Source organism: Bufo gargarizans, chromosome 3 (assembly GCF_014858855.1).
Source record: "Bufo gargarizans isolate SCDJY-AF-19 chromosome 3, ASM1485885v1, whole genome shotgun sequence".
Lineage (NCBI taxonomy): Eukaryota > Metazoa > Chordata > Amphibia > Anura > Bufonidae > Bufo > Bufo gargarizans.
The window spans coordinates 484,915,897-485,204,254 of NC_058082.1; the positions used below are offsets into that span (position 1 = coordinate 484,915,897).

At 43.4% G+C, this 288,358-nt stretch overlaps 3 protein-coding genes across 3 annotated transcripts; 2 read left to right on the forward strand and 1 right to left on the reverse strand.

Moving 5' to 3' along the window:
- Positions 1–62,682: 62,682 nt before the first annotated feature.
- On the forward strand, positions 62,683–115,010 carry LOC122931700 (myeloperoxidase-like). Its single transcript, XM_044285770.1, has 14 exons — positions 62,683–62,801; positions 67,499–67,602; positions 67,740–67,836; positions 69,194–69,369; positions 80,003–80,123; positions 91,836–91,965; positions 94,222–94,413; positions 96,520–96,565; positions 98,189–98,458; positions 107,888–108,048; positions 108,144–108,396; positions 110,139–110,309; positions 112,451–112,688; positions 114,812–115,010. The coding sequence occupies exons 1-14, from the start codon at positions 62,683–62,685 to the stop codon at positions 115,008–115,010; spliced, it is 2,277 nt and encodes a 758-aa protein (XP_044141705.1).
- Positions 115,011–116,870: 1,860 nt separating this feature from the next.
- LOC122931701 (myeloperoxidase-like) lies at positions 116,871–207,641 on the forward strand. Its single transcript, XM_044285771.1, has 15 exons — positions 116,871–117,043; positions 121,530–121,666; positions 172,494–172,584; positions 185,520–185,695; positions 190,067–190,187; positions 191,471–191,600; positions 194,516–194,722; positions 195,088–195,403; positions 197,353–197,513; positions 197,678–197,930; positions 198,063–198,233; positions 199,232–199,469; positions 201,937–202,145; positions 203,356–203,469; positions 207,625–207,641. The coding sequence occupies exons 1-15, from the start codon at positions 116,871–116,873 to the stop codon at positions 207,639–207,641; spliced, it is 2,514 nt and encodes an 837-aa protein (XP_044141706.1).
- A 7,253-nt stretch (positions 207,642–214,894) lies between these two features.
- LOC122932488 (cell death activator CIDE-B-like) lies at positions 214,895–249,961 on the reverse strand. The gene is made up of 5 exons (XM_044286922.1): positions 249,855–249,961; positions 244,653–244,797; positions 226,739–226,888; positions 218,779–218,966; positions 214,895–216,511 (listed from the first exon to the last, which is right to left on the reverse strand). Exons 1-5 carry the CDS (start codon positions 249,890–249,892, stop codon positions 216,379–216,381), a joined length of 654 nt encoding a protein of 217 aa, XP_044142857.1. The 5' UTR covers positions 249,893–249,961; the 3' UTR covers positions 214,895–216,378.
- Between the last annotated feature and the right edge of the window lie 38,397 nt (positions 249,962–288,358).

The window sequence follows — 288,358 nt, forward strand, 5'->3', positions numbered from 1 at the left end:
AACTACCTTAGGATTTATATCCACCAATCTAACATTCATATCTATCATTAAAATGGATTTGTTCCAGTTTATCCACATACCAGAAAATCTAATAAATTCCTTCAGTGTACTTGAAATCTCTTTTAAAGAGGCATTGTTTTTCTTGCAGATTCATTGTAACAATGCCTGTCCTTGTGCGCAAAATGGACAAGAATAGGACCTGTTCTGTTTTTTTGAGTAACGGACATGCGGACAAGGAATGCATACAGTGTCATTTCAGTTTTTTTTTTGAAGCTCCATTGAAATGAATGGTTCTGTATACGGACTAAATAACTGAGTGGCTATTGCAAATTTTTAAATACATGCAATTATAAAAGGATTCAGATCCAGGTGCTGGTTTGAAAACTGTAGAATATTTTTCATGGGACAACCCCTTTAATCTTTAACAGCTCATTAATCCCATAAGTACCGGGCCAATTTTTGGTTTTGCATTTTTGTTTTTTTTCCTCCCCATGTTCCAATAGCCATAACGTTTTTAATTTTCTGTTCATATAGCCATATGAGGGCTTATTTTTTTGTGGGATAAGTTGTATTCTTTAAGGGCACCATTAAATTTACCAAGTCTGTTATTGGAAAACTGGGATACAAATTCTTTGTGAGATTAAATTGAAAAAGAAAAACATAATTTTGCCAAGGTTTTTGGGGTTTTAGCATCACAGCATTCACTGTGCAATAAAAATGACAGGGCATTCTTATTCTGCGGCTCAATATGAACACAGCGATACCAGACTTTTATAGTTTTTTGTTTTGTTTTACTAAAATGTACATTGTCTTTGCATTACCATTTTCTGACAGCCATAACTTTTTTATATTTCCATCCACAGAGCTTTTTGAGGGATTGTTTTTTGTGGGACGAAATGTAGATTTTATTGGTTCCATTTCTGTGGTATGTACGACTTTCTAAACACGGTTATTCAACTTTTTCTTTAGCATCTTGTTTATATACAATTTTCTACATAAATGCTGGTGTCCTGTGGAGTCTAAACACAATAAAATACTGGGCTTTATTATTAGATATCTTTGTGCCAAATATATATATATATATATATATATATATATTTGTGCCAAAATATTTTCCCAATATTCTAAAGAGATAGATTCCTCAGTATTCTTTTCCCATTACTCGTTTCAAGCTTCAAGTTTCTAGTTTTTATTGCATTTTTGACAATTACAAGAATATATAGGGCATACCCGATGTGCAAGGTACAAAAAAAAGATACATAACCTCTTAAATAACAGTAACCAAAGTAGGGCTCCTGTGCGGAGAACCCTTGAAGAGTATTATTAACTTGTGCTGCCTGTAGAAGAAGAGTGTTAGTTGTGCTGAGGAAAGTGGCTACCTATGTCAAGTCTGAGGGAACCATTGGCTAGACCCCACTCTGCTAAACCTGATACTATTGAGGTGTTGGCTTATATCTAGAGAGGCTGGTTTGTGGAGGCTTTATGGCACGGAACAATATGGGGACGTTTCCCAGGGGCTCCAATTTATCTGAAATCTAACATCCCCCCCCCCGCCCAAAGCAATAACCCTCTCAAAAGAGTAGGTGGTGTAAAGTGCGGATACTAATTCAGAAAGGTCTGGGATGTCAGGGGGCTTCTATTTCCGTAGGAGTAATAATGTTGCCATTACGCATATTATGCAGAACAACGGGCTGGTAGGAGCTCAACTCCTATGAATAAAAGGGCCAGTTGCGGAGACAAGGTTGTCTCGAAAGGCATAATCCGGTCTAGTAGGTCTCGGCAAACAGACCAATATCCTTGGATGCTAGGACATTGCCACAAGATATGGAACAAGGTGCCCTTGCAGCCGCAACCTCTCCAGCATAGGTTAGAGACATGAGGATACATAAGAGCCAATCTGTCTGGTGTGTAATACCATCTAAGCACTGTTTTTACAGCCAATTCTACATGGGAGGTGCATTTCAGGTGTTTGTGAATCATTCTAAGGGCCTGCAACCAATCCATTTCAGAAATAGACAAGATCAAGTTCCTCTCTCCAAGCGATCATAGGATGAGAGCGTTTAAAATGTGTCGGCTGAAGGATGGAGTTATATAGGGGCTTCAAACCCTTCATGTTGCCCATAATATATAGTTTAGCTAGTTTATCCTATTTTAACCCCGGAAGGTTGCAGGTCTTGTAACAAATAGCGGATCTGGAGGTATTTAAAGAATTCCCTGCTCGGGATAGAAAACTTTTCACATATCGGTTGGAACGGCTGTAATAACCCCTTTATCTAAAAGGTTTCCCACTGTGTGGATATTGGCTGAAACCCATAGTGACAGGTCAGAGTGAGGAAGTAGAGACCTTAGCAGAGAGAAGGGTAGGGAGGCAAGTGTAGGAGGATCATCAGCATCTGCCAGTACATGGTACGTAGACCATGCCCTCAACGATGCCAGCTTATACTTTTAGGAGTAGGAATCTTCCAAAATGGTAAATGCAACAACTCCCTCAAGGAGTATGGGGCGGCTTTTAATGCTTCCAGATGTACCCAGGGTAGATCCTGGGACAACTGAACCCAGCCCTTCAGCATTGAGACCAATGTAGATACATAGTACAATTTTAGATCTGGTTGCGCTAAACCTCCCATACGTCTTTCCCTAGCTAAGATATTACGGGCGATCCTGGGGTGTTTCCCTTCCCAAATATATTTAGAAAGTAATGCTTGTGCTCGGGAGAAGAACCTCTCCGGGAGGATTATAGGCAGGGTGCGATACATATATAAAAACTTAGGGAGTATAAACATTTTAAACGTAGCAATCTTACCCATCCACGAGGCGTCATATTTAGCTAATTCTATAAGTTCCTTTTCTGTGATTAGGAGAGAGTCAAGTCATAGTTTAGTGCGTACAATTGGGCCGGGGTATGTGACATGTTGATGCCTAAGTATTTAATGCTAAGGTGCTGCCAATCAAACGTCCAAGTGTTACTAAGGTTCAACACCAAGGCCTCTGGTAAGTTGATAGGTAGGGCTTGAATTTTGGAGGAATTAAGGTGGTAGTACGAAAGGTCACCATAATGACAGATTTGGGCCATAACTGCCGACAGGGACTCTTCTGGATTTGTGAGGGTTAGGCACACGTCATCTGCATATAAGGATATTACATGGGGTCGCCCACCCACTGTAACCCCTGAAATATTAGTGTCCTGTCTAATCGCCTGGGCCAACGGTTCCATGGCTATTAGAAAAATAAGGGGAGATAGAGGACAGCCTTGTCTAGTGCCATTCGTGAGCTCGAACACATCCGACAAGGCTCCATTTACAAACGTTCTGGCCGTAGGGTTACTATAGAGTGCTCTAACGGCGGTGAGAATGGGGCCAATGAAACCCAGTTGTTTAAGCACCGAGAAGGCAAACGATCAACGAAGTCTATCGAACGCCTTCTCGGCGTCCAATGCCAAGGCCAACGCGGGAATCCCACTCTTCTGAACATGATGAAAAATACCTAGCAGGCGTCTCATGTTATAGTAGGTCTGACGGGTCGGAACGTAGCCGGCCTGGTCCAAATGAATAATGGAAGGTAGAATTTTAGCTAAACGGGTGGCCAATAACTTTGCATATATTTTGACATCCTGGTTTAGGAGGGAGATGGGCCTAAAATTCTGGGGTTTATCAGGTAATTTGCCGGGTTTAGGAAGGGTGATAATACGGGCTTGTAGATTTTCAGCCGGCAGAGATCCCTGGGACATTGCAGCTTGACATAAGTCTCTTAGATAGGGGCTAAAAATCTGTTTAAAATGTTTATAATAATGACTGGCAAAGCTATCGGGGCCAGGGGCTTTGTCTCTAGGGAGAGACGCAATCATCGCCTCCACTTCCTCGATAGTAATAAGAGAGTTAAGGTCCTAAAGCTGGGAACTAGTTAGTGTGGGTAAATGTAGGGAATTGAGATACATACTAACCCGGTCGTCTAGGTCCGCTGGGGTGGGGTGGGAATTTTGTAAATTATAAAGATTGGCATAGTTTGATTAAAAGCCATTAGCAATGTCTATAGGGGAGTAAACTTTCTCCTGTGAATAGGGATGGATAAGGTGAGGGATTCTTCTTTTTGTATGACGTGCCTTAAATCTAGATGCCAAAAGTTTACCCGCTTTGTTATCCTGTGAATAATAAGTCGCTTTTGTTTTGCGAAGCATTTTCTCGTAGGAGGAAAGCATATAACCTCTCAACTCCTGTCTGAGGCGTCTAAGCTCATCTGCTAACAAAGGAGTAGGATTCGCTTTGTTATTCGCCTCCACTAGTTGTAGTTGGGACAGGATGTTAGATATCTTTGCTTCCAGTCGCTTTTTACGTATAGCATCCTGCTGTATAAAGGACCCCTGGATGCAGGCCTTGTGAGCGTTCCACAGAGTCACTGGGTCTGTGTGAGAGGAATCCTTAAATTTGACAAAATCTTTGAAATCTGCTTCTATGCAGGAGCCATACTGAGGTTCTGAGAGCAAAAGGGGTTTACTCCGCCACAAGTATACTTGCGGGAAGTTAATAGATTCAGAAACCGCCAAGGTAATAGCTGCATGGTCAGACTATTTGATAGTTTCTATGGAGGAATTTTGCACGTGAGGAAGGAGTGCTCTATCCACAAGAAACATGTCAATCCTGGAATACATATTATTATGAACCCTAGAATGAAATGAGTAATCTCTAGCAGACACATGGTGGATACGCCAGACGTCATATAGCTCCTCCTTCCAGAAGGTAGTAGCAAGGGAAGGGGTGGCCCGCATTGGGGAGGTGGAAGTATTCACAGACTGATCTGCTGTCAGATTAAAATCTCCACATATCACCAGTTTTCCCTGTTGTTTCTTATGGACCAGCTTCATTAACTTGTGAAAGAAATGTATTTGGCCCTGGTTTGGAGCATACAGAGACACTACGGTAAGTAATATATTATTGAGTGCATATCAGTATAACAAATCGTCCATGAGGATCTATGTGGTCAGCTACATGGTAAAATGCTACCTTGTTTTTGATAGCTAACAATATTCTTTTCCCATTACTATACAGTATTTTAAAGGTGAATTCAAAAGTGCTCCCCTAATCATTTGCTTACAGAGTCTAGACAAAAAACAACTACTTTTTTATCAATGTGCTTCAAGGGTAATTCCAATTTACTTTCCTCCCCTTCATAATATTAAAACAGATCTTTGCTCTTTAATATCCATGTTAGTCTCAAATACAAAAACAATCTTGTGCATTTTACAACATAATCTTTTTGCAAATCATTAATGACACCATTTCCCCCCCTCCCGTAACTGATTTATGAAATCGAATACCTTTTTTTTTATCCATCCAACATATCTTCTAATTTTCTTTCCCCATTTATGTCCAATTTAGCCGATATTGGTATTTTAGGTATACAATATTTTGTTCCAAAACCTTTTTAGTAAATATTCCATTTCTGTCAAGGTGAAAAAAAAAAAATCAACTTGTTTTGTAGATCTTTTTAGTTTAATTTCCATAATTTCCTTCATATCCAGATAAGTGTCTTCCCAAGGTGCACAAATCTAAAGTATTCTTTGGATTCCAGAGTCATCAACTGCTATTATAGCTGTACTTTGAGCAGCCAAAAAGTATAACTTCCCGTTTCGGAACTGCCAACCCTCCTTTCCTTTAGAAAACATTGTATATATCCCTTACTTATCCTTGCATTCCCATTTTTCCATATTAACTCCCTAGCTCAAAGGGAGTACGTTATTTTTAACATAGTCTGAAAGCTGGTTGATACATTTATACCAAGATATTTAAACCTTTCTTCTTGTTGTAGTACCTTGAGATATGGTATAATCTCACTAACTACCTTAGGATTCATATCTACCAATCTACCATTCATATCTATCATTAAAATTGATTTGTTCTAGTTTATCCACATACCAGAAAATCTAATAAATTCCTTCAGTGTACTTGAAATCTCTTTTAAAGAGGCATTTACGTTACTCATACAGATCAAAAGATCATCCGCATACATGGATATTTTTTCTTCCAGATCTCCATATTTAAAACCACAAATTCTACAATTCTCTCTTATTTTACACGCCAGTACTTTAACCACCAAGGAGAACAACAGTGGAGAAACAGGACAGCTCTGTCGAGTACCCCTAGTGAGGGGATAAGATGAGGATCTCTGCCCCTCTATACAAAATGTCACCTGTGGTTTTCTATATATCAGGTTTAACCAACCAATATATTTAAAACTTAACCCCATGGCCTTCATAGCCTCCCACAGAAAAGTCCATTATTAGGCTACTTTCACACTAGCGTTCGTCGGTCCGCTCGTGAGCTCCGTTTGACGGAGCTCACGAGCGGACCCGAACGCCTCCGTCCAGCCCTGATGCAGTCTGAATGGATGCGGATCCGCTCAGACTGCATCAGTCTGGCGGCGTTCAGCCTCCGCTCCGCTCGCCTTTGCACGGACAGGCGGACAGCTGAACGCTGCTTGCAGCGTTCGGGTGTCCGCCTGGCCGTGCGGAGGCGTGCGGATCCGTTCAGACTTACAATGTAAGTCAATGGGAACGGATCCGCTTGAAGATGTCACCATATGGCTCAATCTTCAAGCGGATCCGTCCCCCATTGACTTTACATTGAAAGTCTGAACGGATCCGCGCAGGCTACTTGCGCACTTGCAAATTTTTTTAAAGTTATTAATGCAGACGGATCCGTACTGAACGGAGCCTCCGTCTGCATTAATATGATCGGATCCGTTCAGAACGGATCCGATCAAGCGCAAGTGTGAAAGTAGCCTTAAATGCTTTGGTTACATCAAGGGATGGGATCACCCTTCCTCCATCCCCCACCGAAAGTCTTCATATGTTATCCATTGTTGTTTTCCTCGGCATAAATCCACAGTTGTCGAAACAACTGAACTACGTAATAACAGACTCCAATCTCCCTGCCAATACATTTGCTCAATATCAGTATTGAGCAGGGAAATTGGCCTGTATGAATCAAGCTCCATCTGACTTTTCCTGGTTTACATATCAATGCAATATCTGCTTCATACATTGATTTTGGTAACTCACCCAATTTATTGGCGTCTTCAAACATTGAAAGTAATTCAGATTTTAAACCTGACTCATACAACTGATATGTTTTGGAGGATAGCCCATCTGGTTCGGGTGATTTGTTTGAGAGACTATTAATTGCCTTAGTAATCTCATCATATCTAATTGGAGCACCCAAACTGTCACAATGGTCAACAGTAAGGAATTTAAAATGAATTCCCTTGAAATACTAGTACACTGAGATCGACACATCTCTGAAAAATAGCCTTGAAAAAGCTCTAATATGACTTTCTCATTCTGCACGATCCTTCCATTTTTGTCCCTAATTGCACCAATACTTTTACAATCTACTTTTGTGCTAATTATTTACCATCAGACACCAGGACCCAGGTCAGGCTTAAATACATGGCAATCCTGGATGCCGTTGTAAGGAGTCCAGTTGCCATAGTAACTATTGGGCCGCTGCCATCACAGTGAAGCGGCCTGATGGGGGAAAGAGGGACCAACTCCCTCTGTTAACCCCATGGATGCTACAGGGAGCTACTGACTGCATCATCTAAGGGGTTAAACGGCCAAAATCAGCACCAATATCGCCCATTGCAGCAGAGTATCAGCTGTATGTTACAGCTGACACTCGCTGCTAAAGGTGGCGGCTCTTTTCCTAAGTCACTGCCATCACATACAGGAGGACCACATGGGAGTCATCATAGGCAAAGGGGACATTGGCCACCCAAAGGAGGCCATGGCTGAGGCTGCATCAGGGGCACATGGGACATCGGGGGCACAAACGAGGCCATGGCCAATTTCAGGCTCAGATCTCCAGAGTGGAGATCAGAGCTTGACACCAGAATTTTTATGCTGCCATACTCAGATTGGTTAGTCTGCACAGACTAACCAATTAGAGCGATCACTGGCAAGGGACCACTCTGATTGGTTCCTTGCCAGCTTCTCCTATGTCTCTGCTCTTGAGGGGAGCAGAGACTCTGGGGCTGTTATACGTTAAAGTGTCACAGCTTTGGTTAACAGTTTGGGTGTAACTGTACGCACGTCAATCTTGACGTAAGGTTACGTCCAAATGCGGGAAGGGCTTGAAGGCATCCCAAACCATGGTTTTTAATGCTGAATTATCATTAAATTTGAAAAAAACAAACAAAAAAAAACTGTTATCCTTTCCATCATTTCTCTATCTGATTGTATTGCCTTAATCCAATAAGAATTAATTTTCCAATTTGTTCCTGGTTTATCCAATTTAGCTACTACAGTAGTTTCACTATTATATGAACATGATTCGATACTCCCCTTGATCCACAATCAATTGTTTCCACTAAATTATACATAACTAAATTTGACAATGCGAAATCTATTCTTGAGAAAGTTCCATAAGATTTAGAGTAACATGAGTATTTAGACCCTTTTGGATACTTAGTCCACCAGATCAATCCAACCTAATTCCGTACACCGTTTATTCATATTAGTATTGGCATTCAAACAGACATTCTTCCCCCCTTCCTCAATTTGTCTCTTCTTATGTCCATAGCATCATTAAAGTCACCAATTAGGAGCAGTAAATGTTCCAAGTCGTTACTAAAACGTGTATTATCTATTAGTAACAATCTATTCAGGACCTCTGCTTTAAAGGGTGGTGGGATATATACTGGTACCAATATACATTTCAAATCATATATTCTACACTAGAGTATAATATAATGTCCCTACTTGTCTTCCTAATAAGTGAATTTAGATTTATTTTTGACTACTATGCTGACTCCTCTGGAATAGGTAGAATAACAAATATTGAACATCAATTCCAGTTATTTTTTACTTAGACAATTAAGACAAGTTCTTCTTTTACCAAATGGGTCTCTTGCAGGCATATTATATCTGTATCATTTATTAGCTAAATTAAATCCCGCCAACCTTTTAAGCTGGTCCTTCAACCCTCTGACATTCCAAGAGATTATTTTAGCCATTTAAGAGAATAGAAAAAAAAAACTAAATCACTGCAACACTGCCCTATCTCTAAATTCTTGGAATTGCCCCTCCCCTTCCCACCTCCAAAACCCAACAAACCCCAGATAGCCCTCCTCATACATTAATATGCAATCCAGAGGCCCCCTTCAAACATGATGCCCACTGCTAGCCTACATCCAGAGTAAAAACTAATACAAACTAATGCAAAAAAAAAGATTCCACCACGTCTAATTATAATATTTCAAGCTCTTCTATCCTGAAACTTTAGGATATCTCAGTCTCTATCCATCTCATTTCCTCTTTTGGACAGATAAACTAAAGTAGCCCCAATCGTCAGTTTTGCTGGAAATAACAATGAGTATTGAACGTTATTATAACTTAGGAGCTCCCTTAGTCCATAAATGACTTTCTTTCTTTTTGTGTTTAAGGTGCAAAATCAATAATATTGTAGTGTCCCACTAGGTAGGAGTGGGCACTACACAGGGTCAATTGGGTCACTTGTTACTTCTGCTCACAAGGGACAGTGATGTTATATTCCTATATGTATTTAATGTGTTTTTACATGTGTTGTTTCCCCTGTTATATGCTCAGCAGGCCTATTTGGGTGTAGTTAGACATCCTAGACACTAGAGGGAGATAGGGAGCCCTTAGTATAAATGTCCAGGCCCAGACAGGGAGGGGTTAGGTCATAGTCAGGAGTCTGTGGAGACAGAAGTGAGAAGGCACCAGCCAGAGATATGCTGAGGGCCTCCTCCTGACATGCAGCTAGACAGTCCTGGCTTCTAGTTGCCACCAGGAGGCTAGTGAAGGAGTCCAGCCTGCCTGGAGACCATTCATCCATCAACCACAGAGGAAGCAACCCCAGTAGTAGGGATGGTCCTCCTGGGAGAAACCTGCAGTTACCCACACAGCAGATCCAGTACAACCAGCTCAGATAAGTAAGCTGATGGGCAGAGGTACTACAAAATAAGAGCAAGGGTCAATATGGGAGGAAGATTTATTACCAAGGATTAAAGCCAGCATTTAGGCATCCGGGCCTTGGGATACAGCCAGCCAGAATAGCTGTGGAGATAGTGCAGCCTGGTCTGTGAAGCATTTACTGTTTACCCTCCAAGTATCTTGCAAGATTATTACCTGCCAGTATTGAGTTAAGCCTGCTTGTGGAACATTGTTATAAGGGACTGCATCATCATTATCAATTGTATGTACAAAGTTTGGACTGTTCCCAAGTAAAGCAACGTTTGGTTCACCATACCATCTGTGTACCTCAATTACTACTGCTATAAATCGGTGTGCCACCGTTACAGGCACTGGCGTCACGATCGTTAAAGGGACCTTGCCTCAGGCACTTAAAATACCTGCAACATCCAGGGCACCTCATACACCATCAGGTCTGGTCCCTACATCTAGAGTGTGCCCCAGAGGAACTTGCCACATGCCTGCCCAGGGTTCTCCTCTAAAAAGTGAGTAACCTTCGATTGCCCATAACCGTGACCTCACCTTCGCAATACCCTGCAGGTCTGGCGTGCTGCAATATGACCGTTCCATTTCAAATCCAGGTTATCTCTGTTTCTACTAAGTACTGTTTCTTAATCCCTAGATGACAATATTTTAACCAGAATTGGCCATGGAAGACTTCCAGGGGGTGGAGAGCAAAGTGGAATCCTATGGGCTCTATCAACAAAATGCAAATGTCAAAATGAGTCTGCCCCAAACATTTCCTTTAACCATCCTTCCATGAATGCAACTATGTCATCATCTTCCACTTTTTCTGGGAATCTAACACATTTAAAGGGGTTGAACCCAGACATACCCAAATTTTCACCCAGGCAGCCTCCCTGTTATGAGCTTCGGAGCATTCCATGCTCTCCCTTTCCCTGCGCTGGATTGTGCAGGGCAAGGGCTCTTTTCTTTATAATAACACACTGCTTGGCAGAGGCTTCCCCCAGCAGTGTTCCTAGCCATTTTACAGGCTAGGGCAGCGTTAAAACCCGCCCATCAGAGCCAATGACATCACAGGTCTGACTGCTGGGCTGAAGCCTCCACCTAGCTTACCCATGGAGAGCCCGGTATGTCACTGGAACTCCATAAAATGCCTTTGCCCTGTGCGATTCAGTGCAATAGATTAAGCAAAGTGCACACCTTGGCTTAATAAAAAAAAACAACAACAAAAAACAGCAGTCTAATGCCTATCTATTTCTCTTGAATCCTATTTTCACAGGGTTAAATCTGACTTCTTTACTATGTACATCTTCAAAGGCAATTTTTTTCTGATTGCATTTTACTCATTTTGGGCTAAAAATAATTTTTTCAATTGGTCTTTATTAAAAATATTGAGCCATTCTGTCACAAAGGGTTAACAGTTTTTTAGCTGTGTGACTTTCACTTTGTGTGTTCTAATAACCCTTATCTCTAAATAAGGCTACTTTCACACTTGCGCTTTTCCTTTCCGCTATTGAGATCCATCACAGGATCTCAGTAGCGGAAGAAAACGCTTCTGTTTTGTCCCCATTCATTGTCAATGGGGACAAAACTGAACTGAAGTAAACGGAATGCACCAGGATGCATTCCGTTCCGTTTGGTTGCGTCCCCATAGCAGACATAATAACTCTGCAAGCAGCGTTTTTCTGTCTGCGATGTGGTGCAGAGCAAGACAGATCCGTCCTCACACACAATGTAAGTCAATGGGGACGGATCCGTTTTCTCTGACACAATAGAAAATTGATCTATCCTTCATTGACTTTCAATGGAGTTCATGACGGTTCCGTCTTGGCTATGTAAAAGATAATAGAACCGGATCCGTTCATAATAAATGCAGGCAGTTGTATTATTAGAATGGAAGCATTTTTGCTGATCCATGACGGATCTAGCAAAAACGCTGGTGTGAAAGTAGCCTAACTAAGAGGTCATAAACACATAAGGTCCTTTTACACGGGACGATGTACAAGTAGATTGTCGGGAAGGAAGGTTTACTTTTACATGCACCGATCTCCTCCAGCTCCTCCCGAGTATGGGGAGGAGCGATGGCTAATGCCATCGCTCTTTCCTATACTGACTCATTGTACATAGCACCATATGCTGTCGGCAGGGGCGGATCAAGTGCATGATAGGCCCGGGGCTGTCTAGCCAACTTGGGCCCCTCCCTCCATTTTAGTTTAGTGGTTTTTTTGTATGAAAAGGTTGCGGTGGTTCATGAGTGCCACAGTCTCTTCCTAGGCCGTATGACATCTTCAGACTAAAAAAATACCCCAAATTGGGTCCCAAACTAAAAAATTTGGACGCCAAATTTAAAATACATATAATTATAATAAAAAAGACATGGAGGAGAATACAGCACCACATACATCTTGCATCCAGTGACATCTCCTGTCATGTAGACCATCTCTTTCCTCTTCTCCTCCATTTTACCCAGACAACCATGGCAAATTCTTTGTCACATATCGTCTCTACAGTTTGTAACACAGACACGTTAGATTTCAAAATTTTTCCATCAACCTCCTCATCCTGGTGCCCCCACAGTGTCATCCTGCTGCTACCCCCAATACTGTGCCTGTGGTGCCCCCAATGCCCCAGGTACTATACTGCTGAAAAAATTGTGACCCTAATAGACATAATTGGAGTCATTTATCAAACTGGTGTAAAGTAGAACTGGATTTTCAAAAGAGCTGTCAAATATGAAAGGTGGAATCTGATTGGCTGCTATGGGCAACTAAGCCAGTTCTACTTTACACCAGTTGGATAAATTACCCCAAATGTTCCTATAGTGTCCACAGCAGCTATAATGTCCCTTAGAGTGCCCCGAGTAATAATACCACCCTCTATTGTGCTCCAGGCAATAATCCCTGTATAGTGTCCCCAGAAAATAATAGAATTGCCCCTACAGTGCCTCCCCAATAGCAACACCCCCATATAGTAATTTCCACCACACTGCCCCCACATAGTAATCCCCCCATAGTAATTTCCCCCCACACAGTAATTTCCCCCAAACTGCCTCCACATAGTAATTTCCACCACACTGCCTCTACATAGTAATTTCCACCACACTGCCTCCACATAGTAATTTCCACCACACTGCCCCCACATAGTAATTTGCTCCACACTGCCCCACATAGTAATTTGCCCCCACATAGCAATTTCCCCCACACTGCCCCCATACAATAGTTTCCCCCACATAGTAATTTGTCCCCACATAGCAATTTCCCTACATAGAAATTACCCCACACTGTCCCCACATAGCAATTTCCCCCACACAGTAGTTTCCCCCACATAGCAATTTCCCAACACTGTCCCCACATAGAAATTACCCCACACTGCCCCCCCATAGCAATTACCCCACACTTTCCCCACATAGCAATTTCCCCCACACTGCCCCCACACAATAGTTTCCCCCACATAGTAATTTTCCCCCACACTGCCCCATATAGTAATTTGCCCCCACATAGTAGTCCCTCCCATAATAATTTGCCCCACATAGTAATTTTCCCCCACACTGCCCCATATAGCAATTTGCCCCCACATAGTCACATAGTAGTCCCTCCCATAATAATTTGGCCCCACACAGCCCCATATAGTAATTTTCCCCCACATAGTAGTCCCTCCCATACTAATTTGCCCCACACTGCCCCCACATTCCCCCCCATGTACTCGATGTCTCTTCCCTAATATGTTCTCCTGTGTGTCCCACCCCCACATGTCCCCCAAAGTAGGCACATGAAATAAAAAAATAAAAAAATGTGAAAAGCTAAATACTCCCCTATGTCCAGGGCACAGTGCTGCTTCCCGGCACAGGCGCGCGATGATGCCATTACGCACGCCTGCGCCGGGATTTCACTACCGCATAGGCCTCAGGCCTACTAGGCTACTAGCTATGCGCTGCCGTGCCCCACCGCAGTATGTGGGCATTCAGGTCGGCGTTGGGCCCCCCAGCGGTGCTGGGCCTGGGGCTGCCGACCTGAACGTCCCTATTGTAATCCGCCACTGGCTGTCGGGATTTTTGTGCTGCACTAACGATCCAATTATCCGGAGTACAAGCATTTCACACATTTATTGGGTAATTGGCGGTACATTTACACTGCCAGATCATCGCTAATGAGCGTTACTATGAGCACGTGTTAGCAATGATCTTTTTAATTCTCGTCCTTTAATTTTAGCCACATTCTTATCAGTAAGATAAGAACTGACTTATAAGGAGTATTTATCATGTCAGAGAGGAGAGATAAGGAGCTATCAGATTAGCTGGCTGACGGAAGAGAGGGAAAATTCAGTGGCTGCTACTAGAGCATCTCATGTACAGAAAAAAGGGCTCCATATTTTTAATACAGACCAATTAAAAAAATAATTTGAGCTCAAAATGAGTACAATGCAATAATGAAAAAAAATTACCCAAAGGTGTACATAGCCTTTAAGTCCCAGCAGATCAGTCAATAGTATGTAATAAGATAAATTAATACTGTACTTCTCTTTATTTATTTTTCTCCCTCTTTTTCTTCCTCTCCCTTCTCCCTTACTTTCCACCAGACACTTGTAGAAGACTCCTATTTCACAGATCTGGCCCTTTTGACTAAGAACATGCAGAGCAGATGGCTATATTATCCACAGCGAGTGTTTTAGTATAGACCACCAGTTTTAACCTACACTCAAACAAACAGTCCTGTCTGCACAGCTTCAATAGGTCAACACCGTGTCTCTTGCTTCTGCTGTCCCAGAAGTGTTATTTATCAACTGTGTGCGTCGGATAAGGCTTTCAGGGCATGTGTTTCCACACAGCTCTCAGCGCTAAGTTGCAAAATAATTACTGCCAATAACTTCTTAAAAAGTCTTAGAAATTCACAATCAAACTCACAGACAGTTCATCTTAGACATAAGGGCCAATAATCTAGCATCTAGTGTGGTGTGCAGCAACTTGCTCCGGGTACCAGCCAAACGGCCTGACGTCACTGCTACAGATGAGCGAAGGTTGAAAAAATTTTATTCGACAGCTTTGCCAAACTCGGTCAAGAAATTCGATTTGTGATTAAATACTTTGTCACAAATCGCTTTTCATTATATGGAGCAGGCGCAATGACGGGGAACGGTGATAACGCCGCCCCCGTTATTTAACCCCTGAGATTGCACGTTCAACGCTAATTGCGGCATCTGAGACTCACATTCAGTAGCTCAGGGGATTAATACAGGGTTAAAAAAAACATTATACTCACCTCATCCTCTTGATAGCGGAGAGGCCGTCCGCTCCCGTCTTGATCAAACAACACCCACCAAAGGACTTGCAGCTAGCGGCTTCGGGACAAATTAAATTTTTCTCAAACTTCAGATCGAATTCTGATGCTTTGATTCGCTCAACACTAGTCACAGCATGTGACGTTGCCGCTCTCGTGTTCCTCCCCTTGTGCATTGGATACACTCACATTTGATACTTTGGTATTCAGAGGAGTTCTTGGTGGACTCAGGTCCTGTGGCTGCAAAACAAGCCCAAATAATTACCCCTCCACCACTGTGAGAGTTGGTATAAGATGTTTCCACCAAACTTTTCTACTTTGATCTTATCTGCCCCAAAAACTCTGGGACACATTTATTAATACAGGTGTTTTAGACGGCGGTCTTAATAAGCCCCTGCTCTGGATCGCCAAAGTTATGTAGAGCCGCCGGACTCTACATAACTTTGGTGTATCCAGCGCCGCTTCTAAATGTAAGATAGCTCCCTTGGTGTCTTACATTTAGACCATTTTCTACACCTAAACCAGGCATAGAAAATGATGAATAAGATGCGCCTGCCGGGCCTGTCCCCTTCCCCGCCCACACCACTCCCCTTTTTCAGACCTGCCATAAGCGGGGAAAAGCCAAAGAATTTGCGCCAGATATACGCCACAAAAGTTAGGGCAGGGACGTACATAGAAATCATTGGGCCCCATAGCAAAAAAATGGATTGGCCCATGCCCCATCCATAGCTCCTCCCACTATCCATTTTTTTGGTCCCTCCCCTCACTCCATGAACTGTGCTTGCTGCTGCATGTTATATAGTGTGCCATCAGGGCTGGACTGGGATTACAAAACAGCCCTGGCACACAAACCCCAACAGCCTACAAATAATATTTGTCAGGAGCCTGCAAGGTCATGCGGGACCTCCCTCTGTCAGCTTTCCGTCATCCGAAACAAATCAATTTTAGCTGCCACCACTCGTCATATCAGGCTGACGAGACATCTTACCTTAAATAACGCCTAAGTACAATCTACAACAGCTAGCATTAACAGGTTAATAAACAATATAGGTAATGTTTCTTCTAGGGTCAAGGAAAAGTTAGAACATAAGAAGGCTCTTATGAAAGTGAAGTTTTTATATAAAAATAGGACAAAGAGGACAAACAATGGGGTTATCATAGAAAATACACCATAAAATGTACAGACATATACATATAGTGCGAAATAACAGTCTGGAAGATAAAATGAATAAAAACAGAACTTAATACAGTCCTGAGGAAGCAGAAATATCAGACAGTCTATCAAATTAATGATCCCCAAAGAAATCACAATTTGCTATCTTCCATACATGTTGTTAAAAAGGGTCTGTAGTAGAGATGAGTGAATTATTGAAAAGTTCGATTCGCCTGCTTCGGTGAATTTTACATATTTTTTTTCTTTATGATGAATTACTTCATCATGAAGCGCGTTTTTTTGTAAGTAGCGAGTGCAATGACAGGGAGCTGCAATAGCGCCGCCCCCCGTCATTGTACCCCTCAAATGCCACGTTCATACATGATCGCAACAGCTGAGTGTAAAAACAGTGCAAAATGAACAACATTTTTTTTTTATTAAACTTACCTCCTCCCTTTGCTCGCGGCGGGCCGGCCACCGCCATCTTGCTTGAAGATCTGGCGCGAAATCTCGCATGGCGCTAGATGACGTCATCACGCCAGCCGACATCTTCAATCAAGATAGTGGCTGGCGGGCCATCGCTAGGAAATGGAGGAGGTAAGTATGATTTTATTTTTTTACACTATTTCAGGTTAAATCGATTCGCTAACACGAAGCACGAGGAAATTCAGCTTTGAGGCGAATCGAATTTATCCTGAAATTCTAATCAAATTCCACTTTGTGGGATTCGATTCGCTCATCTCTAGTCTGTAGGTTCCCCCACAACCCCCCCCCCCCCCCCCGGCCTGTAAGAAAAGGCCAGTGAATATGGTATCGACCTTTTATGACCATTTGCTGCCTATCAGGTATGACTCTAAATCTTTGTATTTAAATATCTTTTAGGACATGCATCCTAACAACTTCATATTACCTCCATCCACTCCGTCCTAATGTCCAGCACACTTGTGTAACAAACTTGGCAGAGGTAATGACAGGATTGTTTGAGTTATCTAATTGCTCCCTGTTAAGCCTCATGCACACGTCCGTGAAACACGGACCGTGTGATACCGGCCTGGATTTCTTCTGAGTGCAGGAGAGCACGGCGTCATTGGTTGCTATGACGCCGTTCGCTTCCTGCTGCCGCCGCAGTACAGTAAAATACTGGTATACACTCACCTAAAGAATTATTAGGAACACCTGTTTTATTTCTCATTAATGCGATTATCTAGTCAACCAATCACATGGCAGTTGCTTCAATGCATGTAGGGTTGTGGTCCTGGTCAAGACAATCTCCTGAACTCCAAACTGAATGTCAGAATGGCAAAGAAAGGTGATTTAAGCAATTTTGAGCGTGGCATGGTTGTTGGTGCCAGGCGGGCCGGTCTGAGTATTTCACAATCTGCTCAGTTACTGGGATTTTCACGCACAACCATTTCTAGGGTTTACAAAGAATGGTGTGAAAAGGGAAAAACATCCAGTATGCGGCCGTCCTGTGGGCGAAAATGCCTTGTTGATGCTAGAGGTCAGAGGAGAATGGGCCGACTGATTCAAGCTGATAGAAGAGCAACAACCGAGGTATGCAGCAAAGCATTTGTGAAGCCACAACACACACAGCCTTGAGGCGGATGGGCTACAACAGCAGAAGACCCCACCGGGTACCACTCATCTCCACTACAAATAGGAAAAAGAGGCTACAATTTGCACAAGCTCACCAAAATTGGACTGTTGAAGACTGGAAAAATGTTGCCTGGTCTGATGAGTCTCGATTTCTGTTGAGACATTCAAATGGTAGAGTCCGAATTTGGGGTAAACAGAATGAGAACATGTATCCATCATGCCTTGTTACCACTGTGCAGGTTGGTGGTGGTGGTGTAATGGTGTGGGGGATGTTTTCTGGGCCCACTTTAGGCCCCTTAGTGCCAATTGGCCATCGTTTAAATGCCACGGGCTACCTGAGCATTGTTTCTGACCATGTCCATACCTTCATTACCACCATGTACCCATCCTCTGATGGCTACTTCCAGCAGGATAATGCACCATGTCACAAATCATTTCAAATTGGTTTCTTGAACATGACAATGAGTTCACTGTACTAAAATGGCCCCCACAGTCACCAGATCTCAACCCAATAGAGCATCTTTGGGATGTGGTGGAACGGGAGCTTCGTGCCCTGGATGTGCATCCCTCAAATCTCAATCAACTGCAAGATGCTATCCTATCAATATGGGCCAACATTTCTAAAGAATGCTATCAGCACCTTGTTGAATCAATGCCACGTAGAATTAAGGCAATTCTGAAGGCAAAAGGGGGTCCAACACCGTATTAGTATGGTGTTCCTAATAATTATTTAGGTGAGTGTAGATCATACCAGTGTATGACTGTACTGCGGCGGCAGCAGGAAGCGCACGGAGTCATAGCAACCAATGATGCCGTGTGCTCCTGCACTCAGAAGAAATCCAGGCCGGTATCACACAGTCCGTGTTTCACAGACGTGTGCATGAGGCTTTAATGAGCTTGGATCAATTTGATTGTTTGATTGTAATGGCTCTTTCACACAAGTAAATGCCGTGCATGGAATCCGCTGCGAGAAGGAGTGCCAAGCTCTGTTGCGGACAGCAGAGACACTGAGCAGTAACATGAGTAATAATGCTCCGTGCCTCTCTGTAATCTTTTTACTACAAAATCACAGTGAGATAAAGTTATCTCACTGTGATCTTGTAGCAAAAAGGTCACAGAGAGGCACGGAGCATTATTAATCATGTTAATGCTCCGTGTCTCTGCTGTCCGCAACAGATCTTGGCACTCCTTCACGCAGCGAATTCCATGCACCGCATCGGCTTGTGTGAAAGAGCCCTAATACCGTAGATGCATATACATGGCCTGAGTTCTCAGGAGGAAGCAGGTGGACCAAAAATATATATTGCAAGATAGGGGTTTCATGTGTGACCTCGGCTGGAACGCCTTTTCCTGACCCCTCTACTGGTTCTGGTCTGTGTAAGGCTTGTGTATGACCCTCACACTATGTTCATGTTTTATGATAGGGGTCTCTGGTTTCTGTGAAGTAGTTCCATCTTAGTGATTTTCTGGCTACAATCTCCTGACCTGGCTTTGGGCAAGGGACATGGACAAGGTTATGACCCAATACTGAAATGGAAAGGGAGGGGTTGTACAGTCAGGTCCATAAATACCAGGGAAAGAATTCTTTGTTCATCCACCACAGTTGTTTTCCGTAGTCTTCCGGGTCTTTTGGTGTTGCTGAGCTCACCGGTGCGTTCCTTCTTTTTAAGAATGTTCCAAACAGTTGTTTTGGCCATGCCTAATGTTTTTGCTATCTCTCTGATGGGTTTGTTTTGGTTTTTTAAGCCTAATGATGGCTTGCTTCACTGATAGTGACAGCTCTTTGGATCTCATCTTGAGAGTTGACAGCAACAGATTCCAAATGCAAATAGCACACTTGAAATGAACTCTGGACCTTTTATCAGCTCATGGGAATTGGAATAATGACGGAATAACACACACCTGGCCATGGAACAGCTGAGAAGCCAATTGTCCCATTACTTTTGGTCCCCTAACAAGTGGGAGGCGCATATGCAAACTGTTGTAATTCCTACACCGTTCACCTGATTTGGATGTAAATATCCTCAAATTAGAGCTGACAGTCTGCAGTTAAAGCACATCTTGTTTGTTTCATTTCAAATCCATTGTGGTGGTGTATAGAGCCAAAAATTTTCAAATTGTGTCGATGTTCCAATATTTATGGACCTGACTGTATACTCCTAACAATAATTTTGATATCTGGATACCTTTATTATCACAATATTGCATTAAAATAATGGTGCGCAATGCATACTGTGGAGGTGAATTTTGTTTTACTTGGTCAGGTCCCTACGTAAACCATCAATACAAAAAAGGAAATAAAAGTAAAAGACAAAAATGCCTAATCACGTGGTCAACAGCAACATGCACCATGAAGAAGCTCAAAATTCCCCCACAGCAGCATCTAATACCAGCATGAATTGCCAAATTATCTCTCCAACTTAACCATATAAAGACAACATTACTGCACAAAATATCTCCCCAACACCGCCAAATAAATACCACCATAAAGTATAAAATACAGAGCATTATTGCCCCCTGACAACCCCTCCCCCACTGGCAGCAGCATTGTTCCCATTTAAATGTCTCACCTCTGTTTGGGATTAGTGATGAGCGGCATAGGCAATATTCGAATTCGCAATACTTTGCGAATTTTTTGCTGAATATTCGCCATTTTGAAAATTTGTGATTGCAAAAATCGTCAATGTAATATGCACGTATTGCGCCAGCAATTTCAGTATTTATAACATATAACAAACAATCACACAAAGGCTACAGTATATGCCAAAAGCCGGGTATGTACAAGCCAACAACCTATCCACGAGACAGGTACAGTCAGCATACCTTACAATTGCAGCCTTGTGCACTATGAGACATTCAAGACCAGCTCTCTTAATTTTTTATTATAAAACTAGACAACTTACATTACAATCAGCAATTTAGAGAAATTAATAAGCATATTTTGCACAAAATATATATCCTATCTATTCAATCACAAACAATACACTATCTTATCAAAACTTTCTATACTATAACTAACTGTTCCACATATACAGTCATGTGAAAAAATTAGGACACCCTTTGAAAGCATGTGGTTTTTTGTAACATTTTTAATAAAAGGTTATTTCATCTCCGTTTCAACAATACAGAGAGATTAAAGTAATCCGACTAAACAAAGAAAACTGAAGAAAAGTCTTTTCAAGATCTTCTGTAAATGTCATTCTACAAAAATGCCTATTCTAACTGAGGAAAAAGATAGGACACCCTTGCCCCTAATAGCGAGTGTTACCTCCTTTGGCTGAAATAACTGCAGTGAGACGGTTCTTGTAGCCATCTACCAGTCTTCGACATCGGTCTGAGGAAATTTTACCCCACTCCTCAATGCAGAACTTTTTCAGCTGTGAGATGTTTGAGGGGTTTCTTGCACGTACAGCCCTTTTCAAGTCACCCCACAGCATCTCAATGGGATTCAAATCTGGACTTTGACTTGGCCATTCCAGGACTCTCCATTTCTTCTTTTTCAGCCAATCTTTGGTTGATTTACTAGTATGTTTTGGGTCATTGTCATGTTGCATGGTCCAGTTCCGCTTCAGCTTTAATTTTCTAACTGATGGTCTCACATGTTCTTCAAGCACCTTCTGATACACAGTAGAATTCATCGTGGATTCTATGATGGTGAGCTGACCAGGTCCTGCTGCAGCAAAGCAGCCCCAAACCATGACACTTCCACCTCCATGCTTCACAGTTGGTATGAGGTTCTTTTCTTTGAATGCTGTGTTTGGTTTACGCCAAACATGTCCTCTGCTGTTGTGTCCAAATAATTCAATTTTGGACTCATCTGTCCAAAGAACATTATTCCAGAAGTCCTGGTCTTTGTCAACTTTATCTCTGGCAAATGTCAGTCTGGCCTCAATGTTTCTCTTGGAAAGCAAAGGTTTCCTCCTTGCACACCTCCCATGCAAGTTAAACTTGTACAGTCTCTTTCTGATTGTAGAGGCATGTACTTCTACATCAACAGTAGCCAGAGCCTGCTGTAGTTCTCGAGATGACACTTTAGGGTTTTTGGAGACCTCTTTTAGCATCTTGCGGTCTGCTCTTGGGGTGAACTTGCTGGGGCGACCAGTCCTGGGCATGTTGGCAGTTGTTTTGAAAGCCCTCCACTTGTAGACTATCTTCCGGACAGTGGAATGGCTGATTTCAAAATCTTTTGAGATCTTTTTAAATCCCTTCCCAGACTCATAGGCTGCTACAATCTTTTTTCTGAAGTCCTCTGACAGCTCTTTTGCTCTCACCATGGTGCTCACTCTCACTTCAACAGTCAGGAGCACACCAAACTAAATGTCTGAGGTTTAAATAGGGCAAGCCTCATTCAACATGCAGAGTAACGATCTACTAATTATGTGCACCTGGTGTGATATACCTGTGTGAGATCTGAGCCAATTTAAGAGGGAATACATGTGAGGGTGTCCTATCTTTTTCCTCAGTTAGAATAGGCATTTTTGTAGAATGACATTTACAGAAGATCTTGAAAAGACTTTTCTTCAGTTTTCTTTGTTTAGTTGGATTACTTTAATCTCTATGTATTGTTGAAACGGAGATGAAATAACCTTTTATTAAAAATGTTACAAAAAACCACATGCTTTCAAAGGGTGTCCTAATTTTTTCACATGACTGTATATGTTCCATAGTGTGGCAGCTGTTCTTCCCATCTTCTTCTAGTCTTGCAAATAATATATGTACATTTTGCTCAAGGCTAGATTCACACAGTCCTTTTCCTCAATAAGATCTGTTCTGAAGAGCACCTTCCAGATTGCATTTTTAATACAATTAAGCATAATCCACAATATTCTCTTTTTTTCTGGCCTTACTGTATTTTCTAAGCCATACAGTACTAGTTCATGATCTAGTCTCTGAAGGTCAAATGTATGTTTCAGGATTACCCCAACTCTTCTCCATACTTTTTGAGCGAAAGTACAGTTCCAAAAAACATGCATCATGGTTTCATCTCTTAACCCCTTTAGGACACAGCCTTATTTCGGACTAGGCCAGTTTTTGCAAATCTGACCATTGTTACTTTGGTAAAAAAAATACCAAATTTACCAAAAATTTGAAAAAATTTGCAAATTTCCAAGTTTCAATTTCTCTACTTCTATAGTACATAGTAATACCTACAAAATAGTTATTACTTTACATTCCCCATATGTCTACTTCATGTTTGGATCATTTTGGGAATGACATTTTATTTTTGGGGATGTTACAAGGCTTAGAAGTTAAGAAGCAAATCTTGAAATTTTTCAGAAATTTTCAAAAACCCACTTTTCAAGGACCAAACTGAAGTCACTTTGTGAGGCTTATATAATAGAAACCACCCAAAAATGACCCCATTCTAGAAACTACACCCCTCAAGGTATTCAAACAGATTTTACAAACTTTGTTAACACTTTAGGTGCTCCACAATAATTAATGGAAAATAGAGATACAATTAAAAAAAATTTACTTTTTGGGCAGATTTTCCATTTTAATAATTTTTTCCAGTTAAAAAGCAAGGGTTAACAGCCAAACAAAACTCTATATTTATGGCTCTGATTCTGTAGTTTACAGAAACACCCCATATGTGGTCGTAAACCGCTGTACGGGCACACGGAAGGGCGCAGAAGGAAAGGAATGCCATACGGTTTTTGGAAGGTAGATTTTGCTGGACTGTTTTTTGACACCATGTCCCATTTGAAGCCCCCCTGATGCACCCCTAGAGTAGAAACTCCAAAAAGTGACCCCATTTTAGAAACTACAGAATAGGGTGGCAGTTTTGTTGGTACTATTTTAGGGTACATATGATTTTTGGTTGCTCTATATTACACTTTTTGTGAGGCAAGGTAACAAGAAATAGCTGTTTTGGCACCGTTTTTATTTTTTGTTATTTACAACATTCATCTGATAGGTTAGATCATGTGGTATTTTTGTCTCAGGTAGGGGCTCATTTTTTGCGGGATGAGGTGATGGTTAGATTGGCACTATTTTGGTGGGAATACGCCTTTTTGATCGCTTGCTGTTTAACTTTTGTGATGTAAGGTGACAAAAAAATTGTTTATTTAGCACAGTTTTTATTTTGTATTTTTTATAGTGTTCATCTGAGGGGTTAGGTCATGTCATATGTTTATGGAGCCAGTCGATACGGATATGTCGACTTTTTTTTCCACTCTATTTTTTACTTTATTTGAGGAAAATGACGTGTTTTTTTATTTTTACTTAAAATTTTCGATTTTTGTGGGGGAAAACTTTATTTTTTGATTTTTTTTTTCACTTTATTTTTTGTCCCACTTTGGGACTTCAACTTTTGGGGGTCTAATCCTTTACAATGCATTCCAATACTTCTGTATTGGAATTGGCTGTATGAGTAATACTGAGTGTATTACTCATACAGCTTCCGGCCTGTAAGATCCAGGGGGCTGGATCTCACAGGCTCGTCACCGGAAGGCATGCTTCTTTAGGCATCACGCTGCCTTCCATGCCATCGGGTCCCCCCTACAGCCCCACGAGGACATAAAAAGCCGGTCTGAATTGACAGGACAGACAGTCACAGGACCCCTCCCCCCGCACATTTAGCTAAGGTGCCTGCTCAACGATTTGAGCAGGCACCTTGTTCCGATCACCGCCCGCCGAGTGGTAGTCGGAAATACACATGATGTACCGGTACGTCATGTGTCCTTAAGTACCGGGACAAAATGCCGTACCGGTAAGTCATGTGTCCTGAAGAGGTTAAAAAGTTCCTTCTGGGACGCTTGGGTGTTTCACTTAATCTCCTCCGATATTGAAAGTCCCTAGTTGGAACACACTCTTGCATTATCATCCATGCAAAGTCTTTAAAATTGTTGGACATATACAACATATTACACATTTTCCAGCATATTACAATTTGCCACCGTTTTAGCTTGCTGTTCATAGTCAAGAATAGCTCTTACTTTCTTTGTATTATTATGAATATTGCTTTCATATTTTTTAAGTGAGTATAGTCTTATTATTTTCTCTATTATTGCATATTGTTTTGGTGGCACTAATAACACTGGGGTTGTCAATGGTAACTGAATCCATTTCCTTTTCCAAAACAGGTGACCAGCTGCGTATCTCAAATAAAAAAGACCACGTAGACTCCGTATGTATCACTTTTGAACATAGAGAAAAAAAAACTATAAAGGCAGGAACCGTTTGAGGTTTGGTATTTCTTTACCTCAATGTTTTTTTTTTTTACTTGTACATAACTTCCCTCTCTAATTTTTCATTCTTTGAACTCCAGATGAAATGAAAACAGCTTCTCTGTATTTGTTTTGTACAGTTCTCATCTGGTGGGAATACTTGTGACAGGTACAGCATAATTGGTATTAGTAGTGCTTTTATTATTAGATTTTTCCCTTTAATTGTCAGTTGTCTAAGGCCTCATATACACGACAGTGAAAAAAAAGTCAGTTAAAAGCGGACACACTGTCAGTTTTTCATGGCCATTTTGCATCAGTGTGTGCATCCATTTTCTGGCCGTGTGTCCGTTTTTAATGTCCGTTTTGCATCCGTTTTTCATGTCCGTTAAAAACGGACATGAAAAATGGATGAATTTGACAGTTATTTATAGACCCACCCTTCTGAGAACACCCACAGGATGGTAGGCCCCCAGCTAAAATAATGTCCCCCACAGTGTAGGATTTTTTTTTTTGCTGCCCCCAGCTTTAATAATGCCCCTATGTAGGCCCCCAGCTAAAATAATTTCTCCTATAGTGTAAGATTTTGTTTTTATTGCCCCCAGCTTTAATAATGCCCCCAAGTAGGCCCCCAGTTAAAATAGTGCCCCCCACAGTGTAGGATTTTTTGTTGTTGCTGCCCCCAGCTTTAATAATGCCCCTAATGTAGAGCCCCATCTTAAATAATGTCCCCTATAGTGTGTGTGTTTTTTTTTTTTAGGGCCCCCAGCTTTATAATGCCCCTATAGAGTCCCACAGCCAAAAAAAATAAACAAAAAAAAACCCTCACCTTATCCACTTGCTCACGCTGCAGCAGTGTCTTCTCGCTTTACAGAACGGGACCTGCCGAAGGTGCACAATGATGTCACTGCGCGCTCCCACGTGGTTACATCACCACGCAGATTGCAGGTCCTTCGGCAGGTCCTGCTCAATGAAGAGAGAAGAGACGGACGCACCGCAAGCAAGTGGATGAGGTGAGTTTTTTTTAACCCCTAAATGGCCTGTGTACCCGTTTTTAACGGCCGTTAGATGGGTGCACTCCTGTCAATCGGCCATTAAAAACAGTCCCATTGATTTCAATGGGGTCCATCCGGCAGAGAAAATGGCTCAAAATAGGACATGTCCTATTTTTGGACGGACGCTATTCACTGGCCGTTAAAAGAACGGACATGTGAATAGCCCCATAGACTTTTACTGGTGCTAAAAATGGCCATGTGACGGCCGTTACTTAGTCAGCCGTCACACGGCCATTTTTCACTGTCATGTGCATGTAGCCTTAGTCTCCAAAACTCAAATTTTTCCTGTATTTTCTTTTTTACAGCATCCCAGCTTTTCCTCCCCGTATTCAAGGACAACTCAGAGAATTTTTTTCTCTTCTGACTGAACCTTAATATCGTGTAAGTGTAGGTCTGACCAGTCTCCAATCACAAAACAGTCACACTTTTGTCTATTTAATTTGAAACCCGAAGCTTGACAAAAAAATCTGTAACTTGGAGAGCTCTTCTGAGTGATGGTGCATTAGTATAGAATATTCTTACATCATCCATATATGCGTTGGTTTTAACAGATAGTCCACTACCTCCAGGGATTGGTACCCCACTGATGACTGTCTCTTCTCAGTGATGCTAATAGTGGCTCTAGTACGCAGATAAACAGTATTGGCGACTGGGGGCAACCCTGTTTCACTCCGGATTTAAGGCACACTTTTTCTGACAGAAACCCGTTAGATACTTGACTGTATGCCTCATTGTACAGTGCTGAAATCTGGGTGATCATATTTGTCGGGAAGTTCACATGTTCTAAGACTTTCCACAAGAACTTATAAGATATACGGTCATATGCTTTAAGGAAATCCAGTGATAAGATCGCCAGCTCCTGTTTTATTTCATTCTGATACCTTTAATAATATTGAGATTTTTACTTAAACTCCTTTCTGGAATTCCACATGTTTGATCTTTGTGAATTACTTTCCAGATAACTTTCTTGATTCTGTTAACCATGATTTTGGCTAAGATTTAATAGTCAACATTTAGCAAAGTTATAGGTCTCCAGTTTTCTAGATTTTCTCTGTCTCCTTTTTTATACAGCAAAGTGACTATGCCTCTCCTCCAAGATTCAGGTAAGGTATCACAGAGTAGAGCTTCCTTAGAAACTTGCAATAGATCTTCTTTCATGATATTCCAGAAAATACTGTAGAACTCAAAAGGTAGGCCATCCGAACCTGGTGCCTTGCCAAAACTCTAAATTGTTTCTTGTAGCTCCTCTATTGATAGCTGTATATTGAGGTGCTCTTGGTCTTTTTGTCCGAATTTGCCTTCCATCCATTACAAAGGTCAGGAATTATAAAAAAAAAATTATTATCGAACAGTCTTTGGTAGAACATTTTAGCCTCCTTAAGCATATCTTCTTTTCCAGTTTTGTCAGCTTTTTTTGAGATCACACTTTTCTGTTTCATGACTTTTTTAAAGAAGACACGCTAGCACTTTTCATTCTCCTCTAAATGTTTAAATTTGCTGTTAAAAATGATCTCTTTCCCTTTATTATAAATTGCCTTTTTGATGTTTTCTTTTTTGTTTTATTAATACCGATACATCCACGCCAGCTTCATCCAACTTCAGGTAAGTCTGTAATTTTGTGTTTAAGTCCTTAAAACCATTGCTTCCTTCCCTAAGCCTTTTTTTATTCCAGCTTTAAAGAAGAAATCTTTGATTTTTGTTTTCACCTACTCCCACCATTTTAACATTGTTGCAAAAATTTGTAGCTGACCCACTTTTTATAATTGTAAACAAAATCATCCTTTTCTTTTTATGTCTTCCAGTAAGTCCACATTTAATGTCCATCTCTTCTATTTGTGCTTGAATCATCTTATGATCTGAAAAGATGTTTTCCTCCCAAATGCATTTTCCTTGGCCTGAAGACTTTAGAATAAAAAATAATAATAATAATCAGCATGGATTGTACAACAAAATTGCTCCATGTATACCCTGGGTCTTGTCATTGGTAATTGACCGACATTTATTAGGTTCAGTCCATAATTAGATTATTCAACTGCTGTATTGTTTTATCAACCTGTGGGTTGTTCACCGATTCTATCTTTCTCTTTCAGTGCCAATGATGTCTCCGCCTATGATAATAGGTGTCTGATCTGTTAAGAAGGGTTGCACCTCCTCCAACAATGCATTCAGTACTTTATTTCTTTGTTGTTAATTTTAGATTAGCCAGCAAGGCATCTTCCCGAATTAGTTGCATGCAAGACAAAATTTGGCAATTGTTTCCTTTAAATAATATCCCAACTCCAGAGGCATTATTGCTGTTGTCGCCGGACCACAGTGAGGATCCTTGCGTCCAATCTCTTCTTAATTCTGCATAATTCAAAGAGTATTCTATGCCACATTCTTGTAAGAAAATAATGTCACTGTCAAATGTCTATAAATATGAAAACAGGGCTGCTCCTCTAGTTTCTCCCTTAATGCTCCTGACATAATTTATTTATTTAAGAAAAAAATGAAAAAGCAGCTCTCTCCAAGAGCTCTTTGCATATTTTCTCTTTAGAGGTGAAATTCTGATTCAGGTCATTTTATCACTGGATCCACGTGATGACATAAATCCTACCGGAATAGTAGGACTATCGAACTGTTGAATCTGGGCTAGGATTCGACAAAGAGACGCTAGGTCTCAGCCCACTATCGCTCTCATCCGTACTTATGCGAGAAGGTATTTTAACTCTGAGGGTCTTTTCTTTCTGTTTGTCCACTTTCCCTTTTGTATCTTTTGCTTCCAGGTCCATGGCTTCTTCCCCCGCAGACTTCTCCTTCACCCCTGCTCCGGTGATAGGTTTCCCTTTTCTAGGAGGAATCTTCCCAGGGTCCACCTCTTTCGGTGTTCTGGATGTACCAGCTTCAGGTACGATTGCAGGTAGGCTTACGGTCACAGGTTCATTGCCTCCAGGCTTCCCCAAACTAGATTCACCCACAGCAGACACTCCCGAAGCAGAATCCGCTGAAGTCCCCTTTTCATCTGGTTTCTTTGGTCCCTCCAGCTTCCTTGCAGGACCCGCGGCAGCCTCCGCATACGCTCTATTTGACCACGTAGGGCACTCTTTGTAGGCATGACCTTCTGCTCTGCATTCTGTTTATATATGCCCGAAGCTTTTGCACGTTCGACAATACTGTGGCATCCCTGGATAATACAGATATCCCCTATCTCTCCCAATGACAAAGTTAGATGGGGGCAGACTCAATCCCCCAATCCCTCCTGAATCCTCTCTAAAGCTCACATGAAATTTGATATTTCCCTGTCCACAAATCTGCCTCATTCATTAGCTTATGACAGGACTTCAAGGTCAGACAATACGTTGATAAGAAAAATTCAATGTCTCCCAAGGCAAAAAAAGGGTTATACATGTGTACTACTAATGGTATTTCCCCTGTTGAATAAAGTTAATTTAATTTAAATCATTTTAGAATTGGGTCAGTATGATGAATTTTCAATTGTTCATAAAAATTATGGTAGTCAGAAATATTATCAAATGTAAGGATGTAGGTACCTTTTTTTTTTTTAGTCATTTAACACCAAGATGTTTTGGTAAGGATTTCGTCCACAAGATAAAGCAATTTGACATTTTTTCTTTCTTCCAACGCTACTTCAATGGAAACAGAATTCCGGATCCTCAATTTGACCTGGTCAGAAAATCTGACATTTTGCATGTAGATCGCCATCCCGTACTTCTGGAATCGCTCTCCATGTCTTTGCTGTAAGCTTAACCAGCTTTTTGACTGCGTCCAGGCAGAGCAGATGTCGCAGCTGCAAGCCAGACTAGCTCTCTAAGGACTTAAGAGCCAGTGAGCCTCAAAGTTGCTTGACTTTTGTTGGATGAATTGGTAGACCTGTGCACCTAGATCATTATCACTAGGGTGACAAAAAATTATTATTTTTTATTTGGATGCCAGCTAACTCTTCTCTCACTGTATAGGAGGGCTGCATAAAAAAATTAAGTTTTCTAATTGTCCTAACATTTATTTTCAATAACCTTTCTATACTGTTTTGTCATGAAGACTCATTTGCATAAACATGGGCATATCAAAAGACATGAAAATTAGCAGAATCTACATTGTTTTTCAGCTGAAACACTATTTACATATTTTTCCCATATGCCAATGTTTATGCAAATGAGTTTACATGACAAAACAGTAGAGAAAGGTTATTGAATATAAATGTTAGGACAATTAGAAAACTGAACATTTTATGCAGCCCTCCTAAGCAGCGAGAGAAGAGTTAGCTGGCATCCAAAATAAAAATTTACAATTTTGTTCACCCTAATGATAATGATCTAGGTGCGCAAGTCCCTCAAGCCATTCATAAAAAAAAAATAATAAAAAAAAAATAATCAGGCTTACTAGCTCTCAGTCAGATGAGAGCTGGTCTTGAATGTCTCATTGCACAGTCAGCATACCATTGTAAGGTATGCTAACTGTACCTGTTTCATGGATAGGTTGTTAGCTTGCACACACCCGGCTTTTAGAATACAGTCTTTGTGTGATTATCTGTTATATGTTGTCTATTGTATGTTATAGGTAATGATTTATTTTAAACATAAAATAATATAGCATCTATAAAAAGAAATTATTGATAGGTAGGAAAATATTTATAATAAAAATTATTAATGATAGGTAAAATAATAACTATAAAAAAGAAGGTATGGATGATAGATAGCATAATAAGGATAAAGAGAAGCTATATACAATAAGTGAAAAAAGATTATAGGTTTATCTAGTGATAAAAAAAATCTAGAATATTTGCGATTACAAAGATATAGCACTATAGTCTAAAGTGCCGATTTTCGCGATAAAAATTCACGATTAGAATATTCGCGCTCAACGCGATTTGGGATTAGCAGGACAGGAGCAGTAGTGCTTGAGATGGAGGGAGAAAGACTTCTGGTAGAATGGAGTAAAATTATGGGTAAAAGTATAAGAGTGGATAAAAGTAGGTGAGACATCACAGGTCACATGTTGCTGATGGCCAGATAATAAGAGGTATAATAAATGCAGTGTAGCTATCTGCAGTACAATATATGAGGTACTCCGTTATAATGTATAATGTGGCACTTTTGAGGTATGAGAACCAATGATGCATTAGGTACTACTTCTGAGGGGGAAAAAAAGGAATGTGGGAGAGCAAATAAAGAGAAAAGGAAAGAACCTCATTTTATCACTCGATTCTAGTCTCAATGGAGAGCTTATCTTGCAGATCTTCTCCATGCTGTTGGGGGTTGAAGGATCTGTGATGATGTCATCATAGGTTGTGGCAGATGTGCCTTTCTAACCTGGGAACTACACCATTATCTGTGTAGTTAGATAGTACAGGACCTATGATGACGTCATCACAGGTCTTTTAGCTTTCTGCACTGATGACAGGGACTCTGGACAAGAGCTGAACGAAAATCTGTATTGAATGTAATTAGGGGGCAGGGCCTTTGGTTTGGTGTGGGTCTCAATTCCCACGGTTCCCATAGCAGCTGTGTGGTCTGCCTCCATTGGAGATACGCCACTGGGTGAATTTGCTAGGACGTTGACTTCTGGGAAAATTGGCAGCTGTCTTGAATGTTTTCCACTTGTGAATAATGTTTCTCACTATAGAATGATTATAGACTTCAAAAAGTTTGGAAATTGCCTTATAATTAGAGATAAGTGAAGTTATCAAAAAATTTGATTTGGCTGCTTCGCCGAAGTTCACAAAGAAATCAGATTCATTTTTAATTACTTTGTCACAAATCGCATTCCATTGTATGTAGCGGATACAATGACGAGGAATGGCGATCGCGCCGCCCCCCCCCCATCATTGAAACCATCAGTTGCTGTGTTCAACACTGATCGCGGTATCTGACATTCACGTCTTTCAGGGGTTAAAACAAATAAAAATACATACTCACCTTGTCATTTCAGGAAAAATTGATTCGTTACCACAAAGCACGAGGAAATTCGGCTTCGTGACAAATCAAAATTTTCCTGAAATTCGGATAGAAGTTCACGTCATTAACTACTTATAACCCTTCCCAAATTGATGGGCAGCAACAATTACTTCTCTAAGTTCATTGATGAAGTCTTTCCTCCTTGGCATTGTGTTAACACATGCCTGAATGCTCCAGACCAGCAACTTGCCAATACAGAGGTGCTCACATCTATCAGATTGTCACGGCGCCATCTAGGAGGCGGGCACGTCCGGAGCGCACGCGCATCATTAGCGCGTCCAGCGTCGCCCGCGCTCCTGATAATACTATGCGCGCCCCTCGTGCATCTATGTGCATTCATGCGAATGGTTTTAGGGCTGAGCACCAAGCTGATCACTCGGCGCTCGGCTGTGTAGTCTGTGTGGTGTCATGTGACGCTGGCCACGTTACATGACCCCTCTGACTCCCTATTTAAACAGGCAGTCTGCTGGCCACAGATTGCCTGTTATTTAGGTTCCATCTGCGATTTTGTCTTTCCTGGCGTACTTACCTCCTGCTGAATTCCTGATGGTCCTCTGCCTTCTCCTTGTGTACTTTGCTGCTCTCCTGGTATTCTGACCCCGGCTTCCTCCTGACGATCCTCTGCTGACTCCTTTGGTACTTCACGGCTCTCCTGGTATTTATGACCCCGGCTTCTCCTGACTATTCTCTGCTTGCTCCATTTGTACTTCATAGCTTTCCTGGTATTGACTCGGTCCGTTCACATTCTGTTGTTTGTCTGTTTGTTGTCCATGCACTTATTCCAAGCTAGGAATTGCCTTCCAGTTGTCCCCTGTCATTAGGACTTGCAAGGCAAGTAGGCAGGGCCAGGGGTGAGGGTGGAGAGCAGTGGTCACTTCCCTCCCCCCTATGTGTGTGTGTGTACGTGACCGTTACACAGATACTGTGTCAGTTGTGACCACTGTGTCTGAAAGGGCATTCCCTGGGAGTGCGACACTACTGATGCCTGAATGGCTTCTGTGCACTGAGATTTGGGAAGCCATTCGTTCTCTCTGGTAGCCCTGATCTCTCTAAAGGATCCGAGAAGCCACAGGCATAGGCTGCAAAGGTAATTCACAGCAATCAATGGGACAAGCAATCTAACGATCGCATCTTCAAGTCCCCTAAGAGGACTTAATTTAAATGCAAAAAAAATAACAGGTGAGCACGTTTTTTAGGGGAATCAAAATATATCTATGTTTAAGTGACCATGCAATGGAAAGACACAATTGTCATAGTTCCAATGGACACTAAGGGTGTTTTTTTTTAATTTAGTGTCTGAGGAGAATGAAATTAATCATTATAAAAACTGATACCTGACTGGAGGCTTAATCAAATGGTTGACCTGAGCTAGAGAGTGTCGATTTTACCCCCTTTCCTGTGTTTGTACTGGGAAAATACCAGTTTTTATTACAATACATGTTGTTTGCGTAAGATTACAGTAACTTTTTTGATGCATTTTACATATTTACTTTACTTATTATATGCATTACTTGTGTGTAGGGTTACTGTGACATATTCATGGCACATTTACAACCATACTGGTTGAATAGTCTCATTGCTGGGGATCTGACTGCTGTATTTGGAAATCTCCAATAGCCCCATGGTAAAGAGAGTGGCAGCATGCAGACTCAACATCCCGCTCCATTCATTCAGAGGGACAGGATCCCAATTATCATGGTTGGTGGGAATCCCCAGTGGTTGGACTTCAACCTGTGGATAGGAGAGAAATCTGAAAAAAAAAAAACTCCACGTGAGCAGGGCTTAAAGGAAAGATTTGTGGCTCTTCCATGTTGTGGCGCTACTGCTGGATTTGGCTTACAAACATTGATGAAAAATACTGTCCAAATACTGACTGTGCGAATGAGGCCTAAAAATTGTCTGATAATGAACTTTTTCTTATTAATTTACATTATACCTTGTTGACTTATGTAAGAATGGCTTTACACAGAAACATTTAGCAAGGAATTTATCATGAGGAGAATTTTGAAGTCAGTTTTGCTTGAGTCTGCACTGATATAATATGTGCCAAATGTATCGAACATTGTGCAGTTTGATAAATTTGGCTCATCTTTACAAAGACCAATTTTGTTTAAAGGTTCTTCATGCCACCCCTCTACACTGTGCTGGCGTAAAAAAAACTTTTTACACCACCTGACTGTATGTACTAAGGCTCGTTCCCGACAATCTGCCGCCAATCACCTGATGAAAGAGCGAAACAATCTTTCATGTGGCTAAATCGTTGTTTTCGGGTAGCAGATCAAGCTGTCTAAACAGCACTCTGCTGCCCAGAAACAATGAATCTGTATGGGGATGACTGATAACCCTAGCGATCACTCGTCTCCATACAGTAAAGGGGATTGCTGCATATAAATACAGCTTTTGCCTTCACTGACGAGTAGACAGCTGTCGGGAAGGAACACTTCCTTCCCGACAATTGCCTGCTCTATTGAACCATTGTAAAAGGGCCTTCCTGTTTTTTTTACAAATTCACAGTTGATAAATCTGGCGTACAGCTAATTAACTTAGATAACCATGGTCACTTTCCTATCCACTCTTCAAAAGTGGCAAGAGTGGTGCAAACTCACAAAAAGTTGCAAAGTTTTGGGCGCAAACAACGTGCACCAAAATGTCTTACTTTTTCATGGCAGAAAACCAGTGCATATCTTTGTTCTGTCATCAAAAGGACGAGCTGATTACTCAATGACAGTATAATTGTCATTGCGTTATTCCTTCCAGGGACAGACACATTTTCTGATGGCAGCACTTTTAGAAGTCCTAGGGAATTTATCAATGTCTTGGAAAGCATGGTGCAAATTTTCCTAGGGTTCATTAAAGGTACGTATAACAGCTATCCCAGCCCTAGTGTGTCTGTGTGTCTGGGCTGAGATGTATATTTTTCTATTTATGCAAATACTTCCTTCTGTAAATCAAATATTGCAACATAAAACATTTTATTTTTACATTTTTAGAGTTCACTCGCACACGACCCTCTGGATTGTTATCTAGATACAAAAAGCATTGTAAGGTTTCTTAGGTATTTCTTCTTTTTTTTAACAATAATTTTGTGTTTGACAGGATCTCATCAATAGTTGCTGCAACATTACTAGGCCTGCCCATGGGGAGTACCTGTGTCCAGGGACAGTACTCAGCCATTACTATAAATTGCAGCTGTTCAGTAACGGCTTTTACCTTTCAGGAGGGAGGTAAGAGATGCTGAGAATCTTCTACATACTTACAATATCTTCCATAATTATGTATATATCTATATATATCTCACACACTATCTTCTACATATATCACTCATAAATGAATGTTTTAATTTATAGTATTTTTTTTTCCAGGAGTCTTAAAATGAATCATCGACATATTTGTGCTGTATTTCTGCTAGCATGTTTCCTGGCACAGTCAAATCCAGCTTCCATTCAAGGTAATTTTTTTCCATGTCATTGTGTTACATTATAATGCAATCTAATCGAATAATAAGATCAGTTTTTTTAAAGAAATGTTATTACTTTTCTGTACAATGTAAATTTTACAAGCATTCGTATTGCTCCGTGACTTATTTGTACTGTAGTCTATCAAAATAATGCTAATAAATTGCTCACCGAGGAGAAAATTTATTAATCCCTTCCAGACCTTTGACGTACTGTTACGTCATGGGAACCACTGAGTTCCCACAGTTTGACGTAATAGTACGTCATAGTAATCGCACGGGCACCAGAGCGGTGCGCACGCGATCACTGCAGGGGCCCGGCAGTCCGTGGTAGCCGGGCCCCTACTGTATCCGCCGGCATCACTGTAAAAGCCGATGCCGGCGGATTAGCCCCTTCTATGCTGCGGTCCGCGCTGACCGCGACATAAAAGAGGTTTATGTCAGGTGAACAATTGCATCGAGTCCCCGCACTGCTGTGGCAGTAATAAATAAAGTAATAAAATTAATAAAGTAAAAAAGAAAAAAAAACGACCGGCTCTATAAATATATCACATGATCCACCGCGTCCGATAAACACCATAAAAAATAAAAACTGTAAAAAAAAATCAATTTTTGTCACCTTACATCACAAAAAGTGCAACACCAAGCGTTCAAAAAGGCGTATGCCCCCCAAAATGGTATAAATAAAACCGTCACCTCATCCCGCAAAAAATTAGCCCCTACCTAAGACAGTCGCCCAAAAAAATAAATAAAACTATAGCTCTCAGAACATGGAGACACTAAAACATGATTTTTTTTTTACTGCTATTATTGTGCTAAAGTGAAATACATAAAAAAAATATATACATATTAGGTATCGCCACGTCCGTAACAAACAGCTCTATAAAAATATTAGATGACCTAACCACTCAGGTGAACACCGTAAAAAAAAAAAAAAATGTAAAAGAAAACTAACATTTTTGTCACATTACATCACAAAAATTGCAACAGCAAGTGATCAGAAAGGCGTATGCCCCCCAAAATAGTACCAATTAGACCGTCACCTCATCCCACAAAAAATTTGACTCTACCTAATAGAATCGGTTAAAAACTAAAAAGCTATGGCTCTCAGACTATGGAGACACAAAAATATGATTATTTTTTGCTTCAAAACTGCTATTATTGTGCTAAAGTGAAAAAAATAAAAAAGTATACATAATAGGTATCGCCACGTCCGTAACAAACAGCTCTATAAAAATATCACATGACCTAACCACTCAGACGAACACCGTAAAAAAATCTAAAATAAAAACCGTATAAAAAAAGGAATTTTTGTCACATTACATAACACAAATTGCAAGAGCAAGTGATAAAAAAGGTGTCTGCCCCCCAAAATAGATTAATCAGACTGTCACCTCATCTCGCAAAAAATTAGACCCTACCTGAGAGAATCGGTCAAAATATAAAAAAGCTAAGGCTCTCAGACTATGAGACACTAAAATATCATTATTTCGGTTTAAAAATGCTATTATTGTGTAAAACTTAAATAAGAAAGAGTAGACATATTAGGTATTGCCACGTGCTTAACGATCTGCTCTATAAAAAAGTCACATGACCTAATCCCTCAGGTAAACGCTGCAAAAATAAAAAATAAAAATGGTGCCAAAACATCAATTTTCTTGTTACCTTGCCTCACAAAAAACGTAATATAGAGCAATAAAAAATCATATGTACCCCAAAATAGTACCAATAAAACTGGCACCTTATCCCGTAGTTTCCAAAATGTGGTCACTTTTTTGAGTTTCTATTGTAGGGGTGCATCAGGGGGGCTTCAAATGGGACATGGCATCTAAAAACCAGTTCAGCAAAATTTGCCTTCCAAAAACCATATGGCGTTCCTTTCCTTCTGCGTCCTGCCGTGTGCCTGTACATCAGTTTACGATCACATGTGGGGTGTTTCTGTAAACCACAGAATCAGCGTAATAAATATTGAGTTTTATTTGGCTGTTAACCCTTGCTTTGCTACTGTAAAAAATTTATTAAAATGTAAAATCCGCCAAAAAAAGTAAAATTCTGAAATTTCATCTCCATTTTCCATCAATTCTTGTGGAACACCTAAAGGGTTAACAAAGTTTATAAAATCAGTTGTGTATACCTTGAGGGGTGTAGTTTCTAAAATGGGGTCATTTTTGGGTGGTTTCTATTATGTAAGCCTCACAAAGTGACTTCAGTCCTGAACTGGTCCTTAAAAAGTGGGTTTTGAAAATTTTCCGAAAAATTTCAAGATTTGCTTCGAAACTTCTAAGCCTTCTAACGTCCCCAAAAAATAAAATGTCATTTTCAAAATGATCCAAACATGAAGTAGACATATGGGGAATGTAAAGTAATTACTATTTTTGAAGGTATTACTATCTATTATAGAAGTAGAGAAATTAAAATTTGTAAATTTGAAAATTATTCTAAATTTTAGTTTTTTTTTTAATGAATAAAAATGCTTCTTTTAAACTTATTTGTACCATTGTCATGAAGTACAATATGTGACTAGAAAACAATCTCAGAATGGCCTGTATAAGTAAAAGCGTTTTAAAGTTATCACCACATAAAGTGACCCATGTCAGATTTGCAAAAAATGGCCTGGGCAGGAAGGTGAAAACAGGCCTGGGGTTGAAGGGGTTAAATGAGTGGCATTAAAAAGCTTCAAATTTTGACACACGTGATTATTGCGCAATTATTTGTGACTTTTTAAAAAATGTTGTAAAATATTAGTCAGGCACTCGCATCTTTTGTGCACCAGAGAGCAAAAGAGCACGGGTAACTGATATAATTAATTGCATTTTATTAACACTATATTTAATAAAAACGCATGTGAAAATTCAGAATAAGTAAACCTCTAGGTTAGAATTTAAAAAAATTAAAAAATATATCAAATAAATATATAAAAGAAATGATGCAGTCTCTTTGTTGACCACTAGATGGCAGTCTTTAGCAGCTTTCAAACTCCAATATTTTCTATTTGGCACATGTAATTGCACCTGTTCTTCAATAAGCATGTGTTACTGATAAGTACGAAAGTTATTGCATCTATTCACCACCAGATGGTGCTGTTCCTCATTGTACACGTGCTGCTGATAAGTGTTTGTTGGTCAGTGTCTGTTAGTTGTTACACAGTATTTGCAGTTATAAGTAGGAGTCGGTATGTCATATTGCAGGAAACAGTCCTCATATTATTTGCTCATTTATATAAAAAGGAGTGTGGTAAAGTGCAATGGCTCAATCCAGTATGTTTAAATACTGTGTATCAGTTTGGTATTTACCAGTCGGCTAGCGTGGTGTCCCACGTGCCTAACAGATGTAACTCATAAGGTACCTTATTTTCCCCATAGATGTTAGGTCCCAATGCCGCCTTCTCTTCCGTCTTGTTCACCACTTCCCACCGTAGTAGCGTTGTACAGCGTGTCGCGAGGTGACTGATTGTTTAGACCCTTCGTTAGCCGATGGTTTTCTCACGCCTTTGTGTATTGCTGATGTGGGGGAGGGTGTGGAGATTCCTGGATTTATCCAGTGGTTGGAAGGGGTTAATCTTGGGTATATGTTCAGATTGGGGAGCAGGTCTTATCTCCAGACGCGTTTCGAAGTGTCACACTTCTTCCTCAGTGGTTGCCTGCTTTCATTTTCTCTCACCTTTTTATATCCGGTAATGGGCCAAAAAATGTAATGGATCAAACGTCCATTCCAGGTTTTCCCACCTGGTTAACAATCATTTAAAGCCACCTGTGGTTTCTTGTTGTTTTTTTTTTTTTTAAAAAGCATCTGCTAAAACATAAAAGGTAATGATATAAAAGGATAAAAAAAATAGAAGCAAAAAAATATTCACAAAAAATATTACTGAGTGGACAATAATCACAAAAACGTCCTTGTAGTTTGTACCCAAAGATACATTGCGTATTTGATGCGTCTTTGGTTATATTGTCAACAATAAGGTCTGTAAATTATCACATGCGGACCCAAAATATAGTCTATAATAGTTATCTTAAGACTAATTTACTGTGGATCTTGCTATATCATCCACTCCTCATCATGATCCATCTAAGAATCAGACCCTTTAAAAACAGAATTGTTAAAATACTACACGCATTATATGTGATATTGTGTATGTTTTTTTTTTTTTTTTTTTTTTTTTTTTTTTTGGGAAAACTACAAAACATTTACAGTAAAGAAAACAGTTTTTACAATCTCTCAGTTCCTAGTGACCCAAGTATTTATAAATAAATGTGATTATAAATATATTCAGCTAATCTTTTCATAGCATTTAGAAAACCCTCCCCCCCTCCCCCCCAATTTGTGGTGCGTCAAAGTCAAAGCAGGACCCCTATACATAATTCGACCTGACCTCAGCTAGTCAGACCTCCAACCATTCCATATCCTACTCCACTGATATTCAATTTCCCTCCGTCTGTATATTATTTTCTCGTAGTTCTTTACCTTATCAATTAATTTTGACCATGTATTTATATCTGGAATGGATCGGGCAAACCAGGTCCGACTGATCAAGACTCTAGCCAGCATCAGTATTCTACTCAGGAAGATCTTTTGGTACTTATGATTTTTTAATTTGGAGAGATCATTAAGAACAAATACTTGTGGTTCAAAGGGAATTCTAATTTTTAGTTTACACACAATATAATTATTGATACCATTCCAATAAATTATAAGTTTTGGACAGGTCCATATCATATGGAAAAAATCCGCTCCCACAGTATCACATTTGGGACAATTGGACGTGGCTCTTAACCCACATTTATTCATCCAAAGGGGAGTAATATATAATCTATGACAAATATAGAATTGTATTAGAACATGGTTAAAGTTTTGGGACAATAGAGATAAATTCCCAAAAATATTCTCCCACCCTTCTCCCTGTAAATTCGGACAGTCCACCTCCCAAAGTTTTTGTCCTGGTGAATGTATATCACTAAACCGTGCCTTAACTAATAACTTATATATATTTGAAATTTTTATTCTAGAAAGTGTGCCCCCTACCCAATCATTCAGAAAGGATAAATTATCTATATCCAACAGCCGCTTATCATCCAAGCTAGATAGTACAGATCTCAGTTGAAAGTACCTAAACCATGAAAGATTTTTTATATTATGTGCCATTTCTATATAAGGTTTAATTTCTCTATTTTTAACTACCTGTGAAATATATAAAATGTTGTTCTTCTGCCAGAATTTGTCGGCTGCAATTTCATCCAGCCTTTGTAAATATAAATTGTGCCAAAGAGGCGTAAATGTGAGTGAACCCTTAACCTTCAACCATGTCCTAATTGTAGCCCACACTCTAAGGAGTAATTTTATAGTCTCTCTATAGCCTTGCTCATACCTCTTCAATAAACCAGATTCCAACAAAGTAAAGATGTTATTGTGAGCATAGCTAGCTACCAACTTCCCCAACAATGCACTGTTCTCTATTTCATAGCACTTCAATAACTGGGTTGCAATAAAATACCCCTTAAAATAGGGGAGGTTTAAACCCCCACAATCCACTGATTTATACAAATATTCCAACTTAATTCGCACTCGCTTTCTTCCCCATATTAGGTCATTTATTATTCTTTCCATAAGTTTAAAATATTTGTCTTGTATCCAAATAGGTGTATTCCTGAGCACATAAAGAAATTGTGGTAATATCACCATTTTAACCAGGGAAACTCGATCGGCTCTAGATAGGGGAAGTTTCAACCAGATCCCCATTTTAGCTCTAATCTTTACCATGATGGGGATCAAATTAAGTTCTACAAAGTTTTCAACCCTAGATGATATAGTCAAACCCAAATATTGAAAAGTATCAACAATATCCAACTGAGTAACAGGGACCTCTTTCTGTGGCAGGGGGTCTATTGGGAGCAGACTAGTCTTGGCCCAGTTTATAAGAAGACCAGACGAAGACATATTGTGTATGTTTAAGATGTAAATCGAAAATTTAAGCCACTTATGGTAAATCATATTAAAAAGAGTTGGAATCTACAAAAAATGCATATAGCATAAAAAACGCATCAAAAGCATGGTACCGCATGTGCGTTTTTTGTATCTTTAGACACTAGACAAGTGATACAACATGATTTCTTAGAAAATAAGTCCCCAGGAAAGAAAACTAAACTTGGGGATAATGTGCTATATCTGAAAGACAATCTATATGGACAAATTAGACTAAAGGCAGTTGGAATTCATAAAAAACGAATCTAACATAAAAAACGCACTAAAACCGCATGGTACCGCAAGTGCGTTTTTTGCACTTTTAGACACTAGATAAACGACACAACAAAATCTGTAGAAAACTAATCCTAGGAAAGAAAACTATTATAAGGTTACATCTGAAAGAAAGTTCACATAGATAAATCAGACAAAAGTTAGTCAGAACCTACAACAAACGCATCTAAGAAAAAACGCACCAAAAACGCATGGTACCGCAAGTGCGTTTTTTGCGTTTTCAGACATCTGACAACTGATATAGCAAGATCCACAGTAAATTAGTCTTAAGAAAAGATAACTATTATAGACTATATTTTGGGTCAGCATGTGATAATTTACAGACCTTATTGTTGACAATATAACCAAAGACGCATCAGAAACGCAATGTATCTTTGGGAACAAACTACAAGGACGTTTTTGAGATTATTGTCTACTCGGTAATATTTTTTGCTTCTATTTTTTTATCCTTTATATCATTACCTTTTATGTTTTAGCAGATGCTTTTTTTTTTTTATTAACAAGAAACCACAGGTGGCTTTAAATGATTGTTAACCAGGTGGGAAAACCTGGAATGGACTTTTGATCCATTACATTCTTTGGCCCATTACCGGATATAAAAAGGTGAGAGGGAATGAAAGCAGGCAACCACTGAGGAAGAAGTGTGACACTTCGAAACGCGTCTGGAGATAAGACCTGCTCCCCAATCTGAACACATACCCAAGATTACCCCCTGCCAACAACTGGATAAATCCAGGAATCTCCACACCCTCCCCCACATCAGCAATACACAACGGCTTGAGAAAACCATCGGCTAACGAAGGGTCTAAACCAGGGGTGCACAACCTGCGGCCCGCGGGCCGCATGCGGCCCCCAGAGCCATGGTTTGCGGCCCCCGCCCTGCTGGGCAGAAACACAGCTTATCCTGCAATCAGCTGTGTTTCTGCACAGAGCGCCGCACAGCAGATGGATCACAGGTTTTGCTCCTGCACTGTAGCAGGAGCAGAAAGGGTCCCCGGCTATTAGTGAGAGCAGGGAAGCCGAGGAGAAGACAGAAGCGCTTTATTAGCGCTTCTGCCTTCTCCTCTATGAGCACTCTGCAGTGTGGACCCAGCGATTATGTGATCGCTGGGTGTCTCGGGAACAGAGGAGCGCTGCCCTGGTACAAAGCCTCCGCAGCAGGCTGGTTTCAATGCAACTGGGGCTCCTTTGGATGCTCCAGTTACAGTGGTAATAGTACAAAAAAAATTCACTTATTGTCTCCCAAAAGGTCTTTCATTGACCTCTTGGGGACAAATTATGTGGTAAAAATATATTTAAAAAAAGTTAAAAAATGATTAAAAAATTTGAACACTAAATAAATAAAATAAAAAGGAAAAAGTGCTTAATAAAAGAGTGTTCACTGTCCCACCACAGTCTTTTTATGAAAAAGTGCAAAATTTTAAAAAGGGACAGTGTGCCCCAAAGTCTTTTTATGACCTCTTGGGGGACATATTATGTAGCAGAAATATATATTAAGTAAAAAAAAAAAAAAATACATAAAAGAAAAAACACCCACACCAATCAAAACCATCACCATTGCCGCCCCATTCACATGAAACTTTTCATATTATATAGCAAAACGGCCTACACAAAATTGAGAACTAATTATATTAATTTATTTTGGTGTCAGTTTGCATATTTAGAGAATAAGGAGCTATAGTTTGAAAAAAATAAAAAATAAATACTTATTAAAAACATTTTGTACTGTTTCCCCACAAATAAAAATTGTTGCAAAAATTATTTTGGTAGTCCAACAAATAAGATAGTTACAACCATTTGAACCACCACGCGCGCTAAATCACAAATAAGTGTTTGGTCCTTAAGACCTTTTCGGGCCTGGTCATTCAAGCGTTAACCAATAGGCGCCTTCCCCACTAGCAAGGTAAAGTGCTTACTGGTTACTGCAGGGCCCCTATTACTGGGGGCAGGAGGAGCGCCGGCCTCTGCAGTGAGGGAAAAGGCTGATTTATAAATAGGAGGCAGGATGGAAGGAAATGTCGCCACTTTTCTGGTAAAAATGATTTTTAACAAGTTCCTGCAGCATGGCCCCTGAAATCGAAAATTCATAATTACCTGCTTCACTCTGGTCCTCTGCACTGCCCCCGCTGCCTCCATCTTCCGGTTCCTGCTCTGTTTACACCTGTCAGTGCATGGCCATAGTCACTTGCACGGCTCCAGTCAATGACTGGCTTCAGAAGTGACATGCTGTTTGTGGCCACATTACCGCCTAAGCCAGTCATTGTCTGGAGTGGTGTATGACCATGTCCATGCACTGCCAGGTATAAACAGCGGAGGCAGTTCGAAGAACCAGAGAGGCGGGGAGCAGGTAAGTATAACTTACTGGTTTCAGGGGCTATGCTGCAGCACGATATATGGGACAATTACTGGGAACAAGTGTTCATATCTTATATCTGGCCGGTATAATCCTGCAGCTGATCAGTCTATAAACAAGGAATTGCTCATTTGTCGGCTGATTTGCATATTTTATCAGGATGAAAGATGTCCGATTATCTGCAGCACGACTGTGGCAGCGATCACTCCTCCCCAGTCACTTTGCACTGGCTTGTGTAATAGGCAGATGAGTGCCGATCAACATTTTTTTATTTGTGGCCCCTTGAAATAGAGCGATGTGACAATGCGGCCCCCAGACCAAAAAAGGTTGTGCACCTAAACAATCAGTGACCTCGTGACACGCTGTACAACGCTACTACGGTGGGAAGTGGTGAACAAGACGGAAGAGAAGGTGACATTGGGACCTAACATCTATGGGGAAAATAAGGTACCTTATGAGTTACATCTGTTAGGCACGTGGGACGCCACGCTAGCCGACTGGTAAATACCAAACTGATACACAGGATTTAAACATACTGGATTGAGCCATTGCACTTTACCACACTCCTTTTTATATAAATGAGCAAATAATATGTGGACTAAGAGCCTGTTTCCTGCAATATGACATACCGACTCCTACTTATAATTGCAAATACTGTGTAACAACTAACAGACACTGACCAACAAACACTTACCAGCAGCACGTGTACAATGAGGAACAGCACCATCTGGTGGAGAACAGGTGCAATTACATGTACCACATAGAAAGTATTGGAGTTTGAAAGCTGCTAAAGGCCATCTAGTGGTCAACAAAGAGACTGCATCATTTTTTTAATATATTTTTTTAATTTTTAAAAATTCTTAACTAGAGGTTTATTTATTCTGAATTTTTGCATGCGTTTTTTTTAATTAAATATAGTGTTAATAAAATACAATTAATTATATCAGTTACCCGTGCTCTTTTGCTCTCTGGTGCCCGAATGATGCGAGTGCCTGACTAATATTTTACACTATATACTCTCTTCTTCTGATTGGGTGAAACAGACACATCAAGAGCACCCAGATCCACCTCCACTAGCGGGTGAGCCTCCAAATACAATCATTTTTTGTACAGCATTTTTTTTATTTTGCCCTATTTTTAAAAGTGTGTGGAAAATGGGCATGTTAGCTATGCTAATTACGTGCATGCCAGATTTATCAACTGCGACTTTTTAAAGCGTCACAAAGGATTTAGGCTGAGTTCACACGAGCGTGACAGATTAGGTCCGGATGCGTTCAGGGTGCGTTCAGTTAAACTCGCACCATTTTGCAAGCAAGTTCAGTCAGTTTTGTCTGCGATTGCATTTAGTTGTTCAGTTTTTTCCGCGCGGGTGCAATGCGTTTTGATGCTTTTTTCACGCGCGTGATAAAAAACTGAAGGTTTACAAACAACATCTCCTAGCAACCATTAGTGAAAAACGCATTGCATCCGCACTTGCTTGCAGATGCAATGCGTTATTAACGCAGCCCCATTCACTTCTATGGAGCCAGGGCTGCGTGAAAAACGCAGAATATGGCCTCATGCACACGACAGTTTTTTTTCACGGTCCGCAAAAACGGGGTCCGTGGGTCCGTGATCCGTGACCGTTTTTTCGTCCGTGGGTCTTCCTTGATTTTTGGAGGATCCACGGACATGAAAAAAAAGTCGTTTTGGTGTCCGCCTGGCCGTGCGGAGCCAAACGGATCCGTCCTGAATTACAATGCAAGTCAATGGGGACGGATCCGTTTGATGTTGACACAATATGGTGCCATTTCAAACGGATCCGTCCCCATTGACTTTTAATGTAAAGTCTGGAGTTCTTTTATACCATCGGATTGGAGTTTTCTCCAATCCGATGGTATATTTTAACTTGAAGCGTCCCCATCACCATGGGAACGCCTCTATGTTAGAATATACTGTCGGATATGAGCTACTTCGTGAACCTCAGATCCGACAGTATATTCTAACACAGAGGCGTTCCCATGGTGATGGGGACGCTTCAGGTTAGAATACACTACAAACTTTGTACAAGACTGCCCCCTGCTGCCTGGCAGCACCCGATCTCTTACAGGGGGATATGATAGCACAATTAACCCCTTCAGGTGCGGCACCTAAAGGGGTTAATTGTACTATCATATTCCCCTGTAAGAGATCAGGGCTGACAGGCAGCAGGGGGCAGACCCCCCCCCTCCCCAGTTTGAATATCGTTGGTGGCACAGTGTGCGCCCCCCATCGGGCCCCCCCTTCCTCCCTCTAATGTTAGAAATCGTTGGTGGCACAGTGTGCGCCCACCATCGCCCCCCCTCCCTCCCTCTATTGTAATAAATCGTTGGTGGCACAGTGTGCCAACCACCATCGGCCCCCCTCCCTCCCTCTATTGTATTAAATCGTTGGTGGCACAGTGTGCCAACCACCATCACCCCCCCTCCCTCTATTGTATTAAATCGTTGGTGGCACAGTGTGCCAACCACCATCACCCCCCCCTCCCTCTATAGCAGTAACATTGGTGGCAGTGTGCGGTCTCCCATTCCCCCCTCCCCCCATCATTGGTGGCAGCGGAGTACAACAGTAGAAGATTCATACTTACCTGCTTGCTGCTGCGATGTCTGTGTCCGGCCGGGAGCTCCTCCTACTGGTAAGTGAAAGGTCTGTGCGGCGCATTGCTAAAGAACTGTCACTTACCAGTAGGAGGAGCTCCTGGCCGTTCACAGACATCGCAGCAGCAAGCAGGTAACTATGAATCTTCTACTGTTGTACTATTGCTAAGTAACCGTGGCAACCAGGGCTGCAGTAGCTTCCTGGTTGCCATGGTTACCGATCGGAGCCCCAGCAATTAAACTGGGACTCCGATCGGAACTCCGCTGCCACCAATGATGGGGGGGGGGAATGGGAGACCGCACACTGCCACCAATGTTACTGCTATAGAGGGAGGGGGGGGCGATGATGGTTGGCACACTGTGCCACCAACGATTTAATACAATAGAGGGAGGGAGGGGGGCCGATGGTGGTTGGCACACTGTGCCACCAACGATTTAATACAATAGAGGGAGGGAGGGGGGGCGATGGTGGGGGCACACTGTGCCACCAACGATATTCAAACTGGGGAGGGGGGGGGTCTGCCCCCTGCTGCCTGGCAGCCCTGATCTCTTACAGGGGAATATGATAGTACAATTAACCCCTTTAGGTGCCACACCTGAAGGGGTTAATTGTGCTATCATATCCTCCTGTAAGAGATCGGGTGCTGCCAGGCAGCAGGGGGCAGTCTTGTACAAAGTTTGCAGTGTATTCTAACTAGAAGCGTCCCCATCACCATGGGAACGCTTCTGTGTTAGAATATACTGTCGGAAATGAGTTTTCACGAAGTGAAAACTTAGATCAGAAAAAGCTTTTATGCAGACGGATCTTCGGATCCGTCTGTATGAAAGCAACCTACGGCCACGGATCACGGACACGGATGCCAATCTTGTGTGCATCCGTGTTCTTTCACGGACCCATTGACTTGAATGGGTCCGTGAACCGTTGTCCGTCAAAAAAATAGGACAGGTCATATTTTTTTGACGGACAGGATACACGGATCACGGCCTCGGCTGCAAAACGGTGCATTTTCCGATTTTTCCACGGACCCATTGAAAGTCAATGGGTCCGCGAAAAAAAACGGAAAACGGCACAACGGCCACGGATGCACACAACGGTCGTGTGCATGAGGCCTTTAGAACATGCTGCGATTTTAAAGCATTGCAGAACTGATGCATGAAAAAAAATGCTCATGTGCACAGCCCCATTGAAATGAATGGGTCAGGATTCAGTGCAGGTGCAATGCGTTCACCTACTGCATTGCACCCGTGCGGAAATCTCGCCCGTGTGAACTCAGCCTTAGCAGTTTCACTCCTGTAGGTGGAGTAGTATAAACACTGGAGTAATCTGTACATATTTAAAAATGCACTAAGTTTATCAAAGTGCAATACTGGACTGATAGCCTGAAGCAAAACGGACTTCAAAATTACCCCTAATGATAACTCTGCTCCATAGTGCTCTTATCTTATAATAGGGTCTCAATTACAGTTATCTACTTATCTTAGTGACCATGACTGCAATAGAGAGAGGGAGCACTATTTATGGGAATAGACTTGGATCATAACAACAGGGATGTCTGAACTTTTGGTAGTGGAAATGTAGCAAAATTTGTGCATAGAAAATGTGGAGCAGTTTTCCATAGCAACCCATCATATCTAAAGGGGTTGTGCCATCTCATATTTGGAGGCATTGTGCTAGGATATGCCCCAAATGTCTGATATCTTTAGAACTGAGCCTAAAAAGTGAAGGAGGACGCACCGCGCGTGCGCAGCCACCCTCTATTCATTACTATGACAGTGCCGAAAATAGCCGAGCTGATGGAAATAGCGGTGCGTCCTCCTTCACTTTGCAGACTCCATTCTAAAGATAGAATCAGACATGGGGGGCACATCATAGTGATATGCCCCCCCCCCCTTCCGCCATGTACGAGATAACCCTTTTAAATTACTTTTTTAAGACTCTTTAAGGGGACTTTCACACTTGCGTTTTTCTTTTCCAGCATAGAGTTCAGTCCTAGGGGCTCAATACCGGAAAAGAACAGATCAGGTATATCCCCATGCATTCTGAATGGAGAGCAATCCGTTCAGGATGCATCAGGATGTCTTCAGTTCAGTTTTTTTGACTGTTCAGGACGGAGATAATACCGCAGCATGCTGCAGACCTTTAAAAATTTGAAAAAAATAAATAAATAGAAACGGATCAGTTTGTCTGTGTGACAAACGGACAGACGGATCCGTTCTTAAAAAAATTCATTTGTGAGACGGATCTGCCTACAAATGCTGGCCGTTTGCATGCAGATTGCTGCAAGTGTGAAAGCGCCCTTAAAGAAGCAATGTGATTGGTTATAAACCATTGTTACTATTTCCCTTTGCATATGTCGTCAAATGTCTGCCATATGGAAGAAATATAAGGAAACTAGCATTATATATACATAAACGCTTAGATAAAGGCTTGCCTCATTCTTCACAGACAATAAATGTTAGGCTACTTTCATACTAGTGTTGGCTGTTCCCCTGCTGGATCCGTACTAACACTAGCCCACGAGTGTCGCCAGAAGCCCGCTCCGGCCCTACACACATTGCATTTTTGTTCGGCAGCCTGTCGGCATGTTTGCCGTACTGAGGCAGCATCTCTGACCCGTCCCCATTAAAGTAAGGCCTCATGCACACGACCGTTTTTTTTTAAGGTCCGCAAAAACGGGGTCCGTAGGTCCGTGATCCGTGACCGTTTTTTCGTCCGTGAGTCTTCCTTGTTTTTTGGAGGATCCACGGACACGAAAAATGAAAAAAAAATCTAAGTCAAGTTTGCCATTGAAATGATAGGAAAAAACGGACACGGATCACGGACACGGATCACGGACACGGATGCCAATCTTGTGTGCATCCGTGATTTTTCACGGACCCATTAACTTGAATGGATCCGATAGGAAAGGTCATATTTTTTTCACGGCCAGAAAAAACGGATCAAGGATGCGGCTGCCAAACGGTGCATTTTCCGATTTTTCCACGGACCCATTGAAAGTCAATGGGTCCGCGAAAAAAAACTGAAAACGGCACAACGGCCACGGATGCACACAACGGTCGTGTGCATGAGGCCTAAATGGGGCCAGAGTGGACCACCGGCGGCACTCGTGGGCTAGCGTTAGTATGGATCGGGCAGGCTGTTCCCCTTAGGCTACATGCACACGACCGTGTGTGTTTTGCGGTCCGCAAATTGTGGTTCCGCAAAAAAAACGGATGACATTCCGTATGGCATCCGTTTTTTTGGCGGATCCGTTTCTTTTGCGGATCTATTGTAATAATGCCTATCCTTGTCCGCAAACTAGAAAAAAATAGGACATGCACAATTTTTTTAGTGGAGCAACGGAACGGACATACTGATGCGGACAGCACACGGTGTGCTGTCCGTGTTTTTTGCGGACCCATTGAAATGAATGGGTCCGCATCCTATCCGCAAAAAAAACGGATCGGACACTGAAACAAAATACGGTCGTGTGCATGTAGCCTTAATTGTATTAAAGCAGACCTGTCACATGGAAGGATGTCAGTCACTCATAAAGCTGCGTAGTAAATAAAACCTAGGAGACAATCACAGCAAATAAAATATGCTCAAAAGTACCATGGGGGGTGATAAAACAGCCTTCTTGAGATCAAAATCCAGAACGAGCAGGAATTTAAATGAATGAAATACAAGTAGGAGCTCATGTACACAAACGTATTTTCTTTCCGTGTCCGTTCCGTTTTTTTGCGGGATGCAGAACCATTCAATTCAAGTAGTCCGCAAAAAACAAACAAACAGAAGTTACTCTGTATGTCCAGCAGAAAAAATAGAACATGTTCAATTTATTGTCCGCATTACGGACAAGAATAGCGGTCAACATCTGTATTTTTTGTGGATCCTTGTTTTGCGGACCGCAAAATACATATGGTGGTGTAAATGAGCCCTTATACAGAATCTCTTCCTATGAAACTATATATCAATCTGCTCAGCTCCTCCTGCTCTATAACATGCTGCCCGCAGCTCAGACACCATGTTCAACCTGACAGGTTCCCTTTTTTAGGCCTTATGCACATAACCATATGTAGTTTGCGGTCTGTAAAACACGGATCCGCAAAAAATACTGATGAGGTCCGTGTGCATTCCGTATTTTGCAGAACAGAACAGCTGGCACCTTATAGAACAGTCCTATCCTTGTCCGTAATGCGGACAATAATGGGACATGTTCTGTTTTTTTGCGGAACGGACATACAGATATATGGAAACATAATGCACACAGAGTAACTTCCGCTTTTTTGTCGACCCATTGAAATGAATGGTTCCGCATATGGTTCGCAAAAAAAACATAAGACACAGAAAAAAAATACGTTCATGAGCATTACTATTATTTCGAATATTAGCTAAAGCCCCCTTTCATCATTTACATCTATATAATGTCGTTCTGTGGGAGTTCAGGTGAATATAAAATATTTGTCTTAATGTCTTTAAGGCCCCTTTCACACGGGCGAGTTTTCCGCGCGGATGCGATGCGCGAGTTGAACGCATTGCACCCACACTGAATCCTGACCCATTCATTTCTATGGGGCTGTGCACATGAGCGGTGATTTTCACGCATCACTTGTGCGTTGCGTGAAAATCGCAGCATGTTCCTCTTTGTGCGTTTTTCACGTAACGCAGGCCCCATAGAATTGAATGGGGTTGCGTGAAAATCGCAAGAATCCGCAAGCAAGTGCGGATGCGGTGCGATTTTCACGCACGGTTGCTAGGAGACGATCGGGATGGGGACCCGATCATTATTATTTTCCCTTATAACATGGTTATAAGGGAAAATAATAGCATTCTGAATACAGAATGCATAGTACAATAGTGCTGGAGGGGTTAAAAAAAATTAAAAAATTTTTTTAACTCACCTTAATCCACTTGATCGCGGAGCCGGCATCTCTGCTGTCTTCTTTGCTGTGTGCAGGAAAAGGACCTGTGGTGACGTCACTCCAGTCATCACATGATCCAGCACCATGGTAAAAGATCATGTGATGGACCATGTGATGACCGGAGTGACGTCACCACAGGTCCTTTTTCTGCACACAGCAAAGAAGACAGACAGAAGAGATGCCGGCTGCGCTATCAAGTGGATTAAGGTGAGTTAAATTATTATTATTTTTTAACCCCTCCAGCGCTATTGTACTATGCATTCTGTATTCAGAATGCTATTATTTAACCATGTTATAAGGGAAAATAATACAATCTACAGAACACGATACCAAGCCCGTACTTCTGTGAAGAAGTTCGGGTTTGGGTACCAAAAATGCAGATTTTTCTCACACGCGTGCAAAACGCATTACAATGTTTTGCACTCGCGCAGAAAAATCGCACATGTTCCCGCAACGCACCCGCACCTTTTCCCGCAATGCCCGTGTGAAAGGGGCCTAAGAGCTGTCAGTCCTGTCTGAAGGCACGCTGCATGTCGCATCCCCTTAAATTTAACTTAACACACTGTGGCCAGATTTACTCATCTTAAATATGGCATAAGCTTAGACAGACTGATTTATTACAGTGGCTCCTGCGCATCTTTTCCAAAAAAACTGTTGCAATCTTTAATCAATATTAAATAGGTTGTGTCACTTCAGCAAATGGCATGTATCATGTAGAGAAAGTTAATACAAGGCACTTACTAATGTAATGTGATTGTCCATATTGCCTCCTTTGCTGGCTGGATTCATTTTTCCATCACATTACACACTGCTCATATTCAGGACAACTGTTCTAGCACAGATACGAGGCGGCCAGGATGAGAGCTTCTGCTCATATGTGCCTATGCGCGCTCCCATAGAGAGGCGGGTTCTTTCTCCTATAGTGTACAAGTACGACCACCGCTGCTGGATTCCAGCGTGGTCATAACCCCTGGATATGAGCAGTGCATAATGTGATGGAAAACTGATTCAAGCCAGCAAAGGAGGCAATATGAACAATACATTAGTGTCTTGAAGTAACTTTGTCCCCATTATAAATACCATTTCCTGAAGTGAGACAACCCCTTTAATAAATATACAACCATGTGTTTACTTACAGCTAGATACTGTTGCCATCACTTTCAGGTCACCAATTGTGTCTAGGTATTAAAGATCTTGAAAATAGTTGCATACAGTCCTACAAGACCAAAGAATGCCATACACAACTTTTCAGGGCAATATGAGCACTTTTAAACCTGACTGAATTTATTCGTACCCAAATCAAACCTTCTGACCAATTCATTAGAATAGGACCTGAAATGAACTTTAAGAAATGTATCCATCTCTATTGATGAGCTACATTGATAGTACATAGAATAAATATGTACTAATAGTACACAGATATAATGGTAGATGTTAGTTTATGGTGCTAGTCAAGGGACAGAGGGAATAAAACGTAACATTTAATTAAATCTAGTTAGAAAAAATTGGCGCACAAAGGAACTAAACAAAATGACATATAAGACGAGCCCATATGGGCCTAGACAACTACAAAGCGGTACCAGTATGAATAAAAGGAACGCTCTCACCCGTTATGGTCAAGATGGATGGGACTCATCAAAGGGGTGCCATGTCAGGATACCGTGGAGTGCGTCTTCCAATTCTGTGTTGTTGCAAATACTGGAAACCATACAAAAATTATGCCAAAAAAATGGGAAATTGCTGCAATAGTAGGTAGCGGTCAGGAATAAATTCCCTAGTGAAACCCTAGTGCAGGGAAGGGTCTAATGATACCCTAACCACCCTACGGAGTGTTTGCCCCACAAGGAGCGACCCCGTCCGGATACCTGTCCCTGGTAGAGGCCGGTATCCCTAGTGTACCCTAGGGATAGCGGGTGCAGGAACAATGACATAATGAGTTTATTGCTGCAAGATTAGGTCTAGACGTCTGTTCAGACCATCAGGTTGCTGCTTGTTCAATACGAAAATCCAAAAGGATTCTCTATTTAATCATTTTCTTTTGTAATCCCCTCCTCTTTTTGGCAGAAAAACCCTTTCTATACCCTGTACCACTAGATCCGATGTATCACCACCATGGCAGACAGCAAAATGCAGACTAGCTGCAGATATATTGCGACTGCCATGGTGGGGCACATCGGAAATGTGCCTGCGTATTCTGTTTTTTTTTTTTTTTTAAACATCTCTTTATTGAAAAGTAAGGAATCATACAATAAGTACAGCAATCACTTGATATACCAGATAAAATACAATTTCTGTAGATTGTACAAACAGATTACTTTGCATAGTTCCCCACTCACAATTTTATAAATTTCTTCTTCCCATCCCCCCCCCCCTCCTCCCCCCCCCCCCCCCTTCCAAAGCCCCCCAACCCAGGAACACTAGTCAGGTCACCCTACATCGCCATACCGGATACTCCTTATACCACACGTCAGCATGTCACCCAAAATGCGCTATAATTCCAACTTCCCCAACCTGTTTGCAAGTTGTGCCTCTAAGTACCATTTTGTCAGCTTAAATGGGGCCATCAGTTCTCTGAGTTCACAAGGGGACAAAAATTCCTCAACAAAGACCTTCCACTTCTTGATGAACTTCCCCACCTGTTGTTCCTTGTCTTGTTCCACCTCCAGCCTTTCCAAATAGAGGACATTCTTCATCATCCCAACCACCTCATCCCATGACGGCACTTCCCCTCCCAGCCAGTGTCGCAGAAGAGACTTCTTCACTGACATCAACAAGAGATGTATCCCTCCTTTCTTGACCACTGACCCTATTTCCTCCTCCTGGTTTTTCGGTATGTAGTGAAATACACATTGCTGTGGCGTTGATCCCACTTTGTCCCCCCAGACCTTCTCTATCATAGCTATTGCTTGCTGCCATAGTGGCCGTATTTTAGGACACTCCCATATAGCGTGCAAGAGTCCAGCCCTTGGGAAGTCACATTTAGGGCATTTGCGCAGGTAGTGAGCGGGTGCATCCCGGTATGTTAGATTAAAGGCGTAAGTTGCTCTATGCATGAGTCTTATTTGCGTTTCCCTCCATTGCTCATTATACGTTGCCCGCCGCACCAATTCAAGGCCCTCTCTCATTTTTTTCCCCACATTATGGTCTGACAGCTCCTTCTCCCATGGTTTATATGCCCCCTTAACTAGGCCTATCATCTGAATGTTATGGATTTTTTGGTGGAGATCAGACAGTGACATATGAGAGCCATCCCTACCCAATAAAGCTGCAAACCACGCCAACCTGTCAGGGTCGCCCAGTTTGCTCGCCTGTGCTTTGCAATAGCTTTTGACTTGTAGATAGGGGAGATAATGAGTGTCATGGAGGGCATATTTTCCTTTCACCTGTTCCCATGACAACCACCCAATATTGTCGCTCTGCAACAGGTCACTAAGCCGCATAATGTTTTTGCGCCTCCACTCCTGGAATAAGCTGTTCTCCCTACCTTGGGGAAATGCCGGCAGCGACCACAATGGCAACCTAGGCGAAACATAGTAGGGGAGACCGTAGATCTTCCTGATCGCCTTCCACGCCATTATGGTGTCTTTTAATAAGACCGTCTGCTTAATTGATGCTGGAATATCTCCTAGCTTGGAGTGCAATAGGGCTTCTAAATTCTCCTTGCCAGCCAGTTCCTTCTCGAATAAAGTCGCAGAGTAATGGCCCGTTCCCCACACCCAATCCCGTATATGTCGAAATAGAGATGATAGGTTATAATGGCGTATGTTCGGAAGTTGTAACCCCCCATCATATTTCAACATTGTCAATTTAGAATAGGCAATACGAGGCCTTTTAGCCTTCCACAAGAAGCGGCTAAACGCTCTCTGCATCCTAGTGACGTCTGTGTGCTTTAACAATAGCGGAATCGTTTGGAGCGGATAAAGCAACCTTGGGAAGCTCATCATTTTAATTAAATGTGCTCTACCACACAGTGACAGGGGTAGCTCTTGCCATTTGTCCAATTCTTTCTCTATTTTCAAGAAGAGAGGGGGATAGTTCAGGGTATATATTGAGCTTGGGGTACGGCCTATCTTGATACCCAGATAGGTCAGATAGTCTTTTCGAACCTCCACCCTGTTCCTCATTCCGTTCCCCCCGTGTGGCTTATGCCCTAAAAATAGGAGCTGGCTCTTATCTACATTAATTTTATACCCTGTCACCTTCCCATACGTATCCAGTGCGTCTAGTATCCCGTCTAGCTGTAGCTCAGGCGCCCCCAAGTATAGCATAATGTCGTCAGCAAAACAGCTTATTTTTAACTCCCTTCTGCCTATCTTGATCCCGTCAAAGATGTCCGACCTCTGCAGCCATCTAGCTAGGGGCTCCATCGCCAGATTGAAGAGCAACGGGGACAAGGGACATCCCTGACGTGTTCCCTTACTGAGCGTGACAGGTTTAGATAAGAAGCCTGGTATATTCACTCTCGCCTGCGGATTGTCATATAGTGCTGTCAAGTAGTTCCTAAAAAGTCCCCGGACATTAAACCTATCTAGTACCATGTCCAGCCATTGCCAGCTAACGTTGTCAAACGCTTTCTCGGCGTCAAGTGCCAGCAACGCTGGACATGGTCCATCTTCAATCTCTCGATTGGTACTCAGAGCCGCCAGGACTTTACGGACATTTGTTACTGCGGACCTACCTTTCATAAATCCTACCTGGTGGGGGCCAATTAGATCAGGTACACAAGTCGCTAGTCTATTTGCCAAGATTTTGGACAGGATTTTAATATCCTGATTAATTAAGGAAATCGGCCTGTATGCACTCGGTTGGGTTAAGTCCCTTCCTGGCTTCGGGATAATTTTTATATAGGCCATTTTGCCCGTGCCGGGCAAACTCCCTCCTCCCATGATGGCATTAAACATCCTAGTCAAAGTCGGGGCCAGCTCGTGTTGCAATGACTTATAAAATTCCGCGGGGAACCCGTCTGGTCCCGGTGCTTTACAATTCGACAAAGATTTAATGGTCGCCTCTACCTCCTCTTCCCGTATGTCACCATTTAGGGCTTCCAACACATCTGCCGACAACTGCGGCAGGTCTACCTGATCCAAAAAAAAACCTTGCTGCCAACGGGTCAAAACTGTCCCCAGTATACAACGACTGGTAGTATTTACCAAGGAGGTCTACTATATCTTTCGGTTGGGTATACAGTGTTCCTGACGCATCTTTCAAGGGATGGAGCGTGGGTTGTTTAGCAAAGGGGCGTGTCAGATTAGCTAGTAGTCGCCCGGCTTTATTACCCAAGCGAAAGAACTTAGCCCTCTGGTAATCTCCGGCCCATTTTTCACGTCTTTCCTGGCAATAGTCAAAGTTATGTTTGGCTGTTGCCCAAAGCACTTTATTCGAGTCAGTGGGATTTCCGAGGAAGTCCGTATAGGCCCTCCGCACCTGACCCGTGGCTTCATCAAACTGTTTCCTCTCCTCCCGCTTCTTCCCTATCGTGTAGGACATAATCCTGCCCCTCAGTACCGCCTTCGCCGCATCCCAAAATAAACCCTGGTTCGCCGCATGTTCCACGTTGTCCTGTGCGTATTCCCACCACCAGCCTTTCAGTCTGTCAATGAACTCTTTGTCCCTGGACAGATGCTGGGGCATTCTCCATATGAAATCCTGGCCTCTAGGGACAGTGTCCATGAGGTCCACGACCACTGGGGCATGGTCTGACACCAACAAGTCCGCAATGACAACCCTCTGTACTCTGCTCAACAATCCTGCTGACGTTAAAAGGTAATCAATCCTGGACCAGGACCCCTGGGAGCACGAATAATGGGTAAATTCCCGATCGTCGGGGTGGTGGTGCCGCCATGTATCATGTAACCCCGTACTCTGTAATAACGGGGCTAGCGTCTGGTTTTTCCTTTGCTTAATAGCGGACCCTGGGACCTTCCTCCTCCTGTCTTCCTGCTCGTTAACTACCCGATTAAAGTCCCCCCCCACCAATAACATTTGCGAGTCTTCTGTCAGGATGTCCCCTTCCAACTTTTTATAAAAGGCCGCTTGGGAGTCATTCGGAGCATAAATGTTGTGTAGTACTATCTTCCCCACTGGTGAGTCAAGACACATACGTATCCATCTCCCCTGGTCATCTATTGACGTTGTTAATATATCATACCGCAGGCGCTTATGTAACAAGATCATCACTCCCGCTTTTTTTCCTATGGAAGGCGAACCCACCACGTGACCCACCCACAACCGACGCATCCTCATAAAATCCGCTTCCTCCAAATGGGTCTCCTGCAGAAGTGCTATATCAATTCTAAGTTTTTTGAGATGGCGTAATACTGCCATACGCTTAGCAGGGGACCGAAGGCCCTTAATATTCCATGTTGCTACTCGCATACTTGAGTCTGGGTTTTGAAGAACTCTGCAGGAGAGACCATTCTGGTACAACGTTCAATATAACATGCTTGGTGACTTCTGGAAATCCATATGTCAATGTGACCCTGACTAGTGAACCCGTCCCCCCCCCCCCCCCCCAGCCCCTGAAACCTAACCCACAACATAAGAACCCACATTTCTGACTTCACTTTTTTCGCGCATCTCATAGTGTAGCAGTTGTCACTACAACATTCAAACCGTCCCATTAGCTTTCACACATCGCTTCCCACTCTCCAGCCCATATAGTTAAACATAACAGGTTGCTATAAACTCAACGGTAGTGGACCATAAGCCCAATGCTTGTCTCACGTGTCCCTTCCAGGATTCACCATCAGAGAAAGTTCAGACTCCATGGCGCCTTTAATCAGTCTGGATCCGTCTCTAGCTGTTCCGGGCCTTTGGCTCTCGGCGTCGATCTTCCCGGATTAAATCTGGCCCCTCTTCCCCTGGTTGAAGCAGTGGACCTTTGGGAAAGAGATGGAATCACGTCCTGGCCTGGTGGATCCAAGTCCAACGCTGCTTGTGCTTCCCCTGGGGAGTGGAAGGTATCAACCGAGCCATCCTGTCGAAAAATCCTCAGGATAGCAGGATATATCAAAGCAAATTTAGTTTTATTTCCAGCCAGCGCGGAGCAGATTTGGGAAAATTCTCTCCTCCGTTTCGCCACCTCAGCGGAATAGTCACTAAACAGCAGGATCTTACTGCCGCGAATAATTAAGGGCTGTTCCTTGCGCCGGTACTTCGCCAGTATGGCCTCTTTGGCGGCATAGTTAAGGTACTTCGCTATCGTAGCTCTGGGCCTTGCATTATTTGAGCGCGTTCCCGCCGGTTGCGGCGGTCCCAGCCGATGCGCCCTCTCCACTATGCAGGCGCCCCTCAGCCCCAACGCCTGCGGTATTTCCGCCTCACAGATATCCGCCAGTTGGTTCAGAGGGACCGACTCCGGCAAACCAATGATCCTCAGGTTGCTCCTCCTGGAGCGGTTCTCCAGATCGTCGATCTTTTCTCTCAGGAACTGATTATTCCGCAGGAGATCACTGATGTTGTTCTGAGCTCTTTCCAGGTCTTCCTCCACCACCACCACTCTTTGCTGCACCTCTGAGATTTGAGAGGTATGTTGTGCCACTTCATTATGCAGCTGCTGCAGAGCCGCGGTGACTGTGGCCTCCAACGAGGCTTTGATATCCGGAGCCAAGAGCTTCGCCACTTCTATAGCCATCGTTTTACACGAGGCTGTGATGTCCCCTTTCGGGAGGTGGCCACACTCCACGTCTTCGTCCTCCGAACCGGAAGCCTCTGTACTCCTCTGTGTGGATTGAGAAGTCGAGCGGGTGAGTCTGTGGTATCTCTCATTCACCGGCGCCATCTTGCCCTTGGCTTTTAGCTCGTCTCCGGTCGGGAGTGTTGCCTGCATCTCCTTCTGTTGCGAACCGCCTCTGACCACAAATTTTTCCATGTGTAGCCCCCTGGTGTATTTGGGGGGTTCGTGGGGATATTTATGAGCCCCGATAAGCGGCGGTTCCACAAAGTACGGGCCGGTCGAGCGGAGCTCCCCTCACTAGCGGCCGTCCATGCGCGCGCCGGAACCGGAAGTCCCCCGTATTCTGGTTTTTATGGCATTGGTGGTGCAGCCTACATATTGCAGTTTGCATTTTCTGCATGTGATTAAATAAACTGCAAAGGTTGTGTGGCAATTAACATATGTTTTCATTTGAGAAATCCTGCCCGTTGAAGCTGAAACAAAAGTATTAGATATCGACATGTGGGTGCAACATATGCACCTATAATGTCCGCATTCATAGCTTCCTTTGGTTGTGAGCCAGAAAGAGCAGAGATTGATCAGAGCACTGAATCAATACAGGCTGTGAAAACACTCCGAAGTGATGCGGACAATGGGCCCCTACGCAGAGGAAGGGGGGAGTATACTTATTTAAAATATAACTTTTAATGTGGTCTAGAAGATTACAGAATAATAGGACTCACTACATAAAAAAGACATACATACATGAATAGGACCAAATTAATGGTGCCTTGCTGGTATAGACAGATTCAGTGCTGCACCAGTTAAGCGCGTCCATTTAAACTCACTCCTGAGACACACATTTGCGGCTGGCTGACAACATTGTTACCCTCAACCATAAGGGCCTCATTTGTTTGGGATTATCGCATCCCCCGGACCGTCCTGCACAGGACCACCCCTCCTGTGCTACACTGCATCCCACCCTAGGATAGCAGAACATAAGCTTTTATAGCTTGTTCTTTCCCCCAGTGTTTATTTCAGCCTAAGGTTAGACACCTGCGGCTATCCCGTTACCTCCTGCAGTCGTACCCCTGAAGAAGTCACGGACAGAAACGTGCCACATTGGGAGACCACTGGAAGTATCATTATCCATCTACCACTAGTAAATTTTGTAGTTCTAGGGTCAGGTCCATTACAGGGACAGGCTACCGGACGGGGTCGCCTTTTCAAAGGCGAGTGCTCCGTGTAGATAGGTAGAAGCATAATAGCCCCTTTCACCTTGATAGAGTCATACAGGATCAATCCTACCACCAGATCTACCCGGCTATACACCTCAAGCACCTACTCCCGCCCGGCGTACACCCAGTGTTTCCTGCCTCCTGTCATCAAGGATCCGGTCCCATTATCTACAAAGGGTCTGGTAAGACTGTTCGCGTCCCCCCGGACAGAGCAGAATATTCTTTCTCCTGATACAGGCTAGGACTGACATAGTTGGCTATAGTGCAGGCATGTCCAAACTGCGGCCCTCCAGCTGTTGCAAAACTACAACTCCCAGCACGCCCTAATAGCTGTAAGTTATCCAGGCATGCTGGGAGTTGTAGTTTTGCAACAGCTGGAGGGCCGCAGTTTGGACATGCCTGCTATAGTGGGTGCTCTTCTGGCTGCACATTTAACCCCATCTGCATCTATGTCCGTCCATTCTCTAACATATGCCAGGACAGGAAAATGCCTTTCTACAATGTGGCAGATCTGTGTGAACTCCGTGCTGTACTGTGTAACAAACAGCTTTCTTTTGTTGTTTCCATTACTTTAGAAGTTTTTTGTTTTTAGTTTTGTTTCCGTTGGCAACCACAGCACTGAGTTCACTACCCCTAGACACACTCTCCTGCTCTGGATGGACCAGAGACCCTCTTTCGATTCCAGACACCTGCCGTATTACATCCTCAACCTGACTTCTGGCATAAGCTCTCTTATGTAATCTATGGGCGATATTTTCGGCTTCAGTCATGAAGCAATCATCATCCGTGCAGTCCTTTCTTGCACGTATTAGCTCGCCCCTCTGTATGTTCGCTATGACATGTTCCGGATGACAGGATGTGGCGTGCAGGGTCGTATTTCCTGCTAAGGGCTTTCTATAGGTACATGTATGGATTTTTCCGGTGGAGGGGTTCCCCCTCAGGCGCAAATCCAAAAAAGAAATATCCTGCATGTCATGGTGGACACTAAATTACAAAAGAAAATTATTAAATAGAGAATCCTTTTGGATTTTCGCATTGAACACGCGGCAACCTGATGGTCTGAACAGACGTCTAGACCTAATCTTGCAGCAATAAACTCATTATGTCATTGTTCCTGCACTTCACAGCCGTCCCTTAAAAAAGTTAAAAAACTCTCTCCTTTAATTTTGTTTCCTATGGCCAGTGCATATGTTGTGCATTTTTGTATAGGCTTTTTCTGTTTATTGTGTTTTTGTTGTTGTTTTTTTTTCTCCTGAGAAGTCTTGTTCATAGGTGTGGCATGTTTTAGAGGCTGCCTGCAGTCATGTGACCACAATCAGTGAAAACAGGTGCAGCCCCTCTATAAATACTGCCACTTTTTAATGTTGTATTGTGTCATGAGTAAGGGCGCGAATTGTCTTCAGTAGCCCGGAACATGCAGACAACGACTTTGTAACTGTAACTGGATGTGATTTTACCGCAAGCAAAATACATTTTTCCTTTACCGAAGTGGAGCTGGATTTCTTCAACCATATTGCAATTTTATTCATACTGGTACAGCTTTGTAGTTGTCTAGGCCCATATGGGCTTGTCTTATATGTCATTTTGTCTAGTTCCTTTGTGCACCAATTTTTTCTAACTAGATTTAATTAAATGTTACGTTTTATTCCCTCTGTCCCCTCCTCAGGGGATTAGTTCGTTGCTTTTGACTTTTGGGAGTATTTTGGACAAGCCTTTACCTAACTTGACCACTCTGTACTTATTTTTTATGGTGCTAGTCAACCTCTCAATGCTATGATGAATCCTCCATTAGGGCATATGTACACCTGAAGTTTTTTGATTGTACAATAAAAAACACATAGAAACCATGACAAAATCGCACTTGATTTTACAGTGAATTGTCACAATTTTGTGATGCAGGTTTCTGATCACTCCGTTTATGGGTGAAGCACATTGAAATCACGAGCTTCACTATACAAGCCACATGGTCCAAAACTGAATTGTAACTCACAGTAAAACCATATGCTGTGTGGCAGCAGGTTTTTATGTGCAGCACACCGGCCCACAGGGGAGGCTTGGGCTCAAGAGGATGGGAGTGGTAGTGGTGGTAATAAGGGTGGTTGTAGTCCTCAATGTGGCTAACCCTGTGTCACGCTTCAGTGTGGGAGGGAAACACCACACCGAGCACAAGAGCAAAAGGGGAGACAGGTAATCTGGCCTAAGAACTAGGGAAGGAAGATGGACACCTCCTAGTCAAAACCCTAACCAAAATCCTGACTGACTTCCAGTATGAACAGAGATAGGTGTGTTCATACGCAGGAATACCTAGAGTCCTATCTAGCCCTATAGGACCCTGGTACAAATAGCAGGGACGAGACTACCTGTTCCTCCAAAAGAAAGGATGAACAGGAGTCTCCCTCAGGCCTAATATAGACAATAGGGAAACGCAACACACAGAACTCAAACAAAATACAAAAGGGAAAACAAAGACTTAACTTCAAAGGGACTATGGAAGCACCAGGAACTCAGCCGAGATCCAACCACCAGCTTTCCACAGGTCCAACAGAAAATATAAAGCGCACAGCATTGTGGGAGAAGCAACTATAAATAAGGAAGGTTAAATGATCACATTAAAAACACCTGAGGCAAGGAGTGTGACTATTACCAGAAACAACACAGAGGCCTATTGATCCACAAGGTCAAAACCTGTCAGATCAAACCACATGTTGCCAGTCTCACCAATCTCCTCCCCACCTGTCGCGGGAACGTCCGCGACACCCTGCTTTAGCAATTCCCCAGGCTGAGAATGAAGTGTTTAAAGGGGCACACACTATCTTCCCTTCAAGGCACATCCTGGATTTGGGAGCTCCTGTCTGGTGGCTGGGATTCCATTTGTGTTAGGATGGGTTCACATCAACCTTATGGATTCCGTTTTTGTTTTCAGTTATACCATGGTTATAACGGAAAATAACGGAATCCATAAGACGGTAGTCAAAACGGAAACCTTTAAGGGGCATTCCTTTTTGATCCTTCATAATAGAAGTCTATGGGGATCATAATGGATCCGTCTGGTTCCCGTTATGCAAGACGGAAAACAAAGTCCTGTCGACAGGACTTTTTTTTTTCCCTTCTGCATAACGGGAACCAGACGGATCCATTATGATTCCCATAGACTTCTATTATGACAGAAAGCAAAACGGAATGCCTTTTAAAGGCCTCCCTTTTGCATTCCGTCATAATACAAGCCTATGGGCAGCATAACGGATCCGTCCTGGTTTCCGTTATGCAGCACTGGACTCCTGCATAATAACTTGTATTATGAAGGATGAAAACGGAATGCCTCTTAAAGGCTTCCGTTTTGACTTCCGTCTTATGGATTCCGTTATTTTCTATTATAACCATGTTATAACGCAAAACAAAAACGGAATCCATAATGGTGACGTGAACCCACCCTTAGATAAGCAGCAGGGTGAAAGGCAGGAGAACAAGGGCAGATATGGAATCTCCTTGACTTCTAATAAAAGGGAACCTGTCACCTTCAAACACCATTCCAAGGACAGCAGCGTGTTTCCGACGATCATTTTCTTCCTGAAGGCAGATGAAGCAAAAGCTCTGCCCGCGTGATTTTCTAGTCATGCTTGAAGTCACGGAGGCAGCGGCCTCCTTGCTTCAAGTCACGGTAACCACGCCCCCTTCCCTGCCCCTTCGCCGTGACTGACAGCGCTTATGCCGAGAGTTTGGCTGCCTTTGCCGAACAGCCAGCTGTCAGTCACAGCGAAGGGGCAGGGAAGAGGGCGTGGTTACCTTGACTTGAAGCATGACTAGAAAATCACGAGGGCAGGGGATAAAATTACGTTTTCAGAGCTTTTGCTTCATCTGCCTTCAGGAAGAAAATGATTGTTACAAACACGCTGCTGGCGGTTTGGGATGGTTTTTGGAGGTGACAGGTTCCCTTTAAAGTTACACATACCCAGGATGTGGGCCTAAAACAACAACCATACACATCTTCTCTCTGGCCTTCTTGGCAACAACTCACTAACCAGACAGTTGGGGCCAGCCCACCACCTGGAAACGGTCTCTAATGCCTGCCAGTTAACTATTCCCTTCCCATGGGTAGACTTTCAATATGTAAGTACATAATAGGCCACTATAACAATGTCTACTATTGAAAGTGCATAGTTAGCATACATAAGTAATCTCAGTAGTTTTGGACATTTTAGCCATGAACCACTGAGTCACTGTGCATTTTAAAGCACTGTAAAAAAAATCCTTTCTTTATCTATTCTTATTCTACTACTAAACGAGATAGACGAGGCGGCAAATCATAATAAGGTGGTTATTATGGGGGACTTCAACTACCCAGATATAGACTGGGAAACTGAAACTTGTATATCTCATAAGGGAAACAGGTTTTTGGCATAAAACCAAAGACAATACCTCCTCCCAACTGGTTCAGGACCCGACTAGATGGACGGCCATACTGGACTTAGTATTTACCAATAGGCCTGACAGAACAACAGACGTGCAGGTTGGGGGACACCTGGGAAATAGTGACCATAAAGTAATAACCATCCAATTATCATTCAAAAGAGCGTTTCTACAGGGAGGAACAAAAATGCCAAACTTCAAAAAAGCAAAATTTAGCCAACTAAGAGAGGCCATAGGCCTAACTAACTGGGACAAAGTCCTCAAAAATAAAAATACAGCCACAAAATGGGATATCTTTAAAAACATCCTAAAATCTCATTGTGAGAGGTACATACCGTATGGGAATAAAAGGTTAAGGAACAAAAAGAAACCAATGTTGATAAATAGAACTGTAAAGAAAGCAATAAATGACAAAAAGAAAGCATATAAATCACTAAAACAGGAGGGTAGCGAGGAAACACTGAAAAACTATAAGGAAAAAAATAGAACATGTAAAAAACAAATAAGAGCGGCCAAACTAGAGACTGAGAGAATAATTGCCAAAAAGAGTAAAACTAACCCTAAAATGTTCTTCAATTATATAAATGTTAAAAAGTATAAATCTGAAGGTGTCGGCCCTTTAAAGAGTAATGAGGGGGGAGTCGCAGAGAGCAAAGCTGTTAAATATTTTTTTTCTCCAATGTATTCACTGAGGAAAATAAACTGTCAGATGACATGCAGAATGTAAAAATAAATTCCCCATTAAAAGTGTCCTGTCTGACCCATGTAGAAGTACATCAGCGACTTAAAAAGATTAAAATAGACAAATCGCCAGGACCGGATGGCATACACCCCCGTATCCTAAGGGAATTAAGTAATGTCATAGCCAGACCCTTATTTCTGATATTTGCGGACTCTATACTGACAGGGAATGTCCCACAGGATTGGCGCATGGCAAATGTGGTGCCAATATTCAAAAAGGGTCCAAAAACAGAGCCTGGAAACTATAGGCCGGTAAGTTTAACATCTGTTGTGGGCAAACTGTTTGAAGGTTTTCTGAGAGATGCTATGCTAGAGCATCTTAACGGAAATAAGCAAATAACGCTATATCAGCATGGCTTCGTGAGGGATCGGTCATGCCAAACAAATTTCATCAGTTTCTATGAGGAGGTAAGTTCTAGACTTGACAGCGGCGAATCAATGGATGTCGTAAATCTGGACTTCTCCTCCAAAGCATTTGACACTGTACCACATAAAAGGTTAGTATATAAAATGAGAATGCTCTGACTGGGAGAAAACGTCTGTATGTGGGTAAGTAACTGGCTCAATGATAGAAAACAGAGGGTGGTTATTAACAGTACACACTCAGATTGGGTCACTGTCACTAGTGGGGTACCTCAGGGGTCAGTATTGGGCCCTATTCTCTTCAATATATTTATTAATGATCTTGTAGAGGGCTTGCATAGTAAAGTATCAATTTTCACAGATGACACTAAACTGTGTAAAGTAATTAACACTGAAGAGGACAGTATACGACTACAGAGGGATCTGGATAGATTGGAGGCTTGGGCAGATAAGTGGCAGATGAGGTTTAACACTGATAAATGTAAAGTTATGCACATGGGAAGGAATAATGCAAGTCACCCGTACATACTAAATGAAACACTCGGTAACACTGACATGGAAAAGGATCTAGGAATTTTAATAAACAGCAAACTAAGCTGCAAAAACCAGTGTCAGGCAGCTGCTGCCAAGGCCAATAAGATAATGGGTTGCATCAGAAGGGGCATAGATGCCTGTGATAAGAACATAGTCCTACCACTTTACAAATCATTAGTCAGACCACACATGGAGTACTGTGTACAGTTCTGGGCTCCTGTAAACAAGGCAGACATAGCAGAGCTGGAGAAGGTCCAGAGGAGGGCAACTAAAGTAATAACTGGAATGGGGCAACTACAGTACCCTGAAAGATTATCAAAATTAGGGTTATTCACTTTAGAAAAAAGACGACTGAAGGGAGATCTAATTAATATGTATAAATATATCAGGGGTCAGTACAGAGATCTATCCCATCATCTATTTATCCCCAGGACTGTGACTGTGACGAGGGGACATCCTCTGCGTCTGGAGGAAAGAAGGTTTGTACATGGACATAGAAGAAGATTCTTTACGGTAAGAGCAGTGAGACTGTGGAACTCTCTGCCTGAGGAGGTGGTGATGGTGAGTACAATAAAGGAATTCAAGAGGGGCCTGGATGTATTTCTGGAGCGTAATAATATTACAGGCTATAGCTACTAGAGAGGGGTCATTGATCCAGGGAGTTATTCTGATTGGAGTCAGGAAGGAATGTTTTATTCCCTAAAGTGGGGAAAATTGGCTTCTACCTCACTGTTTTTTTTTTTTGCCTTCCTCTGGATCAATTTGCAGGATAATAGGCCGAACTGGATGGACAAATGTCTTTTTTCGGCCTTATCTACTATGTTACTATGTTCTTGCAGATGGATACTTAATAGCTTTCCAATAGCTGATCAGTCATTGCACAAGCCAATAGCAATATGCTGTAAATTGCCAAGGACTTGTCATGCCAACTTGCCAGACAAAAGTAATAGTTGGATATGTACATCGGGTACATTGTACTTATTTGTTCAAATTTATATTAATGCATTTCCAAGTATTAGAAGGCATAAGGATATGGTTTTGTCATTGTATATAGTATTAAAAAATGTATCTTATTTTAAGATGGGGAAAAAATCCAACTTGATGACATTGTTATTCTGGAATCTGTTGAAGAAGCAAAGAAGTGGGTGGATTCGGCATATGCCCAGACTAGGAAAAAGTAAGATTACTGCAGACTGGATTGAAAAATGTACCACAAGACAACAATTGAATCAACAATTGCAATCAGATAAAGATGTTGTCTTGGTAACATTTCACAAACTTTGTTGAACTATTTTCTTCCCAATTCTTTTATTTGTTAATGGGAAACAAGAGCCCAAAATTAATTCATTACAATATGTGCTCACTTCTCTCCCTTCATTCTAGAGATTGGTGAGGGTCTAAGCACTCAAACCTCCACTGATCAAAACTTTTGATATTTCAGATTTTCTATGTATGACATTTCAAAGTTTTTTGTTTTTTTTTAAAGCTAGTGAATAAGATTCCCTAAATTAATCAAACCCATGACCACATCCATAAAATTAATTTGGTCCCTTATACTACACTGAAACACCCCCCCCCCCCCCCCCCCGCCCAAAAAAGGTGTCACTGCACAGGTCATCCAACGACAATGGCCAGAGTCAAGACCTTGTATGCTGGTAGTTGTTCCACTCATGGTGGTAGTTTGCCATCATAAGTGCATTGGAGAAGATATTGCCTTGTTTTTTTATTTCAGACAACTTGCTCAGGTTTGAATTGGCCCACCAGATGACCTGAGATTGTAAAAAGTAATAGATCCCAGGAGGTTCAACATAGGGCAAACAGTGAAGTGAATCACTCTCTGTTGGATTTTCACATTTTTGGGTTATTTCACATTAATAATCCTATTGATGGCATGGACATTATGTGAAATAATGAAAACATCATAATAAGGCCTCATGCACACGACCGTTGTTTGAGTCTACATCCGGGCCGCATTTTTTGCGGCTCGGATGCGACCCATTCACTTCAATGGGGCCGCAAAAGATGCAGACAGCACTCCATATGTTGTCCGCATCCATTGCTCCTTTCCATTGTGGGCAAGAATACGCATTTCTATAATGGGCAGCCCATTCTGTTCTGCAAATTGTGGAACGCACACGTGCAGCATCAGTGTTTTGCGAATTCGCAATTTGTGGACAGCAAAACAGGGCACTGTAGTGTGCATTTAGCCTAAGGTTGAGGGTGGTGGCGAGTCCACAATTACATTTCTCCAGTGGGCCTAAAACATTACAGCCCGATCCATCCATCCATCTATCTATCCATTTTCCCTGAACTTCTGGACTCACGAATCACTAATGTCATATTCCCACAGAGATCACAATGTTGATCAGTAGATCATCCTGGACAGGTTTATTCAGTCCAGAGTGTAGGCAAGTATTTGTGATGCCCTCATGTAAAGGTCCAGGAATTTGTCCTTTTTATACCTTTTTTCTAAATTGCCTTAGATAATTAGATTATTTTTGTTTAATATTGTTTTGATCTCGATATGTTTTCAGTTTAAAGGAACGATCTGAAAGGGAAGATGCAAAACTTTCAGATATTATGGCATTCTTCAAACAAGCAGAAGGAGCAACTAGAAATATCATCAGATCAGCAGATTACTTAGAAATCACTCATCAGGTCATAAATGAAAAGCTGAAAATCATCTACCCCAATTCCTTAAGTGTTTCAGGTATTAAAATGAACAGAGCTCTTATGTGCATTACAATATCATTGACCGTATTGCTGTGTTTGAGTTTAGTGACTGTAAATGCTGTTGAGAAGGCAATAAAGGGCTATTTTTGAAAATACTACCAAAAAAGTGGTGTTGTCTCAGTAACCATTCAGATCAGTGATTGCTTATTGAGCTGCAAAGAAAACATAACAGCTGGAATTCGACTGGCTGATATTATTCATGAAACGGCATAGTCCTTTTTCATTACAATTAGAGATGAGCGAATTTTTCAAAAATTCTACCGGTTCGCCAAGTTTTATGAAAAGATTTGGTTCGATCCGAATGTATTTGCAGCGAATCGCATAAAAAAATGGCTATTTACGGGCTGCTTAGAGCCTTGATAGTGGCGTAGAACACTGTGCCTTGCAGTAACACGCATAAGGAGTCTGCTGTGGTAGTGAAATAATACTGTGAGTCCGTATGACATGCAGATGACAGGCGTCACTCTTAGAATCAGTGCACACTTCACTTATTAGGGCAGTCACGGGGCCAAAACTGACCAAATAACTCAAGTAGGAACTCAGCCTTACAGGTCCATGTTAGCCTCAAGAACAACCTTGTCAGCTGATTCCACATAGATGTCTACAGAACCTGTTCTATTAAACGCATATACAAGTAGAGCCCCCCGACAGAGTGGAGAGGGTGTCAGCAGTAAGTTTGTGTTGATGTGACTGATTATTCTGCCCTTTCTCTGATCCGTCAGAACAATAACCCACAGAAAACGGATCCTGTCTGTAAAGCATACACCTTCACTCGATCAGCATTTGCTCAATAATCCATCAGTATTGCTAATGCCAAAAAAAAGGAGTGGATCTAAAACAGAGATGACACGTGAATGGAATATTTGCATGTCTTCTGCGTTTTGTACCCACTCCATACAGGCCGTACAACTGCTACACAGACAGGATCTGTTATGCGTCTCATTTTCCCTTCCTTCTGACAGATCAGAAGAACAGTCAAATAAATTGTGATGTCATCCAGGCCAAAAAGGCAAAATTGTGGCCCAGTCATAAAGTCGGGAGGGAGGGAACAGCATGAGGAGACCACAGAGTGGCCTAATGACAGAGTCTGGAGGTGGCATCAGCATCAGGAGGAGGCCACAGAGTGGCACAATGACAGTGTGGAGTTGTCAGCAGCATGAGTAGGCCACAGAGTGGCACAATGGCCGAGTCTGGAGGTGGCAGCAGCATGAGGAACCCACATAGTGGCACAACGACAGAGTCTGGAGTTCGCAACACTATCAGGCGGCTACAGAGTAGCACAATGACAGAATCTGAAGGTGGCAGCAGTATGAGGAGGCCATCGAGAGGCACAATGACCAAGTGTGAAGGTGGCAGCAGCATGAGGAAGCCACAGAGTGGCACAATGACCGAGTGTGGAGGTGGCAGCAGCATGAGGAAGCCACAGAGTGGCACAATGACAGTCTGGAGTTGGCGACAGCATCAGGAGGCTACATAGTGGCACAATGACAGAGTCTGGAGGTGGCAGCTGTATGAAGAGGCCACCGAGTGGCACAATGACAGATTCTGGAGGTGGCAGCAGTATGAGGAGGCCACCAATTGGCACAATGACAGAGTCTAAAGGGGGCAACAGCATCAAGAGGATACAGAGTGGCACAATGACAGAGTCCAGAGCATCAGGAGGATACCACAGAGTGGCAAGGTGACATAGTGTGCAGATGGCAGCAGCGGCATCAGGAGCACAGAGTGGCAAGGTGAGATATTGTGGAGATGGCAGCAGCAGCATCAGGATACCACAAATTGACCTGGTGACAGAGTGGGGTGGTGGGTTGCAATACCAGTACGCACTGACGAAGGTGGTTGAAAGAAGGAGCACTTGGCATCAGATGTGTGGCATCAGGCAGGTGGCAGCATCAGAGTAGTAGCTAAGGCAGGTAGCCATAAGAAACCGGTCTCTTTTGTCAAGGTTTGGGTGAGGCGGCATGGATCATCTAATCAGATGCATCAGGCATTGGTGGGTGGAAATCCTGGCTGATCCATGATTCATCTTGACAAGGGTCAGTCTCTCCACATGGACAGGCGAGTTCTTCTTGGGGTAACTACCTGTATGGCCCCCGCCGCACTAAACACCCGCTCTGATGCCACATTACTGGATGGGCAGGACAGCTTTTCCAGGGCAAACTCTGCCAGTTGCGGCCACAAATCCAGTTTGGCTGCCCAGTAGTCCAGCGGATCTTCAATGACGGCTGACAGGATGCTGTCCAAGTATGCCACCACCTGCTGGTTCAGGTCCTGCTCCAGGTCTACCTGCTGCTGCTGGTGAGTAATCTCTTCACTATGCGGGTGAAGAAAGCTGCTCATCAGCGACTGTAGACTCAGGCTGCTGCTGCTGATGAAGGTGGTACTGCTTTTGCAACCCCACCCCTCCCCAGCCATGGCAGTGGAACGTGAGCGCAGAGGGCCCTCCCGGTCAGACCTGCGAGAGGATAGACGATGGCGCAGATAGGCAGTGGCCAACTGACTACATAGGATGTCTCTGTAGTAATTAAGTTTGTCCTCCCTCTCAGTGGGTGTAAAAAAGGCCCCCATTTTGGACCGGTAGCGAGGGTCCAACAAGGTGGAGAGCCAGAAGTCATCCCGCTGCCAAATGATGACAATTCTGCCGTCACTACACAAGCAAGTGATGCTGTGAAATTATTCCTCCCTATCCTTTCCCTGTAATTTCAATAATGTTTCCCTGCACTTGTAAATCACTTTTTTTTTTAACAATTAGGTCTTACCTATCACTCTCCCGAGTGCATGCACACGTCTTTCCCTGCACTCATAACGGTGGAAAATTTCTGAATCCAAGATGGCTGTGGGTATTTTTAGGGCTGTGACATCACAGGGCTGGGAGGCTGCTGATTAGCTGCATGCATGGCAATATCAGTCATCCCGCCTTCCCAGATTTCCTTGCCCCATGTCCTCACACTTGTAGCCGCCATTTTAGGAAAAATTGAGATTCATTAACACGAATGAGGAAATTCGCATTCATTGCGAATCAAATTTTTCCTGAAATTCGGATCGAATTCCACTTCGTCAGCTTCGATTCGCTCATCTCTAATTACAATATTTAAAGCCATTAAAGGAAGCAGCAATTAGTCATTTTTAATAATTAGTAAGTAGCAGTAGGATAACCTTTCATAAGTAAAGCTGCACATTTTATAGCCAACATGGAATGATTAAAAGATCTCTGTTTGCTGACGTGCCGTAGGAACTCTGGTTGGTGCACAATGGATACACATGGTACTCGTCAATGATCAGATCTGCATCTTGCAATAAGCCAAGCACTTGTGTGACCATCACATGACAAGGACCTGCTTATACACTGGAAGTGGTCAATGAAGCCTCCCTTTAACCACCTCAGCCCCCCTAGCTTAAACACCCTTAATGACCAGACCACTTTTTACAATTATGCACTACACTACTTTCACCGTTTATTGCTTGGTCATGCAACTTACCACCCAAATTAATTTTGCCTCCTTTTCTTCTCACTAATAGAGCTTTGATTTGGTGGCATTTCATTGCTGCTGACATTTTAACTTTTTTTGTTATTAATCGAAATTTACCGATTTTTTTTTTAAAAAAATGTCATTTTTCACTTTCAGTTGTAATTTTTTTTTAAAAAAATACATTTCTTTATAAATTTTTCTCTAAATTTATTGTTCTACATGTCTTTGATAAAAAAAAATGTTTGGGTAAAAAAAAAAAAATGGTTTGGGTAAAAGTTATAGCGTTTACAAACTATGGTACAAAAATGTGAATTTCCGCTTTTTGAAGCAGCTCTGACTTTCTGAGCACCTGTCATGTTTCCTGAGGTTCTATAATGCCCAGACAGTAGAAAAACCCCACAAATGACCCCATTTCGGAAAGTAGACACCCTAAGGTATTCGCTGATGGGCATAGTGAGTTCATAGAACTTTTTATTTTTTGTCACAAGTTAGTGGAAAATTATGATTTCTTTTCCTTACACAGTCTCATATTCCACTAACTTGTGACAAAAGATAAAAACTTCCATGAACTCACTATGCCCATCACGAAATACCTTGGGGTGTCTTCTTTCCAAAATGGGGTCACTTGTGGGGTAGTTATATTGCCCCAGCATTTTAGGGGCCCTAATGCGTGAGAAGTAGTTTGAAATCAAAATGTGTAAAAAATGCCCTGTGAAATCCTAAAGGTGCTCTTTGGAATGTGGGCCCCTTTGCCCACCTAGGCTGCAGAAAAGTGTCACACATGTGGTATCGCCGTACTCAGAAGAAGTCGGGAAATGTGTTTTGGTGTGTCTTTTTACACATGCCCATGCTGGGTGAGAGAAATATCTCTGTAAAATGACAACTTTGTATAAAAAAATTGGTAAAGTTGTCTTTTAGAGAGAGATTTCTCTCACCAAGCATGGGTATATGTAAAAAGACACCCCAAAACACATTGCCCAACTTCTCCTGAGTACGGTGATACCACATGTGTGACACTTTTTTGCAGCCTAGGTGGGCAAAGGGGCCCAAATACCTTTTAGGAGGGCATTTTTAGACATTTGGATCCCAGACTTCTTCTCACTTCTTTAGGGCGCCTAAAATGCCAGGGCAGTATAAATACCCCACATGTGACCCCATTTTGGAAAGAAGACACCTCAAGGTATTCAATGAGGGGCATGGCGAGTTCATAGAAGATTTTTTCTTTTTTGGTACAAGTTAGCGGAAATTGATTTTTTAGTTTTGTCTCCCTTTCCGCTAACTTGGGACAAAAAGTTCAATCTTTCATGGACTCAATATGCCCCTCAGCGAATACCTTGGGGTGTCTTATTTCCGAAATGGGGTCACATGTGGGGTATTTATACTGCCCTGGCATTTTAGGGGCCCTAAAGCGTGAGAAGAAGTCTGGAATATAAATGTCTAGAAAATTTTACGCATTTGGATTCCGTGAGGGGTATGGTGAGTTCATGTGAGATTTAATTTTTTGTCACAAGTTAGTGGAATATGAGACTTTGTAAGAAAAAACTAAAAAATTAAAATAATCAATTTCCGCTAACTTGTGCCCAAAAAATGTCTAAATGGAGCCTTACAGGGGGGTGATCAATGACAGGGGGGTGATCAGGGAGTCTATATGGGGTGATCAGCCCCCTGTCATTGATCACCCCCCTGTAAGGCTCCATTCAGACGTCCATATGTGTTTTGCGGACCCGATCCATGGATCCGTGGATCCGTAAAACACATACAGACTTCTGAATGGAGCCATACAGGGGGGTGATCAATGACAGGGGGGTGATCAATGACAGGGGGGTGATCAGGGAGTATATATGGGGTGATCACCCCCCTGTCATTGATCACCACCCTGTAAGGCTCCATTCAGACGTCCGTATGTGTTTTGCGGATCCGCAAAACACGGACACCGCGGATCCGCAAAACACTTACGGACATCTGAATGGAGCATTCCAGGGGGGTAATCAATGACAGGGGGGTGATCAATGACAGGGGGGTAATCAGGGAGTCTATATGGGGTGATCAGGGGGTTAATAAGGGGTTAATTAGTGACAGGGGGGTGTAGTGTAGTGGTGTTTGGTGCTACTTTACCGAGCTGCCTGTGTCCTCTGGTGGTCGATCCAAGTAAAAGGGACCACCAGGTAGCAGGTATATTAGACGCTGTCATCAAAATCAAAACAGCGTCTAATATACCTTTTAGGGGTTAAAAAAAAAATCACATCTACAGCCTGCCAGCGAACGATCGCCGCTGGCAGGCTGTAGATCCATTCGCTTACCGGCCGATCCTGTGAACGCGCGCTCCTGTGTGTGCGCTGTCACAGGAAATCTCGCGTCTCGCGAGATGACGCGTCGGCGCGTCCAGGAGGAATTACAGAGCCGCCGCTAAGACGCATCCCTGCATGCGGCGGTCTTGTAGTGGTTAAAACGACTGCAAGCAGGGATCTTGATACGGATAGGATATTGGAAAACTGCAAAACCTAATCACAGGAAGAATACTATGTATTTACTGAAGCCAATATCACATTAAAGTGTATCTCTAATTATAAACAACGCATAAAACTTCGGTCCAATACTGTACGGAGTGAGCGCTCCATACAGTATTAGAAGGTATTGGCTCAGATGAGCCGAAGTTATTACTTCGCGAAGTCTCGCGTGACTTCGTGTATTAACTTCATAGATTTATTTTTACTGTAAAAAAAAACATTTCCCGAACTCGGGTTTGGTTCCAAGGTACCACTTCTGAGCCAATACATTCTAATACTGTACAGTATTGGACCGAAGTTTTATGTGAATCGCTCATCCCTAGTTGCAATATTTCTTATTGCAGAAAAAATGCCTCTTTCTCCCCTTATCAGATGCCTTCCCTCCCCCTGCACTGATCAGTTACTCTCATGAGAGGAGATGGATTTTCAGCTTCGCTTAAAATATTTTAACACCACATTCTTACATCTTCCGATCGCGTAATAACTTCTTAGATTCATTTTTACTGTAAAAAAAACATTTCCCAAACTCTGGTTCAGTTCCAAGGTACCACTTTTAGGCCAATACATTCTAATACTGTACGGACCGCTCGCTCCGTACAGTATTGGACCAAAGTTTTATGCAAATCGACTTCGGATGTTTCATCTGAAGTCAATTCGCTCATCCCTAGTTGCAATATTTCTTATTGCAGAAAAAATGCCTCTTTCTCCCCTTATCAGACTCTTTTATACTATCATAATTGATGGGCTTGGTATATGTGTTTTACTAAGCCTCTGCTGTCAATGCCGAGCATTATGTCCACAATGTCTTTGACAGCACTACAAACCTATATCTACATATTGATTTGTAGAGGTGAAAATGTTTGTAATACAGCAAAGTGATGGAATACGCTATGAATTTTTTTTCTTCTCATAGAATCTGTATGAATGTGTGAGGCTTAGTGCGACCACAAACTCAGGTTTGCTGATGCAGTTTTGGAAGCTAAAATCAGGAGTGAATTAAAAAAGAAAGGTTTTGTCTGTCCTTTATACTTTCTCTACTTTTATGATCAACTCCTGATTTTGGTTTCCACAGCTGCACCAGGAAACCTGCGTATGTGCCCATACCAGATGCTACTAGCGATTGTCTGGAAGGGAAGCGCTCCCTCCTTGCAATGGGTAGATAGTTGGAAGAGGACACCACTGCTATTACATACAGCGATACATAGAATACACAACATAGATTGCATAAAAATAAAAAATTATAATCTTGAACCAGGAGTAGGAAGTTAAAGAGGCGGTGGACATGGCGGTGTAGTGTGAAGAGGCAGAGAAGGCGGAAGAGGAAGCCAACACTGTTTTTATGGTATTTATTTATTTTTATTTGTCTGTTAACCCCTTCTACCCCAGGCCAGTTTTCACCTTCCTGCCCAGGCTATTTTTTTTACAAATCTCACATGTCACTTTATGTGGTAATAACTTTGGAACGCTTTTACTTATCCAAAACAGATTGTTTTCTCGTGACACATTATATTTCATGACAGTGGTAGATTTGAGTCAATATATATTTCACCTTTATTTATGAAAAAAAAATTTTTTGACTTTCAAGAAGATTTCCCAAACCATTTTTTTTAAGCACCAATTCAGTTATAAAGATTTTGAAGAGCTTACGTAATGGAACTCACCCATAAATAACGTCATTTTAGAAAATACAACCCTCAAATTATTCAAAACTGTTGTTACAAACTGTGTTAACCCTTTAGGTGTTCCACAAGAACTAAAGGAGAATGGAAGTGAAATTTCAAATTTCATTTTTTTTTTTTTTGCTGATTCTTCATGTTGATCAATTTTTTTCTTGCCACACAGCAAGGGTTAACAGCAAAATAAACCTCAATATGCATTACTCCGCTTCTGCAGGTTACAGAAATACCCCATATGTGGTGGTGAACTGCTGTAGGGGCACATGGCAGTGGTCAGAAGGGAAGGAGCGCCATGTGGTTTTTGGAGGCAGATTTTGCTTGAATGGTTTTCTGGCAACATTTTGTATTTGAAGAGACCCTGACGTACCCTACAGTGGAAACCTTCAAAAAGTGACCCAATTTTGGAAACGACACCACTCAAAGAATATATTAAGGGGTGCACTGAGCACTTTGACCTCAAAAGTGTTTTACGAAATTTAGAAACACTTGGTTGTGAAAATGAACAGTTTAATTTCTTCCAACAAAATGTTGCATTAGCCCCAAATGTTTCATTTTCACAAGGGGTAACAGGAGAAAAAGCATCCTATAATTTGTTACCCATTTTCTCCTGAATATGGCAATACTCCATATGTGGTGGCAAACTGCTGTAGGGGCACATGGCAGGATTTGGTTTATTTTTTGAGCGATTGTCATGTGGGGGTTCATTTTTTGCAGGATGTGGTGATCTCATTGGTACCATTTTGGGTTACATATGACTTTTTAAATCACTCAATATTACGCATTTTGTAAGGTGAAGTGATAAAAACTGGCACAGTGAATCATACGGACTCAGCGATATCTAATATGTCTATTTTTATTTTCGTTAAGTTTTACACAGTAAAGGCATTTTTGACAAGAAAAATATCTTGTTTTTGTGTTGCCATTTTCTGAGACAGATTTCTTTTATTTTTAGAGCGATTGTCTTAGGTAGAGTCTGTTTTGGCACAGTTTTTATTTTTATTTTTTAACAGCATTCACCTGAGGGGGCATATCATGTGATACTTTTAAAGAACAAGTTGTTATGGACGCAGCAATACCTAATCTGTCTATTTTTTTAATTTTTTTTGTGTTAAGTTTTACATGGCAAAAGCATTTTTGAAAAGAATAAAATCTTGTTTTTGTGTTGCCTTTTTCTGAGGGCAATATTTTTTTTTATTTTTTTTTGAGCAATTGTCTCAGGTAGAGTCTCTTTTTTTTGTGGAATGAGATGACGATTTGATTGGTACCATTTTGGGGTACAGTACATACAACTTTTTGATCACTTGATATTACCCTTTTTTGTGAGGGAAGATGACCAAAAAATTGCACTGTTTTTGTTTACAGCGTTCACCTGATGCAATCCATTTGTCTAGCTCCTGTGTGAGTCTGCAACTCACTGAGAGTATCATGGCGCCTGATCTTCCCTCACAAAACTACAATCCCTAGCTTTCTTGCTGTGAGTGTAGATGTATATTGATTGGCTGCCTGATATACAGTCCGGTCACGCCCCCTCTACTCAGTAATCATAAGCACACTAACTAATAGCAACACACTGAGCATGCTCGACCTAACAAAGGCTCAGAACTACAGGTCGATGCCATGGTAATTTATGAGGAAACACAGTGGGTACTACTTTTATAACTACTAAATGATAAATATGTGAAATTTACATTATATTAGGTAATTATTGATGATGAATTAGTCTAAAACATGTTATATTTATGGTAACCGGAATACCCCTTTAAATGGGACAGACCCATCAGTCAGTACGTGCAGATGTGTGCACAGTACTCTTCCACCATGTTGCGGAAATGTTGCCTCCTGCTAAGATGTTCTGCTAAGAGTTCTGACCTCACCATTAGTAGAGCGGTATTCGAGGCTACAAGATGACGCAGAACGTCCTGTCGTCTGCATGCACCAGAGGAAGGTGTTTCATTTGGGCTCATAGCTGGCACAAAACAACAACGTCCTCTCCCTGCATCAGGAGCTCCACCTTCAGTCAACCACAAAATAGTAATAATATTGCTTTATGTCACTGACACAATTAACAGAATGATTAACTCTCCTATTACAGTAAGGTGTATGCAAAGGTAGTGTTTTGAACCCCAAAAGGTGGTTTTATGTCACAGACGCAAATTAAATTTATTAAGTTTCGAACCCCCAAAAATGGCTTTATGTGACCGACACAATAAACAGACTAATTAACTCTCCTATTACAGTAAGACGGACGCAAAGGCTGTGTTTGGAACCCAAAAATTGTTTTATGTTACTGACACAATTAACAGACTGATTAACTATTCTATTACAGTAAGATATATGCAAAGCCGGTCTTTTGAACCCCCAAAAATGGCTATAGGTCACACACAGAATTAACAGCCCGAGTAAGTATTGTATTTATTTTTCACTGGCGCAAAGGAGGTGTATTGCACCGATCAAAAATGCCTACAGGTCACCCACAGACTTAACAGACAGCCTAACACTGTCCCTCACTGCAGCAGCGTCCTGTCCCTACACTAGTTAGAGCAGAATGGCAACGCAACACGTGATCCGGGATTATGCATGTAGGGTCACGTGCTGCGCCGTCCAATCACAGCCATGCCAATACTAGGCATGACTGTGATGGCTTCAAAGTGCTCACAACTTAAAAGCTTGTTTATTGGCTGCTCTGCAGCCTTTCAACAGGCTTTATTTAAAATCTGAACACTGAACAAGAAAATGGACTTCCACGCCAATGTCTGTGTTCAGGCACCCGGACACCGCAATGTGCGGTACGGTCTGGGTTTGCTTATCCCTAGTGTGCAGCATTCTTCACTCACATCCTCTCTATAGGTGACCCTTACTGGAAAGCACAGAAAATACTATGTTCCTGCAATGTACATTTGGATGCTAGTAATACAATACATTATCATGCTGTTATTAATGTGCACGTTTCTTGGTAGATGTTTTAACAGAGGAACAAAATGAAATGATTTCTCAGCTAACTGGATGCGCCAATCAGTTCTTACCAAAAGTGTGTGACCCTTCTCCGTACCGCAGCATCACTGGAGAGTGTAATAATAGGTAAGGAAAATCTCAGCAGAGGAGTAATGACCTGCCTTATATGAACAAGCTGAAAACATCGGTCATAGTATTAAATAATCTAAGAATAAGAATATACTGTATGTACTGTGTGTGTGTGTGTGTATATATATATCTATATACAGTACAGACCAAAAGTTTGGACACACCTTCTCATTCAAAGAGTTTTCTTTATTTTCATGACTATGAAAATTGTAGATTCACACTGAAGGCATCAAAACTATGAATTAACACATGTGGAATTATATACATAACAAAAAAGCGTGAAACAACTGAAAATATGTCATATTCTAGGTTCTTTAAAGTAGTCCCCTTTTGCTTTGATTACTGCTTTGCACACTCTTGGCATTCTCTTGATGAGCTTCAAGAGGCAGTCACCTGAAATGGTCTTCCAACAGTCTTGAAGGAGTTTCCAGAGATGCTTAGCACTCGTTGGCCCTTTTGCCTTCACTCTGAGGTCCAGCTCACCCCAAACCATCTCGATTGGGTTCAGGTCCGGGGACTGTGGAGGCCAGGTCATCTGGCGCAGCACCCGATCACTCTCCTTCATGGTCAAATAGCCCTTACACAGCCTGGAGGTGTGTTTGGGGTCATTGTCCTGTTGAAAAATAAATGATGGTTCAACTAAACGCAAACTGGATGGAATAGCATGCCGCTGCAAGATGCTGTGGTAGCCATGCTGGTTCAGTATGCCTTCAATTTTGAATAAATCCCCAACAGTGTCACCAGCAAAGCACCCCCACACCATCACACCTCCTCCTCCATGCTTCACGGTGGGAACAAGGCATGTAGAGTCCATCCGTTCACCTTTTCTGTGTCGCACAAAGAGACGGTGGTTGGAACCAAAGATTTCAAATTTGGACTCATCAGACCAAAGCACAGATTTCCACTGGTCTAATGTCCATTCCTTGCGTTCTTTAGCCTAAACAAGTCTCTTCTGCTTGTTGCCTGTCCTTAGCAGTGGTTTCCTAGCAGATATTCTACCATGAAGGCCTGATTCACACAGTCTCCTCTTAACAGTTGTTCTAGAGATGTGTCTGCTGCTAGAACTCTGTGTGGCATTGACCTGGTCTCTAATCTGAGCTGCTGTTAACCTGCGATTTCTGAGGCTGGTGACTCGGATGAACTTATCCTCCGCAGCAGCGGTGACTCTTGGTCTTCCTTTCCTGGGGCGGTCCACATGTGAGCCAGTTTCTTTGTAGCGCTTGATGGTTTTTGTGACTGCACTTGGGGACACTTTCAAAGTTTTCCCAATTTTTCGGACTGACTGACCTTCATTTCTTAAAGTAATGATGGCCACTCGTTTTTCTTTACTTAGCTGCTTTTTTCTTGCCATAATACAAATTCTAACAGTCTATTCAGTAGGACTATCAGCTGTGTATCCACCTGACTTCTCCACAACGCAACTGATGGTCCCAACCCCATTTATAAGGCAAGAAATCCCACTTATTAAACCTGACAGGGCACACCTGTGAAGTGAAAACCATTTCAGGTGACTACCTCTTGAAGCTCATCAAGAGAATGCCAAGAGTGTGCAAAGCAGTAATCAAAGCAAAAGGTGGCTACTTTGAAGAACCTAGAATATGACATATTTTCAGTTGTTTCACACTTTTTGTTATGTATATAATTCCACATGTGTTAATTCATAGTTTTGATGCCTTCAGTGTGAATCTACAATTTTCATAGTCATGAAAATAAAGAAAACTCTTTGAATGAGAAGGTGTGTCCAAACTTTTGGTCTGTACTGTATATATATTTCGTAACTACTACTTTTATAACTACAGTACAGACCAAAAGTTTGGACACACCTTCTCATTCAGAAAGTTTTCTTTATTTTCACGCCAAAATAACACATGCCTGAATGCTCCAGACCAGCAACTTGCCAATACAGAGGTGGTCACATCTATCAGATACTGTGTCATAGCAGAAAAAGAGAGAAGCTTAAAGTACCAAACTAGTAGTTAGAAAAATACAAAATGTTTTTATTATGGAATACATGATAAAAAAGTACACATATGATACATGCCACAGACAGAGTAAGGGAACAGGGAGGAAAAAAGAAAAAACGCCACCCTGGAAAAGCACACTGGTCACAAGAGAGTATATAAAAAAAATTGTTATGATATTATGAACATGAGGAACATACAACAGTGTGTGGTGCAGTGACCACCTCATGAACACAGTAAAAAGAAAAATGGGTGAATGGGTATAAAGGGGTGAGTGAAGATCAAAGAATCTCAACCGACATGGCTATAATGCACAGAGTACAAAAAGCATTGACAATGCAAATATGTCAATGAACAGATGATGGAGTGATTTGGGGTAGCGCCACCCTGGTTCCTGTTCACATCTGGTCCTTTCCTGGTGAGTCTTAGATCACAGTCTCCCCGCCATGGTTTTATGCTGCCGATGTTGAGACACCTCACTTGGCTTTCCATCATCTTTTCATTGACATATTTGCATTGTCAATGTTTTTTGTACTCTGTGCATTATAGCCATGTCGGTTGAGATTCTCTGATCTTCACTCACCCCTTTATACCCATTCACCCATTTTTCTTTATACTGTGTTCATGAGGTGGTCACTGCACCACACACTGTTGTATGTTCCTCATGTTCATAATATCATAACAATTTTTTTTATATACTCTCTTGTGACCAGTGTGCTTTTCCAGGGTGGCGCTTTTTCTTTTTTCCTCCCTGTTCCCTTACTCTGTCTGTGGCATGTATCATATGTGTACTTTTTTATCATGTATTCCATAATAAAAACATTTTGTATTTTTCTAACTACTAGTTTGGTACTTTAAGCTTCTCCTCTCTTTTTCTGCTATTACACTCGGAGCTTGTACCGAGTTACCCTCTGTCGGGTACCCCCTAGTATCTATATGATATACATGTAGGCACTGTCCTTGTATTCACGTCGGGGTTACCTGGGGTCATTCTTCTTTGTTCAGATACTGTGTCAGTTGTGACCACTGTGTCTGAAAGGGCATTCCCTGGGAGTGCGGCACTACTGATGCCCGAATGGCTTCCGTGCACTGAGATTTGGGAAGCCATTGTCACAACCAGACAGCTGAGAAGCTCTGACAGAGGCCTTTCAGAACCTCCTCCTTGAGTTTCTGTGTTGTGGTATTCAGCTCCTCCTCTCGTTAGCCTCTCTCAGCTGTCATGTGTTGGACTAATTGCTTCCCTTTAAATTCTTCCCCAGAAGGCTTTTCTGGGCGGCTTATACTACTTCCTGGAGTGTGTGTGCACGCTGACTCTGTCCTCCTGTTTGCTTCAAAGCTAAGTGTTGTACCTTTATCTGTTATTTTCTGTTTGCTGGATCCCAGGTGACCCTGACTCCCTCCGTATCTTGTGTAGGGAGCCGGTGGTCGTGTCCCCTCACTATTGTAGGGTGCTCAAGGCTTTATAGTCAAGGTTCGTGGATATGCAAACCTCCACCATTCGGATCTTTGCATAGGCTGAGCAGCAAGGGAAAGTGCCAGGTCTTCTGCAGGGGTCTCCCTTGGTTCCTTAGTTTTTGGATCCAGCGAGTCGTTTATACATGTTGCTTTGCCTTGTTTCCTGTACACCGTCCGTGACATTATAAGCCGCCATAACCGTCTCAAGCATGGATCCGGTTTCACTTTTGGCTGAACGCTTCCAGGGTCTTTCATTGGAGGTAGCTGATCTCCGTAAGACTTTTTCTCAGTTTCAAGTGACCGGTTCAGCTTGCGTTCATGGAGTTTGTTCTGAGCCTAAGATCTCGCTCCCGGATACGTTCTCCGGGGGTAGTGAGAATTTTGTGCGTTTTAGAGAGGCTTGCAAACTCCATTTTCGCCTTCTTCCCCACTCCTCTGGTGATGAGGAACGGAGGGTGGGGATCATTATATCGCTGCTCAGAGGTAACACTCAGTCCTGGGCCTTTTCGCTGCCGGAGGGGGCACGGCCTCTCCGTTCAGTGGATGAATTCTTTTTAGCCCTGGGTCAGATATATGATGATCCGGATCGTATTGCTCTGGCTGAGTCTAAACTACGTCTATTATGCCAGGGTAAACAATCCGCAGAAATATACTGCTCAGAATTTCGGAGATGGGCAGTTGATACTGGTTGGAATGATGCTGCGCTCCGAAGTCAATTTTGCCATGGTCTTTCAGAGGGATTGAAAGATGCATTTGCCTTTCATGAGAGGCCTATTTCTTTGGACTCTGCTATGTCTCAGGCCGTTCGTATTGACAGGCGTCTTAGAGAGAGAGGAGAGATGTCCCCTTCCTGTCATACTCAGTCCCAGGACAGTGCAGCGGTCCCGTTCTGTGCGCAGGGGTCTCAGTCGCCGTCAGCCCCTTCTGAGCAGGAGCCCATGCAGCTGGGGTTGATTGCTTCTGACAATAGAAGATTCAGCTCGCATGGGAGGGTTTGTTTTTGTTGTGGAGGTATAAATCATTTGGCAAATATTTGTCCCTCTAGGAGATTCAGGCAGTTTTCTGGGAGTAATAAAGAAACAAACAGGAAAAAATCTTTTAAAAATGTTCCGTCTGTTACTATTGGCAGGGTTGAGGCGGAAATTGAAGGTTTTCCATTTGCTTGTAGTTCCCGTTTTGCCCTGCCGGCTAGGGTGGCGCTAGAGAGCAAGAACATTTTTTGTGAGATTTTTGTGGATAGTGGAGCAGCGGTCAATCTCATTGATAATCAATTTGCGATAACTCATGGTTTCCAGGTGCGCACCTTGGAAAGGATATTCCTGTTTTTGCTATCGATTCCGCTCCACTTTCTCAAAAATCATTAAAGGGCATAGTTCACAATATCCGTTTAATTGTGAGTGATGCTCATGTTGAGGATGTGTCATGTTTCGTCCTTAGCGGTTTACCCACCCCTCTGGTGTTGGGGCTGCCCTGGCTCACTAAGCATAACCCCACCATTGATTGGCAAGCGAGGCAAATAAATGGTTGGAGTGACTTTTGCAGAGAGAATTGCCTCATGACATCTGTTTCTGAGGTTGCTACTAAGACTGTACCATCTTTTCTCTCTGAATTTTCGGATGTCTTCTCTGAGAGTGGAGTTCAGGATTTGCCCCCGCACAGGGAGTACGATTGCCCTATTAATCTCATCCCAGACGCCAAGCTGCCTAAATCTCGTTTATACAATCTTTCCCAACCTGAGAGGATCGCTATGCGTGCTTATATCTCTGAGAGTCTGAGAAAGGGACACATACGACCCTCAAAGTCACCTGTTGCCGCTGGTTTTTTCTTTGTTAAGAAGAAAGATGGTTCTTTAAGACCTTGTCTGGATTTCAGGGAGCTGAACAATATCACAATTCGTGACCCTTATCCGCTTCCTCTGATCCCGGACCTATTTAACCAGGTTGTTGGGGCTAAAGTCTTTTCCAAATTAGATTTAAGAGGGGCATACAACCTGGTCAGGGTCAGAGAAGGGGACGAATGGAAGACGGCCTTCAATACCCCTGAGGGTCATTTTGAAAATGTGGTTATGCCTTTTGGTTTGATGAATGCCCCAGCCATTTTTCAGCATTTCGTGAACAGCATTTTTTATCATTTGATGGGAAAATTTGTATTGGTGTATTTGGATGACATTTTGATTTTTTCTCCCGATTTCAAAACTCATAAGGAACATTTACGTCAGGTCTTGCTCATCCTGCGGGAGAATAAATTATATACGAAACTGGAAAAATGTGTGTTTGCGGTTCCAGAAATTCAATTTCTGGGGTTTCTTCTCTCTGCTTCTGGTTTTCGCATGGACCCCGAGAAGGTCCGCGCTGTGCTTGAGTGGGAGCTTCCTGAGAATCAAAAGGCGCTGATGCGTTTTTTGGGCTTTGCCAATTATTACAGGAAGTTCATTTTGAATTATTCTTCTATTGTTAAACCACTCACTGATATGACCAGAAAGGGGGTAGATTTTTCTTCTTGGTCAGTAGAGGCGCGTAAGGCTTTTTCTGATATCAAGGAGAGTTTTGCTTCCGCTCCCATCTTGGTGCAACCTGATGTTATAAACATCCACAGTTTGGGACTTTCTCGGGAGAGGGGTCTTCTGGTTTACCTGATGAGGACAGATTCTCCTCGTCTTTGTCATCTATTTGGCAAAAGATTCAAGATAATCTAAAGAGCATGAGTGAGAGATATAAGCGTGTGGCTGATAAGAGACGTGTGCTTGGTCCGGACCTGAATGTTGGTGATCTGGTGTGGTTGTCTACCAAGAATATCAAATTGAAGGTTCCCTCCTGGAAGTTGGGTCCTAGGTTTATTGGGCCTTACAAAATCCTGTCTGTCATCAATCCTGTTGAATACCGTCTTGATCTTCCTCAGACTTGGAAGATCCATAATGTTTTTCATAAGTCCTTATTGAAACCTTATGTTCAACCCATTGTACCCTCGCCTTTGCCTCCTCCTCCGATTATGGTTGATGGGAATCTTGAATTTCAGGTCTCTAGGATTGTGGATTCTCGTCTTGTCCGCAGTTCTCTTCAGTACCTTGTTCAGTGGGAGGGGTATGGTCCTGAGGAGAGGATGTGGGTCCCAGTGACGGACATTAAGGCCTCTCATCTCATCAGGGCTTTCCATAGGTCCCATCCTGAGAAGGTGGGTTCTGAGTGTCTGGAGTCCACTCGTAGAGAGAGGGGTACTGTCACAACCAGACAGCTGAAAAGCTCTGACAGAGGCCTTTCAGAACCTCCTCCTTGAGTTTCTGTGTTGTGGTATTCAGCTCCTCCTCTCGTTAGCCTCTCTCAGCTGTCATGTGTTGGACTAATTGCTTCCCTTTAAATTCTTCCCCAGAAGGCTTTTCTGGGCGGCTTATACTACTTCCTGGAGTGTGTGTGCACGCTGACTCTGTCCTCCTGTTTGCTTCAAAGCTAAGTGTTGTACCTTTATCTGTTATTTTCTGTTTGCTGGATCCCAGGTGACCCTGACTCCCTCCGTATCTTGTGTAGGGAGCCGGTGGTCGTGTCCCCTCACTATTGTAGGGTGCTCAGGGCTTTATAGTCAAGGTTCGTGGATATGCAAACCTCTACCATTCGGATCTTTGCATAGGCTGAGCAGCCAGGGAAAGTGCCAGGTCTTCTGCAGGGGTCTCCCTTGGTTCCTTAGTTTTTGGATCCAGCGAGTCGTTTATACATGTTGCTTTGCCTTGTTTCCTGTACACCGTCCGTGACAGCCATTCATTCTCTCTGGTAGCCCTGATCTCTCCAAAGGATCCAAGAAGCCACAGGCATAGGCTGCAAAGGTAATTAACAGCAATCAATGGGACAAGCAATCTAACGATCGCATCTTCAAGTCCCCTAAGAGGACTTAATTTAAATGTAAAAAAAGGACTTTTGCACTTTTTTTTAAAGAAAACCAATCCAAAAATGTTCCCTTTTGGGTGGTGATTTTGAGTAATTCTAAACTAATTGCAAAAGTTTGGGATTAGAATTTTTGGGGAAATTCATAACAAACTTCATATAGAATTGATCTGCTCATCTGTAGCCAAAATGATACCAAAAGGTGGCTGTAATGATTACCATATCAATGGATAACAGGTGAGTATATTTTTTTAGGCGAATCAAAATACATGTATACAAAAAATGAAGCAATCTTTGAGTGGGGATATAAACTCAGTGGGCTAGATTTATCATGACTCTGACAGCTCACTCCACTTTAACATATGGCTAAAGTCAGTTTTAGCCAAGTCAGATTTATGATCGGCCCTTTAAGACTGTAATAAATGTGGTTTGACGGTAGCAGTTTATCAGTCAGTAAGCAGCTTTACAAAAGTCGCACATCTTTGCGATAAAGTCGCACGTTTTTATGAAAAAGTCACATGTTCTATTAAAAAGTCTCATAAAGATAAGCATGGTCCTCACTGGAGTGAAATTGCGACTTTTTTGTGACTTTTTTGCGACTTTTTAAATAGTCCCAATAGTAAATCTGTCTAGAGATTCATTTACATAGTGAAAACTGGCGAGCATAGTGCAGAGCCGAAAAAAGTTGCAAATTTGTCCGCAGTTTTAGCGTTTGGGACTTTTTTGGGGACTTTTTCACTCCATTATTCTGACCTGAGCTAATGATCAATCTGGCCCAGTGTATTGAACATTCCAAATGCAAATGCTAGATTGATGAAGGATAGCAAAAAATGCAGTGTAAAAGTTTGGAAATACATACAGAATGTGAACATGTAGAAATGTTTGATACATTTTTGGTATAAAGAGGTTGGAAGTGAAAATGGTACGTTACAAAGATAAAAATATACAGTACAGACCAAAAGTTTGGACACACCTTCTCATTCAAAGAGTTTTCTTTATTTTTATGACTATGAAAATTGTAGATTCACACTGAAGGCATCAAAACTATGAAGTAACACATGTGGAATTATATACATAACAAAAAAGTGTGAAACAACTGAAAATATGTCATATTCTAGGTTCTTCAAAGTAGCCACCTTTTGCTTTGATAACTGCTTTGCACACTCTTGGCATTGTCTTGATGAGCTTAACAATGAAAAAGGACTATACAGTGCGGTCTTCATTATTGAATGAAACGCAGCTGTGGACTTATTAGCCGCGCAGGTCTTCACCGCAGCATTGGTGCAACTCACCAGCAGCATGGCTTTTCCGTGTGGGGGTGCCCTAGGGCAGAGTGGCCTGGGTATACCTGATTTACAGCAATACTTGACAAAATAATTTGTAGTGAATAAAATTTCTTGGCTAACTTCGGCAAAGTTCAATATATATCAGAGATCAGCAAAGATCACTTTGCTGATCTCTGATATACATTCTACATAATAAAAGCCCTGTGTGCGTGCGCTGTGTCCGTGTGTGTGTGCCGATTTTTACACTTGGCATGAGCAGCGACACGGCGCTCCACAGGCTGCCTGCACTGCCCACCAGTGGCGTACTAAGAGGGGGGGGGGCGTGGGGGGTGGTCCGCCTCGGGTGCTGGCTCTCAGGGGCTGCCAGAGGCCAGAAGCAATGACTGCTTCCATCAATACAGATGGAAGCGCTCATTGCTGGGAGCTGGGTCCTGTCACTCACCGCTCAGCTTCCCGCGCTCTTCCCCTCCTTCAGGCCGGTGGTGCTCTGAATGGTGAAGCAGGGAGACTTCTTTCTGCTCCACCATTTAGCCTGCAGACACAGATCACGCTGCCAGCCTGTGTGGGCAGAGCCTCCAGACCAGAAATCTGCATCAGCTCTGCCCACACAGTGCTGCAGAGCGATCTGTGCCTGCAGGGGAGAGAGGACTGTGAGCTTCAGGAACGGGAGAAGGTGAGTAGTTAGTGTGTGTAGTTTTTTTTGTTAGTTTTTTTATGCAGAAGGGGCAAAGAGGACTTTATCACTATGGAGGGGGCAGAGAGGACTTTATCACTATGGAGGGGGCAGAGAGGACTTTATCACTATGGAAGGGGCAGAGAGGACGTTATCACTGTGAGGGGGCAGAGAGGACTTTATCACTATGGAAGGGGCAGAGAGGATTTTATCACTATGGAGGGGGGACAGAGGACTTTATCACTATGGAGGGGGCACAGAGGACATTACTAATGTCAAGGGGGCACAATGGGCATTTCTACTATGGAGAAGGCACAGAGCCAGAGGGCATTAATCCATTGAGGGGGCACAGTGGGCATTAATACTGTGAAGGAGGCACAGTGGGTATTATTACTCTGAACGGGGCACAATGGCGATTTCTACTATAGAGGGGGCACAGAGGGCATTACTAGCACAGTGGGCATTACTACTATTAAGGGGGCACAATGGGGATTATTATTGTAAAGGGGGCACAAAGAGGGCATTGCAACTGTGAAAGGTTCACATAGAGGGCATAACTACTGTGAGAGGGCACAATGTGGGTATAACTACTGTGAGGGGGCACACATCTGTACAACACAACTGTGAGGGGGTACAATTTTCTAAAACTATTGGGGGGAGAGGTGCCAGAGAAAGGACCCTCCCCGGGTGCCAAACACCCTAGGCTCGCTACTGCCGCCCACACCTGCGCACCAGCCAATCACCGCCGCCGCTCGCAGTTTATGGTGTGCTCCACGTCGGAGCGCCGCCATTACTGTCCATGCATCACAGAGCTGCACAGTCCCAGCACTATCAGCCACAGAGAGCAGCCCCTGCCAGCAGTCTCACCTACCAGTCACTGCCAGCATCCTCCTCACCATCAGTCAGTGCCACCAGCCACAGCCACCAGTCACAGTGCCAGCAGTCTCAGCACCACCAGTCAGTGCCAGCCGTAGCAGTATGTACAGCCCTATGCAGTCACTGTATTATATTACATCGGGCCCCACTCACTGTAGTATTAATAGGTAACGTGTTTTAAACTATAGTAATTCTTTGCAGCATAAATAAATCCATGTAGTACGGTACTCACTTGAAACTCCTGTAGGCAGGCTGGGCGGCGGCAGCGTAACATCATTCACTACATCACGCGCCTGCTCCACCTGCTTCATTCATAAAGTGGGAGGAACAGGCATGTGACGTAGTGAATGACGTTACGCTGCTGTAAAGGGTTACTATAATTTAAAACAGCTCCCATGCCTACACATTACCTATTAATACTACAGTGAGCGGGGCCCGGTGTAATAGAATACAGTGACTGCATCGGGCCCCACTGCCATTACAACACCAGATGCCGGCCCCCATCCCCTGCATTGGGGGTCATTCAATATTTTACACAGGGACACTGTTATGGGGGGGGATCTGTGGATGACACTGTTTTGGGGGGGAATCTGTGGATGACACATATATAGCATAAGATGCTATATATGTGTCATCCACAGATCCCCCCATGACGGTGTCATCCACAGATTCCCCCCATAACGGTGTCATCCACAGATTCCCCCCCCCCCCCGATAACGGTGTCATCCACAGAACCCCCCCCCCCGATAACGGTGTCATCCACAGATCCCCCCGATAACGGTGTCATCCACAGATCCCCCCCCATAATGGTGTCATCCACACATCCTCCATAATAGTGTCATCCATAGACCACAATTAGTTCAAAACCCACCAAAAGCACACCTGTTGGTTCAAAATATTTTTTTCTTATTGTCCTCCTCTAAAACCTAGGTGCGTCTTTTGGTCTGATGCGTCCTATAGGGCGAAAAATATGGTAATTACTATAAAAAATAAAATAAAAACAGCAGGCTGTTCACCCACCGGAATAGCTTGCCGGAGAAGGCTTGCGCTAATGTAAAAGTAGCCTAAGAGGCCATAAACACTTATTTAAGCCGCATTATTATCAGTAAGATAAGAACTGAGCTATAATGAGTGTTTATAAAGTCAGAGAGCAGAGATAAGGAGTCCATCAGCTCCTGGTCTGATGGAAAAGACAGAAAATCTACAGGCTGCTTCTAGAGCATGTCAACTCTGTACAGACAAAAGGGCTCTATATTTTTAATAAAGACCAATTGAAAAAATGAGTACAATGCAATAATAAAGACAAATGACCCTAAGTTGTACATAGACTTTAAATGAGCTGCCCAGAATTAGAAAAAAACAACTGCTTTTCAGCAAAAACAGAGCCTATCCACAGTTAGTGTATTGCACTGTATAGCCCTCTTGACCTCAATATATTGTACCTATGCTGCAATCCCAGATACAGTCTATGAAAAGCTGTTTCTATAAAAAAAAAAGTTTGAATTGTGAACAACCTCTTTAAGAATGTATTCCTTACTGTTCACTAATACATAGAAATATATACATATATTAGTTTTTTTTTACAGAAAGACAGCAATTCTCGGTGCATCCAACACTGCATACAAACGCCTTCTCGAGCAAGAATACGAGGATGGTATATCACTGCCACGAGGCTGGACTCAAAGCCGTCCCATCAATGGGTTTACACTACCATTGGTAAGAATATCTTACACACTATAGTTGCATAGTTCATAAGGTTGAAAACAAACATCCATCTGGAGCAACCTATAATCCTACTGTGTTGATCCAGTGAAAGGCAAAACACCTATGAGATGGTTTCCAGTAGCCCAGTATTGGAGGAACATCTCATTCCTGACTCCAAATATAGCAATCAGAATAAGGCTGGTTTCACACGGGCGTTGCGGATTGGAGCCGGATGCGTTCAGAGTGCGTTCAATGAAACTCACACTATTTTGCAAGCAAATTCAGTCAGTTTTGTCTGCGATTGCGTTTAGTTGTTCAGTTTTTTCCGCGCGGGTGCAATGCGTTTTAAAGCGTTTTTCACGGGCGTGATAAAAAACTGAAGGTTTACAAACAACATCTCTTAGCAACCATCAGTGAAAAACGCATCGCACTCGCACTTGCTTGCGGATGCAATGCGTTTTTCACGCAGCCCCATTCCCTTCTATGGAGCCAGGGCTGCGTGAAAAACGCTGAATATAGAACATGCTGCGATTTTTTACGCAACACAGAACTGATGCGTGAAAAACAACGCTCATGTACACAGACCCATTGAAATGAATGGGTCAGGATTCAGTGCGGGTGCTATGCGTTCACGTCACGCACTGCACCCGCGCGGAAAACTCGCTCGTGTGAAAGGGGCCTAAGTCTGTCTCAGTGGGAGTTTTAGCCAGCGCTCTACTATTTGTAACATAAATGTACTTTCTGTTTCTCTGCCCAAATGTATGACGATATTGAACTTAAATTGCCATCCCTCTTCCCAAGCCTCCAGCTTCCCCAAAATATTCAGCAATACTATATTATCATCCTCTTTGTGGATCACTTTGCATTAGCATAGTATTATCTGCAAATACTGGAATTCTGCTGCAAAACCCCCCAGCAAGGCCATTAGTAAACATATAAAAAAAGTACAGGGTTCAATATTGACCCCTGTGGCACCCCACTGGTGACTGTGACCCAGTCTGCAGATGGACCATTAATAGCCACCCTCTGAGACAGTAGTTAACCCATGTACACATAGTCTCACCTAGTCCCAGCATTCTTATTTTATGTACCATCCTTCCACAGCATTACCCTGGTACAGTCCACAACGTATCTCCTCATGGAGATAAGATTACCTTGAAATAACCAATCCCTTATGAATCCATGCTTTTCTAATAATCTTCCATGCAGGGGTGAAAGAATGGAATTAGGGTTTGGGGTGTTTTCAGTAACTTGCATAGTAATTTGGGGGTTACTACTTGTACAACTACATTGTTTCAGGCTAGCCATTATATACACAGTTTGAGAGGCCCATCATTTCTATTTGAACCCATAATATGCCTTTAAAGCTTATGTAGTTTGCTGGATTTGTCACAGTGAAGTGAATGTAATGGCATTATGTAGGAGGGCGTACTGTGCCCCCCCCCCCTCCGCTCGCCAGCTGCAGCCCATGATTTGCAGAAACATCAGATTTGTCTATTAAAGGGGCTGTCTAGCCTTTTACATCCATGGCCTATCCCTGAGATATCAGCTGTTCTGTAGTGGCTCCGGCACTGGAACTAGTACATGTTGCTGGTTACTGCAGCGCTGCTCCAAGTCACTTCAATGGCAGTAACCAGCTCCATACACTATACAATGGATGGAGCTGTGCAGTTCCCATGCCAATGTCCAGTGACAGAGCTACTCCTGAACAGCTGTTAGTCCCCCACATATCTGATAATGATGGTCTACCCTGATGACACTGGGCAACATATGGGTTGATGTTATTGAGGTAAGAATTTTTCCATAACATACGAGATGAGCGAAGTTTAGAAAACTTGGATTCAGCTGCGTCGCCAAATTTCACAAATATATTCGGTTCATGACTAATTACTGGTCATGAAGCTAATTTCTTAGATAAATAATTAGGGCTTTCAGTGTTAAAATAGGGGGGGAAAAAAAATCATACTCATCCATTTGAGCGTGAAAAGGCAGCCACAGCCATCTTGATTGACGATCCTGTGCGATTACCTTATCACGCTGGCCGGCAGGGTGACATCTACATCATTGCACACAAGATTTTAGGCGGGATCTTTGCGCTCAAATGGATGAAGTGAGTATGTTTTTTTTGGGTTTTTTTTACCACCATTACAGGGAAAATGTTATGGTTACCGTGTTCCCTGAAATTCGGATCGAAGTCCACTTCGGATACTTCGATTCGCTCATCACTATTTGGCATGCTTATAACATAATGACTTTTTTTTGCAACAGACACGTGAAGTATCAAATCAAATGGTTACATTGAATCTGGGTGACCCTCTATCTCGTATGGTCGCGCAATTTGGTCAGTTTTTGGATCATGACATTGGCCTCACTGTTGATACACTATTCACCTCATCGTTTTCTCAGAATGAGGAATGTGCTAAGACCTGCGTCAACACATACCCTTGTTTCCCTTTAATGGTAAGACTTTTTTCATTGACGCATTCACATATCAATGCTCTGGTTATTTTCCTGAGGAAATTGTAAGATTAGAATATAATCATATTTCAGAATTTGACATGTATCTGTCTTTTTGTGCTGGACATTTTTCATAAAGTGACAAGTTTTTCATGTTTGACACGGACCCCATACACTCTCATCAGAGCCATGTGTACGGAGCCGGTACAGATGTGCATGGAGGCCATACTGCTCCTAGTACTGAGCCACATGGAGTCTGTGTACTGCCATATAGACAGCAATGCATCTACAGGTAATAGCTCCATAATGTGTCATCAGATTTGTATGGAATCTGACAGAATGAATCCTCTGTTTGCCTCTATACGTTTCTGCGGGTAGAGTAAAGGCCACATGCAGTTTGAATAGGAATCCTATGCATGAAGCCTTAGCTTCTAAGATGCAATTTGTCAGCATGTTTAATCAATATATATATAAAGAAGGACATGTATATGTATGTGTGTACGTTCCGCGATTACTCAAAAGCGCAACCATTGATTTCAACGAAACTTGGTATACACATCCCTTGCTACCTGGAAAGAAATCTTGTGGGGTCACAGCTCTCTAGGACGTACCGTTCCTGAGATATTCCCAAAAAATGACCTGCATTAGCCAATAGAAGCCTGCAGGTCTTTCTCTTCATATCCCAACTGCCACATACACGGTCACATGTCCCTTATCAGCCAATAGAAGCTTGCAGGCTCTTAGTCTCCACATACACACAGTTTTACTCCAGGTTTCCATAACAACCCAGCCATTTTTCTTCACTGCTGTAAGTCAGCTTTAAACTAGGGCTACACGACAACAATAAGTCGCACAACACATAGGGCACAACTACACTGCTACATGCATCCATCTTGGATGGATTTTTAGCAACTGTTGTATCGCAGTCGCAGCATGTCATAGCCTATCATTATAAAAATTGTTGTGCGACATTGGTACGACAAAATGTCGGGCGACACATGTCGTCGTGTAGACCTAGCCTTAAAGGGACAGGGAGCTATGAAGGTAATTGATATGGGGGCAGGGGCACCGTTAAAAAGGCAGGGTCCACTATTAAACAGGCAGCTGCTGTGGAGGTCACTGTTAAAGGGACAGGCATTGTGGAGCTCACTGTTAAAGGGGCGGACGCTGTTGAGGTCACTGTTAAAGGGGAGGGTGCTGTGAAGTTCACTGTTAAAGGGGTGTGCACTGTGGAGGTCCCTGTTAAAGGGGCGAGCACTGTGGAGGTCACTGTTAAAGGGGCAGGCACTGTGGAGGTCACTGTTAAAGGGGTGGGCACTGTGGAGGTCACTGTTAAAGGGGCGGGCACTGTGGAGGTCACTGTTAAAGGGGCGGGCACTGTGGAGGTCACTGTTAAAGGGGCGGGCACTGTGGAGGTCACTGTTAAAGGGGCGTTTACTGTGAATGTTACTGTTAAAGGGGCGGGCACTGTGGAGGTGATTGTTAAAGGGGGGGATGCTGTGGAGCTCAGCTCACTGTTAAAGTGGCGGTCACTGTCAAGTCAGCAGGGTACTGTGAGGTTACTGTTAAGGGAGTGCGGTACTGTGGAGGTCACTGTTAAAGGCATGGGTGCTGTGGAGGTCTCTGTTAAGTGGGCAGGAAACAGTGAAGGTCACAGATAAGGGGACGTCCCCTATGGAGATCAGTGTTAAGGGGCGGGTCTCTGTATAGGGCACTGTTAAGGGGGCGGGCCCCTGATGAGGTCAATGTCAAGGGAGTGGGGTGCTGTGAAACTCACTGTTAAAGGGGCAAACTGCTGTGAAGGTCAAAGTTAAGGGTATGGGCTGCTGTGGATGTCCAATTTTAAGGAGGCAGGGCACTGTGGGGGGTCACTGTTAAGGGGTGAGTGGCTGTGGAGTTCACTGTTAAGGATGCAGAGTACTGTAGAGGTTACTGTTATGGGGGATACTGTCTATCTTTTAACAACACGCACAAACACTAAATGAAATAGATGAAATATACCCGTGCAAATCCGGCTCCTTCTTCTAGTCAATATAATAAAATCAATAATCAAAAATGTCCATCAATTTGTTATAAAAGTATTTCTACATTGACTTCTTATATTTCCAGATTCCACCAACTGACCCTCGGTATGTCAATGGCAGTGAATGTATACAGTCATGTGAAAAAATTAGGACACCCTTTGAAAGCATGTGGTTTTTTGTAACATTTTTAATAAAAGGTTATTTCATCTCCGTTTCAACAATACAGAGAGATTAAAGTAATCCAACTAAACAAAGAAAACTGAAGAAAAGTCTTTTCAAGATCTTCTGTAAATGTCATTCTACAAAAATGCCTATTCTAACTGAGGAAAAAGATAGGACACCCTCACATGTATTCCCTCTTAAATTGGCTCAGATCTCACACAGGTATATCACACCAGGTGCACATAATTAGTAGATCGTTACTCTGCATGTTGAATGAGGCTTGCCCTATTTAAACCTCAGACATTTAGTTTGGTGTGCTCCTGACTGTTGAAGTGAGAGTGAGCACCATGGTGAGAGCAAAAGAGCTGTCAGAGGACTTCAGAAAAAAGATTGTAGCAGCCTATGAGTCTGGGAAGGGATTTAAAAAGATCTCAAAAGATTTTGAAATCAGCCATTCCACTGTCCGGAAGATAGTCTACAAGTGGAGGGCTTTCAAAACAACTGCCAACATGCCCAGGACTGGTCGCCCCAGCAAGTTCACCCCAAGAGCAGACCGCAAGATGCTAAAAGAGGTCTCCAAAAACCCTAAAGTGTCATCTCGAGAACTACAGCAGGCTCTGGCTACTGTTGATGTAGAAGTACATGCCTCTACAATCAGAAAGAGACTGTACAAGTTTAACTTGCATGGGAGGTGTGCAAGGAGGAAACCTTTGCTTTCCAAGAGAAACATCGAGGCCAGACTGACATTTGCCAGAGATAAAGTTGACAAAGACCAGGACTTCTGGAATAATGTTCTTTGGACAGATGAGTCCAAAATTGAATTATTTGGACACAACAGCAGAGGACATGTTTGGCGTAAACCAAACACAGCATTCCAAGAAAAGAACCTCATACCAACTGTGAAGCATGGAGGTGGAAGTGTCATGGTTTGGGGCTGCTTTGCTGCAGCAGGACCTGGTCAGCTCACCATCATAGAATCCACGATGAATTCTACTGTGTATCAGAAGGTGCTTGAAGAACATGTGAGACCATCAGTTAGAAAATTAAAGCTGAAGCGGAACTGGACCATGCAACATGACAATGACCCAAAACATACTAGTAAATCAACCAAAGATTGGCTGAAAAAGAAGAAATGGAGAGTCCTGGAATGGCCAAGTCAAAGTCCAGATTTGAATCCCATTGAGATGCTGTGGGGTGACTTGAAAAGGGCTGTACGTGCAAGAAACCCCTCAAACATCTCACAGCTGAAAAAGTTCTGCATTGAGGAGTGGGGTAAAATTTCCTCAGACCGATGTCGAAGACTGGTAGATGGCTACAAGAACCGTCTCACTGCAGTTATTTCAGCCAAAGGAGGTAACACTCGCTATTAGGGGCAAGGGTGTCCTATCTTTTTCCTCAGTTAGAATAGGCATTTTTGTAGAATGACATTTACAGAAGATCTTGAAAAGACTTTTCTTCAGTTTTCTTTGTTTAGTCGGATTACTTTAATCTCTCTGTATTGTTGAAACGGAGATGAAATAACCTTTTATTAAAAATGTTACAAAAAACCACATGCTTTCAAAGGGTGTCCTAATTTTTTCACATGACTGTATCTATGATTCGTACTGCATCAGTGTGCAGTCTGACAAGTCCCGTGCGTGAGCAGATTAATGGCTTGACTTCATTCATTGATGGAAGCCAGGTGTATGGAAGTGACCAGAATCTCGCCACCTTGCTTCGAAATAACACAAACCAACTGGGTCTTTTGGCTGTTAATCAGAACGCCACTGACAATGGATTTCCCTACCTGCCTTTTAGTGGGAATGGACCTGACCAATGTTCTAGGACCAACCCAACATTGGGAGTACCGTGTTTCCAAGCAGGTGAGTTTATAAAAGTTTTTTTGTGGTGCTTGTGGAATTTTTAAGTGTACCTACATAATAGATGGCAGTTGTTGCTTAGGCAGGTGTAGATGTATATTCTATGTAGTGCATCCAGAACTGTAATGTGTCTAACCAGAGTTTTGGGGTTGTGTAAAACTACCCTTTATGCCTTTTACAGTATCTCAAAAACTGAGCACACCCCCCACATTTTTGTAAATATTTTATTATATGTTTTCATGGGACAACACTGAAGATTTGACACTTTGATACAATATAAAGTAGTCAGTGTACAGCTTGTACAGTGTGAATATGGTGTGCCCTAAAAATAACTCAACATACAGCCATTAATGTTTAAACCTCTGGCAACAAAAGTGAGTACACCCCTAAGTGAAAATGGCCCAATTATGCCCAAGTAGCCATTTCCCCTTCCCAGTGTCATGTGACTTGTTAGTGTTACAAGGTCTCAGGTGTGAATTGGGGGCAGGTGTGTTAAATTTCCTGTTATCGCTCTCACACTCTCTCATGCTGGTCACTGGAAGTTGAACATGGCACCTCATGGCACAGAACTCTCTGAGGATCTGAAAAAAAGAATTGTTGCTCTACATAAAGATGGCCTAGGCTATAAAAAGATTGCCAGCACCCTGAAACGGAGCTGCAGCACGGTGGCCATACAGCGGTTTAACAAGACAGGCTCCACTGAGAACAGGCCTCGCCATGGTCGACCAAAGAAGTTCAGTGCATGTGCTCAGCGTCATATTCAGAGGTTGCTGCAGAGGTTAAATGGGTGGGGGGTCAGCCTGTCAGTTGTCAGACGTACACTGAATCAAATTGATCTGCCTGGCTGTTGTCCCAGAAGGAAGCCTCTTCTAAAGATGATGCACAAAAAAGCCTATAAACAGTTTGCTGAAGACAAGCAGACTAAATTCATGGATTACTGGAACCAAGTCCTCTGGTCTGATGAGACCAAGATAAACGTATTCATTTAATTTTGTGTCAAGCGTGTGTAAGGGTGTAATCATGATTCACCAATGCTATTGAATGTAAAGTGTATTATGACTGCAATGTCTCTCTTCTGCCATTAGATGCGACAAAGTACATATAAAGTTACAATGTAGTTGTTCAGTATAGAAAAGTTTATATATGTTTTACCTTTCAAAGTTCAAATAATGCTAATTTAGGGGCTTAGTAGGACCATCAGAAGGGTGATAGTTAACTGTAATTGCAGGTTTGAGGCCGTCTTCCTGGGAAGGGGAGGAGTTTCCTGGCAGAGCAGGAAGTGACCAGACGGAGGCTGCCTGGTGAATGCTGAGGACATCAGGAGAGAACTTTTGTGGAGCTGGAAGAGGATTTACGGCTCACAGTAGAGTCTGGCAACAGCACCTAAGGAATATTCGCAGCGACGCCTCTGAGAATCATGTGACTGTACGGTCCAGTTCGGGAGTGGACCAATGGATCAGGGAGAAAACACCTAGAGTCCGCCTAAGTATCCAAAGAACTATAAGTGCGGCTTCGCCGCGTCACATCACATTGCACTGTTCCAGTGACACTTTTGGACATATATGAAAGCTGCAGGATACAGACTTCACCTTCTTTGGATTACAAATAGTATTGTGCAATACTTAGGGTGCATCCCAATGTTAAAGCTTGCTCAGGAACATTCAGGCGCATCCAGGCTGCTTTATGGACATTGGAGAAAATCACGCAAGTACTGGGTTAGTGTTAGGCAGCATTATCCTTACTGTGTGTTTATGCTCTGTTACCAATCTGTTTATGTATGATCAGCTACTTTTTCACTATAACTGTTCAGTAAACGCAAGTGTTGTAAAAGAACCACTGTTTGTGTCTGTGTGGCATCGTGTACCCTCTGAATCTGTGGGCTCAGCCCTCAGTACTCTTTTATTTGGCGCTGCAAGCAGGGTACATTGATCGCCATGCAAAACGCAACTGGTTCCGAGGCGGCTCCGGCCGTGGCCCCCATCACCCCTCCTGTCGTGGGAGTAGCTCTGACCATGTGTTTGCCCGCAGGAGCAATATTAAACCAGCTAGTGCAGTTTGACGGCCAAAATATGTTGTTAGAAGACTGGGCTGCACATCTTAAAAGCGCCCTCAGGTTGTACAATTTGACTGCGGATCTACAATCGGAAGTGGCACTGAACACCCTGGAAGGGAATGCTATACGCACTGTAATACAACATCCGGAGGACGAAAGGAAGACACTGGATGCTATATTCTCGATACTCGAGTCTATTTACGGAGAAACGGCCGGTACTGGCACCCTGAGGTCCCGCTTCTTCACTCGCTTCCAGCGTGAAGATGAGACTATTCCCCAGTTTGCTAACGCCCTCCAAGTGATGTGGGCCCATATACAGAAGAGAGAGGCCAGTGGTGCTAACATGCTTGGAAATGAAGATCAAATCAGTTCGTCCTTGGATTGCGCAGCCCTCCTCTTCGCCAGGCTTTTAGGGAACGTATCCTGGTGGATGCTATGTTGCAGTTTCCAAGATACAAGCTGAGGCTGTGGCCCGAGACAAAGAAGAGGCATATGGAGCTTGCACCATGAGGATTCAGACTGATGGGGGGGGGGGGTGGATCTGCGAGAGACAGTGAAGGCACTTAGTGCCTCCCTGGGAGAAATTCAGAGACAGTTGGCACAGTTACAGGCTCCATCAATTACCCCAGTTCAGCCTGATTACTGGCAAAGCGGTGCAGCCCCCATGGGTCCCCCTCCTATATCGATAAAATCAAGGGGCTGGAGTGAGAGACTCTACCAGGCACTGGGCTGGCCTGGCACCACTCACAGAGACACAGTTGTGTGGTCCTCCAAAGGACTGGAAAACGAGGGGGCCGCAGTGTTGGATTTGCTGAGAAAGAACACATGCCCACAAAGGGTCCTGCATCCATAACATACCGTTAAACAGGAACCCCTCACGGTAGTGGGGCACACCGCGGGGAAGGGTACCCCTAACGACCCCCGGGACCTGGTGACCGAAAGCCCTTACCTAAAAGTGCAGATTGAAGAACAGATGGTGGGATGTCTTATAGACACAGGGTCAGAAGTAACCACGATGCCAGTGGAGTTCTTTGAGAGACACTTCGGCCACCGGACAGAAATAATAGTAAGTGCAGGGACATCCCTGCATTAACCCCTACATGTTCTGCTACTTAGTTTATTATGTTTGGACCCATGAAGGTCCGCTTTAACGTTTAATACAAATACAGGAGGCTGGGTGCAGAATCACATAGCTGTAGCCCAGCCTCTATGAAAGGAAGCTGCGATTAGCGCCAGTTAACTTCTCAGGTGCCACACGTTGCCGCTGATCGTGACTTCCTGTCAGAGGCAGGGTGCCGGCTGTGTGATTCTGCCGCCGACACACCCGCCTCTTGTATTAAACATTAATTATTATTGGTGGCGCAGTGCACGCTCCCCAGTATTAAAAACATTGGTGGCAAAGTGCACCCTCACTCCCCCCCCCATTATTTAACTAATTGGTGGCGCAGTGCACCCTCACTCCCCACCCCCCAGTATTAAAATCATTGGTGGCATAGTGCGCCCCCCCAATCCCACCTCCCCTCCTCTTCATTGATGGCAGTGGCAGCTTCTGATCGGAGTCCCAGCAGTGTAATCCTGGGGCTCCGGTCGGTTACCATGGCAGCCAGGACGCTACTGAAGCCCTGGCTGCCATGGTCAGCTCCCTGCTGCTATGTATACTATGCACAGGGCAGCAGGGAGAGTGTGACATCCTATTCACACTAATAGATCTCTATTAGGGTGAATAGGACAAGGGATTATGGCTATTAAATAAAAAATAAATAAAAAAAGTTTAAAAAAAACAACTAAATATTAAGTATAGATCACCCCCCTTTCCCAATTTTACATATAAAATATAAACAATAAATAAATAACTATATCATATATTGCCACGTCCGAAAAGTCCAAACTATTAAAATATAAGAAAAAAAAATCTCATATGTGGTGAACGCTGTAACAGAAAAAGGTTTTGTTTTTCAAAAATGAAAATGCACAGAATATCGGTATAAGTTATCGGCTATCGGCCTGAAAGTTCACAGGTTATTGGTATCGGCTCTAAAAAATCAATATCGGTCAATCCTTAGTGCTTGTAGAGAAACCGTCTCTGTGTGGAGCTCCTGTTGTATTGGGGATGAACGTCCTGCGTGAACTGGACCAGCTCATGTTTACAAAGGAGGGCCCAAGCTATTGGAAGAAAATGACTGCTCACAAGCCTACCCAGAAGGCATTCCAGAGGTTGATCCAGACGTGCAGTATCTGCAAAAGCACCCCTGAAGATAAGCCGGTGGAAGCAGTGTGTGGCCCATATGGATGAGCCTGTACTGTACCTCCGCGACAGGAGAAGATGATACAGATGTCTGTCGGAAGCTGGTGGAAACTGAATGGGATAGGGGTGCTGATAAAGCCTCTAGGCATGTTTGAAGCCAGACGGAGCCCAGTGGTCGCCAGGACCATTGTGACAGTAATGGACGGCCATGTGTTAGTCCGGTGTGTCAACATACACGACCATGAAGTTACCTTCTATGCTGGGGAGAAAGTGGTGCATGTGCTGCAAGGAGAACCACTCGCAGGTACCCAATTCGCCCTATGGGCTGTTGAAAATGCCGCCTGAACCTTGGCAGTGGTCCAGAACACGGTGGAGGAATGTCCAGCGGATCTTGGAGCAAATGGAGATTGATGCAAACCAATTCACCGCTGATCAGATGGAGAAGATTGAAGCAGTACTATGGGAGATACAATCTACCTTTTCCCGGTGTGAAGAGGACTTCGGGTGCACAACTGCTATAGAACATGAAATGCTGATTGGGGATACTCCCCCAATTCGAGAAAGGTACCGGCAGATTCCGCCTACTCTCTACCAAGAAGTGAAAATGATGCTGTCACAGATGTTAGACAGTGGAGTGGTAAAAGAAAGCCAAAGCCCGTGGGCCACCCCAGTGGTGCGGACAAAGGATGGGTCCTTGAGATTCTGTGTGGATTATCGGAAGTTAAACGCTGCCACAGTAAAGGACACTTTCCTCCTGCCCAGGATTGAAGAGTCATTGACGACATTACAGCGGGCCAAGTACTTCTCCACTCTGGACTTGGCGAGCGGTTACTGGCAAGTACCTGTGGCAGAGAAAGATAGATAGAAGACAGCCTTTATCCTACTCATGGGGCTGTACGAGTTCAACAGAATGCCCTTCGGGTTGACGAATGCTCCGGGTACATTCCGATGCCTAATGGAACACTGCCTGGGTGAACTGAACTTTGAGTTGATTCTGATCTACCTGGATCACATAATAGTCCATGCCCCTACGTTTAAAGAACATTTGAGAAAATTACGGCAAGTGTTAAGTAGGCTCCATGCTCATCTCTTTCAAACAAGCCCAGAGCATCTGGGACACGTCGTGTCAGCTGGGGGAGTTCGTCCTGCGGAGAGTAAGATAGAGGCAGTGAGTAAGTGGCCGCAACCTAGGACGTTTCGAGAAGTGAAAGCATTCCTAAGATTGACTGGGTATTCTCGAAGATTTATAAAAGGCTTTGCGAAGATCGCTGGACCACTGCACGAAACTCTTGAGAGGGACCTGCACAGGGTCCAAAGATACGACCCATATCATGGGGACTGCTTCAGCAGCAAGCGTTTGAAGAGTTGAAGAAAGCCCTGATTAGTGCCCCCATCCTGGCATATGCTCAGTATGACAGACCTCTACGCGAATGGAAGTCTGCATGGATTTGGAGCAGTGATAGCCCAAGAACAAGACAGGCAGGAACGAGTCATTGCGTATGCTAGTCGATCCCTACGGGACTCAGCGCAATCCAGAAAATTATAGCTCCTTCAAACTCGAGTTGTTGCCGTTGGTCTGGGCAATGACTGAAAAGTTCTCACGGTATCTCACCAGAGCATAGGTCCTAGTAAGGACAGACAATAACCCATTGGCTCACTTGCAGAATGCGAAGCTGGGCACCTTGAAACAGATGGATGGCAAGGCTGGTGAAGTTTGATTTATACCATCAAATACCGTGCCGGTAAGGACAATGCAAATGCGGATGCACTGTACAGAGTCTCCTGGGAAGTCCGAGCAGGTGAGGTGGACGAAATATAATTATGCAATGGAGGGTGTTTCTACCTACTGATCTTGAAGAAAGGTGGCAAATAGTGATACCTAGTAGCCTGGCCATTAGAGTGGCCCTCGAGGGACATGAAAAGTGTGCCCACTTTGGAGAGGAGAAGACATACAAGTGGATAGAGAGATTTGTATACTGTCCGCAGTTTGAGCAAATTGTCCATGAAGTGTGCCAGAAGTGTCGAGCATGTGAGCTGGCGAAGCCTCCTGAACAGAGAGCTCCAATTCAAGTGATTAAAATGTCTGCCCCACTGGAAATCCTAATGATTGATTACATCTTGATTGGCCAGTCAGTGAGTGGCCACTAATATTGCCTTGTGATGACTGATCACTTTACAAAGTTCTCTGTGGCAGTACCTACCCGTAGCCAGATGGCGGAGTCAGCTGCCTGTGCAGTGTGCCAACACTTCATCCAGGTGTAAGGATGCCCAGCGGATTTATTCCAATCAAGGAACTTGATTCCAAGGAAAGTTGATGGGAGAGCTGTGTCCATTGTATAGGATTGAGAAGTCAAGGACAACATCGTAACACCCACAGGGCAATGGGGCCTGTGAAAGATTCAACAGGATGCTTTTACAGATGCTCCATACTCTGGAGAAAGCACGTAAGCTGTGCTTGCCCGAGTATTTGCCTGAACTACTCTGGGCATATAATAATAGTGTTCATAACACTACCGGCTATACTCAAAACACACTTCTGTTCGGTCGTCCAGGGCAAGAAGTTGCCGAAATGAACCTTGGACCTCTTTAAGAAGAGTTCCCCAGGACAGTTGACTCATGGGTGCAGGAGCACCAAGACAAACTGAGGACTGTTCATCGGCTGGTCAATGAGAAGTTGCAACAGAAAATCCCTCGGGATCACCAACCGGTGCAGGTTACACCCTTGTTGCCGGGTGACAGAGTGTTAGTGCGTGCTAAACGGCCCGCAGATAAAATGGATAATCGCTGGGAACCACAGCCATATATTGTGAACTGCAGGTCTTTCCGGAAGGCCCAGTCTACAATGTCCAAAGGGAAAACTCTGATAGGACAACCCGAAGATTACACCGTAACATGCTCAGACCTTGTCTCTCAGAGAGTCGCCCCACGACAGATAATTCTGGAGATGCTCAGAATACAAAATCAAAGCCTGGGAATCCAAGAGACGTAGAGTAGTGGCTGACCCCTACGCTGCCTTTACAGACTGAGTCCTCCGCACCCAATTGTGCAGTACCAGACACTGTTCCTGAAGATGCGCTACTTTTTTTCCATAAACTATCCCTCAGTCTCCCTGCTTAATCCTAAACCTAAACCTGTCCCTAATAACTTTTGAGTACCAGATGGCACTATGATGGCTCACGTGGGGGTGCTGTGCTCAGAGGTGGATGGACGGGCTTCTCTCTCCTGGCTCCGCGGAAGCAGTGTGGAGGAGAAGAGAGAAGCTGGGGTTAATTAACCCCCGCCCACCCATCCAGCCAATAGGATGCTATCCTGAGAGGTGATGTCACCGCCACCTCTCAGAATCTAAGGATGGTGATTGGTGGTGTATTATCACACCACCGATCAGCATCCTATTCCGGGTCATCAGGTCACCGGAGACCCGAATTACCCAGAAACGCAGCAAACCACAGGTCTGAATTGACCTGCGGTTTGGTGCGATCGCCAATACGGGGGGGGGGGGACCCCTTCGGCATTGTCACAGAGGGCCTGCTAAATAATTTCAGGCACTCTGTTCCGATCACCGCCCGCCGTGCAGCGGTGATCGGAAATACACATGGCGTACATATCCTTAAGGACTCTCACATCAGGGCATACCTGTACGCCCTGTGTCCGTAAGAGATTAAGTAGCTCAGGACTCTACCCAGACGCCTCAGAGTCAAGGTCCTAGTCTTGTGCTAAAGAGCTTGCTTACCACTCGTGTTTCTGACTTCGTGCTTCGTTCCTGGACTTCGTTTATCGTCTAATCCCAGCCTGCTGCATCGGTCTCCTGTTGCCGATCCGGATTGTCTGATCTTGTTCCTGTGCCGCCTGCCTTGACCCTTTGCTCGTACTGCCTCATCCTCTGGTTCCTGTCTTGTTGCTCCTGGTAACTACCCGGCCTGTCTAACTACGCTTGTACTGTCGGTACCTTAGCAGGTACCTCCTGGTCTGCCTGGACCAGTTGCTACTGACTCTGGGACTGCCCTGGAGTGGTACATGGCAACTACCCTAATGGCCCAAGCCTATCCTAACCATCAGAGGCACTAGCAAAGACCAAGTAGTTGCTTAGACACGCCCCTCCAGGGTACAGCCAGTCAGTAGCACAGTGGGTTCATATCCGCTGATCCGTGACAAGTTCATTGAGGGAACCATGAATTCCAACATGTACTGTGACATACTGAAGCAGAGCATGATCCCCTCCTTTTAGAAACTGGGCCGCAGGGCAGTATTCCAACATGATAAAGACCCCAAACACACCTCCAAGACTACCACTGCCTTGCTAAAGAAACTGACGGTTAAGGTGCTGAACTGGCCAAGCATGTTTCCAGACTTAAACCCTATTGAGCATCTGTCCTCAAATGGAAGGTGGAGGAACGCAAGGTCTCCAACATCCACCAGCTCCATGATGTCATCATGGAGGAGTAGAAGAGGATTCCAATGGAAACCTGCGAATCTCTGGTGAACTCCATGCCCAAAAGGGTTAAGGCAGTGCTGGAAAATAATTATGGCCACACAGAATATTGACACTTTGGGTACAATATGACCGTTTTCACTTAGGGTTATACTCCCTTTTGTTGCCAGCGGTTTAGACCTTTTTGTCACTGTTGTTCCATGAAAAGATAGAATAAAATACTTACAAAAATGGAAGGGGTGTAATCACTTTTGTGAGATACTTGTAAATATGCAAAGTCTGAGTCAGTAAGATGTCGCTCATTTCAGTGCCCCCTCTCCTTTCATGCTATGCAGTCTCACACCACAAAGAGAGAGATGCTGCAGCACAATTCTCCTCTTCATTCCGCCCTGTCTCCATTTTATTCTGTAAATTTTCTATTTATATGTGTTAGGTTGTTGTTTTGAGGGTTTGCCTCTGTTGGAACATTGTGGTCCCATCGCTGCAGTTCTAGAACTAGTGACTGTGCCCAGCTCTGCCCCTGAACATTAAAGTGAATAGAGATAAGCTCAGGATAAGCTGCAGTACCACAGCCACACCATCTGTACAGATGTGCCACTGTGTCTGAAGCAATAGTCCTAAGAGTCCGACTTCCACTATCCTGAGAACAGGTCATCAATGTCCTCCCCATATATCTGGTGACATTTCTTCATCTTCCCTTTTCAGGGGATAGCCGTTCTAACGAGCAACCCATGCTGACGATATTCCATACACTTTTCTTGAGAGAGCACAACCGCATTGCTACACAGTTGAGTAAGTTAAACCCACAGTGGTCAGGAGAGACGCTATACCAAGAAACCCGCAAGATAATAGGAGCAGTCCTGCAGGTGCAGTATCATTTTTGAGTATTATACCATAATAGTACATTGCCAGAGAATTTTGCTTTTACTAATGCATGTTTTTTTTTTTTTTTTGTTAAAAGAAAATAACATACAAAGACTGGCTGCCTCTACTATTGGGCAATGAGATGTCGAAGGCTCTACCTCCTTATACATCCTATGATGAAGATGAGGACCCAACAGTATCAAATGTCTTCACTATTGCCTTCAGAGTGGGTTACACAATGATACAGCCATTCATTTACAGATTGGCAAAGGATTTCTCTCCATACAGCCCCGAGCCAGTTGTCCCACTTCATGAAACATTTTTCGCTTCGTGGAGAATAGTGGGACAAGGTAACTTCTACTTCTCTATTAATTATTTTTCTATCATAACCTATTTCTGTCATTTTGCATACTATGTAGAATTTATAGTATTAGTATAGTGCAGCATAGTTCAATAGATCTTTTTAGTAAGGCCTCATGCACACGACCGTATGTATTTTGCGGTCCGCAAAAAACGGATCCGCAAAAAATACGGATGACATCCGTGTCCATTCTGTATTTTGTGGAAAGGAACAGCTGGCCCCTAACAGAACAGTCCTATCCTTGTCCGTAATGCGGATAATTATAGGAACGGAAATAAGGAAACAGATTGCACACGGAGTACCTCCCTTTTTATTTGCGGACCCATTGAAATGTATGGTTCCGTATACAGCGCATAAAAAACAGAATGGACACTGAATGAAAATTTGTTCGTGTGCATGAGGCCTAATCCTTTTAGGCCTCTTGCACACAAACATTTTTTTTTTCCGTTTCCGTTCCGTATACGGAACCATTCATTTCAATGGATCTGTAAAAAATACAGAAGGTACTCCGTATGCCTTCCGTTTCCGTATTTCCGTTTTTTTCTTTTCCATTCAGGGCTCATGCACACGACAGTATGTATTTTGCGGTGTGCAAAAAACTGATCCGCAAAAAATACGGATTATGTCTGTGTGCATTCCGTATTTTGCGGAACGGAACAGATCGCCCCTGATAGAACAGTACTATCCTTGTCCGTAATGCGGACAATAATAGAAAATGTTCTATTTTTTTTGCAGAACGAAAATACGGAGATGCGGAAACGAAATGCACACGGAGTACCTTCTGTTTTTTTTTTTGCGGAACCATTGAAATGAATGGTTCTGTATATCGTCCGTATATGGAACACAAAAAACGGAACGTAAATGGAAAAAAACAAACGTTTGTGTGCCTTAGGCTTCTTGCACACGACCGTATGGCTTTTTCCAAAACATTTTATTTCATTTCCACATATATAATAATTAATCAGTCATACAGTAGTGAAAAATAAAATGTACATATCATATGTCTCAGGTATCATTCGACATCTATGATATTTTGTCCATCTAAATGCACCCTCTACTGACATAGACAATGGAGAGCCCTTACATCTGAAAAAAATTAGTAGTACATAACACAAGAATAACTGCATTTCAACCCCCCCCCCCCCTCCCTCCCCCCAACCAACCCCTTCTGGATGTACCTCTTCCCTTATTCAACTGTTATCTTTTCCTTATACCTCTCTATACGTTTCGTATGGCTTTTTCAGTGTTTTGCGGTCCGTTTTTCACTGATCCGTTGTTCCGTTTTTTTGTTTCCGTTGTGTTTCCATTTCTGTTCCGTTTTTCCGTATGGCATATACAGTATACAGTAATTACATAGATAAAATTGGGCTGGGCATAACATTTTCAATAGATGGTTCCGCATAAAACGGAACGAAACGGAAGACATACGGATGCATTTCCGTATGTGTTCCGTTTTTTTGCGGACCCTTTGACTTGAATGGAGCCACGGAACGTGATTTGCGGGCAATAATAGGACATGTTCTATCTTTCAACGGAACGGAAAAACGGATATACGGAAACTGAATGCATACGGAGTACATTCCGTTTTTTTTTTGAGGAACCATTGAAATGAATGCTTCCGTATATGGACCGTATACGGAACGCAAAAAACGGGCAGTAAACGGGGGGAAAAACGGCCGTGTGCAGGAGGCCTTACTCTTCTTTTCTGACAACCCTATATTACGCCCGCAGGTGGAGTTGATCCTTTACTCAGGGGTGCGATGGTCAATAAAGTGAAACTGAACCGCCAGGATCAGATAATGGTTGATGAATTGAGGGAACGTCTTTTTCCAGTGGTTAATAGCATTGGCCGTGATCTAGCGTCTATTAACATACATCGGGGTAGAGACCATGGCTTACCAGGTAGGTGGGAACACATTTGCAATATTGGTAATAAATGGATGTTTTAAATAATTTTTTATTTTAATGTATATGAGCATTAAGCTATGCAGAAAATGATAGTGGTATAGAAAGCAGCACATAGTTTAATATAAACCGTGTTCCTTAGGCCCCTTTCACACGGGCGTCATTTTTTTTGCCCGGATAAGAGCCGGGTGCGTTGCGGGAAAATGCGCGATTTTCCCGTGCGAGTGCAAAACATTGTCATGCGTTGCACTCGCATGAGAAAAATCGCGCATGTTTGGTACCCAAACCCGAACTTCTTCATAGAAGTTCGGGCTTGGGATTGATGTTCTGAAGATTGTATTATTTTCCCTTATAACATGGTTATAAGGGAAAATAATAGCATTCTGAATACAGAATGCAAAGTAAAATAGTGATGGAGGGGTTAAAAAAAAAATAAAAAAAAATGTAACTCACCTTAGTCCACTTGATCGCGAAGCCCGGCATCTCCTTGTGTCTCCTCTGCGCTGAGCGGCTGAACAGGACCTGGGGTGAGCTGCTCCATTAAATACAGGTTAAGGACCTTCGATGACGTCACTCCGGTCATCACATGGTACGTCACATGATCTTTTACCATGGTGATTCACCATGGTAAAAGACCATGTGATGACCGGAGTGACGTCATCGAAGGTCCTTAACTGATATTTAATGGAGCAGCTCACCCCAGGTCCTGTTCAGCCGCTCAGCGCAGAGGATACAGAAGGAGATGCCGGGCTTCGCGATCAAGTGGACTAAGGTGAGTTAAATTTATTATTATTTATTTTTTTAACCCCTCTAGCGCTGGTTTACTATGCATTCTGTATTCAGAATGCTATTATTTTCCCTTATAACCATGTTATAAGGGAAAATAATAATGATTGGGTCTCCATCCCGATCGTCTCCTAGCAACCGTGCGTGCAAATCGCACGGCATCCGTACTTGCTTGCGGATGCCATCCGATTTTCACACACCCCATTCATTTCTATGGGGCCTGCGTCACATCGAAATCGGACAATATAGAGCATGCTGCGATTTCAACTGAACGCACAAGTGATGCGTTAAAAACAACGCTCATGTGCACAGCCCCATAGAAATGAATGGGTCAGGATTTAGTGCGGGTGCCATACGTTCGCCGCACGGATCGCACCCACACGGAAAACTCGCCCGTGTGAAAGGGGCCTTACAGTGGCAGAGTGTGGGGGAGGGGAAGAGGGCAGTCAGTGCACCATGCATTCATGCCTGGCTCTCTCTCTGGTGGGTCACAGAACATGCATGGGATGATTCGATGACCATAGAGGAAGTGGAGGAGGGTTTAGTTTAGGGGCCACGGTGAGGGAATTTTAGCGAGTGGCTCGGTTGAGCTTACCATGCATGTGTATGAGGAGAGGATCGGGAATGATAACTGGCGGTTGAATGAGCAGAGAGATAACCAGCCCAAATCAGGAAGTATATAAAACCAGTACCGGAATCCAAATGTGATTATGGCAAACAACCGATGATATTTACAGGCTGAATATGTACAATTTGTATCAAAGCAGTAAAAAATATGAAAAGCGTATAGGGGCACATTTATTAAGACTGGCACTTTAGACGCCAGTCTTAATAAGGGCCCATTGCTGCCGGTGCATCGGCCAAAGTTATAGAGGCAGCGACCTCTGCATAACTCCCGAGCTGTCTTACATTTAGACAATTTTCCACGCCTAAAACAGGCTTAGAAAATGATAAATGAGACGGGTCTGCCGGCCTGTCCCCTTCCCTGCCCAGGCCACTTTTAGACCTAATGTGAGTGGGGGAAAATTGCAGATAGCGGTGCAACTAACCGTTGCGCTGCCATCTGCGTTGGAAATATGCCTAATTTAGGTGTATTTCAGATTAGTAAGTGACCCCCATAGTTTTTTTTTCTCTTCTTTTTCCCCCCATATATATCAAACAGCTTAAATACAACTTATAGCATGATATCCCCTCACCCCATATGTCCACACATAGAGAAAAAATGCAGCCTTTTTGATTAAATTGATCTTTTTCAATTACTATATAAAACAGTCAGTAAATAAACTGGACACACAATCCCATAATATTCCTCTGATGGTAGTGAAGGAATTCTACATTTCTTTACCTCCTAGGATACAATGCTTGGAGAAGGTTCTGTAATCTTTCTGTACCACGTGATGTCGATGAATTAGCCGCTGTGCTAAATAATCGGGAAGTTGCCAAAAAGCTCATTGATTTGTATGGAACTCCGGACAATATTGACTTCTGGGTTGGTGGCGTCTCTGAGCCATTAGTTCCCAATGGAGGAACTGGGCCGTTGCTATCTTGTTTGATTGGAAACCAGTTTCGTAGGGCTAGAAATGGAGATAGGTATGTGCCAATTATTAATACAACGTGAAAATATATGTTATACGTTTCTGTTGTTTGGATAGCTTTTAACACCTTAAGGACCCAGGATGAGAATGCTTGTCCTAAATTGCTGGTATTTTGTGCCCCAGGATGAGCATTCTTGTCCTGTGGTCCTTCCCCGTGATCAGCGGCAGGGGCCCGGCTGTTACTGACTGCCGGACCCAGGCTGCATCTACCAGCATTGGTGATAACCAGTGATGGCCAGTTCGCCCGCGAACACATGCGGGCTGCCATCTTAAATCACAAGTCCAGCGATGCACAGGTAAGTCCTTACCTGTGGCTGCGCCGCGAGTCAGTCTGAAACAAATGCGGTCACCGGGAGCAGGCAGTTCCAAGAACAGCCGCCGGGGGCTTTCATCGGGCTGTTCTCGGAACTGCCTGCTCCCGGTGATTTGTTTAAGACCGGCTCGCGGCGCAGGCAAAGGTAAAGACTTACCTGTGCATCGCCGGACTTGTGATTTAAGATGGCAGCCCGAATGTGTTCGCAGGCGAACAAGGTGAACTGGCCATCACTAGTGATAACACCGATGCCAGTAGATTAACCCCTCATATGCCTCGTTCAGCGCTGACCGTGGCATATGGGAGGATGGTGCTCCTGATCCATCAGGCCCCTGTGCTGCGGTGACAGGGACCCGATGGTTGCCATGGCAGCCCCAGCCTTTCAAAGGCCTTGGGGCCCGGCAGCTACAGAGGCCTATGAGGCCCAGCCCCCAGGCTGGGTCTCATAGGCAATCTATCATTGTATTACACTGTGTAATACACTGATAGTCAATGCAGTACAATACAGATGTATTGTACGGCATTGAAACAGGGATCAGACCTTGAAACGCGCGTTAGATATTAATATTTAAGTGACCTTCACGATGCATACCGCTTTAGGTGATGCATCCAAATAAATAATTGCATCAGATTGACACTGTGGTAGCCTCGGTTCTCTCAGGCAGTTATCACACATATATAGAACAGATCTATATACGGAGCCTGGTCATATGGATCCAGGGGCATAGGTTTCAATCATCAATAGGGACTGATCATCCCATGCATTCTGGTGCATACACAGCTTATCACATCAGAAGTTCTACTCAGCCCTGGTCACTTTTCTTTCTATACCTCCACATTTACAACAAACGCAGAAACATTGTTTGCTGTACTAGCTTACAGCCCCCTTTATAAACACAGAGGGACTTTATAGGCTGAGGTTAGAGTCTGTGATACAAGGGCAGCTGCCCTTTTAAAGATTTTAATCAGTGATTTTGAATAAAGATTTATTATTTTCATTTTTAGTATCTATACAGGCAGTGAAGTTTGATTACTTTACTATTCAGTGATTTCTCTGACTCTCTGCACCCCCACTGGTCAGCTGTATAAAGGGGCTGCAGTGATTGTGCCACAAGCTGTTAATTGTTTACATGGGTCTGCCACTCAGCACTGTAAAGGGTATTTCAACTTCATCCCATTGACATGAATGACTGTATTACCTGTGTGCCTGTAAACTAAGGCTACTTTCACACTAGCGTTTTTCTTTTCCGGCGCTGAGTTCGGTCCTAGGGGCTCAAATCCAGAAAAGAACTGATCAGTTTTATCCTAATGCATTCTGAATGGAGAGTGATCCGTTCAGGATGTCTTCAGTTCAGTCTTTTTGACTGATCAGGCTTTTCAGAAAACCGTAGCATGCAGTATTTTTACCTCCGGCCAAAAATCCTGAACACTTTGACTGAACGCCGGATCCGGCCTTTTTCCCATTGACTTGCATTAACACCGGATCCGGCGCCGTGTGTTCAGTCAAAACGGATCCGGCTTTTGAATGTTAAACCCGAAAAATGGGAAAAAAAAGTTAAAGTCCATAAATGGCGGATCCTTTTTTTCCAATGAATTTTTCCATTGTGATCGAAAGCCTGATCAGGATTCAAATGTAATCAGTTTTCACACGTTTTTCCGGATCCGGCGGGCAGTTCCGGTGTCGGAATTGAACGCCGGATTCAAACAACGCTAGTGTGAAAGTAGCCTTAGCCATGCAAACAATAATGGAGACATCAGCTCTTGGTCAAATGTCTCAGCCACTGAATCTCTCTATACCTTTCTAGGTTTTTTTATGAAAATCCTTCAGTATTCAGCCTAAAACAAATACAATCAATAGAAGAAGTGACACTGTCACATATCATATGTGCTAATACCAATATTAAACAAGTTCCTCAAAATGTCTTTTTGGCCAATGAGTTCCCAGCAGATTTCATTGACTGTTCCAAATTCTCAGCAATGGACCTGAGTCCTTGGAAAGCTTAGATCACTGATGGTAAGTACACGCTAATAGAACAATAAGACTAAAAAAATAATAATAAAATAAATGATATGAGCAGGAGACGGCCATTTATTTAGGATGACTCTTAATTGATTCTATTAATGATCCAACGTATAGATTATAGATACAGACATTGTGCTGATTCAATAGGTGCGGGTCCAAATCATGTCAGAATAGTACATGTTAAGAATGATATAATGTTATGGATAGAGATGAGCAAATTTTAAAAAAATTCTATTCGGACGGTTCGCTGAATTTCCCAAAAAGATTTTATTCGATTCAAATTTATTTGTGATGAATCATGTTAAAAAAACTGCTATTTTCTGGCTGCTGAGAGCCTGCATAGTAGTGAAGAACACTGTGCATTGCAGAAACATGCATAGGGAGTCCACTGTGCTAGGGCTCACTTTACACTTCACTTATTTGGGCAGTTACAGGGCCCAAACTATATCAACTAAATACACCCCAAATCAAGGAGGAATGGATGTACTTATATAGAAAAAACTAACAAAAAAAAACTGTTTGTACTAGACAGCAGGGAAAACAATAAAAATGAATAGAACACCTAACCCAAACCCGAACTTCAGTGAAGACGTCTGGGTTCGGGTCTGGGCACCACATTCAGTTTTTTCTCACGCGCGTGCAAAACACATTGCACTCGCGTGGAGAAAACTGAACATCGGAACGCACGCCGAACTGGCCACCACTGTCAGTGAGACCAGAATAAAAGTGCTTCGGTTGTAATGTTTTTCTCCGTCTCTCTCAAAAAATGCTCCCAAATCCAGTCGCCTAAGCTTCTAAAAAATTTGGATTGATTCTATAGAATTGATTTACTCATCTTTAATCACAATCAGTTTCTATAACTGTATTTTATATTTATCTGTATTTGTCTTCATTACAGATACAATAATCCCATGGAAACCTTCAAGATGCAAAAATGAAGTCCCTTGAATTCCTGCGCTGATCTTCTGTACAAATATAGATTATTTTACTGTTGTTGATTCTGCAGCTGTAATGATGTCCCTTCTACAACATTTCACTTTGATTTTTACATTTCTATACTTGAAATTTAAGATTAAATGTCCATCAGGGCTGGTATACTTACTTATTAAAACACAAAGCTTGTTACACCTTTGATAAATGCTACCAGTGTTAGGGCTCATGCACACGACTGTTGAAATTTTGCGGTCCGCAAATTGCAGATCTGAAAAACACGGATACCGACGACATGCATTGTGCATTTTGCAGAACAGAATGGCCGGCCCCCAATAGAACAGTCCTACTCTTGTCCGAAATATGGACAATAATAGGACATTTTCTAGGTTTTTGCGGGATGGGCATGCGGACATACGGACTTGAAATGCACACAGTCATGTCCGTTTTTTTGCAGCCCCATTGAAATGGATGGTTCCACTCCAGCAAAAAAACGGAACAGACAGAAAAAAAATGCGTTTGTGCACATAAGCCCTTATACTAAAGCCAACCAAATGCATAACATAATGATCAGTAATGGGACCGCTGATCCTACAAGCAAGATGAGAGCCTACACTGCCCAGTCAGGGAGACCATTTTTTTAAAAAAATGACTCACTGTCGCTTGTGGGAATTCATGAATTGGCTGAAATCGCTATGGTGTCAACTAAGCCACTTTCCCGTCACACCAGTTTTGATAAATCTCCCAGTAGTAGTCATTGTCATGGTGGGAAGTGGGGGAAACCCCCCTACCGTACAATTAGGAATAATGGGATATGCCACTAGGCCTGGATACAGGGAAAAGGGAGCTGGTAAACAACTAAGCATCCCTAAATCCTATCCCTGCCATCCTGACTGTATGGGCCGCCCTCGATGGTAGGGGGTCTCATACTCTTGAACCTGTGCCCTACTGACCCTAACGGTCCCTGCAATTTGGCATCAGAAGTTGGAGACAACCGATTTCTCCAAGACACTGAGGAACCAGAGTCTCCAACAGGCCTAACAACAAAGGGGATGAAAGCAGCCAGCAGTGGACGACACGACAGGTAAGTGTCCAGAGGCAGAAAACACCACTGCCAACAGGACAAACTTGGACACCTACCTGACATAACCCCAAACATAAACCCACACCAAACATACAACAAGTGAGGTAGGGTAACCGAAACAGGCACAAAGGGGTGACATCGATGTCCCATAAGGTGGCCCCCAAGGACTGGGCAGATGGAATAGCACCAGCTCCCCAAGACACTGAAGACAATCTGAACCCAGGCTCACAACTCCAGAACAATAAGAGCCATGAGGCCACACCCAGCTCCACCTTACTAACCTCTTAACCTGTGCTTACCAGAAAGGGAAGGGAGACAGCCTTAAAGGGGCAGTGCACGTGCATGCATAACAAACCACATGTTGCCACCAGCAACAAGCATGCGTGGCAAAAGTGTCACAGTCCACAGACACCAGACCATGACACAGCCGTGACAGTTATTAACCCAGGTCAAAGTGACTGACAGTTTGACAGGTACCATGCCCCCTCCTCCTCAGACCAGGATTGCAGCAATAAACACCCCCCCACCCTTCCACCTAGGGTTAATATGTCTGCTACACAGCCTTTATCAATAAAAAAAAAACAAGCCTTAACATGACAGCCGTTTCATGAATGCTACAATTAGGGATAAGCGAATTGACTTCGGATAAAACATCCGAAGTTGATTCGCATAAAACTTTGGTGCAATAATGTACAGAGTGCTCTATTAGAATGTATTGGCTCAGATGAGCCGAAGTTATTACTTCGCGAAGTCTCATGTGACTTCGCATAATAACTTCATAAATTAAGTGGTACCTTGGACCCAAACCCGAGTTCGGGAAATCTTTTTTTTACAGTAAAAATGTATCTATGACGTTATTACGCGAAGTCACGCGAGACTTCGCAAAGTAATAACTTCGGCTCATCTGAGCCCATACATTCTAATGTGTCAATAATGTGTAAATTTATTGATTTGAAACAAGTCGTAACATGCCCGCTATGTTAAAGAGGTTATCCAAGGCTAACAAATGCTTCCCCATACGCCGGGCCCCTCACACTGAATCTACCTACCTGGGTCCCCGCTCCCTGTGCCGCTCCTGGTTCCTGCACTGCCGCAGCTGCTTCTCCCTGTGAAAACACCCGGTGTCGGGGGTGAGCAGCCAATGGAAGGCAGCGACGGGGACTAGCCTCCCTAGCGTCCCAATCACCGCCTGCCATTGGATACTCCACCCCCCTTCCCAACATCGGATGTTTGATCCGCGCACAGGGGGAAGCAGCAGCAGCAACGACAGTGCAGGGAGCCAGGTAAGTAAATTCAGTGTGAGGGGCCCGGCATATGGGGGAGCATTTGTTATTCTCGGATAACCCCTTCAGGATTTGCTTTTGACTTGGATCGTCATGATTGCATCAATATCCCAGATCCCTTGACATGATTGCAGCAAAATCCCAGCCCCCCCCCCCCTGCCCCAAGGATAAAGTGTCTGCTACTCACACTTGATGTATCAAGCTATAGACATTCCCAGACAAGACGCCCATTATAAATCTTGCTCCCTCAAAAGACACAGGTGTCTGTAAGAGCAGTAAGCTCGCTTATGTCAGACTTGTGGGTGTTGAAGTAAAAATCTGAGATGTGGGGAGCCATTAACAGAAGTAAAATTCTCATTTATTTTTAAATCGTCCCGAATTTCTCTGTTTGTTGAATTTCCAACAACGGTTGAGGGCATATTTAACTCGGCCATTGCATGCATAAATGTGTCCAGTCAGCATACTCCTTTTGATAGAACCGTGACTTTGTGTTGTGTTTCGTATCAAGTCCAACATTTTAGATCCAGAAATTACGCTACCCTTGTAAATAAACTCGCTTTTATCATTCCACATTGTGATATCGCTTTTCTGTAACATTCTGTTTAGCAAAAAATCAGCATTTTTTTTTAAATCGAGGGTTTACAGGACTTACGGTTATGGTTCTCTCCACTTTTATCAGGTACAGAACTTGACAGTTGTTGATAATCAGGTATAAGAGGTGTAACAGGTAGGGATGAGCGAACCTGGACTGGAATGTTTGGGTTCGTACCAAACATTACTGTGTCCGGTCACCCGAAGCCGAAAATGGAAATTAACAGAAGAAAGTGATCCAGCTTCCAAGATGGCAGTAATAAACATGATATTCTTTATTTCATGGGTGCAGAATAAAATCCAACATATACTTCTACGCGTTTCGGATCGTCAGGTTCTGATCCTTACTCATGACAATAGTAAATACTGAGTGCCGGTCTTATATAGAAAAAATCAGGCCGGACATCTCAGGTGGAGGTCATTAGCAATAACCACTCCTTCTTACATGCAAATTAAAATATCCTGGAAAACCAGTAAAAGACGAAAAAACAACATGTGCTGGGATCAGTAGTGTAATATCAAATCCTGCCTGCCATTGAGTCCCTTTGGTATGTATGTATCCATAAAGAAAATCCAATAGGATTCTCTATTTAGGAGGGCACACCTGTGGTCGCCACCTCACTTGGGACAGTTAACTCTCTCCACTGCTTGTACTTTAAAACCAGTAACATCACCCGCATGACATGCCACGTAGTGTGCACTAACCGCAGACACATTTCTAGATAATACAAAGGGTATATCAGAGATGTGTCTGCGTATCCTCACCTTGAGGTTGTTAGTAGTACAGCCAATATATTGTAGTTGACATAATGTGCAAGTAATATAATGAACCACAAATGTGGTATTGCACTTAACATACTGTTTCAAAGTGTGTATTTTATTGTTAGCTGTAGACTGAATGGTTGGGCCTGGTTGTATAAAGTCACAACACATACAAATGCGGTGACCAAATTTGAAAGTGCCCTTAAACTGCAGCCAGCTCTGTGATGTCTGAACAGAGCCCAAGAAAAGACTAGGACTCATTTTTTGTGCTATGGTAGGCGCGGGCAATGCAGGTGGTACCTGGGCGCACTATATCTGACCATTGCAGATCATGACGTAAGGCAGAAAGGTGTTTTCGGATGGTAAGGCAGATTTTGGAATATTCCAAACTGTAGGTAGTGGCAAAAATAGGATCCTTGCGATATGTATGTTTACCTTTAGATATTCTGCCTCTATTATCCGGGAAGACCAAATCTGTGTGTTTTTTGGACGAAATGTAAGACCTAGCAGCCTCTAAAGAATCATGAGAATATCCACGTGCCCTGAGGCGATCAGAGGCTGAATCCAACTCCCTGGAAAACGCCTCATCCTTGGAGCAGTTTCTCCTGAGACGTGTGAACTCGCCCCTAGGAATATTTCTTGTAACGTGACCTGGATGACTGGAGGACGCTAGCAAGGTTGTATTTCCCGCAGTGTCTTTAGCAAAGTGTGAGTAATAACCTTATGGGCCCAACTAACTTTAAATCCAAAAAAGAGGTGGAAGCCCTATCAAAATGGATGGTAAATTTGAGTTTAAGGGGTTACTCACTTAGAAATTGTCCAAACAGTGGTACGGTGTCATGGTCGCCTGACCACACCAGCAGCAGGTCATCAATGAAACGTCCGTACCACTGTATAGAAGTAGCCCATTGGTTATTCGCTGAAAACAGGTATGTATGTTCCCACCATGCCATATATATATGTTTGCTAATGAGGGCGAAAATTTCGCCCCATAGAAACACCCGACCGTTGTAAGTAGAAGCGGTTATTGAACATAAACACATTATGGAGTAAAAGAAAATGAACCACATCACAGATGAAATTCTGAAATGCAGGACCATAGTCTGAGTACACATTAAGAAACCACTTCAAAGCGTCAATGGCCAGTTCATGTGGATTACTGTAGGTAGATGGACGGGTGATTCCTGGTGACTTGCAACAAAGCGGTAGCAAGAACAACTGGCCCTATATTACCCTGTAAAGATGGGGAGGGGGCTAGAAATGCCCTACCTATCTATACAGAGCACCTGCCCCGAAAGGGGCGACCCGTCCAGATACCTGTCCCTAGACCCGGGAAGAATCCCTAATGTACCCTAGAAAGATGTTCCCGACGTGCCACGTTTTGTTGGAATAACTCATCAGGGAAAACAGGCAATATAAGGATATGCTGAGTATATGGTAAGCTAAATACACGAAAAAGAACGTTGCGTAGGCAAAATTACTGGATACAAGAAGATACTGCTGAGTACAAAAATCTTCTGAGTACATAGGTTATACTGAGTACATCAAACATAAACAAGGGGGTCCAAAAGTAGGGAACACAAAGAAATAAAAAAATAGGACTAAGGGGGTAATTATACTAGACTCATCTCATGATTCAGTGAAATCACAAAGGACGCAACTAGACCCCCAAAGAAGTTTCCCTGTAATGAACAGGGACTAAATGATAAACAATGATAGTGACGACCTGCCTGCCAGTGGGTAGGGGCTGCATGACTTAGGCGCTAAGTCATGCAGCCCCTACCCACTGGCAGGCAGGTCGTCACTATCATTGTTTATCATTGTTTATCATTAGTCCCTGTTCATTACAGGGCAACTTCTCGAGAGATGGAAAGGAGATACCAGGGAAAATGGAGCATTACAATGATGGCAGACTACTGTTGGATGCTTCAGAGAGACATTTCAGATGCTACTCACAAGAGCAAATGCACCAAGAGGAGCCTCACAGGTAAGAAGAATCGAGTTTAGTGTGTGTAGGTGAGCTCATTTCAGTTCAAAAAAGGATTTTCATTAAAAAATTGCAATAAAACTTTCATTTTATAAGTCTATTTTCATTTATTTTGAGGTATTGCCTTATTTAACATAGTTACCTAAATTGTCAGGAAACGTGATGTCCTATGACAAAATGGAGGTAATTTTCGTATTCAGCGCACCAAAAAATATAAAGATTACGTGGAATAACCAAAACAGCTTTTGACATTTTTTACTAATTATTATGTCTTATATTGGCAGAGTAGAAAAGTATACCGGGTGCACCCAGCCATTGTTGTACTCCAGTACTCCATTGTTGTGCATTCTCTTTTTTAGGGGGGCCTCCAAAAAATAAAAAGGTGGTGATCTAATCCGCCTGCACCACCACATCCGCCTCCTCCTCCACTGGGACCTCCGTCTCTAGGCTCAAGATTATTATATCTATATTGGCAGAGTAGAGAAGTATACTGGCCACATTCAGCCATTGTTATACTGCAGCGCACTTTATGCGTTCTCTTTGCCATCTCTCAATGTTTGATGGTAGACAGTTGACAAACACCCACCCCCCCAAAAAAAATAAAAAATCCTAATAAGCTTACCCATTTTGCATCCATCCAACTAATATGGGAGAGGAAATTCTTCTGTGGAGTGTGTCTGTGAAAGTTATGAATAAAAAATAAATAATTAGGAACACCCCTTCATCCATCTAACTGTTGTAGGAGTGGAATTTCTTCTGTGGAGTGTGTCTGTGAAAGTCATGAATAAAAAATAAATAATTAGGAACACCCCTTCATCCGTCCAACTATTGTGGTAGAGTAAATTTCTCTGTGGAGTGTTTTTGTGACATTGGCAATTTTTTTAAATTTAGAACACCCCTTTGGCATCCGTCTTACTGTAGTAGGAAAAAAAATATTTTAATATATATTCCCCAGATAGAGATCGTATGAGATCTTAAACTGAGATACATTTTTTTACCCAGTTTTAACCCAGGACATACAAGCACCAAACTGTCACACCGTGGCCCTTAGCAACCTGACACAAAACTGACGGACACATGGAAAAATAACAAAAAGAAACCGTGTTGGCTTCGCTGCCTCTTCCACCTACACTTTCATGTCCGCCTCCTCCTTCACTCGGACCTCCACCTCCTGGCTCAAGATTATTATGTGTTAGATTGGCAGAATAGAGAAATATACTGGCCAAACCCCCAAAAATTGCTAAAGGTCACACACAGAATTGACAGACACGTTTAAAAATAAAAAGAAAAAAGAAAAAGAGTGTTTGCTTCTTCTGCCAACCTCCTACTCCACTTGGTTCACGATTGATATTTTTTTTTATGTATTTTATGTCATTTTAAGTCATTTCCCTATCCACATTTGTTGGCAGGGCAATTGTACTGCTTTTACGCCTTATCCATAGGAGATTTCAAAAATGAAAGGTGGTATCTAGTTGCTATGGGTAACTAAGCCACTTTTCCTTTGCAGTCGATTCACAAATTCCTATTTCATAGGCATTCATCTTTTAATATGACATAAAATATATCTAAGTTAAGAAAACAGTTAAGAAAATACATAATCGGCTTCATGGATGAAAAATTGTGTAGGTCAAAGGGACTAATCACATCACTGTCTTCACAAGTTTAAATGCTGTAATATTATTATTTTCATTTAATTATATGGTTAACCAGGAAATAAGGTTTAGAAAAACCTGAGATGTAATGTATGAACTAACAACGAATGATGTATTTGTTTAGTTGGCATGACTCAATGACCTTACTGTAAAAGCCTTGAACTGTGAGTGTTCATCTAGGAAGAATGTTGCATAGGCAAATATGGGTAATAGTTTTATGGTCATCTGTGACCATTGTTGTAGACATTTTTTTTTCTTTTCCTCTTCCTCTTTATTTGTGACTCCAACACAATATGTTGTCCCCTTATGTGCCCTCAACACAGAATGCTACCCTCTTTTATGCACGAAAAACAGTTTGGTATGCCCTTATGTGTCCCCAACACTATATGTGCTACTAAATCAAAAGGGTGGCCTCTTATGTGCACTCAACACAATATGGTCCCCCCTTATATGCTCCCAGCACAATACGATGCCCCCTTATGTGCCACTAGCACAATACGTTACCCCAGGCTCGGACTGGCCCACAGGGGTACAGGGGAATCGCCCGGTGGGCCCCAGAGTAAGGTGGGCCCCTAGTCCCCCCTCCCCTGCACAAGTGGCACATAACACAGTAGATTTACTGCACTACATACATATATTCAATGTACAGCGCCTCAACCAGCCTATGTTCATATAAAAAACTTGTTAGATTATTTATTATATTTGAATGTATCTGTACGGTGGGCCCCCAAAATAAATTTTACTGGTGGGCCCAGGTATTCCAGTCCGACACTGTGTTACCCCCTTATATGCTAATACCACAGTTTGGTGCCCCTTTAGCGTCTCCAAAATAAATACTTACCTAGCCCATATTCCCACAACAAACAAAGCAGATCTCTCAGTGATCCGGTCTGTCAGGCAGCTAGGCAGGGTGAATGGTGGAACAGGGCGTTGACACCTTCCTGCCTGGGTAATAGGAGCGATTCTATTACACCTTGTTGCACTAATTGAGGATCCAAATTGCAGTTATACTGCTGCTATTAGGTTGTTTGCCCTATATGATACATCAGTAATTTCAGCAAACCTTGCTTGTTATTGGGGTGTAAGTTTTGTGTTATACAGCCATTTACGGGGTGTATTATTAGGAAATATACATACGTCCTATTAGCCGTTCTGCGTTGATTTTACATTGTTTTTAGGGGGTGTATTAACAGGGGGGAAAAAAGGAAAAAATATATGTCATAATTGCCGTTTAGCGGTAAAGTTACATTATACTACAGCCATTTCCAGTGTGTATTAATAGGAAATATATGTATGTCCTATTAGCCGTTCCCCAGAAGAAGCCTTAGGCTGGGTTCACACGGGCATCACGTTTTGGCTCAGGTTGCATCCCGGGTACATTGCGGCAAACCCGCGCGAGTAGGTATGCAATTTGAGTCAGTTTTGACTGCGATTGCGTTCCGTTGTTCCGTTTTTATCATGCGGGTGAAATGCGTTTTGTACATGCGTGATAAAAAACTTAAGGTGGTACCCAGACCCGAACTTCTTCACTGAAGTTCAGGTTTGGGTTCAAGGTTGTGTAGATGTAATTATTTTCCCTTATAACATTGTTATAAGGTAAAATAATAGCATTCTTAATACAGAATGCATAGTACAATAGGGCTGGAGGGGTTAAAAAAAAATAATAATAATTTAACTCACCTTAATCCACTTGTTCGCGCAGCCCGGCTTCTCTTCTTTCTTCAGGACCTGGGTAAAGGACCTGTGGTGACATCACTGCGCTCATAGAGAAAGGTAACATAGAGAAAGGTAACATAGAATGTGTCGGCAGATAAGAACCATTTGGCCCATCTAGTCTGCCCAATATACTGAATACTATGGATAGCCCCTGGCCCTATCTTATATGAAGGATGGCCTTATGCCTATCCCATGCATGCTTAAACTCCTTCACTGTATTTGCAGCTACCACTTCTGCAGGAAGGCTATTCCATGCATCCACTACTCTCTCAGTAAAGTAATACTTCCTGATATTACTTTTAAACCTTTGCCCCTCTAATTTAAAACTATATCCTCTTGTAGCAGTTTTTCTTCTTTTAAATATTCTTTTCTCTTTTAACTTGTTGATTCCCTTTATGTATTTAAAAGTTTCTATCATATCCCCTCTGTCTCGTCTTTCTTCCAAGCTATACATGTTAAGGTCCTTTAATCTTTCCTGGTAAGTTTTATCCTGCAATCCAAGTACCAGTTTAGTAGCTCTTCTCTGAACTCTCTCCAGTATCAATATCCTTCTGGAGATATGGTCTCCAGTACTGCGCACAATACTCTAAATGAGGTCTCACTAGTGCTCTGTAGTGCGGCATGAGCACCTCCCTCTTTCTACTGGTAATGCCTCTCCCTATACACCCAAGCATTCTGCTAGCATTTCCTGCTGCTCTATGACATTGTCTGCCTACCTTTAAGTCTTCTGAAATAATGATCCATAAATCCCTTTCCTCAGACACTGAGGTTAGGACTGTATCACTGATTTTATATTCTGCTCTTGGATTTTTACATCCCAGATGCATTATCTTGCACTTATCAACATAAAATTTTAGTTGCCAGATTTTTGACCATTACTCTATCCATGGTGATGATCATGTGACGGACCATGTGATGAGCGCAGTGACGTCAACACAGGTCCTTTTCCTCCTGCACAGCAAAGAAGAAGAAAGAAGAGAAGCCGGGCTGCGCGAACAAATGGATTAAGGTGAGTTAAATTATTATATATTTTTTTAACCCCTCCAGCCCTATTTTGCTAAGCATTCTGTATTAAGAATGCTATTATTTTCCCTTATAACCATGTTATAAGGGAAAATAATATAATGATCGAGTCCCCATCCCGATCATCTCCTACCAATAATGCGTGAAAATTGTACCGCATCCGCACTTGGTTGCGGATGCTTGCGATTTTCACGCAGCCCCATTAACTTCTATGGGGTCTGCATTGCGTGAAAAACGCACAAAATAGAGCATGCTGCGATTTTCACGCAACGCACAAGTGATACGTGAAAATCACCGCTCATGTGCACAGCCCCATAGAAATGAATGGATCCGGATTCAGTGCGGGTGCAATGCGTTCACCTCACGCATTGCACCTGCGCGGAAATCTCGCCTGTGTGAAGGAGGCCTTAGTGGCAAAACGGCGTTGAGTGGAGGCGGCTGCAGAGTCGACGTCCCATGGACGGTATTGACACATAATAACTCTTTTCCTATGTGCTATTGTATGCTATATTGTATAACTGATATGCTCCGGTTGTAGCCTTAGTGCCTGGAGCAACATTGTTTATATTTACTGGGGACAGTATAACAGTGATTGAGTTTTCTGACTATACCCTGTGGCTGATAGACTCTGCCACCCCCTCCTTCTTCTCCCTTGAGGTCTGCACCTGCTGCTTTTTTATATATGTGTTTTTATGTCTATGTGCATTATATTTAATAAAGTACAATTTTTCTATAACAGTTGGAGATTTAATTACACTTTTTGGTGGGGTATACTTAAGACAATTATCTTCTTTTCTTTATGTACACATGAATGCCCATATTTATTATTTGGTGTGTACTATTAGTCGTTCTGCTGTGAAGAATACATCTTATTTGCCGTTCTGCTGTGAAGTTGCATTGTGCTACAGTTATTTATGGGGTGTATTAATAGGAAATATACCTCCGTCATAGTAGATGCTGTGAATTGTGATTGTTATATTTCTTAATTGCCTTAATTGTCGTTCTGTAGTAAACTTACATTGTACTACAGCCATTTAAGTGGTGTATTCAAAGGAAATATACGTACGACCTATTAGCCGTTCTGCGGTGAATTGTGATATTGTTATATTTCTTTTTGTGGGGTGTATTAAAAGGAAAAAGAATATGTCTTAATTGTCGTTCTGCAGCGAACTTACATTGTACTACAGCCATTTAGGGGGTGTATTGAAAGGAAATAAATATACGTCCTATTAGCAGTTTTGCGGTGAACTGTGATTGTTTTTTGTTTTTTTGGGGGGGGGGGGTTTATTAATCAGAAAAAAATTCTTAATTGCCATTCTGCGGTGAAGTTACATTGTACTACAGCCTTTTTTTCTGGTGTATTATTTTAATTTTAATTTAATCATTTTATTATACAGTATGTCAGACAGACAGGTGACAAAAGGGAACGGTGAGTAGGCAAAATGTTTCTGTCGCAGGCAGAAGTAGCAGCAGAAGAAGGGGATGGCAGCAGGAGTCGCAGCAAGAGGTCGTCCCATGACCAGCAACCCAGCGGTGGTTTGAATGGTTAGCTCTGTCTTCGACTTCCTCGCAAGTGACATCAGACACCCCCAGCCAACAGTCAGTGGGTTCCTCTGACACGACGCTTAGTTGGCATGGCCCGGGAGTAGGCCCTGTGCCCCCAACTGTCCTAAACCTGCCTCTGTCATTTTCTGTTCCCACAGTGTGAGAAGTATTACAGTGGGATGCGAAAGTTTGGGCAACCTTGTTAATCGTCATGATTTTCCTGTATAAATTGTTGGTTGTTACGATAAAAAATGTCAGTTAAATATATCATATAGGAGACACACACAGTGATATCTGAGAAGTGAAATGAAGTTTATTGGATTTACAGAAAGAGTGCTATAATTGTTTAAACAAAATTAGGCAGGTGCATAAATTTGGGCACCACAAAAAAGAAATGAAATCAATATTTAGTAGATCCTCCTTTTGCAGAAATTACAGCCTCTAAACGCTTCCTGTAGGTTCCAATGAGAGTCTGGATTCTGGTTGAAGGTATTTTGGACCATTCCTCTTTACAAAACATCTTTAGTTCATTCAGGTTTGATGGCTTCCGAGCATGGACAGCTCTCTTTAAGTCACACCACAGATTTTCAATTATATTCAGGTCTGGGGACTGAGATGGCCATTCCAGAACGTTGTACTTGTTCCTCTGCATAAATGCCTTAGTGGATTTTGAGCAGTGTTTAGGGTCGTTGTCTTGTTGAAAGATCCAGCCTCGGCGCAGCTTCATCTTTGTCACTGATTCCTGGACATTGGTCTCCAGAATCTGCTGATACTGAGTGGAATCCATGCGTCCCTCAACCTTGACAAGATTCCCAGTCCCTGCACTGGCCACACAGCCCCACAGCATGATGGAACCACCACCATATTTTACTGTAGATAGCAGGTGTTTTTCTTGGAATGCTGTGTTCTTTTTCCTCCATGCATAATGCCCCTTGTTATGGCCAAATAACTCAATTTTAGTTTCATCAGTCCACAGCACCTTATTCCAAAATGAAGCTGGCTTGTCCAAATGTGCTTTAGCCCACCTCAAGCAACACTTTTTGTGCTGTGGGGGGAGAAAAGGCTTCCTCTGCATCACTCTCGCATACAGCATTTCCTTGTGTAAAGTGCGCCGAATGGTTGAACGATGCACAGTGACTCCATCTGCAGCAAGAGGATGTTGTAGGTCTTTGGTGCTGGTCTGTGGGTTGACTCTGACTGTTCTCACCATTCGTCGCTTCTGTCTATCCGAGATTTTTTTGGTCTGCCACTTCGAGCCTTAACTTGAACTGAGCCTGTGGTCTTCCATTTCCTCAATATGTTCCTAACTGTGGAAACAGACAGCTGAAATCTCTGAGACCGCTTTCTGTATCCTTCCCCTAAACCATGATGGTGACCAATCTTTGTCTTCAGGTCATTTGAGAGTTGTTTTGAGACCCCCATGTTGCTACTCTTCAGAGAAAATTAAAAGAGAAGGGAAACTTACAATTGACCCCCTTAAATACTCTTTCTCATAATTGGATTCACCTGTGTATGTAGGTCAGGGGTCACTGAGCTTACCAAGCCAATTTGAGTTCCAATAATTAGTTCTAAAGGTTTTGGAATCAATAAAATGACAACAGTGCCCAAATTTATGCATCTGCCTAATTTTGTTTAAACAATTATAGCACACTTTCTGTAAATCCAATAAACTTCATTTCACTTCTCAAATATCACTGTGTGTGTCTCCTATATGATATATTTAATTGTCTCCTATATGATACATTTTTTATCGTAACAACCAATGATTTATGCAGGAAAATGATGACGATTAACAAGGTAGCCCAAACTTTTGCATCCCACTGTATATGCTGTAGGCTCGGCTCCACTTTTCAGCAAGGATGAGCTACTAGAGGACAGTCAGCAGCAACTGCCAAGATCTGGAGGAGACATCCGCCGCTTCCTCTGGTAGGCGGGCAAGTAGTGATGATGAGAGTCACGTGGGAGCAGGTGTTGCGAGCGTTCAGACTCCTGGCCCTGAGACTGTTGAGGGGTACATCAGTGACGTGCAGACAGTAGCGGATGATGATGATGTAGCCAATCGCACTTGGGAGCCGGGTGAAGAAGAGGGTTTATCATCATCAGGAGAAGAGGGTGAGTCAGCAGGGTGGCAGCAGTGGGAGGTCAGAAGCCAAACGGGCCCGGGGTAGAACCTCCGCACCTCAGGAGCCTACCTGCCCGGAAAGTAGCGGTCCAGGGGTTCACAGAGGCAGCGGCAGCAGGCAGTCAGCGCGGATTATTGGGGGGAAAATGCCTTACTCAGTGGTGTGACAATTTGTTGTTAGGCCGCCGGAGGAGGTGAACATGGCCATTTGCCGAATTTGTGGGCAGAAGGTGAAGTGTGGCCAGGGTGCCAATGTTGCCACCACGGCCCTGCGTCAACACATGCAGCGTCACCATCAAGTGGCCTGCGAGAACCGTGGCTCCAATGTGGCGGTCCAGCCTGCCGCAGCAACCTCTGCATCTCCCAGTGGCATGCACCCAATTTCATGCAGTCAAAGCTCCACCACCTCAGCCGAAGGGAGCTGTCTGTCCTTCCCATCATCTGCTGGTCCTGATACTCCTGATCCTCCTCCTCCTACTCCTCATCAGTCATTCTGTCAGCAATCGATCACCGAAGCTAAAAGTGCTCCTGGCCAAGTTGCTGGTGCTGCAGTCCCTCCCTTTCCAAGTGGTGGACTTTGCACCTTTCAGAGAACTGATGGCTTGTGTCAAGCCAAGGTGGAAAGTCCCAAGCTGTCATTTCTTTGTGAAAAATGCAGTACCAGCCCTGCACACATATGTAGAACAGAAGGTGGGCCAGTCCTTGAGCCTGTCGGTGCCTGCCAAAGTGCGCCGACGTGTGGAGCTATAACTATGGTCAAGGACAATATATGTCCTTTACGTCCCACTGGGTAACTGTGGTTCCTGCCTAGCCACAGCAGCAACTTGGCCAGGTGACACCGCTTCCGCCTCCACGTTCTCACAACGTTCGTCCTGCGACAATGTTCACCTCCGCCTCCTCATCCTCCACTGTGTCCACTGCAGGGAAAATTTGCAGTGCTCCTACAGCATACACATGTGCAGGGCACAGCGGTGTCACACTTTTCTACACTTAGTTTGCCTGGGTGAACGTCGTCACGCAGGGGAGGAACTGCTCCTCATCCTTCATCAAGAAATCGAATCCTCAACAACTTAAAATCGGAAACATGGTGACCGACAACGGGAAGAATATGGTGTCGGCACTGCGTCAAGTAGGGCTGAGCCATGACGCATATGTTCAATCTGGTTGTAAAGCGGTTCCTGAAGTTTTCACCCCATCTGCAAGACATTCTGGAAATGGCCAGGAAACTTTGCATGCACCTCAGCCACTCGTACACCACAAAGCACACCCTCCTTGAGCTGCAAAGGCAGAACGGCATCCCCCAACATAGGCTGATATGCGATGATTTCACCTGTTGGAATTTCACCCTCCATTTGTTGGACCGATTATATGAACAGAGAAAGGCCATAAACGATTTCTTGATCATACAGGCGGACAGAGGTACTCCCATGTGCAACTTCGATGTTAGCCAGTGGCAGCTCATGTTAGCCAGTGGCAACTCATTCTCAACCTGCCGTTTGCTCGGGCCCTTTGAGGAGGCCACTTTATTTGTCAGTCGCCAGGACTACGAGATGAACAACGTTATTACATCGATTCATGTCTTTGAACAGATGTTGCTAAATCTGGCTGGGCAGGGGACAGGAGACGTGGCGACTACATCTCACGGCCACATGAGCTCTGTGGGGGCTAAACTAGAGGAGGAGGAGGAGGACATTAGAGCACAAGCAATTCATAGAGAAATGGCAGTTTTTTCTACACAGATGACAGGAGAGGAGGAGCAGGAGCAGCCAGAGGAGCTACAGGGCGATGAGGAAGATGAGGCAGATGACCAAGACACACAGTGGCAGTATGCAGTGGAGATGGAGGCAGGGAGTCCCTCCGAATCACTTGCGCAAATGGCCCAATGCATGCTCAGTTGCTTGTGTAGTGACAGCTAAATTGTTACTATTTGGCAGAGGGATGACTATTGGCTTTCCACCATGTTAGACCCTCACCACCAGTCTAAAATGGGGGCCTTTTTTTTACACCCGCTGAGAGGAAGGACAAACTGAACTACTATCGAGACATCCTATGTAGTCAGTTGGCCGGTGCCTATGTGCGCCATCACCCATGCAGGTCTGACTGGGGGGGCCCTCTGCACTCATGTTCCACTGCCATGGCTGCTGAGGAGGGTGGGGGCAGGAGCAGTACCAGCTCCATCAGCAGCAACTTTAGTCTAGAGTCGTTGATGAGCAGTTTTCTTCACCTGCCTACTGAAGAAACTACTTAGCAGCAGCAGCTAGATATATAGTAGAACCGGAACCAGCAGGTTGTGGCATACTTGGAGTGCACCCTGCCACGCCACATCAAAGATCCCCTGGACTACTGGGCAGCCAAACTTGATTTGTAGCCGCAACTGGCCGAGTTGCCCTGGACAAGCTTTCCTGCCCAGCCAGCAGTGTGGCATCAGAGCGGGTGTTTAATTCGGCAGGGCAACAGTTACCCCAAGGAGAACTCGCCTGTCCACCCAAAATGTGGAGAAACTGACCTTTGTCAAGATGAATCAGGCGTGGATCAGCCCGGATTTTCAAACACCAGTGCCTAATGCATCAGACTAGATCATCCATGGTGCCACACCTAAACTTTGCCAAAAGAGACCTTTTTTTTCTGGCTACCTGCTTCAGCTACTATTCTGATGCTGCCATCCGCCTGATGCCACGCCTGCTTCCATGTGCTCCTACTGCCACCCACCATCTTTAGCTGGTACTGGTATTTATTACCCCCCCACCTCCCCACTCTCTCACTGAGCCACTCTGTGGTGTCCTCATGCTGCTGCTACCTTACCACTCTGTGGTGTCCTCATGCTACTGCTACCTCAACACTCTGTCACTGGGCAACTCTGTGGTCTCATGCTGCCGCCACCTCACCATTATGTCACTGGGCCACTCTGTGGTCTCCTCATGCTGCTGCCACCTCACCACTCTGTGGTCTCCTCATGCTGCTGCTGCTACCTCACCACTCTGTCACTGGGCCACTCTGTGGTCTCCTCTTGCTGCTGCCACCTCTCCACTATGTCATTGGGCCACTCTGTGGTCTCCTCATGCTGCTGCCACCTCATCACTATGTCACTGAACCACCCTCTGGTCTCCTCATGCTGCTGCCAACTCACCACTCTGTGGTCTCTTCATGCTGCTGCCACCTCACCACTCTGTTGTCTTCTCATGCTGCTGCCACATCACCACTCTGTGGTCTACTCGTGCTACTGCCACCTCACCACTCTGTGGTCTCCTCATGCTGCTGCCACATCACCAATCTGTGGTCTCCCCATGCTGCTGCCACCTCACCACTATGTCAATTGGTCACTCTCTGGTCTCCTCATGCTGCTGCCACCTCACCACCAGTGTCCCCTCTAAGCCTTGGCAGCTGCTGAGCTGGGTCTTCTTAGAGATGGGCAATGCTTAGTCAAAGGTTGGCGATAGGAAAATCAAACAAGAGATAATCGTCAACACATTGGCCAAACATCGTATCTAGTGTACTAGGTATCTCCTGTATATACAGTTGCAAGAAAAAGTATGTGAACCCTTTGGAATGAAATGGATTTCTGCATAAAATGGTCATAAAATGTGATCTGATCTTCATCTAAGTCACAACAATAGACAATCACAGTCTGCTTAAACTAATAACACACAAATAATTAAATGTTACCATGTTTTTATTGAACACACCATATAAACATTCATAGTGCAGGTAGAAAAAGTATGTGAACCCCTAAACTAATGACATATCCAAGAGCTAATTGGAGTCAGGTGTCAGCCAACTGGAGTCCAATCAATGAGATGAGATTGAAGGTGTTGGTTACAGCTGTCCTGCCCTATAAAAAACACACACCAGTTCTGGGTTTGCTTTTCACAAGAAGCATTGCCTGATGTGAATGATGCCTCGCAACAAAAGAGCTCTCAGAAGACCTACGATTAAGAATTGTTGGCTTGCATAAAGCTGGACAGGGTTATAAAAGTATCTCCAAAAGCCTTGATTTTCATCAGTCCACTGTAAGACAAATTGTCTATAAATGGAGAAAGTTCAGCACTGCTGCTACTCTCCCTAGGAGTGACCGTCCTGTAAAGATGACTGCAAGAGCACAGCGCAGACTGCTCAATGAGGTGAAGAAGAATCCTAGAGTGTCAGCTAAAGACTTACAAAAGTCTTTGGCATATGCTAACATCCCTGTTAGCAAATCTACGATACGTAAAACACTAAACAAGAATGGATTTCATGGGAGGATACCACAGAGAAAGCCACTGCTGTCCAAAAAAAACATTGCTGCACGTTTACAGTTTGCACAAGAGCACCTGGATGTTCGACAGCAGTACTGGCAAAATATTCTGTGGACAGATAAAACCAAAGTTGAGTTGTTTGGAAGAAACACACAACACTATGTGTGGAGAAAAAGAGGCACAGCACACCAACATCAAAACCTCATCCCAACTGTGTAGTATGGTGGTGGGGGCATCATGGTTTGGGGCTGCTTTGCTGCGTCAGGGCCTGGACGGATTGCTATCATCGAAGGAAAAATGAATTCCCAAGTTTATCAACACATTTTGCAGGAAAACTTAAGGCCATCTGTCCACTAACTGAAGCTCAACAGAAGATGGGTGTTGCAACAGGACAACAACCCAAAGCATAAAAGTAAATCAACAACAGAATGGCTTGAACAGAAGAAAATACGCCTTCTGGAGTGGCCCAGTCAGAGTCATGACCTCAACATGATTGAGATGCTGTGGCATGACCTCAAGAAAGCGATTCACACCAGACATCCCAAGAATATTGCTGAACTGAAACAGTTCTGTAAAGAGGAATGATCAAGAATTACTCCTGACCGTTGTGCACGTCTGATCTGCAACTACAGGAAACGTTTGGTTGAAGTTATTGCTGCCAAATGAGGTTTAACCAGTTATTAAATCCAAGGGTTCACATACTTTTTCCACCTGTACTGTGAATGTTTACATCATGTGTTCAATAAAAACATGGTAACATTTAATTCTTTGTGTGTTATTAGTTTAAGCAGACTGTGATTGTCTATTATTGCGACTTAGATGAAGATCAGATCACATTCTATGACCAATTTGTGCAGAAATCCATATAATTCCAAAGGGTTCACATACTTTTTCTTGCAACTGTAATTATATATGTACAGCCAGTATAAGTCAAACATCAAAGTTATACATCTTCTTGTATATAATGATATGGAGCATGCTGGTATAACCTGGGCATCTCCTGTATATAATTATATATGTACAGCTGGTATAAGTTACACATCTTCTTATATATAATTATAAGGAGGATGCTGGTATGACCTAGATATCTCCTGTATATAATTATATATGTACATATGGTATAAGTTATACACTCACCTAAAGAATTATTAGGAACACCTGTTCTATTTCTCATTAATGCGATTATCTAGTCAACCAATCACATGGCAGTTGCTTCAATGCATGTAGGGTTGTGGTCCTGGTCAAGACAATCTCCTGAACTCCAAACTGAATGTCAGAATGGGAAAGAAAGGTGATTTAAGCAATTTTGAGCGTGGCATGGTTGTTGGTGCCAGACGGGCCGGTCTGAGTATTTCACAATCCGCTCAGTTACTGGGATTTTCACACACAACCATTTCTAGGGTTTACAAAGAATGTTGTGAAAAGGGAAAAACATCCAGTATGAGGCAGTCCTGTGGGCGAAAATGCCTTGTTGATGCTAGAGGTCAGAGGAGAATGGGCCGACTGATTCAAGCTGATAGAAGAGCAACGTTGACTGAAATAACCACTCGTTACAACCGAGTTATGCAGCAAAGCATTTGTGAAGCCACAACACGCACAACCTTGAGGCGGATGGGCTACAACAGCAGAAGACCCCACCGGGTACCACTCATCTCCACTACAAATAGGGAAAAGAGGCTACAATTTGCACGAGCTCACCAAAATTGGACTGTTGGAGACTGGAAAAATGTTGCCTGGTCTGATGAGTCTCGATTTCTGTTGAGACATTTAAATGGTAGAGTCCGAATTTGGCGTAAACAGAATGAGAACATGTATCCATCATGCCTTGTTACCAATGTGCAGGCTGGTGGTGGTGGTGTAATGGTGTGGGGGATGTTTTCTGGGCACACTTTAGGCCCCTTAGTGCCAATTGGCCATCGTTTAAATGCCACGGGCTACCTGAGCATTGTTTCTGACCATGTCCATACCTTCATGACCACCATGTACCCATCCTCTGATGTCTACTTCCAGCAGGATAATGCACCATGTCACAAAGCTCAAATCATTTCAAATTGGTTTCTTGAACATGACAATGAGTTCACTGTATTAAAATGGCCCCCACAGTCACCAGATCTCAACCCAATAGAGCATCTTTGGGATGTGGTGGAATGGGAGCTTCGTGCCCTGGATGTGCATCCCTCAAATCTCCATCAACTGCAAGATGCTATCCTATCAATATGGGCCAACATTTCTAAAGAATGCTATCAGCACCTTGTTAAATCAATGCCACGTAGAATTAAGGCAGTTCTGAAGGCAAAAGGGGGTCCAACACCGTATTAGTATGGTGTTCCTAATAATTCTTTAGGTGAGTGTACATCTTCTTGTGTAAAGTGGTATGGACCATGCTCATATAACCTGGGCAAGTGGGCATCTTCTGTATAATACAGGCAATACCTAGGTTATACCAGCATGGTCCATATAACTACAAGATGTATAACTTGTACCAGCTATACATATATAATTATGTACAGGAGATGAGATGCCCAGGTTATACCATCATAGCCCATATCACTATATACAATGAGTGGACCATCATTCTACTGCTAGCAGGGAGGAACAATGCGGCCAGTGTAGTGCTGCTGAGTACATTCTAACTCTTATTGCTGATGCTGAGCTGAAAGCCTGGTTGACATTTCCTCATACATTTACCCTAAGCTGAAGGGAGAAGAAAAACACCACAAGTCATTAGAAACTCAATCTAGCCTCTAAGATGGCGGCGCCGCCTTTTCCATGTTACCTCGCACTGCTGCTGCGTGCTCTGCTCAGTTCTCCTCTTCTGGTCGGAAAAAGGAGGAGGATGCAGCAGCAGCGCGGCAGTATGGGGTAGGTAGCGCCCCTCTGAGCAGCACACAGAACATCCTGTAGGACGTAGGAGAAATTTAAATAAGTGTAGACATTTTGCCAGCAGCCTGTGAGCGGACATTAAAAACTTGTGAGCGGGGGCACCATAATTGCTGTGCGGCCGCACTCCCGCGCAGCTTAGAGGGTACACTGATCACCACTCTGCCGTCTCCTCATGCTGCTGCCACATCACCACTATGTCACTGAGCCACTCTGTTGTCTCCTCATGTTGCTGCCACCTCTCCAATATGTCACTGAGCCACTCTGTGGCCTCCTCATGCTGCATCCAGCTCACCACTCTGTCACTGGGCCACTCTGTGGTCTCGTCATGCTGCTGCCACCACACCACTATGTGACTGTGCCTTTCTGTGGTTTCCTCATGCCGCTGCCACTTCACCACTCTGTCATTGGGCCACTCTGTGGACTTCTCACTCTGTTCCCACCCTCCCCGCTCCATGACTGAGCCACAATTTATTTATTTTTGGCCTGGTTGACATCATCATTTATTTGACCCTTCTTATGATCTGTCAGAAGAATGAGACGCACAATGGATCCTGTCTATGTAGCTGCTGTAAGGCCTATATGACATGGTCTGTATTGCATCAGATATGGCTTATGATTAGTTAGCCAAAAGCAGGAGTGGGTACAAAACACAGAAGACATGCAAATATTCTATTCACGTGTTATCTCTTTTTTGGCTTTAGCAATACTGATGGATTACTGACCAAATGCTGACCGAGTGAAGACGAATGCCTAACAGACAGGATAAATTTTTTGGGGGTTATTGTTCTGACGGATCAGAGGAAGGGCAAAATAATCAGTGAAATCAACACAAACTTACTGCTGACACCCTCTCCACTCTGTCGGGGGCTCTACTTGTATAAGCGTTAAATAGAACAGGTTCTGTAGAAATCTATGTGAAATCAGCTGACGACAGTGTAAAAAGAGTGCGCTCTTTATAGTTGGATCTTGGGCCTCTGCACGGTTCTATATAGCTGGTGCTAATATTGACCTGTAAGGCTGAGTTCACACTTTAGTTATTGGGTCAGTTTTGGCCCCATAACTGCCCAAATAAGTGAAGTGTGCAGTGATTCTTAGGCCCCTTTCACACGAGCGAGTTTTCAGCACGGGTGCAATGCTAGACATGAACGCATAGCTCCCGCACTGAATCCTGACCCATTCATTTCAATGGGTTTGTGTACATGAGTGTTTTTTTCATGCATCAGTTCTGCGTTGCGTGAAAAAACGCAGCATGTTCTATATTCTGTGTTTTTCACGCACCCCTGGCCCCATAGAAGTGAATGGGTCGTCAGTAAAAAACGCATTGCATCCGCAAGCAGGTGCGGATGCAATGCATGTTTCACTGATGATTGCTAAGAGATGTTTGTAAACCTTCCGTTTTTTATCACGTGCGTGAAAAACGCATCAAAACGCATTGCACCCGTGCGGAAAAAACTGAACAACTGAACGCAATCGCAGACAAAACTGACTGAACTTGCTTGCAAAATGGTGCACGCTTCACTAAACGCACCCTGAACGCATCCGGAACCAATCCGTCACGCTCGTGTGAAAAGGGCCTTAGAGTGACTCCTGTCATCTGCATGTCATACTGCCTCACAGTATTGTTTCACTACCACAGCAGACTCTCTATGCATGTTACTGCAAGGCACAGTGCTCTACACCACTATACAGGCTCTCTGCAGCCAGGAAATAGCTGATCTTAACTCGATTCGCCACAAATAAATTCGGATCAAATCAAATCTTTTCGGAAAATTCAACGAACCGACCGAATCTAATTTTGGAGAAATTCGCTCATCTCTAATAGTGATCAATCACTATTAAATTACAAATAATACCTATATACAAGTTGGTTGAACAAGAAGATGCAAGACAACAAATGAATGATTTATCTCTACTCAGATTTCTTTTACTGATATTATACTGATATTACAGGTCACAGGAGGTGGATATATTTACTTACCCTTAAATGCTGCAATGTTATCTTTTCCCTGTGCAATATCACCTACACTTCCTGTTGAGATACATTGCAATTATCAACATTATCAGTTTTTTCTTTTACTTTTGGTTTCTTCATTGGTAAATTGAGGTGAAGGTGTTGGATTGTAAAGGTGATTAAAACCTTGCTGCCAGGGGCATAGCTAGAAGTGACTGGGCCCCACAGCAAACTTTTGTATGGGCTCCCCCTCCCCCTCCCTGCGGTTCACAACTCCCTACTCCTGTGTAAACCCCACTCCTTTGGCTAGTCACGATCTAGACCAAACCAGGCTGCCACGCCATCCTTTTCCTATATAATATATATATATATATATATATATATATATACACACACACTGCCTGTCATGGTTTTTTCACACGAGCGGATCCTGTGCGCGGAATCCGCTGCGTGAAAGAGAGCCAAGCCCAAGCCCCATTCCGGACAGCAGAGACACGGAGCATTAACATGATTGATAATGCTCCATGCCTCTCTGTGACCTCCATGCACAGGATCCGCTTGTGTGAAAGACCCCTTACATGCTCAGATTAGAAGTCTTGGGAGACTTCGGTCAATAACTTCGGCATTTGATTATTTAACTTAAAACAGATTTTAAACAGGTATCTGAAGTCAGCTTCAGAACCAAGGTACCAGTCAGTAAAAACGTAAAACACTGATTCTGCCCTAGGGAGTGCCGTCCTTTATTATTGGCTCCTGCAGGAATTTCCTATACTTGCCCGTGGAACCGCCATCCGGACATACAGGCATGTAATGCACTTTGTGTCATTTCCATTTTTTGCCAGGTCCATTGTAGTAAATTGTTATACATACAGGCCGAAAAAAATTAATAGACATGGGGTCAGGGAGGGGGCACAGATAAGAGCCGGGGGGGGGATGGGAGCGGAAGGATAATGATGGACAGGCTAGGCCCCCAATGTCGCCGGCGCCGCACTGTATGTGCTGGCCCTGGTCTAAAAAACTGTATTAAATAATAACTTGACTGACACGCTGCCGGGCCCCTTGTCAGCCGGGGCTCTGAAGCCGCGGCTTCCCCTGCTTCCCCAGTAGTTACGCCACTGCTTGCTGCTAGGGATGAGCAAACCCATGGAAGTGCAGGTTCGCCAGTTTTGGGGGAACTTCAAGTCAAAGTTTGGGTGTGTATTAGTGGCACAAAAAAAATGTATTTGCTGTTGTGTGGTAAAGTGAGAAAATTACAGCCCTTTTTTGCGAGTATTAGTGGCAAAAAATATATATATTATTTGCCTTTCAGCGGTGCAGTTATATGTTCTAAAGCCTTTTGTGGCATGTATAAGTGGAAAAAAGTAAGGGCCTATTTGCTGCTCAGCGGTGCAGTTATATGTTCTAAAGCCTTCTTTTTCGTGTATTAGTGGGGGGAAAAGGGCTTATTAGCCATTGCGTGGTGAAGTGAGAAAATTACTGACTTTTTTCAGGTGTTTTAATTTCCTTTTTATTTATTTATTTGATCTAACAGTATGTCAGACAGAGAAGTGCCAGGCCCTGCACAGGGGAGTAGCAGAAGCCTAAATGTTTCTGGCGCAAGCACAGGTCGCAGCAGAGTAAGGGGGCATGGCAGCAGGAGCTGCAGCGAGTGGCCTGAGCTCCCGGTGTCATCTAGCGGTCGTATCTTGACCAGCAACCCAGCGGTTCTTGAATGGTTGACTCGGTCATCCACTTCGTCCCAAGTGATATCAGACACCCCCAGCCAAGAGTCGGTGAGTTTGTAAGACACAACCCTTAGTTGGCATGGACTGGGATCAGGCCCTGTGCCCTCACCTGTCCTCAAACTGCCTCTGTCCTTTTCTGTTCCCTCAGCCAGACAAGTATTATATGCTGTGGGCTCAGCTCCACTATACAGCGAGGACAAGCTACTAGAGGACAGTCAGCAGCTACTGGCCAGCCAAGATGTGGAGGAGCCGCTTTCTCCAGTAGGCAGGCAAGTAGTGATGAGAGTGGTGTGGGAGCTGGTGTTGTGAGCAGTCAGAGATCAGAGAGCGTTGAGGAAAAACATCAGTGATGTGCAGACAGTACTCGATGATGATGTAGCTGATCGTACTTGGGAGCCGGGGTGAATTAGGGGCTTCATCATCATCGGGAGAAGAGGGTGGTAGCTTGCCCGTGAGGAGGTAGCAGCGGAGCCAGCAAGTTGCTAGCGTAGCCGGGAGTCAGCAGGGTGGCAGCAGTGGGAGATCGGGAGCCAAACATGCCCGGGTAGATCACCCGTTTCGCAGGAGCCTACCTGCGTGGAAAGTAGTGGTATAGGGGTTCACAGAAGCAGCGGAGGTAGCAGTCAGTGCGGAGTGTTGGGTGTAAAATCACCTACTCGGCAGTGTGGCAGTTTTTTGTTAAGCCGTCGGAGGGGGTGAACAGGGCCATTTGTAGAATCTGTGGGCAGAAAGTGAAGCGTGGCCAGGGTGCCAATGTTGGCACCACCGCCCTGCGTCAACATAAGCAGCATCACCATAAAGTGGCCTGGGAGAATCGTGGCTCCGATGTGGTGGTCCAGTCTGCTGCCGCAACCGCTGCATCACCCAGTGGCATGCACCCCATTGCAGGCAGTTAAGGCTCCACCACCTCAGCTGAAGGGAGCTGTTGGTCCTTCCCATCATCTGCTGGTCCTGATGCTCCTCCTCCTACTCCTCATCACTCATTCCGTCAGCAAGCGATTACTAAGAGACAACAGTATGTGTGCACTCATCCAACAGCGCAAAATCTGAATGTGCTCCTGGCCAAGTTGCTGGTGCAGCAGTCCCTCCCTTTCCAAGTGGTGGAGTCTGCACCTTTCAGAGAACTGATGGCTTGTGCCGAGTCGAGGTGGAGAGTCCCAAGCAGTCATTTCTTTGCCAAAAAGGCAGTACCCAAGTGCACACGTATGTAGAACAGAAGGTGGGCCAGTCCTTGAGCCTGTCAGTGTCTGCCAAAGTGCACGGCAGCGCCAACGTGTGGAGCTGTAACTACGGTCAGGGACAATACATGTCCTTTATGGCCCTCTGGGTAAATGTGGTTCCTGCACAGACACACTAGCAACTTTCACGAATATTTGTGTGAATATTCGTCGTAAATTTGAGAATTCGCGATTATTTTCTTGATTGCGAAAATCTGCAATGTAATATGCGCGTATTGCGCGTGCAATACTGGCGTGGGTCACTATTGCTACATTTTTCAAGCTGCTAGAAGTTTCCTGAGACTGGAGAAAATGGCAGGCATGGTAGAACATTACAATAGCTTTATATGCAGATAAAGTGCTCCGATATATTCGCGATTGCTCAAATCGGCAATTAATGATGCGCAATACATTCAAATTCACATTTTAGCAGGTCTGACTACATATTAGTGATTGGTGCACTAAGTATTGGACAGCAGAATCTATCACACTACCTAACACCCTGCCACTGGAACCTATCAGCTAGACTATATCACAATCTAACCTACACTGACTATCTCCCACTAACTATCTGTATTATATATATAAGCTAACTAACTAACTATCTAATGTAATGACACAGCAAAGAACAGAGCACAGCAATGACACTGTTGTCTCTCTCAGAACTGAAAAAAAAATTGCTAGGGATGTTGCTAACCTCAGACAAAGACATTGCAGCCTTCTAATTGGCCCACAAGCATGAAGCAGGGAGGGATCATGGGTTCAGAGGAAAAAAAAATCTAGAATCTTCGTGAATACGAATACATAGCACTATATTCTAAATCTTCGCAAATTCTCGAAGTGGCGATATTCGCTATTAAAATTTGCGATTCGCGCCCAAAACTATCATCCATCCTGTCACAGGTCTGCCCGGGGAGGCCCTCTGCGCTCACGTTCCTCTGTCATGGCTTCTGTTGCTGAGTGACTGATGAGCAGCTTTCTTCACCCGCCTAGTGAAGAAACTACTCACCAGCAGCTAGACCTGGAGCATAACCTGAACCAGCAGGTTGTGGCATACTTGGACAGAACCCTGCCTCCCCACATTGAAGATCCGCTGGACTACTGGGCAGCCAAACTGGATTTGTGGCCGCAACTGACAGAGTTTGCCCTGGAAAAGCTGTCCTGCCCGGCCAGTAGTGTGGCACCAAAGCAGGTGTTTAGTGCGGCGGGGGTCATAGTTACCCCAAGAAGAACTCGCCTGTCCACCCAAAATGTGGAGAGACTGACTTTTGTCAAGATGAATCAGGCGTGGATCAGCCAGGATTTCTACCCACCAATGCCTGATGCATCAGACTAGATCATCCATGGTGCCACACCAACACTTTGACAAAAGAGACCGGTTTCTTCTGGCTATCCGCCTCAGCTACTATTCTGATGCTGCTACCCGCCTAATGCCACACATCTGATGCCAAGTGCTCCTTTTTTCACCCACCATCTTCAGATGGTACTGGTATTGCCACCCACCTCCCCACTCTGTCAACGGGTCACTCTGTGGTCTCCTGATGCTGCTGCCACCTCACCACTCAGGTCTTCTGATGCTGCTGCCACCTCCATACTGTCATTGTGCCACCCTGTGGCCTCCTCCTGATGCTGCTGCTGCCACCACCTCCACATTCTGTCATTGTGCAGCTCTGTGGCCTCCTCCTGATGCTGCTGCCGCCACCTCCACACTCTGTCATTTTGCCACTGCGTGGCCTCCTGATGCTGCCACCTCTACACTGTTATTGTGCCACCCTGTGGCCTCCTCCTAATGCTGCTGCTGCCACCTCCACACTGTCATTGTGCCACTCTGTGTCCTTCTCCTGATGCTGCTGCCACCTCCAGACTCTGTCATTGGGCCACTCTGTGGTCTCCTCATGCTGCTTCCACCTCACCACTATGTCATAAGGCCACTCTATGTACTTCTCTTTCTGTTTCCACCCTCACCACTTCATGACTGGGCCACTAGTTTGCCTTTCGGCCTGGCTGACATTATCATTTATTTGACCCTTCTTCTGATCTGTCAGAAGAAAAGAAAAATGAGACGCACAATGGATCCTGTCTATATAACAGCTGTAAGGCCTGCATGACATGGTCCCTATTTTGCATCAGAATTGGCTTATGATTTGGTAGCCAAAAGCAGAAATGGGTACAAAACACAGAAGACATGCAAAAATTCTATTCATGTGTCACCTTGTTTTGGATCTGATGGATTACTGACCAAATGCTGACTGAGTGAAGGCGGATGCGCCACAGACAGGATCTGTTTTTTGGGGGTTATTGTTCTGATGGATCAGAGTAAGGGAAAAACAAGTGACCTCAACACAAACTTACTGCTGACATCCACTCCACTCTGTCGGGGGGGGGGGGGGGGGGGGCTCTACTCGTATAGGCATTTAATAGAACAGGTTCTGTAGAAATCTATGTGGAATCAGTGAATTTATGTAAAAGGAGTGCGCTCTTTCACACTATAGTAGGATCTTGGGCCTCTGCACGGTTCTTTATACCTGGAGCTAACATTGTTCACACGAGTTATTTGGTCAGTTTTGGCCCCGTAACTGCCCAAATAAGTGAAGTGTGCAGTGATTCTAAGAGCGAAGCCTGTCATCTACATGTCATACTGACTCAAAGTATTGTTTCACTAACACAGCAGACTCCCTATACGTGTTACTGCAAGTCACAGTGTTCTACACTACTATAAAGGCTCTCTGTAGCCAGAAAATAGCAGTTTTTAACGGCTTAAATTTTTGAGAAATTCTCTCATCTCTAATTGTTATATTGGAAAATAATAGCATTCTTAAGACAGAATGCAAAACAATGTGGCCATTTAGGGGTTAAAAAACAACTCACCTCATCCACTTGATCGCACTGCAGCAGTTTCTTCTATCTTCGCTGAACAGGACTTGCCAAAGGACCTGGGATATGCGTGATGACGTCACCGTGTGGGACAGTAAAAAAATTAAATCACCCAAACCCCGAAAAATGTCAGGGTTCGGGTCCGGGTTCCCGAACTCGCAACGTTCGGTACGAACCCAAACCTGCAGTTCGGGTTCGATCATCCCTACTTGCTGCAATCTTGTTTAATATATTGTCTTGCCCCTTCTCTCATATGCAAGCCCATGAAAGCTGTAGGAAAATTGTGAGACCAAATAAATGACCAAATAAATTATGTATTTTTATGTAAAAAAAATTAATTCAGTGGGCAAAATATGGGATGTTTTGCCCTTTGGGTAATTTGTACAGGATTAGTAAAAAATTGCAGGACACCCTTATGTTTCTGAAATAAAAAAGGAAAATGAAATATCTGAATACTCAGCAGTTAATGGGTGAAAGGCCTATCTTTTAGGCCATGTCCGGAAACATCTTGAAAGCTGCCATATTGGATTAAGGGGAAATTTTTCCAACTGAAAGACGGTCATGTAGCATATGAAAGAAGACCAGAAGTTTCTCAGAAATTAATTGCCGCAGTCAGATTTGAAATATCTCTTGTTCAAAAGTTATCAACAACCGGGAATGTTCCCTTTGATGCACAGCTATTTGACATGTTTCGTGTGTTGTCTCTGGTGCTGACCAAAGAGCTGAAGGCTCAAAAGTTTTGAACTTTTTGTGTTGATAAAAAAAATACTCAATATCTCCCAGCAACATTCAGTGAAAAGCACATTTTATCTGGATGCTTCCGCTTTTCACACAAGCCTCATTCACATCTATGGAGCCAGAGCTGCCCTTAGATTGGCTGGCCTGGGCATTGTTCGTATGAGTAGGAAGTGTCTTGGACTACCAATCCACAGCATTGAGAAGAGGTGCAGACTTTTTGGATGGCAATTAGAGTTGAGCGAACACCTGGATGTTCGGGTTCGAGAAGTTCGGCCGAACATCCCGGAAATGTTCGGGTTCGGGATCCGAACCCGATCCGAACTTCGTCCCGAACCCGAACCCCATTGAAGTCAATGGGGACCCGAACTTTTCGGCACTAAAAAGGCTGTAAAACAGCCCAGGAAAGAGCTAGAGGGCTGCAAAAGGCAGCAACATGTAGGTAAATCCCCTGCAAACAAATGTGGATAGGGAAATGAATTAAAATAAAAATTAAATAAATAAAAATTAACCAAAATCAATTGGAGAGAGGTTCCATAGCAGAGAATCTGGCTTCCCGTCACCCACCACTGGAACAGTCCATTCTCAGATATTTAGGCCCCGGCACCCAGGCAGAGGAGAGAGGTCCCGTAACAGAGAATCTGTCTTCATGTCAGCAGAGAATTAGTCTGCATGTCATAGCAGAGAATGAGGCTTCACGTCAGCCACCACTGCAACAGTCCATTGGCATATATTTAGGCCCAGCACCCAGGCAGAGGAGAGAGGTCCCGTAACAGACAATCTGGCTTCATGTCAGCAGAGAATCAGTCTGCATGTCATAGCAGAGAATCAGGCTTCACGTCACCCACCACTGCAACAGTCCATTGTCATAAATTTAGGCCCAGCACTAGTGTTGAGCGGCATGTCCCATATTCGAATTCGCTAAATTTTGTGAATATTCGAAAGAATATTCGTAAAATATTCGCGATTATTCAAATTCGTTATTATTTCGCATATGCGATAATTCGAATTTTCGCATCGCATAATACATATGCTATGCAAAATTCACATGTGCGCTAATGAAATCGCCTTACGAAGATTCGCAACTCAATTCAATCACTAATGTATGAATGCAATGCCCTTTGCCTCTGTTCTGGGACAAGTGTAGATATTCGCATGTGCGCTAATAAAATCGCCTTACGAAGATTCGCACCTCAATCACTTTCTAGGGAATGTGAGACTTTTGGGAATCAATCGAGATACAGTGGGGGGTGATGACAGTAGTTGACAGAGTACAGATCAATGTAATCTGTAAGGTGGAAAGTAAAATAAAAAATACGAATATTCGTAAATCGAATTTTACGAAGTTCTACGTATTCGCGAATATGGTGCTATACTATATGAATGCACAGGCCTTTGCCTCTCTGTTCTGGGGACAAGTGTAGATATTTGCATTTGCGTTAATAAAATCGCCTTACGAAGATTCGCAGCTCAATTCAATCACTAATGTATGAATGCAAAGCCCTTTGCCTCTGTTCTGGGACAAGTGTAGATATTCGCATGTGCGCTAATAAAATCGCCTTACGAAGATTCGCAACTCAATTCACTAATGTATGAATGCAAAGCCCTTTGCCTCTGTTCTGGGACGTGCCGATATTCGCATGTGCGCTAATAAAATCGCCTTACGAAGATTCGCGCCTCAATCACTTTCTAGGCAATGTGAGTAAGATCTGAGCTGTTGGACCTTTGGGAAACAATCAATTATATGTGTACTGTAATTTTGTGGGGGGGGGGGGAAAAACAAAAAACGAATATTCGTTTTTACGAATATATAGCACTATATTCGAAATATTCGCGAAATCGCGAAGTTGCGATATTCGCGAAAAAAATTTGCTTTTCGAATATTCGCGCTCAACACTACCCAGCACCCAGGCAGAGGAGAGAGGTCCCGTAACAGACAATCTGGCTTCATGTCAGCAGAGAATCAGTCTGCATGTCATAGCAGAGAATGAGGCTTCACGTCAGCCACCACTGCAACAGTCCATTGGCATATATTTAGGCCCAGCACCCAGGCAGAGGAGGGAGGTCCCGTAACAGAGAATCTGTCTTCATGTCAGCAGAGAATTAGTCTGCATGTCATAGCAGAGAATGAGGCTTCACGTCAGCCACCACTGCAACAGTCCATTGGCATATATTTAGGCCCAGCACCCAGGCAGAGGAGGGAGGTCCCGTAACAGAGAATCTGTCTTCATGTCAGCAGAGAATTAGTCTGCATGTCATAGCAGAGAATGAGGCTTCACGTCAGCCACCACTGCAACAGTCCATTGGCATATATTTAGGCCCAGCACACACACAGGCAGAGGAGAGAGGTCCCGTAACAGAGAATCTGGCTTCATGTCAGCAGAGAATCAGTCTGCATGTCATAGCAGAGAATGAGGCTTCACGTCAGCCACCACTGCAACAGTCCATTGGCATATATTTAGGCCCAGCACACACCCAGGCAGAGGAGAGAGGTCCCGTAACAGAGAATCTGTCTTCATGTCAGCAGAGAATTAGTCTGCATGTCATAGCAGAGAATGAGGCTTCACGTCAGCCACCACTGCAACAGTCCATTGGCATATATTTAGGCCCAGCACACACACAGGCAGAGGAGAGAGGTCCCGTAACAGAGAATCTGGCTTCATGTCAGCAGAGAATCAGTCTGCATGTCATAGCAGAGAATGAGGCTTCACGTCAGCCACCACTGCAACAGTCCATTGGCATATATTTAGGCCCAGCACACACACAGGCAGAGGAGAGAGGTCCCGTAACAGAGAATCTGTCTTCATGTCAGCAGAGAATTAGTCTGCATGTCATAGCAGAGAATGAGGCTTCACGTCAGCCACCACTGCAACAGTCCATTGTCATAAATTTAGGCCCAGCACCCAGGCAGAGGAGAGAGGTCCCGTAACAGACAATCTGGCTTCATGTCAGCAGAGAATTAGTCTGCATGTCATAGCAGAGAATGAGGCTTCACGTCAGCCACCACTGCAACAGTCCATTGGCATATATTTAGGCCTAGCACACAGGCAGAGGAGAGAGGTCCCGTAACAGACAATCTGGCTTCATGTCAGCAGAGAATCAGTCTGCATGTCATAGCAGAGAATGAGGCTTCACGTCACCCACCACTGCAACAGTCCATTGGCATATATTTAGGCCTAGCACACAGGCAGAGCAGAGAGGTCCCGTAACAGACAATCTGGCTTCATGACAGCAGAGAATCAGTCTGCATGTCATAGCAGAGAATGAGGCTTCACGTCACCCACCACTGCAACAGTCCATTGGCATATATTTAGGCCTAGCACACAGGCAGAGCAGAGAGGTCCCGTAACAGACAATCTGGCTTCATGTCAGCAGAGAATCAGTCTGCATGTCATAGCAGAGAATCAGGCTTCACGTCAGCCACCACTGCAACAGTCCATTGGCATATATTTAGGCCTAGCACACAGGCAGAGGAGAGAGGTCCCGTAACAGACAATCTGGCTTCATGTCAGCAGAGAATCAGTCTGCATGTCATAGCAGAGAATGAGGCTTCACGTCACCCACCACTGCAACAGTCCATTGGCATATATTTAGGCCTAGCACACAGGCAGAGCAGAGAGGTCCCGTAACAGACAATCTGGCTTCATGACAGCAGAGAATCAGTCTGCATGTCATAGCAGAGAATGAGGCTTCACGTCACCCACCACTGCAACAGTCCATTGGCATATATTTAGGCCTAGCACACAGGCAGAGCAGAGAGGTCCCGTAACAGACAATCTGGCTTCATGTCAGCAGAGAATCAGTCTGCATGTCATAGCAGAGAATCAGGCTTCACGTCAGCCACCACTGCAACAGTCCATTGTCATAAATTTAGGCCCAGCACCCAGGCAGAGGAGAGAGGTCCCGTAACAGACAATCTGGCTTCATGTCAGCAGAGAATTAGTCTGCATGTCATAGCAGAGAATCAGGCTTCATGTCAGCCACCACTGCAACAGTCCATTGGCATATATTTAGGCCTAGCACACAGGCAGAGGAGAGGTTCATAAAACTTTGGGTAGCCTCGCAATATAATGGTAAAATGAAAATAAAAATAGGATTGAATGAGGAAGTGCCCTGGAGTCCAATAATATATGGTTATGGGGAGGTAGTTAATGTCTAATCTGGACAAGGGACGGACAGGTCCTGTGGGATCCATGCCTGGTTCATTTTTATGAACGTCAGCTTGTCCACATTGGCTGTAGACAGGCGGCTGCGTTTGTCTGTAATGACGCCCCCTGCCGTGCTGAATACAGACAAAACGCTGGCTGCCGGGCAGGCCAGCACCTCCAAGGCATAAAAGGCTAGCTCTGGCCACGTGGACAATTTAGAGACCCAGAAGTTGAATGGGGCCGAACCATCAGTCAGTACGTGGAGGGGTGTGCACACGTACTGTTCCACCATGTTAGTGAAATGTTGCCTCCTGCTAACACGTTGCGTATCAGGTGGTGGTGCAGTTAGCTGTGGCGTGTTGACAAAAGTTTTCCACATCTCTGCCATGCTAACCCTGCCCTCAGAGGAGCTGGCCGTGACACAGCTGCCTTGGCGACCTCTTGCTCCTCCTCTGCCTTGGCCTTGGGCTTCCACTTGTTCCCCTGTGACATTTGGGAATGCTCTCAGTAGCGCGTCTACCAACGTGCGCTTGTACTCGCGCATCTTCCTATCACGCTCCAGTGCAGGAAGTAAGGTGGGCACATTGTCTTTGTAGCGTGGATCCAGCAGGGTGGCAACCCAGTAGTCCGCACAGGTTAAAATGTGGGCAACTCTGCTGTCGTTGCGCAGGCACTGCAGCATGTAGTCGCTCATGTGTGCCAGGCTGCCCAGGGATAAGGACAAGCTGTCCTCTGTGGGAGGCGTATCGTCATCGTCCTGCCTTTCCCCCCAGCCACGCACCAGTGATGGACCCGAGCTGCGTTGGGTGCCACCCCGCTGTGACCATGCTTCATCCTCATCCTCCTCCACCTCCTCCTCATCCTCGTCCTCCTCGTCCTCCAGTAGTGGGCCCTGGCTGGCCACATTTGTACCTGGCCTCTGCTGTTGCCAAAAACCTCCCTCTGAGTCACTTCGAAGAGACTGGCCTGAAAGTGCTAAAAATGACCCCTCTTCCTCCTCCTCCTCCTCCTCCTCCTGGGCCACCTCCTCTTCCATCATCGCCCTAAGTGTTTTCTCAAGGAGACATAGAAGTGGTATTGTAACGCTGATAACGGTGTCATCGCCACTGGCCATGTTGGTGGAGTACTCGAAACAGCGCAACAGGGCACACAGGTCTCGCATGGAGGCCCAGTCATTGGTGGTGAAGTGGTGCTGTTCTGTAGTGCGACTGACCCGTGCGTGCTGCAGCTGAAACTCCACTATGGCCTGCTGCTGCTCGCACAGTCTGTCCAGCATGTGCAAGGTGGAGTTCCACCTGGTGGGCACGTCGCATATGAGGCGGTGAGCGGGAAGGCCGAAGTTACGCTGTAGCGCAGACAGGCGAGCAGCAGCAGGATGTGAACGCCGGAAGCGCGAACAGACGGCCCGCACTTTATGCAGCAGCTCTGACATGTCGGGGTAGTTGTGAATGAACTTCTGCACCACCAAATTCAGCACATGCGCCAAGCAAGGGATGTGCGTCAAATTGGCTAGTCCCAGAGCTGCAACGAGATTTCGCCCATTATCACACACCACCAGGCCGGGCTTGAGGCTCACCGGCAGCAACCACTCGTCGGTCTGTTGTTCAATACCCCGCCACAACTCCTGTGCGGTGTGGGGCCTGTCCCCCAAACATATGAGTTTCAGAATGGCCTGCTGACGTTTACCCCGGGCTGTGCTGAAGTTGGTGGTGAAGGTGTGTGGCTGACTGGATGAGCAGGTGGAAGAAGAGGAGGAGGAAGCCGAGAAGGAGGAGGTGGCAACAGGAGGCAAAGAATGTTGCCCTGCGATCCTTGGCGGCGGAAGGACGTGCGCCAAACAGCTCTCCGCCTGGGGCCCAGCTGCCACTACATTTACCCAGTGTGCAGTTAGGGAGATATACCGTCCCTGGCCGTGCTTACTGGTCCACGTATCTGTGGTTAGGTGGACCTTGCCACAGATGGCGTTGCGCAGTGCACACTTGATTTTATCGGATACTTGGTTGTGCAGGGAAGGCACGGCTCTCTTGGAGAAGTAGTGCCGGCTGGGAACAACATACTGTGGGACAGCAAGCGACATGAGCTGTTTGAAGCTGTCTGTGTCCACCAGCCTAAATGACAGCATTTCATAGGCCAGTAGTTTAGAAATGCTGGCATTCAGGGCCAGGGATCGAGGGTGGCTAGGTGGGAATTTACGCTTTCTATCAAATGTTTGTGAGATGGAGAGCTGAACGCTGGCGTGTGACATGGTTGAGACGCTTGGTGACGGAGGTGGTGGTGGTGGTGTTGGTGGTACATCCCCTGTTTGCTGGGCGGCAGGTGCCAACGTTCCTCCAGAGGCGGAGGAAGAGGCCGAGGCGGCAGCAGCAGAATAGGCCGAGGCGGCAGCAGCAGAAGAGGTAGCAGGGGGAGCCTGAGTGACTTCCTTGGTTTTAAGGTGTTTACTCCACTGCAGTTCATGCTTTGCATGCAGGTGCCTGGTCATGCAGGTTGTGCTCAGGTTCAGAACGTTAATGCCTCGCTTCAGGCTCTGATGGCACAGCGTGCAAACCACTCGGGTCTTGTCGTCAGCACATTGTTTGAAGAAGTGCCATGCCAGGGAACTCCTTGAAGCTGCCTTTGGGGTGCTCGGTCCCAGATGGCGGCGGTCAGTAGCAGGCGGAGTCTCTTGGCGGCGGGTGTTCTGCTTTTGCCCACTGCTCCCTCTTTTGCTACGCTGTTGGCTCGGTCTCACCACTGCCTCTTCCTCCGAACTGTGAAAGTCAGTGGCACGACCTTCATTCCATGTGGGGTCTAGGACCTCATCGTCCCCTGCATCGTCTTCCACCCAGTCTTGATCCCTGACCTCCTGTTCAGTCTGCACACTGCAGAAAGACGCAGCAGTTGGCACCTGTGTTTCGTCATCATCAGAGACATGCTGAGGTGGTATTCCCATGTCCTCATCATCAGGAAACATAAGTGGTTGTGCGTCAGTGCATTCTATGTCTTTCACCGCTGGGGAAGGGCTAGGTGGATGCCCTTGGGAAACCCTGCCAGCGGAGTCTTCAAACAGCATAAGAGACTGCTGCATAACTTGAGGCTGAGACAGTTTCCCTGGTATGCATGGGGGTGATGTGACAGACTGATGGGGTTGGTTTTCAGGCGCCATCTGTGCGCTTTCTGCAGAAGACTGGGTGGGAGATAATGTGAACGTGCTGGATCCACTGTCGGCCACCCAATTGACTAATGCCTGTACCTGCTCATGCCTTACCATCCTTAGAACGGCATTGGGCCCCACCATATATCGCTGTAAATTCTGGCGGCTACTGGGACCTGAGGTAGTTGGTACACTAGGACGTGTGGATGTGGCAGAACGGCCACGTCCTCTCCCAGCACCAGAGGGTCCACTAACACCACCACGACCATGTCCACGTCCGCGTCCCTTACTAGATGTTTTTCTCATTGTTATGGTTCACCACAACAACAAATATATTATTTGGCCCAATGTATTGTATTCAAATTCAGCGGGATATAAATTTGAGGCCTAGTATTTAGGCGCTGGGTGACCGGTATGGATTTAGTGACAGAATTAGACTTGGAAATGCACAGAAGCGTGTGTGTGTGAAGTTATTCTGAATGACCCAATGTGCACCTTGAATATTATATACCCTTTTAGGGATAGATTTCAAATAGCTCTGATATAGCAGAAACCACTAAATTATGAAATTGCTAAATTGGGAATTGTATTTCAACCCAGAACAAGAAATGTGCTTGAACGGACACTAAATAACTCGCCCAGCTACAGCACTAAGGACAGATTTAGCTGGATATAAATTTGAGGCCTAGTATTTAGGCGCTGGGTGACAGGTATGGGTTTAGTGACAGAATTAGACTTGGAAATGCACAGTAGCGGGTGTGTGAAGTTATTCTGAATGTCCCTATGTGCACCTTCAATATGATCTACCCTTTTAGGGATAGATTTCAAATAGCTCTGATATAGCAGAAACCACTAAATTATGAAATTGCTAAATTGGGAATTGTATTTCAACCCAGAACAAAAAATGTGCTTTGACGGACACTAAATAACTTTCCCAGCCACAACAGGACAGCGTTAATGAGAGATTTAGCAGGATATAAATTTGAGGCCTAGTATTTAGGCGCTGGGTGACAGGTATGGGTTTAGTGACAGAATTAGACTTGGAAATGCACAGTAGCGGGTGTGTGAAGTTATTCTGAATGTCCCTATGTGCACCTTCAATATGATCTACCCTTTTAGGGATAGATTTCAAATAGCTCTGATATAGCAGAAACCACTAAATTATGAAATTGCTAAATTGGGAATTGTATTTCAACCCAGAACAAGAAATGTGCTTGAACGGACACTAAATAACTCGCCCAGCTACAGCACTAAGGACAGATTTAGCTGGATATAAATTTGAGGCCTAGTATTTAGGCGCTGGGTGACAGGTATGGGTTTAGTGACAGAATTAGACTTGGAAATGCACAGTAGCGGGTGTGTGAAGTTATTCTGAATGTCCCTATGTGCACCTTCAATATGATCTACCCTTTTAGGGATAGATTTCAAATAGCTCTGATATAGCAGAAACCACTAAATTATGAAATTGCTAAATTGGGAATTGTATTTCAACCCAGAACAAAAAATGTGCTTTGACGGACACTAAATAACTTTCCCAGCCACAACAGGACAGCGTTAACGAGAGATTTAGCAGGATATAATTTTGAGGCCTAGTATTTAGGCGCTGGGTGACAGGTATGGGTTTAGTGACAGAATTAGACTTGGAAATGCACAGTAGCGGGTGTGTGAAGTTATTCTGAATGTCCCTATGTGCACCTTCAATATGATCTACCCTTTTAGGGATAGATTTCAAATAGCTCTGATATAGCAGAAACCACTAAATTATGAAATTGCTAAATTGGGAATTGTATTTCAACCCAGAACAAGAAATGTGCTTGAACGGACACTAAATAACTCGCCCAGCTACAGCACTAAGGACAGATTTAGCTGGATATAAATTTGAGGCCTAGTATTTAGGCGCTGGGTGACAGGTATGGGTTTAGTGACAGAATTAGACTTGGAAATGCACAGTAGCGGGTGTGTGAAGTTATTCTGAATGTCCCTATGTGCACCTTCAATATGATCTACCCTTTTAGGGATAGATTTCAAATAGCTCTGATATAGCAGAAACCACTAAATTATGAAATTGCTAAATTGGGAATTGTATTTCAACCCAGAACAAAAAATGTGCTTTGACGGACACTAAATAACTTTCCCAGCTACAACAGGACAGCGGTAACGAGAGATTTAGCAGGATATAAATTTGAGGCCTAGTATTTAGGCGCTGGGTGACAGGTATGGGTTTAGTGACAGAATTAGACTTGGAAATACACAGTAGCGGGTGTGTGTGAAGTTATTCTGAATGACCCAATGTGCACCTTGAATATTATATACCCTTTTAGGGATAGATTTCAAATAGCTCTGATATAGCAGAAACCACTAAATTATGAAATTGCTAAATTGGGAATTGTACTTCAACCCAGAACAAAAAATGTGCTTTGACGGACACTAAATAACTTTCCCAGCTACAACAGGACAGCGGTAACGAGAGATTTAGCAGGATATAAATTTGAGGCCTAGTATTTAGGCGCTGGGTGACAGGTATGGGTTTAGTGACAGAATTAGACTTGGAAATACACAGTAGCGGGTGTGTGTGAAGTTATTCTGAATGACCCAATGTGCACCTTGAATATTATATACCCTTTTAGGGATAGATTTCAAATAGCTCTGATATAGCAGAAACCACTAAATTATGAAATTGCTAAATTGGGAATTGTACTTCAACCCAGAACAAAAAATGTGCTTTGACGGACACTAAATAACTTTCCCAGCTACAACAGGACAGCGGTAACGAGAGATTTAGCAGGATATAAATTTGAGGCCTAGTATTTAGGCGCTGGGTGACAGGTATGGGTTTAGTGACAGAATTAGACTTGAAAATACACAGTAGCGGGTGTGTGTGAAGTTATTCTGAATGACCCAATGTGCACCTTGAATATTATATACCCTTTTAGGGATAGATTTCAAATAGCTCTGATATAGCAGAAACCACTAAATTATGAAATTGCTAAATTGGGAATTGTACTTCAACCCAGAACAAAAAATGTGCTTTGACGGACACTAAATAACTTTCCCAGCTACAACAGGACAGCGGTAACGAGAGATTTAGCGGGATATAAATTTGAGGCCTAGTATTTAGGCGCTGGGTGACCGGTATGGATTTAGTGACAGAATTAGACTGGGATATGGCCAAAAAATAACCACACTATTGCTGGTTAAATGCACTTGGTGACGGGCGCAGCTTGCCCCTGATGTAGTATATGGCCAAAAAATGAACAGACTATTGCTGGTTAAATGCACTTGGTGTCACAGCTTGACCAACCACACTACTGAGGGTTAAATGCACTTGGTGACGGGCGCAGCTTGCCCCTGATGTAGTATATGGCCAAAAAATAAACAGACTATTGCTGGTTAAATGCACTTGGTGTGACAGCTTCACCCTGATGTAGGCTTTAGCCAGAAAACAACCACACCATTGAGGGTTAAATGCACTTGGTGACAGGCGCAGCTTGCCCCTGATTTTGTATATGGCCAAAAAATGAACAGACTATTGCTGGTTAAATGCACTTGGTGTGACAGCTTCACCCTGATGTAGGCTTTAGCCAAAAACAACCACACCATTGAGGGTTAAATGCACTTGGTGACAGGCGCAGCTTGCCCCTGATTTTGTATATGGCCAAAAAATGAACAGACTATTGCTGGTTAAATGCACTTGGTGTGACAGCTTCACCCTGATGTAGGCTTTAGCCAAAAAACAACCACACCATTGAGGGTTAAATGCACTTGGTGACAGGCGCAGCTTGCCCCTGATTTTGTATATGGCCAAAAAATGAACAGACTATTGCTGGTTAAATGCACTTGGTGTGACAGCTTCACCCTGATGTAGGCTTTAGCCAAAAAACAACCACACCATTGAGGGTTAAATGCACTTGGTGACAGGCGCAGCTTGCCCCTGATTTTGTATATGGCCAAAAAATGAACAGACTATTGCTGGTTAAATGCACTTGGTGTGACAGCTTCACCCTGATGTAGGCTTTAGCCAAAAAACAACCACACCATTGAGGGTTAAATGCACTTGGTCGCAGCTTGTGCTGGCGCACCACAAGACACAAAATGGCCGCCGATCACCCCAGAAAAATGTGACTGACAAACGGTCTGGGCAGCCTAAAAACAGTGAGCAATTGAGGATCAGCAGCTCAATGATCCACAGCTGCAGATCGATCAGTTAATCAAGTCCTTTGGAGGAGTTAATCTGCCTAATCTCGCCCTACTGTCGCATCCGCAACCTCTCCCTACGCTAATCAGAGCAGAGTGACGGGCGGCGCTATGTGACTCCAGCTTAAATAGAGGCTGGGTCACATGGTGCTCTGGCCAATCACAGCCATGCCAATAGTAGGCATGGCTGTGACGGCCTCTTGGGGCAAGTAGTATGACGCTTGTTGATTGGCTGCTTTGCAGCCTTTCAAAAAGCGCCAAGAAAGCGTCACAAAAGCGCCAAGAAAGCGACGAACACCGAACCCGAACCCGGACTTTTACGAAAATGTCCGGGTTCGGGTCCGTGTCACGGACACCCCAAAATTCGGTACGAACCCGAACTATACAGTTCGAGTTCGCTCATCCCTAATGGCAATAAAAGAAGCCCAAGAATTAGCAGATCTACAACTAAAAATATGAAAAGAAGGGCACCAGGTAAGTATTCTGTTCATTCCCCAGTTAATGTGAATATTTTTTCTTGAACCAGAGGGTCACTTTTAGGCTACTTTCACACTAGCGTTCTGAACGGATCCGCTCATATAATGCAGATGGTGGCTCCGTTCAGAACGGATCCGTCTGCATTATATTGTATAAAATTTTCTAAGTGTGAAAGTAGCCTGAGCGGATCCGTCCAGACTTTTACATTGAAAGTCAATGGTGGACGGATCCGTTTGAAGATTGAGCCATATTGTGTCATCTTCAAACGGATCCGTCCCCATTGACTTACATTGTAAGTCTGGACGGATCCGCACGCCTCCGCACGGCCAGGCGGACACCCGAACGCTGCAAGCAGCGTTCAGGTGTCCGCCTGCTGAGCGGAGCGGAGGCTGAACGCCGCCAGACTGATGCATTCTGAGCGGATCCGCGTCCACTCAGAATGCATTAGGGCTGGACGGAAGCGTTCGGTGCCGCTTGTGAGCCCCTTCAAACGGAGCTCACAAGCGGACAGCCGAACGCTAGTGTGAAAGTAGCCTAACTCTTCAGAGGCAATAGCGGGGTGGTATGTCCGGTCATCTCACTGTATTTTAAGTCAATATTTTTATACTGAATTGGTGTCTTCCTTTAAAAACTTAGGGTTCTCCAAATCCACACCAGAGAGACAAGGAACAAAAAAAGGAAAAAAAGTGCTGTCCTGCAGGATTCAAATGTAAGATTTGTTTTCTGGCTTTTAGATTTACATTGTGTTATCGCATTTTTATTATATCTTAACTTATGACTTGGCAGCAGATACATTTCTACTAGGCCCATACTCTTGATGAAGGAGTATTTCTGTACATCTGGAACAAAATAAGGCAGATTAACAATGCATGTCTATTTTCTGGCGTATGTAGTCGCTGCACCTCTTTTACCAGCACATACATACGGTATATCAGAAATAAATGGTGGGATTCAACTGTTGTTTCAAAATTAACTTATTTTTAAAAACCTGGAATTGTTTTTAGCCTGCATTGTAATACTATATGTTTTGTTGATGAATGTGCTGCACTGGCGGAGAGACGGAGGTACTGTTTGTACATTACACCAGAATTAATACATCGTCACATCATACACAGTGTAGGAAGGTGCAAGGGACCGTCATTGACGGAAGGTATGTGTCACCGAGGTTCCTGGCCTCAGTGAAGTAAGAGACGGTATTTGATATGTCAGCAGTAGCTATTGCTGTTTGACACCTTGCTATTTAGGATAGCTGTAATAGCTGATCCGGGATGGCTCTTACTGGGAGTAGTCAAAGTGCTGGGTGGGTGACTACTCCCCACATTCTAGGCCAGGTTTTGACTGGCCTAGATAAAACCCAGCCAGCAGCGTCAGCTGTTGGTGATGATTTGATTACCTCTCTTTCTGACAGAGGAGCTCTGGCAATCACTGGACTGGGATCTGAGCCGTGTGCTAGAGTGGAGGCCTGAGTTTGGGAGGTCTGCTCTGTCCTGAGCAATGCTGATTGGGTGTGAACTAACACCTAGGATAACAGGTCACTGTTTTGCTGTATGATCTGTCTAGGTGTGAACGAACACCAAAACGGCAAATGGACTGTCGTACTGTTTTGTTGCCATAAGTGTGAACAAAACACTGAAGATTTTGAGTTACAAACTGGTCTTTGCCTCTATACTGCGTCCGCTTGTCCTGTCTACCAGAGCGAATCCCCACAACAGTTAGAGACATCTTGTACTATGTGACCAGACACACAGGCTGGTGATTAATGGACTAATCCTCACCCCTACATTGTAAGTGTACAGCAGCTTTTTATGTTATACCTCATGTGTGGGCTCTCAAATTGATTGGGTCTTGATTGGCTCTTGAATTTAATTTAAAGGGACACTTCTATGAAAATTATGTATTGCATTAACAATCTATATGTTAATATTCTAGTTTTTTTTATATCAAAAAGGGTGGATTGTTTTTTATATATAATTTTTTGCTATCAATCCATGTATTAGGCCTCTTTCACACGGGCGTCATGTTTTTTGCCCGGATAAGAGGCGGGTGCGTTGCGGGAAAATGCGCGATTTTTCCGTGCGAGTGCAAAACATTGTCATGCGTTTTGCACTTGCGTGAGAAAAATCGCGCATGTTTGGTACCCAGACCCGAACTTCTTCACAGAAGTACGGGCTTGGGATTGATGTTCTGAAGATTGTATTATTTTCCCTTATAACATGGTTATAAGGGAAAATAATAGCATTCTGAATACAGAATGCTTTGGATAATAGTGCTGGAAGGGTTAAAAATAATAAAAAAGTTAACTCACCTTCTCCTCTTGTTCGCGCAGATGCCACTCTGTTCTTTAGCTGTGGACTGAATGACCTGAGGTGACGTCAGATCACATGCTCCAATCACATGGTCCATCACCATGGTGATGGAGCATGTGATCTGACGTCATCAAAGGTCCTTTAGCCCACAGATAAAGAACAGACCGGCATCTGCGCTAACAAGAGGAGAAGGTGAGTTAACTTTTTTATTATTTTTAACCCTTCCAGCACTATTATACAAAGCATTCTGTATTCAGAATGCTATTATTTTCCCTTATAACCATGTTATAAGGGAAAATAATACAGTGAATAGACTGTCACCTAGAACCCATGCGTGAAAATCGCACCGCATCCGCACTTGCTTGCGGATGCATGCGATTTTCACGCAACCCCATTCATTTCTATAGGGCCTGCGTTACGTGAAAAACGCACAAAGAGGAGCATGCTGCGATTTTCACGCAACGCACAAGTGATGCGTGAAAATCACCGCTCGTGTGCACAGTCTCATAGAAATGAATGGGTCAGGATTCAGTGCGGGTGCAATGCGTTCACCGCACGCATCGCACCCGCACGGAAAACTCGCCCGTGTGAAAGGGGCCTTATACTTCCTGTCCTGGCTCTTTAAAGGGTTTCTACCACTTCGGTTTCACATATTTAGCTGTCAGACACTAGCGATCCGCTAGTGTCTGCTCTGCCCAACCATCCTAATATAATTGCTTTTGGGGCAGCCGTTTTGCTAAAAAAGAGGCTCATTAGCATATTAATAAAAGTTCTTTTTTAGCAAAACGGCTGCCCCAAAAGCAATTATATTAGGATGGTTGGGCAGAGCAGACACTAGCGGATCGCTAGTGTCTGACAGCTAAATATGTGAAACCGAAGTGGTAGAAACCCTTTAACCACTTCAGCCCCGCTAGGTGAAACCCCCTTCATGACCAGAGCACTTTTTACACTTCGGCACTACACTCCTTTCACCGGTTATCGCTCGGTCATGCAACTTACCACCCAAATGAATTTTACCTCCTTTTCTTCTCACTAATAGAGCTTTCATTTGGTGGTATTTTATTGCTGCTGACATTTTTACTTTTTTTGTTATTAATCAAAATGTAACGATTTTTTTGCAAAAAAATGACATTTTTCACTTTCAGCTGTAAAATTTTGCAAAAAAAACGACATCCATATATAAATTTTTCGCCAAATTTATTGTTCTACATGTCTTTGATAAAAAAAAATGTTTGGGCAAAAAAAAAATGGTTTGGGTAAAAGTTATAGCATTTACAAACTATGGTACAAAAATGTGAATTTCCGCTTTTTGAAACAGCTCTGACTTTCTGAGCACCTGTCATGATTCCTGAGGTTCTACAATGCCCAAACAGTAGAAAACCCCCACAAATGACCCCATTTCGGAAAGTAGACACCCTAAGGTATTCGCTGATGGGCATAGTGAGTTCATAGAACTTTTTATTTTTTGTCACAAGTTAGCGGAAAATGATGATGATTTTTTTATTTAATTTTTTCTTACAAAGTCTCATATTCCACTAACTTGCGACAAAAAATAAAAAATTCTAGGAACTCGCCATGCCCCTCACGGAATACCTTGGGGTGTCTTCTTTCCAAAATGGGGTCACTTGTGGGGTAGTTATACTGCCCTGGCAATTTAGGGGCCCAAATGTGTGAGAAGAACTTTGCAATCAAAATGTGTAAAAAATGACCGGTGAAATCCAAAAGGTGCACTTTGGAATATGTGCCCCTTTGCCCACCTTGGCAGCAAAAAAGTGTCACACATCTGGTATCGCCGTACTCAGGAGAAGTTGGGGAATGTGTTTTGGGGTGTCATTTTACATATACCCATGCTGGGTGAGAAAAATATCTTGGTCAAATGCCAACTTTGTATAAAAAAATGGGAAAAGTTGTCTTTTGCCAAGATATTTCTCTCATCCAGCATGGGTATATGTAAAATGACACCCCAAAACACATTCCCCAACTTCTCCTGAGTACGGCGATACCAGATGTGTCACACTTTTTTGCTGCCAAGGTGGGCAAAGGGGCACATATTCCAAAGTGCACCTTTCAGATTTTGCAGGCCATTTTTTACACATTTTGATTGCAAGGTACTTCTCACACATTTGGGCCCCTAAATTGCCAGGGCAGTATAACTACGCCACAAGTGACCCCATTTTGGAAAGAAGACACCCCAAGGTATTCCGTGAGGGGCATGGCGAGTTCCTAGAATTTTTTATTTTTTGTCACAAGTTAGAGGAAAATTGTGATTTTTTTTGTTTCTCTTTTTTCCTTACAAAGTCTCATATTCCACTAACTTGCGACAAAAAATAAAAAATTCTAGGAACTCGCCATGCCCCTCACGGAATACCTTGGGGTGTCTTCTTTCCAAAATGGGGTCACTTGTGGCGTAGTTATACTGCCCTGGCAATTTAGGGGCCCAAATGTGTGAGAAGTACTTTGCAATCAAAATCTGTAAAAAATGGCCTGCAAAATCTGAAAGGTGCACTTTGGAATATGTGCTCCTTTGCCCACCTTGGCAGCAAAAAAGTGTAACACATCTGGTATCGCCGTACTCAGGAGAAGTTGGGGAATGTGTTTTGGGGTGTCATTTTACATATACCCATGCTGGATGAGAGAAATATCTTGGCAAAAGACAACTTTTCCCATTTTTTTATACAAAGTTGGCATTTGACCAAGATATTTTTCTCACCCAGCATGGGTATATGTAAAATGACACCCCAAAACACATTCCCCAACTTCTCCTGAGTACGGCGATACCAGATGTGTGACACTTTTTTGCTGCCAAGGTGGGCAAAGGGGCACATATTCCAAAGTGCACCTTTCAGATTTTGCAGGCCATTTTTTACAGATTTTGATTGCAAAGTACTTCTCACACATTTGGGCCCCTAAATTGCCAGGGCAGTATAACTACGCCACAAGTGACCCCATTTTGGAAAGAAGACACCCCAAGGTATTCCGTGAGGGGCATGGCGAGTTCCTAGAATTTTTTATTTTTTGTCGCAAGTTAGTGGAATATGAGACTTTGTAAGGAAAAAAGAAAAAAAAAGAAAAATCATCATTTTCCGCTAACTTGTGACAAAAAATAAAAAATTCTAGGAACTCGCCGTGCCCCTCACGGAATACCTTGGGGTGTCTTCTTTCCAAAATGGGGTCACTTGTGGCGTAGTTATACTGCCCTGGCAATTTAGGGGCCCAAATGTGTAAGAAGTACCTTGCAATCAAAATCTGTAAAAAATGGCCGGTGAAATCCGAAAGGTGCACTTTGGAATATGTGCCCCTTTGCCCACCTTGGCTGCAAAAAAGTGTCACACATCTGGTATCGCCGTACTCAGGAGAAGTTGGGGAATGTGTTTTGGGGTGCCATTTTACATATAACCATGCTGGGTGAGAGAAATATCTTGGCAAAAGACAACTTTTCCTATTTTTTTATACAAAGTTGGCATTTGACCAAGATATTTCTCTCACCCAGCATGGGTATATGTAAAATGACACCCCAAAACACATTCCCCAACTTCTCCTGAGTACGGCGATACCAGATGTGTGACACTTTTTTGCAGCCTAGATGCGCAAAGGGGCCCAAATTCCTTTTAGGAGGGCATTTTTAGACATTTGGATCCCAGACTTCTTCTCACACTTTCGGGCCCCTAAAAAGCCAGGGCAGTATAAATACCCCACATGTGACCCCACTTTGGAAAGAAGACACCCCAAGGTATTCAATGAGGGGCCTGGCGAGTTCCTAGAAATTTTTTATTTTTTGCATAAGTTAGCGGAAATTGATTTTTTTGGTTTTTTTCTCACAAAGTCTCACTTTCCGCTAACTTAGGACAAAAATTTCAATCTTTCATGGACTCAATATGCCCCTCAGCGAATACCTTGGGGTGTCTTCTTTCCGAAATGGGGTCACATGTGGGGTATTTATACTGCCCTGGCTTTTTAGGGGCCCTAAAGCGTGAGAAGAAGTCTGGAATATAAATGTCTAAAAATGTTTACGCATTTGGATTCCGTGAGGGGTATGGTGAGTTCATGGGAGATTTTATTTTTTGACACAAGTTAGTAGAATATGAGACTTAGTAAGAAAAAACAAAAACAAAAAAAAAATTTCCGCTAACTTGTGCCAAAAAAATGTCTGAATGGAGCCTTACAGGGGGGGGTGATCAATGACAGGGGGGGTGATCAATGACAGGGGGGTGATCAATGACAGGGGGGTGATCAATGACAGGGGGGTAATCACCCATATAGACTCCCGGATCACCCCCCTGTCATTGATCACCCCCCTGGTAAGGCTCCATTCAGACGTCCGTATAATTTTTACGGATCCATGGATCGGATCCGCAAAACACATGCGGACGTCTGAATGGAGCCTTACAGGGGGGTTATCAATGACAGGGGGTGATCAGGGTGATCACCCCCCTGTCACTGATCACCCCCCCTGTAAGGCTCCATTCAGACATCCGCATGATTTTTTACGGATCCATGGATACATGGATCGGATCCACAAAACACATGCGGACGTCTGAATGGAGCCTTACAGGGGGGTTATCAATGACAGGGGGTGATCAGGGTGATCAGGGTGATCACCCCCCTGTCACTGATCACCCCCCTGTAAGGCTCCATTCAGACATCCGCATGATTTTTTACGGATCCATGGATACATGGATCGGATCCACAAAACACATGCGGACGTCTGAATGGAGCCTTACAGGGGGGTTATCAATGACAGGGGGTGATCAGGGTGATCACCCCCCTGTCACTGATCACCCCCCCTGTAAGGCTCCATTCAGACATCCGCATGATTTTTTACGGATCCATGGATACATGGATCGGATCCACAAAACACATGCGGACGTCTGAAAGGAGCCTTACAGGGGGGTTATCAATGACAGGGGGTGATCAGGGTGATCAGGGAGATCACCCCCCTGTCACTGATCACCCCCCCTGTAAGGCTCCATTCAGACATCCGCATGATTTTTTACGGATCCATGGATACATGGATCGGATCCACAAAACACATGCGGACGTCTGAATGGAGCCTTACAGGGGGGTGATCAATGACAGGGGGGTGATCAGGGAGTGTATATGGGTGATCACCCGCCTGTCATTGATCACCCCCTGTAAGGCTCCATTCAGATGTCCGCATGTGTTTTGCGGATCCGATCCATGTATCCATGGATCCGTAAAAATCATGCGGACGTCTGAATGGAGCCTTACAGGGGGGTGATCAATTACAGGGGGGTGATCAATGACAGGGGGTAATCAGGGAGTGTATATGGGTGATCACCCCCCTGTAAGGCTCCATTCAGACGTCCGCATGTGTTTTGCGGATCCGATCCATGTATCCATGGATCCGTAAAAATCATGCGGACGTCTGAATGGAGCCTTACAGGGGGGTGATCAATGACAGGGGGGTGATCAATGACAGGGGGTGATCAGGGAGTGTATATGGGTGATCACCCGCCTGTCATTGATCACCCCCCTGTAAGGCTCCATTTAGACGTCCGTATGCGTTTTGCGGATCCGATCCATGTATCCGTGGATCCGTAAAAATCATACAGACGTCTGAACGGAGCCTGACAGGGGGGTGATCAATGACAGGGGGGTGATCAGGGAGTTTATATGGGGTGATCATGGGTGATCAGGGGTTTATAAGGGGTTAATAAGTGACGGGGGGGGTGTAGTGTAGTGTAGTGTGGTGTTTGGTGCGACTGTACTGACCTACCTGAGTCCTCTGGTGGTCGATCCTAACAAAAGGGACCACCAGAGGACCAGGTAGGAGGTATATTAGACGCTGTTATGAAAACAGCGTCTAATATACCTGTTAGGGGTTAAAAAATTCGGATCTCCAGCCTGCCAGCGAACGATCGCCGCTGGCATGCTGGAGATCCACTCGCTTACCTTCCGTTCCTGTGAGCGCGCGCGCCTGTGTGCGCGCGTTCACAGGAAATCTCGCGTCTCGCGAGATGACGCATATATGCGTGACTGTGCGCCAGCCTGCCACCTCCGGAACGCGAATCTGCGTTAGGCGGTCCGGAGGTGGTTAAAGGGAGTCTGTCACCTCCATATGGCCATATACAGCACTTACATGGCTCTGTAGCACACCTATACAGGATTGTAATAGTACCTTTGTTCTTTTCTTTAGACTTGCACCAGCAGAAAAAAAATAGTTTAATTCATATGCAAATGAGCACTCGCAAGTGCCCAGGGGCGGTGTTCTGTGTGTAGGTGCCCAGGCTGCTCTGCCTTCTTTTCACTTTACTCCTCCCCAGCCTCTGCCTTTGCCCGCCCTCCAAGTCCGGACCTATTGATGAGGCAAGAAACTTGGAGGGCGGGCAAAAGCAGAGACTGGGGAGGAGTAAAGTGAAAAGAAGGCAGAGCAGCCTGGGCACCTACACACTGAACGCTGCCCTGGGCACTTGCGAGTGTCCATTTGCATATGAATTAAACTTCGTTTTTCCTGCTAGTGCAAGTCTAAAGAAAAGAACAAATGTACCATTACAATCCTGTATAGGTTTGCTACAGAGCCATGTAAGCACTGTATATGGCCATATGGAGGTGACAGACTCCCTTTAACTTCCTCTTTGTTTGATGTTTTAGAACGGTAAACGGTCTCCCTCAGTCAGGCCATCGCAGTGATCAGAGTGGGGTGAAAGCGTGTAACTTAATCAGACATTACACCGATAAGTGAAAGGCTCTTCTGGAGGCCTCTTTTTCTAAGCCTATCAAGAGAACAATACAGCTGTCATACTGTTTGTTGTTCCAATTCTACACCTACTATTATAATATATGAAGATTATATTATACAATGAAGATTACATTGTAGATAACATTTTTACCCCACAGTTGCAGTAAACTGACAATAGGTTGGCTATCTTTGTAGGAGTTCTATATCTCTCTGTGTTAACTGCTACAGAAGGAAAGTATTTTGTATTTCATTTTCAATGGCTTAGCACTGCCAAAATTAAAAAAAAGGAAAACTGGCAAAAATTCAGAAAAATTTGTTTTATTTATGAATTTGTTTAAAATACACCCATTTCCGATACAACTCTGCTATGGTGTTTTAGTAAGGGCTCATTCAGACGACCGTATGTTGTCTGCAAAAATGCAGATCCGTTTTTTTTGCGGACAGTTCAGCGTGTCTGCAAAAAAAAGGATAGCATTTTTGCAGACCTATAGACTTCAATGGGGCCATGATTTTCTGCCAAGCGTAGGACATGTTTTATTTATTTTTCGGAGCCGTAGAATAGAAGAAAAGAGTCCCATAGAAGTGAATAGGTCTGCATCTAATCCGCAAAAAAATTGATCTGCATTTTTGCAGACAGCATACAGCCATCTGAATGAGCCCTAAATGGGCAGAAAGAGATTTCACTTTCTGCCTTTCCTATTTAAAGTAGAGAAAAAAGACAATGCAACAACACTCTGCAAACCAAATAAAGTACATTCATGCCATAGTTATAAAAAAATATTCAGGTGCTAATGCTACGCTTATTTTATAAAGTGAGATGCTTGGCAAATGCATTTTGTACAAAACCATTTGGGCCCGTCTGCCAAACGTCAAGGCGATCTCTGTAAGACGGGAACCTAACACTAAATACTACCTGTTATGCGCCATAATGATTTTAAGTAGTTTAAGTATAAAGCTGTGGCCTGCTCTCACTGCATTCATTGGAAGCCGTCTGGCACCAGGAGAGGTATGGAGTGGGTTCGGCATGCATGTTGGTACCTGCATCCCCTGGAAGTAATAAAGGCCATTATGGCACCAAAAATGGTAAAAGGCAGAGTGGACCAAGCATGCATGTGGAACCAACACTTCCTGAACGTTATGGCGGCTATAATGGCGCATAACAGGTAGTATTTAGTGTTAGGTTCCCATCTTACAGAGATCGCCTTGACGTTTGGCAGACGGGCCCAAATGGTTTTGTACAAAATGCATTTGCCAAGCATCTCACTTTATAAAATAAGCGTAGCATTAGCACCTGAATATTTTTTATAACTATGGCATTATTCTACTTTATTTGGTTTGCAGAGTGCTGTTGCATTGTCTTTTTTCCCTGTTTCTAGCCATGGCAGCGTGCACCTGTGCATTGGGATGTGCTGACTGCCCCCCCCCCCCCCCCCTTTTTTTTTTTTTTTTTTTTTTATTATGCAGGTTTCCTGTTTAAAAACATATATATATATTTTTTTTTGCATGGGCTAGACTTCCCAAAGTCCACAGCATGGACTGATAGCCCGGATGCAGCTTGTTATGTACATGTATGGGGTTATTCTATATGAAATGTCTCCTCTGAAGTGACTAATAGCTTGCAATCTATTGTTGACATGGCAATCTATGTTGTCACATAATGTTAATCAAGGACTGCCAGATCTCAAAGTTTGTTTGGCTGGCATAGTGTTATGGACCTGCCCATGGGGTGTATCTCAGTCCAATCATTGCTCCTCTTCCTATAAATGTCTGTGTGAATGGGAGTGTTTTTACATCAGAACTAAGGAGGTAAGTGATGCTCAGTATCTGCTACAATGACCGATCAATGAAAGGCTTGCATATTCATACTTTGTGTATCTTACCAGGTGTCTCGCAATGAATCTTCTACATATTTGTGCTGTTTTAATACTAGCAAGTGTATTAACACAGACTAATGCTACTCCCAGCCAAGGTAATTCTCCTCCTTTTATTACTTCCAGCATTATACTGCTGAATATAAAGAACAGATTAAGAGCTCTGTAGATGTGTAGAATGCAATGTATTTGTATGATCCCATTATTGAAGTCATTTTCTTTGTGTAATATATATATATATATATATATATATATATATATATATATATTAATAATAATTAAAAAAAAAGGAACAGCACCTCCACAGATAATTGCAGGTGCAAGCTACCATAGCAACTATGTATAAAAACAAATAAGTAGCAGCACACCACTAAATGCACCAATGGTGGGTAAACGGGTGAATATGTGAACAGGGTCAAATACATGACTACCATACTTACTATTAAGCGGAGTAGAAGCTCTTAGCGCATATAATTGATCAAAAATATGTCGGGCCCATTTGCCAAACGTCAAGTTGGCTTACTAATACTCTGCTTAATAATAAGTATGGTAGTCATGTATTTGACCCTGTTCACACATTCACCCGTTTACCCACCCTTTGTGCATTTAGTGGTGTGATGCTACTTATTTGTTATATATATATAAAAACCGGATTCCAAAAAAGTTGGGACACTAAACAAATTGTGAATAAAAACTGAATGCAATGATGTGGAGATGGCAAATGTCAATATTTTATTTGTAATAGAACGTAGATGACAGATCAAACGTTTAATCCGAGTAAATGTATAATTTTAAAGGAAAAATACGTTGATTCAAATTTTCACGGTGTCAACAAATCCCCAAAAAGTTGGGACAAGTAGCAATAAGAGGCTGGAAAAAGTAAATTTGAGCATAACGAAGAGCTGGAAGACCAATTAACACTAATTAGGTCAATTGGCAACATGATTGGGTATAAAAAGAGCTTCTCAGAGTGGCAGTGTCTCTCAGAAGCCAAGATGGGTAGAGGATCACCAATTCCCACAATGTTGCGCAGAAAGATAGTGGAGCAATATCAGAAAGGTGTTACCCAGCGAAAAATTGCAAAGACTTTGCATCTATCATCATCAACTGTGCATAACGATCATCCGAAGATTCAGAGAATCTGGAACAATCTCTGTGCGTAAGGGTCAAGGCCTGTAAAACCATACTGGATGCCCGTGATCTCCGGGCCCTTAAACGACACTGCACCACAAACAGGAATGCTACTGTAAAGGAAATCACAGAATGGGCTCAGGAATACTTCCAGAAACCATTGTCAGTGAACACAATCCACCGTGCCATCCGCCGTTGCCACCTGAAACTCTACAGTGCAAAGAAGAAGCCATTTCTAAGCAAGATCCACAAGCTCAGGCGTTTTCACTGTGCCAGGGATCATTTAAAATGGAGTGTGGCAAAATGGAAGACTGTTCTGTGGTCAGACGAGTCACGATTCAAAGTTCTTTTTGGAAATCTGGGACGCCATGTCATCCGGACCAAAGAGGACAAGGATAACCCAAGTTGTTATCAACGCTCAGTTCAGAAGCCTGCATCTCTGATGGTATGGGGTTGCATGAGTGCGTGTGGCATGGGCAGCTTGCATGTCTGGAAAGGCACCATCAATGCAGAAAAATATATTCAGGTTCTAGAACAACATATGCTCCCATCCAGACGTCATCTCTTTCAGGGAAGACCCTGCATTTTTCAACAAGATAATGCCAGACCACATTCTGCATCAATCACAACATCATGGCTGCGTAGGAGAAGGATCCGGGTACTGAAATGGCCAGTCTGCAGTCCAGATCTTTCACCTATAGAGAACATTTGGCGCATCATAGAAACATAGACTGTGTCGGCAGAGAAGAACCATTTGGCCCATCTAGTCTGCCCAATATACTAAATACTATGGATAGCCCCCGGCCCTATCTTATATGAAGGATGGCCTTATGCCTATCCCATGCATGCTTAAACTCCTTCACTGTACTTGCAGCTGCCACTTCTGCAGGAAGGCTATTCCATGCATCCACTACTCTCTCAGTAAAGTAATACTTCCTGATACTACTTTTAAACCTCTGCCCCTCTAATTTAAAACTATGTCCTCTTGTAGCAGTTTTTCTTCTTTTAAATATTCTCTCCTCTTTTACCTTGTTGATTCCCTTTATGTATTTAAAAGTTTCTATCATATCCCCTCTGTCTCGTCTTTCTTCCAAGCTATACATGTTAAGGTCCTTTAATCTTTCCTGGTAAGTTTTATCCTGCAATCCATGTACCAGTTTAGTAGCTCTTCTCTGAACTCTCTCCAAAGTATCAATATCCTTCTGGAGATATGGTCTCCAGTACTGAGCACAATACTCCAAATGAGGTCTCACTAGTGCTCTGTAGAGCGGCATGAGCACCTCCCTCTTTCTACTGGTAATTCCTCTTGCTATACACCCAAGCATCATAAAGAGGAAGGTGCAACAAAGAAGGCCCAAGACGATTGAATAGTTAGAGGCCTGTATTAGACAAGAATGGGAGAGCATTCCTATTTCTAAACTTGAGAAACTGGTCTCCTCGGTCCCCAGACGTCTGTTGAGTGTTGTAAGAAGAAGGGGAGATGCCACACAGTGGTGAAAATGGCCTTGTCCCAACTTTTTGGGGATTTGTTGACACCATGAAATTCTGATTCAACATATTTTTCCCTTAAAATGGTACATTTTCTCAGTTTAAACTTTTGTTCTGTGATTTATGTTCTATTCTGAATAGAATATTAGAAGTTGGCACCTCCACATCATTGCATTCAGTTTTTATTCACGATTTGTATAATTTTCTCAACTTTTTTAGAATCCGGTTTGTATATATTACAGATACATATACATGATTCTGTAATTTCAATGGATTATTTTAAACTATTATAAATCACATAGGACTATAACAATTATCCCTCCCCAACAACTGCAGTCCTTAAAGGATTTGTCCACGTTTAGGAAAAAATGTCTGCTCTCTTTCACTAGCCATGCCACTCAGGAACTCAGTTCCCTTGAAGTGAAGGTGTTGAAGTATGTCTTTTTTTTTTTTTTTTACAGAAAGCAGCCATGTTTTTTTCTTACTTTGGACAGTTGTGGGTGGATGAGTGATATTGAGTTTCTCATGCTGTGTATTGTGGATAGATGCGAGGCGTAGCCACAGAGCCCCTCTCTGACTTGTCCTAAAACCTATTGTAACTCAAATTAAAAAAATAATAATACTTCAAATATAATTCTGATTGGATTTGAGCTTAGTTCAGCATCAGGAAAGGTAAGCAGTGGTTGATGTTACAGAGGTCATCTGACAGATTTAGCATAGCACAGGACTGAGAAATCTGCATGGTACTGTGTTACATGGCAGCTCTACAATTAAATTATAGAAAATGTTTAAAAAAAAAATCCAGACGCAAATCTCTTGTACTTGTGAAAGTACATGGAGTATAGGAGAATATAAGACACTTTAGGAAGAATACTTCTCTCTCCTCTTTATCAGATTCTGCCCACTTTTCCCCTTCACTAACTCTCATTCACTGCTCTAATCTGTCTTCACTAAAGATGGGCTGCCTGCTCACTGAAGGATCAGGTAACATAGAAGTCTATGGAGAGGGAAAAGGCAGAGGCAAAAAGACTGACACAGAGACTGTTGCTGATTTCATTTCACTGTTGGATATGCCTCTAAACTGCTTAGCACTGCCATATAATGTCTTCCATTACTGCTGCTGCTTCCGAGTGATCGAAAGCAGAATCTCCTGTTTCTCAATGTCCTGTGCATGGGCAGTCATGATGAGCAGCTAGTCTCCATCCACCAGCTCAGAGAAAATGTAGAATTACAGATAGAGATTCGACAGGGAAACTGCTAAAAGGAAATGCCACATAAAGTCATATGATGGCCAGAAGTCATATAATGAAAAAAAAAAAAAAACGGCATGCAGAAGTATTCGTCCAGCCAAAAGCCAGCATTTATGCAAGAAAATAATCGGATCCCTGTCGGATCTCATTATAGAATACTTAAAAGGATCTAAAAAGTAAACAATACTGGCGTCTTTCCTGATTCAGCAAAAGGCTCGTTACGTGTCCAAATGAATACAAATAGTAAAGTAAACTTGTGGTTACATGACCTGCACTTCACTTTTAATAACGTAACACCAATCCCGTTAATCAGGATTCCACACTTTAATAGTGTTTATGTTATGTACCTTGACTGCACTGCTACGCTGTATGCTGTACTGAATATTGTATTGCAGTATATTGGATACTGTATTGCTGTATGTTGCATTGGAATGACTTAATTTTTTCTTTACTAGGAGAATTTATTTTGCACAACGATGTTATTCTGAGTTCCACCAGAGAAGCAAAGAAGCTGGTAGGCGACGCATACTTCCAGACTAGGACTAAGTAAGATTAATACAGAAAGAAGAAACTAAAAACTACACTTGTGTGCAGAGGGGAGGGTTATGCCAAGGGGCAATAACTGAAATCTTATAGCCATAGGAGCACATTTATTAACGGGTTTATGCCACAAAAGTAGAGTAAAAAAAAGTTGCAAATTATGGTGCACATCATATTTGTAGAAAAGTAGTGAGAAAAGTGGATGCAGATTAGCGATAACACACCTCATATTTACTATAATCTACATCAGAAACTCACATAAATCATAGTTAAAATCTACATCAACTCATAGCATATGTAACACTAGTAGGGATGAGCGAACTCGAACTGTATAGTTCGGGTTCGTACCGAATTTTGGGGTGTCCGTGACACGGACCCGAACCCGGACATTTTCGTAAAAGTCCGGGTTCGGGTTCGGTGTTCGTCGCTTTCTTCGCGCTTTTGTGACGCTTTCTTGGCGCTTTTTGAAAGGCTGCAAAGCAGCCAATCAACAAGCGTCATACTACTTGCCCCAAGAGGCCGTCACAGCCATGCCTACTATTGGCATGGCTGTGATTGGCCAGAGCACCATGTGACCCAGCCTCTATTTAAGCTGGAGTCACATAGCGCCGCCCGTCACTCTGCTCTGATTAGCGTAGGGAGAGGTTGCGGATGCGACAGTAGGGCGAGATTAGGCAGATTAACTCCTCCAAAGGACTTCACTTGATTAATCGATCGATCTGCAGCTGTGCATCATTGAGCTGCTGATACTCAAATGCTCACTCACTGTTTTTAGGCTGCCCAGACCGTTTGTCAGTCACTTTTTTATGGTGTGATCGGCGGCCATTTTGTGTCTTGTGCGGTGCTGCGACCAAGTGCATCCAAGCTGCGACCAAGTGCATTTAACCCTCAATGGTGTGGTTGTTTTTTGGCTGAAGCCTACATCAGGGTGAAGCTGTCACACCAAGTGCATTTAACCAGCAATAGTCTGTTCATTTTTTGGCCATATACTAAATCAGGGGCAAGCTGCGCCTGTCACCAAGTGCATTTAACCCTCAATGGTGTGGTTGTTTTTTGGCTAAAGCCTACATCAGGGTGAAGCTGTCACACCAAGTGCATTTAACCAGCAATAGTCTGTTCATTTTTTGGCCATATCCCAGTCTAATTCTGTCACTAAATCCATACCGGTCACCCAGCGCCTAAATACTAGGCCTCAAATTTATATCCCGCTAAATCTGTCCCTAGTGCTGTAGCTGGGCGAGTTATTTAGTGTCCGTTCAAGCACATTTCTTGTTCTGGGTTGAAATACAATTCCCAATTTAGCAATTTCATAATTTAGTGGTTTCTGCTATATCAGAGCTATTTGAAATCTATCCCTAAAAGGGTATATAATATTCAAGGTGCACATTGGGTCATTCAGAATAACTTCACACACACCCGCTACTGTGTATTTCCAAGTCTAATTCTGTCACTAAACCCATACCTGTCACCCAGCGCCTAAATACTAGGCCTCAAATTTATATCCCGCTAAATCTGTCCCTAGTGCTGTAGCTGGGCGAGTTATTTAGTGTCCGTTCAAGCACATTTCTTGTTCTGGGTTGAAATACAATTCCCAATTTAGCAATTTCATAATTTAGTGGTTTCTGCTATATCAGAGCTATTTGAAATCTATCCCTAAAAGGGTATATAATATTCAAGGTGCACATTGGGTCATTCAGAATAACTTCACACACACCCGCTACTGTGTATTTCCAAGTCTAATTCTGTCACTAAACCCATACCTGTCACCCAGCGCCTAAATACTAGGCCTCAAATTTATATCCCGCTAAATCTGTCCCTAGTGCTGTAGCTGGGCGAGTTATTTAGTGTCCGTTCAAGCACATTTCTTGTTCTGGGTTGAAATACAATTCCCAATTTAGCAATTTCATAATTTAGTGGTTTCTGCTATATCAGAGCTATTTGAAATCTATCCCTAAAAGGGTATATAATATTCAAGGTGCACATTGGGTCATTCAGAATAACTTCACACACACCCGCTACTGTGTATTTCCAAGTCTAATTCTGTCACTAAACCCATACCTGTCACCCAGCGCCTAAATACTAGGCCTCAAATTTATATCCCGCTAAATCTGTCCTTAGTGCTGTAGCTGGGCGAGTTATTTAGTGTCCGTTCAAGCACATTTCTTGTTCTGGGTTGAAATACAATTCCCAATTTAGCAATTTCATAATTTAGTGGTTTCTGCTATATCAGAGCTATTTGAAATCTATCCCTAAAAGGGTATATAATATTCAAGGTGCACATTGGGTCATTCAGAATAACTTCACACACACCCGCTACTGTGTATTTCCAAGTCTAATTCTGTCACTAAACCCATACCTGTCACCCAGCGCCTAAATACTAGGCCTCAAATTTATATCCCGCTAAATCTGTCCTTAGTGCTGTAGCTGGGCGAGTTATTTAGTGTCCGTTCAAGCACATTTCTTGTTCTGGGTTGAAATACAATTCCCAATTTAGCAATTTCATAATTTAGTGGTTTCTGCTATATCAGAGCTATTTGAAATCTATCCCTAAAAGGGTATATAATATTCAAGGTGCACATTGGGTCATTCAGAATAACTTCACACACACCCGCTACTGTGTATTTCCAAGTCTAATTCTGTCACTAAACCCATACCTGTCACCCAGCGCCTAAATACTAGGCCTCAAATTTATATCCCGCTAAATCTGTCCTAGTGCTGTAGCTGGGCGAGTTATTTAGTGTCCGTTCAAGCACATTTCTTGTTCTGGGTTGAAATACAATTCCCAATTTAGCAATTTCATAATTTAGTGGTTTCTGCTATATCAGAGCTATTTGAAATCTATCCCTAAAAGGGTATATAATATTCAAGGTGCACATTGGGTCATTCAGAATAACTTCACACACACCCGCTACTGTGTATTTCCAAGTCTAATTCTGTCACTAAACCCATACCTGTCACCCAGCGCCTAAATACTAGGCCTCAAATTTATATCCCGCTAAATCTGTCCTTAGTGCTGTAGCTGGGCGAGTTATTTAGTGTCCGTTCAAGCACATTTCTTGTTCTGGGTTGAAATACAATTCCCAATTTAGCAATTTCATAATTTAGTGGTTTCTGCTATATCAGAGCTATTTGAAATCTATCCCTAAAAGGGTATATAATATTCAAGGTGCACATTGGGTCATTCAGAATAACTTCACACACACCCGCTACTGTGTATTTCCAAGTCTAATTCTGTCACTAAACCCATACCTGTCACCCAGCGCCTAAATACTAGGCCTCAAATTTATATCCCGCTAAATCTGTCCTAGTGCTGTAGCTGGGCGAGTTATTTAGTGTCCGTTCAAGCACATTTCTTGTTCTGGGTTGAAATACAATTCCCAATTTAGCAATTTCATAATTTAGTGGTTTCTGCTATATCAGAGCTATTTGAAATCTATCCCTAAAAGGGTATATAATATTCAAGGTGCACATTGGGTCATTCAGAATAACTTCACACACACCCGCTACTGTGTATTTCCAAGTCTAATTCTGTCACTAAACCCATACCTGTCACCCAGCGCCTAAATACTAGGCCTCAAATTTATATCCCGCTAAATCTGTCCTAGTGCTGTAGCTGGGCGAGTTATTTAGTGTCCGTTCAAGCACATTTCTTGTTCTGGGTTGAAATACAATTCCCAATTTAGCAATTTCATAATTTAGTGGTTTCTGCTATATCAGAGCTATTTGAAATCTATCCCTAAAAGGGTATATAATATTCAAGGTGCACATTGGGTCATTCAGAATAACTTCACACACACCCGCTACTGTGTATTTCCAAGTCTAATTCTGTCACTAAACCCATACCTGTCACCCAGCGCCTAAATACTAGGCCTCAAATTTATATCCAGCTAAATCTGTCCTTAGTGCTGTAGCTGGGCGAGTTATTTAGTGTCCGTTCAAGCACATTTCTTGTTCTGGGTTGAAATACAATTCCCAATTTAGCAATTTCATAATTTAGTGGTTTCTGCTATATCAGAGCTATTTGAAATCTATCCCTAAAAGGGTATATAATATTCAAGGTGCACATTGGGTCATTCAGAATAACTTCACACACACGCTTCTGTGCATTTCCAAGTCTAATTCTGTCACTAAATCCATACCGGTCACCCAGCGCCTAAATACTAGGCCTCAAATTTATATCCCGCTGAATTTGAATACAATACATTGGGCCAAATAATATATTTGTTGTTGTGGTGAACCATAACAATGAGAAAAACATCTAGTAAGGGACGCGGACGTGGACATGGTCGTGGTGGTGTTAGTGGACCCTCTGGTGCTGGGAGAGGACGTGGCCGTTCTGCCACATCCACACGTCCTAGTGTACCAACTACCTCAGGTCCCAGTAGCCGCCAGAATTTACAGCGATATATGGTGGGGCCCAATGCCGTTCTAAGGATGGTAAGGCCTGAGCAGGTACAGGCATTAGTCAATTGGGTGGCCGACAGTGGATCCAGCACGTTCACATTATCTCCCACCCAGTCTTCTGCAGAAAGCGCACAGATGGCGCCTGAAAACCAACCCCATCAGTCTGTCACATCACCCCCATGCATACCAGGGAAACTGTCTCAGCCTCAAGTTATGCAGCAGTCTCTTATGCTGTTTGAAGACTCCGCTGGCAGGGTTTCCCAAGGGCATCCACCTAGCCCTTCCCCAGCGGTGAAAGACATAGAATGCACTGACGCACAACCACTTATGTTTCCTGATGATGAGGACATGGGAATACCACCTCAGCATGTCTCTGATGATGACGAAACACAGGTGCCAACTGCTGCGTCTTTCTGCAGTGTGCAGACTGAACAGGAGGTCAGGGATCAAGACTGGGTGGAAGACGATGCAGGGGACGATGAGGTCCTAGACCCCACATGGAATGAAGGTCGTGCCACTGACTTTCACAGTTCGGAGGAAGAGGCAGTGGTGAGACCGAGCCAACAGCGTAGCAAAAGAGGGAGCAGTGGGCAAAAGCAGAACACCCGCCGCCAAGAGACTCCGCCTGCTACTGACCGCCGCCATCTGGGACCGAGCACCCCAAAGGCAGCTTCAAGGAGTTCCCTGGCATGGCACTTCTTCAAACAATGTGCTGACGACAAGACCCGAGTGGTTTGCACGCTGTGCCATCAGAGCCTGAAGCGAGGCATTAACGTTCTGAACCTGAGCACAACCTGCATGACCAGGCACCTGCATGCAAAGCATGAACTGCAGTGGAGTAAACACCTTAAAACCAAGGAAGTCACTCAGGCTCCCCCTGCTACCTCTTCTGCTGCTGCCGCCTCGGCCTATTCTGCTGCTGCCGCCTCGGCCTCTTCCTCCGCCTCTGGAGGAACGTTGGCACCTGCCGCCCAGCAAACAGGGGATGTACCACCAACACCACCACCACCACCTCCGTCACCAAGCGTCTCAACCATGTCACACGCCAGCGTTCAGCTCTCCATCTCACAAACATTTGATAGAAAGCGTAAATTCCCACCTAGCCACCCTCGATCCCTGGCCCTGAATGCCAGCATTTCTAAACTACTGGCCTATGAAATGCTGTCATTTAGGCTGGTGGACACAGACAGCTTCAAACAGCTCATGTCGCTTGCTGTCCCACAGTATGTTGTTCCCAGCCGGCACTACTTCTCCAAGAGAGCCGTGCCTTCCCTGCACAACCAAGTATCCGATAAAATCAAGTGTGCACTGCGCAACGCCATCTGTGGCAAGGTCCACCTAACCACAGATACGTGGACCAGTAAGCACGGCCAGGGACGCTATATCTCCCTAACTGCACACTGGGTAAATGTAGTGGCAGCTGGGCCCCAGGCGGAGAGCTGTTTGGCGCACGTCCTTCCGCCGCCAAGGATCGCAGGGCAACATTCTTTGCCTCCTGTTGCCACCTCCTCCTTCTCGGCTTCCTCCTCCTCTTCTTCCACCTGCTCATCCAGTCAGCCACACACCTTCACCACCAACTTCAGCACAGCCCGGGGTAAACGTCAGCAGGCCATTCTGAAACTCATATGTTTGGGGGACAGGCCCCACACCGCACAGGAGTTGTGGCGGGGTATAGAACAACAGACCGACGAGTGGTTGCTGCCGGTGAGCCTCAAGCCCGGCCTGGTGGTGTGTGATAATGGGCGAAATCTCGTTGCAGCTCTGGGACTAGCCAATTTGACGCACATCCCTTGCTTGGCGCATGTGCTGAATTTGGTGGTGCAGAAGTTCATTCACAACTACCCCGACATGTCAGAGCTGCTGCATAAAGTGCGGGCCGTCTGTTCGCGCTTCCGGCGTTCACATCCTGCTGCTGCTCGCCTGTCTGCGCTACAGCGTAACTTCGGCCTTCCCGCTCACCGCCTCATATGCGACGTGCCCACCAGGTGGAACTCCACCTTGCACATGCTGGACAGACTGTGCGAGCAGCAGCAGGCCATAGTGGAGTTTCAGCTGCAGCACGCACGGGTCAGTCGCACTACAGAACAGCACCACTTCACCACCAATGACTGGGCCTCCATGCGAGACCTGTGTGCCCTGTTGCGCTGTTTCGAGTACTCCACCAACATGGCCAGTGGCGATGACACCGTTATCAGCGTTACAATACCACTTCTATGTCTCCTTGAGAAAACACTTAGGGCGATGATGGAAGAGGAGGTGGCCCAGGAGGAGGAGGAGGAGGAGGAGGAAGAGGGGTCATTTTTAGCACTTTCAGGCCAGTCTCTTCGAAGTGACTCAGAGGGAGGTTTTTGGCAACAGCAGAGGCCAGGTACAAATGTGGCCAGCCAGGGCCCACTACTGGAGGACGAGGAGGACGAGGATGAGGAGGAGGTGGAGGAGGATGAGGATGAAGCATGGTCACAGCGGGGTGGCACCCAACGCAGCTCGGGTCCATCACTGGTGCGTGGCTGGGGGGAAAGGCAGGACGATGACGATACGCCTCCCACAGAGGACAGCTTGTCCTTATCCCTGGGCAGCCTGGCACACATGAGCGACTACATGCTGCAGTGCCTGCGCAACGACAGCAGAGTTGCCCACATTTTAACCTGTGCGGACTACTGGGTTGCCACCCTGCTGGATCCACGCTACAAAGACAATGTGCCCACCTTACTTCCTGCACTGGAGCGTGATAGGAAGATGCGCGAGTACAAGCGCACGTTGGTAGACGCGCTACTGAGAGCATTCCCAAATGTCACAGGGGAACAAGTGGAAGCCCAAGGCCAAGGCAGAGGAGGAGCAAGAGGTCGCCAAGGCAGCTGTGTCACGGCCAGCTCCTTTGAGGGCAGGGTTAGCATGGCAGAGATGTGGAAAACTTTTGTCAACACGCCACAGCTAACTGCACCACCACCTGATACGCAACGTGTTAGCAGGAGGCAACATTTCACTAACATGGTGGAACAGTACGTGTGCACACCCCTCCACGTACTGACTGATGGTTCGGCCCCATTCAACTTCTGGGTCTCTAAATTGTCCACGTGGCCAGAGCTAGCCTTTTATGCCTTGGAGGTGCTGGCCTGCCCGGCAGCCAGCGTTTTGTCTGAACGTGTATTCAGCACGGCAGGGGGCGTCATTACAGACAAACGCAGCCGCCTGTCTACAGCCAATGTGGACAAGCTGACGTTCATAAAAATGAACCAGGCATGGATCCCACAGGACCTGTCCGTCCCTTGTCCAGATTAGACATTAACTACCTCCCCATAACCATATATTATTGGACTCCAGGGCACTTCCTCATTCAATCCTATTTTTATTTTCATTTTACCATTATATTGCGAGGCTACCCAAAGTTGAATGAACCTCTCCTCTGCCTGTGTGCTAGGCCTAAATATATGCCAATGGACTGTTGCAGTGGTGGCTGACATGAAGCCTGATTCTCTGCTATGATATGCAGACTAATTCTCTGCTGACATGAAGCCAGATTGTCTGTTACGGGACCTCTCTCCTCTGCCTGGGTGCTGGGCCTAAATTTATGACAATGGACTGTTGCAGTGGTGGCTGACGTGAAGCCTGATTCTCTGCTATGACATGCAGACTGATTCTCTGCTGACATGAAGCCAGATTGTCTGTTACGGGACCTCTCTGCTCTGCCTGTGTGCTAGGCCTAAATATATGCCAATGGACTGTTGCAGTGGTGGCTGACGTGAAGCCTGATTGTCTGTTACGGGACCTCTCTCCTCTGCCTGGGTGCTGGGCCTAAATATCTGACAATGGACTGTTGCATTGGTGGCTGACGTGAAGCCTGATTCTCTGCTATGATATGAAGACTGATTCTCTGCTGACATGAAGCCAGATTGTCTGTTACGGGACCTCTCTCCTCTGCCTGGGTGCCTGGGCCTAAATATATGACAATGGACTGTTACAGTGGTGGCTGACGTGAAGCCTGATTCTCTGCTATGACATGCAGACTGATTCTCTGCTGACATGAAGCCAGATTCTCTGTTACGGGACCTCTCTCCTCTGCCTGTGTGTGTGCTGGGCCTAAATATATGCCAATGGACTGTTGCAGTGGTGGCTGACGTGAAGCCTCATTCTCTGCTATGACATGCAGACTGATTCTCTGCTGACATGAAGCCAGATTCTCTGTTACGGGACCTCTCTCCTCTGCCTGTGTGTGTGCTGGGCCTAAATATATGCCAATGGACTGTTGCAGTGGTGGCTGACGTGAAGCCTCATTCTCTGCTATGACATGCAGACTAATTCTCTGCTGACATGAAGACAGATTCTCTGTTACGGGACCTCCCTCCTCTGCCTGGGTGCTGGGCCTAAATATATGCCAATGGACTGTTGCAGTGGTGGCTGACGTGAAGCCTGATTCTCTGCTATGACATGCAGACTGATTCTCTGCTGACATGAAGACAGATTCTCTGTTACGGGACCTCCCTCCTCTGCCTGGGTGCTGGGCCTAAATATATGCCAATGGACTGTTGCAGTGGTGGCTGACGTGAAGCCTCATTCTCTGCTATGACATGCAGACTAATTCTCTGCTGACATGAAGACAGATTCTCTGTTACGGGACCTCTCTCCTCTGCCTGGGTGCTGGGTAGTGTTGAGCGCGAATATTCGAAAAGCAAATTTTTTTCGCGAATATCGCAACTTCGCGATTTCGCGAATATTTCGAATATAGTGCTATATATTCGTAAAAACGAATATTCATTTTTTGTTTCCCCCCCCCCCCCCCCACAAAATTACAGTACACATATAATTGATTGTTTCCCAAAGGTCCAACAGCTCAGATCTTACTCACATTGCCTAGAAAGTGATTGAGGCGCGAATCTTCGTAAGGCGATTTTATTAGCGCACATGCGAATATCGGCACGTCCCAGAACAGAGGCAAAGGGCTTTGCATTCATACATTAGTGAATTGAGTTGCGAATCTTCGTAAGGCGATTTTATTAGCGCACATGCGAATATCTACACTTGTCCCAGAACAGAGGCAAAGGGCTTTGCATTCATACATTAGTGATTGAATTGAGCTGCGAATCTTCGTAAGGCGATTTTATTAACGCAAATGCAAATATCTACACTTGTCCCCAGAACAGAGAGGCAAAGGCCTGTGCATTCATATAGTATAGCACCATATTCGCGAATACGTAGAACTTCGTAAAATTCGATTTACGAATATTCGTATTTTTTATTTTACTTTCCACCTTACAGATTACATTGATCTGTACTCTGTCAACTACTGTCATCACCCCCCACTGTATCTCGATTGATTCCCAAAAGTCTCACATTCCCTAGAAAGTGATTGAGGTGCGAATCTTCGTAAGGCGATTTTATTAGCGCACATGCGAATATCTACACTTGTCCCAGAACAGAGGCAAAGGGCATTGCATTCATACATTAGTGATTGAATTGAGTTGCGAATCTTCGTAAGGCGATTTCATTAGCGCACATGTGAATTTTGCATAGCATATGTATTATGCGATGCGAAAATTCGAATTATCGCATATGCGAAATAATAACGAATTTGAATAATCGCGAATATTTTACGAATATTCTTTCGAATATTCACAAAATTTCGCGAATTCGAATATGGGACATGCCGCTCAACACTAGTGCTGGGCCTAAATTTATGACAATGGACTGTTGCAGTGGTGGGTGACGTGAAGCCTGATTCTCTGCTATGACATGCAGACTGATTCTCTGCTGACATGAAGCCAGATTCTCTGTTACGGGACCTCTCTCCTCTGCCTGTGTGTGTGCTGGGCCTAAATATATGCCAATGGACTGTTGCAGTGGTGGCTGACGTGAAGCCTCATTCTCTGCTATGACATGCAGACTGATTCTCTGCTGACATGAAGCCAGATTCTCTGTTACGGGACCTCTCTCCTCTGCCTGTGTGTGTGCTGGGCCTAAATATATGCCAATGGACTGTTGCAGTGGTGGCTGACGTGAAGCCTCATTCTCTGCTATGACATGCAGACTAATTCTCTGCTGACATGAAGACAGATTCTCTGTTACGGGACCTCTCTCCTCTGCCTGGGTGCCGGGGCCTAAATATCTGAGAATGGACTGTTCCAGTGGTGGGTGACGGGAAGCCAGATTCTCTGCTATGGAACCTCTCTCCAATTGATTTTGGTTAATTTTTATTTATTAAATTTTTATTTTAATTCATTTCCCTATCCACATTTGTTTGCAGGGGATTTACCTACATGTTGCTGCCTTTTGCAGCCCTCTAGCTCTTTCCTGGGCTGTTTTACAGCCTTTTTAGTGCCGAAAAGTTCGGGTCCCCATTGACTTCAATGGGGTTCGGGTTCGGGACGAAGTTCGGATCGGGTTCGGATCCCGAACCCGAACATTTCCGGGATGTTCGGCCGAACTTCTCGAACCCGAACATCCAGGTGTTCGCTCAACTCTAAACACTAGTATTAGTATATCTGCCGGTAAACCTGACTGTCTTAGATTTCAGGTATTGGAGGTGGGGCGTCAGTCACCAAGGAAAGGGGATTGGGACAGACGCATTTTACAGAAAGAGGCCCAGTGGATTCACAGGTTAAAGACTGTGAACCCACTGGGCCTAAATGAAAAACTGACCTTTGGCTGCTTCATATAGGCAAAATTGAGGGTTGGGGACATTGGGTAGAAAATTACCCACTAGAGTGATCTAGAAGGGATGATCCTGAGTCACTAATGAATGTTGACATGGAGCCATCCTGGATACTACACTTTGGCCATAGACTTGAGATTAGATCCCCTCTGATGGTGGTGTGTTGACTCCTGGGTCCCCTTCTCTGGCTTGTGTTGCTCCCCTCCACTTCCAGGCACTCCTAATATTGTTATAAAATGACCTATCAATCCTGATCCCCATCTGAAAATTATTGGTTTCCCTCTGTGTATTAACTGTACATTCATTATTAATTTTAGATTTTTTTTAATATACATATATTTGCACTTCTCCCACCTTATATCTGATCCACCTTTAGGTGCATTCCCCCGTTCCTCTATGGATGTGTATCCCATTTGGGAACACATCTGCAATAGTATTTCTCCTATGATGGAGCGGAGGTCCTTGCGTTCCACTGTGGAGCACAGGACATGGGTAGTTTATACTTGCTCCAACCGGGAAGCAGTGGTAGTAGGCTGGATTTTGGGCCTCTCTAGTGCGTGTCAGGCTGCAACGTACAAGGCCGTCACTTGCTTCCGCCTAGCAGGGCTGTGATTCTACCTCCGGTGGGCGTGCCATGCTGGAACGCATGGGTTGTGGCGCGCTCCCGGTGTAATGGAGGCTAAATACTGTGACACACAAAATGGTAGAAACTTAATGCACAACAATACCGATTTCATACATGCGACTTAGCCATCACTATAGAAACTGAAGATATCACTGTACAATATCCAGAGTTGCAATGCATCAATTGCATGTGCCTGAAGAATGTACTAGTGACAATATAGATTTATATGAATTCTCATTAATATCATTGAGTTGTATACACACCATCCCCTTAGATTGTAGGAACTTGATTGGTCACGTCCTACTTCGCGCTAAACTGATTGTTACACGTTATTGGAAGCAATCCATTTCACCGACTATAGCAGAGGTTATACAGGAGATTAACAAGTCATGTAGATATGAGAGTTTACTGCCTCCCACGGTTATCTCCCTTAAATCCAGGATTCTCACTTGGGATCTATGGTTCCATAACTCCAACTATTCCCCCTGAATAACCAAGACGTTCCTGCATTGAGAGGGAAGACAGTGGGGTACGCCTAGTGGATACAGGTCTCTCGAACCTGGGTAGACTACGTTAGGGATCATCCCAAACCCCTTCTTTCCTCCCTTCTATTCCTCCCCCCCCTTACCCCTCAATGTTATGGTCTATGTGTTACAGACCTCACCAGATATGCAATTTGTACTTCTATACTATTGTATTATGAGCAAGCCTACTGCGTAGGCACGTATTGTTATACTTTGGAATAATGCGAATTTTGGCTCATCTTGCCAAGTTACAGAAAATGCCAATAAAAACGATTTCTTCTAATATCATTGAGTCAATCTCTATGAGTCAGAAAGTACAATGGGGGGAATTTATCATCCCTTTTATGCCTGGTGTAAAAAAGTTGTGACTTTTTAAATGCCATTGCTCCTAAATCTAGGGCCAGTGGCATTTTTACACCACTTTCGTAAAAGAGGACATGGTGGGGGCAGAGTTTGGAAGGGGCCATTGGCTCTGGCACATTTATCATCATTTACATCAGTTTTGGTGTGAACGATGACTTAAATCTTCACCAGCTACGGGTAGTATTTTTCAGTTTAGGCGCATGCACTACTAGAACATGCCCCTAATTAATGTCAAGGCTCATCATAACAACTTTCGGTGGTGCAGGGAATATCAAAGACCAGTGTACAATGCCAGTCTTTTATAAATCCAACTCCCACATATTTTGCATATTTTGCGTCAAACATTTTTGCAACCAATATATCTTCAACATAATTTTAGGTTAAAGACACGATCGAAAAGGGAAACTGCAAGATTTCAAGATGTAATGGCTTTCTTCAAGCAACCTGTGGGAACAACCAGAAATGTTATCCGATCTGCAGATTACTTGGATGTGACGCTCCAGCTAATAACTGAAAAGTTGAAAACTACCCAACCTGGCCCCTTCAATGTTTCAGGTATGTAAACATATTGTACAGTGGCAATAGAATAGAAGTCACACCCGGGCACTGGTTCCAGAGGTGGCACACAGGTTCATCTGGCACATAGGAATACATCGTAAATGGCACAGGGTAGGTGGCGGGTGCTTTTTTTATTTGGAGGAGCTTCAAGTTATGCCTCTGATACAATAGAACTAAAATCTACTTATAGAAAGTAAGAACTGCCTGCCTGTTGTTATATTCAATTCAACTATAGTGAAATATACAATAATGAAGATTCAGTCAAAGCTACCAGTCAAAATTTTTTGGCCAAGACTAATAAAGAGTGGCCAACCCGTGGTGGAGATCATACTTACCTGGTCCCTATCTCTGGGGTCGGTGTCTATCACTCCCAGGCCTGGATCTTCCTCTCCCTACAGCGCTGAAAACAATATAACAATATCCGTCGACAGGGGAACACAGTCTGTCATAGTAACCTACTCCCCTTGTCTGATGTCACCAGTTGTCGTGACACAAGGGGAGCAGGTCACAGGTTTTCAGTGCTGCAGAGAGAGGAAGCTGGGCGCGACAGACACTGAATGCGTAGAGGGGTTTACAGTATTCATTCATTGCTGACCTAACCCCAGAATAGGCCATCATTATCTGAATGAGGGGAGTCACACACCCTGTACTTTCTCCCATAAGATGCTGGGAAGTAGCCCAAGCGCTGGATGGAGGCACCAAAACTAGACAGGGTCGTCCATTGTGTATTAGACAGAGCTGTTTCCTTTACCCTAAGTTCACACCTGAGCGTTTTACAGCGCGTTCCTACGCGCTGTAAAATGCTCAACAAGGAGAAACCAATGCTTCCCTATGGGAATGGTCCTCACCTGGGCGTTTTACAGCGCGTACGATCGCGCTGTAAAACGTCCGACGCTCAAACAAGTTCTTGAGCTTTTTTTTGGGCGTTTGTCGCGCGTTCCCGTACATAGACTTTCGGGAACGCGCGACAATGGGCGTTCGCTTGTCTCTGTATGCGCGATTGTAAATGCCCGTACAATCGCGCATACAGAGCGCTTGTTTCAGAACGCTCAGGTGTGAACCCAGGGTTAGTGCTGCTCCCATTCTCTGAATGGAAGCAGTGTTGTAGTAAATAGCTCCATCCTCTACACAATGGATGGAGCAGTGTAGTCCCAGTTCCTATTTCTAGCCAAAGCCAAAGCTACTCCCGAACAGATAATCAGTGGGGGTGCCAGGTATTTGACCCCTGCCAATCTGATTTTGGTGGCCTATCCTGAAGATAGGTCATTAAATATTATGTAAAAATACTGGAAAACTCCATTCATTTTCTTTTTTTTTTAAAAACCTTTCCAACTAGTGTTGGACAACTCCAAATTAAATGAATTGACTTTGATCCAAATTTAAGGAAAAATTTAATTTGCCACGAATCCGAATTTCCTTGCGCTTTATGGTAACGAATCTTTTTTTGTTTTTTTTCCTAAATTGGCTGCTGCATATGTTTCAAAGTGAAAGTAAGAAGTCCGGGAACACAATATGAGCCATAATGGCATGCTGCCAGCCAATCAACAGATAGCTATCCCCTGTGATGTCAGAGCTCTATAAAAGCCTCATTCCATGCAGTCGTCTCCATTTTACTGTGGACTGAGCAAAGGGAAAGACGTGGCAAGCGCTAGGGACAGTGTTTTAGAAAACGTTTAATTGTACAAAATTGGGAGAGTTTTTAGACACTGTATGGAGAGCATAGGGAGACTGCAGGGACAGTGTAATCGACCTGTGCATCTGGTTCAACTGCTGCACCATTCATTCTTAATCTTTTCTGTTATGCAAAGACTTGTTATACACAGACTCAGTGTCAATCGGTGGTCTAATATATAGGTGTGGTTCTCTAGTACACTTGCTGTGCAATTAATACTTAAAGGGAACCTGTCACTGGGATTTTGTGTATAAGGCTGAGGACATGGGTTGCTAGATCGCCCAGTCCCCATAGCTCTGTGTGCTTTTATTGTGTAAAAAAAAACAATTTGATACATATGCAAATTAACCTGAGATGAGTCCTGTCCCTGATTCATCTCAGGGACAGGACTCATCTAAGTTTAATTTGCATATGTATCAAATCGTTTTTTTTTACAGACTAAAAGCACACAGAGCTATGGGGACTGGGTATTGCGGATGTGCTAGCGGCGATCTAGCAACCCATGTCCTCAGCTCTATACCCAAAATCCTCGTGACAGGTTCCCTTTAATCTGTTCTGTTATACATAGACTTACTGTGCATCAGACTTAGTCTCAACAACTGGTCTAATAGATAGGCGTGTTTATCTAGTACACTGTTGTGTTAGGGTCCATTCACACGTCCGCAAAAGGGTCCGCACCCGTTTCGCAATTTTGCAGAACGGGTGCGGACCCATTCATTCTCTATGGGCCCGGACATGAAGCGGAGAGCACACTATGTGCTCTCCGCTTCCGCATTTGAGGACCGCGGCCCCGAACTTCTGGGTTTTGGCCCCGAACTTCCGGTATAGGCATTTCTATAGCGGGTGCCGGCCGGGTGTGTTGCGGATCCGCAATTTGCAGTTGTCATGGCTCAGGAACAATCTCTGTGCCGTCACCTATCCTGCAACTGCTTCTTTCTTTTGCTGCTCTTTCTGCTCGGGAAGTAATGCATGCTGCCGGCTCTGATCTGATTTTCAGTGAAGACGAGCTTAGTGAGGACACTAAGCAGCTACAAGCCAGCAAAGACTTAGACGAGCAGCTGAAAGTGCAGCTGTCCAAGTTGCTAGTACTACAGTCCCTTCTTTGAATATTGTGGACTCTGAATATTTAAGAGAACTAATGGCTTGTTCCCACCCAAGGTGGTGAGTCCCAAGCTGTCATTACTTCTCTATAAAGCTGTACCAGTCCTGCTTTCATATGTTGAGCAGAAGGAGGATGAAGACTAGGAGGAGGACATAAACACCCAGGAACTTTTTACAGAACTAGGTGGATTATCTGCCAAGCGACAGTATAGATGCAGGAGGAGTATGAGGTGCTAGAGGAGGACGATGCACATTACCCCGACAGACCGTGGAAGTATGCAGTGGAGATGGAGGCCAGGAGTCCCTTCGAGTTCCTTGCACAAATGGCCAGATGCAAACTCAATTGCTTAAGTAATGACAGCCGCATTATGACCATTCAGCAGAGGGATAACTACTGGCTCTCCACAATGTTGGACCCTCGCTACTGGTCCAAAATGGGGACCTATTTTACACCTTCTGACAGGGATGAAAAACACAACTACTATAAAGACATCCTTTGTAGTCAGTTGGTCACTGCCTATGTGTGCCATTGCCTGTCCTGTGAAGGTCTAAACAGGGGGTCCCTTTGAGCTCATGCTCCACTGCCATGACTGCTGGAGGGTGGTGGGGGGCAGGAACAGCACCAGGTATATAGGCAGCATCTTAAGTCTTGAGTCTCTGATGAGCACTTTTCTTCAGCTGCCTACAGCAGAAACAACTTAACAGCAGCAGGACATGGAGCAGAACCTGAACTAGCAGGTGATAGAATACTTGGACTGCACCCTGCCATCCCAGATCCAAGATCGCCTGGATTACTGGGTAGCCAAACTTGAATTGTGGCCACAACTGAGTTTAACTGCAGGCCAGGATAGACCTGATTTAAAGTGCTTCATGACAAATTAATTTGGTAACAAAGAAAATTTCTTGGAGATATTCAGCAAAGCGACCAAATGTTTTAAAGCTCCACTCATCTCTATTTGCAACAATTGCACTAAAGCTTTTAAAATAAAAGAGTAAGTCTTAATTAACAATATCTCAGCAAATATGTTAGCAATAGGTAGGAGTGACTGCGGGAGCAAACCACATAATCACACAATGTATTTTTAATTAAGATTGTTTAAAAAGTTGCTTTTTTTTTTTGTTTAGAGACATATTGGAGCAAAATTTGCTTTGTATTAAAGTGGTTTTCCGGGATTTTGAAACTGATATCCTATCCTCAGGATAGGTGATCAGTACCTGATCGGTGGGCGTCTGACAACCAGGACCCCTACCAATCAACAGTTTTAAAAGACACTGGCGCTCCTGTAAGTTCCACAGCCTTCTCCGTGCTTACCAAGCACAGCGCCGTACATTGTATAGCGGCTGTGCTTGGTGTCGGACCACCACCGTTCAGATACTGATGATCTATCCTGAGGATAGGTCATCAGTATAAAAATCCTGGAAAACCCCTTTAAGTAGCAAGATTTTGGATCACAGGACACAAGTGTTGTACTGAAATATCTACCTAGCCTTGAAATAGATCATCTATGATGTGTTAACATTTTACCTATGTTGCTTTTAGTATATTGACCATCATCACTTATAGGAATTATACGTATGCACATTGTACTCAACAGATGTTCTAACAGAGGAGCAAAAACAAATTATTTCTCAGCTGACTGGATGTGCCTATCAGTACCTGCCAAAAGTGTGTGACCCTTCACCGTACAGTAGCATCACTGGACAGTGTAACAATAGGTAAGGAATCTCTCAATAGATACATGTAAATGTTTTCAGAAGCATGGCCCACAACTCCTCAACAGCCATACGAAACACTGATATCAAGTTGTGAGAAGTGTTTGATATTATAGTTGTCAAATGAGCAAATGCTTGATAAGTAAGGGGACAGTTACTTTTTCATTCAGGTAATATCATAACTCAGGCTTCTTTTTGTCTAATATTGCATTTTGTTTAAAATACATATGGAAAAAAGGAACATGTGACAACACAAAAAACAGATTACAGCATGGGCAAAAAGGTCAATTACCCCTGTGACTCCTTCATCATCCATCCAACATGAATTTGAATTTAAGAATTTCCCTCCTTTCACATGTCTTTCCCAGCAGCCTCCACGACATCATTTACATTATAGGGTTACTAAAATAATTGCCTTAGTCGAGTTTCTGATTGTTTTATCATCCAACTTCCTTTGCATGTTAAATATACATTTGTATGGAACTCCTAACCTTAAAAAATTACAGAAACTCAAATTGTTCTGAATTATTGGACTGATGTAAAAATATGTACTTGTAAGTGTAGTGAACATTTAGAAGATGGCATACAATGAAAAAAAAAAATATATTAAATACCTTCAAATTTTTGTGTCATGGTGGTCATCTAATTTCCTATCTCTGTTGATCTGTCTGCTTATGATCTTGTGACATTTAGGCCCTATGCACATGACCATATCTGTTTTGTAGCCCTCAAATCGCAGATCCGCAAAACGCAAATGCGCTGTGTTGCACCGCATTTTTTTTTACCTTTTTGACTTCAATGGGTCTGCAAGCCAATTTTTTCAGACAAATATAGGACAAGTTCTATCACTTTGAGGCATGCTTGAGGCTGATTGGTACAAGATGTGAAGGAGGCCATCTATGTAACAATGGAGAAGCCAAGCTTGAATAGAGGCGAGGCGAGGCGAGGCGAGGCAAGGCAAGGCGAGGCGAGGCGAGGCGAGGGGGGGGGGGGTTAGACGTCTATTGAACCTTCACAGACACTTTGAGGCATAGACATATAAATTCGGAAAACACACAGATCATCCATGTGCTTCCGTACGTATGTCTGTTCTACAAAATGCAGACCACGGATTTATTGAAAACAATGGGTCCACAAATAAAATGTGGACAGCACATAAACCTCATCTGTATTTTGATGAACCGCGATTTGTTGACTACAAAACAGGTATGATCCTGTACATAGGGCCTTAAGACTATATTGTTGTTCTGTAGAAGGATAAAGTATTTTTATTACAATTTTTGCAGAAAGAAGCCTATTCTTGGTGCATCCAACACTGGTTACAAACATCTTCTCAAGCCAGAATACGAGGATGGTATATCACTGCCACGAGGCTGGACTAAAAGCCGTCCCATTAATGGGTTTACTCTACCATTGGTAAAAAATATATATATATCCTTGCAAGAAGATATTTGCTTTCTAATAACTGCCAGTTGCTTGCAAGATAATTTGTATTCTGATAGTAATGTGAATTTCTATAATATACTTCTCCCAGGGGGGTGTCCTCTTTGGGAGATACCTTTTTGTTAGAAGGGTCACCTGACAATAAGTTGATCATAAGGTCTACTGTTGCTGGGGAAAACCAATAATTATCTGTGTGTGAGGGACTGAGCAGCAAGTGTTAAAAATCCCTACTGTTCTCCCAGAGGAAAAATGTAGCATTACACGATTCACCTGTTGATAACTGTACTACAACCAATGTTACCACCCATGCATTACTGAGTATATATATATATATATACAGTGCCTTGCAAAAGTATTCACCCCCCTTGACTTTTTTCGTATTTTGGTGCCTCACAACCTGGAATTAACATGGATTGTTTGAGGATTTGCTTAATTTAATTTACAGAACATGCCCACAACTTTGAAGATGTTTTTTTTTTATTTATTATTATTGTGAAGCAAACAACAAATAGGACAAAATAACAGAAAAAGTCAATGTGCATAACTATTCACCCCCCCCCCCCCCCTAAAGTCAACACTTTGTAGAGCCACCTTTTGAGGCAATCACAGCTCCAAGTCGCTTTGGATAAGTCTCTATAAGCTTGCCACATCTTACCACTGGGATTTTCTACCCATTCCTCCTTGCAAAACTGCTCCAGCTCCTTCAAGTTGGATGGTTTGCGCTTGTAAACATCAATCTTTAAGTCTGACCACAGATTTTCTGTTGGATTGAGATCTGGGCTTTGACTAGGCCATTCAAACAAATTTACATATTTCCCCTTAAACCACTCAAGTGTTGCTTTAGCAGTGTGTTTGGGGTCATTGTCCTGCTGGAAGGTGAACCTCCATCCTAGCCTCAAATCACGCACAGAGTAGTGCAGGTTTTGCTCAAGAATATCCCTGTATTTAGCACCATCCATCTTTCCCTCATCTCTGACCAGTTTCCCAGTCCTGGCTGCTGAAAAACATCCCCACAGCATGATTCTGCCACCACATTTCACTGTGGGGATGGTGTTCTTTGGGTGATGTGAGGTGTTGGGTTTGTACCAGACATAGAGTTTTCTTTGATGGCCGAAAAGTAAAATTTTTGTCTCATCAGCACCTTCCTCCATACATTTTGGGAGTCTCCCACATGCCTTTTTGCAAACTCACAAAGTGCCTTTTTGTTTTTAGATGAAAGTAATGGCTTTCTTCTGGCCATTCTGCCATAAAGCCCAACTCTATGGAGTGTACGGCTTATTGTCGTCCTATGTACAGATACTCCAATCTCTGCTGTAGAACTCTGCTTCTCCACCAGGGTTACCTTACGTCTCTGTGCTGCCTCTCTGATTAATGCCCTCCTTGCCCGGTCTGTGAGTTTTGGTTGGCGGCCGTCTCTTGGCAGGTTTGCTGTTGTGCCATGATCTTTCCATTTGGTTATGATAGATTTGATGGTGATCCTGGGGATCATCAAAGATTTGTATATTTTTTTATAACCTAACCCTGACTTGTACTTCTCAACAACATTGTCCCTTACTTTTGGAGAGTTCCTTGGTCTTCATAGCAGTGTTTGGTTAGTGATGACTCTTGCTTACGTGTTGCAGCCTCTGGGGCCTTTCAAAAAAGGTGTGCATATGTAATAACAGATCTTGTGACACTTAGATTGCACATAGATCGACATAATTTCACTAATTATGTGAACTCTGAAGGTAATTGGTTGCACCAGAGATTTTTATGGGCTTCCTAACAAAGGGGGTGAATACATACGCACTTGCCAATTTTCTGTTTTCTATTTCTAAACAATAGTTTTATTTATATATTTTTATCATTTCACTCCACCAACTTAGACTATTGTGTTCTGATCCATCACATCAAATTCAGATTAACAAAACATTGAACTTAAGGCTGTAATGTACCAAAATACGAAAAAAGTCAAGGGGAGTGAATACTTTTGCAAGGCACTGTATAACAAAAGTGGTGGGTACCCCCACAAAAAAATTTCAATGTCTCAATAACTTGTCATGGTGCTGTAAGTATCAATTACAACTTGACAACCACATCTCATGCTGTTCACAAGTCGACTTTCTGTATGCTGAGTCATGGATCCCACTCTTCTTGAAGGGCATCCAAGTCATTGAGGTTCTGGGATATAGAGTTATGAGCCTCTACATGGTGACTCAGATGATCCCATAGGTTTTCAATGGGATTCAGGGCTGGAGAAAGTGCAGGCCACTCCATTTGAGGTACCCCAGTCTCCAGCAGCCATTCCCTATTGATGCTACCTCGATGAGCTGGTGCATTGTTGTCCATGAAAATGGAATTAGGCCTGTGTTTTCCATGCAGAGGCACAATGACTGGATTAATGATATTATTCAAGTAGTATGGGCTTGTCACTGTACCATTCTCAAAGTGTAGGCCAGCATCGTTGGCAGCTATCATTTTTGATCATCGTGAATCGCCTTTCATCAGTGATCAGTGATCCTTCGTCCAGCGTAGATGCTCCCTGGTCCACGCAAGACGGTGATGTCTGTGTCCAGTGGTGTGGTCAGGTACCCTTGCAGGTCGTCTAGCAGTGCACACAGACCACGCTGATGTAAACAGTTTCAAATGGCCTGACATGACACTTGGGTGCCTCTCATCTCCCTTAAATGTGCCGGGAGTTGTGTTGTATTCATCATCCGGTTCCGCAGGTCATTATTCACAATGAAGTGGTCATCAGTGTGGAATGTGGCCAAAGGACATAATCTTATATGCCTTTCTGTGACTCTCTGTATCACTGTTGCATATATACATGTTTAATGACAAAGAATTGGACTGCGAGATATAACAAATTCCCATGATTTACCATAAACAAACAAATTCTTCAACAGGCACGTGATGTGTCAAATGAAGTAGTGAAGTTCCACACTGAGTCATTGACATTGGATGAAGGTAGATCGCTCATGTTCATGCAGTGGGGTCAGTGGCTAGACCATGATACTGACCTCGCTCCCGACACCCCTGTAAGATCAACATTCTTTGAAGGCGTTGATTGTGAAAAGAGCTGCATGCAGGCACACCCTTGTTTCCCATTAATGGTAAGATTTTTATTTTTATCACTGGTCAATGTTCTGGCCATATTTTAATATATTTGGATTTGAATTGTTTGTAACCAAATTCATCAGTATGAAAGAAGTAACAACAGAACATACACATATCACAACTGAAATTAAAAATGTTTATTTAAAATTATTTCAAACCCAATGACAACTTTTATGTTTGGGTGGACGTCATCTTTTGGAAAACTTAATTCTAAAGTTTAAATTAGTTTACTGCAACACCAAATCATTTTCTGTAAAACATATGCACTATATCAGATCTACATTCACATTATTTTGCACGATGGAAGGTACACATCTAAAAAGTCTTTAAACTAATTAAGTATAATATTTTTATATTTTAGATCCCGCCAAATGATCATCGATATGTTAATGGGTCTGAATGCATCCCCATGTTTCGCTCAGCCCCAGTGTGCAGTTTGGTAACTCCAGTTCGTAGACAGATTAATGCCCTGACCTCATATGTTGATGGAAGCCAGGTGTATGGTAGTGACATCAAACTAGCCACCATGCTTCGTAACAACACTAACCAACTAGGTTTATTGGCAGTTAATCAGCAGTTTACTGACAATGGCTTCCCCTTCCTGCCTTTTAATGGAAATACAGAAGACCAGTGTGCCAGGACAAACCAGTCATTAGGAGTTCCTTGTTTTCTGGCAGGTGAGGTTAAGTAAGATCCTTTGATGTGCTTGATGGAATTGAATGTGTAATCATTAGATGTGTTAGTGAAGGTGTGAATGGCTATTTAACTACTGGGATGATGTTTACAGATGGCTGCTTCAGCTTAAATACAAGGCCTCCTCATCTACTCTAATAAGCCAATTAGTTAACTTGAGGGTGTTTAAGGTTCCCCTTTAGTTACAACATGTGCTACTGGGGAATAAATTACACGTCTGTGCCTCAATCTGTAGTAATTGTCCCCAGAAATTGTCCTCATTGACATACTGTATGTCTGTAAGAAACTCTTCCACCAGAACAGAGTATTTTTTAAAATCAACAATGAGTTTTTGGCTGTTTTTCTTTTTCATTTTGGCAGTATTATGCCATTAAACATGTAATACAAAATACTGTCCTTCTGTAACAATCAATGTAATTTGTATCCTGGGGGCAACAGAACATCTGGGCCTAAATAGAGATTTACGAACTGTTCTAAAAAAGATACTATTTCAAGCTAGACTCCTTATACTCAGGAAATGGGTAGGGGTGGACCCTCCAACAGTGGGACAGTGGAGGAAAGCAGTGGATAATCTGATTAAGGAAGAACGAATGATGGAGGGCCAAAGTAGAAAAGCAAAAAAAGTTGATGAAATATGGAATAACTGGGTACTTTAGGGCTGGATAGACTATTATTATTTATTTATGATTTTATTTTTTTATTTTTTTCTTCTTTTGTTGGTCGTGGTTACGCATATCTCCTCCCCCCTCCCTCTCCAAAGGGGTGGTAGGGGGTGGGTAAATGGGAAAGATGGTTTATGATTATTAATGTATTTGTCTTTTCTGTGTATTGGAAAATAAAAAGAATAGTATAAAAAATAAAATAAAAAAAACAATCAATGTAATTGATTAAACCTTCTACATTGATAAGTCCTCTATTGTCAGTTTACTGCTGCTGTGAGTGATAAGATAAGGATAAAATAAAAGTATGTTGGCTGTATTCTTTTGATAGGCTTAGATAAAGATGTCCACTTTGATTAGTGTAATGGCTGATGACCTAAATCGAGTAACACCTCCTCTCTCTGGCAAACAGTAAATGGCCAGACTGAAATAGTTAAGCAAATAAGAGGAAATTAAAGAACCAGCACAGGAAGCAGTATACATGGAGTGACTACAAAACATAATATCCAGAAAACTGTCCAACGTTTTTATACAGGAAATGTTACATAGTTTATTCACATAAAAGGCTGATAGGTGTCCCTTTAACACCCTTTTATATCAAGGTTCATTCAATTGCTCTGAAATGATTTATTCCACTCAATGTGCTGTTTCAATTTTCAAAATGAGCTTGGCTGAGCTGCAGTGCCTGTCCATGGGTAGGATTGGCACTGTTTTTGGTGAAAAAAAGGTGAATATTTTTTCTAATCATGGGCAACTAATTTAAGATGCTTCTAGACATATGATGCCACCAGGCTAGCACTGCTTCATTCACCTAAATAGTAGGTGAAGCCAGGGTCAGAAAATATGCATTGAAGGTGGCTTGTGATGACAGACTTGTGATGACAGACTTGGACAGTGGGGGCACTTCTCTGAATAGCAGCTAAACCAACTGTAACTCTATACAGACATGGGAATGCAGCATTCAAAGCTAATTTTCTGCGTGATGGTGAACCTTCAAGCACATAGAAAATCATTATTGGAAACCTGTTCCCATCCTATATAATAGGTTGGTGTCCATTTCGGGGCCTAAATTGAGCTAAAAAATTCTCTTTAAGGTCATCTTCACAAATACATATTATTTCAAAATTGTTTTTATTTTTAACTTCAGTAGGTCAAAGACAAGAGGTTAATCCTTCCATGTACACAATAGCCACAAAGGAGTAATCAAATCTTATCCCACAATGTATGAGAGAAAAATCTTGGTATAGTTTGGTGATGACTTAAATTTCTTTCAGGGGACAGTCGAGTTAATGAACAACCAGGAATGACAGCATTCCATACGCTCTTCTTGCGAGAACATAACCGTATTGCGACTGAGCTGCATGAGTTAAACCCAAGTTGGTCAGGAGAAATATTATATCAAGAAACCCGGAAGATAATGGGAAGCATCCAGCAGGTGTAGTGTATATATATAATGCTGCTGTTCTCTCGTGTGGCACCGGGGTCCTCCCAGGAGTGGAGGTCCTGTTGTGAATGCAGAACATGCTTCACCTATAGCTACACTACTGTCTAATCTATCTTTCTAAATATGTATATGACACTTTTCTTTTTGGTTGACAGAAAATAACATACAAAGATTGGCTGCCAATGCTGTTGGGCAGTGAGATGTCAAAAGTTCTTCGCAGATATAAATCTTACAATGAGGATGAAGACCCTTCAATATCAAATGTGTTTACCATTGCCTTCAGAATGGGTCATACCCTAATACAGCCATTTATCTACAGATTAGCAGATGGTTACAGACCCTATTATCCAGAACCAAAAGTCCTGCTCCATAAAACATTCTTTACCACATGGAGGGTGGTGAGACAAGGTGAATTATTCTAAATTTGCTTCTCAATACTCATAATTATATATTGTTTCATTGTTATTGTTATTGTTCATGGACCTGTATCAAGTCATTCAGCACCATACTCTGTTAATGTATATTATACCGTTCATGCAGGTGGAATTGATCCTCTACTCCGTGGAATGATAGCCAATAAAGCCAAGCTAAACTGCCAGGATAAGATGGTGGTTGATGAACTAAGGGAGCGTCTCTTCGAGATGATCAATCACACTGGTCTTGATCTAGCTGCTCTTAATATACAGAGAGGACGAGATCATGGTTTACCAGGTAGAGTAAGAAATTTGCAGTAGCATTCTTAATTTAGAAAAAGGCTAGACAATTACAGAGAAGATGGTGGAAAGATTAATAAGAATCAAACCCCCCAGTTCACTCTAATTTCACACCAGAATCCCATATTTGTAACCGTTGTAGCCAATAACTGGCATTAACGGTTAATTGCCCAGAGCGGCAAGTTACCGCTTTGCCTCTGCAGTCATGTGCTGTTATTGTACAAAGTATCAATAAGACTAGTGATTGGCTGCAGTGATCTCATAAGTAGGAGATCTGGTATGATGGGGACAAAAATGGCAGAGATGGACGCCAAGATGCTGCAACTGTGGCACAAAGGTGATTAGTGTTTTTGTTTTTTTACATAACCTTTTTCCAGTAATTCATTTTTAATTTTAAGCCCAACCATAAATCCATGACAGTATACATTCATCCTTACAAAGCAAGGGGCCGGATCAATATTTTGTATATTTTAGTAAAAAGTTAAATAAAGTATTGTGGAGATATATGGATGGGATTTGGCTTAGGGAGGGCAGGTTAAAAAATCAGAACCCCTTTAATGAAATTTTGCCCATATCTTCTCGTCCAGTCCTGGCAAGGTATGAGTGTCATCACTGATGTTATATACATTGTTGGCAGGAAGCTTTAGAAGGAGGAGAGGCCAGCCTTCGGCCGGGTTTGGTTTGATAATTGCATCTGGAAAAAGCAGAAACTGGAACTATGACTTGTTAACATCCGGGGCTGCAGTGGTGATTGCAATAGGAGAGGACACAGTAAAACAAAATCAAATATTCTGGGGATATCTAGATGTAGTTTTGCTTAGAGTGGGCAGTTTAAATGAATTTGGGTCCCAGATATATTCCCTTTAATGTAACTCAATACCCTCCTAGCCTTTTTCTTCTACTGTATTAGCTATTTTGATGTCTTGTGGTCAGACAGATTTACTATTGTTACTATAGTGAACCTATTTCTATATTTCCTTTTCTTTACCACACAAGGATACAATGCATGGAGAAGGTTCTGTGGCCTTTCTGCTCCACGAAACGTAGATGAATTATGTACTGTACTGAAAAATAAGAAGCTTGCCGAAAACCTAATAAAATTATATGGGACGCCTGAAAATATTGATGTCTGGGTTGGAGGAGTTTCTGAACCTTTGGTTCCCAGAGGAAAGACTGGAAAGCTGCTTAGTTGTTTAATTGGAGAACAGTTCCGTAGAACTAGAGATGGAGATCGGTATGTATCAATTCTCAGTAAAAAAACAATACAATAATGCCTCAGTCTCACGTAAGTGTTATGGTCAGTGATTTCCATCAATTATTGTGATCCCAAACCAGGTGCGGCTCTAAACACAGAACAGGTGCAGATCTTTCCCTCACAGCCGTTTCAGACCTGAGCGTTTTACAGCGCGTTCCTACGCGCTGTAAAACGCTCAACAAGCAAGAACCAATGATTCCCTATGGGAATGGTCCTCACCTGAGCGTTTTACAGCGCGTACGATCGCGCTGTAAAACGCCCGACGCCCCAAGAAGTACAGGAGCTTCTTTGGGGCGTCTTGTCGCGCGTTCCCGTACATAGACTTCAGCGGGAACGCGCGACAATGGGCGTTCGCTTGTCTCTGTATGCGCGATTGCAAACGCCCGTACAATCGCGCATACAGAGCGTACGTTCAGTACGCTCAGGTCTGAACCCAGCCTTATACCTCATGTCTGTGGAGGCTCCAATCCTGGTTTTGGCTCACAGTCACTGATGGGAATCAAAACCACTGATGTGTAATTGAGGCTTCATCAGATCAGTAAGATCCAGTCACTGGTATCTTATTGGTTTGGATGTCAGGGTAGATAAAGGTTTTGGTTAGTATTCCAAAAATGTACATGGCTTGCTGTCTCAAAGTCAAAATACTCGATAATAAATTCAGGACACATGACAGGCCTTTTTGTTTTTAGGATCTGTCTCTTAAGTCCCATATTACACAGACTATGAATATGGCACCCATAGGAATCTATGGGTCAATACATTACCAATGTATAGCCGTATAAAACTTATCTAATCATAATGCAGAACAAAAAAAAAAAGGAAAAGTAAATTGGGCTAAACATTTAAAGGGGTTCTCCGGGAAAGATAAAAATGAAAATAGTGAAAAAACATGTTCCTATAAATAAACTCTTAAATGTTTTTAATTGTTTATAATGGCTCCTTTAGTCTAGGGAACAATCAGTCAAGTAGCTAAAATGGCGGCTCTTCGATCTGTGATCATAAAATCCATCCTTCACGTGACACTGCAGGATGGCCGGTGTGAGAAAGCAGAGCACATAGCCCTATGTAAAGTCTGCCAGTATCGGCACTGTGATGCTGTATATTATGTGCAGATGACAGCTGAGATAACTGCTCCGCTGTGTCCCTGTGCTTCAGAAAGGACCTCATCCCATACTCGGAGACTGAAGGGTGGGAATGAGGAGCTGACGCGCTGCTGTTGGACAGGAGCATCTCTAGAAAAAACCTCAGCCTGCCAGTACGGGACGAGAAAACTCCTTTCTGAAGCACAGAAGTGCTCTGCTTTCTCACACCGGCCATCCTGCAGTGTCACGTGAAGGACGGATTTTATGATCATAAATCCAAGAGTCGCCATTTTAGCTATATGACTGATTGTTCCCTAGACTAAAGGAGCCATTATAAACAATAAAAAACATTTAAGAGTTTATTTATAAACATATTTTTTCACTATTTTCAGTTTTATCTTTTCCGGAGAACCCCTTTAAAGATGTTGTAAAGCTGTTGCCATACTGTGAGGCATGTTACCAGTTGATACTGTAGAACAGGGGTGGCCAACCTTACAGACACAAAGAGCCAAATACAAAAAAAGTATGACTATCAGGAGCCATAAGCTATACATTTACACACATATTTTTCACCCTACAAGATGCACCCAGGTTTTAACAAAGAAAAATAAGAGAAAAAAAGATTTTTCATCTGATCTGAGGTCTGATAAAAATACTATTTTCTTATTTTTCATTAGCAGAGAAAAAAATAAAAATAAAAAATATTTTTCATCAGACCTCAGATCAGACTCCTAAATCAGATCCCAAATCCTCATCTGACCTAAAATAAGATCCCCAAACCTCATCAGACCTCCAAATCAGACCCACAAAATAAGAACCCCAATGCTCGGATCAGACAACACAAATCAGACTCCCAGTGTCAGACCCCCAATGCTCAGATCTCCTCCCTAATGCTCAGATCTCCCCTTCATGCTCAGATCTCCCCCTTCTCAGATCTGACCCCATGCTCAGACCTGACCAATCCATGCTCAAACAAGACCCCCCATGCTCAGATCTGCCCCCCATTCTCAGATCCCACCCATGCTCAGATCAGAACCTCCCATGCTTAGATCAGACCCCCAAGCTCAGTTCTATAATTTAAAAACATCTCTTCCCTCTCCTGATCAGGCACTGGGCTCCTGCTACTTTGCAGCTCTGACACGTCAGGTCATAGTGCGTGTCTCCACGTACTAGGTTCTCACACTGTGTGCATCAGGACGTAGTGAAAGGTGACAGCTAGAGCCGCACTTGAAGAAGCAAAGAGCCCCATGTGGCTCAAGAGCCACAGGTTGGCCACCCCTGCTGTAGAATAAAATAGCATTTTAAGAAGTTGCTTGAAAGAGCTGAAAACTAAATGTCTGACTGTTCCATCCTTGTTTTTCTAGGTTTTACTATGAAAATCCTTCCGTATTCAGTGAAGCCCAAAGAACATCAATAGAGAGAGTGACTCTTGCACATATCATATGTGCTAATACCAATATAAAAAAGGTCCCTCGAAATGTCTTTATGGGCAATCAGTACCCAATCGGTTTCATTCCATGTTCCTTTTTAACTAAGCTGGACCTGCGACCTTGGAAAGGTGTGGTCACAAATAGTAAGTAGAAATTTAAGACAAATGTTTTAGATTACCTGTCAGCTCTCTGGACATCTGTTTCGTAAAGAACTGTATTCTCCATAAAACCCCAATTCTAGAACACCTTTTCTTATGATTCTGTGTTGTGCTAGACTTTGTTAGCAGGGGTGCACTACCAATGAGGCCAGGTGAGGTGATCGCCGCAGGCAGCACCAGGTAGGGGCAAGAGGGGGGTAGGGGCAGCCGAAGGGCCATGGGTTAAAGGGTAGGGGTTAGGTTAAACAATTGGCATTTAGGAGGGAGGGGCGCTGTTTTAGTTTTCTAGTTTTCACCTCAGGCAGTAGAAATGCTCGGTGCACCTCTGTTTGTTAGGATCTAATCATACAAAGAGATCTGTTTCAGATATTTCTCTGACTGTACATTTGGATGGGGTTTGTAAAATTCCATGTACAGAAACAACTCCACTCAAATATATAGAAAAGATTTTCACTTTCTGAAACACCTGCAACAGATGCCTGAATATGTCCTTATTCCTTCTGTAAATGTATGAATAAATGGACAAACTGGATGTTACCATTCTCCTGCCAGGCAGTGCTGACAGTGTCAGAATGTGCAGGGAATAAATTGCAAACAATAGAGTGCTGCACTCTCCACATAACAGTGGAAGGATATTAGGATGGGACACTCCTTTTCCAATATTCCGAAGATGTAAAACGCAACAGCACGTGCAGCGACCCCCTGAGGAGCTGATGCAGAGGATGGGAGTGGTAGTGGCCCTGAGGTCGTTGCTCCCTGGGGATCAGTGCATTGGAAATGTTGTTTGAATAATCAGGCCAGAAGTAAGCATATAACAGTCTGTCTTTACTTGTGGCACATCCAGCAGCAGTAAATATAAAGTGTAGTTTCTTTGGCACCCGATAAGGATGTATGGTGGTGGCATGTTGGATGGCAATTGATTGGCATGAAAAGGCATTTGTAGGCATAAGTGTCTACCGTAAGATTCAGACTCAAGCTTTGTTTAGTCTACTGATTGTTTAGGTGATGGGTGTCTGACCTGTAGTCCCTCACCATGTAGCAGTGTCTGTAAAGCTGTATTTCACTGAACGCTGTATCTCTGATGCTTTCTGGAAGCAGAATTTGCTGATCTCCCTGGAGTGTTGGTCTCCCAGGAGACAAATATCAGGTTCCTAGGAGCAGGAGCTCTGGCATGTGCTTCTTCTTCTCTCTCTAGCTAGACTGGAACTTCCCCTCCTGGCAAGAAGTAGGACCATGCCACTCCTACCAAGAGGGGAGGAAGAGGATGTATCTGTAAATGAGAACCTTCACAGACACGAGGAAGAGGATGGTTAGCCCTGTTCCTGTCAACCTTTGCCAAACTTACCCTCCCCTGCTGGAACGCATGGCCAATTCATGAAAAATACGTAACGCTACATAACTTCTCATAACTTTCTCAGATACCCCCAGATAAGGGCACTGCTCACTCAGCCTTCTCTTTAAAAGGAAATGAGCCGGTTTATCCACCACATGTGCTCACACAATGTTTCGCCTCACAGCAGAACCTTTCTCAAACAATTATAGGGGGCCATGTGTCACATAGAAATATTGAGTTTGCTCAATCAATTCTAAATTAATCGAATTTGACACAAAATTTCCAAATATTCAGGTCAAATCCTCAGTTAAATTTTTAACGATTCAATTCAGATGAATTTTTCCAAATGAGATCACCAATTTTACAGATCAGAAGACAGGAAAGGTGTAGAAGTATAATTATATGACTCAGGCGATGCGTGTGTATACACAGTGGCAGGCTGTTTCTGTCAAAAAGCGAACATTTTTGGACCACTTCCAAATCCCACAGGCTCAGGCTGTTTGTTACCACCATGAGCCATGCCCTTACCCATAGCCATATAGGTCATTGGCGCATAGTAATAATAAATTTATAGTGCAATGTGGTTCCACCTACTTCAGTGAAAGTACCCCTAGGAGACATCTGGCGTGGAGCTGTGCCTTTTTAAAAAGTCGTATGTGACACAAAAGTAATCTGAAATTATTACCAAATTTTCACTTCAAATCTGAGGGTGGCGTTGGAAGACGCAGTGCTCAAACAGTCCCAGAATTGTAATCCGAAGAAAGTAAAGAAAATACCCTACTTGCGACTTTTTGAAGCCAGAATTCTGGCATGCAGAGCTTTTTCAATGGGTTGTGATGTTGATGACTAGAGATGAGCGAATTTCTTAAAAGTTCTATTCGGCTGATTCGCTGAATTTCGAAAAAAAATTGGCTTTGTGACTAAAAACTTTGTCACGAAGCACACTTTTTTGTAAGTACCGGGTGCAATGACAGAGAGCTGCAATAGGGCCCCCCCCCCCCCGTTATTGTACCCCTCAGATGCCGCGTTCATACATGATCGCAGCATCTGAGTGTAAAATTAACAATAAAAAAAATTAGATCAAACTTTACTCGCGATGGGCCGGCCGCGGCCATCTTGCTTGAAGATCTCGACCAAAATCCTGTGCGGCGCGAGATTACCTCACCATGCCAGCCGGCGTGATGAGGTAATCTCGTGATGCACAGGATTTCGGCCGAGATCTTCAAGCAAGATGTAGGCTGGCGACCCGTCATGAGCAAATGGAGGCGGTAAGATTTAATTTTTTTTGTTTTTTATACTATTTCAGGTTAAATCGTTTGGCTGACACGAAGCACGAGGAAATTCGGCTTCTAGGCGAATTGAATTTATCCTGAAATTCGGATCGAATTCCACTTTGTGGGATTCAATTCGCTCATCTCTACTGAGGACTTCAGGATAGGTCATCAATATTAGATTGGCCTCTTCACATTCCCCCCTTAATTTATATGGAGTAAATGTAAAAATACCTCCAGGTGTCATAGACCATTATTAAAAATCTGATCAATTCACTTAGCAGTTAGAACACGGATTCCCATTTCTGCCCACAATAGTGTTGTGTGGTATGTGCTAATATATGGCCACAAAGGTGGAGGAGAAAGAAGACTCAACAGCACAAACTGTGGGGTATAAGGCCCCATTAGACTGAACAATACTCAGGCCAATTATCGGGAGCAGAAGTTCATAAGAAGGCTTGTTCTCAATAATTGGCCTGTAATAAAGTGTTTCACTCGTTCATCAGGTGATCTGCGGCACCTTTAGATGGGTAGATACCGTAATCAGGAACAAGCATTAAGGAGCGAACTGCCATAGCCCCTACAGAGAAATTTCCCAGCGGGCTGATACCCAGGGGGTCGAACCAAGCCCTCGTCATGGCCGCTGGCTGGGTACATAATTAATTATTTAATGCTGGGAGTATCATGTACTTATACACCTGGCCAACAGCTAAGGCTCCTGAACTCAAAAGTATCACCATCCTCAGGAGAGTGATACAGTAGAATACTGTGGCGAGGGCGCCAGTATATTATGCTGCACTTGTCATATTTGGTTCCTCTGGGGCTGTATTCTGTGCTTCACTATGGTATTACAGGTCCCGCCTACTTTTGTATTTCCGTTCTATTTCTGTTGCCCTTCTTCTATCAATTTGGACCTGTCTACAATATGGTGCTATTTTTAGGTTTTTTTCCAGGGCCACTTTAAGTTCCCAGTCCACCCCTGCGGTCTGGCATACAAATGTTCATCCCCGATAATCTGCCTGAGAATCGGGCAGTGAACATCCACTTTAAGAAAGGTAGTTCCCCTATCAAACCCTTCCCCACGCATCTTTGTGCGTTGGTGTTGGCAGGAGTAAAGGAGAACCCCTTTCATGTGGTGCATGGACAATTAATCTATATGTTGAAGTTGTAGGTGGGTACACAGGTTTAGCTGTAAAGAGTCAATACAGCAAAACTCATGCCCCCACCTGTAACTTTATATGAGGTGCAGGTAATATCTGTTAAAGTCGCGGGCAGGTGAGTGCCTGGGTTTCTTGGGGTTGGGTCCAGCAGTGTGGATAGTGTGGCTTATACTATTGCTTGAGACCCTTTACTAACCTGGTGGCAGCATAAGGTCAAAAAATGTAGGGAGGGGATCAAACGCACATTTAGGACGGGGAGCTTAAAGGCCTACTGTACATGCTGCTGTTCCCTAGCATGAAGGACTTTGCTGGTGCATATCGTTGTACACATACCATACATTGAAAAACACTGGTCTAAATTGCAGTGTCTGTAGAGTTGTCAAAGTATAAAGCCAGTTCCTTCACCTGCTTCCTTCAAATACAGTTTGTCAATACTGACATCACATTCAGGACTCTGGATTAAAATCTAGTTCTATGCTGTTTTATGCATTGGGGTGAACTGATCAGTTTGATCCCTGAAAACGGATCTCACAAACAGAATTCAAAACGCCAGTGTGAAAGTAGCCTTGAATGACAGTTTACAGTTACATCCATTATAATTGACTACGATCTCAGAAACTAGAATACAATTCCTCTACACAGTGTCGGACTGGGGTACCTAGGGACCACCAGTAACATTTATTTTGGGGGCCCACCGTACGGATATATTCAAATATAATAAATAATCTAACAAGTTTTTTATATGAACATAAGCTGGTTGAGGTGCTGTACATTGAATATATGTATGTAGTGTACTAAATCTAATGTGTTATGTGCCACTTGTGCAGGGGGTGGGAGACTAGGGGCCCACCTTGCTCTGGGGCCCACCGGGGATTCCCCTGTACCCCTGTGGGCCAGTCCGAGCTTGCCTCTACATACACACTGCTGATTTTTTTGTCTTTTTATCTAAGCTGCTTTAAAATTTCTTGATGTATCTTTAGAGCAGTAAGACCTTTGTTTTTCTGATACAGAACTACAAATCTTCTGCCTAGCTTTCTGACTACCTGCAGGTACCATTAGAGGGCGCATGGGAGTTTACATATGGAACCAACAAGGAGCAGCAGACAGCTCTCACACTCCCTCTGGTGGTGACTTCAGAGAATGTCATGTTCACTTTTGTAATAATAAATACAAATATTTTGTTTTCTCCTCTCATTTCAAACTCTGCACATAAAACAGTATATACATTACAATAAAAAGACTAATTATTTGCAACAACCTTCCTGCCTCCAAGATATAACATTTGATGGTACTGCAAAAAGGAAAAAAAAAAAGAGCCATTTGCAACAGCAAAAATGTTAAGCACCTTGTCCGGCCTCTACTAAGTGATGGTTTATCCTCAAGAAAAGACATCGCTAGCCAGAACTACACAACTTTGTCAACCTTGTAGTGAACAGTGTTTGTCACTGCAGCACTGCTTCCATTAACTTCATTGATTTCAATGGGAGCAGCGCTGCAATGATGAGCATTCTCCACTGCGAGGTTGGAGGAGCTGTGTAGTTCCTGCGCTGACTTTTGACGGAGTTACAGCCGAACAGGACATCCCTTTAAAGAACTGCGTTAAAAATGCCCCTACTACAGAACTGACTGATTACATTCTAATTAGGTTTTATCATTGGACTTACTGCATTGATATTTTTATGAATTCTTATTTCTTTCAGATAAAACAAATGAATAATCTAAGAATTTTCATGCCATTCAAGTGACTTGTGGATTTGGCGGTTCTCCTCCTCTGCTATTACAGTTTCTACATATTTTCCTACTTTGACTAGAAAGCTATTTAAATATATACAGTATTAATACATATTACAAAAATTCCCTTACACAAAATGTTTCCTTGACTTTTAGACACGTACAGTATGCATAAATACAGTATATTCTGTAATTGTGCCGATTTCACAGAATATACAATTTATTAGGGACTGTCTCTGCCTAATAAACACTGCTGTACACGTGTATGTGCTTTATTTAGGCTTCACATGTCTGGGAAAACATTTTATTACTTTCATTTACTATTAAGCATACACACAATTCTTGAATCCTTAGGTTGTTGACAGGGTTTGTTGTACCCGCATTTAGTGCATGAACGTCGGTATATGGAAAGTTTTTTTTTGGTCAGATTCTGTGAGAATCCAGGAGAACAAATACTATTGTATGTTCCATCAGATGCCACGTGATGGGAGGGATTCTCCGCACGACGCTTTTTTTTTTTAGGAGTTGATGATTCTATGAATCTAGCACTGTGTGGTGCACCATATGGAGGCTCTGTACACGCTCTGCCATAATATTTTAAAGCAAGTTTATTTAGGGATGCAGCAGGATTCCAATTTGTAACGGGCTCTGTACGTGGATGAGAAAAACATATGTAAGGTTCCTGCTAGAGTTGAGCGAACCTGCCTTTTTGGAAGGTTCGGGTTTAAAGTGAATTACATAATTGATTCCGTTCTCACAGAATCCATAACGTAATTCACTACCAGCATGCCAAACGGAATGCCTTTAGAGGCATTCCGTCACAATAAAAGTGTAAGGCCAGCAGAACGGAACCATCGGGGCTGGCCATACACTTGTATTATGCAACATGCCAGCACTGAATTACGTGATAGATTCTGTGAGTTCCCACCATTTGAGACACAGAAAATGATTCCTTTGACAAATTCAAAATTATTCAATTTTTAAATCTCGTGTATTTGTGGAATATAAATAAACATGATTGTATGTAAGTCATTTCCTATGAATAATTTAGTGCGGTTTGCCACACTATGAATACCCAGATGCCCCAACACTCGTCATAATACACCCACCCTTTTAAGCTCTTATGGATATACATGGATATGTGCTCATTCAGTAGCATAGACATGTGCAGCTGATGTAGTTAGGTTGTAGAAGCAGAAGAGTGTGAGAGGCATAGAGCACCACAACAATATTCCAATTCTTCTGTGCCTGAACCACCTCATAGCATACGGTATATACAGTACTAGAACCAAGCTCATTACATATAGATAGCACCAGAACCAAGCTGAATTGAGGTGAATTGCTAAATCAGGTTAGTATTTGCCATATAAGTTTATACACTTCCCAGTATGATATTAAAGGGGTTGTTCCCTTGAAAGAGGACCTGTCACCTCTCCCGACATGTCTGTTTTAGTAACTACTTGTATTTACTCTGTGATATCAATTCTTATGACTCTAGATGTGCCATTCCTTTATTATCGCTTCTTGAAGATTCGAATGAGGGTCCACATGGGTGTTACCAGTTAGAGGTGTGTCCCTGCACAGTCTGACACTGGCAGCACTGATTGGATAGAGTCAGACTGTGCATGGACACATCCCCAACTTGAAACACCCATCTGGACCTTCATTGAAAACTGCTAGTGATTAATTCATAACTTCAAGAAGCAATTATAGGAGTGCTACAACAGAAAGTCATAGCAATAGATGCTTCAGAATTATTACATGGAGGATGCAAGTAGTTCCTAAAACAGATCTGACATTAGAGGTTACAGTTCCTCTTTAAGGCCATGACTATCTGATCGTCAGGGGTTTGACGCCCTGCACCCCTGCCAATCAGCTGTTTCAGAGTAGCTCTGTAGTGGACGGAGCTGGTTGCTGCTCTTATTGAATAGAAAGGATGAAGCTGTGTAGGTACGGTGCTGGTGCTACATTAAAACAGGGGTGCTGGACCTCTGCTGATCAAACAGTGCTGGTCTATCATGAGGCTAGGTCATCACTTGTAAAAAGCTGGATAACCCCTTAACCTCTTCAGGACACATGACGTACCGGTACGTATTGTTGTCCTGGTACTTAAGGACACATGACGTACTGGTACGTCATGTATTGTTCCGATCACTGCCGCCCGGCGGGTGGTGATCGGAACTCGGTGCCTGCTCAAATCATTGAGCAGGCACCTTGGCTAGATGCACTGGGGGGTCCCCCCCCCCCCATGTCGGCGATCACAGCAAACCGCAGGTCAATTCAGACCTGTGGTTTGCTGCGCTTTCTGCAGTTTCTGATCCCCGCGGTCCCTGACGGCGGGGATCAGAAACTTTTAAATGTTTAAAAAATATATTTTTTTCGCACCCCTGAATGATTATTATGCCAACGGGTGGTGCAGGGGGGGTGTTGCAGGCAGTGCGGGAGGCGCCCACCTCCTCTTGAATATTCATTGGTGTCCAGTGGTTATACCAGAGTGTCAGCACATTGCTAACACTCTGGTATAAACGGCTGACATCTGTGCTGCGATGTCAGCCGTTTAACCCTTTCCATACCGCGGTCCCTACGGACCGCGGTATGGAAAGGGTTAACAGTCAGGGAGCTCCCTCTCCCATCGGGGGGCTGCTGTGCCTTTGCAGCCCCCAGACAGGATGGGGTGACAGAGGGAGGGAGAACCCCTCATTCCTCTTCCGTGTCTGCTCAGTTGTGGCAGACCGGGAAGGTTCCCATGGCAACAGGACGCCTTCTCAGGCATCCTGCTGTCCATGGTGCTGAACAGATCTGTGCTAAAGGCATAGATCTGTTCAGACAAAGTGTAAGTAAAATACAGTACAATACACTATATAGTGTACTGTACTGTATTATACAGACATCAGACCCACTGGATCTTCAAGAACCAAGTGGGTCTGGGCAAAAAAAAGTGTAAAAAAAAGTTAAAAAAGTAAAAATCAAAAAACACATTTATCACTGATTAAAAATGAAAAACATAAAATTCCCTACACATGTTTGATATCACCGCTTCCGTAACGAACTGATCTATAAAACGGTCATGTTACTTTACCCGAACGGTGAACGCCATAAAAATAAAAAACTATGATGAAATTTTAATTTTGCCCACCTTACTTCCCAAAAAAAGTAATAAAAGTGATCAAAAAAGTCGTATGTATGCCAAAATAGTACCAATCAAACAGTCACCTAATCCCGCAAAAAATAAGACCCTTCCTAAGATAATCGCCCAAAAACTGAAAAAACTATGGCTCTCAGAATATGGAGACACTAAAACTTTTTATTTTTTTTTATGTTTCAAAAATGAAATAATTGTGTATAACTTACATAAATAAAAAAAGTATACATATTAGGTATCGCTGCGTCCGTAATAACCTGCTCTATAAAAATATCACATGACCTAACCCCTTACATCACAAAAAGTCATACGCACGATCAAAAAGTCATACGCACCCCAAAATAGTGCCAATCAAACCTTCATCTCATCCCGCAAAAATCATACCTACCAAAGATATTTGCCCAAAAACTGAAGAAAACTATGGCTCTCAGACTATGGAGACACTAAAACATGATTTTTTTGGTTTAAAAAATGAAATCATTGTGTAAAACTTACATAAATAAAAAAAAAACAGTATACATATTAGGTATCGCCGCGTCCGTGACAACCTGCTCTATATAAATATTACATGATCTAACCTGTCAGATAAATGTTGAAAATAACAAAAAATAAAAACTGTGCCAAAACAGCTATTTCTTGTTACCTTGCCTCACAAAAAGTGCAATATAGAGCAACCAAAAATCATATGTACCCTAAACTAGTACCAACAATACTGCCACCCTATCCTGTAGTTTCTAAAATGGGGTCACTTTTTTGGAGTTTCTACTCTAGGGGTGCATCAGTGGGGCTTCAAATGGGACATTGTGTCAAAAAAAAACGGTCCAGCAATATCTGCCTTCCAAAACAGTATGGCATTCCTTTCCTTCTGCACCCTGCCGTGTGCCCGTACAGCAGTTTACGACCACATATGGGGTGTTTATGTAAACTACAGAATCAGAGCCATAAATATTGAGTTTTGTTTGGCTGTTAACCCCTGCTTTGTAACTGGAAAAAAATTATTAAAATGGAAAATCTGCCCAAAAAGTTAAATTTTGAAATTGTATCTCTATTTTCCATTAAATCTTGTGGAACACCTAAAGGGTTAACAGAGTTTGTAAAATTAGTTTTGAACACCTTGAGGGGTGTAGTTTTTTAGATGGGGTCACTTTTATGGAGTTTCTACTCTAGGGGTACATCAGGGGGGCTTCAAATGGGACATGGTATAAAAAAAACTGTCCAGCAAAACCTGCCTTCCAAAAACCATACGGCGCACCTTTCCCTAAAATATAACAATATTAATAGCATACGGCAAATGGCGTAACGGGGAAAAAAATAAAGTAAATTTGCCATTTTTTGTCACTTCAACTACCCAATAAAAAATGAGCCCTCACACAGCCCTGTACACATAACTACAAAAAAGTTATAGGGGTCAGAATATGGTTATAATTATTTTTTTTCCCTCAAAGGTTTTAATTGTTTTTCAGTATTAAAATGCAAGATATATTATACAAGTGTAGTATCGTAACCATACTGACCTGGAGAATGAAGATAACAGGTCAATTTTACCGCATAGTGTACAGTATAAAAAAAATAAAAACCAGAATTTTCCCAATTCTACCCCATTTGTAATTTTTTTCCTGCTTCCTACTACATGGTATGCAACCTAAATGGTGCCATTAGAAAGTACAACTTGTCCTGCAAAAAATAAGCCCTCATAAGGCTATGTGAATGGAAAAATAAAAAAGTTAGGAATATGGAAAGGCGTGGAGTGAAAAACGAAAACGCAAATATGGAAAATCTCAGGGTCCTTAAAGGGTTAACAATGAAAACAATATGACCCTACAGTACTGCCCAGAAAAAGTCAGTAAAAATAAATAAAAAAGCTGCTAGAGACCACATGCACATTAGAGTTCAGTTGGCCGAACCCACTCAATTTGTAGGGATGACTTATCTTATATGAGTGGGGGCCTCTCAACTCTCCCTTGACATATAAAGTTGAATTTCAGCGCTCAATCCTCTTGTTCTTAGGCAAGATAAGCCAGTTTCCTGTCACATTCTGCTGCACCAATTGTGCACTTGTATGGAGGACAGACAGAATGTCTGTCAGCTAAACAAACATTCATCTGATTGCTATTGAAGGTGGATGGATACTTTTAGTGACTTACAGGTCTTTTCTAATTGGAAATATTCTCCTTTCTTCTCAACGTGATCTAGGCCATTATTAGGACTTCACCTGGGCACTACTCATCTCTGCAGAGTTTTCAGTCAAGATGTTAGAAAACATTAGGGATGAGCGAATCGACTTCGGATGAAACATTCAAAGTTGATTGGCATACAACTTTGTTCTAAGACTGTACGGAGCAGGAGCTCCGTACAGTATTAGAATGTATTGGCTCCCATGAGCCAAAGTTATTGCTTCACGAAGTCTCGCGAGACTTCGTGTAATAACTTCATAAATTTATTTGTACTGTAAAAAAAACACTGTAAAGGTACCACTTGGAACTGAACTCGAATTTGGGAAATGGTTTATTACAGTACAAATTAATTTATGAAGTTTTTACACAAAGTCTCGCAAGACTTTGTGAAGCAATAACTTCGGCTCATGGGAGCCATTACATTCTAATATTGTATGGAGCTCCTGCTCCGTACAGTATTAGAACGAAGATTTATGCAAATCGACTTCGGATGTTTCATCTGAAGTCGATTTGCTCATCCCTAGAAAACATTCTCCAACTGTACCCCCTTGCATATAATAGCGTCACACACTTTGGACCCTAAATATAATATTGCTACACACTGTGGCTTCTGAATATAATGCTCAGAAAGGCCTCGCCTTGCCTGAACAATCAGGTTCTTAGACCCTGTTCTTTTATGAAGCTGTTTGCTATTTTATATTTTACCAGGACTGTTCCCTGACTCTGTCTTTAGATTGCTGACAGTCACTGTCTGCCATCACTTAAATCTGTCTTGTGATGTTGTAATCACGCAGGAAGTGCCAAGTAAGTGTCATGTCAGGACCTAGATAAATAGCAACAAAATATCTTTCTCTGTTCTTACAGGGTTTACTTACAGGGGGACCTGTGAAGGAGGTAGGTATGCTTGCCTTTACAGGTGTCGCAGGGAGGAGGGGATTTAAAATAGAAGGGAATCCTGGACAACCCATGTTTCAGTGTTTGTGCCTTCCTAGACACTTTCCAATAGTGTCTACTGTAGAAAATGGGTCACGATTCGTCGAGTTTTAAAATGCACCATATTTCTTACTGGCTTGCGCCAGTTTTATGGCCTTTAATAATGGTCCAATATAAGCCAACAATGAATTGGTGTATGTACAAGGGCATAAACAGATCTTATTAAGCTCCATAACAAAACTTAGTATGCCCCCCCCCCCCCCCACTATACGTGTGCCAAACATTCCTAGGAAATGCAGAATACAAAGTAAAATTCCTCAGATTTCTGACGCATTAAAAAAAAATTATCTTGAAGAAATTGTAGTAATAAAAAAAAATCACCCTTTACCATATTCCAACTTTTAGATTGGAATAAATTGTAACAGGTGCTTGATCAGAGGAAGACTAGTAACTTATAGTGGCCCTGGAAAAAAAAAACTAAAAGTGGCCCCATGTTGCAGGAGGGTGCAAACCGACAGAAGGAGGTACAACACACTAGTGCAAAATACCATCCCAGCAGAACCAAATACCATAGTGCAGCACAATATATTTCCCCAAAAGTTGTCCTTCTGTTGTGGCCATCACTAGCTGCCATTTTGTTGTGTGTCTGAATAAGATATGGAGCAGGGGGCTTAGGAGATGAGATGCGGGCCACAACAGTTGAATTCAGAGGGCATGTGTGGTTGGGCATCACCCACCGGGAAATTTCCATGTAGGATCTATGGCCAATGAGTCCATGTGCTTGATAAATATGGGGCTCATTCTGAACACCATACTGTAATTCTCAATACATTGATACCAGACAACTGGCATAAATACATTGATGAAATCCACAGCCAATCTTGAAAACCAAGAGGAACTGAAAGCCCAGAAAGCAACAAACCTTTGGAAGCCCCGACAGTGTCAAGTCCCAATTATGATATAAAAATGCACAATCTGCTAATCAATGTTTCAATAATTTATTAAAGACCATTAACACAGCATTACTGACTTTTAAAAAGAAAACTGCACATTATATCAACAAAATTTAATTAGGTTCACACATCGATTTTTGGTGATGTTTTACTGCAGTTTTGCATGTTAGTGCCATTTTATGTACCTGGGTTTTTTGCAGTACAAACGCCAGTTCCAGATGTCAACTGAAGTTCTATGGGAAATATGAAACGCAGTGCACACATTTGGTTTTGTTTGTTAGTTTTTTTTGCTTCTGATGTTTTTGTTAATTAGGTGACATTTTTAGTGTTTCTGCCTTCTTTTCAAAAACACAGCATGCTGGAGAGCTTGGCATTTTTTTCCCACAAGTGGAGGTGTAGAAGAGGGTAGGGCCAGTGGCCCAGCACATTTATCTTCTTTTATGCCAGTTTTCAGAAGACTAAAATTTTCGCTATCTAGGGGCTGGCATAGATTTCAGTTTAGGCACACATACTGCCAGAGGTTGTGCCTAATTTATGATGAGGCATAAATTAGGCGAGCCACAAAAAGACACCATAAAACTGCATGTAGGATGGAAAAAAACTTTTTGGGTGAGAAAAAAAAAAGACACAGCAAATTTGTGTGTGAAAGGGCAATACGACTTCCTTCACCTGACCAAATAGCAACTTCACAAAATACGGATGCGGTCCGTGTGCATCCTGTAATTTTTTGCGGGACCCACTGTAAAAAAGCCCATTCTTGTCCACAAAACAGACAAGAATAGGACAGGTTCTATAATTTGCGTGGTTTTTTGTACCTCTTCTGTGTTTTTGACAGACAAGAATAGGACAGGTTCTATAATTTGCGTGCTTTTTGTACCTCTTCTGGGTTTTTGACCCACACTTGGTTTTGGCTCACAATCACTAATGCAAATCATTGAACAAATCACTGAAGTGTGAACTAGGCCTTAGCGGCATTTTTTTCTAAGTCACAAAAATACCAGTGTCAATGCTTGTGTGCTCTGTGTTTCAAATTTCCCATAAACCTTCAGCTAACATCTAGAGCTGTGTTTTTTCCCCCCAAAAATGCAGGTGTAAAAATCACCACTAAAACTGCAAAAGAGAAAAAAATGCTGCTAAAAGCCTATGTAGGAACCCACCCTAATGGAAATATTTCATCCATATATTTTATAGGCAGTAAGAAAACCCAAAAGTCATTAGGACATATTTTTGACAAGTATTTTAAAGCATGGAGGTTGTATGGGATTCTATGTGCTGCCGTTCAATGTTTCATCGGGTGCCATATGTAGGATGCTATTTACCCCTAAATGCAATTTGTCTGAGGGATAAATGTCATACATATGGGAACATGCCACAATTTCTTTGTATGAAATATGGAGGTACAGTATGTCCCAATGTACTTCAATGGGTGCTCTATTGCCTATTATGTATGTAATACCACCATTGAAAACCCAGCCAATGATAATCTACAACAACGAGAGGACATGAAATATGGACAAAATATCAGCCTTCATATTCACAGATTCGATTCTGCCAGTGATCTCCACCTTCGAGCAGCCGTCTTAGTACTCCTGAGGCAGTAAGCAACAGACGTCCCATTCCATTCAGAGCTGCTGACAGAAGCCGCATTAGTTCCCTGTTAGAGAAAATATACCATAAATACATGAAGTCCAACAAATAAGGCCTCATGCACATAACCGGATTTTGCAGTCTGCAAATTGTGGATCTGCAAGATACGGATACCGTACATGTTGCATCTGCATTTTTTGCGGACCCATCAACTTCAATGGGTATGTGGTCCCTATTTTGCAGTTAAGCATAGGACATGTTCTATACTTTTGTGGAACGGACATACAGATGTGGAAAGCACACAGATCATCTGTCTCGTATGGCTGTTCTGCAAAAAGATAGAATATGTCCACAAAGTGCGGAACACAGACCCATTGAAGTCAGGCCTGCAAAATAAATGTGGACAGCACACGGCCTACATCTATATCCGGCAGATCCGTGTTTTACAGATCGCAAAACAGACGCGTTCATGTGCAGGAGATCTAACCAGCATTTGGCACAATAGGTTGGACATAAGCAACTTTCTTTTGCATAAAGTCTTAGAAATCTATCTTTTAATAGGACATTTTTTTTTCTCTTAGGGAATATGTAGGGGCAGGGGTGCTCCTAGCCTTTCTGCTGTCCGAGGTGAAAAACTGAAAGGGCACCCCCCTCCCCAATGCCAATATCTTAACCTAACCTCTTCTCTGCAGCCCATGGCTCTGTGGCTGCCCCCCTCTTGCCCCTACCTGGTGCTGCCTGAGGTGATCACCTCACCTGGCCTCATTAGTGGTGCACCCCTGTGTAGGGGACTGGTAGGTCGGAGCAGGTACTGAAACTATGATGCCATTACCAACCACAAGTCCAGGAAACTGCACAATGTAAACTGGATTGTTTACTGTGAAGCTTTAAGCATGACTGCTACAGTCTTCTCAGTTTAGGCTTAAAGGCACAGTGTTTTAATTGCATTACACAGAATGGGATGGCTATTATTCACCCAAATTTTAGGACTTGACTGGGACCGGTTGCTATGGGTCCTTTTTGGTACTCCAAACTCTCTACACCAACTGGCTTGCTACAATAGTTTCCTTCACCGAACTTCAGAGATGGCACTTCAGACCCCTCTCTCTCTCTCTAGGCCACCCGGTCCCTCACTTAACCGAACCTCAGAAGCTGAAGGTCTAACTCACAGTTTTGTTCTCCTAACAGATCACCCATAACAGCTACAGCAGCTACTACTGTCCTTGATTTAGCAGAAGATATCCACTTTTAACAGCTCCGCTTATTGCTCTACCTTCTCGTCATGTCTCCAGAACAGTATGTGGCAACTAGGTGTTCCCATTCTCTATTTTACTGATAGACGTTTAACTCTTCCCAACCCAAGCAGTCCATCCTGTAAGGGTTAAAATACACAAACCATGTCCAAAAATGTAATGTATTAAACAAAGTGCATATTAAATTGTATGGCAGTGCCATAGAAAATGGCAGAAAAGGAAATCTGAATATTTCCCAACATAAATTAATATTTCCAGACACCAATGGCAGACTTTATGGAAACCACAATACAGTAATAAATACATCACCACAAAGATGGAGAGTCCAGAGGAGACATTGTGTCAGTCTATGGATAAAATAGAGCTGCGTTCTATGCTATTTTTTCCAGCTCTTCAAAGAATCCTGATGGAGAGTCCTAACGGAGCTTCTGATACCTATGTGAACCTAGCCTAAAGTTGTGTTACAATAGTTATACCCTATCACATGTCCTTCGTCGAACTTCGACAAGAAATTTGTTTAGTTATGAATGACTGTCACAAATCATTTTCCTTTGTAAGGAGTGGGAGCAATGACAGGGAACGAGGATCGCGCTGCCCCTGTCATTTACCCCCTCAGATGCCGCATTCAATGCTGATCGTGGAATCTGTGACTGACATTTTGCCTTTCAAGGGTTAATCAGGGGTTAAAAAAAATAATACTCACCTCATCCACTGATGATGTCACCGCAAACTCCCAAAGTGATCACGTAGTGACGTCATCACGCTCGCCGCAGGTCCTTTGGCAGGTTTTCACCAATTAAGACAGTAGCGGATAACCTCTCCACGAGCAAGTGGATGAAGTTTTTTTTTCCAGCCACCATTTTAGGAAAAACATTTTTGCAACCATGAAGCGCGAGGAAATTCGGCTTCGTGGCAAATAAAATGTTTCCTAAAATTTGGATCAAAGTCCACTTAGGATACTTCGATTCGCTCAACACTAATTATTACATTCACATAGATACATTTTAATTCGATTCCAACAATTCCTTCTTGGTACGTTATATATCTTTCCCAGTGAGTGTATATTTATCCTTGTACTAACCTGACCACTTTCTTTGGTCCTAAGAACTGGAAGTCACAGCTCATAGAATACAAGCCATAGAAGGTGGCCTTTATATTAAGACTGCCAAACACATCACGGGGGTTTAACTTGTATACATCAAATGTGATTCGTGCAATATCCCGGCTGTTCTTTGGTTTCTCTTGTTGCAAGGAATAAGACAACACGCCCTGTAGGAAAGACAAAGTATAAGAATTATTATTAATACAAGTTATCATTTTTGCTAGTATATGAATTCAATTTATAGTTGGCTGTCAAGGCACATAAGTTATGATAGAAGAAAGATAAATATTTTACAGATATATAACATAAGATCCAAATTCTTATAATGCAATCATATTATTTATAATGCTTTCATATTAATAATACATATTTTAATATTACATTATCTATTAGGTATATATTTTTATGGTGTTTTGTTTTGTATTTTTCATTGATTTATTGCATCATTAAGATTTGTTTTTATTTTATTATGTATTTATGTAAATCTAATAAATATTTATCCTTCTCCTAAATGCCAGAGCCTTGAGAGCCAACTATAAATTGCATTAATATATATACAGTTTTTTTACCCCAATAGTACAAGAAACTCATAATGGTAATTGTAGACGCTAAAAAGAAAACTAAAAAGTCGTTATTTCACATTACATGAACTAAAATGGGCAAGAGAAAGGAACCCACTTGTTTGAAAAAATAGCAAATGCTGATGCCTCGTTTGAACCAGCTATGTCCGGAGCCCCTCTTATTATATTTACATTAATTACTTTATATTACCCTCATGTATCTTATTTCACCAAAGGTATAGGCGGGGGAAAGCAATTACTGGGATAACTGAGATCACTCATAATAAAACTGTTTGAGGGAGTAGGTAGTCAGACTGGGCATCAGAAATGCATAGATAGGATATACAGTCATGTGAAAAAATTAGGACACCCTTTGAAAGCATGTGGGTTTTTGTAACATTTTTAATAAAAGGTTATTTCATCTCCGTTTCAACAATACAGAGAGATTAAAGTAATCCGACTAACCAAAGAAAACTGAAGAAAAGTCTTTTCAAGATCTTCTGTAAATGTCATTCTACAAAAATGCCTATTCTAACTGAGGAAAAAGATAGGACACCCTTGCCCCTAATAGCGAGTGTTACCTCCTTTGGCTGAAATAACTGCAGTGAGACGGTTCTTGTAGCCATCTACCAGTCTTCGACATCGGTCTGAGGAAATTTTACCCCACTCCTCAATGCAGAACATTTTCAGCTGTGAGATGTTTGAGGGGTTTCTTGCACGTACAGCCCTTTTCAAGTCACCCCACAGCATCTCAATGGGATTCAAATCTGGACTTTGACTTGGCCATTCCAGGACTCTCCATTTCTTCTTTTTCAGCCAATCTTTGGTTGATTTACTAGTATGTTTTGGGTCATTGTCATGTTGCATGGTCCAGTTCCGCTTCAGCTTTAATTTTCTAACTGATGGTCTCACATGTTCTTCAAGCACCTTCTGATACACAGTAGAATTCATCGTGGATTCTATGATGGTGAGCTGACCAGGTCCTGCTGCAGCAAAGCAGCCCCAAACCATGACACTTCCACCTCCATGCTTCACAGTTGGTATTAGGTTCTTTTCTTGGAATGCTGTGTTTGGTTTACGCCAAACATGTCCTCTGCTGTTGTGTCCAAATAATTCAATTTTGGACTCATCTGTCCAAAGAACATTATTCCAGAAGTCCTGGTCTTTGTCAACTTTATCTCTGGCAAATGTCAGTCTGGCCTCGATGTTTCTCTTGGAAAGCAAAGGTTTCCTCCTTGCACACCTCCCATGCAAGTTAAACTTGTACAGTCTCTTTCTGATTGTAGAGGCATGTACTTCTACATCAACAGTAGCCAGAGCCTGCTGTAGTTCTCGAGATGACACTTTAGGGTTTTTGGAGACCTCTTTTAGCATCTTGCGGTCTGCTCTTGGGGTGAACTTGCTGGGGCGACCAGTCCTGGGCATGTTGGCAGTTGTTTTGAAAGCCCTCCACTTGTAGACTATCTTCCGGACAGTGGAATGGCTGATTTCAAAATCTTTTGAGATCTTTTTAAATCCCTTCCCAGACTCATAGGCTGCTACAATCTTTTTTCTGAAGTCCTCTGACAGCTCTTTTGCTCTCACCATGGTGCTCACTCTCACTTCAACAGTCAGGAGCACACCAAACTAAATGTCTGAGGTTTAAATAGGGCAAGCCTCATTCAACATGCAGAGTAACGATCTACTAATTATGTGCACCTGGTGTGATATACCTGTGTGAGATCTGAGCCAATTTAAGAGGGAATACATGTGAGGGTGTCCTATCTTTTTCCTCAGTTAGAATAGGCATTTTTGTAGAATGACATTTACAGAAGATCTTGAAAAGACTTTTCTTCAGTTTTCTTTGTTTAGTTGGATTACTTTAATCTCTCTGTATTGTTGAAACGGAGATGAAATAACCTTTTATTAAAAATGTTACAAAAAACCACATGCTTTCAAAGGGTGTCCTAATTTTTTAACATGACTGTAGATGCTTGCCCCCCTTTACTAGTTAGCAGCGTCCCATCCAGCAAATAACAAAATATGAAAACGAGAGGCACGGATTGAAACTCAGTAACAGCTCCCTCTTCATTAGGCCTCTTGCACACGACCGTATGTATTTTGCTGGTGCAAAAAACGGATCCACAAGAAATGCGGATGACATAGTAACATAGTTAAGCCTCTTTCACACTGGCGTGTGCGGCCCGTTATCATATTGCGGCCCGCCAAATGCGGGCCGCAATACACGGTCGCCGTTCCGTGGGCATTCCGCAGCACGGATGCAAACCTATTCACTTGAATGGGTCAGCAAATCCGGAGGAGATGCGGAACGGAACCACGGAACGGAACCCTACGGAAGCACTACGGAGTCCCGTACTTCTGTTCCGCAAAAAGATAGAACATGTCCTATCTTTTTGCGTAATGTAAAAGAGGCCTAACATAGTATATAAGGCCGAAAAAAGACATTTGTCCATCCAGTTCGGCCTGTTATCCTGCAAGTTGATCCAGAGGAAGGCAAAAAAAAAACTGTGAGGTAGAAGCCAATTTTCCCCACTTAAGGGGAATAAAAATTCCTTCCCGACTCCAATCAGGCAATCAGAATAACTCCCCGGATCAACGACCCCTCTCTAGTAGCTATAGCCTGTAATATTATTACGCTCCAGAAATACATCCAGGTCCCTCTTGAATTCCTTTATTGTACTCACCATCACCACCTCCTCAGGCAGAGAGTTCCATAGTCTCACTGCTCTTACCGTAAAGAATCCTCTTCTATGTTTGTGTACAAACCTTCTTTCCTCCAGACGCAGAGGATGTCCCCTCGTTACAGTCACAGTCCTGGGGATAAATAGATGATGGGATAGATCTCTGTACTGACCCCTGATATATTTATACATAGTAATTAGATCTCCCCTCAGTCGTCTTTTTTCTAAAGTGAATAACCCTAATTTTGATAATCTTTCAGGGTACTGTAGTTGCCCCATTCCAGTTATTACTTTAGTTGCCCTCCTCTGGACCCTCTCCAGCTCTGCTATGTCTGCCTTGTTCACAGGAGCCCAGAACTGTACACAGTACTCCATGTGTGGTCTGACTAGCGATTTGTAAAGTGGTAGGACTATGTTCTTATCACGGGCATCTATGCCCCTTTTGATGCAACCCATTATCTTATTGGCCTTGGCAGCAGCTGCCTGACTCTGGTTTTTGCAGCTTAGTTTGCTGTTTATTAAAATTCCTAGATCTTTTTTCATGTCAGTGTTACCGAGTGTTTTACCATTTAGTATGTACGGGTGACTTGCATTATTCCTTCCCATGTGCATAACTTTACATTTGTCAGTGTTAAACCTCATCTGCCACTTATCTGCCCAAGCCTCCAATCTATCCAGATCCCTCTGTAGCAGTATACTGTCCTTTTCAGTGTTAATTACTTTACAAAGTTTAGTGTCATCTGCGAAAAATTAATATTTTACTATGCAAGCCTTCTACAAGATCATTAATAAATATAATGAAGAGAATAGGGCCCAATACTGACCCCTGAGGTACTCCGCTAGTGACAGTGACCCAATCTGAGTATGTACCGCTAATTACCACCCTCTGTTTTCTATCATTGAGCCAGTTACTTACCCACATACAGACATTTTCTCCCAGTCCGAGCATTCTCATTTTATATACTAACCTTTTATGTGGTACAGTGTCAAATGCTTTGGAGAAGTCCAGATATACGACATCCATTGATTCGCTGCTGTCAAGTCCAGAACTTACCTCCTCATAGAAACTGATTAAATTAGTTTGGCATGACCGATCCCTCACGAAGCCATGCTGATATGGCGTTATTTGCATATTTCCGTTGAGATGCTCTAACATAGCATCTCTTAGAAAACCTTCAAACTGTTTACCCACAACAGATGTTAAACTTACCAGCCTATAGTTTCCAAGCTCTGTTTTTGGACCCTTTTTGAATATTGGCACCACATTTGCCATGCGCCAATCCTGTGGGACATTCCCTGTCAGTATAGAGTCTGCAAATATCAGAAATAAGGGTCTGGCTATGACATTACTTAATTCCCTTAGGATACCGGGGTGTATGCCATCCGGTCCTGACGATTTGTCTATGTTAATCTTTTTAAGTCACTGTTCTACTTCTTCCTGGGTCAGACAGGACACTTTTCATGGGGAATTTATTTTTACATTCTGCATTTCATCTGACAGTTTATTTTCCTCAGGGAATACAGTGGAGAAAAAAAATATTTAATAGCTTTCCTTTCTCCTCGTCGCCCTCATTACTCTTTAAAGGGCCGACACCTTTAGATTTATACTTTTTAACATTTATATAATTGAAGAACATTTTAGGGTTAGTTTTACTCTCTTTGGCAATTAATCTCTCGGTCTCTAGTTTAGCCACTTTTATGTTTTTTACATGTTCTATTTTTTCCTTATAGTTTTTCAGTGCTTCCGTGCTACCCTCCTGTTTTAGTGATTTATATTCTTTCTTTTTTTCATTTATTGCTTTCTTTACAGTTCTATTTATCCACATTGGTTTCTTTTTGTTCCTTAACCTTTTATTCCCATATGGTATGTACCTCTCACAATGAGATTTTAGGATGCTTTTAAAGATATCCCATTTTGTGGCTGTATTTTTTTTTGGAGGACTTTGTCCCAGTTAGTTAGGCCTATGGCCTCTCTTAGTTGGCTAAATTTTGCTATTTTGAAGTTTGGTATTTTTGTTCCTCCCTGTAGAAACACTCTTTTTAATGATAATTGTAAGGGTCTTACTTTATTGTCACTATTTCCCAGGTGTCCCCCAACCTGCACTTCTGTTGTTTTGTCAGGCCTATTGATTAATACTAAGTCCAGTATGGCCGTCCCTCTAGTCGGGTCCTGAACCAGTTGGGAGAGGTAATTGTCTTTGGTTATTGCCAAGAACCTGTTTCCTTTATGAGATGTACAGCTTTCAGTTTCCCAGTCTATATCTGGGTAGTTGAAGTCCCCCATAATAACCACCTCATTATGATTTGCCGCCTTGTCTATCTCGTTTAGTAGTAGATTTTCTGTGGACTCTGGTATATTAGGTGGTTTATAGTAAACTCTTATTAGTAATTTATTATTGTTTTTAGCTCCATGTATCTCTACCCACAGTGACTCCACATGTTCATGGCCCTCACTTATATATTACCGGAGTGTGGGATTTAGACAGGAATTTACATAAAAGCATACCCCCTCCCCTCTCCGGTTTTGACATTCCTTTCTAAACAGACTGTAACCTTGTACATTGACTGCCCAGTCATAGCTATCATCCAGCCATGTCTCAGTTATTCCCACTATGTCATAGTCCTCCTCACACATCACTAATTCCAGTTCCCCAGTTTTATTAGTCAGGCTTCTGGTATTAGTATACATACATTTGAGAGGTTTATGTATATTTTTTACCCTACACTTTTCCTTCTGAACTGAACTGTTCTAGTCCCTCCTTCCATTCCTCCCCCAGTCCCACTACCTTGCCCCCGGTCTCTATCTGCACTATCTTTCCCTTCTATAATGTAATGTCCCTCCCCCCCAGTTCCTAGTTTAAGCACTCCTCCAACCTTCTAGCCATCTTCTCCCACAACATAGCTGCCCCTTCCCCATTAAGGTGCAGCCCGTCCTTACGATAGAGGCTGTAGCCGATAGTGAAGTTGGCCCAGTTCTCCAGGAACCCAAACCCCTCCTTTCTACACCAGTTCTTGAGCCACTTGTTAATCTCCCTAATCTCCCGCTGCCTTGCCTGTGTGGCCCGTGGTACAGGCAGAATTTCGCAAAATACTACCTTTGAGGTCCTTGCCCTAAGCTTTTGACCTAAATCCCTGAAATCATTTTTAAGGACTCTCCACCTACCTCTAACTTTATGGACCATGACCGCTGGATTTTCTCCTGCCCCTCCCAGTAATCTGTCATCCGTGTGCATTCCGTATTTTGCGGAACAGATAACTTTTTTTGCGACCCATTAAAGTGAATGGTTCCGCATACGGTCCCCAAAAAACCCAGATCGGACATGGAAAGAAAATACGTTCGTGTGCGAGAGGTCTTACTTGGAGTCATTACACACACTTCCCTCACTCCTGCTGTAAGTCGAACAGCTAAGGAATGTGACTAAATGCACATGTCTCTCAGGGTCACATTATAGAGACACAGTTGCTAAAGCACTCCGCTAATGAATTAATTATTTATCTCCCTACACTACACAGGCTCGACGCGTTTCTCCATCACACGATGTGTCATCAGGACCCGTGACATATGCGATAGCTGGAGATCTAGCACATAAAATCGAGCTTGCCATCTCACTTGCATGGACAGCGGCTCGTCCGACTACTTTTATTTTGAGTGATCCCAGTTATCCCAGTCATTGCTTTTCCCCCCCTTCACCTTTGGTGAAATAAGATACATGAGGGTAATATAGGGCAATTAATGTAGATATACCAATAGGGGCCCTGGACATAGCTGTTTTAAACAAGGCATCAGCATTTGCTATTTTTTCAAACAGTGGGTTCCTTTCTCTTGCCCATTTTAGTTCATGTAATGTGAAATAAAGACTTTTTTGTTTTCTTTTTAGCATCTACAATTACCACTGTGAGTTTGATTATTATCTTTTGTGACGCAAACTCACACAGTATCCCTAGCTGTGAAGTGCCCGATAGTACAAGACCCTAGATATAAGTATTTGACTTCAAAGTCAGCTACAAACGAGGTTGTTTTCTACTGGACCTTTTTAGCCCTATTGTATTAAAGAGGACCTTTTTATTCTAGATGCCACCCTGAATGTTTTTTAAAATATCACTCCTGTGCCCCGCTGTGCCCTACTGTATTTTTTCCGCTCAGTATGTGAATAACTACAGGGGGCACAGCGGGATGCAGGAGCGATATTAAAAAAACAGGCAGGGTGGCAGGTGGGGGTACCACGCAAGTTAAGGTATTTATCTAGAATAAAACAAAACCGTGAAAGGTCCTCTTTAAAGGGCTAAAGGATTTTTTTTTGTCCCTGAGCATGCCGTACCTGTGAAGAGATCCATACTCATCTGCTCCTCAGCGCTCCAATCCAGCCCTGCGGTTCCTGGGCTGTGGTTACTGGACTTCCAGTCCCCGTGTGTTATCTTCCGCAAATAACTGAACACAGCCATGGCATGTCCTCAAGCGGCATACGGCTTGGCTTACTTTGCACAATTTTAAGCAAAACGTATCCCTCTAAGCTTGTCTAGTGAGGTGTAAAAAGTGTCTAAAACAAATAATAAAAGTTCTACAGGTATGAAGGCCAGTTGTACCTTCAGCCAGAACTATGGCTCATTTAGCTTAGTAAATCACCCCGATTGCTCAACTACATTATTTATAAGAAGTAAATGAAAATTAAAACTGTTGGTAATGATTAAAAAATACACCTTTCTTGGATTCCATTTTTGTTGTTTTTCCAAAACCATGACCACTGAACCATCTTCCAGGGTGTCAAAGTATTCTTCTGTATCCAATAATGTCCCATCTTCCTCCAGTACTAAAGTTACAATACCTGTTAGAAAGAGCGCATCCATAGCCTGGAAGACAGAGAAATAATGTAATCGATATGTGAAAAGTAATTTGTGAAAGCCATAATTATTTTATGTGCTTTAAGGCTCATGCACATAATCGTAGTTTTGGTCTGCATCTGCTCTGCATTTTCTGCGGATCGGATACAGGCCCATTCATAAAAAAAAAAATAGAACATGTCCTATTCTTGCCGTTTTAGGCAGTTATAACATAGGGCATGATGCAAAATGCGGAACGCACGCAGCGAGTATCCGTGTTTTGCGGATCTGCAATTTGCGGACTGCAAAATGCGGCAATGGCCGTGTGCATGAGGCCTTATTGAGTAGATACTGTCACCATTCGAGGTCCCTCTTCAGCATGAAACAACAGTTTTCATGTGCCCTCTATGAATCCATAGTCAGTTCATGGCTCCTTGCTCTTTGTTATTTTGGGATTTTGTACCCACTGCAAGGATCAGTAAATCTTTTGGGGAGTGTTGTCCTATGGGGAAAACTGTTTAACCCTTTAAAAGGGTTTTCCAAGACTTATATGTTGATGACTAGTTATGAGCGAACCTGGGCCGCCATGTTCAGGTCCGTACCGAACATTATAGTTAGTGTTGAGCGAAGCGAGCTTCGGATTCTTCATCTGAAATCGCTTCGTTCAAAACTTCGGCATAATACTGTACGGAGATCCGTCTCCGTAAAATATTAGAATGTATGGGCTCCGATGACCCGAAGTAAGTTATTTGTGAAGTTGTGCATGACTTCGTTGAATAACTTCGGTAGTTGATTTTTAAAGTGGAAAACCACTTTAAAACTTGAAATCAAACTCGGCTTTGGTTCGGGAACTAAAGTTGAGTACTGTGATTGGCCGGTGCACCATGTGACACTGCATACATAAATGCCGGATCACATGGAGCGCCACTATTCTTCTCTGAATAGTGTAGGGACAGGACAATGCTACATGAAGGGAGAGTGTTAGGCTTTTATTATTTAAAATAAGTGTGCTGGTGACCTGTAGGAGCTATTGAGGGGTGCAATACAGCTCGTTTGCACCACTGAGACAGAAATACAATACTTAGTAGTGCTGTTCAGTCTGTGGGTGACCTGTACTCATTTTTGGTTGGTGCAATACTACTTTGCGCCAGTGAAAGTAAAATACAATAGTGAATCCGTCCGTTAATTGTGTTGCTGACACATAGCTATTTTTGGGGCCGCAAAACCCTGGTGTCTATAAAGGCCAGCAACTTCTAATTGACCGTAAACTAGATGGAAATTGACACATGAAAGTGAGTGGCCTAGACTAGGACAGGTTAGAATAGTGTTTCCCTGCCATTAAAAAAAACTCCACCATTTTTACACCTGCTAATTTTCCAAACCTTTTCAGTCTTAATAAATGTTCCCTTAGTTCTTATTCATACTTAAGCATTTCAAATTTTTTTGTTAGTTTTTAAGCCATGACTTGAAGAAAGATGAGAAGTGAAAATACTTCCATTTTGTAATTTCTGTGCATTTTGGTAATTTCTGTTCCAACATTTCAGTTGAAGAATTCAGGAAATGTAAGCTCTGCCCCCTGCAGTGCACCAAGATGCCCATTTTTAATGGGGTTTGCAAATATTGTGTTCCTTTTGCAATTCTTTTCAAGGGATTGTCCTGCCAAAATTGGGACTATTGGTAATGTGATGTCACATAATGACACCTCATCCTACTGTGAATCATCATTACTCATAGTGTTATCATCCATTCTTGAAATCAATTACCTGAATCACTCCCTTTATGAGCTGTTTAGGGAATAGGATTCAAATCAAAATCAAATTCCCTGTGGCTCCCCTTCGTGACGTCTTTTTCGACCAATGAAGAGGGCAGAATGTCTGTCACGCAGGGGCGTAGCTACAGGGGAATCAGGGGAAGCGGCTGCTTTGGGACCCTGACCCAGAAGGGACCCATCTAGGAGGAGGAGGAGGACTAAAGCATTTTGTCAGGGCCCCCTCAACAGTATTACACAATGACAGTGCAGAAAACGGATGGAACAGCTGCCGGGCCTGGTCTGAGAGAGCGATCTTTACTAGCCACAGGAATGGGGGCAGCATGAAAGGAAGGGGTTGTGAAAAAATTACTGTGGCTAGTAAAGATCGGGGGCCACTTTCAAAAATTTGCTGTGGGGCCCAGTCATTTCTAGCTACGCCACTGCTGTCACGCTTGCTGCTAGCACATACAGCCATCTTCTACCATACATTCTTCTAGAATTCGGATAACAGCCTATATCAGGGTGCACACACCTGTATTATAGCTCTGAGCATAACCTGTCAAGCACAGGATACAATTCCCCCAGTGCAATTAGGAAAGACAAAGTAACATATTTAACATACAGGTATTTCATAGATTTAGGGGGTCATTTATTATACTCAAATATGCCTATATTAGGCGTATTTCAGGTGCAGATGGTGACGCAACAGTAAGTTGCCCCACTCATGCCAATTTTAAAATTGTGGACGTAGCATGGGCATGGGAAGGGGACAGGCCGCCAGGAATGTCTCATTCACCATTTTCATTCTAAAGGTAAGGCAGCTAGGAAGTGGCACTGGATGCTCCGAAGTTATAGACAGGTCTCAGCCTCTAAAACGCTGGACCTAATAAATGTGCCCCTTAGTATTTAGTACTTTTTAAATAGATAGACACTTTTTAAATGCAACACAAACAGAAGCACCCCTAGCCATATGATAAGTATAAGACAAAACTATCATACAAAAGTCACACATTTTTGATCATTTTGCTTACAAATTTGCAACTTTTGCCATTTTAGTTTTAAAGGTGGGTGGGGCTTGGAGGGGTATGGCCTCTTTTGGACCAACACATTTTCTACAAGGAAACTGGCACATTGTAGTTCAAAACTGCACCAGCTTATGGCTGAATTTATTAAGAGCATCTTACTCCGGCACAGTTTTATTACGACGCAGGCGCAGGATTTTGCCAGCGATGCGGCGTACCGTGCCATCAATCAAGAGGAGCGGGGCGGGCAGAACGGAGGACCTGGGTGGGATAAAGGGTGAGTAGACAGAGCCTCTAGGTGCTGAATCTATGCCCACATAGCACCTAGAGGCTCATTAGCATATTATAAAAGTGTGTATTTTATCAGAACGGCTGCAGGGAGAAAGGTAAAAAACATACTGTTATGTAGTGCTGACATTAGCGCATCACTAATGTCAGTCAGCTACATAATATTATTTCTGATGGTAGAAACCCTTTAAAGGATATGGACACCTTTGTAAAATTTATTTATTTTGTAGAGAAAATAATTTCTCCAATTGGTTGAGTTTATTTTTATTTTTTATTTTCGTTTTTGTTCTACAGACTGCTGTGCTTCCTATGCACAGCAGACTGCTCTCGGTGAGTTTACAGAGAATCCTTCAGGATGGCAGAGCAGCTGACAGCTGACACTCTGCTTGAAATAACTGTTTAACACCTTTTATGCCGCGGTCCTTAGGGACCGCTGTCTGGAAGGGGCTAACCATCGTACTGCTGCTCTGCCCTGGCAGTGGCCGGATGCTTGAAGGGTTAATGTCCCCCCTCCTTTATAGATGGGCGAGCGGTGGCGATGCCACCCCCCACTTCCCCAATTCAGGATGGCAGAGCGCACACAACACCCCCGCCCCCCATTTCAAGATGCAGAGCGCTCAGGTTCGCGTTATATAAGAATTCCGTTATGGATTCTGTTACCACGGACCATAACTAAGGGTCCATTCACACGTCCGCATAATGGGTCTGCATCCGTTCTGCAATTTTGCGGAAGGAGTGCAGACCCATTCATTTTCGATGGGGCCGCAAAAGATGTGGGCAGCATCCGCACTTCCGTTCCGCGGCCCTGCAAAAAAAATTGAGTATGTCCTATTCTTGTCTGCAGCCACGGACAAGAATAGGCATTTCTATCATATTGCTGGCCATGCGGGGTCTGAAAAATGCAGCACGCACATGGCCGGTGTCTGTGTTTTGCGGAGACGCAATTTGCGGACGTGTGATTGCACCCTTATGGTTCGTGGTAGTGGAATCCATAACGGAATTCTTAGATAACCTGAACCTTGTACGCCGAACTTGAAACACAAGTTCACGCAACACTAGTCGCAACGTTTTAGCTCATAGCTTGAAAAGAGACTCTGTGAATGAGCTAAAAACAGTGCAACCACAGGGGTGAATAAAGTGTTTGAGAGTCCTGTCATTTTTTTCTTTATATATATATATATATATATATATATATATATGTATATATATATATATATATATATATATATTAGCAGAAGGACCCGGCTTTGCACGGGTATTTTTCATCTATTTCATTTAATGTTTCTGTGTGTCGTTAAAAGATAGACAGTATCCCCATAACAGTGACCTCAACAGCACCCCTTATCACTGACCCCCTCACAGTGCCCCGCCTCCTTAAAATTGGATCTCCACAGCAGCCCATCCCCTTAACTTTGACCTTCACAGCAGCCCGCCCCTTTAACAGCACCACACTTCCTTGACAGTGACCTCCTCAGAGGTCTGCCCCCTTAACAGTGACCTATACAGCACGTCGCCCCTTAACACTGACCTCCAAAGAGGACCGTCCCCTTATCTGTGACCTCCACTGTTCCCTGCCCCCTTAACAGAGACCTCCACAGCACCTATCCCTTTAACAGTGACTGCCATAGTACCCCGTTCCCTTAAAGGGAACCTGTCACCGGGATTTTGGGTATAGAACTGAGGACATGGGTTGCTAGATCGCCACTAGCACATCCGCAATACCCAGTCCCCATAGCTCTGTGTGCTTTCATTGTGTAAAAAAAAACGATTTGATACATATGCAAATTAACATAAAAGAGTATTTTACTTGTGTGACCAGAGAAGAGTCATATTTTCAAGCTCTGACTCATCTCAGGTTAATTTGCATATGTATCAAATGGTTTTTTATACACAATAAAAGCACACAGAGCTATGGGACTGGGTATTGCGAATGTGCTAGCGGCCATCTAGTAACCCATGTCCTCAGCTCTATACACAAAATCCCGGTGACAGGTTCCCTTTAACAGTGACCTCCACAGTACCCCGTTCCTTTAACAGTGACCTTCACAGAACCCCGCTCCCTTAACAGTGACCTCACAGTACCCTGCTGACTTAACAGTGACCTCCACAGAAGCTGCCACTTTAATAGTGGCCCCTGCCCCCTTAACAGTGACCTCCACAGTGCCTGTCCCTTTAACAGTGACCTCCACATAGGCCTGCCCCCTTAACAGTAACATCCACAGTGCAGGGTCGGCACTATAATAAGGCAGACCAAGCGGCTGCCTTAGGGTGCAGAGACGGGGGCGGAAAAATGAAATTATATATATTTTTTTAAATACCCTGTATTTTTCGCTCCTGTGTCTTTTTGGGGCGAATACTAATGAAGCGCTTCCATTTTGGAAGCGCTTCATTAGTATCGGAGGACCGGGAGCGGTGAAGGATCTGTACTTACTGCTTCCTGGTTCTCCGCTCGGCTGTCTGCTGTGCAGGGCTGTGCACCATGTGACCTCACCGTGCGCAGCCTTCACAGCTGAAAGCCGAGGACCAGGAAGAAGAGAGAGAGCACTGGTGGTCAGGAGCGGCGTCGTCCAGAAGCCGAAGAGCCCAAAAAAAATTATTTGCTCTAATAACTGACATGGGGGGGGCATGATGGCTGACATGGGGGCATGATGGCTGACATGGGTGGCTGATGGCTGACATGGGGGGGCTGATGGCTGACATGGGGGGCTGATGGCTGACATGGGGGCATGATGGCTGACATGGCTGGTGTTCTGCCCATTTTGTGCATAATAAATGTATGTAATGTGCTGTAAAGATTATACTGAAATGTTATGTTTGACGTTGCTGCCATCTAGTGGTCAAAGTTAGTTTATACTTTGCCAGAACTTTACAGGAAGTATATTTTTCTCAGAGTTAAAGGCAGTAACCATTAACCTGGAACTGTATTTCCTTAATTTCATGACTGCTCCTGGATCTAGCAGACTCCATGCAGAGAAGCTCTTGATCTATTCTTGGACTTATGATGGAATTGTCTGTGAGTACTCTCACTGATGGAGTGAGGCTGCTGTATTATGTTTAATGTACTGACACATATGTTTTGTTTATGTTTATATTGTAGTTTTACAAAGTTATTCAGTAAAAAGAATACATACAGATCTGATGTCTCACATTTCTTGACTTCTGAATTATTGTTAAGCTGTCTGACTAGTGTTATACAACAGTTCAATAACGCAAAGTAGATCAGTAAAAAGACAACCCACATGGCGGTCTGGAATAAACTGAGACGCCATTACTGCAGCATGAGTCTAAGATCAGGAACAAAGTACCAGGCTGATGCCACGCTACCACCAACACAGCAAGGCAGGGAGAACATTCCCAGTGCCCAGCAAGACGATGCAAAGTCGCATGTGTCCAGAACTTCACGGGCTAGCAGGATGTCCTCAGCAAGTTCCTCAGCAGTTAGAGCTTGTGCCAAGGCAGAAGCTGCCCGCGTCCAGCTACAGTACGCAGAAAAAGAAGCCATGATGATGCAGGAGATAGCAGCCAAGAAAGCTGCTCTAGCACAAGAGACAGCTAAGGAAGCTGCCCTAGCACAAGAGAGAGCAGCTAAGCAAGCTGCCATAGCACAAGAAGAAGTGGAATTAGAATCAAAATTGCTCATCCTGCAGCGACAGGCTGCAGTTGCTGAAGCAGAGGCCGCTGCCTACATGGGAACAAGTTGGTCAGGAAGTGAAAAATCATATAAAGACTCAGAGGTTAGAAAAACCTCTATTCTCTGCAGATCGTACAAGTAGGTATGTCCAGAACCTTACTGATATGCATACAAAGGAACAGTCTCTTAAACCTGAAGCAAAGGAATTCAGGCCGAGATCAACATACCCCCTGAGCAGGCCCAATCAACCACATGAGGCCAGCGGCTGCCAGCAAACCAAAAATGAAGCACCAGAAACCCCTAAGAACAAAAAACAAGTGTTCCCATCAACTCAACCTATAGATTACATGTGCGAACAACAATGTGCAGTGGATGTCACCAAATATCTCATCCGCAAAGAAATGGTTAGCTCAGGCTCTCTCCAATTTGATCACTGTCCTGAAAACTATTGGGCATGGAAATCTTCCTTTCTGAATGCCACTGAAGGTCTGAACTTATCTCCAGCAGAACTGCTTAATTTAATGATAAAATGACTTGGTACCGAGTCAGCAGAACATGCAAGAGGATGAGAAGAGCAAACCTGTTCAACCCTGCAGCAGGACTCAACATGACCTGGAGAAGACTAGAAGAAACGTATGGATCCCCAGAGGTAATAGAAGGAGCACTGCTGAAAAAACTTGAAGTCTTTCCCAAGGTGGGCTACAGAGACAACGTGCGGCTACAAGAACTAAGTGATCTACTAGAGATAGAATATGCCAAAGAGGATGGCTACTTGTCAGGACTTTCGAATCTAGATACAGCTATAGGCACTAATCCCATAGTAGAGAAACTACCCTCAAATCTGCAAGACAAGTGGATGTCTGTGGGAGGCAAATTCAAAGAAGATTATGGAGTCACTTTTGCCCCTTTCTCTGTGTTTTCTAGGTTTGTCCGACAGCAAGCGGAAATCCAAAGTGATCCCAGTTTCGCCTTCACCACCAGCAGCAATCAATCACACAGACTTGAGAGACCCCACAGACCTTACGGTAGGACCTATGTATCCACACACAAAACAGCCGTACCTTCAGAAGTCACAGACTACAAAAGCACCCACAAGGTACACACCATAGAAAACCCTGATAGACATTGCCCAATACACAAAAAACGACATCCACTAAAGAAATGCAAAGGCTTTAGAAGAAAACCCATTGCAGAGCGGATTTCCTTTCAAAACGTCATCTGTTTCAAGTGCTGCGGATCTACTTATCACATTGCCAAAGACTCAGTGGCGTAGCGTGGGTTGCCAGCACCCGGGGCACGCCAAAAATTGCGCCCCCCCCCCGCGCCTACCCCAGGCACGCCACTTTTAACAGATACTGTAGTAGATCACTAGCAGTCCTATGTTACACCTCAGATAACACAGAGATAACTCTCTGAGTACAGATAATGTAGTAGATGGGTGTGAGGCCCCAGAATTCTGAACACGTACAGTGTGACCTGAAGTCTGGGGCCAGAATGCGGCAGTATGGGCCAAATTCTCAATCTTCTCCCCCAACCCTACCATGAAACAGATATGTGGATGGACATTATTATTACAGTAGAATACCGCACCATACCTGTTACATTCAGTGACGTCTCCTGTGATGTAGACTCTCCTCGACGTCTTCATTCAGAGATAAGACCACCATGATAACTTCTTTCAGCCGCTTCTCGTCTCTGCAGAGTTTCACCGAAAAAAATGTAGGTTCCTCACTTTACTATCATGCTCTCCTTCCTTCAACACTGTCATCCTGCTGCCCCCCAATACTGAGCTAGAGCCAGACAGATAGCTTTCATTCCCCCTGTATATTATAATGGCCCCCTCTTTATTATTAATGTACTGGCCCCCTCTTTAATAACAAAGAGGGGGCCATTATATTAGCAAAGAGGGGGTCATTACATTAATAATAAAGAGGGGCCATTACATTAATAACAAAGAGGGGGTCATTACATTCATAACAAAGATGGGGTCATTATATTAATAATGAAGAGGGGGCCATTACATTAATAATAAAGAGGGGCCATTACATTAATAATAAAGAGGGGGCCATTACATTAATAATAAAGAGGGGGCCATTACATTAATAATAAAGAGGGGCCATTACATTAATAATAAAGAGGGGGCCATTACATTAATAATAAAGAGGGGGTCATTACATTAATAATAAAGAGGGGGCCATTACATTAATAATAAAGAGGGGGCCATTACATTAATAATAAAGAGGGGCCATTACATTAATAATAAAGAGGGGGCCATTACATTAATAATAAAGAGGGGGTCATTACATTAATAATAAAGAGGGGGCCATTACATTAATAATAAAGAGGGGGCCATTACATTAATAATAAAGAGGGGGCCAATACATTAATAATAAAGAGGGGCCATTACATTAATAATGAAGAGGGGGTCATTATATTAATAATAAAGAGGGGGCCATTATATTAATAATAAAGAGGGGGTCATTACATTAATAATAAAGAGGGGGCATTACATTAATAATAAAGAGGGGCCATTACATTAATAATAAAGAGGGGCCATTACATTAATAATAAAGAGGGGGCCATTACATTAATAATAAAGAGGGGGCCAATACATTAATAATAAAGAGGGGGCCAATACATTAATAATAAAGAGGGGCCATTACATTAATAAAAGAGGGGGCATTACATTAATAATAAAGAGGGGCCATTACATTAATAATAAAGAGGGGCCATTACATTAATAATAAAGAGGGGGCCATTACATTAATAATAAAGAGGGGCCATTACATTAATAATAAAGAGGGGGCCATTATATTAATAATAAAGAGGGGGTCATTACATTAATAATGAAGAGGGGGTCATTACATTAATAATAATAATGTACTGGCCCCCTCTTTATTATTAATATAATGGCCCCCTTTTTATTAATAATGTACTGGCCCCCTCTTCATTATTAATATAATGGCCCCCTTTTTATTATTAATGTACTGGCCCCCCTCTTTGCTAATATAATGTCCCCCTCTTTGTTATTAATGTACTGGCCCCCTCTTTGCTAATGTAATGTCCCCCTCTTTTGTATTAATGTACTGGCCCCCTCTTTATTATTAATATAATGGCCCCCTTTTTATTAATAATGTACTGGCCCCCTCTTCATTATTAATATAATGGCCCCCTTTTTATTATTAATGTACTGGCCCCCCTCTTTGCTAATATAATGTCCCCCTCTTTGTTATTAATGTACTGGCCCCCTCTTTGCTAATGTAATGTCCCCCTCTTTGTTATTAATGTAATGGCCCCTCTGTTATTAATGTACTGGCCCCCCTCTTTGCTAATATAATCGCCCCTCTTATTGCTGTGCCAATGCCATTGAATATAGCCTTTCTGCTCCAGTCCTCTCCTCTCCTCTCCCACCCCCCATACTGCCCCCAGAGCCTCTGCAATTAGGTAAGTTAACATTAAAAAAAAATACTTACCTATCTCCATCCCCGCTTGTTCCCGCCGCAGGCGGTCACGAACGCCTCACTGTGCCTTCCTGCGCCGCGTCATCGCGTTATCTCGCGAGACCCGACGCAGGAGGTCACAGTGAGGTTATCGTGACCGAGTCCTGCGTCGCTCGCCTCTACTGCCTTATAGGCTTCAGGCTTAGTGGCCTGAAGCCTATGGGGCATAACGGAGGGGACGGGAGCCATAGGCTCCCGTAGCCCTCATTGAAATTTCGGATGCCTGGCGCCTCCTGCAATTTGGCGCCCGGGGCAACGGCCCCTCCGGCCCCCCCCACGCTACGCCCCTGCAAAGACTGCAAAATACCAGTAGAATGTACAGAATGTGGCAGTGAGAGACATATTGCAGCTTTGCACCCTAGCCCTGCTCCTGCCCCACTAGAGACTGTAGAACCCAGGAAAGATCAGGGCAGGGAGCAGCAAGAGATCCCACTCTCCTCAGTAATGTCTAATTGCACTGAAGTATGTGGACAAGGCAAGAGGGGAAAATCATGCTCTAAAATCTGTTTAGGGACTGTGTATCCCACTGGCAAGAGAGAAAGGGCAGTGAAAATGTGTGCAGTGCTAGATGAACAGAGCAACAGATCCCTTGCAAAGTCAGATTTCTTTGATATCTTTAACCTTAAGGCAAGTGCAGTTCCATACACTCTAAGGACATTTAATCCTTCAATAAGAAAGTGAAGTTCCCACTTCCTACCCTAATAGAGTGTGGCATGATACCCGACGACAAAACTGAGATTCCCTCTCCAGAAGTAGCCCATCATCACTCTCACCTCAGCTCAATTGCTCACCTTATCCCAGCTGTTGAGCCAGATGTTTCTATCTATCTATATCTTGGGAGAGACATCCTTCAGGTACACAAGGTGTGCCAGCAAATAAATGGACCTTATAATGCCCCCTATGTACAGAGACTGGACCTGTGGTGGGTCATTGTAGGAGAAGTTTGCCTGGGGACAGTGCACCAGCCTGACAACATTAGCACTTTGAAGACGTCTGTGTTAACAAATGGACGCACATCCCTTCTCAGTCCCTGTCACAACAGCTTCATTGTCAAGGAAAGCTTTGGCAGGTCAACACAACACTGTGACTCTTCTACACTATATGGTAAAGAAGAAGTCAATTCCAACATTGAGACAGACAATCTAGGGATAACAGTATTTCAGAAAACTAAAGATGATGATAAACAGGCCCTCTCTATAGAGGATCAGATCTTCTTGCTTATGCAGATTATGGATAAAGAGGCCTACCAAGATGACAATCACAGTTGGGTGGCCCCTCTTCCCTTTCGCACACCCAGACGTGTTTTGCCTAGTAACAGGGAGCAAGCCATGAAGCGTTTGCATTCACTCAGCAAAACACTGCAGAGAAAGCCAGAAGTGAAAAGAGATTTCACTGAATTCATTAAGGGGATGCTAGACAATGATCACGCTGAAGTTGCAGGACCACTTGAGACAGACAGGGAAATCTACCAATGTTTTGTGTTTACCATCCACACAAACCTAACCAAATCAGAATAGTTTTTGATTCCAGCACAGAGTATAAAGGAGTCTCTTTAAATGACGTACTTTTGAGTGGCCCTGACCTAAACAATACTTTGCTAGGTGTCCTCATGCGCTTCAGAAAAGAGCCCGTTGCTTTTACAGCAGATGTGCAACAAATGTTTTATTGCTTTCTTGTCAGAGAAGACCACAGAGACTTTCTACGTTTTCTCTGGTACAAAGACAATGACATAGACAAAGAAATTGTCGAGTACAGAATGAAAGTGCTTGTATTTGGCAATAGCCCCTCTCCTGCTGTCGCTATATACTGCATGCAAAATGCTGCCCAGAAAAATGCAGAGTGCTATGGACAAGAAGCCAAACACTTTGTATTGAGACATTTCTATGTAGATGATGGACTCGCTTCTGCTAGCACACCTGAAGATGCAATCTCCATCCTCAGTAAAGCCAAACAGCCAAAAAGTTATGGAAGCCTTCCCTGTAGCAGACAGAGCTAAGGACCTTAAAGATCTTTGCCTAGGTAAAGACGCCTTTCCCTTGCAGAAAAGCCTAGGCCTAAGTTGGGATCTAGAAAATGATAGTTTTGTTTTCAGAGTTTCCTCAGAGGAAAAACCTTTTACACGTAGAGGTATTCTATCCACCGTAAATAGCCTCTATGATCCCCTGGGGCAGTGATGGCGAACCTTTTACAGACCGAGTGCCCAAACTGCAACCCAAAACCCACTTATTTATCGCAAAGTGCCAACACGGCAATGTAACCTGAATACTACAGTCCAATATAGTATATCTTCCATGTACTTTATCATTTAGCTATAATATCCTGCCTGCATTCAGTGCACTGCCTGTGCTGTTCATGGTGCGCCCTGTGCTGATGAATGGCAGGAAAACTCTAAGGCATATTGGTACACCATAGATTTTTCCAGGGTGCGGGTGCCCACAGAAAGGGCTCTGAGTGCCGCCTCTGGCACCCGTGCTATAGGTTCGCCATCACTGCCCTAGGGTAAGAGGTAAGGCCTTAGTTTGTGAACTGTCATCTGGGAAAAGTGAATGGGATGCATTGCTTCCACAAGAGAGACTAAGTGAGTGGGTTCAATGGACAGAATCCTTGCAGCGCTTTAGAGCACCTAAAGATAGACAGATGCTATGTGCCCATATCTCTATCATCAGCTTGCAGGAAAGAACTATGCATCTTCTCAGACGCATCCACTACAGCTATAGGTGCAGTAGCTTACTTGAAAGTAATTGATGCAGAAAATGTGTGTCATGTTGGATTTGTCATGGGAAAGTCCAAATTAAGCCCTAAACCAGCCCACACTATTCCTCGTTTAGAGTTGTGTGCTGCCGTACTTGCAGTCGAAATGTCTGAGCTAATCACAGATGAACTAGACACAGATTTTGATGCTGTGAAATTCTTCACTGATAGCAAGACTGTCCTAGGGTACATCTACAACACCACTAGGAGGTTCTATCTGTATGTCTCCAACAGAGTGAATAGAATCAGGCAATCTACACACCCAGATCAGTGGTTCTATGTATCTACAGAGCAAAACCCTGCAGATTATGCCACTAGGCCTACTCAAGCAGCATGCTTTCAGAAATCTATATGGTTCTCAGACCCAGATACACCTATGTGTCACAACCAGACAGCTGAGAAGCTCTGACAGAGGCCTTTCAGAACCTCCTCCTTGAGTTTCTGTGTTGTGGTATTCAGTTCCTCCTCTCGTTAGCCTCTCTCAGCTGTCATGTGTTGGACTAATTGCTTCCCTTTAAATTCCTCCCCAGAATGCTTTTCTGGGCAGCTTAAACTACTTCCTGGAGTGTGTGTGCATGCTGACTTTGTTCTCCTGTTTGCTTCAAAGCTAAGTGTTGTACCTTTATCTGTTATTTTCTGTTTGCTGGATCCCAGGTGACCCTGACTCCCTCCGTATCTTGTGTAGGGAGCCGGTGGTCGTGTCCCCTCACTATTGTAGGGTGCTCAGGGCTTTATAGTCAAGGTTCGTGGATATGCAAACCTCCACCATTAGGATCTTTGCATAGGCTGAGCAGCCAGGGAAAGTGCCAGGTCTTCTGCAGGGGTCTCCCTTGGTTCCTTAGCTTTTGGATCCAGCGAGTCATTTATACATGTTGCTTTGCCTTGTTTCCTGTACACCGTCCGTGACACTATGGTTCTTACCACAGCAATGTTGTTGACGCAAAAGGTGAACTCTTTGTCTTTCCATCCGGAACCATAAGTACAACACAAGTTCATGCTAAACAATGGAAGCAAGTACAATGCTTGGCAGACACCTTTTGGAAAAGATGGAAGAGAGAGTATCTGTCAAATCTGTAATGCCGTAGGAAATGGACTGAAGATCGCCCAAATGTAAAAGTGGGTGATGTTATTCTGTTGAAGGACAGCCAAGAGGGCAGGAACGAGTGGCCCGTAGGACTTATTGTCAATGCTCTACCAAGCAGGGATGGCAATGTTAGGAAGGTGGAGGTCAAGATTGCAAAGAATGGGACTTCCAAAATTTATCTTAGACCTATAACTGACATTATAGTTTTAGTTTCAGATTAGCTAGGATTCCATTTCCTGTTTATATGTTTTTTCTGCATAGCAGTAGTTATTTAGGTAGTGACATAATAATTATGCCAGACAGGGAGTGTTCTGCCCATATTGTGCATAGTAAATGTATGTAATGTGCTGTAATGACTATACTGCAATGTTATGTTTGACGTTGCTGCCATCTAGTGGTCAAAGTTAGTTTCTACTTTGCTAGAACTTTACAGGAAGTGTATTTTTCTCAGAGTCAAAGGCAGTAACCTTTAACCTGGAACTGTATTTCCTCCATTTCATGACTGCTCCTGGATCTAGCAGACTCCATGCAGAGGAGCTCTTGATCTATTCCTGGATTTATGATGGAATTGTCTGAGAGTACTCTCACTGATGGAGTGAGGCTGCTGTATTATGTTTTATGTACTGACACATATGTTTTGTTTATGTTTATATTGTAGTTTTACAAAGTTATTCAGAAAAAAAAATATATACAGATCTGATCTCTCATGTATCTTGACTTCTGAATTATTGTTAAGCTGTCTGACTAGTGTTATACAACAGTCAATAACGCAAAGCAGAACAGGAGGCTGATGGCTGACATAGGGGGCTGATCTGAGGCATTGGGGGTCTGATCTGAGGTCTGATTAACATTGGGGGTCTGATTGCTGGTCTGACCTGAGGTGCAATGGAAAATATTTTTTTCTTATTATCCACCTCTAAAACCTATGATCCTCAAACCAGCGATTGTCTGAAGCAGAAAGAAGATACCAGGACCACACAGAGGAGAAGCCAGTTGCTACAGATGGGACCAGGGCCAGGTGAGCTGCGAAGGGGGGGGGGGGAACCAAAATGTAGCTTGCACTGGCCCTGCCACAGTAAATGCCCCTTTAACAGTGACCTCTACAGTGCCCGCCCCTTTACCAGTGAGCGCCACAGCAGCTGCCCCTTAAATAGTGGCCCATGCCCCCTTAACAGTGACCTCCACAACGCTCTGCCCCTTTAAGGCTAGGGCTACACGATGACATGTGTCGCGCGACAACCAATGCCGCACAACAATTTTTATAATGATAGGCTATGGTGTCGCACTGCGAAATGCGACATGCTGCAACTGTGACACGACACTCGCAAAAAATCCATCAAAGATGGATTTTTCTGTGACTGTCACAGTCGCAGCATGTCGCAGTGCGACACCATAGCCTATCATTATAAAAATTGTAGTACGACATCAATGTTGCAGTGTAGTTGTGCCCTATGTGTCGTGAGACATATTGTCAAGCAACACATGTCGTCGTGTAGCCCTAGCCTAAAGCTTATCTACAGCCGTGAAGAAAAATGTGTGGTTGTTATGGAAACCTGGAGTAAAACTGTGTGTATGTGGAGACTAAGAGCCTGCGAGCTTCTATTGGCTGATAAGGAACATGTGACCGTGTGTATGGCGCTGGGTTGTTATGGAAACCTGGAGTAAAACTGTGTGTATGTGGAGACTAAGAGCCTGCAAGCTTCTATTGGCTAATAAGGGACATGTGACCGTGTGTATGGCAGTTGGGATTTGAAGAGATAGACTCGCAGGCTTGTATTGGCTAATGCAGGTCATTTTTGGGGAATTTCTCAGGAACAGTACGTCCTAGAGAGCTGACCCAAAGCATAGAACCCAAAGCATAAAAGTAAATCAACAACAGAATGGCTTAAACCGAAGAAAATACGCCTTCTGGAGTGGCCCAGTCAGAGTCCTGACCTCAACCCGATTGAGATGCTGTGGCATGACCTCAAGAAAGCGATTCACACCAGACATCCCAAGAATATTGCTGAACTGAAACAGCTCTATAAAGAGGAATGATCAAGAATGACTCCTGACCGTTGTGCACGTCTGATCTGCAACTACAGGAAACGTTTGGTTGAAGTTATTGCTGCCAAAGGAGGTTCAACCAGTTATTAAATCCAAGGGTTCACATACTTTTTCCACCTGCACTGTGAATGTTTACATGGTGTGTTCAATAAAAACATGGTAACATTTAATTCTTTGTGTGTTATTAGTTTAAGCAGACTGTAATTGTCTATTGTTGTGACTCAGATGAAGATCAGATTACATTTTATGACCAATTTGTGCAGAAATCCATATCATTCCAAAGGGTTCACATACTTTTTCTTGCAACTCTATGTAAGTGGCTGCTAGCTGTGCTGTGTAACAGGATTTGGGGGTGGGGCAGAAGAGCTTGTGCTGGTGCATGTGAAATCCACAGGAACGCCCACAGAGCCTCACAGGAGATGACAGCCTGAGCAAAACTCATAGAAGACCACACCTGGTGTTCCCATCTTAGACATTTAGGGCTCATGCACACGGCCATAGTTTTGGTCCGCATCTGATCTGCATTTTTTGCGGATCAGATGCAGACCCATTTATGCAGACTTACATCCGTAAGTCTGTTCCACAGCCCCGCAAATAAATTAATCATGTCCTGTTCTTGCCCATTTTGTGGACAAGTATAGGACATTTGTAATGGCAGCAGGTTCTCAGGCAGTATCTATGTTTTGCAGATTTGCGGACCGAAAAAACTGATACACACGTTTGCATGAGCCCTTAGACATCCATAGGATAAGCCTAAGTGTCTCCTTGATGTGGGTACCACCTCTGGGCATCTAACTCAAGAACAGGGATGTTGGGACTCCCTTCCCGCCTAAGGGCCCCAGAAGTGGGCAATACATCCTATGTTGATCACCAGCCACTCCCATTTCAATGGTTCCCAGATCCCCTGCCTGCCTTTTCTTCCTGGGCCCTCTTGATGCAGGAAAAGGCCCCTCAGTCAACCACTACTCATACCAATGACATGCCTCAGGCAGTCATTGGTCAAGTCATCATTTTTTGAGTGCCAGAAGGGACCAGGGAGGAGAGACGAGTGAGGGGACCCCAGAAGTGTTGGGATTTGATTGGTAGGGGATTGGTGAAATTAGTTCTGCTTCTTTTATTTTTTTAACCGATTCTCAGCCTTCTACAGCCTTCTACATTGGGACAACCCGACCACTAAACCAACGTAGACCTCCAGGCAGGCATGAGATTCAGCCAGTTCCCTCCAGTTCTCCAGACCCGGTTGTTAAAATTACAACCGTGTTACTGGCTGAGTCCCTATATGGATGGCTGGAGATGTTCGCTTCCATTGCTTTGTGCGCCGCTGATAGTTTAGCTCCTTAGTTGGGTGGTATGTGTGTGTAGTGTATATTTGGTGTATGCATATATAAACGTGTCGTGAAGCCATGTGTCCACTGTTGAGTAGGGAACATGTTGTTAAAAATTTGAATCCTACCCCTGCCTCCAGGGATATTAAACATTAACCCATAGTCACACTATATCACCATAGATAATGGATATTAATCACCTTCATCAATTTCAACCAGGTCGTTATTAACTGCTGACGCACTCTAGACTGCTAGGGATATTATACTGTAGCTAGTGCTAACTCCTAAATCACTGTATATAATTGTGTGATATAACGCATGCACAAAAAATTGTGTATAATTGGGGAGGGGGCACCAACACACGTAGATTCTATAAAAAAAACCTCCATTAACTCACCTTTGCTATGAGCTCTCGCAGGGAGCCAGCGGTAACTCCTTTGCGCACGGATCGGTCATGACTACATACACGGAAAGGTCTCTGTGGTGGTGCGGAGACAGTTTTCACTCTTCGAGATATCTCTGAGCCTACTGATGAGACAGACCTAGAAATCACAAATACATGAGTGCAACAGAATTCCGCTAAGACATTTGATTATACTGTATAACCCATAGAAAATCAATTGTCGGATGAAATCTGTTTCATAAACTGGGTAAAAAAATAAATCCACATCAGACGTATAGGTTCGTAAAAAAAAAAAATAACACATAACTAGGTTCCTATTGTGCCATTGTTTTTGTGGCACACATTTGGCATGTTTGTATCCAGACCCTTTTTCTTGTAATAACGTTTTTCCATCAGAAAAAGCACGGGCCTCATGCGCTCCCATGGTCCCGGCAACCAGAGAGGCCACTGCTTTTTCCTATAGTGTGCATGCACAACCACCACTGCTGTATTGCACAGTGGTCATAACCATGGAAACCAGCAGTGTATAATGTGATGGAAAAATTAATCCAGCCAGCAAAGGAGGCAATATGGGCAATCACAATACATTAGTAAGTGCCTGGTATTAACTTTCTCTACATGATAAATGCCATTTTCTGAAGTGAGACAACCATTGTAAAGGGAATGTATCATCAGAAAATGACCTAGTATTTAACTCATGTTTTTATATTAAACATATATATATATATATATATATATATATTTTTTTTTTTTAATGGTTCCACGTCACTATATTTTAAAACATTGCAAATAATCCTGTAATTTACACACTGGCTACTAGGCCTAATAATAGGACACCATTTCCTGTTCTGTACAGGTAACTTTTCAGTAGCCATTATCATTATCACCACAGGCAGAATTACAATGACAAGTACCACCTCACAATAGGTAAAGTCACAGCTTATCAGCTCCCTCCTGACTTCTGCACAGGTCATGGAGCATGCCTAGAAAACTTTCCCATAGAAGTTAATGGGATCAACTGATCATTGTGCCTATGGCCCATGTAAGTGAGCTTCTCTCAAAAGACATGAACTCTTAACATATTTTAGGCCTAGTGGCCTAGGAAATTTCAGGATTACGGTATATACCTTTTTTTTCTAATATACAGGGAGTGCAGAATTATTAGGCAAGTTGTATTTTTGAGGATTAATTTTATTATTGAACAACAACCATGTTCTCAATGAACCCAAAAAACTCATTAATATCAAAGCTGAATATTTTTGGAAGTAGTTTTTAGTTTGTTTTTAGTTTTAGCTATTTTAGGGGGATATCTGTGTGTGCAGGTGACTATTACTGTGCATAATTATTAGGCAACTTAACAAAAAACAAATATATACCCATTTCAATTATTTATTTTTACCAGTGAAACCAATATAACATCTCAACATTCACAAATATACATTTCTGACATTCAAAAACAAAACAAAAACAAATCAGTGACCAATATAGCCACCTTTCTTTGCAAGGACACTCAAAAGCCTGCCATCCATGGATTCTGTCAGTGTTTTGATCTGTTCACCATCAACATTGCGTGCAGCAGCAACCACAGCCTCCCAGACACTGTTCAGAGAGGTGTACTGTTTTCCCTCCTTGTAAATCTCACATTTGATGATGGACCACAGGTTCTCAATGGGGTTCAGATCAGGTGAACAAGGAGGCCATGTCATTAGATTTTCTTCTTTTATACCCTTTCTTGCCAGCCACGCTGTGGAGTACTTGGACGCGTGTGATGGAGCATTGTCCTGCATGAAAATCATGTTTTTCTTGAAGGATGCAGACTTCTTCCTGTACCACTGCTTGAAGAAGGTGTCTTCCAGAAACTGGCAGTAGGACTGGGAGTTGAGCTTGACTCCATCCTCAACCCGAAAAGGCCCCACAAGCTCATCTTTGATGATACCAGCCCAAACCAGTACTCCACCTCCACCTTGCTGGCGTCTGAGTCGGACTGGAGCTCTCTGCCCTTTACCAATCCAGCCACGGGCCCATCCATCTGGCCCATCAAGACTCACTCTCATTTCATCAGTCCATAAAACCTTAGAAAAATCAGTCTTGAGATATTTCTTGGCCCAGTCTTGACGTTTCAGCTTGTGTGTCTTGTTCAGTGGTGGTCGTCTTTCAGCCTTTCTTACCTTGGCCATGTCTCTGAGTATTGCACACCTTGTGCTTTTGGGCACTCCAGTGATGTTGCAGCTCTGAAATATGGCCAAACTGGTGGCAAGTGGCATCTTGGCAGCTGCACGCTTGACTTTTCTCAGTTCATGGGCAGTTATTTTGCGCCTTGGTTTTTCCACACGCTTCTTGCGACCCTGTTGACTATTTTGAATGAAACGCTTGATTGTTCGATGATCACGCTTCAGAAGCTTTGCAATTTTAAGAGTGCTGCATCCCTCTGCAAGATATCTCACTATTTTTGACTTTTCTGAGCCTGTCAGGTCCTTCTTTTGACCCATTTTGCCAAAGGAAAGGAAGTTGCCTAATAATTATGCACACCTGATATAGGGTGTTGATGTCATTAGACCACACCCCTTCTCATTACAGAGATGCACATCACCTAATATGCTTAATTGGTAGTAGGCTTTCGAGCCTATACAGCTTGGAGTAAGACAACATGCATAAAGAGGATGATGTGGTCAAAATACTCATTTGCCTAATAATTCTGCACTCCCAAAAACTTTATTTTCTTATGACACCAGCGTACATAGATCCATAACTTTTATTTTTCTGTTCACATAGCCATATGAGGACTTGTTTTTTGCAGGACAAGTTACCCTTTCTAATGGCATTATTTAATATTGCATACGATGTAGTGGGAAGCTAGAAAAAAATGGCTATTCCGCTACAGTTTTGTTTTTAAGGCGTTCCTTATGCCGTAAAACTGACCTGTTACCTTCATTCTCTTTCTTGTGTTTTTTTTTTTTTTTTTACTTTTGAAAAAACATTTTTTTTATACAGACCCCTGTAAGTTTTTTAGATTTATATCTATGGAGAGGTGACAACTCATTTTTGCAGGATGATCTGTAGTTTTTATTACAACTTTTTAATCACTTTTTACTCAATTTTATTTTTTGGGGGAAGGAGAAGCTGCAAATAAAAGTCAAATTAGCCATTTAAATATTTATTTTTCTCACACCATTTGCTGCACAGTATAAATATTTTTATATTTTATTTGCATGGGCATTTTTGGACATGGCAATGTTAATGATGTTTTTTTATTGTTTATTTTTTTTTTTATTAACTTTTTTCGCTTATTTGTTCCCCCTAGGGAATTTGAACATGCGATCATCTGATCACTTTTCCTATATACTGCAGTGATTTAACATTGCAGCTTTTGGGACATTCACTGTGTTCTTATGGAGACCCGCCAAAGGTAGGACTGTATCGGAACCTCTCTGTGGTAGGCCTGTGAGCCTTCGGACGGCCCGAGGCTGCCATAGCAACATGAACGACTCCCTCGATCTCGGCATGTGGGAGCTGTTTGGGCCCCAGGATTTTACTATTCAGATGCTGTGGTTGCAATTGATCATGGCATCTGAGCATTTAAAGTCCATGATCGGCGTTGTCGCTGATCAAACGCTTTGTCTCTGGGACTCTGCTGTATAAAAAAACAGGCACATGGCTATGGCACCCGCTTTGATTCTGAACAGGTGGCATCTTTAAAGACCTAATATCATCCGTACATGTACGGCTGATGTTGGGAACGGATTGACACATAGTTGCCGATTTATTTACACATTATCAGGAGAAATAACAGAAACTTAATAAGAAATGGCAAAATGCAGACTTGTAAGGGCTGTTTCACACGAGCGAGTCCATTGCGGGAATCACGCTCCGTGTGTGAGTGTGATCCTCCGCTCTGGACTTGCAGGAGCGCACGGCATTATCATGATCTATAATGCTATGTGTCTATGGTTGACCTTATTTCCACAGAATCATACTGACAGCTTTATGTCACTATGATTCTGTGGAAATAAGGTCAAGCAGAGACACATAGCATTATAGATCATGATAATGCCGTGCGCTCCTGCAAGTCCAGAGCGGAGGATCACCCTCAGGCCTAGTTCACACAAACGTTTTTTTTGCGAGTGTACGGGCCGTTTTTTTGTGGTCCGTATACGGTCCGTATACGGAACCATTCATTTCAATGGTTCTGCAAAAAAAAAGAATGTACTACGTATGCATTCCGTTTCCGTATTTCCGTTTTTCCGTTCCGTTGAAAGATAGAACATGCCCTATATTTGGCCGCAAATCACGTTCCGTGGCTCCATTCAAGTCATTGGGTCCGCAAAAAAAATGGAACACATACGGAAATGCATCCAAATGTCTTCCGTATCCGTTCCGTTTTTTATGAACCATCTATTGAAAATGTTATACCCAGCCCACTTTTTTATATGTAATTACTGTATACTGTACATGGCATACGGAAAAACGGAATAGAAAATCGGAAAGGAAACGGAAACACAACGGAACTCAAAAACGGAACAACGGATCCGTGAAAAACGGACCGCAAAAAACTATAAAAGCCATACGTTCGTGTGAACTAGGCCTCACACACGGAGTGTGATTCCCGCAATGGACTCGCTTGTGTGAAACAGCCCTTAAAGAAAGATTGTTCTAAGTATTGACTCTAAAAACTTGTCAGAATTGATGACAGAGTTTTTACTTTTAATAAAACTGACCTGGGGATTGTCACATAGTATATGCTTTACAATGTGTAACAACTATTATCATACACAATCTGATCTGACAATGAGGTCATAACCTGTCAATGTAGGGTGGGAATAGTGGGCTTTAGATGCTTGGGTTGATACCAATTTGAAGAATGTTTCTGGATTTAAATCTTTTTTTGAGAACTAATGTTGGCACATAGATGTCCCCCCTGCCCTTCGCTGTCTGTCTGGTAGAGGTATACTAGTTTACCCAATAATCGGTAATATTTCAGAAAGTTGGTTTTTTTACCTGGTTTACCCTCTAAAGTTGGCTGACTAACTTTGCACATACTAATATAGTACAATTTGCGATATCACGCTGGTTTATTATAATTAGTACCATGTATGTCCATCATGAGGCAAGAAAATAGTGAAATAATTATTTTATAAAACAGTGAAACAAGACCCGTGATACACATTTAACATTACATTTGACCAACAAATTACAAACCTGAAAGCCCCAGCGCCGAGGTTAGATATAAACTCCATTACGATCCACCAACGGAAGGCAAGCCCTTGCTTCTTTGTAGCCCAGTGATTTTTCAGCAGAATGTCATGGACTATGAAACTTTCCACCAGACAAACACAGGAGCAAAGTTCAGGAGAACTGAAACGACTCTAGATTGCAACACTGGGAAATAAGGACTGACATCAGACAGATGTTAGGAACCTGGTATCTAGGGGCACAGACAACTCTTCAGAGATAGTAATGCTATTACAGTATATGGCAGGGTCCAGTATAGCTACAGAAAGCTCGAAAGAAATTCATTTTCAGAGTCTTCATTTTGGAGCAGCCGGGCAGTGTAATACAATTTCCTTACAGGATTAGTAATTCTCCCAACATAGTATGTTTATACTAAGGCTACTTTCACACTCGTCGGAACTGCCTGCTGGATCCAGCAATCTGTGTTCAAACGGATACTATTTGTAGACGGATCCAGATGCGGATCCGTCTCACAAATGCATTGCAATACCAGATCCATCTCTCCGGTTGTCATCCGGAAAAACGGATCCGGTATTTATCTTTTTCACATTTTAAAATGTCTGCGCATGCAGATCCGTTTTCCCGGAACACTTGGGGCTGGATCCGGCATTAATGCATTTCAATGTAAAATAATGCCAGATCCGGCATTCCGGCACGCTGCGGTATTTCTATGGTCGTGCCGGCCGGATGTATTGCGGATCCGCAATGCACTACGGACGTGTGAATGGACCCTAACCATAACTTTTTTTATTTTTTCGCTCACATACCTATATGAGGGATTATTTTTTGTGAAACACTATGCATTTTTAATGCCACCATTTAATTTACCATATTTTGTATTGGAAAATAGGAAAAAAATTATTTGTGTGGCAAAATTGAAAAAAAAAAAAAAAAAGAATTCCACCAAGGATTTGAGGTTTTGACATCACAGTGTTCACTATGCTCTAAAAATGAAACTTGCATAGTTTTTTTTTATTTTGCTACTTTTTTAAAAATAAAAACCTTTGGGAAAAGGTCTACAGAGCTATATGAGGGCTTCTTTGTTGCGTAATGAACTGTATTGGTACTATTTTTGTGGTATGTCAATTGTTTTGATCATTGTTATTTCATTTTATAGGGGGAATAAGATGACAAAAAAATAGCGAATTGTGTGTTTTGATTTTTTTTCCGTTACAGCGCTCACAGTACAAGAATTTTTTACAAATATTTTAATAGTTCCGACATTTTTGGGTGCGGCGATACCTAATATGTTTATATTTTTATTGTTTATATATTTATGGCCTCATGCACACAACAGTATTTTTTCACGGTCCGCAAAACGGGGTTCCGTTGTTCTGTGATCCGTTTCCGTTTTTTGTTTCCGTGTGTCTTCTTTGATTTTAAAAGGATCACCAGACATGAAGGAAAGTGAAAAAAATCTAAGTCAAGTTTGCCTTGCAAATGATAGGAAAAAAAGGACGCGGACGACAATCTTGTGTGCCTCCGTGTTTTTTCACGGACCCATTGACTTGAATGGGTCCGCGAACCGTTGTCCGTGAAAAAAATAGGACAGGTCATATTTTTTTGACAGACTGGAAACACGGATCATGGACGTGGATGACAAACGGTGCATTATCCGAGTTTTCAACGGACCCATTGAAAGTCAATGGGTCCGCAGAAAGTCACGGAAAATGGAACAACGGACACATAACACAACAACGGTCGTGTGCATGAGGCCTTTATATGTAAAATTGGGAAAGGGGGATGTAATTCACAGGTCAAGAGCATTCCCTGTATACTGTAGCTCTTCTCACTTTCTCACTAACTAGGCATGTATGTCTATGAGACCAACAGTAGGTAAAATACAAACACATTAACATTTGAAGTGGGATACTGCAAAACAACCTATTGTTTAACCCCTTAAGGACTCGGCCCTATTTCACCTTACGGCCATTTTTTGCAAATCTGACCAGTGTCACTTTAAGTGCTGATAACTTTAAAACGCTTTGACTTATTCTGGCCATTCTAAGATAGTTTTTTCGTCACATATTGTACTTCATGACACTGGTAAAATTAAGTCCAAAAAATTCATCTTTATTTATAAAAAAATACCAAATTTACCAAAAATTATTTAAAAAATCTGCAAATTTCCAAGTTTCAATTTCTCTACTGCTATAATACATAGTAATACCTCCAAAAAATAGTTATTACTTTACATTCCCCATATGTCTACTTTATGTTTGGATTATTTTGGGAATGATATTTTATTTTTGGGGGATGTTACAAGGCTTAGAAGTTTAGAAGCAAATCTTGAAATTTTTCTGAAATTTTCAAAAACCCAATTTTTAGGGACCAGTTCAGGTCTGAAGTCACTTTGCGAGGCTTACATAATAGAAACCACCCAAATATGACCCCATTCTATAAACTACCCCCCCTCAAGGTATTCAAAACTGATTTTACTAACTTTGTTAACCCTTTAGGTGTTCCACAAGAATTAATAGAAAATGGAGATGAAATCTCAGAATTTCAATTTTTTGGCAAATTTTAATCCATTTTTCCCAGTAACAAAGCAAGGGTTAACAGCCAAACAAAACTCAATATTTATGGCCCTGATTCTGTAGTTTACAGAAACACCCCATATGTGGTCGTAAACAGCTGTACGGGCACACGGCAGGGCGCAGAAGGAAAGGAATGCCATACGGTTTTTGGAAGGCAAATTTTGTTGGACTGTTTTTTTTTACACCATGTCCCATTTGAAGCCCCCCTGATGCACCCTCAGAGTAGAAACTCCAAAAAAGTGGCCCCATTTTAGAAACTACGGGATAGGGTGGCAGTATTGTTGGTACTAGTTTAGGGTACATATGATTTTTGGTTGCTCTATATTACACTTTTTGTGAGGCAAGATAACAAGAAATAGCTGTTTTGACACAGTTTTTATTTTTTGCTATTTACAACATTCATCTGACAGGTTAGATCATGTGATATATTCATAGACCAGGTTGTCACGGATGCGGCTATACCTAATATGTATACTTTTTTTTATTTATGTAAGCTTTATACAATTTCATTTTTTAAGCAAAAAAAAATCATGTTTCAGTGTTTCCATAGTTTAATAGCCATAATGTTTTCAGTTTTTGGGTGATTACCTTGGGTAGGGTATGATTTTTGCGGGATGAGATGACGGTTTGATTGGCACTATTATGGGGTGCGTGTGACTTTTTGATCGCTTGCTATTACACTTTTATTTAGCACAGTTTTTATTTAAATTTTTTTACGGTGTTCATCTGAGGGGTTAGGTCATGTGATATTTTTATAGAGCGGGTCGATACGGACGCCGCAATACCCAATATGTATACTTTTTTTTAATGTAAGTTTTACACAATGATTTCATTTTTTAAGCAAAAAAAATTATAATTATGTTTTAGTGTTTCCATAGTCTGAGCCATACTTTTTTCAGTTTTTGGGTGATTACCTTGGGTAGGGTATAATTTTTGCGGGATGAGATGACGGTTTTATTGCCACTATTTTGGGGTGCGTGTGACTTTTTGATCGCTTAATATTACACTTTTTGTGATGTAAGATGACAAAAAATGGTTTATTTAGCACAGTTTTTATTTTAAATTTTTTACAGCGTTCATCTGGGGGGTTAGGTCATGTGATATTTTTATAGAGCCGGTCGATACGGACGCGGAGATACCTAATATGTATACTTTTTTTATTTATGTACGTTTTACACAATAATATCATTTTTGAAACAAAAAAAAAATCATGTTTTAGTGTCTCCATATTCTGAGAGCCATAGTTTTTTCAGTTTTTGGGTGATTATCTTAGGTAGGGTCGCAGTTTTGGCGGGATGAGATGACTGATGGCACTATTTTGGGGTGCAAATTACTTTTTGATCGCTTGCTATTACACTTTTTGTGATGTAAGGTGACAAAAAATGGTTTATTTAGCACAGTTTTTACTTTTTACGGTGTTCATCTGAGGGGTTAGGTCATGTGATATTTTTATAGAGCCGGTCGATACGAACGCGGCGATACCTAATATCTATACTTTTTTTTATTCATGTAAGTTTTACACAATAACAACTTTTTTAAAACAAAAAAAAAGATGTTTTAGTGTCTCCATATTCTAAGAGCCATATTTTTTTAATTTTTAGGGCGATTGTCTCAGGTAGGGGCTCATTTTTAGTGGGATGAGGTGACGGTTAGATTGGTACTATTTTGGTGGGCAAAAGCCTTTTTGATCACCTGCTATTGTACTTTTTGTGATGTAAGGTGACAAAAAAATTGTTTATTTAGCACAGTTTTTATTTTTTACGGTGTTCATCTGAGGGATTAGGTCATGTGATATGTTTATAAAGCCAGTCGATACGGACGCGGTGATACTTAATATGTATACTTTTTTTCCCTTTATTTTTTACCAATTTTTTTCTAACTTTATTTGGGGAAAATTACGTTTTTGTTTATTTTTACTTGAAACTTAATTTTTTGGGGGGAAAACTTTATTTTTTCAACTTTTTTTTTTCACTTTTTGTTTGTCCCACTTTGGGACTTAAACTTTTGGGGGTCTAATCCCTTACTTCTGTATTGGAATGCATTGGTTGTATGAGTAATACTGTGTGTATTACTCATACAGCTTCCGGCCTGTGAGATCCAGGGGGCTGGATCTCACAGGCTCGTCACCGGAAGGCAGCGCGATGCCTTCCTTAGACATCGCGCTGCCTTCCATGCCATCAGATCCCCCCCACAGCCGCATGGGGACCCGATGGCACTGCCGACCACCGCCGCCGCAACAGGTAAAAGCCGCAAACCGCAGGTTGTGACAGGATGCCTGCTGAATGATTTCAGCGGGCATCCTGTCACAATTAACCCCCGCCGCGCCGCAATCTACTTTTAAACTTAGGACGTACCGGTACATCCTGAGTCCTTAAGGACTCGGCAAACGTGGCGTACCGGTACGTCCTACGTCCCTAAGGGGTTAAGGCCTCATGCACACGACCGTGGTTTTGGTCCACATCCAAGCCGCAGTTTGTGCAGCTTGGATGCGGACCCATTCACTTCAATAGGGCCACAAAAGATGCGGACTGCACTCTGTGTGCTTTCCGCATCCGTTGCTCCATTCCGCAAAAAAATATAACCTGTCCTATTCTTTTTAGTTTTGAGGACAAAAATAGGCAGTTATATTAATGGCTGTCCGTGCCATTCCGCAAATTGTGGAACGCACACGGACGTCATCCGTGTTTTGCGGATCCGCAATTTGCGGACCGCAAAACACACAACGGTCGTGTGCATGTAGCCTAATTGAAATTTCTATGTTAAATATATTTTCAAAGAATTTTTTATGTTAAATTTTATTTTACAAGTCAATATCAATGTATTTTACAAGTCAATATCAATGTAAAAAAATTCTAAAATCCCTAAACTCCTGCCACTAAGGTCTTATAATAGACATTACTTATTTTTGTGTACATATCATGTTTGAGTAGTCATCTCACTTTCACAAGCAGGATTAAAATGACAGATATCACCTATATACAGATAACACAAGATCAACCATTCACAATACATTATAGACGGTCCAGTGTTAGGGTCCCCAGTAATTTATAAATGAAAATAAATTATTGCAGCACTCTCTGTCTTCAGTCATATATGGTTTATTCACCAACCATGCAACATCACAGTATGGGCAGCATAAAGTTGATGACAGGTTCCCTTTAACTACTCCCTCCCTGTAAAATAGAATACTCTCCCATAGGAGTCAAAGGTTTCCTCTCTGTCCATTGTGTCTATCGACCATGCTGGCTGCTGTAGAGCATATCTCTAAATAATGTTAACAACAGTTTGGGAAACATGGCCGCCCCCATAATTATGTTCAGAAAATAGAATAAAACATTTACAATAACAAAATAAAAATGGATTAGGAAAAAGGATATATGTCACTATCTGGTTTTAAGAGGCCCCCGTTTTCAGGTTCATTTTTTTCCTTTCATGAGCCATAACTGTTTTACTTTTCCATTCACATGGTTATATAAGGGCTTGTTTTTTGCAGGAGCAGTTGTATATTCTAATGGCACAATATAATTTTCCATATAATGTACTGGAAAATAGGGGGAAATTTTTGTCAGGTGAAGTTGAATAAAATGACAATTCCACCAATGTTTTGGATTTTTTTTTATGGTATTCACAGTGCACTGAAAATGGCATAGTTCTGCAGTTAGTACAATTATGGCAATACCTACTGTTTGTTAGTTTTAATTATGTATTACTACTTTTAAAAACATTAAAAAAACTAAAAAAAACTTGCTTTGTGTCATCATATTAAAACACCCATAACTGTTCTATATTTCTGTCTACAACATTGTGTGGGTACTTATTTTTGTGGCGCAAACTGTAGTTTTTATTGATACCTTTCTGAGGTATATATGACATTTTTTTAATCACTTTCTATCCTTTTTTTATCAATCTGGGGGGGGGCGAGGAGATAAAAAAAAGAGATTCTGGCATTTTTATTTATTTTTCTGTTATGGCATTCATGGGATAAATATTTTATAATTTAATAGTTTGGACATGGTTGAACACAGCATTACCAATACCAGTTATGTTTTTTTTTTATTGTTTATTCATTTTCATATGTAAAATTGGGAAATGGAGAGATCTGTATTTTTAGACTTCATGTTTATATTTTAAAAAACACTTTTTTACTTGTTTAGTCCTTCTGGAGGACTTATACCATAAACTGAACTAATTCAGTATTGCAGTCTACAGTATTGTTTTCTGTGGTGAGGAAGATTGCAATGGCAAACCTGGCTGCCATGAAAACTGACTGCCCCTCCCTTAACTCCTTCCCGACTGCCATACAGCTATGTACGTGCTATTTGCACATACCCCATGCAGCTAGCACGTGTATAGACGTCATGGCAGATCTTTAATCCAAGCGCTGCAAAAAGCTTGGATTAAAGCTTCTGCCCCTGCCCTGCTGCTGTCACGAACAGCATACAGTGCAGTAATGCCGGCAAGGGACCCATCCGAGTGGCCCCTTGCCGGAGATCGACCTGATTGGTTAGTCTGTACAGACTAACCAATCGGATCGCCGCAGTGTAAAGGTGCCTGTTTCAGGCTCTGATCTGCATTGTGCTCCATGCCCCCCGATCTGTGCCCCTTGCATCATCTGTTCCGTTCCTGAGTCGCTGCCATCAGCAGGGAGTGTCAGCTGTATGCTGACACTCTGCTGTAACCCGCAGCGGCATACATGGGGTTAATAGAGGGAGGGGGCTCCCTCTCTCAAACGACAGCAGCGGCCCATAGTTGCCATGGCAACCGGGCGCCTTGCAAAGGCGTCCTGTGTTGCCATCTTCCTGATAGTACTATACTTTGCTATGCAAGAGCATTGCAAAGTATAGTACAGCCATCAGCCCCACTGGATCTTCAAGATCCAAATGAGACTTGCTAAAAAAATAAATTTAAAAAAAAAAAAAAAAAAAAAAGTAAATTAAAAATAAAATTAATAGCCTTTTCCTATAAAAATTGAAAATAAAAATATTTTGTATCACCGCATCCATAACGACTGGCTCTATAAATATATCACATGATCCACCATCTATCAAACTCCATAAAAAAATAAAAACTGTGTAAAAAAAAAGCCATTTTTGTCACCTTACATCACAAAAAGTGCAACACCAAGCGATCAAAAAGACGTATGTTGAACAAAATGGTACCAATAAAACCGTCACCTCATCCCGCAAAATACAGGGAGTGCAGAATTATTAGGCAAGTTGTATTTTTGAGGATTAATTTTATTATTGAATAACAACCATGTTCTCAATGAACCCAAAAAACTCATTAATATCAAAGCTGAATATTTTTGGAAGTAGTTTTTAGTTTGTTTTTAGTTTTAGCTATTTTAGGGGGATATCTGTGTGTGCAGGTGACTATTACTGTGCATAATTATTAGGCAACTTAACAAAAAACAAATATATACCCATTTCAATTATTTATTTTTACCAGTGAAACCAATATAACATCTCAACATTCACAAATATACATTTCTGACATTCAAAAACAAAACAAAAACAAATCAGTGACCAATATAGCCACCTTTCTTTGCAAGGACACTCAAAAGCCTGCCATCCATGGATTCTGTCAGTGTTTTGATCTGTTCACCATCAACATTGCGTGCAGCAGCAACCACAGCCTCCCAGACACTGTTCAGAGAGGTGTACTGTTTTCCCTCCTTGTAAATCTCACATTTGATGATGGACCACAGGTTCTCAATGGGGTTCAGATCAGGTGAACAAGGAGGCCATGTCATTAGATTTTCTTCTTTTATACCCTTTCTTGCCAGCCACGCTGTGGAGTACTTGGACGCGTGTGATGGAGCATTGTCCTGCATGAAAATCATGTTTTTCTTGAAGGATGCAGACTTCTTCCTGTACCACTGCTTGAAGAAGGTGTCTTCCAGAAACTGGCAGTAGGACTGGGAGTTGAGCTTGACTCCATCCTCAACCCGAAAAGGCCCCACAAGCTCATCTTTGATGATACCAGCCCAAACCAGTACTCCACCTCCACCTTGCTGGCGTCTGAGTCGGACTGGAGCTCTCTGCCCTTTACCAATCCAGCCACGGGCCCATCCATCTGGCCCATCAAGACTCACTCTCATTTCATCAGTCCATAAAACCTTAGAAAAATCAGTCTTGAGATATTTCTTGGCCCAGTCTTGACGTTTCAGCTTGTGTGTCTTGTTCAGTGGTGGTCGTCTTTCAGCCTTTCTTACCTTGGCCATGTCTCTGAGTATTGCACACCTTGTGCTTTTGGGCACTCCAGTGATGTTGCAGCTCTGAAATATGGCCAAACTGGTGGCAAGTGGCATCTTGGCAGCTGCACGCTTGACTTTTCTCAGTTCATGGGCAGTTATTTTGCGCCTTGGTTTTTCCACACGCTTCTTGCGACCCTGTTGACTATTTTGAATGAAACGCTTGATTGTTCGATGATCACGCTTCAGAAGCTTTGCAATTTTAAGAGTGCTGCATCCCTCTGCAAGATATCTCACTATTTTTGACTTTTCTGAGCCTGTCAAGTCCTTCTTTTGACCCATTTTGCCAAAGGAAAGGAAGTTGCCTAATAATTATGCACACCTGATATAGGGTGTTGATGTTATTAGACCACACCCCTTCTCATTACAGAGATGCACATCACCTAATATGCTTAATTGGTAGTAGGCTTTCGAGCCTATACAGCTTGGAGTAAGACAACATGCATAAAGAGGATGATGTGGTCAAAATACTCATTTGCCTAATAATTCTGCACTCCCTGTATGAGACCCTACATAAGAAAATTGCTCACAAAATAAAAAAAACTATTTTTACCTAAATACTCAAAGAACTCAGAGGGGTCTCATTGGGGAGTGCAATTTTATCTAAGGACATAATCATATTATCCAATGGCATGAGGGTAGTTTTTTCCCAGTTTACATCCAGACCTGAAACTTCTCCAAAATGATTTATCGTTTGAATAATATTTAACAAAGTAGATATAAAGAAGTTTAATCATATTGATAAACCTGAGGCCGAAGCCCATCCAATGAAGCACTCTCCATAGGAACCCCCATTCAACTCTATCAAAGGCCTTAGAGGCATCTATGGACAAAATAGATCGTGAGGCCCCTCCAGACGTCTGTAGATTAGCAAAAAGACAATGTAGATTATAGTGGGTCCCTTTATTAGGAATAAAACCATTTTGGTCTGGATGTATAATTGATATCATTGACACTAGATAGCCTCATAGCTAGGATTTTAGACAGAAGTTTGACATCTGTATTAAGAAGAGAAATAGGTCTATACGACCCCAAATCATTAGGGTCTTTACCCCTCTTTAATATTACTGTAATCACTGCCTCTGTCATTGTTTCTGGAAGGACTCCCTCCTTTATTGAATCAGAGTGTGTTCTCCACAGTTGAGGAAGAATAACCTCCCTATATTTACGATAAAACTCATATGGGAGTCCATCCAATTCAGGAGAGGAGTTACCTGAACAGGCCTTGATTGCATCCTCTATCTCTTGAAGATATAAATCCGTCTCCAGACGTTCTTTTTGACTATCTGTAAGAACTGGAAGGGAAATAGAATCCAAATATGAGTCAATCGTGGCCTCTGAGAGGGAACTCTATGATTTATATAATTCACAGAAATAGTTTATAAATACTTCTATTATTCCCTCCTGATCTTCAATAATAGCACCATCCGGCGCACAAATACTACGAATCTCTTTCTTTGGATCCTGGCTAGCTATTACCCTAGCCAGCATTTTCCCAGGACGACCTGCCTCGGAAAAATATTTTTGTCCTCTAAAAAAAAGCCTCTGCTGACCTTTATCCAAAAGGAAGTCAGAAAAGGCCTGACTTGTCCTCTGCATAATCTCTCTACCTTCCTCTGTTTTTAGCTTGGCATATCTAGCCATTCCAGCAGCAGCTGCTTCCTCTAGTTCTTTCTCCTTCATAGCATTGCGTTTACTTAAATTAGCAATTGTACTGATAAAGATCCCTCTCATAAACTCTTTAAACGCATCTCAGACATATTGAGATTTAGCTGAAGCATAATTCCTATCCCAAAAGGAAGTAATCTCATTTTCTATCTGGTTATAATTATCAATTATTAAGGGGCTTCAATCTAAATGGGGGTTTCACTCTAAGGTTATTCCTGACCATACATAGCTCTGTTAAAAAGGGAACGTGATCTGAAACGGATCTGGCCTCGTATTTCATCCGTTTAATACAGTTTAAATATCCTTTGTTTATCAGGGCCAGATCAATTCTAGACATAGAGCTTCCTGATTTACTAACATAGGAATAGGCTCTTTTTCCTTTGAATAGGTATTCCCAAACATCTACGAGGCCCATCTCTTGGCAAAACCAAGCCAAGGGAGACCCCTGGGTTGGGGAATAACTATTCCCTCCCATAGAGATGCTATCCACCTATTGTCACACCAGACATCTGAGAAGCTCTGACAGATGCCTTTCAGAACCTCCTCCTTGAGCTTCCTTTGTTTTGCTTTCAGTTCCTCATCTCGTTAGCCTCTCTCAGCTGTCATGTAGTCGTACTGATTGCATACCTTTATATCCCTCCCCATAGTGCATCAGTTTGCGGTTTATATTACTTCCTGGAGTGTGTGTGCATGCTGATCTTACTTCTCAGTCTTCTACAAGATAAGTGTTGTGCATTCATTTGTGTTTTTCTGTTTGCTGGATCCCAGGTGACCCTGACTCCCTCCGTATCTAGTGTAGGGAGCCGGTGGTCGTGTCCCCTCACTATTATAGGGTGTTCAGGTGTTATACAGTCGAGGTACGAGGATATGCGATCATCTACCATTGGGATTTTCGCATAGGCTGAGCAGTCAGGGAGAGTGCCAGGTCTGATGCAGGGGTCTCCCTTTTTGTTCCTTAGTTTTGGATCCAGTGAGTCGTATATTCATTTTGTGTTGTCTTGTTTCCTGTACACCTTCCGTGACATTATAAACCGCCAAAACCGTCTCAAGCATGGATCCGGTTTCACTTTTGACTGAACGCTTCCAGGGTCTTTCATTGGAGGTAGCAGATCTCCGTAAGACTCTTTCTCAGTTTCAAGTGACCGGTTCAGCTTGCGTTCATGGAGTTTGTTCTGAGCCTAAGATCTCGCTCCCGGATACGTTCTCCGGGGGTAGTGAGAATTTTGTGCGTTTTAGAGAGGCTTGCAAACTCCATTTTCGCCTTCTTCCCCATTCCTCTGGTGATGAGGAACGGAGGGTGGGGATCATTATATCGCTGCTCAGGGGTAACGCTCAGTCGTGGGCCTTTTCGCTGCCGGTGGGGGCACGGCCCCTCCGTTCAGTGGATGAATTCTTTTTAGCCCTGGGTCAGATATATGATGATCCGGATCGTATTGCTTTGGCTGAGTCTAGACTACGTCTGTTATGCCAGGGTAAACAATCCGCAGAGATATACTGCTCAGAATTTCGGAGATGGGCAGCTGATACTGGTTGGAATGATGCTGCACTCCGAAGTCAATTTTGCCATGGTCTTTCAGAGGGATTGAAAGATGCATTTGCCTTTCATGAGAGGCCTACCTCCTTGGACTCTGCCATGTCTCGGGCCGTTCGTATTGACAGGCGTCTTAGAGAGAGAGGAGAGATCACTCCTTCCTGTCATACTCAATCCCAGGACAGTGCAGTGGTCTCATTCAGTGCGCAGGGGTCTCAGTCGCTGTCAACCCCTTCTGAGCAGGAGCCCATGCAGCTGGGGTTGATTGCCTCTGACAATAGAAGATTCAGCCCGCATGGGAAGGTTTGTTTTTGTTGTGGAGGTATAAATCATTTGGCAAATGTTTGTCCCTCTAGGAGATTCAGGCAGTTTTTTGGGAGTAATAAAGAAACAAAAAGGAAAAAATCCTTTAAAAATGTTCCATCTGTTAACATTGGCAGGGTTGAGGCGGAAATTGAAGGTTTTCCGTTTGCTTGTAGTTCCCGTTTTGTCCTGCCTGCCAGGGTGGCGCTAGAGAGCAAGAACATTTTTTGTGAGATTTTTGTAGATAGTGGAGCAGCTGTCAATCTCATTGATAATCAATTTGCGATAACTCATGGTTTCCAGGTATGCACTTTGGGAAAGGATATTCCTGTTTTTGCTATTGATTCCGCTCCACTTTCTCAGAAATCATTAAAGGGCATAGTTCACAATATCCGTTTAATTGTGAGTGATGCTCATGTTGAGGATGTGTCATGTTTCGTCCTTAGCGGATTGCCTACTCCTCTAGTGTTGGGGCTACCCTGGCTCACTAAACATAACCCCACCATTGATTGGCAAGCGAGGCAAATAAATGGTTGGAGTGACTTTTGCAGAGAGAATTGCCTCACGACATCTGTTTCTGAGGTTTCTACTAAGACTGTACCATCTTTTCTCTCTGAATTTTCGGATGTCTTCTCTGAGAGTGGAGTTCAGGATTTGCCCCCGCACAGGGAGTACGATTGCCCTATTAATCTCATCCCAGGCGCCAAGCTGCCTAAATCTCGTTTATACAATCTCTCCCAACCTGAAAGGGTCGCTATGCGTGCTTATATCTCTGAGAGTCTGAGAAAAGGACACATACGACCCTCGAAGTCACCTGTTGCCGCTGGTTTTTTCTTTGTTAAGAAAAAAGATGGTTCTTTAAGACCTTGTCTGGATTTCAGGGAGCTGAACAGTATCACAATTCGTGACCCTTATCCGCTTCCTCTGATCCCGGACCTGTTTAACCAGATTGTTGGGGCTAAAGTTTTTTCCAAATTAGATCTAAGAGGGGCATACAACCTGGTCAGGGTCAGAGAAGGAGACGAATGGAAGACGGCCTTCAATACCCCTGAGGGCCATTTTGAGAATTTGGTTATGCCTTTTGGTTTGATGAATGCTCCAGCCGTTTTTCAGCATTTTGTGAACAGCATTTTTTATCATTTAATGGGGAAATTTGTATTAGTGTATTTGGATGACATTTAGATTTTTTCTCCTGATTTCAAAACTCATAAGGAACACTTACGTCAGGTCTTGCTCATCCTGCGGGAGAATAAATTGTACGCGAAACTGGAAAAATGTGTGTTTGCGGTTCCAGAAATTCAATTTCTGGGGTTTCTTCTCTCCGCTTCTGGTTTTCGCATGGACCCCGAGAAGGTCCGCGCTGTGCTTGAGTGGGAGCTTCCTGAGAATCAGAAGGCGCTGATGCGTTTTTTGGGCTTTGCCAATTATTACAGGAAGTTTATTTTGAATTATTCCTCTGTTGTTAAACCACTCACTGATATGACCAGAAAGGGGGTAGATTTTTCTTCCTGGTCGGTAGAGGCGCGTAAGGCCTTTTCTAATATCAAGGAGAGTTTTGCTTCCGCTCCCATCTTGGTACAACCTGATATTTCTCTACCCTTCATAGTTGAGGTTGATGCTTCTGAGGTGGGTGTGGGTGCGGTCTTGTCTCAAGGTTCCTCTCCTGCCAAATGGCGACCGTGTGCCTTTTTCTCGAAGAAACTCTCCTCCGCAGAGAGAAATTACGATGTGGGAGATAGGGAGTTGTTGGCCATCAAGTTGGCTTTTGAGGAATGGCGCCATTGGCTAGAGGGAGCCAGACACCCTATTACCGTGTTTACTGACCATAAAAATCTGGCCTACTTGGAGTCAGCCAAGCGTCTGAACCCGAGACAGGCCAGATGGTCTTTGTTCTTTTCAAGGTTTAATTTTGTTGTCACGTTCCGCCCTGGGGTTAAGAATGTGAAGGCAGATGCCCTGTCACGTTGTTTTCCGGGAGGTGGGAATTTTGAAGACCCGGGTCCCATTTTGGCTGAAGGTGTGGTGGTCTCTGCTCTTTATCCTGAATTGGAGGCAGAGGTGCAGGTAGCCCAGTCAGAGGCTCCTGATCTTTGTCCTCCTGGGAGGTTGTTTGTGCCTCTCGCTTTAAGACACAAGATTTTTAAGGAACACCACGATACGGTCCTTGCTGGGCACCCGGGGGCAAGAGCCACAGTGGATCTCATCGCTCGGAGATTCTGGTGGCCGGCGCTTCGTAAGTCGGTTGAGGGTTTTGTGGCAGCCTGCGAGACCTGCGCTCGTGCCAAAGTCCCTCATTCACGGCCATCAGGTCCTCTCCTTCCCTTACCCATTCCTTCCCGTCCTTGGACACATCTGTCCATGGACTTCATTACGGACCTGCCTCGTTCCTCGGGGAAGACTGTGATTCTGGTGGTGGTGGACCGTTTTAGCAAAATGGTGCATTTCATCCCTTTTCCTGGCTTGCCCAATGCTAAGACGCTGGCGCAGGCATTTATTGATCACATTGTCAAATTGCATGGTATTCCTTCAGACATAGTCTCTGATAGGGGCACGCAGTTTGTTTCCAGATTCTGGAAGGCTTTCTGTTCTCGCTTGGGGGTTCGGTTGTCATTCTCTTCTGCTTTCCACCCGCAGTCGAATGGCCAGACAGAGCGCGTCAATCAGAATCTGGAGACATATCTGCGCTGTTTTGTGGCGGAGAATCAGGAGGATTGGTGTTCTTTTTTGTCCCTTGCTGAGTTTGCTTTAAATAACCGTCGTCAGGAGTCCTCTGATAAGTCACCATTTTTTGGTGCATATGGGTTTCATCCGCAGTTTGGGACATTCTCGGGAGAGGGGTCTTCTGGTTTACCTGATGAGGACAGATTCTCCTCGTCTTTGTCATCTATTTGGCAAAAGATTCAGGATAATCTAAAGAGCATGAGTGAGAGATATAAGCGTGTGGCGGATAAGAGACGTGTGCCTGGTCCGGACCTGAATGTTGGTGATCTGGTGTGGTTGTCTACTAAGAATATCAAATTGAAGGTTCCCTCCTGGAAGTTGGGTCCTAAGTTTATTGGGCCTTACAAAATCTTGTCTGTCATCAATCCTGTTGCCTACCGTCTTGATCTTCCTCAGACTTGGAAGATCCATAATGTTTTTCATAAGTCCTTATTAAAACCTTATGTCCAACCCATTGTACCCTCGTCTTTGCCTCCTCCTCCGATTATGGTTGATGGTAATCTTGAATTTCAGGTCTCTAGGATTGTGGATTCTCGTGTTGTCCGCGGTTCTCTCCAGTACCTCGTTCATTGGGAGGGTTATGGTCCTGAGGAGAGGATGTGGGTCCCAGTGACGGACATTAAGGCCACTCGTCTCATCAGGGCTTTCCATAGGTCCCATCCTGAGAAGGTGGGCTCTGAGTGTCCGGAGTCCACTCGTAGAAGGAGGGGTACTGTCACCACCAGACATCTGAGAAGCTCTGACAGATGCCTTTCAGAACCTCCTCCTTGAGCTTCCTTTGTTTTGCTTTCAGTTCCTCATCTCGTTAGCCTCTCTCAGCTGTCATGTAGTTGTACTGATTGCATCCCTTTAAATTCCTCCCCATAGTGCATCAGTTTGCGGTTTATATTACTTCCTGGAGTGTGTGTGCATGCTGATCCTACTTCTCAGTCTTCTACAAGATAAGTGTTGTGCATTCATTTGTGTTTTTCTGTTTGCTGGATCCCAGGTGACCCTGACTCCCTCCGTATCTAGTGTAGGGAGCCGGTGGTCGTGTCCCCTCACTATTATAGGGTGTTCAGGTGTTATACAGTCGAGGTACGAGGATATGCGATCATCTACCATTGGGATTTTCGCATAGGCTGAGCAGTAAGGGAGAGAGCCAGGTCTGATGCAGGGGTCTCCCTTTTTGTTCCTTAGTTTTGGATCCAGTGAGTCATATATTCATTTTGTGTTGTCTTGTTTCCTGTACACTTTCCGTGACACCTATGGATTAATCACACAATTGAAATCCCCATTGACTATAACCAAACAATCAGGCCACTGATCCACAAAAGCTATCAACAGATTCAATATTTGCATAGAGAAAGGAGGGGGAATATAAATAAAAGCCAGGATACATAACTTCCCATCAAGCCTACCGTGGAGAAAAACATATCTCCCCTGTTTATCAATAGAGGATGCCAAACAAAAAATTAATCTGTTTGTGGATTAATACTGTGACTCCTCTAGAGTATAGTATATGTGGAATTATAAACCTGTGTAGCCCACCTCCCCCCAAGTCGAAAGATCGAATCCTGTGTAAAATGGGTTTCTACCAGGCTAACAATAACTTGTAAATGTCTACATATCAAATCTAAAACCGCCTGCCTTATTATCTTCTCCCCAAGGCCCCGAACATTCCACGTGAGTATTCTTGTAGTCATTAATTAATCTTGAAGTACCTAGATAATAAACTCCTCAAGCCTCGCTCCGTTCCCCACCTCAAAGGAAGACGCATCGCATTCCACCCTCCCCTCGCTTAAGATCATATCTCTATCACAAGTGGCTAGCATCTTGATTATTACAGTCCTTGGCAACCTCCCCGGAATAGGTTTACCACCAGGAATTCGATGGGCCCTTTCAATTAGAAACAATGATGAAAAATGTTCCTTCCCAAAATTATCAAAAATTATAGATTGTATCGTTCCTACTAGATTTTTTTCATCAGAAGTTTCTATTAAGCCAATAATTTGTACATTGCATCTTCTTGACCTGTCTTCTAGATCCACATTTTTTTTTTTTCTTCAGGTAGTTGTAATCTATTTTTACTGTAGTGTTCTCCACCTTTAATAGTTTTACTTCTTGCTCCAAGTTATTCATTGTGTTTTCTAATTCCTTAATTCTATCACAAATCTTTATCTAATCGTCTTTTATAATAAGGACATCTGACTGTACTGACCCCAATTGAACAGCAATATCTTGTATCGCTTTTCCATTGTTTTTAACAAGCAATAGAATCTCCTCTAATGGAGTGGAGTTTTCCATAGTCGTCTCCCCGTCTCCAATATGAGGGTCCCCCTCAGGTGTCTCCTCCTATCTGGATTCAGAAGTGTTTTTTCTTATATTAGTATGCTGCCTCCCTTTTAATCCAGACCTGGTACTTAAATTTGGTGATCTCAAAAATTGGTCAATTTTAGAAGACTCTATTGGTTTCTGTCCTGACTTAAACAAGGTCAAATCCGTTGAACGTCTATTCTGTTTAGGGGCCATCTTCCTGTTTTTTTCTTTCTATTCTCTTTTCCCCTGTATTTATTTAGTTATTTTTTTTATTAATTTTTTTGACCACCTCCGTTCCTTTTCTTCTGTCTTCTTTCTTTCTTTCTTTCCTTCTTCCTTCCTTTTTTTTATTTTTGCTTTTTTTTCTTCTTTTCCTATTTTCTCTTGTTCCCCCCCCCCCTATTTCCTTCCTCTTCTTAAATTCTCCTTTTTAGCCTCTTCACTCTCTCTCCTCACCGCCTTTTCCAATCCAAGTAGGAAGTAATAAGGGGTTAGTAATTAGTTGACAAAACTAGAAAATAGGGATTAAGACTAAGGTTAGGTGAGGCCGAGAGATAAGCACAAAACACGAGGAGCAAAGGAAAACAAAAAGTCCAAACTGGGGGGAACAACAGGGATAGATCTCATCAGTCCATGATCTTCCAATCTGGTTCAGCTCACAGCATGAGTCCAGAAGAGTCCTACAGGACAGCCATAGAAGTAGGATAAAGAGACCAAAGAAAAAGGAAAGCAATCCACCGATAAAGCAGTCAGGGAAACTGAAGACCAGGAATCCAGGCAGGATCAGCGCCTCAGCAGGGAGACAGCACCAGGAGTCCAGGAAGCGTCAGAGTCACGGCAGGGAGACAGCTAGGCAGCAGACCGCCCCAACCAAACAAAAAGGCACACGGAGGGAACGCCACCATACACAAGCGGAGGGGGGGGCAGCGCCCAGAACGGCCACACTTTCACCCTCCAAGCAAACAAGCGATCCTCCACTCCCGATGCGATCACAGCACCAGGGAACACAGCAAAGTGGTCAGCACATACTCCAGGACCGCGACTCAGCACGGCGTCCACTACATGCTACGGAGGTAAGCCGGCATTGAGGGAGGAGGAAGAGCACGACGCTACACAATCACGTTATCACGTCCTCCGTCATCCAAAAAATGAGACTCTAACTAAGACAATCGGTGAAAAAATAAAAAAGCTATGGCTCTCAGACTATGGAGACACTAAAATATCATTTTTTTGGTTTCAGAAATGCTATTATTGTGTAAAACTTAAATAAATAAGAAAAAGTATACATATTAGGTATAGCAAAATGTCACATGATCTAACCCCTCAGGTGACTGCTGTAAAGATAAATAAATAAAAACTGTTACAAAACAACCAATTGTTTGGTCACCTTGCCCCATAAAGTGTAATAATGAATGATCAAAAAATCCTATGTACCCAAAAATTGTACCAATAAAACTGGCACCTTATCCCCTAGTTTCCAAAGTGGGGTCACTTTTTGGGAGTTTCTACTGTAAGGCTGCATCAGGGGGACTTCTAATTGGACATGGCATCTAAAAACCAGTCCAGCAAAATCTGCCTTCCAAAAACCATATGGCGTTCCTTTTCTTCTGCGCCCTGCTTTGTGCCCATACAGCAGTTTATGACCAAATGTGGGGTGTTTATGTAAACCGTAGAATCAGGGTATTAAATATTGAGTTTTGTTTGGCTGTTAACCCTCAATGTGTTAAAGAAAAAAATTGATTAAAATGGAAAATCTGCCCAAAAAGTTAAATTTTGAAATTTTATCTCCATTTTCCTTTAATTCTTGTGGAGCAACTAAAGGGTTAATGAAGTTTGTAAAATCAGTTTTGAGTAACTTGAGGGGTGTAGTTTCTACAATGGGGTCATTTATTGGGGGCTTCTGTGACGAACTGCGACCGCCGCGGCCACAATACGTCACAAAACCTGTCACAGCGCCCCTAGTGGTCAATCCGCAAACAGGCCTCCCAGCCACTTTCAGCACACCGACAGTCTAACTTGAGTCCGTACAGTCGATAGGCTGAAAGCGCAGGGAGTGGACCTCCGACCGACCGCAAGTAAGCGTGCGACGAACTGCGACCGGAACTACACACAGGGTAGTTTAACTGCCACCACCTCACTATTTATGGGCGCGAGGAACCCACTATCTAGATAACACAACCGAGTAGCTTTCTCTTCGGAGAGGCTAGGGTAAGTTTTTGCAGTGTTTTGGAAACAGGCATATGGCTAGAGAAATGACTTGGAGGTCATTTATTATATATCTATATACAATACAAATTATCACGATGCACAGTAATTATTAACACAATAATCAAGGAAAGTATAGTCCAATAAACAAAAAGAGAGAAAAGAAAGAAAATACTTAGTTTCCGCAGAAAAGATGTCCGTTGGTGAAATAGTCAGTTGCAGGGATAAAGTCCACGAAGCCTTTGTCCAGGGTAATATGCCTTCAGCCCACAGGTGCTCTGGCTGAGGCCCTCTTTAGGTGTTGTTAAAAGTGGAGAACTCCTTTAGCAGATCCTAGGTCTGTGTTATAAAGGGTCCTAGAATCAAGGCGGGGAATTGAGAGTCCGCCTACTGAGCAGGCTGTATTCCTGAGGTGAATGTCAGTTCTGAAATATGTCATGTGCCATATCGCGGGATGTCTCCGCTGTACACAAGTAACAAGCACATATTCACATTCCCCACAAAATATGGAGTTCAGGGATACCAAATATTACTATTATAACTGGTTCTATGATGGGGTAACACCATAACTTTACCTGGGCACATCTTAGAGTTATGTTTGTCCTATGTAAACGACCAGTGAATTCTGAGTGACACGATGATGTAATTTTTACGTCCGTAAGATGCATGGGCTCTCTTAAAAAGGTAAAAATCATATCTCAGATTCATGTTGCAATCTGGGAAACCTTGGTGCCGGACTGTCTGCAGCAAGCCAGCTTGCAGACCCTTATAGCAGCGACACCAAATGTCTCCCCCCCCAGGTGCAGTCTTCACACCTAGCTGTGATATCTCTTCAGGAAGGGAAGTTCTTTTGTCAACCTGAGGAAGCCAGCTGTAATTGCGTTATCTGCTGGGCATCTATTGACTGACTTGAACAAAAGGACTATGTTGTTCTCTGGGTACAACAGAAGGAGACGCTCTGAATAATCAAATTGTAGGTTCTGGGGCCTAGGGAAATAATTACTGTTTAATAAGGCAGAGTAATATTGATAATATTGGGAGGACAGTTCAATATTCTCGCGGATCATCCGTGACACCTCCCCCCGCGTCTGTGGCTAGACACCCGTCCGCAAGACGGGTGGCGTCGCCGCTAACCTGCGCTGATCGGTCTGGATCGCCGTTGCACCGGGATAAGCCATCCGCATTTTGATGTCTGCTGCCTGCCCTGTGCTGGATGGTAAAATCGTACTGCTGCAGCGACAAGCTCCAACGTAGAAGTTTCCCGTTGGACCCCGCAGTACGGTTCAGCCAACTGAGAGGATTATGGTCCGTAATGATTGTGAAGGAGCGGCCGTACAGATAGGATTGAAGCTTCTGCAGGGCCCACACAATCGCCAGACACTCCTTTTCTGTAGTTGAGTAGGAGACTTCTCGGGGAAGAAGTTTCCGGCTTAGGTACAGAAGAGGATGCTCGTCCCCTTTTCCATCCACCTGGCTTAAGACAGCGCCGAGACCGTAATCTGATGCGTCGGTTTGCACTATGAACCGACGGCTGAAATGTGGGGCTTGAAGCACAGGGGCGCTAGCTAACGCCTGCTTCAAGGCCCGGAAGGCGTTCTCACACTCAGGTGTCCAACTAATGGTTTTTGGTTCCTTCTTCCTAGTGGCATCTGTTAGGGGCTTCGCGATGGCACTATAGGCCGGTACAAACTTCCTATAGTAGCCCGCGGTCCCCAGGAATGCCTGAACCTGTCGCTTGGTGATAGGCCGAGGCCACGCTAAGATGGCGTCGATCTTTCCCGTGTCCGGTTTCAGGGTGTTCCCTCCCACTCGGTGCCCTAAATACTGGACTTCCGTCATGCCGATCTGATACTTACTTGGCTTAACTGTCAAATTGGCTGCCGCCAGCCGTTGCAGTACCTGGGTCAGATGTTTGAGGTGTTCTTCCCAGGTGGGGCTAAACACCGCAATATCGTCCAAATATGCTGCAGCGAACGGTTGCATTTCCTCCAGCAGGTCGTTCATAGCCCGCTGGAACGTGGCAGGCGCATTTTTCATTCCAAAGGGCATCGTCGTAAATTCGAAGAGCCCGAAGGGAGTGATAAAGGCCGACTTCTGCCGCGCGTCCGGGGCAAGAGGGATCTGCCAGTACCCCCGGCTCAGATCCATGATTGATAGATAGCTGGCAGCTGCCAGCTTATCTAGCATCTCATCGATGCGAGGCATGGGGTAGGCGTCCGTAGTGGTTACAGCGTTCAACTTCCGGTAGTCCACGCAGAACCGCGTTGTCTTGTCTTTCTTGGGTACCAAGACGACGGGTGCCGCCCATGGACTACAGGACCGCTGAAAGACACCCAGTTCTAGCATTTCCCCCACCTCACGCTGCATGTCCGCCTGCACCTCCGGAGAGACGCGATAGGCGGATTGCTTGATGGGGGGATGTGCTCCGGTATCTAACCGGTGAGCGACCAGATTGGTCCGTCCCGGGATACCTGAGAAGGTCCGGTGGTACCGACCTAACACCTCCTGTAACTGCTCTCTCTGGGACGGGGAGAGCTGTGGGTTGACATTGATGTCCCCGTCCGTCTCCCGGGTGTCAGCCAGCAGATCTACCAGAGGGTCTGTCTCGCCCTGTTCTAACCGGCTGCACACTGGGAGTACATACTGGGTTCTATCGTGGTGAGCCTTCAGCATGTTAATGTGAAAGGCCTTCTGTTTTCTACCCCCCATGTTCACCAAGTATGTCAGGGGGTTTAAACGCTTCTCTATGGTGTATGGCCCCTCCCATGCCGCCTGTAACTTATTGTGCCGTATGGGAAGAAGGGCATAGACCTTGTCTCCAGTTTCAAATGCCCGGTCTCCTGCGGTGCGGTCGTACCATAGTTTCTGTTTGGCCTGGGCCGGGGCCAGATTCTCCGTTACCATGGCAGAGAGTGACTCCATTTTGTCTCTGAACTTCAGGACGTAATCCACTACAGAGACATCCGTGGGATCACCTTTGCCTTCCCACGTCTCTCGCATCAGCTGTAGTGGCCCTCGGACGTTCCTGCCATACAGGAGCTCAAACGGGGAGAACCCGGTGGACTCTTGCGGTACTTCCCTGTAGGCAAACAGCAGATGAGGCAGGTACCGTTCCCAGTCCCCACCCTGCGACTCAACGAATGTGGCCAGCATCTGCTTTAATGACGCGTTAAAGCGCTCGCAGAGGCCGTTGGTTTGCGGGTGGTATGGACTGGAGACGAGGTGCGTCATCTGGATCCTTGCCGCCAGGGCGTCCATCAGTTCAGACATAAACTGGGGTCCCTGATCTGTGAGCATCTCCGCAGGGAACCCTGCACGGGAAAATATGGAAATTAGCGCGTCTGCTACCTTGTCTGCCCTCAGGGAGGAGAGGGCGACCGCATCGGGGTAGCGAGTCGCGTAATCTACAAGCGTCAAGATGTACCTCTTGCCGCTGCGGCTGGGAATGGGCAGAGGTCCAATTATGTCGACTGCCACTCTGTGAAAGGGCTCACTTATGATTGGCAGTGGACACAGGGGAGCCTTGCGCGGATTCCCAGCTCGTTTAACCTTCTGACAAACCGTACAGGAGCGACAATAATTGATGACATCTATCCTCATTCTAGGCCAGTAGAAATGCCCCTGAATACGGTCAAGTGTCCTGCGAATTCCTAGGTGCCCTGCCAAGGGGATGTCATGTGCGGATTTCAGCACATGCCCCCGGAAGGCACTAGGTACCACAAGCGACTTGGTACTCACGGTCATTTCGCCTTCGGTGGGTTGTATCGCCTCACTATACAACTTCCCACCTTCCCAGTATACTTTGAACCCGGCCCCATCCGCGAGGGGCTCAGCAGCCTGTCTTCTGAGACCCTCGAGGCTAGGATCGGTTTGAAGTGCGTGCTTGAAGGCCGCCTGATCCGTTTCAGCCAGCTGGCCCGTGGCGTACGAGGCCTGCGGCTGACAGTCACCCTCCCTGGGGTCAGAGGAGTGGGAGGAGACCGGAGCCTCTTCCGCCTGTTCTGAGTTCAAGTTTTGGGTGGCCCGACTCCGAGTCACAGCTAGGACAGGTATGACTTCGGAGCAAGGCAGATTAGCATTTTCAATATCACATGTAGAAATCACATTAGCAGGTACATCATGCATATCATCAACATTAATATTGGATACATTCAACCCCCCTCCCCCAGACTTTTGCCCCTGGGTGCCAAGCACCTGGGTGGGGGCAGAGGGCGGACCCCCTTCCTGGGATCCCGAGGGGTTCGTGGCGGGTTCATAATAGGATACCAGCTTGCCTAGATCGGACCCCAACAAAACAGGAACTGGTAGCTGGTCTAGGATACCAACTACCTTTTCTTGAACACCCACCCCCCAGTCGATGGAAACCCGGGCTTGGGGAATGTGAGAAAGAGTGCCCCCCACCCCAGTGAGGGTGAGATACCTGTCTGGGATGATGTCCTTTGTGGGCACAAGGTGCGGACGCACGAGGGTGACATCGGCTCCCGTGTCCCGGAAACCGGTGACTAGCTGGTCATTCACTGTAACAAGCTGGTGATTGCTGGTGATGGGGTGAATCTCCTCCCCACCGGCGAACAAAACAGTTGAGGATGATGGTTCACGCTGGGATGCGCTGGCTGGCTGTGTCTGTCGTGGGCGAGGCACAGGTGGTTCAGATGCTGGCTGTGGCTGTCTCCGCTCAGGACAGTTGAATTTCATATGTCCAGGCTTGCGGCAGTAGTGACAGGTGATTCCATTAGGTGCCCCAGTTCTGGAAGCAGTAGCTGCACTTGGTGGTCTCTGTGGTGGACGGCCCACAGAGGCAGGGGGGTCTGCCCTGACATTGGGCAGACCTCCTCTCCAGTGAGATGGTGCAGATTTACGCAGATCGGGCACTCGGGTTGTGACAAAAGTCTCAGCTAAGTCTGCAGCAGCGGTTGCTGACGCAGGCTTCCGTTCTAGCACGAATTGTCTCACATCCGCAGGGCAAATACAAAGAAGCTGGTCTAGCACCATCAAGTCCTCTAGGATGTCATAAGACCCCTTTGTTAGGCCTAAAGTCCACTGCCGGAATGTAGTGCGTAAGCTGCTGACCACATCCGGATAAGAGTCCGTACGATCCTTTTGTAAGGACCTAAACCTTTTCCGATAGACTTTAGGGGTCAGCTGGTATTTAGCAATGATAGCGTCTTTTATGGCGGAATAATCTTCATCCTGCTCCATGGATAACTCCGCAAACGCGTCCAGCGCTTTGTAGCGCAACAGGGGGGTCAGGTGTCTGGCCCACTGCTCTTGGGGCAGACGATACTGACGGCAGGCTTTCTCAAAGGATCGCAAAAACAAGTCTATGTCAGTGTCCTTTTCAATGGGAGCAAATTTAAATTTTGCACTCACGTGTGATGCTGCTCCTTCTGCAGGAAAGTTGGGTGATGAGCTTCGGCTGGGTTGATGTATTCTGGCCATGCTCAGTTCATGCCGACGTTGGCTTTCTGCAGCAGCGGCCTCCCTCTCAGCTCGGCGTTCTTCGCGCTCCGCCATGTACTGCAGGTACTTTACCGGGTCAGTGTCCATTAGTTTTTGGAGGGCCTGCTGCATCATAGGGTCCGTACAAATAGATAGTCCGGTACTGGCCGCTTCCGGGCGAGTACTTAAAGAAAAATTAGGATCCGTACTGAAATACTGCGCTGGGGGGCCAACAGGGCCCGCAGGTTGTTCCCCCTCCGAGTAGTCAGGATTCTCAGTCTCCGGTTCCTCAGGACTTGAGTCAGATGGGCCGGTGTCTCCCGCAGTAGACACATCCAACAGCCGCAGTTGTTGGTTATCCCATCGGAACAAGTCTTTTATCAGGTCGGTCTTCGTCTTGCGACCGACTTCAATGCCCCGTTCTTGGCACAGATTTTCCAGATCTGCCAAAGCCATTTTCTTGTATTCCCCGGACATTTTCACGCCAAATAAAAGATAGATAAAGAAAACAAGATTTCGGGGAGGGTACTGGACTGCACAGTCTCTCTGTACACACAGATAAATGTATTGCACTCAGCCACACCACCACCAAATTGGTTTGGTTCTGACAGAGGTAAATTAGTTAATCTCTGTTCAGATGTTCTAAACACATGCAAAAAGGAATCCCACCGCTGCCTACCAATATGTGACGAACTGCGACCGCCGCGGCCACAATACGTCACAAAACCTGTCACAGCGCCCCTAGTGGTCAATCCGCAAACAGGCCTCCCAGCCACTTTCAGCACACCGACAGTCTAACTTGAGTCCGTACAGTCGATAGGCTGAAAGCGCAGGGAGTGGACCTCCGACCGACCGCAAGTAAGCGTGCGACGAACTGCGACCGGAACTACACACAGGGTAGTTTAACTGCCACCACCTCACTATTTATGGGCGCGAGGAACCCACTATCTAGATAACACAACCGAGTAGCTTTCTCTTCGGAGAGGCTAGGGTAAGTTTTTGCAGTGTTTTGGAAACAGGCATATGGCTAGAGAAATGACTTGGAGGTCATTTATTATATATCTATATACAATACAAATTATCACGATGCACAGTAATTATTAACACAATAATCAAGGAAAGTATAGTCCAATAAACAAAAAGAGAGAAAAGAAAGAAAATACTTAGTTTCCGCAGAAAAGATGTCCGTTGGTGAAATAGTCAGTTGCAGGGATAAAGTCCACGAAGCCTTTGTCCAGGGTAATATGCCTTCAGCCCACAGGTTCTCTGGCTGAGGCCCTCTTTAGGTGTTGTTAAAAGTGGAGAACTCCTTTAGCAGATCCTAGGTCTGTGTTATAAAGGGTCCTAGAATCAAGGCGGGGAATTGAGAGTCCGCCTACTGGGCAGGCTGTATTCCTGAGGTGAATGTCAGTTCTGAAATATGTCATGTGCCATATCGCGGGATGTCTCCGCTGTACACAAGTAACAAGCACATATTCACATTCCCCACAAAATATGGAGTTCAGGGATACCAAATATTACTATTATAACTGGTTCTATGATGGGGTAACACCATAACTTTACCTGGGCACATCTTAGAGTTATGTTTGTCCTATGTAAACGACCAGTGAATTCTGAGTGACACGATGATGTAATTTTTACGTCCGTAAGATGCATGGGCTCTCTTAAAAAGGTAAAAATCATATCTCAGATTCATGTTGCAATCTGGGAAACCTTGGTGCCGGACTGTCTGCAGCAAGCCAGCTTGCAGACCCTTATAGCAGCGACACCAAATGTCTCCCCCCCCAGGTGCAGTCTTCACACCTAGCTGTGATATCTCTTCAGGAAGGGAAGTTCTTTTGTCAACCTGAGGAAGCCAGCTGTAATTGCGTTATCTGCTGGGCATCTATTGACTGACTTGAACAAAAGGACTATGTTGTTCTCTGGGTACAACAGAAGGAGACGCTCTGAATAATCAAATTGTAGGTTCTGGGGCCTAGGGAAATAATTACTGTTTAATAAGGCAGAGTAATATTGATAATATTGGGAGGACAGTTCAATATTCTCGCGGATCATCCGTGACAGCTTCCACTATGTAAGCCCCACAAAGTGACTTCAGAACTGAACTGGTCCTTAGAAAGTGGGTTTTGGAAATTTTCTTAAAAATTTTAATAATTGCTTCTAAACTTCTAAACTTCTAAGCCTTCTAATGTCCTAAAAAAAATATGACAATTAGAAAATGATGCCAACATAAAGTAAACATATGGGAAATGTTAAGTAATAAATATTTTATGGTATCACTTTCTGTTTTAAAAGCAGAGAAATAGAAATTTTGAAAATTGAGAATTTTTTAAAAATGTTAGTAAATTTGGGATTTTTTCCTAAATAAAGGTGAAATGTATTGACTCAAATTTATGACTGTCATGAAGTACAATGTGTCACGAGAAAACAATCTCAGAATGGCTAAAGCGTTCCAAAGTAATTACCATATAAATAGACACATGTCAGATTTGAAAATTTTGACCTGGACACTGGGGCATCAATGACCCTTGGTCATGAAAGAGTTAAACTAACAGCTCAGATGCTGCAGTCACTATTTGAGGGGTTAAATGTCTGTGATCTCCATCATGCAGAGTGCCCATAGCCCTGGGTGTCAGCTATATGATACAGCAGTCACCGGTTGGATATGACGCTGAGCTTTTGCCTTGTTTAAACTTCCGACATGCACCATATGATACATGCACCAAATATTCCAGTTGTGAAACCACTCTTTCAACCAATGGATTTGGCTTTGGGCAAAACCTAAGGGCATTATCCTCGTGGCTCTCTGGTTTTCACCCTTTAACGTCCTATACAGAGATCTGGTGTTCGCTGTAGGTAATGCACCAGGCTGCTACTTCTTGAAGTAGTCTCTGTGTAGTTAGCTGCTGACCCAGGGGGGTCAAAAGAGACTGAAAGGCCAGCCAAATTCAAAATGAGCAACAAGCTGAGATCAGGACAGGCAGAGTACGTACAAATCCGAGAAACAGGTGCAAGGTCAGGGCAGAAAGCAAAGAGTCAATACAGTAAACAAACACAGGTGGGGTCAAGCAGCAGAGGGTCAGATTCCAGGAATCAGGCAGAAGTTGGTACACGAGGAAGACAATCGGATCAGAACAACACACCTTAGAGGGAACTAGCAGACTAGTGAACCTATTGCTAAGGCAGGGAATCAGACAAACAGAACAACGTATATAGCACAAGATGATTAACACATCAAAAGAAGCTGCACTGAGAACCAAAGGAGGATTTAACCTTTGCAATACCGCAGAATGAGGCGAGGTTCAATGCAGAATATCAGATTACATTTTCCCCTAAAGACACATAGGACACTGGTACCAAAGCGCTAGACAGGGTGAGTGGAATGATGCCCATGCCCACCTGAAGTAGTGGGGCAGCAGCAGATCTGGGCTACTGACATAACACTATACATGTACAGCAGAGACCAATAGTTTTAAAGAGGTTGGCCAGGCTTATAAAACAAAGAGAGAAGCTGAACTCACCTGCCAAAGGTCCCTCCAGTCCACTGCTGGGGAGTTCAGTCCCTGTCAGACCAGAAGTGATGACATCATGTCCATCATTCGCTAGTCATTCATGAACTAGTGACCACCAAGAGCAATGACTGGGTGAACAGTCTCACATGACATCATTACATCTTGTCCAACAGGGATGAAAATTCTGGACTAGAGGGACCTTTAGCAGGTGAGTTCAGTTTCCTTCTATGTTTTATTAGTCTGGTTACTCCTCAAATTTTACAGTGTTAGACAACCCCTTTAACAAATGAAGAACCAGCAAAAATATTCATTAGCAGAGGTTTAACTAGGAGTGGGGGCCATCTGTGCATTTGTTCTAACTGCTGAGTGCCAGTGAAGTTTTTATATATAGGACTAGGGCAACAAATTGAACCTTTGTCCCGGGTGAAAGAAAGCCTAGTTACAGCTCTCTCACTAGGAAGTATACAGGACTCTCATAATGAATAAATGTAAATGAAAACCACAATATTAGCACACAATATTAGCAATTTTATTTAAGAAAATTACGGTGAAACATATTTTGTTTAGTGAACACTAGAGGGCAGTGTAATATTACTCTTTTCTCCATTATATACAGGTCATGCTAGGATTTGTATGGCATAAATTACTGCATATGTGGGAAGTTGGAACCTAATGCTGTTAAGGTTAGGGTTTGAAAATCTTGTATTTACTGCACAGTATATGTAGCCCATGCTTTATACTCCTGGTCCCTTACATCTTCAGTGTTAAATTATATTGAGGAGACTTTCTACAAACTGCCTCGATTTCTATAGGATCATATTATTTTTGGGGCCAAATGGTTCGGCCCTTAATGAGAAATGATTGTGGTTTAAAAAAAAATGGGCAGACTGAAGCAGAGGTCCATTTAGGCTCGGACTGGCCTACAGGGGTACAGGTGTATCCCTTGGTGGGCCCCTGAGCAAGGTGGGCCCAATGTATTCCACCCCCTGCACAAGTGGCACATAACACTGTAGACTTACAGTGTACAGCATCTCAACCTCAAAGTTCATATAAAAAATATATACACATGATCATGAGGCTGAGACGACTTCTAGGTACAGAGGCAGGACAGCCAGAGACCTGAAGGGACCCCATAATCAATCATCTTGTAGCGTCTTGCTGCTGTCTGTTGCTATGTGAGCAGGTAATATTTTGATGTATCCGCATTGTGGGCCCCCAAAATAAATTTTACTGATGGACCCTGGAGAGCCCAGTCCAACAATGGGTCCATTCCATAAGTTGCACTAAATTAACATCCACAGTCACAGTACATTACCCACCACAGAGATAAGTAGGGCTAACCGTGCATATGGTTCCCTTACGTAACAATGTTAATTGGTTTCAGGACAACCATTGTATGTTCAAAGTATGTAACTCGAGTCCGTAATGCTATGGAAAGCTAGTAATTGGTTCCAAAGCATCAAAATGTCATCCCAATGAAAGAAAAGGGCATCTGTCAGCAGATTTGTACCTAGGAAACTGGCTGACCGGATGCATATGTGATTGGCAACTGAAGGCATCTGTGTTGGTCCCATGTTCATATGTGCCCACATTGCTGAGGAAAATTAAAGTTTTAATACATGCAAATGAGCCATCTCTGCCATGCCACGTTGCTCCTAGAGGCTCATTTGCATATATTAAAACATCATTTTTCTCAGCAATGCGGGCACATATGAACATGGGACAAACTCAAATGCTTTCAGCTGCCAACTGCACAGCCAGTTTCATAGGTAAAAATCTGCTGACAGATGCCCTTTAAGAATAATAGGCAGATAACTAAAACAGATAAACACGTCCTTATGTATAACAGTCAGGGGTAGATGCTGGAAGCTGTAAATAACTTTATACTATGAAGACAGGGGCTTCTTCAGGGTCCTTTATAGTGCGTAGAGTACCTAAAAAATATAACAGATCTGCCTTCACCAGACATCCAAAGGAGTGGTTCATCCTCGCAGAGACATGATGTAGTTGCAGATGAACAGAATAACTGTATTTTTCACGACAGGAGCACAACCTTCCAGAGCAGTCCTTGCATTGAGGTTGGGGACCTCATCTTATGTTGGAAGTTTAACTAAGTTGTACTCAGCAATTTACTGGTATGCACTAGTGATGAGCGGCAGGGGCCATATTCGAATTCGCGATATTTCGCGAATATATTTTAAAATATTAGTCGAATATTCGAAAATTCGAAAATACGCAATTTTTTTTTCTTGAAAAATCGGCAAGGTAATGATTGTGTAATATGCAAATTTCCGTAATTCGAATTTTCGGATTTGAATTTTTATTGCAAATTTTTCAATTTACAACTATTAGACAAAGAAGATTATAGCACTATATTAGCTAAATTGCTCTATATTCGATTTTTTTCGAATATTCGCTATATTGCTATAACTTTGTTTTTTCGAATATTCGTAATATTCTAAAACAAGAATATATAGCAATATAGCGAATATTTGAAAAAACAAATATAGAGCAAAATTCACAAACACTACTGTATATTGCAGCCTTCTTATTGGCCCACAAGCTGTGTACTGATTTAAAAAAAAAAATTGAATAAAAAAAAAAATCGAAATTGCGAATATATATAACTATTCGAAATTTTCGCGAATTTTCGAAGTACCTATATTCGCAATAAAAATTCTAAATTCGAATATTCGTGATCAACACTAGTATGCACTCCTTTACTGGAAAAAAGACCCCAATATGTGACAAGCAGGGAGCAAAAATGTTCTCTGATGTGAGAAGGAGGTTGATAACATGCATGTTATCCTCCCCCTGGGATCAAAGGGAGAGAGAAAGCTCTGCGTGTATTTCTCTCTCCCTGTCTAGATTCAGCACTCCCCCACTGACCTCCCTCTCCTCCATGCTGGCTGACATCTTAGCCTGCTGAAGAGGAAGGGCTGCTTTTTGCTAGTGCTGTGTAACAATTCATGATGGTTTTTTTTTATTAAAGCTGACAATCTCAGCTTTAAAATAAGACCAAGATCTAGGCTCTAGCTAGGATATATGAGGAGGTAGCACATGAGTCAGGAAAAGCTGGTAGTAACCTTGACATCTTTTATCATCAAGTATTAAAAGATATTAGAGCACTGTTACGGTATATCCTTTGGTTGAAAGTAATATCAGTAGGGAAGAGAAAATAGGATTGGAATGGATTCACTCTCTGGAAGATGTTGTGGTAAAACCAGCAGACAAGGTAGGCAATGATGTACTGTTGATGATCAGGGAATTTTATATTAAAGAGGCATTGAGACAGTTGAGGGATGGGCAGACGTACGAGATGTTATTGGGGCACCCGGTGGGGGATATCCAGCATCGTCTTAGGACTTTGTTACATAAATTTATCATGGCAGATTTTTTGCCTAGTCGCATGATTGAAAACTTATACCATTGTATCACACTAAGCCATCTTGGTATTTTTTGCCAAAAATTCATGTCACTGAGCCAGCTCCCTGGCCACCCTATTGTGGCAGGGATTGGCTGAGTGACAGAACCACTATCTAAATATATTAATTGTTTACTGAGACCCCTGTTGAGTGGTGCCCCTGCTTTTTTACGAGACACAAATTACTTTCTCCTGAGCTTGAAAGATTTTCACTGTCAGGGAGAGATCAAGTTGGTGTCTCTGGATGTAAAGAGTTTCTATACTCGCATACCACATAAGGCTGGTGTTTCCGCAGTGATTAATGTTTTGAGGAGGACAGACAAGAGTGGTCTCTATTGTGGCTTTACTAAAGAAGCTTTGGAATTTGTTTTAACTAGAGTTGAACGGACACCTGGATGTTCGGGTTCGAGAAGTTCGGCCGAACTTCCCGGAAATGTTCGGGTTCGGGATCCGAACCCAACCCGAACTTCGTCCCGAACCCGAACCCCATTGAAGTCAATGGGGACCCGAACTTTTCGGCACTAAAAAGGCTGTAAAACAGCCCAGGAAAGGGCTAAAGGGCTGCAAAAGGCAGCAACATGTAGGTAAATCCCCTGCAAACAAATGTGGATAGGGAAATGAATTAAAATAAAAATAAAATAAATAAAAATTAACCAATATCAATTGGAGAGAGGTCTCATAGCAGAGAATCTGGCTTCACGTCACCCACCACTGGAACAGTCCATTCTCAGATATTTAGGCCCCGGCACCCAGGCAGAGGAGAGAGGTCCCGTAACAGAGAATCTGGCTTCATGTCAGCAGAGAATCAGTCTGCATGTCATAGCAGAGAATCAGGCTTCACGTCAGCCACCACTGCAACAGTCCATTGTCATATATTTAGGCCCAGCACCCAGGCAGAAGAGAGAGGTCCCGTAACAGAGAATCTGGCTTCATGTCAGCAGAGAATCAGTCTGCATGTCATAGCAGAGAATCAGGCTTCACGTCAGCCACCACTGTAACAGTCCATTGTCATATATTTAGGCCCAGCACCCAGGCAGAGGAGAGAGGTCCCGTAACAGAGAATCTGTCTTCATGTCAGCAGAGAATCAGTCTGCATGTCATAGCAGAGAATCAGGCTTCACGTCAGCCACCACTGCAACAGTCCATTGGCATATATTTAGGCCCAGCACCCAGGCAGAGGAGAGAGGTCCCGTAACAGAGGATCTGGCTTCATGTCAGCAGAGAATCAGTCTGCATGTCATAGCAGAGAATCAGGCTTCACGTCAGCCACCACTGCAACAGTCCATTGTCATATATTTAGGCCCAGCACCCAGGCAGAGGAGAGAGGTCCCGTAACAGAGAATCTGGCTTCATGTCAGCAGAGAATTAGTCTGCATGTCATAGCAGAGAATCAGGCTTCACGTCACCCAACATTGGAACAGTCCATTGGCATATATTTAGGCCCAGCACCCAGGCAGAGGAGAGAGGTCCCGTAACAGAGACTCTGGCTTCATGTCAGCAGAGAATCAGTCTGCATGTCATAGCAGAGAATCAGGCTTCACGTCAGCCACCACTGCAACAGTCCATTGGCATATATTTAGGCCCAGCACCCAGGCAGAGGAGAGAGTTCCCGTAACAGAGAATCTGTCTTCATGTCAGCAGAGAATCAGTCTGCATGTCATAGCAGAGAATCAGGCTTCACGTCAGCCACCACTGCAACAGTCCATTGTCATATATTTAGGCCCAGCACCCAGGCAGAGGAGAGAGGTCCCGTAACAGAGAATCTGGCTTCATGTCAGCAGAGAATCAGTCTGCATGTCATAGCAGAGAATCAGGCTTCACGTCAGCCACCACTGCAACAGTCCATTGTCATATATTTAGGCCCAGCACACAGGCAGAGGAGAGAGGTCCCGTAACAGAGAATCTGTCTTCATGTCAGCAGAGAATTAGTCTGCATGTCATAGCAGAGAATCAGGCTTCACGTCAGCCACCAGTGCAACAGTCCATTGTCATATATTTAGGCCCAGCACCCAGGCAGAGGAGAGAGGTCCCGTAACAGAGAATCTGGCTTCATGTCAGCAGAGAATCAGTCTGCATGTCATAGCAGAGAATCAGGCTTCACGTCAGCCACCACTGTAACAGTCCATTGTCATATATTTAGGCCCAGCACCCAGGCAGAGGAGAGAGGTCCCGTAACAGAGAATCTGTCTTCATGTCAGCAGAGAATTAGTCTGCATGTCATAGCAGAGAATCAGGCTTCACGTCAGCCACCACTGCAACAGTCCATTGGCATATATTTAGGCCCAGCACCCAGGCAGAGGAGAGAGTTCCCCTAACAGAGAATCTGGCTTCATGTCAGCAGAGAATCAGTCTGCATGTCATAGCAGAGAATAAGGCTTCACGTCAGCAACCACTGCAACAGTCCATTGTCATATATTTAGGCCCAGCACCCAGGCAGAGGAGAGAGGTCCCGTAACAGAGAATCTGGCTTCATGTCAGCAGAGAATCAGTCTGCATGTCATAGCAGAGAATCAGGCTTCACATCAGCCACCACTGTAACAGTCCATTGTCATATATTTAGGCCCAGCACCCAGGCAGAGGAGAGAGGTCCCGTAACAGAGAATCTGTCTTCATGTCAGCAGAGAATTAGTCTGCATGTCATAGCAGAGAATCAGGCTTCACGTCACCCAACATTGGAACAGTCCATTGGCATATATTTAGGCCCCGGCACCCAGACAGAGGAGAGGTTCATTCAACTTTGGGTAGCCTCGCAATATAATGGTAAAATGAAAATAAAAATAGGATTGAATGAGGAAGTGCCCTGGAGTACAATAATATATGTTTAAGGGGAGGTAGTTAATGTCTAATCTGCACAAGGGATGGACAGGTCCTGTGGGATCCATGCCTGGTTCATTTTTATGAACGTCAGCTTGTCCACATTGGCTGTAGACAGGCGGCTGCGTTTGTCTGTAATGACGCCCCCTGCCGTGCTGAATACACGTTCAGACAAAACGCTGGCCGCCGGGCAGGCCAGCACCTCCAAGGCATAAAAGGCTAGCTCTGGCCACGTGGACAATTTAGAGACCCAGCAGTTGAATGGGGCCGAACCATCAGTCAGTACGTGGAGGGGTGTGCACACGTACTGTTCCACCATGTTAGTGAAATGTTGCCTCCTGCTAACACGTTGCGTATCAGGTGGTGGTGCAGTTAGCTGTGGCGTGTTGACAAAACTTTTCCACATCTCTGCCTTGCTAACCCTGCCCTCAGAGGAGCTGGCCGTGACACAGCTGCCTTGGCGACCTCTTGCTCCTCCTCTGCCTTGGCCTTCCACTTGTTCCCCTGTGACATTTGGGAATGCTCTCAGTAGCGCGTCTACCAACGTGCGCTTGTACTCGCGCATCTTCCTATCACGCTCCAGTGCAGGAAGTAAGGTGGGCACATTGTCTTTGTAGCGTGGATCCAGCAGGGTGGCAACCCAGTAGTCCGCACAGGTTAAAATGTGGGCAACTCTGCTGTCGTTGCGCAGGCACTGCAGCATGTAGTCGCTCATGTGTGCCAGGCTGCCCAGGGGTAAGGACAAGCTGTCCTCTGTGGGAGGCGTATCGTCATCGTCCTGCCTTTCCCCCCAGCCACGCACCAGTGATGGGCCCGAGCTGCGTTGGGTGCCACCCCGCTGTGACCATGCTTCATCCTCATCCTCCTCCACCTCCTCCTCATCCTCGTCCTCCTCGTCCTCCAGTAGTGGGCCCTGGCTGGCCACATTTGTACCTGGCCTCTGCTGTTGCAAAAAACCTCCCTCTGAGTCACTTCGAAGAGACTGGCCTGAAAGTGCTAAAAATGACCCCTCTTCCTCCTCCTCCTCCTCCTGGGCCACCTCCTCTTCCATCATCGCCCTAAGTGTTTTCTCAAGGAGACATAGAAGTGGTATTGTAACGCTGATAACGGCGTCATCGCCACTGGCCATGTTGGTGGAGTACTCGAAACAGCGCAACAGGGCACACAGGTCTCGCATGGAGGCCCAGTCATTGGTGGTGAAGTGGTGCTGTTCCGTAGTGCGACTGACCCGTGCGTGCTGCAGCTGAAACTCCACTATGGCCTGCTGCTGCTCGCACAGTCTGTCCAGCATGTGCAAGGTGGAGTTCCACCTGGTGGGCACGTTCGCATATGAGGCGGTGAGCGGGAAGGCCGAAGTTACGCTGTAGCGCAGACAGGCGAGCAGCGGCAGGATGTGAACGCCGGAAGCGCGAACAGACGGCCCGCACTTTATGCAGCAGCTCTGACATGTCGGGGTAGTTGTGAATGAACTTCTGCACCACCAAATTCAGCACATGCGCCAAGCAAGGGATGTGCGTCAAACCGGCTAGTCCCAGAGCTGCAACGAGATTTCGCCCATTATCACACACCACCAGGCCGGGCTTGAGGCTCACCGGCAGCAACCACTCGTCGGTCTGTTGTTCTATACCCCGCCACAACTCCTGTGCGGTGTGGGGCCTGTCCCCCAAACATATGAGTTTCAGAATGGCCTGCTGACGTTTACCCCGGGCTGTGCTGAAGTTGGTGGTGAAGGTGTGTGGCTGACTGGATGAGCAGGTGGAAGAAGAGGAGGAGGAAGCCGAGTAAGGAGGAGGTGGCAACAGGAGGCAAAGAATGTTGCCCTGCGATCCTTGGCGGCGGAAGGACGTGCGCCAAACAGCTCTCCGCCTGGGGCCCAGCTGCCACTACATTTACCCAGTGTGCAGTTAGGGAGATATAGCGTCCCTGGCCGTGCTTACTGGTCCACGTATCTGTGGTTAGGTGGACCTTGCCACAGATGGCGTTGCGCAGTGCACACTTGATTTTATCGGATACTTGGTTGTGCAGGGAAGGCACGGCTCTCTTGGAGAAGTAGTGCCGGCTGGGAACAACATACTGTGGGACAGCAAGCGACATGAGCTGTTTGAAGCTGTCTGTGTCCACCAGCCTAAATGACAGCATTTCATAGGCCAGTAGTTTAGAAATGCTGGCATTCAGGGCCAGGGATCGAGGGTGGCTAGGTGGGAATTTACGCTTTCTCTCAAATGTTTGTGAGATGGAGAGCTGAACGCTGCCGTGTGACATGGTTGAGATGCTTGGTGATGGAGGTGGTGGTGTTGGTGGTACATCCCCTGTTTGCTGGGCGGCAGGTGCCAACGTTCCTCCAGAGGCGGAGGAAGAGGCCGAGGCGGCAGCAGCAGAAGAGTCCGAGGCGGCAGCAGCAGAAGAGGCCGAGGCGGCAGCAGCAGAAGAGGTAGCAGGGGGAGCCTGAGTGACTTCCTTGGTTTTAAGGTGTTTACTCCACTGCAGTTCATGCTTTGCATGCAGGTGCCTGGTCATGCAGGTTGTGCTAAGGTTCAGAACGTTAATGCCTCGCTTCAGGCTCTGATGGCATAGCGTGCAAACCACTCGGGTCTTGTCGTCAGCACATTGTTTGAAGAAGTGCCATGCCAGGGAACTCCTTGAAGCTGCCTTTGGGGTGCTCGGTCCCAGATGGCGGCGGTCAGTAGCAGGCGGAGTCTCTTGGCGGCGGGTGTTCTGCTTTTGCCCACTGCTCCCTCTTTTGCTACGCTGTTGGCTCGGTCTCACCACTGCCTCTTCCTCCGAACTGTGAAAGTCAGTGGCACGACCTTCATTCCATGTGGGGTCTAGGACCTCATCGTCCCCTGCATCGTCTTCCACCCAGTCTTGATCCCTGACCTCCTGTTCAGTCTGCACACTGCAGAAAGACGCAGCAGTTGGCACCTGTGTTTCGTCATCAGAGACATGCTGAGGTGGTATTCCCATGTCCTCATCATCAGGAAACATAAGTGGTTGTGCGTCAGTGCATTCTATGTCTTCCACCGCTGGGGAAGGGCTAGGTGGATGCCCTTGGGAAACCCTGCCAGCGGAGTCTTTAAACAGCATAAGAGACTGCTGCATAACTTGAGGCTCAGACAGTTTCCCTGGTATGCATGGGGGTGATGTGACAGACTGATGGGCTTGGTTTTCAGGCGCCATCTGTGCGCTTTCTGCAGAAGACTGGGTGGGAGATAATGTGAACGTGCTGGATCCACTGTCGGCCACCCAATTGACTAATGCCTGTACCTGCTCAGGCCTTACCATCCTTAGAACGGCATTGGGCCCCACCAAATATCGCTGTAAATTATGGCGGCTACTGGGACCTGAGGTAGTTGGTACACTAGGACGTGTGGCTGTGGCAGAACGGCCACGTCCTCTCCCAGCACCAGAGGGTCCACTAACACCACCACGACCATGTCCGCGTCCGCGTCCTTTACTAGATGTTTTCCTCATTGTTATCGTTCACCACAACAACAAAAATATTATTTGGCCCAATGTATTGAATTCAAATTCAGGCCTTTTTTTAAAGACACCTAACACTATCTGGCTATCTATTTAGGTACCGTATTACACTAATACAGGCACAGCAGTAACCACAGATTTAGCTGACTATAAATTTGAGGCCTATTATTTAGGCGCTGGGTGACAGGTATACGTTTACAGACAGAATTAGACTGGGATATGCACAGTAGCGTGTGTGTGAAGTTATTGAGAATGACCCTATGTGCACCTTGAATCTAATATACCC

What these genes read in the sequence shown, in the direction of transcription:
- LOC122931701 (XM_044285771.1), top strand. Translation starts at nt 116,871, where the DNA reads ATGGTAGGGGGTCTCATACTCTTGAACCTGTGCCCTACTGACCCTAAC. An exon ending in TACTTCCAGACTAGGACTAA is followed by an intron (nt 172,585 to 185,519) that starts GTAAGATTAATA and finishes ACATAATTTTAG; the next exon opens with GTTAAAGACACGATCGAAAA. An exon ending in ACGAGATCATGGTTTACCAG is followed by an intron (nt 198,234 to 199,231) that starts GTAGAGTAAGAA and finishes TTACCACACAAG; the next exon opens with GATACAATGCATGGAGAAGG.
- LOC122932488 (XM_044286922.1), bottom strand. Translation starts at nt 249,892, where the DNA reads ATGGAGTTTATATCTAACCTCGGCGCTGGGGCTTTCAG. An exon ending in TGCGAGAGCTCATAGCAAAG is followed by an intron (nt 226,889 to 244,652) that starts GTGAGTTAATGG and finishes TCTGTCTTCCAG; the next exon opens with GCTATGGATGCGCTCTTTCT. An exon ending in GGACCAAAGAAAGTGGTCAG is followed by an intron (nt 216,512 to 218,778) that starts GTTAGTACAAGG and finishes TTTCTCTAACAG; the next exon opens with GGAACTAATGCGGCTTCTGT.
- LOC122931700 (XM_044285770.1), top strand. Translation starts at nt 62,683, where the DNA reads ATGGGAGTGGTAGTGGTGGTAATAAGGGTGGTTGTAGTCCTCAATGTG. An exon ending in AAGAGCAAAAGGGGAGACAG is followed by an intron (nt 62,802 to 67,498) that starts GTAATCTGGCCT and finishes ATGTTCTTGCAG; the next exon opens with ATGGATACTTAATAGCTTTC. An exon ending in TAGAGACCATGGCTTACCAG is followed by an intron (nt 110,310 to 112,450) that starts GTAGGTGGGAAC and finishes TTTACCTCCTAG; the next exon opens with GATACAATGCTTGGAGAAGG.